The sequence below is a fragment of the Festucalex cinctus genome, chromosome 1 (genome assembly GCF_051991245.1).
Source record: "Festucalex cinctus isolate MCC-2025b chromosome 1, RoL_Fcin_1.0, whole genome shotgun sequence".
Taxonomy (NCBI): Eukaryota; Metazoa; Chordata; class Actinopteri; order Syngnathiformes; family Syngnathidae; genus Festucalex; species Festucalex cinctus.
Window position 1 is genome coordinate 17,111,078 of NC_135411.1, and position 240,230 is coordinate 17,351,307.

Consider the following 240,230-nt stretch of genomic DNA (forward strand, 5'->3'; position numbering starts at 1 on the left):
GATGCTGGACATCTTTGTGAATGTTGATTAAATGTTGATATAATGTTAGTTGGTGTATTTGTAAGTTTAATGAGCGCCTATAATTGTTTAAAAAGTGTATTTTATAATTTGAACAATATATACCATATATCTACACAATTACAAGCTTGTTAAAACAAGACAATTGAATGATTTATAGAAATGATTACGGGTAATATGGAACCTACACTATAAAAACTGAAACAGCTCAACTCGAAAAATGGAGATAAGAATTTGCATGCATCTTTTTAAGTTCTTTTAACTCAGTCGCCATTGTGTAAATGCCACGACATTACTTTAGTACAAACAACTACATTTGTTTTGCACGCTAGAATCTTACATTAGAACCTACTTAATTTTAATTGTGTGATACTACTCCATTTAATTATATGCTGTAAAAAATAGTGTTAGACCAACTTAATAAATTCAAGTAACCATTTGTATCTTTTGAAGTTATTCCAACTAAGCCATTGGGTAAATGCAACAAAACTTCTCTAGTTAAGAAAACTTAATGTTTTAGTATAGAGAACATGATTTGCTTTATATTCTACAAGCTGAATTAAGTTGAAGCAACATCATTTTAACTATGCAAAAACTACTCCATTTAGTCACTTCAATTCTACTTGAATCATTCAACTAATGATGACATACAATCAGGAACTGGAGGTTCTTTATCTTTGGACGCAGTCATAAGGGCTGGGGATCGAACCCACAAACTCTGCATGGGGGGAGACAAGCGCTACCACCGATCCACGCCACCACTTGGTCATGATGAATTGTATTGAACAGAGGACTGCACATTGATCAGTAGCCATAGACTGCCTCAAAAAGAACCATTTGACAATCATACTGGTAAGACTGATACAAAGTCACAAACATATTAAGGCAGCATGTAGATTTGCACCTTCTCTAGCCACCTCCTCCTCTCCACAGAATAGAACAACTTATTAACTCATTCACTCCCAAAAACGTATTTATACGTTTTTTAGGTTTTTGTATGCTAGAGTTTTTGTATGAAGGCTTTGATGCAGTTTCTGACCTGAAGCGGGTGGTTAAAGAGATGGTACTTATTACAATAATAATAATAATAAAAAATAATAATAAAAAAAAAACGGCCAGCAGGTGGCAGCAAAGTATAAGAGATCAACCAGGTCCATGTTGCAACAAGCTCTTTTTCCCCAGTATTTTCAACAGGTTTGTGAATAATGATGAAACTAATTGTAATGCTAATTGCTACAAAACATAAAAACAGGTAAAAAAATATACGGTACTTTTTTTTTTTTTTTCCCCTGATGAAAGAAGAGACACTTTTTTTTTTTTTTGGTAGGTTCCATGTTTTGATAGCAATAGAACATGAAAATGGCTGGGAGTTAATGAGTTAATACAAGTTTTTAAGTGATGTAAAAAAAAAACCAATATTTTAATACATAAAAAAAAGCCCTTTATTTTAAATCGAACTAACCCAATGAATCAAGATAGAAGCCACTCTAAACACAGCTCAAAAGTTGTATCTGTTGTAGGTATAAATGAGCACGTGGAGAAAAATGAACGAAAGAATAATCTTGCACAAAATATAATTATAAAATCCCCATTTTTGTGCACACGAAAGAGGAAGTTAACGAACTTAAATACACTCCTGAGTTAAGTCAGGGCAAAAAAAAAATGTCTGTTCAGACTCAATATATTATTAAGACTGCTTTCTTTGTTTTAATTTAGACCAACTTATTAAAATAAATTATCAAATGATTACAATGTGTTCATGGAACAAACTCAATGTTTCATGCATAGAAAGACGCTGATTTGAAGCTGTATCTACTAACGCCGCATGCTGCCCTCGATAGCCATTACAGTTTCTCATGTCGTCCCTTTGAAAAATAATTGCCCGCCCCTGTTAGAATGTTTTCATGTCATCATTCCCTGCAATTAAAATGACAGAAGAGTTTTCAACTCCAATTCATTTAGCAAGAAAGTTGGCAGTTAGCCTAGCTTTCGTCTTTGTATTTTATGTCAGAGTGGCAGCATGCTGCTGATCAGTCTTGGTACAACATTATTGTCATCTAGAAGAGGACAAACACAACACACTCGTGCTGATTTTTTCCCCCTCGTCCTGAGTGTGGTCCGTCACAATTTTTAAACATGGGTTCGAATGTTAAAAATCGGTATGCTGCTTTCGGAGCCTGTCAGTGTTGTTTCTCTCTCAACATGAAGTATGAGACCAACATGGGGCCAATTTATTTAACTGAGCCTGGCAGATAATTGTATATTTTGTAAGATTATGGACCAAATTGAAGATGGGGAATATGACACAGCAAAAAAACAAAAAAACAAACAAAGACACGTATCATGTTCTGTTTTTGTGCATGAACAGAATGAAAGAATGAATTCTTGGGAGTGCATAATGTTGTAGCGCTTAGTAAGATCAATACAACTATCGCTTTTAGTGAGGCTTGACTTTCAGAGAGTACAAACCAACAGCAAAGACCCTCTCGCATGAAGGTCTCACTGGTCCCTTAAGTATACACGGATAAAACTGATCTTAAGATGAGCGATGTCAGAGGGATGGCGGGGAGTGTTTATCCATTTCCATTGAAACCCAGTGAGTGCCGGAAGGCCGGGCTTTCTAGTCAAGCTGTGGCCACAGAGATCCCGGGGCCCGACTCCGGATAAAGTAAACACCCATACACGCACGCACACGAATGCACTCATGGAAGGGCTCTCCCCGTCCTCCCCTCTGCCTGTCAGCTGGAGACCACACACCCAGACCACACAGAGTCTGAGAACAGGCCCAGTCAGTCTCACGCAACATGGCGGCGAAGCTGTCACTCTACGACTCTTTCGTCACCGCGGGCTCTGATCACAAACAAAGTATGTCTGTCAAGAAATTCTGTTTTCGGAGGGACACTTTTGTTCAATCGAGTAACTCTGCTTATGTTGTATTAATTCAAGTAATTCATTGAGGAAATCAGTTACTACTAAACTGCCATGTTTCTTTTTGGTAATGGTAACAGACCATCTATTGGCTGATAAATGAAGTCTGAATCGCGGACATGAGGGTTCTTTTCACCCACCTGAAGCATAGCAGTCCCTGCTGGTCATTTATTTTACTGCAGTAACGTGAGCAGGTCATGGCAAAAAATGGAAATAATCCCACTTTTCTATATAGACAATAGGACTGTCTGGAACAGGAAATAAATAATGTATACTGAGAGAATTCAGAATTTGACAAGACTACATTGTTATGTTTATTGATAACAATAATAATTCATTACCCACGAGATCTTTTTTTGTTGTTGTTGGAAAACTGACACTTTATGATCATAAGAATGTAATTTCATTCTTGTAGTGCAATTATCTTTTTTTTTTTCCCGTTAAAATGTGGGACCTATTATGCATCCAAACTTTACAAATGAAAGCATAATAATAATAATAATAATAATAATAATAATAATAATAATAATAACAACAATAACAAATAATAATAATAATAATAATAATAATAATAATAATAAATGGGAAACAAAATTCCATAGTAGGCTTTTTCCAGATAGCAATAGTTTCTATTATATAGTTTTTCTACTCAGTAATGGATTGACTTACAATGTAGCAAAGTACTTTATAAAAAATAAAAAAAAACTTTAGTTAATTACAAATTTTAAAAAGGACTTAAAAACACAAAAAATGCCATTCAATTACATTACCATAAATAAACTTGAGTTGAGTTGAAATAACACAAATAAAATTACAGTACTTTGTTGCTTTCTACTTCTGCTTTCAACATTTATTTAAAAAAGATTGGTTGGGGGGGGGGGGGGTGCTTTACAATGAGGGATGGGCGTCTATTTTTAACAGGCACTAACAGAAAAAAAATCTTGCTTGCGTAATAAGGGTAATGCAGCTACTGTAGTTGTTTATAAATATTCTGTAAATTGATATAAAGGTAGACTACACCAATGCCATGTCGCTTGGAAGTCATCCGGCATGCGTTCCATTCCGCACACACAAACATGTCTTGATATTAATCAGCTTACAACTATTTATCTTCAGCAAGCGAGTGACGAGAGGCGTCGGCGAGTGACGCAAAGTACATAAAGCGGCAAATGAGGTCAACGGCCCCCTAACCGCAGGGTCAACAAGCAGGATCAGAGTGGGCGAGGGTTAAGTAAAACTGTCATCAAATTGCGGGCAGGGGGCTCGGTATAACTCGACCCCAAAAACATGCTTAGGTCACAGGCCTTGAGTCTGGTGTCGGGTTGCCACAGGTATGTTAAAGTAAGCACAGGCAGTCCGGTTCAATGCTTCTTTTACACGTTAAATGGTGAATGCACAAGGTAAAATACGCTTACAAGGTTAGCACAACATTTATTTCCCCCCCGAAATATGAATACGTACTTCCAACATAATCGTTGTATCCAACACTGAGAGCATTCATCCAGCATCGTTACCTTTGATTGACTTTAAAACAATCCTACCTTAATATAATAAAATAAAAACGTTAAGGATGGGTGAGACTTTGCAGCATCTATCTGTTTCTAGTTTATCACATCTTTTTAATTTGTATTTCATTGTCAATTTCTAATTTCAAATCTTGCCTCTTATTCCTTGACTAATTGCATACACATGACAATACATTAGTATTATATGTATAACAAATTCCAACAAACAAAAACTGTAACAAAAAATAAATAAATACGTTTCAGCATGTTCGTGAGCTGCACTTTAAAGGCGGATACTGTTACAACTGTGAGCGGGTGAACGTGCAACAGGCATGTACTCACAGTCCATCAAGGATGTATTGTACCGCTGCAGGATTAAGTGCGCAATTCTGATGTGATTTTGGTTTACAACTGTCCTGACATGATATGGCACGACAAATGGCACGATGTAAGAATACAGTATGTTGTCTGCCACGTGGCACAAGAATGTAAACTTGCTTGCAAACTGTTTTTTATTCGATCGTTTTATATTTATAGACTGGAATTTATGTATTTATTTTTACAGTTATTTACTGCAATTATGACATTGCGGTGTTATAACATGCAATGGATTAGTTGAATATGTTGTTAAGTGGTAGAAAAAGGCATGTTCAGTTACTGACTCATGTGAATGTTCTATTATTTATGGCTGACAAAGCGTTTCTCAAATATTTACTCTAATTATAAACTTTATTAACTAGACCAAGTGCAATTTCTGGAGAAATTGCGTGGGAATGCTGAAAGCTGAATGCTAAGATTTGAATGCTTATTAATTGAGCGATAAATTATGACCTCCTAGTTACTGGACAATGCACTTTACCAACTGTGACACCGAGCAGTGTAAGACACCTGGTAATGATGATAAGTTATATGTATGGAAGTGGACGCGGAAAGTGATACTTAGAAAAAGTTAAATGTCTGTCCCATTGAAAATGAATGGGGAAAAGTTGATATTAAATGTGAAATTGTGAAAGTACTTTAAGTAATGTGGAATCAGACGATATATACCCCGGGAGGCGTGAATTTTTGAAGCTAGTTGAAATTTAAACAGTGTAAATTGGAAGTATTATGTGGGAGTTGTTACGCGGCAAAAAGTGTGGAGAATAAAAATCGCAATAAAATATGTGGGAATGCTTCCCACAATTAAAAAGAATTAGCGTAGAAATTGAAACCCGTCTTAAAATAAGGACCCTCTATAAAAACAAATCATAATTGGGCCAAATTCATTCACGCTCATATTACAACACATTCTTTTTGCTGTGCATTGTGCACACATCTGTACAGAAGCAGTCTTCAACACTCCATGAAGTGATCAAATGCTGTTGTTGTCATTTCACCAGTAGAGGCTGCTGCTGCACAGGCCTATTACTTTTAAATCAACAAGTTTGTAGGTGGAAATGATTAGCTATAAGTCATTATGTCGTTATCATTGGGACTAATGTGACCATTACAGAATTCCAATTCCTGATGCAATATTTTATTGCAAGCTTTATTTACTTTAGATGCATATCAAATAAGATGTAAATGATCTATTTATAGGGGGAAGAACAACAAAACCTTGTTAAAGTGGGTGGAGGGAAGAGCACATTTTCATTGACTAAATGTTTTTGCTTCACTCACAGATTGGGGGGCAGTTTCATTTCTCTGTAAAAGCCAAAACGTGGTGATGTTTGAGGTATTGTAAATGGTAGGCGATGCCACATAAAGTAACGGCCGATACACACTACAATGTGGCTTCCTGCACAAGGGAAAGGGGAAACGTGAGAACGTATGAAAAAAAAAATGAAAAAAAAAAGAATGTGTTGTTTTTTTTTTTTTTTTTTTTTTAAATGGTACAGAACCTTTCTGAATATATTCCTATGAAACAAATCGGCACAACTTAGTGTGGTCAATTTATATTTAATCAAAAAGAATGATTTTTGATGCACTGAAATAATAGACTAAAGGTCAAGGTCAGCATAGCATTTCTTGTTTCGTGACTTGCTGTGACATTTGTCTAACATCAGTAAAATTCTGTGGAATGTTTTTTTCACGTCAACGAGTCATTGATGGTGTAGGTGGGGGATTAACATCTGTTGTTAAATCTACAAATGTCACGTACCTCTAATTGTCATACAACTCAAACAACTTCACTCATTTCAACATTCAATCAGAATCAAATCAATTATACAACAGCAACGGGATTTAGGATTGGTGGTTAGCACGCACGTACGCACACACACGTAGAAAATGAAGACGATGATTACTTCACGTGATTTTGGTCCCACATTTGAAACCATTGTGAGAGTGATGTGGTTTTAGATTACAAGGAAGTAAACACTGACTGTTGAAACCACTGCAAAAAAAATAAAAAAATCTTGTATGTAATAAAACCTATGAACTGAAAAGGATTTGAATCATACTTACAGTGCATATGGCATAATACTGTTAAAGTATTGCTCAAGAGAACTTGTTGGACTCTCTAACAAGCAATCTCTTAGGTTTTAATGCAGTGATGTAGCACTACTAAGGCATAGGAAGCGCGACGGCTCCTCCCTGACTGAACCCACAAAGGTAGTTTTTCTTCTCATTTGTAAGGCCGCAAGTTTCAGGTTAAAGGGGAACAGCAGGACAATTGTCACCCTTACAAGCAAAAATCTTTTCAGTCAGTGAAATAAAATGTCTGAACAAAGTTTAAAAGATTCTACTTTTTCAGTCAAATGTCAGACATTTCATCATTCATTTATTTTCTTTTGCTATTTGACGTGAGTTCCGCCCACCTTGATCATTGTTAAAGTGGAAGTCAATCTTAAACATTTCTTGACAATAATACGTTATATGTGACCTCACTAGTCTAAAGATGACATTCTGCATAATATTACATTTGTGGAATATGAGTTATGAAGCGAAATCCAGCCGTTTTTATCCATTTTAAGGGGCAGCCATTTTGCCACTTGTTGTCGACATTACAGTTGCTCACGGCTGAGGCAATCACACCAATCACAGCTCACCTATTTTCTGAAGCTGAGCTGTGATTGGTTGTTACCTGAGACCTGAGCAACACTGATGTCATCTTCAGTCGACAGCAAGTGGCAAAATGGCCGCCCCCTGAGATGGATAAAGAATAGCTGGATTTTGCTGCTTAACTCCTAATCCACTAACATAATCAACATATTTAGACTAGTGGGGCTGCATAGAACACATTATTGCCATTTTTTTTTTTTTGGAGGGTTGGGGGGTGTAGGAGGGTTTACTAGGTATTAGGGGTGTGAATTGCCTAGTACCTGACGATTCGATTCGTATCACGATTCACAGGTCACGATTCGATTCGATACCGATTAATCCCGATACGAATTTATAAGTCGATTGTTGCGATTTTTTTTCATTCAAATTTAGAAAATACTAATCAGTAAGCTTGTAGAGTGTAAGATTTATATGAAAATGTATTATTTATTTAACTGAAATTTCAGTCTTATAGAGGTTGTAATCTGTTTCATGTTTGAACAGCATTAAAATAAAATATTAAGGCTTAATGTTCCGTTCATATAACATTCTTCCATGCTCAAGGTGTGAATCCTTAAAAAAAAAAAAAAAAAAAAAAAAAAAAAAAAAATAATAATAAAAAATAAATAAAATCGATTCTGCCGATTATTGAATCGATTCGAGAATCGCGCGATGTAGTATCGCGATATATCGCCGAATCGATTTTTTTTTTAACACCCCTACTAGGTATGTTGTGCACAGTTGTCTATTAGTAGTAGACTGTGCACAAAAGAATCTGTGTGATGGATGTGCACCAACTCCTATTGAGTCTCTTAACTCTGTAAGTTTGTTACCGTCTATTGGTAAAAATGTGACATATTTCTTCAAACAATGCGTTATCCCTGCGTTTTTGTGAGGGGCTGTACTTCCTGTGCACCTGTGGTACTATTTCCTGTTAGAGTGCCCCAACCTCATACCCTTTCTCTGAAACCGCATCCTTCACACACAGTCACAAATGTTCATAGAGGGTGCACATAGCGATTCTGCTAGGTGTGCTGTGGTGGGGGGCAGGGGGTTTCAGTAGGGGCCTCTCTATGTTCTATCATTCATAGATGTGATAAAGGTTGTACTTGTATGTGTCACTCCTGGATGTGCGAGGTTCTCGGGGAAGGGAGGGGATTTGGACTTGATGTGTTCTGTTCCTGGATGTGTTGGTAAGTCGGCGAGTAGTGGCCATTGCTCTGCTGGTAATAGTTGACCAATTTTCTGGCAAACACTGGCTCCACCTAAAAGGAAATTACGCGTGAAATATGTTGGTTACCGCTGACTTACTTTTACACATACAAAAGCAAGGGGCCTTGAAAGGGATGGTTGGGGTACATTTTTCTTGTGAGAGGTCATTAAAGTTTTATTATTATTATTATGATGATGATGATGGTGATGATGATGATAATGATGATGATGAGGATGATGATGATGAAAAAATATACTGGGATGGGACAACTGAAGAACTGTTTATTATGATATATGATGAAAATTTGCGGAATAATTTTCTTTATTATAACAGTCGCTCTCTGGTTTTCTTTGTCAAATTGCATGGAAGGGAGCGGATCAAATGCAATCACGGGCACAGGTTACCCACACCTGGTTTAACAAGATGATTTGATAATAATAAAATAATCTCTTATTACAGGATGTTAAACCGAAAACACGCTGCTGTTATTCCAAACATCATCATCATTTGGCCACATGAAGTTGTCTATTATAGTTCATACTCATAGTACATTAAACAAATTAGAAAAGGTAAGGTTTTAGTTCAGAAAAATACCTTGACTCAAGTAAAAGTAGGATTGGTATTGATAAGAAAAACAACATTCTTACTCACCAGGATTCCATTGTCTGTCTATAGAAAGAATTTGCCATTCCGAAAAAAAACTTCAGGCTCAAGCATGTTATTAATTCTATTATTTTAAACAACTGTTGGTAGCATAAAGAAAATATTACTAAAATATTTCACAATTTTCTCATTCATTTTTCTCACTGCAATTCTGAAATAGCCTCCCAACCCAGTTAAGGGCCACTCAGAGCCTGGACTCTTTGAATTTAGGCCTGAAAACCTTTTTATTTAGAACGGCCTATGACATTTAATCATGAACATGATTTTATTTTATTTTTTTCTTTCTCTGTAGCACTTTGAGATCATTTTGATGAAAAGTGCATTACAAATATATTATTATTATTATTATTATTAGTAGTAGTTGTAGTAGTAGTAGTAATAATAATAATGATAATGATAATAATAATAATAATAATAATAATAATAATAATAATAATAATAATAATAATAATAATAGCAATTGTGTGATTTTGAATACTTGTAAGCGCTGTTGTGCATGAGTACCTGAGCTGTGATCATCTTTCTTGGACGCTGGGGGCTGGGGTACTCGTCTCCAAAGCAGAGAACCACCTGGTGTTTCGGTACACGTCGTCCATTATGGGCAAAATCTTGAAGCTCTGATTGCACGGAGAATATGTAACACACAGATCATTATTATGCAATGGTGGAGAGTAAAAATTGAGGTACAGATACAATATATTACTGTAGATTTTTCCGGTACAGTAACTGTGCTTTACTTGAATATTTATTTTTCTGACGACAGGGGAAACAGCACATTTCCCTTTGTTGCCTGTTCCATCCTCGTCAGATCATTTATCTGAAAGTGACTTGAGTTTGGTGGAAATTTGGGGCATTTAACAGTACATAAAAAAAATAAAAAAATAAATAAAATAAAAAAAAATAATAAAAAAAATAAACTTGAGTCGTGTTAGTGGTCCACCACAAGATGTGGGTGGCCCCATGATAAGAATAACACCAACAGGGACTTACCCACCTAAAGAACACCTCACTCCAAATTCATCATCGGCAGTAAATATGCACCGCCAGCAATTAGTCGTCATGATTGACTGGAAATTATCCGGTTGATGACAAACATTGGAAAGAAAATATTAAAGATGTAATTTAATTAACAAAATGCATGGACTGAAATTGTAAAAAAAACAGAAATAAATCTCAGAATATAAACGTAAGCTGTATTGAATAAATAATAAAACTGATTAAATAAATGATAAATACCCAAATTAATTGACTGAGATGTGACAAATATTATCACTTGGTAATGTGTTCCTATTATCATTAAGACGGTTTTTGTGATGTATTGTGATTTGTGAGCAGCTAAAAAAAGAAACCGTGAACACATCTGACTGCGCATTCCGTTAGCGCCGTTGTACTGACGTCACCGGCAACGGGACGGCGCTTCAATCTATTTTATTTCTTCAATCTGAAAGTATCCTGCTTTTATATTCTTAGGTTTATTTATGTTTTTACAATTTCAGTCAATACAGTTTGTTATTTAAATGACATCTTTAATATTTTCTTGCCAATATTTTGACATCAACCGGATCATTTCCAGCCAATTCTGTAGCGTGACATCATCAGTAGACGACCCCGATACAATCGGCCAGCCTAATCACATCTGGTACTTTTCTTTTGAGTGTTGTAGCCCCCTGGCATTCTGTTTGTTTGGTTTTTTTTTGGGTTGTTTATTTGGGGTGTGTTTTATGGTTGCAATGTTTTGATTTCTGTGATGATGTTTGTTGTCAGATTGCAACAGTTGTTCAATAAAGATTAAAAAATAAAAATAAATAAATTGGGGCCGACCCCGCCCTCAGAAAGGCAAGCTTATTGCCATGCAAAAACAAATGAGGAATTATTACACCATCCAGTAAAGAGAAATGACACACAGCTCCCATTGTACTTTTCTTATTGTGTGCGATTTCCTTGCGACAACCAGCGACCGACGAAAATTACATCTACAACTTTATACGAAGCCGCCATCTAGCACATTGCTAACTAAGTTAGCATTAGCTCATTTATTCTAAAAGAGGGATTTATTTCACAATTCTGTAACTATTGTACTGTTGATTCGGAGGGTGTAGCCAAAATAACAACGACAGTCGGCTGGTGTAGAGGATTGCTAAATTCAGGAGGGCATCGATTAGCCTAACGTGCAAAAAAAAAAAAAAAGAATTTAAAATTGTTACAGTTTGTATCAGATCCAGACATTTTTTTTTCCCCAATTACTCTCATATCATTATGGTCCCCCAAGGGGAACTTCAAACTTACACTCTGCTGTATAATTGTACACTATAAAAGAATAATTTCATACAGAATAATAAATAAAAAGAATAATAAATAAATAATAAATAAATAATATGTTTTTGTATTATTTGTCACCAAAATGTAACATTCGTTAAAGAATACCCACCAGTCAAAAACTGTAGACAGAAAATGCCACACAACAAACCAAAGCAACCTACTCAGCAGAGATATTTAATCACTTTCCTTCCATGCATTTTCTTTACCAATCTTTCCTCAATGGAGTCTATGCCAGGTGAAAGACTGACACGCTGGACTGATCACCAGTCAATTGCAAGGCACATATAGACCATTCACACTCACAATAACAATTTGCATGGGAAAACCATGTAAACTCCACGTGGAAAGGGCCTAATAAATTGCATAAATACACTTTTTTTTTAAAGCGATTTTCTACAAATGTTACAGTATTTAATGTATCTGTGTCTAAGATACAGTGTGAACAAAATTGATACTATTTGGACTTTGCATATTGCATTGTGTCATAACAGTATACACTTGCAAAAAAAAAAAAAAAAAATGTGCTTACCAATCAGAAATTGCTGGGTATCAAACAGTTTACATGGCAGCTCTTTCTCCAGCTTGTTGGGTTTATCCACATAGGGAGCGAGAGGCCCCTCCCAGAACACTCGCCCTAGGCAAAGGCGGCGGGCGTACAGGCCGTCGGGCGTCATCCACAGCAGCACTCCTCGCTCCAGGACATCAGCAAGCCTCTCGGCACCCTGCCTTTGAGACTCGGGGAACGGGAAGGGAAAGAGAACGATCTCCGCCCCGATGTGAAACTCTGAGGATGAGGATGGTGGCGAGGAGGAGGAAGGAGGGATGATGCGACAACCTTCTGGGCTGCTGGTGGTCACCTCCTTCACCAAAGACTCTCTGTAGAATAGGGACACATGCAGGCTAAAATCTGGAGGAAAGAGACATAATGACTTATATGAGTCCATGTTATTTGGTGCGCAGATGTCATGTTTCTCGACCTGTTATGATATCGCTGTGGTCCATCATGTACAAAGGTTGCTGGGCCTCGGACACATAGGGGTGGAAGGAGAACTGAAAGCCTGCAAAGTATCCGTCAAAAATGCTATCAAACTGATCCACTATCGGCACTCTTGTGTACGAATGTAGCGTGTGGCGGTATTTTACCATTTTCTGACTGTGTCTCAGGCCAAGCTCGGCTGATTGGTAAAGGGAAGTGGCACTGAGTATACGGCAGCTCTCCATGCAAACCACTGTGAGTAATAACGGGGTGCAGTTCTGGAAGGTTGTAATCCCTCCAGTCTCGTATCTCCTGCGAAAGCTGGAGACAGATCATGAAACCTGTTTCTAATAGAAATGCGAGCAGAAGTTTGATCTGAGCTTCAGTGTGCTCACCTGGCTGTGCGGTGTTGAGTATGGAGGGATCAAACCAAAGGATTGGGATTCATCCTCTATACTGACACTCATCTTTGGGCCTGTTGCTGTACCTGTATGGATTATGGTAGATTTTCAGATTAGTGAGAAAGTGACAGTAATTAGAGGAATTAGGCACTCACAATTCAAAATTACATTTCTTCCATCAAAACACATACTTGTATATACTGTATTATTGTTCAAAAGCATGGGGTCACTTTGAAATGAATTGAATAGAAAGAAAAGCATGATTTTTTTTGTTTTTTTTTAAACCACATTAACAATGTCTCGACTGTATTTCTGATTAATTTAATGTTTTCTTTATTGAAAAAAACGTTAAGTAACCTCAAACTTTCAAACTGCGGTGTACTGTATATAGTACTGTATACCGTATGCATACATTTTCTATTAGGGATAGATGAATATCAGTATCGTCATTTTATTTTATTTTTTTAAATCTGAAGGCCAATAAAAGATCAATTTAAAACTGTGTAAACCTCAGGAAATTATTTGTTAAATATATTCAGCTAACTTTATAAGAGACTCTACTGACCCTGGGCACTCTTAGGCTTTTTTTTTTTTTTTTTTTTTACAGCAAAACAAAGATACTTAAGAGTTTAACATTCCAGTTACTTTGAAATTTTGGAAAAGTTTATTTACTGTAGAAAACTCCAGGGTGCTATGATATTTACTTGTCTACTAATAATCGGTATCGGCCCAGAAAATATCGCTAATATCTATATATGCACTTGTGCTTTTCTTAAAAAAAATAAAAATAAAAAATAAAAAATAAATAAGGATATTTTTCAGTGAACACAACATTTTGAGCATTAGTGTCTATCTGCGCAATTTAAAGCAAGGGTGACGGAACCTTCACATCAGGGAACATTTATAAAGTCATCTGAGGGTTGTACTAAATTGATGGGGGGAAATAAGATGCAAAATTGCTGCAGCTTATTAAATGGAGTACACGCATACCAATAATCAGGCCGAATTTGAACATTTTGTCCCAATATGATCAGTTGCTCAAGAGCATTCTGAGTGATAATCCTGTGGTGTGGTAAAAGTGATTTTTTTCTCCCTCCCTAATCTGCTCGGAGGATGATCATCTTAAATGCTAAATCTGTTTAATATTTATGATATACACAATTCGTTATTATTCATTCTTTGTTGCTGTTCATATTAGTCTGGATGCACCATGCTGCCTCTCACAAGTCAATCTTGGTACTATGAAAGATGTCATTAGCTGTTTTGGTCATCTGGAATACACAACACACTGATAAGGTTTCACAGGGTCTAAATATGTTAACTGTTCAACCAATTCTCTCTAGTAAATACAGCATACATTTCAGTTCGTGTTTTGCATCTCATTTGATTGTGCAGTCGTGCCGAAATGCTGTGGCTGAATTAGTCATGCTTCACTGCTCGAGTGCACTTTGCACTTGGTAACTGAAGCCCTCAAAAAAAAAAAAAACTATGTCCCTTTTGGTGCAGGCTTCAACTTCCTTTGTGCTTCCTGCCTCGTCAGAGTCGATTGTCATTGTACATGTTTACCTCTCTTTGCCGCTTCTGGAATGATCCTGTAGACTTTGTAAGGCTCCGAGATGTCCAGCTGGGTCCTGTGCGTCAGCTCATCAAAGTCGTTGCTTTTGTTGAGGGCGCAGCGAAGTCTGGTTTTCCACGTGGTGTGGTCTGGCTTGTCCACGCCTTCTTTATATTTCCCCTTGAACAAAGCCCATGCCTGGAACATTCATGAAATAAGCCAGCTTCCTCGTTCTTTCAAACCAAACATATCAAAAAATGTGGACGGCTAACAGTGACTTTGACGGAAATCAGAGGTGTGACCTTGAAAAGCGCAGCATCCTCTTCTCTGTTATAGTCCTGCTTGCCCGCGTGCTTCCACGGAATCCTGAAGATGGTTTTCTCGTGGTTTTCCCACACCAGACCGGGGTATTGCTTGCTGTTAATCTGATCGATCAGCCACTGCCTCAGTTTGCCGGTGCAACAGCCCGCTGCCGGGCCGTTGTCTTCCTCCACGTTCATCTTTGTGGGAGGGAATTGAAACAGAAAATCAGGTTGCAGTATTACTTCCATATTAAAATTCTTTTTAAGTAGTGGGGGGGGGGGGGTTGGAGGGGGGGGGGGGGGGGGTTATATACATTTGCAGTATCTGTGCAAGTGATCCAAATAAGGATCGTTTGGCCTTGGTGATAGTTTATACCTGGGAGCTAAAATACTTTTTTTTTTTCCCCATAAAATCAACATTCTGTACATGAACTACTCATAAAAACTCAATAGACAAAAATCAAAAGTTCAGAATTACACCTCACCACTTTTATTCTTACCCATGTTGTGTTGACTCAACTTGTTAATATTACTACACTATTTCACATCTTATATCACTTAGTAACCCAATAGCTACTACTATTATAACCAATGACCCAAAAATAATTGTCAAGGGACCCATTTTGGGGCCTGGCCCTTAGTTTGAGAACTCCTGCTCCAGACCTATACGAGAGTCTACAAGATTGAATTCAACCAGACTAGGATTACTTGTGTACTTTGTCACTTTTGTTACGATTAAGAAATGATGTAGTCAATGTATTTCATCTACGATTTTTTGCAGTATTTATTGTATCATTTATCACAAATCAAGCCATTTCAAACCGATCTATCGCCATAAAATGACATTTACTGGATATTAACTAATAATTTTAAAAATGTCAATTGTAGCGTTTATAACTACTATGATAATCATTTAGCACCATTTTAGGCCTTGACCATGAGTTTGTGAACACGGGTTTTTGAGATGATGAAGATTCAACTAATTCCTGCTGTGTATTTTGTAAATTTTGAAGATTGTATGTTGCAACACAAAATGTACATCTCATCTAACATGTCTGCAATAGTTACTCATTTATCAAGCAATTTGCGACCCATAATATGATTAAATGTCTAAAATACAAAATTGATATTGACATTTATGATGTGAAGGGAGTATCAAAAAGTGGCTCACCTTTAACCAGAAAAGTTGCCTCACTGCACGTACTCTTCTCTGCTGTCTGACTCTTAAATCTGATCATATGTTGATTGGCTGCAGCGAGCGGGGAGGAGCCTGACATGGCAAGATCTTTGTAGAAGAGATGCTCGGCAGTCAGGTGCTTTTCTTGGTCTCGCAGCACAACGCCCCCACGCTCAAGAGTCTGCTGCTGTGGGGATTCCCTCCACTGGAATATTTGACTGTATAGACACCAATCATGTTAGAAGCAAAATACAACGTGAACATTTCATTTTGTAGATCTGTGTTGTCTCTTGTGTTCACAATTAGTGGAATTCTTCTTAGATTTTTTTTTATTTTTTATTTTATTTTTTTTAAGAGCAAGTGCACATGCAGTGTGGAAAGAAACCCTGTTGAATGTTTTTGTTGTGGCCACGCATGATCTGTCATGCACATCACAAAACAGGAAGACAGTCAGTCAGTCTAATCTCCCTCAGAAAAGCACCCTAACATTTGTATTGACTGTTTTTATTATATTCAAATTTTAAATCTGAGTAACATGGTAGAGTTGGGGGAGGGGGGGTTATCAGTTACAAGCATATAGCAATTTATGTTAGGACAACATCAATCGATATTTAAAAAAAAAAAAAAAAAAAAAGTCCCTGGTGTGAGCAATCCAGCATTTCGGACTCGTGTGGTGGTTTCGCAGCATGACGGTGGCTGGCCAACGCTGCAAATGACCTCAGAGTGATCTCTGTCGAGTTGATTCCTTGTATTCCACTTGATCGCCTTTGGCTTTAGAAGAACCAAGCAGCTCCACAATGTCTGCTTCATCGTTGAACTTTTTGTCCTTATATTCCCTCTGGAGCCATTTTCTGAACTGGAAGAAGTGACAATGTTGTTTTTTTAAAATAAATAAACCCTTAAAAAAACAAAACAAAACATGCAAACAGGAGAATCTTAAATGTCAAACGCAAATCATATAAATTCATTTTTAACAGAAAGTAATTGAAATTGAAAGAATCCATTCCAGTGTTACACTGCCATATATATATATATATATATATATATATATATATATATATATATATATATATATATATATTAGGGGTGTGAATTGCCTAGTACCTGACGATTCGATCCGTATCACGATTCATAGGTCACGATTCGATTCGATACCGATTAATCCCGATACGAATTTACAAGTCGATTGTTGCATTATTTTTTACTCAAATTTATAAAATACCATTCAGTTACATTATACAGTACATGTACACTGTAAGATTTGTATGAAAATGTATTATTATCTTATAACTGTGAGCCACTGTATGTAACAAACAGGTTTAACACCATTTTTCATGTTTGAACAGCATTGAAATAAAATATTAAGGCTAAATGTTCCATTAATATAACATTCTTCCATGCTTAAGGTGTGAAAGTTAGACGTTTTGTTGAATATTTTTCCATCAAAAATGGATGTTAAAAAAATCGATTCGGCTGCCTATTGAATCGATTCGAGAATTGCGTGCTGTCGTATCGCGATATATTGCCGAATCGATTTTTTTAACACCACTAATGTATGTATATATATATATATATATATATATATATATATATATATATATATATATATTAGTGCTGTCAAACGATTACAATTTTTAATCTGATTAATCACACTTTTTAATTTTGATTAATCAGCTAAATTACTTGCGTATTCGCGTAATATAAAATAAATGCAAACTACCATAATATTTTGACATTAATTTGATTAAATGCATGTACGCAATTACATGCGTGCGTGTATTGCGCAAAACGTAACAACATCACATCAATTGGGTTCAATTCAGCAATTATTAATTAATTAAACGCAAATTTGTTTTATCTAAAGACCTGCCGGGGTGTTTTTTAAAGCGAAATTTACCACGGAGCACACCAACTGGAGTCACCCCGCTCATTTTGGAAGAACAGGCGTAGGAAATGCCATGCATTGACCTAATCACTGACCTGCGCACGTTCAAGGCTCAAGTGCGGTCAAAAAAAATAGTGTGATTAATATGCGTTAATATGTGATTAATGCGACATTTTTCTGTGATTAATTAATATATTTACGCTTTAACTTTGACAGCCCTAATATATATATATATATATATATATATATATATATATATACATATATATATATATATATATATACACCCATTAATATACACATACACAAAGTAACTGACTTCATCAACATGAGTGGTCTCGAACTCCTGCAGCTGTCGCTGGAAGCCCAAGTTAGGTCCAGCACTGGGCCGGACCACCCTCACTGCAGCCAGAGCCTCCTTCCACCCCAATCCCGTCACTGTCATGATGTAGGCGACCACCAGGGTGACGCTGCGGGACACGCCTGCCAAACTGTAAACGAAAGGGGGATGAGCATGAATAATGATGAACTTCTGCACCTTTTTCATATGCTGGACTGATTTTCAGAAGCCTAAAAAATATTTAATAGTAAAAAAAATTATGTTATGTAAATATTTGTTTGTTTCTATATTATTCCATATACAGTACTCTGTTACTTCGGATTACATAGCTACACTTCATGGACATGTATAATATACTGTAGACAACACTATCATATTGAGAGAACAGCTGTGTCGCTAAATTGGGTGATCAAAAATATTAGGAATATCCATCCATTTTCTGAAGTGCTTGTTGCGTTAGGTTGACAGGTGAGCTGAAACTTTTTTCACTCCTGACTTTGGGGAGAGAAGTGATGTACAAAATCAATCACTTAATGCTCATCACAATAAAAGTATGATTACAGGCAGAACATTTGAATGGAACATGACACGATCATGCACATGGCACAAGTACAAAGAGCAAAGAAATTCACTTCAAGGGGAAGTCAAGTCAAAAACATTCTCCGGTATGGACCAATCATGGCTTACAAGCTGAGCACTCAGACACTGTTATTTGATTTTCAATTGACAGCAAGTGTCAAAATGGCCGCCCCCTGAGATGGATAAAAATGGATGCATTTTGCTGCCCATAAGCAATATTAATGTGAATATTGTGTTTCGATTTGTGGGCGTGCATAGAACATATTATTGTAAAAAAATAAAAAAATAAAAATAAATAAAAATATTTGGCCTGACTTCTCTTTTAACAGTTACGACATGTCACATGAGACATTTAAAAAAAATAAAAATACAAAAAATAATCAAATAAAATAAAAAAAGGCAAACAGAACGGGAAGCAAAGCAATGCACCAATTTTTCAGATGAGAAAAAAAAACATAAGGAAGGTGGCTTAATTAATTATTGGCTATATACTTAGAATTAGCTAAAGTGAGGTAGTATCAGGAAAGGGACATTATAGCCCAGGCATACTGACTTATTTTACAATACAATACGTAGATTTTTAGTATTTGAATTTTTTTTAGTATTTGTAAAAATCTACAAAAAATTGACTCACTTTGTGTCAGTGTTTTGTGGGGGGATGTCATTATCTTTATTTTATATTGTAGTGTGTTAATGTTTACACACCCGGTACTTATATACAAAATGTCAGTCAATGGTTGCAACACAGTTCATCAGTTTGTTTGTTTTTCCCTCACCAATGAACCAGGCAGCCTTCTCCTTTCAGTCGCGACTCGTGCATGAACATGATGCTCTTTTTAAAGTGTTGAATGCTGTGGAGGGCAACAAAAAGAAAGTGTCACAACATGCTTCTCTATTGCTTTTCTTGGGGGGGACAACTTTGAAAGTGCTTCCCGGAGAGGATCATTTGGCATAGTGTGGATGTTGGCTTTATTTTTTATTTTTTGCACCTGATACAACCAGGAAGGTTCATATTTCAAACATGGCTCTGAGGCAAACGGGGCAGTGAGGGGTTACATGATTGTTGGTAATAAAAGTAGTACTTAGGCACCATCTTGTGGAATTTTGAGGTTGCTGTGGTGCTTTTGTTAGCAGAGTGGCTAAACCAGGAGTCTCCAAGTTCAGTCCTCGAGAGCCCCTATCCAGCCTGTTTCCATGTTTCTCTCCACTAACACACCTGATTCATGATCGGGATCGTTATCAGGCTTCTGCAAAGCTTGCTGATAAGCTGATCATTAGATTCAGCTGTGCTGAAGGACGGAGACATGGAAAACAGGCTGGATAGGGGCTCCCGAGGACCAAACTTGGAGACCCCTGGGCTAAACAGAATACAGATTATTATGAATGAATTTAGCACAATAGTCACTGCCGGGCAATATTTGCTTTGCTATGGTGGCTTGTTAAGCCCAAAAGGCGCATATGTCCTGCACTTGGAGCGGATCAGCCGCGGTTTGTATTCAGACTGCGAAGCAAACCACACCGAGTGTGTTTGGAAGCGGATCGAGACCACCTCAAAAACTGGGTCTCAGTCCGCTTGTTTGGTCCACACCAGGATTCGTTTGTGTGTATTCAGACCTGCACAAAAGGTCCGGATCAGCGTGGGAAACGAACTCTGGTCCGTTTAAAGAGGACCAAACAGTGCAGGTTTGAATACACCCTAAAAGTGACTTAAGGATGGAGTAACGAACTAATGACCTTGAGCTTGGGAGACAGCCGATCTCCTCCCTGAGCCATGCAGCTACTGCTTTCTGTTCGTATTTCAACTCATGTCAGCTGCAACTGATTCCATGGAATCTTCCTAATTCCAAGAGACCAAATAAAACAATGTATTTGGTCTCTTGGAGATAAGCAAACCGTTGGAGGGGCATAGCTCAGGTGAGAGTGGGGCAGTCTCCCAAGCTGAAGGTCGTGAGTTTGTTCCTCAACCCTCGAGTGACTCCCAGAATTTGTTATTTTACTCTCTTCCTAGTATAAATCTTAGCTTACTCTAAAACTGAGTCTATTTGGTCCCTCTCTAAATAGAGTCAAATTTACTCTATAGAATTTGCTGTGTGGGGTTGCATACAACAGAAGACAACGGTTTAAAATCGTGGGGGTTTAAAAAAAATCAAACACACCTGCTTTAAAGCCAAATGCAGACATACAAAAATCCTCGCTTCATGCCACCGCGTGCATCTTTAAAGACTGAATGTGACGACAGTACATAGTGAGCTGGTGGAGGCATATCATTTACACGTTTAGCTTGAAGAAACAACCTGCCACCCACACCGCCGCACCATAAAGACACAAAGCTGTCGCTCTTTCTCTCGTTGTCTTTTATTGTTGTGCATTGTGCGTGGAACTTACAGGTTTTGTGTGGGCAGGTCGGCCGCTGAAATGCAGAGATAGGTCATCTCCTGGGGGATAGAGAGTACTAGCTGTTTAATTAGTCAATCAGGATCCAACAGAAAATGCTAATGAACCACTCCGGCTGCGGTATCAGGAGCCGCCCACATGCACACTGTGAAGAAAGCAAATATTTGCAGGCATTCTGTATGCCACTCTGCAGCAGTCAAGTGCTGCACTAATAAAAGCGCTCATGGCCATTGCAACTTCCTCAACAACCTGACAGACTGGAAGGTGCACTCTTGTCTAAAGGGCCAGACAACCCTGTTTTCTGGAACTACAGTGTTCAGTTTGCATAGTGGGACTAGGTCCCTGGAACATTTACACTTTGTAGCAGCAGCACTAGTAACTGCATACGCTGTAGGTAACAATGTAAAAAATGTCAAACTCAAACACTATTATGGAATTGGAAGGATTTTGAAGGATGTTTGCATCAGGGTACTATTGTTACAATACAGTTTCAGAGCCAAAACAAGATGTTGTTTGCTGCTGCTGTACGCTCAAAAGGTTCAGGAAGAGTTGTGAGTTATGAGGTTTCGCTGCTTGTGTGTGATTGTGCTCTGCTGAGTGGCTATTAAAAATAATAATAATAATAAAGCTGACAAATGATGGAAGTCTCGTTATTGAAATGTGAAATTGTTTTTTTTAAAAAGTCACAACGCAAACACCAAATATTAGGGGTGTTAAAAAAAATCGATTCGGCGATATATCGCGATACTACATCGCGCGATTTTCGAATCGATTCAATAATCGGCAGAATCGATTTTTTTTTTTTTTTTTTAGGATTCACACCTTGAGCATGGAAGAATGTTATATGAACGGAACATTAAGCCTTAATATTTTATTTTAATGCTGTTCAAACATGAAACAGATTACAACCTCTATAAGACTGAAATTTCAGATAAATAAATAATAAATTTTCATATAAATCTTACACTCTACAAGCTTACTGATTAGTATTTTCTAAATTTGAATGAAAACAATCGCAACAATCGACTTATAAATTCGTATCGGGATTAATCGGTATCGAATCGAATCGTGACCTGTGAATCGTGATACGAATCGAATCGTCAGGTACTAGGCAATTCACACCCCTACCAAATATGTTTGGAAGTTAGGATTATGTAAGTGATTACTGTCACGTTACATTATATACAGTATTTCTGTTCAAGAAGAAGAATTCCAAGATCCAGATTTAAGTGTTGTTTCATGAGGTATCTTTTAGGTGTTTACTAGTCCGTAGATTTGAATTGGCATGCTTCCATTTTGGAAAATCAGGCAGTATTGCTGGCACTAAAACTAATCAATCTTATGCAACTGGGAGTATGATGAGCAACATAAAGTGCAGGTAAACATTGACGTTGGTTGAGTACACTTAACCCTCCTGTTATGTTGCAGGTCAAATTGTCCCATTTTAAAACTTCTGACCTTTTTAAATAGTAAGTATCTTGGTGCAAGTACATATTTTAGGGAATTAATTTTCCTGTTTATAATACTTTTTGGATAACAGGTCAAATTGACCCAGGATGACAATTAATGTTCCTGAGAAATTCTGGCGCTAATTGTTAGCAATGAAACATTACAATCTCTTTGCCCAGTGTTTAGCCATCCTGATAGGTTTCGGGTCAAATTGACCCACTGCAAAATTATTGTTTCTAAAGTAATAAGTGTAGTAGTTCAATGTAATATAATTATTAATGAATAGTGATTAATGGGTTTAATAATTAGATTTTTTTAACTGTTATTTGTGTTGGGCGCTTTGGATAATGGGTCAATTTGACCCAGTAACTCAACTGAATTTCCTGACAAAGAAACGTAAGAGGTGGATTAAAAGCCCCTGAACTATCAATTCTAACATATACATGAATAACTTAGTTTTTAACAGTACCGTATCTGCTTAAAACAATTAGCATACCTACGACAGTCGACTCAAGATGAAATTCAAAACAGAACTGGCTTCATTAGTCAACAATGAGGAAAGGTCAAAAAGAAGTTTCAGCAAGCAATAACATTGAACACTCGCAAGAATCTACATCTGAATGTCTAAAACGTAGGGTACAAAACTGTACTTTATATTCTATCCATCCATCCATCCATTTTCTTAACCGCTTGCTCCTCACAAACATCGCGGGGGCGCTGGAGCCTATCCCAGCTGGCTTCGGGCAGTAGGCTGAGTACCCCCTGAACTGGTTGCCAGCCAATCGCAGGGCACACGGAGATAAACAACCATCCACGCTCACAATCACACCTAGGGACAATTCGGAGCGCCCAATCAACCTGCCATGCATGTCTTTGGAATGTGGGAGGAGACCGGAGTACCCGGAGAGGACCCACGCAGGCACGGGGAGAACATGCAAACTCCACACAGGAAGGCCAAAGCCCGGATTCGAACCTGCATCCTCAGCGGACTTTATATTATACATGTAAGGTTTAAAAAAAAAAAAAAAAGGTGCAGAACAGAGGGGTGCACAAATGTTTATCAAAAACATACACTTATTGTGTGTAAATTGCTGTTGTGCTGACATAAAATATAAATGTAGCTACAGTAAAATTGATTCCCCCCCCCCAAAAAAAAAAAAAAGCACTTGAGCACCCCCTAAAAATGTTTTTTTTTTCTTTTGTCCCTCACTGTGGATGATCAACTTACATATCAATATAGAGAAAATAGTCTAAATTTGCTTTTCTGTACATTTTTGTCTTCCCTGTAAATGTTTTTTTGTTTTGTTTTATCATAGATACATTATAAATAGTAGTAATTATGCTCTGAAGACATCTCTCTAATCTACTAAAATCTTTTTAGCCATCCTATAAATGACATCAAACTAATGGTGCTTACTGATGCCCATAAGTAGACCTAAGGTAAGTCCTTTCTTTTGTTTTTCCACATTTGTTTCATGTTTTCATCTAATTATATGATGGTTAGCCTGTTTTTCTTGGAAACATAACAAACAAAAATAATTCAAATAAATGGTCTGGTGTTACAATCCTCCAATGGTGGAATACCTTTAAGTTAGTCCCTCCAGTTTTGAGGATGAAGGGTCTTCTTATGGCCCCGATAAATAACAATTATTTTTTATTATCCTATGGTTGGTGGAAAATAGCAAAGTGACATTACCTGGAAGATGGGCGCAGCTGTGTCATGGATGGACAAGATGTGTGTGATGTTGTTCCTGGCTAACTGCTCTCGGTCTCTTGCGTCTGATATGAACAAATCATCAATGAATGTACATAAAATGACATATGCACAAGAAAATAAACTTACAAAAAGACACACCTTTGAAATTTCCCAAATACAAGTCAGGCAGGACCTATGGTGGGGTAAAAGGGCATTAGAGGAAACCATGGTGAAAGACCATCACAACAGCTGAGTGGATGGACAGCTGCCTAATAGCTGATAACCTAACTATAGACAACGACTCCATAAACACAAATGACACCATGCGACTATTTTTAAAAACACGTTGAATGTTACGTTTTCCACCAAGCAATAGTACGCCTAAATTGTAGGCGTTGCCTATGCACCTCATTGCCGTCCTGAGAACTTGACACCTCAAGTGCGAGGAGCACTCACCTTATTGATGCCATTCCCCATGTTGAAAGAAGGCGGACGACAACAAAAACAGGTCCGACAGCCTTCCCCACTTACAGGGAATGCTTACTAACGCTTGACGGCTTCCCAGAAACAACGTACTTTGGTCACATACTCGCAAGTGAGTGCGTATCTGTCTGAACGAGACGGTAGATAGGTAGACTGCAGCTTCACAGCTCTTCGCAGTGCATCCTGGGAGTTGTAGTTCAGACTCCAAAACTAAGGGAAAGTATCCCTGAGAGAGGGATAGATTTTTTCCCCCCATTATTATTTAGTGACGTCACGACTCATCGTGACCATAGCTTATATTGAACGTTCCATAACATCACGTCATCTCTCTGCTAAGGTACACACGCACCATAAAAAAATAATAATAATTAAAAAAAAAAATAGTAGTACACCACCACTGCATCACAGCAGCTAACAGGAAGCAAAGACATTCACTATAATTTTAAACAGCACATTTATCAAGCAGCGCATTTGTCATAAAAATTAGAACCTCTCCATATGATTCGGACACTATTATAGAAATATTGAGCATCATTAGTATAGGTAGAAATTGTGGCACAAAAGATTGTTAAAATGCACCTAGTAAGGCATTTTATGAGTATATATGGTGATTATTTTGAGTATTTTAGTGAATTAGTTAATTGGTTTAAACCCTAAGCAAACAAACAAAAAGTGTACACTAACTGTACCTACATTATGTGTACTGTACCTACTGTGTATGTAGGCCGGTCTTTGTGATGACGACTTCAACCTGTAGATGGCGACGTTTTCCCACGATTAAGCTACCTTCAGGATAAGCGGATGGATGGATGGATGGATGGATGGACCAGAAGAATAAAAACAGAGTTGCTGGGGGAGGTGAAAATTGCCCCAGTACTATTATGCAGAGAAAAGTGCACCAGCGTTATATATCCAATAGTAGGAACTAGAAAGTAAAGCAGATTTTGCCATGTCTGTTTTTGTCTGTTTATATTTATTTTCCGACTTCTTTTTAGTCTTCTACAAAGAGATCAGTGTGGCATTTGCTTCGTCCAGTCCGAGAATAGTGGCAGGAGCATCTGACAGTTCCTGGCTGGAAAAAATATAGACGTGCTGGAGCAACATGTAGGCTCTGTCACAAACAACCTCTAAAAGGAAAACATTTTGATTTGAAATCCATCAAACAGATGTCTTTGAGCTTTTTGGACACAGCTTGTAAATTGACAGTATATTCACTTTTTGACACGACGAGGTAAGGTAGGACTCAGACGCAGGCGTAAGGTAAGCCACCAAGGCAGCAGGTTTATTTCCGGCCAACAGGTGTCTCCTCTCAAGCTGAGAGGAGAACAGGGAAGCAAAAAAGTGGAGAACAAAAAGCGCTCCACTAGGGAGGAAAAAGGGCACAAGGCAAAAGGGGTAACAAAAGGCGCTCCACTGGGGAGGAAAAGGCACAAAAACAAGGCAAAACCACTTGGCAACATGAACGAGGACATAAGGACTGTGGGACGCTTCCATGCACTGACTGTGACACTTCGGCACTGAGGGGAGAATGCAGGTGGCTTTTATTGTGAGTCTTGATTGGTGGCAGGTGTTGGTAATCATGGGCGGGGACCGGTAATTATGGAGCGGCAGGAAGAGCAAGTGACCTGGGGTGAGATGAGAGTTAGGATTTCAAGGTAAAACAGGAAACATGGATAACAAAAACAAAAGCATGGGCCGTCACGCCGGTATGGCGGCGTGACACTTTTACTTTTATTTCACTAGTAGTGTATTTTTTCCCTTAACTTACGATAAGTACAGGAGTTCAATTGAAAACAAAAGTTGTTTCTAAAGAGAGCCTGCCCCTGGAGACTTTATAGCCCAGTTTGTAAACAAATGATGTTAGTAACACAATCAAAACTAAAAAAAAAAAAAAAAGGCTCTGTCTCTTTATATGTAGGTCATCAAAACTTTTGCTCAGTGAGGAAAAGGAAGAAAACGAGGCGCAAATGGCTGTCCTCTGGAATCGACTTGAATCACTGGCTGTAGTTTATTGATAACCCAGTGCGGTTTTTTTTTTTTTTTTTTTTTAAATTATACCCTTCTACGTCACTTCAGTCATTCCAGGAAGTAGAGCTCTATCTAGATAGCAGATTTATACGGCAACGGTGTCCCATTCTTCCCCGCTTTTGCTCGTTCGCTACAACTTTATACTACAAGTCACGGGGAGCTAGCTTACATTTGCCTTAGCGTCGAAACTTTTACTCGCCTTTTGTACTCGTTACAAGCTGTCCTTATGCGATAGCTTGTGTTTTCTTACTATATTATTACACTTTTAGGCTTGTTGTTTGTAGTTTAAGTTGGAATTATGGCCACCGCGCATTCTTCCTCGCTTCAGCTACGGGCGACAGATGTGGTTCGAAAAGAGCACCTTGACGACGGAGGTTTTGGAGAAGTGTACCTGTGCTATCACGTCCGCCTCGGTCCTGTGGTCATGAAGACCATGTATACGGGCCCTCTTCGCAATGAGTAAGTTGTTTAGCATTTATTTCCACTTTCTAGTTGGAATTCACGATCACGTGGAGCAATGCAGGCGAGACCCCGGAGAGATTGTTTTAATCAAAATTATTATTATTAATGTTGGAATAAAGTGTTTCAACTGTGTTTATGGCCTTGGTAATCAATGTCAATTCACGCAGGGAAAAATTGTTATATGACTTCTGCCATGTTGTCTCACTCTCAACTTCCCTATTTGGAGTCGATATCGAAACTAAAACAAATTATGCGACACCTACTTTGCACTAACATACTCGTGCAGCCTAAACTACTGTATATACACTTTTTTTTAAAAGTCGGTTTCATTTTCTGCTTTTCGTTTGTAGAGCATTTATTATTATTTAAGTCAAGTCATCATTTTCAGGTAATTCCATGATAGAGTGATGAGCCTTCAGTGCCACCAAGGCCTTCGACGATTATGAAAAGACTTGACCTACATTTACTGTACAACCATGATGCATGCCTTTTCAACCGAAACTCAAATATTTATTCAATGAAAACTTAAAACGTCTAGTCTCTTTATTCAATCAGATTTCTGACTGCTTCCTTCCATATCCATCTTCTCTGGCAGGGCCATCAGAATCTGTGTAACGTAAACTACATCAGCAGTGTGACTGCTTCTTTAACCAATCAGATTTAAAATTCAGCTCAGCCAGCTGACCCACAATAACGTCAGTGTTTTCTGTCCTCTCATCGGTGTGTCAGTTTGCAAACACGTCTGTACTGTAGCTATTTGTGCATATTAAGAAATCTAATTCGGGATGGGCAAGAACTGATAACAGGTATCATATCAGGCCAATAAAAGTAGTCGTGCTCAGACTCCTCCATTTTCTCCAAATTTATCCAGGGAAAGCAAGAGGTCTCTGCTGGAAGAAGGTAGCATTATGGCGAGCCTGAATCACAAGCGAGTGGTGAGGTTGCTGGGCGTCATCATGGAGGAGCGAGGCTGCTCTTTGGTCATGGAGTTGATGCCCAGGGGCAACCTGCTGGCCATGCTGGAGAAGGTTAGTGTTGCGTCCTGCTTATAGATTTGAGTTTTTGGATGACAATTTTGAATATGCACTTTCTTGCTATCTAGGTCACTGTGCCAGTATCGATCAAGGGGAGAATTATTTTAGAGATCTTGGAAGGAATGGTGTACCTGACCGAAAGGAATGTCATACATAAGGACATCAAGCCGGAGAATATTTTAATTGACAAAGATTTTCACATCAAGGTAAAATGTTCTGATGTCACAGACACTACATTATGTTCAGTTTTTCTGTACATTTTATGTTAGCACTTTTTTGCTTTGTTCAAATGTACAAGGTTATAATGTCGCTATATCGCGGATATTTACCTATCGCGTAATAACCGTATTGTCCAGATCGCCGACCTCGGCCTTGCCACCTGCAAGATGTGGAGTAAACTCAGCAAGGAGGAATCCCACAAGAAGAGTCGCATGGGCCTGTCAGCCAAGATGAGAGCTGCGGGTACGCTGAGCTACATGGCACCCGAGCACTTGGAGAGTGTCCACACTGTTTCCACCGAGAAGTCCGACGTCTACAGCTTCGCCATCGTTGTTTGGGTCATCGTCACGGGCAAAGAGCCCTATGCAAGTAAGTCGCGATCGTTGAGAATCACAGAAGTAGTAGACAGGAATATTCATTTCTCTTGTATCGGTTTCATCTACCCCATCTACATTATAATCTACTAGTTTTTAAACTTTTCTTCTTTGCCAACAATGTGACAACATCCACAAAGGCCACATCAAGTTAAGTTGTTTTTATTAAGCTTGAATTTTTCCTCACCATCACTTATTTTGATGTCTTATTTAAAGTAGTTTTCTTTGGATGGAGTTAGCAGACCTTTCGTCATCCATAGATTTCGTCAACGTTCATTCTTCACTTGTGGCGCTTTTCCACCGTACCGGTTCCACACTGAAGTGGCATTTTTTTCTCCCCGGATGTTAGCGTCTCCATGTGACTCTTTCGGGGCCGAGCGGTTCCGTTGTAACCGCTATTTAGAACCCCTTCGGTAGTGGTTCTGCTGAGCCGGTCGTCGGGGGACTAGCGGGGCCGTGACGTCACCTGTCATCTGATTGGCCGACAGCAACGCCGTGGCACACGCCCATTTCCTTGTTTAAACGAGAAGAGCGAGAGACGCCGGCCGGTCTTCGCCAAAGTCATAAAAATACAGTATATACAATAAATATAATAATGTTTTACAAAAACACTGAACTATATTTGCAATTCAAAAGGTACTTGTTGATGGATTTGTAATGTTTGTGGTTTTAAAAAAACATCGCGAGTGCACAACGCTGACTGGTCGTGTGTTCCCATTCAATTGAATGAGAGCGCCAGCGGCAGAGCTCTCCATTCAGAAATTTATCAATGCGGTAGTGCAAGCTTGGCTTGGACTGTTCAAATGTTTCCGCCCCCCTTCCCGCCGTGCGCCAGTTGTGATGGAAAAGCGGTGGTTGCGGTGTGGTGTGGTTGAGTGAGGTCTGGTGTGGTGTAATATCCGGCCGTGCGGGACCGATGGAAAAGCGGCATTGGAAAGCTTATCTTGTATTTCTGGTTAATGTTCGAATTTCACCAGGGTGAACAATCCCTAACCTTTTGTGAGAAGCGAATTTTATATCTGTAGATATCTTAATAAAGTTAGTAAGGCTGTTTTGTTTTTAGGGTTTCATATAAATAGTGGTTAATTTGCTTTTGTATGCAAGCGTGGAAACTACCAATGTGGAGTAAATATTCTTGACTGTTGAATACGTTCAAACGTACTCAAAAATATGTTTGAATGTACTCGCGAGCGTGTTGTACTTGTAGGCTAAATGCTACAAACACAGGATATACCCCTTTGAATTAGGGGGAAGAAAAGCTGAACCTAAATCATGCACTGTAAACAGAATAAAAAGTTACAAATAAACAATGTGTTTTTAACTTTATTTTCAATCATATTGGTATAATGTGTGCCAAAAATATATATATATATATTTTTTTTTTTTGGTGACGGTTTCACCCTGAAACAAATTGCTAACCTTGCCAGCCACAGTATTTGTGAATTCACAAACTCCGGAGAATACATCTTGTGCCGCTCCACTGATGCATTTGCAGCCGACCTTTTTTAGGTTTGACCAATCAGGAGTTGTTTAGGGCAGGAAGAAACCAAAACGCGCCGATGGCTGGGAGAAGCAAACAAACCTAACAGACAAATGGACGTTGCAATTAATTCTGTTCTCGCAGAATTACTCACTGTTTCCTTGAACAGCGAGAGGCGCCTCGTACATTTTACGTTTTTATCTGGTAAAATGTTTGCGCTCACAAACATTCTGTTTTCTATCAGTTTTGATGAGAAAAGTTGTTTCGTAACCAATCAGCAGTAAACCATTACCCATCTACATACTGTGTTCTAATGGAAACTGAAAAGTTAAATCAAACCAGTGGGCATCTTTTTGTATGTGCCCAGATGCCAGGAATGAAGATCAAATCAGCCAGTGCGTCCGCAATGGCAACCGGCCAGCAATGGATCTCATCCCAGAGAACACGCCGGCAGAGATCATAAACCTGATGGTGATGTGCTGGGCTCACAATCCACTGCAAAGACCAACATTTCTAGGTAGGAGTGACGCCACAAAACTAGTATTTAAGACTAAAATGTACCTATTTACAAATGTGTTAACACATCTGTGTTCCTCACTCGACTCCTTTCCTAACAGAGGGCTACAATTTATTTCATCCCTTCTACGAAACCAAGCTCGTGCCACACGTGGAGAAAGATTTAGTTCATCTACAGGTGCTTACATTTTTTATTATGCTGTCTCACACCTTGACATTAATTTCATAATTTCAATGTAGGCTCTCTACGAAGGCCCAGATCAGCTTGTTGACAAGATGAAGTCTTTATCCATGACTGATGAATGTATTTCAACAGGTAAGCAACCATACTTGTTCTTATTCTTTGAATTAGGGTTTGGTCATTATTCCATCAATGCATCATTTCGTTTTCTACAGGTAAGCACGGTTATCAACATATTTGAATCAATTTGGGGCAAAAAATGTTCTGTAAATATACTGGATTAAAATATTTGTATTTTAAATGGTGTTTTCAAAAAGTACTTTTCATTTATTCATATTTGCAAATGTGCCAAAAAGATACCACAAAAGTAATAGTAAATCTTATTCTTAATATCGTGAAAATTTACATTGATTTCAGCAGTTCAATTAAAAAAAAGTGAAACTTATTTCAGGATGTTTCATACCACTTTTTTTCAGGCCGATATCAGTACAAGCACTCACACTCTTGAGTGTGTACTGATATTACATATACTTTTCATACATACCCCCCGAAAAAAAAAAAAAAGGCAGATCATTTTAAAGAAACCTAGATTGCTCAATCAAAATTTTTTTCTGAACGTTACATGAAATTACTGGTGATTTTTTTTATTTTTTTTATTTTTATTTTTTTATTCGTTGCGGGCTTTTAGATAAGGTTGGGTATCGGTCTGATACCAATACTTGGTGTCGGTACTCACTCATCCATACTCATACTATATACAAAGTAGTATAGAATCACAACACACAGTGGAATAGTTAATGATTTTGTGTGCTATAATTGATGATTGTAGCTTACAGCTAATGAAAAGCCGAATTTACATTTGAAAAAGCGATACTACTACGTAGCTGTGGTCTGGTAAGTTCCATTCCACATTTTTTGTATAAATTAGATAGGAACAGGATTTTTAGAAGGTGAATTTGTGTATGTTTAATAAATATATTTACTCGGAGTGCCAAAATTAGTACGCTAATTTTGAGTTAATTTAAAATTCCCTTATTGCCACAAATTTTTTAACACGCGATTAATGAACGCCCCTTACTTGGAAAGCGTGTACTGGGGGAATTCCAGTCGCAACGCGGCAAACGCGTGCACGTCAAAATGTAACACTAATAAGTTTAATAATATTAGTGCTGTCAAAATTAAAGCGTTAACTAATTAATTAATCACAAAAAATATCGCATTAATCATGTATTAACGCAGGTTAATCACACTATTAATATTGACAACAGATTATTCTTTAGCTTGACAACGGAGGGCTACGTAAAAGGTATCACAATTGTGTTTGAGCAATAAACATAACTGCTTGCATTAAAGTAAAACATTTAATAAATGTTTGTGTATGACTTTCAGAATATTTGTTTTTGTCAAAATATTGGGGTCTTTTTTTTTCCCCCATTGTAAATTATGCAAGTAATTAACGGATTAGAAAAAAAGAGGAGGATAAGCGTGTGCAGTGGGTCAAAAAATGTTGAAGACGTCCTCATAACATTAAATGTCGAAAGCATTAAAACATAACAGGGCAAAAAATGTTGATTAAAAAATCGTTTGACAGTTCTAATAATACATATATTTGTGGAGACCGGGTCTAGCTCTTTTTTTTTTTTTTTTTTTTTTTTACAGTTTTACAGTTAGTAAATATTTTTTATTTTAACTCAATTTTATTAATTATTATGTAAATACTGTATCAATGACTAAAAGATGCAGTCATTTTTTTTAGTTAAACATTTTTTTACAAGAGTGAAAACTTACAAAAACATTTTATTGTACATTTAAAACAGTTATAAAATGTGTGATTACTTGTGAGTTAACTATTGAAGTCATGCGATTAATTATGATTACAAATTTCAATCACCTGACATATGCACATTTTACTTTTTGAAATTTACAGCAATAAATTTAACTTCTACCATATTTACATTAAAGTCAAGACTATTATTGAGGTTAACCCAGCAAGTGATCCACATAAAACATATGGGATCAATGATGGATCCTTGTGGAACTCCGCATTTGAAGGTTTTATACAACGTCCATGAATGTGGTCACCAATTACCATCAACTGCACTTATGCAGTTTTAATACTAGCTTTACTTTCAATAACAAATCGTATGAGGTGGCGTTGAGGGCAATTGCTGCACGTGCCCAAAAAAAACAAAATAAAACGTGTCTGTCACTGTTCTTACCTTCTAGATTGCCCAGCTTTTCTGGAGAGCACAGACAGAAGTGTCAATGGGCCGGTTGAAGCCAGTATCGAGGACATCGATGGCATCTCATGTGAGTCAGTGGCAACCACCAGTGAGTCAGGCCCCGAGGTCTCTCTGGAGGAGAAACTGCAACCCGAGTTAAACTACCACAGACACGGCAGCTACAATAGCCAGCAACAGAGAACCTCCTCAAATATCTTGCCCAGTTTTCCAAATAACAAGCCCCCGAGCCAACCGGAGCACAACACGCCTTTCGTGTCCTCCGTCCATTCCTGGACCAAGGCAGAAGCCGTGCAGCCCAGCAGCCAGGAAGATGCCTGTTATCATCCCGCCGCCCCCTTTCACGAGTCGATGACGGCTTCCACGCCAAAGCCGTCCATCTTGCAAATGTCTACCAGCGTCGGTTCCCTGCCACCTTCCAACCAGCAACATCCCGATTCCCACTATTTGCGCCAGCAGTCCTGGCCTAGTTCCTCAGTGACTGAAACGTCGGCGGGGTACGCTTGCAATTTAAGGAAGGGTGGTGCTGCACAAGATTCGGGTACGCAGCCACTGGTTTTTGGTTTGGACAGCCATGATGTGCCATAAGTAACAATGACTGATGACACTAACTTGACTTGTCTTGATTTTGAAGGCTCTCTTTTCATCAGCAATGCAAGGGGGATCCAGATTGGCAACAACAACAACCTCAATATCCACTACGACGCCACTCAAAGTTTTTCATCTCTTCCGGGTAATATGTGGAGCAGCTCTCAGCTCAGAGAAGGAATTCAGAAATATGGTAAATCTCGTGACATTGTGTGGAGGCTGAATGACGCTTTCACACAGATGTTCGAAACCATTCACTTACTACTTTTAGTCCTTTCCCTTCCTCTTGTGCTACTTATTCTTCGTGTCTTATGCTGCATTCGAGGATGGTCGGACTTCAAACCAGGAAGTGTGTACGGGAACGCCCCCTTGAACTCGGAAATTCCACTTGCGAAGTCGAAAGAAAAAAAGGACCCCGACTTCACCGGCGGAGTACAATGTGACGTCACTCTGAATGGCAAAACACAATTTACTCGAATATAAAACAAGCTCGCTTTCTTCATTCATAAATATTCGACATAACTCCACGTAACGCAACGTACGTGACAGTATTGCATTAATCAGAATATAATGTGACTCCCTGCATGAAATTATACGGCCAACTACTTAACTGTATGGAATGCTTATGAAATAAGATTAAAACTATAAATGAAGCAAAATTGCAAAAAGGTTAGTTTTCTAGAAGTCAATGAGTTTTGAGGACCAAAATAAAAACAATTTATCACTATCCACCATTTTGGCTGTTCACGTTCGCCTCGAACGCTTTTAGGTTGGAACTGCGAAAAAACAACTCTGATATATCCGACCATTCTCGAATGCAGCATTATTCCTCACACTTTTTTTTTTTTTTTTTTTTGTCCTGCTACTACTTCCACATTTTTTAGTCGGAGTGTGGGGATCGTTGACTGTTTCACGATTCGATTCAATTTAGATTTTTGGGTCCATTTATGATTCGATTCAGAATCGATTTTTTTATTCAAAATGATTTGATTGACTGATTTTTCTGCTTCAGTCAATGGGTGTGCAAAGGTTTGTCATGATCGAATCCAGTCTGCTTTTCAAGACAGAATGATATGGAGACATTAACTCATTCATTCCCTTCCACGAGTTAACTCGTGTATTTAACATATGCTGCTTGGCGCATTCCTGAATTTACTACTTGGGTTTTGCCGTTTTTTTAATGCACTGGACGTAGGAGAACCTCATGCAAGTCCCCAGCAAGTATTGAGCTGAAAAAATAATGATGGGTAGTTGCCAGCAGATGGCCACAGTAGCTTTGATCAGAGGAGAGCCATCATGTAGTGTAGTGATGGGATTTTCGGCTCTTTTCGGTGAGCCGGTTCATTTGGATCGGCTCGGCTCTTATTGGCTCTCAAACGGCTCTTTTAACTTTAGCTTTTCTTTTAAATATTTACGACAAATTTACCATACATTTTGAAAAATGACTTGGTGAACTAAATATTGCACTCTACTGACTGCAAATAGCAACAATTATCAAGCAAAGAAAAGGATTTTTTTTTCTCATTTTATTGAACATATTAAAACTCATTCACTGCCAGTCATTATAGAAAATTTTTACATTTCCAATACTCACGTGATATTACATTCAATAATTATATATAAACCGAATCTACCAAATAACAGAATAGACTCCCTACTTTTTGTCCCGTCCCGTTCTTTTATAATTGACAGCAGAAAAATGTAGGTTTGCCAAAATACAGCCATTTCTCCCATGGACTCTGAAACTGTGTTTATTTCCTATAAAATGGGGCAATGATGTCATCTACCGGTGGTTGGGCATCAGTAAAGTTGTTTCCAAGTTTGATATTTACAGTGGAGCATGCTCAGATTCGCCCCCATTTAGCACCGCTCTAAAAAATACAATTGACAAGTATACTTGTCAAAGGCAGTGAATGAGTTAATAGGCTCCATACAATAAACAAGAAACAAAATTAAAACTTCAACCAACAACAATCAAAATAACAATCAAATAACAAAAATAGTGAGTAGGAATTTAACTGCAACAGCAGCAGCGAACAAAACAAACATTAGCTACTCACCCGGTCCAGGATAAAAGACCTTGCTTTATTTTAAATTTGCATTAAAAAAAACAAAAACAAAAACAAACTAAACATCAACTTGGACAGGCTGATCCGGTCCCTTCTCTCATCTGACTTTAACTCATTCACTGCCTTTGACAAGTATACTTGTCAATTGTATTTTTTAGAGCGGTGCTAAATGGGGGCGAATCTGAGCATGCTCCACTGTAAATATCAAACTTGGAAACAACTTTACTGATGCCCAACCACCGGTAGATGACATCATTGCCCCATTTTATAGGAAATAAACACAGTTTCAGAGTCCATGGGAGAAATGGCTGTATTTAGGCAAACCTACATTTTTCTGCTGTCAATTATAAAAGAACGGGACGGGACAAAAAGTAGGGAGTCTATTCTGTTATTTGGTAGATTCGGTTTATATATAATTATTGAATGTAATATCACGTGAGTATTGGAAATGTAAACATTTTCTATAATGACTGGCAGTGAATGAATTAAAATGTCTAAATTTTACTGCGTTTTCGGCTCATCTTGTACAAACCGCGTTTGTGTGTCGTCCTTTCCTTTCCTCTCCTGTTTTCTCCTCCTCCTGTCTCTCTCTGTCTGTGGCTGCGCAGACGAGGCGGAGCAATGTGCTCCGCTTGCAGTACCACCTCCACCACCACCCGTCCCCCACCCCTCTCTGAGCACGGCAGCTGAGACACTGCCAAACCTAGCTTCCGGCACGTGAAAAAGAGAGAGCGACATAGGTAGAGAGAGAGATCGAGGGAAAATGACGGAGCCGGCTCTCGAGTGAGGGTGCCGGCTCTCATTGTTCACTTCAAAAAAATAATTGAGAAGCACTGGGTTAACCCAACAAGTGTTACATATAAAACATAAGGGATCAATGATGGATCCTTGTGGAGCTCCTTTACTCCAGAATTTGAAGGCGGTTTGGAACGTTCATGAAATCAACTTTATATAGTGCTGTTACAATCGAATATTATAAGGATTATTGATTACTAAATCTATTAATCAACTAATCATATTCATTTTAATTTTGCATTAATGTGTATTAAAGAGCATTTCCCCCCCTTATATTACAAGTATTCATATAGTGATTTAAAAAAAAAAGGGGGGGGGGGCTAGGGGATTGGCGTACTGTTACCTTTTCGGTTACTGTTTCCCAAAGTCAAAACAGATGTTTGCAAAATGCCTTATTTTGATTAAACACAGAAGATAATCAGTCTTCTTTCATCAAGGACTACAGAAATCAGTGAACAATTACTGTTGATATGCTGAAATCATAGGATTTGGACAATTTTAAATAAAAAAAAATGCTCCAAATGATTACCTAATTATTAAAATAGTTGTCGATTAATTTGATAATCGATTACTTGTCAATTAATTTTGACAGCCCTAATTACGACGACTGCCCTTAAACAGTTCTAATCCCAGCTTTCTGTTCTGTTCACATGTAGAGGTGTGTGCTGTGACGGAAGAGCACCTGGAGGTCCTGAGGAAAAGCATCGGCGCCAAATGGAAGTCTTACGCACGGCGTCTGGGTCTGAGCGACGTGGAAATCGAGACCATCGAGCATGACTTCTTCCTGGACGGCCTGCCGGAGATGGTGCACCAGATGCTGCAGCACTGGAAAATGAAGGAGGGAAGCCTCGGCTGCACAATCGGGAAGCTTTGCCGCGCTCTCGAAGGCGTCATAGACGTTGATGTCATTCAGAAGATACTGAACATATGCGCTTGTACTTCCTATATTTGATCAAATCCTCTCTTTTGTATTTCCCCTTAGAGTTGCCAAAGTCTCTTTTGTATGACGATAGTTCCGTTCAATGTCATGGACTGGTTCCATCCTATTTCATTCCATGAGCAGAATTTTGCATTTCCTTGATGCTTGTGAGACAAAAGTGCAGGTGGAAACATGGAAACAGATTTCTACGGTCTGCTTCAGTTTGTCATTTATGCACATTAATGTCAGAAATACACTGTGGGCGGAGCAAGCCAAAAATGCAGGCATTCCCTGTCGAATCTGCATTTTCCAGTCCACTTAAGCACTTTTTCCTCCAAACGCATTCAGAGGCTGTAGGAAGTCCAGCGCCCTGTGAAGGTGAAATGCACGTCAGTTTGGATTCAGTTGCAACATGTTCTTAAAGAGATTTTGAGAATGTTGTGGAATGTTTGGAGGGGGACTGAACAGAAGGTGTTTTATTGTTTTAATTCATCGTTATTATTAGCAAACAATATCAGCAACATCCTTTTTTGTTTTCCATCTACGACCGCCATAATCAGTTGAGCTGCTTCAAATATGCTGCCAGCATTAAAGGAAGAGTCTTTGGAGGATTTTTTATTTTTTTTTGAAAGCCCAGAGCTGTCACTATTACAGCTGCAGTCATCGAAATGTTGAGATTCACATTTCATCATTTGTTTTTATTTGCTTTTAGTGACGACCGGTCCATGTTGCAAGGAAGGTTGGGCACTGATCTATAAAGTCAAGCACGTCACGTGTTTTATTGATGGACCTCCAAACATGCATTCAGTTATTTGTATTTGATTTATTTTCTACAAAATGGGAAAAAAATATCCATTAAAGTGTTTGTATGTTTTAGTGTGCTATTTTCCCCCCATTCAGTGACTTTCACAAGTCTCAGGAAAATTACATTGTTCGTGATTTACAACCTCAAAATTCAATTACACGTCCTTGGTGGGTATGGAGGACCAAAACTGCCAAAATTCAAAATAAATACATGACTAAATAAGTAAATTACTAAATAAATACATGACTAAAAGTGAAAAAAAACAACTATATATATATATATATATATATATATATATATATATATATATATCCCCCATTTATATAATTTTTTTTTTTTAGTTTTTTTTTTTTTAATATCAATTTTTCTTTTCACTTGTAGTCTTTTTTTTTTTTTTTTTTTTTTTTTTTTTTTAATAGCTATTTGCCACATTTGATGCTGTAGATTTGTTTTCTCACACTTGGGAAAATTAAACTCTTCAACCAAGATGGGGTGTCCATCAAGGTACAGTTCTGGCCCCTTGTTTCTCTCCATCATGTGATAATTTCATGTCGTAGTTGGCATCATATTTATCATGGAAACAGGTCAGCTAAAATGTTGCTCTGTAAAATGATACAGAGCAAAAATAAAATATATATATATATATATACACATATATATATGAATCCGTGAATGGGATATGCATTGATTTGGCATTTAAACAGGGGTGTGTAGACTTTTTAATGTGCAATGTATAGGTTTGCATTACCACTTCCGTCACACTACAAATATATAATTTATAGTTTGAAATATATTGAATACACCATAGCAAATTTTCATGCTATAGTTTTACATATTTTTTTTTTATATATATAAACAATGACTAATGTCACAATCAAGCTGCAAAACAAACATGCTGTGAATTCACAATAAGCGCTTTAAAAAATAAGCCGTGCACGATTTCCAAGAATCATCCCATGCTTGCCAGTGTTTGGCATTTATTATATTCAGTGAAGAGCCCACAGCGACAAATTACAGATTACATTTATCAATATCCACATTTGAATATAGGACAAATGTGCAGCATCACTGGTGTTATAATGTGATTCTACCTTTAACTGTAAGTGTATACATGCTGATATTGATCAAACAATACTGTACTGGCAATGGTTTAATAGTAGGGGCGTCATAATTAGTGTGTTAATTTGAGAAGTTCCATTATTTAAAAAAAACAAAACAAACTTATGGTACTTGGAAAGCCTGTATAAGGGACTTCCAGTCGCACTGCAGTAGACATGTCCAGGTAACAATTTAGCAGTTTAATAATAATAATAATGATCATAATAATAATAAATTTCGCAATTTTCTTCACCATGGAAAGGATTCTGTCTTCCATGGATGTCCAGGCCTTTTTGAGTTCACAAGCTCACCAGTGCATTTAGTTTTTCTCACAATGTACCAAACTGTTGATTTGGCCACTCTTAACATTTCTGCTCTCTCTTTGATTGTTTTGTTCTTTTTTTTTTTTTTTGTCAGCCTCAGGATGGGCTGATTCACCCCGATTGAGAGCTCCTTTGACAGCATGTTGTGTGTTCACAGCAACAGCTTCCAAATACAAACACCACACTTGTAATCAACTCCAGACCTTTCAACTGCATATTTGATGACAGGTTAATGAGGAAAGGGCCCATGTTTTTATTTTTTGCAGCCTTCTGAGTCAAATGTCAAATTACTTTTGGTACCCTGAAAAAGAGACAGCTACATTTTAAAGAGCTGTAATTCCGAAACCCATGATCCCATTTGGATGTCAATACTCTCAAATTAAAACAGACTGTCTGCACTTTCATTCTATATTGATGATATGATTGTATGCTGGATATGTTTTTGGCAACAGCTAAAATAAAACTCGTGTCACTCTCTAAATACTTTTGGGCCTAACTGTTACGTTTTGAAATTGCTGTAGTGAACACAAATAGAAGACAAGAGCACTGCCAATATAATGAATAGTTTTTTTTGTTTTGTTTTTTTGGTTTCACACATTTTGTACAGATATAATGCCAAATGTGTGACTTTTTAGTGCCACTTTCCACTACAGTATTTTTTTTAAGGGTCCAGAACTTTGAGACCAAGATCAATAAAGTACGTCATGGATACAGATTATTGTACATTCCTGAACAATATATTATGCATTTGCTCTTATAGGACAACCTGAAAACTAAGTTATTGGCTCAATTAAGGCCAAGCCACTTTTGCTTTACCTGGAACCATCTCCAAATTAATATGAAGACTTTCTGGAGTTCTTTTTGCACACGTTAGGCACAGCAGCGAACTGGTGTGGCTCATACTTGGACTGTTGTTTCCCTTTGACGAATCTGCATTGGCGGCAGGGTTAGCGACGCCGTAAACCCGAGGACATCGTCCGGGGCGTTCAACAGGATCCTTGTGACATTTCAGAACGACGGTCGGAGCTTGCGTGGAGGAGTCGAGCGACGGGAACTGCTCGGTCCGTCTTTGGGCGAACCAAAGTCTCACCTTGGCTTTGGGTGGGCAGCAGCAGCCGTTTCCCGCGCAGCTATTGAGAGCGCCTACATCCCTGAACATGACCTTGCGGAAACTTGGCCTGAGCGCGAGGTAGATGATCGGGTTGTAGATGGTGGAGGATTTGGCGAACATGGCCGGCACGGCGAAGGCCAGAGGCGGGATGTCCTCGATGTTGCCGAAGGAAGCCCACATGGACACCAGCGCGTACGGACTCCACGCCACGAAGAAGCCCACGCAGGCCGCCACGCTTAGCTGAGGACAAACGGCACACGACAGAGAAGTCAATTTGCAGTTATATAAACATATGATGCAACTATCGCCACAAATGTTTGTTATATTTTATGAGAATCTATGAGTTCAATGTTTTGGGTGCCATTTTAACGGCTTTCGGAGATGTTATTAGGTACTTAATCATTCTCCTGGATGAGTTTAATGTTGCAGGCGGCGCTTGCTTGTCATCCATCAACAGCGCATCCACAGTCAAGCAGTCAAGTCCTTCTAATGAGAGCACCCTAAGGCGAGATTTCATATGCCTTCCCCCTCCATCTGTGATTTACATATGCCCACAAAAGAAATCAAATAACATTCTTTTGTTTTGTTTTGTTGTTGTTGTTGTTGTTTTTTAAACTAGGAGCACAGTCACCCTAATATAAATTTTAAGGGCACAAAGCAGAACATTTCGGGGCACACACTGTAAATCAAATTGCAGATTAAATATTCGCATTTCCTTAAAGGCGGAGTCTTACGTTTTCACTCAGGAAAATGCACTATATAAATACAGGATGTATACTCATGAACTCCTTCTCGATCTACACGTCTGGGCTTCTGTTAATGTGTGGTGGTGATTTTTTTCCTAAACACAAACACACAAGCTTCTTGTGTGAGTGAGTGAAAAAATAAAAAATCCGTGCGCGCTGTCAAGTTGCCGCGGGAGTGACGTCATGCAGCCGACAAATTCGCCCGGCCTCGTCTGCAGACAGTGAGTGACCCGCCACCCCCCCGCTCTGCGATTGGCTGGAGGGGTAAACAACTGTCTGTCCACAGAAACGTCCCGCTGTTGACAAAACAAACACAAAATGGCCAAGTACAGGCTGAGGGGAGCGGAGGTTGAGAAAAAAATTACCACCACACATTAACAGAAGCCCAGAGGTGTTGATTGAGAAGGGGTTGATAGATATACATGCTATTTATATAGTGCATTTTCCTGAGTAAAAACGGAAGACCCCGCCTTTAAATATTTAAAATTATTCAATCATTATATTTCAAAATATAAAAAAATGACAAACCGAATACCGTACATGTTCTCTACAATGCCAATCTACAATCTACAATTTTGAATGCATTTGTTCAAATATGCATTTTAGATTATCCAACTTTATTGTAATGACGGTGAAATGTGCAGTTAAAAGTGCCGTTACGGTACATGTGCGTCTACTTCATTATATGTACTTCATGTTAATCTTAAAACAATTAACATTTAGCCCTTTATTTAAATAAATAAATAAATGAATGAATACATAAATAAATCAAAGAAAAAAAAATTACAAGACTAAAAAAAAACTAGAAAATTCTGGGGAAAAAAAAATAAAATAAAAAAAAAAATATATATATATATATATATATATATATATGTAAAGATATCGGAGGGGGAAAAAAAACAAGTCTGAGAATACACAAATCTAATTATAAGTGTACAAAATATTTGAGAAATTTTTTGGGGAAAAAAATTGGGCGGAAATCTAAGTATATAAAAATACTAGAACAAAAAAAAAAAACTTAGAATATACAAATCTGTGACTGTCGAAACGAGAGTATGTTGTAATATCATCTTTCATCGCTAGATGGCAGATGCACTTACTTTATTGCCAAAAACTACAATGTGAGTAGGCCTCATATTTTTTTGCTGATTTGGAAAGATATTCAGGACAATCATAGTACCTCAAACTTATATATAAAAATAAAAATCAGACAAAATGAGTTCTTGTACTTAATGTTGGCTGGCTGTTATGCAGTTTTGTGCCATCCTCGAATGGTAATTTTTGTGCAAGTCAGATATTTGCATGTATGCATGTATTATGTCCATATTTAAAGTGGCATTTTTGTCAGAATCTGGCTCGGAAGTGAGACCCTCTCCAGCATTTAAGTTGCCCATCCATGCTTGAGACAATTTGGACTAATGCAACAAATAAGTAGGGAAACAAATGTGATATATATAAAGAGGTGAGAAGGGAATAGAAATTTGACTATGTTGGCAAAATAACGTTGGCAAGCCATATGTAAAACACAAAAAAAATAATACAAGCAATGGCTACTACTGCTATATTATTAGTAAAAATAATTGGGCATTGCTTTAGATTTGAATGTACATTGGTGGCGAATGTTGCGAGCTTAATGAATTTTGAACATGTTCAAAAATTCTTTGCGACAAGAAAAACATCCATTAATACGGAGCCCCTAAGGTGACATGGTAGAAAAAAACAAAAAACTTTGCGTTCCCTCGCAAAAAACTTTGCGTTCTCTCGCAAAGATTGCGAAGGAACGCAATCTTTTCGTTCGAACGCAAAGTTGTTTTTTTCGCCTACTATGTCACCTTCGCTGCGCCGTAAACACTTCCGGGTCAACTTCCATGTGAACAAAAGCGACGAGGATGGAACGTTTGTAAGCATGAAACAAAACAATGGGAAAGCTTTCCCAAAGCGACTAGGATGGAGCATGTATTTTTCCACTGCTTTGTTTACACGTCGCTTTTGTTCACATGGAAGATGACCCGGAAGTGTTTACGGCGCAGCGAAGGTGACATGGTAAGCGAAAAAAACAACTTTGCGTTCTTTGCGAGGGAACGCAATCTTCACATGGAAGATGACCCGGAAGTGTTTACGGCGCAGCGAAGGTGACATACAGGCGAAACCAACAACTTTGCGTTCCCTCGCAAAACAACTTTGCGTTCGAACGAAAAGATTGCGAACGCAAAATGTTTTGCGAGGGAACGCAAAGTTAGTTTTTTTTTCCCCCCTACCATGTCACCTTAGGGGCTCCGTACATTAAACTCTACTGAAAAAAAACCCTTCATAATTTACCTGGACTATAACGATCTGGAAGCTGCTCATGTGCGCGCGCCTGGACGCATGCTGCGCCATGGCCTTGTGCGAGGCGCGCACGGTGGCGAGGATGCCCGCGTAGGACGCCAGGATGACGCAGCACGGGAGGATGTAGCAGAAGAAGAAGAGCGCCACAGTGTAGGAGCGCGCCGCCGGCAGCCGATTGGACAGGCGCCAGTCGATGCAGCAGGCGGTGCCGTAGGGCTCCGGGCCGTACTCCCCCCAGTGGCCCAGCGGGCAGCAAGCGAACAACAGCGCGTAGAGCCAAGCGCAGGCGATCAGCAGGCGGCCGTGAATGCCGTTGAATCGGTTTCCTGTGAACACATTCCGCAAATTGCATTTGTTTCGTCTGGTTTTATATTTCGGATGTGTACGAGTCTGCCAGAATACCAAATACCACTGGAGTAGTTTCATTGGTTTCTGTTTTCTATGGAAGAGTGGAATTGTGGAGTAAACAGTTTTAACTGTGCTATGGCGTTCCGACGTCTCGGTAAAGTTGTTCAAATGTACGCTAAATGCCAAAAACATGACATATTTTCTAGGGATGTTCGATACCACTTTTTTTCAGACCGATACCGATACTCAGACCCTCAGTATACTCACCGATACCGATACCAACTGCCGATACCAGTAGTACATTTTGACAAATAAAAAAGATCACTAAAAGATATTTTTAATCAAATATATTTCCTTTAATTTTGACAAAAACAAAACAAACAAAAAAACAGCACAGTCACTCTTCAATAGTCTTAACGCTAAAAATAAAACAAAAAAATGCTCTTTTAGTTTAAGATTCACAGTTTTGAAGTATTTCCAAACCGGTGAAGTTTTGGTGAAAAACTGCTGCAAGCTAGCGCCAGTTACAGGCAAGGAGGACTCACTTAACGTCTTCCCCCTCTGCCATCGGTCGCTTGTACTCGTCTGCGTCACGAGTACTCGAGTACTTGAAAAAAGGCTGGTATCGGCCCGATACCGATACCTGGTATCGGTACTCCCCCATCCCTAATATTTTCCCATAAAGCCAGAAGGTATTAACTTGCATATGTACAATAGTGGCGTTACTCTGTGGCATTATGGGAAGATACTGTAGCATAGAGGCAACAATAAAATGCTATGTTTTTAGCATTTGGCTTACATTTTACAAATACGATTATATCAATCTATTCAAACAACTTTATCAATATGTCCACTTTGCAGTACGTTCGAACAACTTTATCAACACGTTCGAATGACTATCAAAATGTTCAAACTGCTTCAATAATACGTTCAAATGACTTTATCAGTGTGCTTGAACGGCTTTATAAACACATTCGAACGACTTCGCAGTAGGCCTACGTTCAAATACCTTTATTAATATGTTTGAACAACTTCACCAATGTGCTCAAACGACTTTGTAAACACATTCAAACAACTTTACCAATACTTTTGAACAACATTATAAACACGTTTTAACGACTTTGTGAATTTGTTTGAACAACTTGAAGATGTTCAAACGACCTTTGCAGGATGTTTGAACGACTTTGTCAATACGTTTGCAGGAATAATTGTAAATATAAGTTACCATACATTTGCTGCAATGAAGAATGCTTTCCTATGCTGCACACTCGCATTCACGTAGCCTAGCTATATATTATCTTAACAGAAGATGACTCAAGAAGCTGAAGAACCAGAACATCTAACGCAGCAGAATGGTTAGAGCCAGTCTGCTGACGTTGCCTGTTTTCTGTTAAGAAATGATTGCAAACTTGATCACACCTGTACTCAGCAATCTTCCACTCACATGCACACACACAGACAAACAAGTACACTGTGTTCTATGTTTTGCTTTTGCATTATTAGGGTTGGAACACCTATGTAACTAGGGACGCGGAAACCAAATAAAAAGAGGGTGTGGAGGGGATTTATTTTTTATTTTTTCCAGAGTGCAGTAATGAATTGTATCATTGTGTCAGTTCCTCTCCTCTCTCCTCGCGAGCCTTGAACTGAGTGTCTTCTCTCCTTTTTGCCGTGTTTAATAAATGTCAAACAGGTAAACCTGACAACGTTTCAATGCCTTTTATCCAAGTTTTCAAAGGACTTTATCAATACATTTGAACAACTTTATAAACACATTCAAATAACTTTGCAATATGTTTGAACAACAGTTAAAACTGTTTACTACACATTAGTATTTCCATGTTACCGTAATTTTTAGTTTCTCATTATTTCACTTTCATGATTATTATTATTATAACAGTGAGGGTGGTATTGGCTTGCAATAATACCAAGAAGAGCTTACCTTTTTTTTTTTTTTTTTTCAATTCATCAGCAGTTGTGAAATGTTTAATTTGTTTTTCCTGAAGAATATTGCACTCTGCCTCATTATTGTCATCGTGAGCCAGGTGTGACCAAAACTATAAATATTTTTCGAGATTCTATTTTGTGGTGATTAATTATAAGTAATCAAACTCATTGAATTGCATCGTAGCATCAAATCCCATTGAAACGAATCGCATGGTGTCGAACGAGATGCGATGCGGAGGTGAATCTTATCGTATCGTGTTGGTATCGTTAACGTATCATATATATGAATTGTATCGGCCACGGCAATCCACTAAGTGATGCTGATAACGGTTTGAGAATCCTAACAGGATGATTTAAATGAAAATAATAAAATCAATCATTTGTGGATGTCGCTGTGCATCTTTACTGTACCGTGTCTGCTTGTAAGACTCACCGTACAGTGGATAACACACTTTGACAAAGCACACCACGCTGAGCAGGGTGAGAGTGCTCAGACTGCAGATGCCGAACAGCATGCCGCAGAAGGCGTAGATGGAGCACGCCGTATTCCCGTACAGCCACCTGCGTGGGCGTGGGAAAAGGGAGGGAGAATGAAGAGCTTTGTGTAACTGATAGAAACAAACAGAAGGATCAATGACGGAGGGCGTAAAAAGCAGAACGGCATCAGCGTATCGGAGTGAAAACATTCGTTTCGGTTTTGTTTTATATGTTTAGATTTTATTTGTGTGGTGTCTAGATAGGTTTAGTGCTTAAGAAGTAGACAGTCCACATGTTTACAAATCATTGTTTTATGAAACACGAAATGTTGAAGTAATAAAGCCACAGATTTGTTTACATTAACATTGTAATCAGACTGGTAATTTACTATTAATTAAATAAATAATTTCAATGTTTGCGATCCTCCCGACTACCAGGAAAAAAAATGTTGTCCAATCATGTTTATTTTGATATTCTCCAACCTTTGTGAAGTAACTGGAATACTGCAAAATAATTTTTTGAAAAAAAAAAAAAAAAATGTTTTTACTTTTAAGCTATGTGTCCACTACAGAGGACATTTTTTTTTAAAACTTAAATGCTAGGCTCAAATACAGTTAAAATATTTCAAACAATACTTTAATGTGTTCTTAAGAGTCTTATAGAAAACATAAAATTTAAAGCCTATATTTTTTCAATAAAAAGTGTTATACACTTACATTTTCCTCTTCCCTAAAAAGTGCTTGCACCGAGGGAAGCCATTTTTAATGATGCAATCAAAGGTATCAAAGCCCCACATTTGAATGTCCTCTATAGAGCACAAAAGGAGTTCATTCAATTGTATGCACTGGGTGGGAGATCTTCAGGTTTAAAAAGGTCCACTACAGAGGACAAATTTGAATTGTTGGTAGTCAGGAGGATATTGACGTCAAACGTCACGACAGCAAATCAGGAAAGGTCCATGCTGTTGCCAAAAATAAATCGAGGGGCAAATGGTTTTGTTGAGTGTCAGTATTACGTGTTTCACAAATCATTCACCAGATTAAAAATTAAAATTAGAAGAGATTTCAACTGCAGTGTAATTAAGAGCTACGCTAATAGTTAACCTAGCTTCTTCAAATGCTGCATTCGAGGATGGTCGGAAGTTGGACTTTTCCAAGTTCAAACCAGGAAGTGTGTACGGAAACGCCCCCTTGAACTCGGAAATCCCACTCGCGAAGTTGGGGAGGGGGGAAAGGACCCCGACTTCACCGACGGACTACAATCTGATGTCACTTACAATGGCGCCCCCTTTGGAAAAACAGACCGTGAATGGTAAAACACAATTTACTCAAGCATAAAACTAGGTTTCTTCTTTCATAAATATTCATCATAACTTCGAGTAACACGGGACAGTATGCCGCTATCGCCCGGCATGAAATTATACGGTGAACTACTGAACTGTATGAAATGCTTATGAAATAAGATAAAAACAATAAATGTAGCAAAAATTGAGAGAAGGCAAGTTTGCTGGAGGTCAAAATGAGTTTTGAGGACCAAAATAAATAAATAAATAAATAAAAAGATCACTATCCACCATTTTGGTTGTTTGTTTTCGCCTTGAACGGGTTCAGGTCGGAACTGTGAAAAACCAACTTTCCTCAAATGCAGCTTAAATCTATTTCTTTCTTCTTCGTATTTTGTGGAAGTCTGAAAGCCTTGTGACACCATACTGCCTCTCACAGGTCAGTCTTGGTACTACATCGTCGTGTGTGTAGTGAGCTGTGCTGTCCATCTCAAGGGCACAACACATTCGAAGTCAGGCCACGGTAGCCTACCTGTGGTAGAAGCTGGATGTTATGGCCATAGGGTAGAGAGACAGAGTCAGGCCCAAGTCACTGACGGCTAAATTGATGATGAAGAACTCGGCCGGCTTGAGGACATGTTTTTTCTTGTAGGACACATACAGCAGAGTGCTGTTGCCAAACAGGGAACATATTCCTGCATCCAGGAGGAACCACAAAAACAGTGTCAACCACAGCAAGACTTCCCACATCGACTGACGATTTTATCGTTCACTCCTTGGCAGTAAAAGTAGACTTCAAGTGGAGTTATTCGACTTAGTGGAAGATTAGATTTCACCCTTTGGGATAACAACTGATAGTTTCTAATTCTTAGCCTGTTTGAACTCTGTTGCTAAGCAAAACAGAAGCACATCACAGCTCAGTGTGCAGCATTGATTGCAAAGAAGACTCTTGTTCATAAAGTATCACGCTACTTTGTGTGGACCAAAGTATATAATGAATGATCTCGCGTGTGAAATAAATGGCTCATTTTCCATACTGTCTCTCCATGGTAAGACAATTTTAAAGGTACCGTATTTTCCGCACCTTCAATGAATGACATATTTTAAAACTTTTTTCATATATAAGGCGCTACAGTCGAGGCTGGGGTTACGTTATGCATCCATTAGATGGTGCTGCGCTAAAGGGAATGTCAGCAAAACAGTCAGATAGGTCAGTCAAACATTATTAATAGATTACAAACCAGCTTTCTGACAACTCCATTCACTCCCAAAATGAATAAACAGCTAGTATTAGTATTAGCTAGTGATCCAAGATGGCGGAATCTTCTGTGCATGCACGTCACCGATCGTGCAGGGTCACCGATAGCGTCTTGACAGCGAGACCTGTTGCGGCTCAGTATTAATCCATATATAAGGCGCACTGGATTAAAAGGCGCATGGTCAACTTTTGAAAAAATTGAAGGCTCTTAAGTGCGACTTATAGTGCGGAAAATACCATAAATAAACAATACTGTCTATCAAACATGGACGCGAATGTGAGTTTATTCCTTGCATGGCATTGGATTCTTGTACACAACACAAAGACCAAATATTTATCATTGCTTGCTTGGAACAAAAATGATGACACGCGCACTGCATATATCTCGCAGTATAGATACAGTAAATGAAACACAAATGGCACCAATTTCATGAATGTACTCGGAGTTGGCAGCCAAGCTAATCACAGAGATATTAGACTGAGAATGAAAATGAATGTACAAATTGATCCCGCCCCGGATAATTTTCTGGACTTAAATGATGGAGTGCAGCCAGAGGTGAGACTTAAATGTTGCTTTTCAACCAGGGGACTTCATGTGATGCATTTAAACATTAGAAGTCTTCCTCATAAAATATATGAACTGCGAAGAACTGCATTACAGTGCAAACCGACCATTTTAATAATTACCGAAAGTTGGCTGGACAGTTCCATAACAGACTCAGAGATTGAAATTGATAATTTTGTTGTGATTAGGAACGATAGAAACCGAGCAGGAGGAGGAATTTGTGTTTACATTAAACAGAAATTGGATTTCAATATCAGAACAGATATTGGACATAAGGACTTGGAAGCTGTATGGCTTGACATAAATCTGCCCAAAACTAAACCAATCGTAATAGGAGGAGTATATAGAGCATCTGATCAAGCCAATTTTTATGAACTTCTTGAGGAATACTGCCTGGATTTCATAACAAATTCAGACACGATGATATTGGGTGATTTAAATACTGACATGAATAAGAATGAAAGCCCTCTATATAAGGCTTTTGACAGGTTCTGTAGGTTATCGGGTCTGTGCCAGCTTATCAAAGAATCCACAAGAATCACCAACAAAATAGCCACCATTATTGATTTAATTCTTGTGTCAGATGTTTGCAATATCTTAAATAGTAGCTTGAGTGATCACGAAATAATTTTCCTCACAATTTTAGACAATTTTACTCACCAAACAGTGAATAAACCACAGCCACTGTGATGTCCAGAGGCACGGGAATGTTTGACTGGAATGCAGCATCTTCATTCAACCAACCCATCTGAACACAACAACAGCATTGGTTTCACATCCTATTTGTCATATTGGATCGAGCAACGTCGATTAGTTTCAACTGTTTCTTTTTCATTTGTTCTTTTTTATTTGTGCAGCAGTGACCAAAGTCAAGTGGGACGTGACTCGGACATTCAGTGGAGGCTGATTAATAATATATCATGCGATTGTTATACCAACATAGAAAACAGTGTTGTACTGTTATCATACATAATTAGAGTATTCGATATTTGCTCCTAAACTCCATACACTGTTGACAAAAGAAGCAAATATTCAAGCAAGTGAGTTCGTTCCTCAACCCTTGAGTGACTTTTATTTTATTTTTTTCCCCAAGTTTTTATTTTACTCTCTTCCAAGTGTAAATATTACTCTCAAATGGAGTCTATTTGGTCCCACTCTAAATAGTGAAATTTACTCTACAAAATGTACTGTGTACTTTTGAACCATATATATTTTTTTAAATGACAGTTAAAGAAAGACCAATATATCATAATATCACATTTTTTCCTTACAATTGTATGCAATGAATTCTTCTAGTTCCTGATTGTGATATGGCCACAAGAGGGTTGCCGATGTTGGTAATAGCAGACAACATGAGTACCGATACCTTGAAATAAATCCTGGTATGGGCTCGATACGAATATTTGGTATTGGTATTCGCCCATCACTATTTTTTAAAAACAAATTGAATTTGGACAACCAAATATTTTAGTATACTGTATAATTTAATAGTTTAATTTATGTTAAGGGGATTTGGTGGTGACAAGGATGCGTGTATCATCACTAAAAAGTTAGTAAAGATGCAATTTGGTAAACATTTGTGTGAAATAAAATGGAGAGAACAAATCAGAACAAAAAAAAATAATCTATTGGCTTTAATGGGCCGGAAAAATGATTTAATGGGCCGGATCTGGCCCCCGGGCCTCGTGTTTAATATCGGTGGTGTACAGACTTTCACTTCAATGACAAAACACTAGAAATTTTTTTAACATCATATTCACCTTGATAAATACACAGCATATAATTAGAAATAACTTTGTTATTATTATTATTATTATTATTATTATTATTATTATTACTATTATTAACAACATATGTATATTGTAGAGTTAGGGGATCTCGGAGTTTGGATTTAAAAAAAAAAAAAAAAAAAAATTTTTTGGGGGAAAACTCACCAATATCAAATCAACAATAAATAAAAACATTTTGGAAACTCACCAATATCAAATCAAACAAAAGATGAATGCGCCCATAGTGTAGTTATGGTGGTGATTATACAGGATGAAATAAGCATTTAACAATTTGTAGCTCTGTTTAAAAATAAAAAGTTTATACAGCAGATTTCTGTAATTTTTTTCTTATAGAAAAAAAAAAAATGCCCGAAAATAAAAGTGACTAGCTCGCTTGCTTTCACTTGGTTACATGATATTATCAAACACATTTGAAACACCTGTCAATCCCCCCCATTAAAACTAATTTCTAACCCGAGTGACACCATCAAAACATCGGGATCGTTCTTACCTTGCATCTTCATCGACACTCAATTGGACCCAATTAAGTTCCCGAATCAATTAGAGCAACAAACAAAACGTCACCGGTGAGATATTGATGCAAAAAAAAAAAAAAAAAAAAGTGTCCCGGATGTCCTGTGAAGCAGACGGGACAATTCTTGAGCATCAGCTGCTTTTGACAGAGACAGAATGAGATAAAGAGGAATCGTCTGCTCTCCTGAGAGCTTCTCAGCACCTCACTACGCCCCCCCCACCCCCCTCCCACCCCCGCCCACACACTCCAGCATGATGACGTCCATCCTCTGATCTGAAATACTGTACAGCAGTGATTCCCAACTAGTGTGGGGATGCCACATGAATTTTAATCCGGTTAATAATCTGTCAGAACAGGATTATTTGTTACAAATGTAACCTTGTTCGTCAATCGATGTAAATTGTGACAGGCAAAACAATTCGTTCATTTCTCTTCCACTAGAAGGTAGATGGACTTTAAATATAATCATGGCCAACAAAGTGGCTCATTTCCATCCATTTGTTGTCTTTATCTTTCAGTAAAAAAAAATAAAATAAAATAATAAGTAGCACCAATAAAGACAAAAGAAAAATCATTTTCACCCATAAATGAAGCACTTCATACTTTACCTCAACTATCTATTGCTAAGTAAAAGTTAGCACTGTTAGCTAATGCTAATCTGTGGATCCACCAAAATTCAATGCAGCTGTTTACCTAATGGCTTTGATGTACGTTTTCCACATGTCCACTTGGATGGCAGATTTCAAGAAAATATCAAAGATGTCTTCAAATGAGGATTGTTTACGTCGATTCTTTTTGAAAAGTGTTGCAACACGATTATGTAACACTGTCGACTGATCTCCACGCCTCCTCTTTTTTTTTTTTTCATTTTATAACCCCGAGTGATTTTCCCGCCCAAGCTATCCATTAAGTGAACAGCACGCGGCAAAATGAGGCAGCTGGACAAAAAGAGCCACGGGCACACGCCGCTGAAGTAACCAGGCCTCTTTGAGGGATGGCGCTAATTTATGTGGCGCCATTTTGCCCCATGTGTCGGAAGACGCAAAATGAAATGGCCCCCACAAACAAAAAAAACAATTGTATCTTGTTTGTTGCATGGAAGAAGCCTCATGGAACATATTGTCATGTTGTATCATCACGTGTTTTCACATATATAGCAAAAAGAATGAAGGCACAGTGGAGATGCGTCAACGCTATTGATTTCCACAAAGTTGCCATTCCATTGTTAGGACAAGATCGGGAAATTCAGAGGAAAAACATTGTGCGTGCGTGCGTGGTATTTATTTATTTATTTATTAGGTCGAAGATTATGTGAGAGTATATTTATTTCGGTCTTGTCTGAAGGGTTGAATTTGAATGTCACATTTGTTGATTTCTTTATTTTTAGGTCACTCGGTATTTGTGATTAATAAGTAAACATGTTTAGGTTTCTGGGATTGGCTGGCAACCAGTCCAGGGTGTCCCCCGCCTACTGCCCAAAGCCAGCTGAGATAGGCTCCAGCACCCCCCGTGACCCTTGTAAGGCTGTAAGTAGTCAAGAAAATGGATGGCTGTTTAGTTTTTTTTTTTTTTTTTTTTTAAATGTCATCAGAATTTTGCATTTATTTTTTTAATAGTTTTAAAAATTAATTTTAGGTCACATCTGTAGCTTTATATTTTTGCATTTTACTGTATATGTAGTTTTTATTATTATTATTTATTTAGTTATTTTTAAACCCCTGAAGACCCACATTTTTTCTGCTGGGCTTTTTTTTTTTTTTTTTTTTTTTTTTAACTTTACTGATTCTGACTCTTTTCACACATAAGAACAACTTTTTTCTTTTGGAGGGGGTTATCTCGTGTTTTTATTTTTTTATAGTGGATGCCAGGATAATATGGCTGTAACGTGTTGTAAACTTACCAAGCTTATATGTAACATTTTTAACATGAACCTCATCTTGGGGGGTAATAAAATGTTCAATTCACCACCCACAGTGATCATTAGGGATGTAACGATATCCAAACATTACAATAAGATATTATAACGATATGAAGGTCACAATCCGATAATTATAACGATATTGTGGGGAGGTACACAAACCCGCCCCCAAAAAACAAAAAACAAAAACAATATTGTGCTTTTGTTTATTACAGCAATTAAAAAATATAAATATTATATATAAAAAAATATCTAAATATATATTGAGGCAGTTACTCGCTAATGCAAGCACACATCGAGTTGCTCCGCATATTGACTCGCTTCACAAGCAAATACCGATTCCCTTCATCTGACCATTAACGTGGACTTTAAACATCAAAGGGCCAAAACATGCTTTATGAAAATTAAACTGTACTAAAAAACTAGCCACCAGAGGGTGCTAGAATCTAGAACGGAAATCAACCCGACTTTTTTAACAGATGTGCTGCTTTTATATCGTGACATGACGACAACAACGATATATTGTGGCAGTTTTAATATCACGATATTGCCGTTGTTACATCCCTAGTAATCATATTACCTTGAGTAAGACAAAAATGCCATAACATTGTAAAGTGAAAATATTTTTTGAAATATTTTTCGATGTGTAGGACAAAAACTTTTTGTAGTTATTAGTTAATGCTGAGTAAAATTGTTTCCTTCTCTGTTGTCTGTTTGTTCAGTGACCTAAATCCAATCTGGGGCGCCAAAACCTCAGGCTTCTTCACATTCAGTTTTTTTTGCTTAGAAACTTTTATTTTGAGACTGAAATGACCCAGAAGTACTTGGAGGAAGGGTTCAGAAAGTTAAATATGCCTAAAATATTAGTGATATTCTCTGTGTGACTTTTGTTTAATATGAAACAGCCACGTTTTATGAAGTTGTTCTTAAAACTTCATAGCTTGTTTACTTATTGCAGCCGGTGTTACTGTCACTATTATCCACGTTTTTTTTCTGCCTGGAATCTTTGTGTGTTTATTTGAAAGCGTGTAAGAGCCTCGCAAATGTGTGAGCAAGGGGAAAAAGGGTAGAAATGCCTTTTTTTTCCCTTTCAATGTATTCGGCCTGTCACTCAAAAAAATACAACCACATAACCCATATTACCAGGAAAAGACATTCATGTAAAAATGTTTCTTTTTCATTATACAGTATAGTTAAGTTTGTTATTGGCTAGTTAGCATAGCAGCTAACACTCAACTCTTAGTCAAAAACTCACAACATTAGCCCTGATTTGCAAACCTGTTACTGTAATTAACTCATTCACTCCCAGGACATTTTCGCTGTTTTACTGGATTTTGACTGATTTTGCACGGCCCATAGAATATCCTATTGCTATAAAAACATGGACTCTACCAAAAGAGAGCAATTAGAGCCTCTTCTTTCATCAGGAAAAAAGTATTTCTATCTGTTTCCATTTTGCATCAGTTAGCATTAGAATCTGGCTGTTTCATCATTATTCACAAATCTACTTAAAATAGTGGGGAAATGAGCTTTTTGATCTCATATACTCTGCTGCCATCTGCTGGCAGTTTTTGTAATAACTACCATTGCTTCAAGCATTCTCTTCAGTTCAGAGGCTGCATCAAAGCCAAAACATAAAAATACATCTTTGGGAGCATGGTAATATTTAAAATAGAACATATTTATACGTTTTTGGGAGTAAATGAGTTAAGAGTATATTTTTGAAAAATGCTTTCATGTGCCTGAGCAGCAAAATACACGACAAGACATAAATAAAAACATTTCATAAAAAATGTACCATTGACTATTGAGCTGGACAAATCCATTACATGATGATTATCCCGTGTTATACTTGAATTGCAGGCAAAAAAAATTAACACAAAATAAATGTTAGTTTTCCAAGAAAATCACTTAAATGTTCTTCCAGTTCCAGAGTAAACGTGTACTCGATGTCCATGTTTACTTGTTCATCCATTTCCTGCAGCGCTTGTCCTCATTAGTGGCGAGTGAAGTGGAGCCGACTTTGAACGAGAGGCCAACTGCAACCTGCCAGCCAATCGTAGGGTACTAATAGACAAGTAATGAGTCAACAAGTCTTCAACCTGATGTATGTTGTCGGAATGGGGGCGGTTGTGAGGCAGACGTGCTGTTCCTACTAATGCTTGGATTGTGATGTCCTTGTTCATTGACTAAGGAATGAAAAAGGTGGTATATCACTTATATTTGTATAGGACAAATTCTATCTTTGGATGGGTTTTAATAGTTCATACTTATCAGAGGTGTCTGATAAGTTTGCTTTAAGCTTCTATCACTGTCTGTTGTGCAAATATCTGAGAGAGTGGAAGATCTCATTTAACAGTTAGGTTAGCGGAACAGCTATAGCGATCGCATGTTACAATTTGAACTGTACAAATTCAGACATGAAGAGAATCGATTCTTACGAATCCAAAAGACAACCACAACAGTCCAGTTGCCATCAATTCAGTGCCCTGACAGTCAAATAAATTGAACGAGAATACTCACAATTGTTATGTCACATCTGTAATTCCTTTTTTAACATTTATGTATGCATTATTTATTTTTTTCTTTCATTTTAAATGGGGAAAAAAAGTACAAAAAATATATTTAAAAAAAAAATCCATTATCTAAACTTTTTCATATTTATTTATTTATTTATTTATTAATACTACATATTTTTTATCTTTAGGTGAGATAGATGTTTATATTTTTTGGTCACCTCTGTGGCTTAAAATAAATCTTGTGTCCCAGCTGTAGTTTTCTTTGCATTTTCAGGTCAAATTTACAGTTCTTATTTGTGGATTTTTTTAAAAATTGATTTATTATTATTATTATTATTATTATTATTATTATTATTATTATCATTATTATTATTATTAGTTGTTGTACTTGTTATATTCTGTTTTAGGTCACATCTGTAGTTTTTTTTGGACACTGCTATAGAGTAGAATCTCTAACAATCTACTGAGTAGAGGTTTATTATTTATTTATTATTTTAATTTATGTCATATTGGTTATGTTATTTAAAAATTAGGTCACATTATTTGCTGCTGCAACGTTTGCCTTGCAATAGCGAGACTCACAATTGTAGCTTTTTTTTGCCTTGTTTGAATTTCTAGGCAAGGACTCATCGTAAAAAAATAATAATAAAAATAATAAAAATAATAATAATAATAATAATAATCCAGAAACGTGCAAATGCACACACAAGTCATTTATCAAAAAGTCAAGGACCCTCATCAGTTCAGCTCCATTAGCTACATCTCTGCGCTGCGCTCTTATTTAAGTGATATAAAGCGGAGTGCCCCAAAATATCAATAAGTAATCAGGACATCTAAAACAACCACTCAGTTTGCATGAATTTGGCGGCTGACTTTGTTGGCGCCTGCTTTGGCCCACTTACAAAATACAAACTTTCAACTAAGATCAAGAAAAGCCGGGTTTCAAAAGTTAGAAAACCACATGAAATGCTTCCTCCTTATTTGGAACGAGACATTGTCATCATTTCTTGCACCTTCCAAGATTCACGAAAGACAACAAAAACAACCATTCGGGATTTGGCCACTTCAACTGAGTTAAAATGGAGGCAACAATGCTTTACAATCTAATCACAAGTAGTGAAGGAATACATGTCGAAAGACAATACAGTCATCCCCTTTCCATCATAAATGTTACGTTTCAGATCACACCTGAAAAAGTGAAATCTGATACAGAAATAACATAGTTAAAAACTCCCTAAGCACAATATACACAATAATCATGCCCAAAGATGGAAACGAATGTGTAAAAAAAAAAAAAAAAAAAAAAAAAAAATTGAAACTATAGCATCACTTCCTGTAGGTGTAAAACTCAGGATTGAAGAGGACTCTTTTCATCCTTCTTTCAAATTTACAGTCAACTATACTGCTTAACCATTATAATATACATGACATTGTACTTTTCCCTAGTCATAATTATAAAACAAAAAGAAATATATCATAATGATGAGAATAAATATATGGATGATTAAAATAATAATAATCATTAACACCATAGTGATTAATTACAATAAAGAAGTTGGTAAAAAAAAAAAAAAAAAGAGAGAGATATTATAAATATGCCGTGTAAAGATTTGTAATCAGATAGGAGGGGCCAGAAATCTATCTGAAGTGATCGTATCACTTTGACCCTTCAACAAGCTGTCATTCATTTACCTGTACGATACCTGCATGCCAATGAAATCCCATCATTCACCTTACACTAAAAAATAAGCGCTCATTTACGACACCTTCACAAAGGACTGTTGGTCATGGCGGGAGGAACATCTTCGGGCGTATCACTGGCGCTTTATGTCGCGTGCTCACTGTGTAGTGTGGCACTGTGCATGGTGAGGAAATTCAAAGAAATTGCACATATTGATTATTTTCTAATTTAACAAATATTTGTTCTTTATTTCTTTAGCCGACAGACATATTAGAAGGTAAGCAAGTGTCAGTAGAGGAGCTCACATGGCGAGTTTTCTTACTACACTAGCTAACGGTGAATTTTATTGCAGATTTTGATGTGGATGGCGGACGAGATTTGGACATTTTTGAAATCAATCAAGGTACGAGACGTGCGCGGGTCACAAAAAAAAATATCCACACTGTTCAATTTATGAAGCATTTCACTATTGTGCTTTGGCCTCACAGAAGCAGGATTAGAACTGGTGGAAGGCGACATCGTGCTTGGCGAGGTTTGTTTTTTTGAATATTATTATTTGTATTAATATTATGGGGAAAGTACGTCTTGCTGTCATATGCGTCTCATTGTTAATTAACAGAAACAAAGTCGGAACTCCATAATAGGCGAAGAGTACAGGTGGCCCACGACCATCCCGTACTATATGGGGGATGACCTCGGTGAATATTCTTTATTATCATCATCATTGTGATTGTAATGTGCACTGGATCATACTGAGAGCTGTTGCTAATATTTTTGGACCTCTCGTGTAGGTGATATGCAAAACACAGTCGAATGCTTGTTACAATTTGGAGTCCAATCCAGTTTCTGGAAATACAATAAAGAATAATAATAATAATAATAATAATAATAATAATAAAAACTAAAAAAAAAAAAAAAAAAAAAGCAAAAACAAACAAAAAAAACAAATTAAAAATTAACTACTTGTGTATTTTGCTTTTCTTTGAGTTTTTGCATTTGAAGCCCCTACGTTAAAGTGATACTTGACTCATGTAGCCATTTTTAGCAATAAACGGCTTAATATTTTGTCTAGAATCAATTTGAAAACTTAATTATTTTTCTCGTATAATTAATACTTTTAAAACACATCTTGCCACTTGCCATCGACTGAAAATTACAATACACGTGCTTTGGTAACAGCCAATCGCGGCTCACCTGTTTTCTGGGTTTGGTCATGTGACATGAGCAAACCGAGCCATGATTGGTTGTTAAGCTCGAAGCGCACATGATGTCATTTTCAGTTAACAGCAAGTGGCTAAATGTGTTTTTAAAATGTATTAAATGTACATGAAAAAGCTATCAAATTAATCAGACAAAAATATTAACCTTTTATTGATGAAAAAGTCAAATTGAGTCAAGTATCCATTTAAATGAAATTTTACTCATTTGTTCTTTTTCAAAGTAAAACCTATCCTTTTTTTGTCATGTTTTATTTTAAAGCACTTTATTTTATTTTATTCTTAGGGTAGATCTATACAATATAGAGCAGGGTTGTCCAAACTTTTTCATTTGAGGGCCACATACAGAAAATCCGAAGGACGCAAGGGCCACATGATGTTATGAAGAGAAATTGTGTTTAGCCTTAAAAATCGTACAAATAATTTATTTGTGCTTTTGCATATTTAGAAAAATGCTACAGTATATAAACCAATTTATTTGTAATATGGCAGTAGTGTTATTATAATTTTGGAATTTTTCATTTTAGTTTTTATTTTGTTTTGAGTTTTTTTTAAATTTTATTTATTTAGTATTGATTATTTTTCAGGGTGGTTCTCTTAGTTTTTTATTAGTTTTCGTTATTTAATAAATGCTTAGTTTTAGTTTAGTTAGTTTCAGTATTAGTTTTTTTTTTATTTATTTTTTATTTTTTTATGTGTATTACTCGTGCGCAACATTTAAAAAACACCATGGGCGCGACATCATTATTCTGGTTTTTATCAAAATAAATCTACTAAAAGGCTCATGCATTAAATGAATTACCAAAGACTAAACCGAAGGACATTTTTGCTATAATTATAGTTTTATTTTAGTTAGTTTTGTAAACATAAAATGTAGTTTCGGTTAGTTTTCTTTTTTTTTTAAAAAGCATCTTCCCTTTTGTTTTATTTCGTTCACGAAATTGTTTTTTGAATTTTTGTTTTTTCGTTAGTTTTAGTTAACTAAAATAACTTTTAATAGCACCTGTGTTTTCCGACACTCTCCAGTCTTACTTTGACCATCTCCAAACATTTTTGTTTTGTTTATTTAATTTGAACCGAGTCAAATGCCATTTTTAGCAAATGTCGCGGGCCTCTAAAAAATGGGACGGCGGGCCGCAAATGGCCCCCGGGCTGTAGTTTGGACACCCCTGATATAGAGTATATTTGAATTCTTCACTTTAATGTATTTTTGGGTAAAATCTAAAGTTTATTTTCTTTTTTTTTTTATTAAATTTATTATATATAGTTATATATATTGATTTTAAAATGTCATTATTTTCCTTGGGGAGTACTTTTACTTTATTTTTGTTGTATTATACAGAAGTGTGTTTGGATACAGTTCTCAGAGTGAAAGAGTGCATCCATTATTCTGGATATCAAATTTTGTTTTTTTAGTGATATTTCATGCCCCAATATGAAAAATGAAGGTACAAACAATGCAGCCGTGACTTCCCTGTGCAGAAATCAACGCGAAAGGTGTGATCCTGAAGGCTTTTGAGCAGTACCGCCTTAAGACCTGCATTGACTTCAAGCCGTGGAGTGGAGAAGCAAACTACATCAGCATTTTCAAAGGCAGCGGGTGAGGCGTCTTTATTGCCAGACACATTTTCGTCAAATTTCAAGATTCTACAACGCGCTTATTTGTGTTTCCTCTCCACGTTGAAGCTGTTTTTCCTCGGTGGGCAACCAGCATATGGGGAGGCAGCGGCTGTCCATCGGTAAAAACTGCGACCGCATCGCCACCATCGAACATGAGTTCTTGCACGCTTTGGGCTTCTGGCACGAGCAGTCCAGAGCGGATCGCGACGACTACGTGCAAATCATGTGGGATCGCATCTCCGAGGGTAAGCAACAGCCTGTTGTGTTGTAGACCGCATCATTGCTGTCCTCTCAAAAACGCTTTTGTGTGTGTGGGTTTTTTATTTTTTTTATTTTTTATTTTTTTTTACATTTTTGGGATGTCTGCACTCAGTTTCACCCCATAACGTAAAAATGTAAAAAATAAATAATTAAAAAATAAAAATAAAATACTACTACTACTACTAATAATAATAATAACATACTAATATATATAAATTATTTGATCAAATTCACAAATATATTTTTACGTTTTGTATTTTTTTTTCTAACCCATCTATGAATGTGCTAATTTAAAAATACAAAACTCAAATATGACCTTTGAAATACTTCCCCAGGCCTTTACTGCAGCCTCTTTCAGTTCTTGTTGGTTGGTTTCTGGGGGTTTCTCCCTTCAGGCGGCAACATGCATGCTCTATTGGGTTAAGGTCCGGTGATCGACTTGGGCCAGTTTAAGTTCTGAGTCATATTTTGACTTGGAGATTTGTTATTTTTCATATTTAAAAAAAAAAAAAGAGCATACTTTGCTCAGTTTAGCATTTAGCTACAACATGGCGTAATTCGACAACGCTGTTGTTCAAGCCAAGGATTTATATTTTACTGAGAGTTGTGTTCAGTAATGGCTCAATTTTGTCTAATATTTAAAATAAAAAAATACAATAAAAATGAGATAATTTTTACATATTAAAAAAATACAAAAATTACTAACAGTTCTCAGTAAACTGCTGCAAGCACAACAGTATTGAAGTTTTATATTGCACATCATTAATTTATACGAGAGGGAAACACCCGTTGAGCGTTGCACTTTGTGGGACATCATTGTTGACTTTTACTGCTGAAGTGATAAACATATTGTTGCTGGCGTGCGATAAGAAAGGATCAACGTGGCACAATTGCACTGCCATTTGCCCGTCAAATCATCAATAGCTGCTATTAAAGGGCAGAGACAAAAACCTGATATCTGACCAGGGGTGTGTAGACTTTTTATACAGTCACGTGCCATAGACAGCTCACTGGTGTACATGTTTGCATGACAGCAAATGCAGTTTTCACAGGTTAAACCCAAAGGCAAAAAAACAAGCACTATTTAATGTGTACGGTAAGCAATCACTCTAAAGGTCATCAGTCACTTTGCTCTCCTGAAAGGTGGTGGGTTCAAGGTGCTCTGATTTGTTTTACACACCTAGATGATTATGAAATAAAAGCTGCAATTCCCAACTTTTGTCTCAGATTGATATTTTGGTCTCAAAGCCGAATGTCTTCAGTATACAACAAAAACAGGGGGATTGACTTTGCCGTTGCAATACTTTACAAGGGGACCTTATCGAGTGAATTCAAGTTACCGGCCTCCTTTTGTGCGCCATCCAGGCCGGGAGCACAACTTCAAGGTCCACAACGACACCACGTCCAGCTCGCTGGGCGTCCCCTACGACTACGGCTCCATGATGCACTACAGCAAGACGGCCTTCAGCAACGGCTCCGAGCCCACCATTGTCACCAAGATCCCCGCCTTCGCCGACGTCATCGGCCAGAGGATGGAGTTCAGCGACAGCGACCTGCTCAAGCTCTCCCGCCTCTACAACTGCAGTGAGGAGAATTGGCTTTTATTGTCTTCTTGTGGTTGTTGTTCGCGAGCGGATTCATTACCAGATGACTTTACGGCCGTTCAAAGGTGACTTTGTCTTCCAGCTCGGGGCTCCACCTTTCTGGACTCATGCGACTTTGAACGGGAGAACATCTGCGGGATGATTCAGGGCCAGGGAGACCAGGACGATTGGCACAGGGTGGCAAAGGCGGCAGGGGGCCCCGACACGGACTACTCCAACATGGGGAAGTGCACCGGTGAGAGGAAAACCTTGAAAAAAATCAAATAAAAATCAGTCTTTTTTCCTTTCTTTTTTTAAAATTAAGTCACATTAGTGTGTATATATATATATATATATATATATATATATATATATATATATATATATATAAATTTTTTTCGTTTTTTTTTTTTTTTTTGGGTCACAACTCAAGTTTAAAATAAATATATTTAAGGTTTTCAGTCACTTGAGTTTTTTTTGTTTTTTTGTTAAAGTTTGTTTTTGGTCACATCCGTAGTTTTAAGTTTTAATAAAAGTTTCAAGTCACTTCTGTAGGATTTTATACCATTTTAGGTGACATTTTAGGGTTTTATTTTTAGGTCACATTAGCTGTTTCTGGTCACATCCACAATTTTTTGGGGGGTCATATCTAAAGTTGAATTGAAACATACATATTTCAAGTAAAGTGTTTATTTTATTTTATTTTGTTTTAAATAATTAAAGCTTAAGGTCACATCTGTAGGTTTTCAGAACATGTTAGGTCACAAAAGTACCTGTTTTTTTTGTTTGTTTTGTTTTTCCTTAATTTATTTAAATTTGGGGTCATATTTGTAGTTTAAAATGTATATTTCAGGTCTCAGCTTTGTTTTTATTTTTTGTAGGTTACAAATTAGTTTTTTTGTAACATTTGGTCACATTTAGAAGGCAGATTGTCACATTTTTTTTTAAAACTCAGGTCACATCCGTAGTTTAAAAATACATATTTGAGATCTCACATCAGTAGTTTTTTTTTTTTAAGTAACATTTTATGTCATATCTGTATCTTTTATTACAGCTGTAAGATTTTTTTGTGGTTACACCTGAAGTTTGCTTTTTGTTTAATTTGGTCACATTTATGGGACATATGATTTTAATTCTCCTTTGTAGATTTTAACATTTACTGTAATAGGTGTACACAGCTATAGATGTTAACACTTTTAGTAGTGAAACTGGCTCAATTTCACATTATTTTCACAAATTGATATTAACTCATTCACTCCCAGGACATTTTCGCAATTTTACTGGATTTTGACTGATTTTGCAAGGCCCATAGAATATTGTGTGTCTTATTGCTGTAAAAACATGGAATCTACCTAAAGAAAGATTAGAGCCTCTTCTTTCATCAGGAAGAAAAGTATATTTCTATCTTTTTCCATTTTGCATCAATTAGCATTAAAATATGGTTAAGTTTCATCATTATTTACAAATCTGTTTAAAACTATGGGGAAAAGAGCATTTTGATCTCTTATACTCTGCTGCCATCTGCTGGCCGCTTTTGTAATAACTACCATTGCTTCAAGCATTCTCTTCAGTTCAGAGGCTGCATCAAAACCAAAACGTATACAGTACATACATCTTTGGGAGCATGGTAATATTTAAAATAGAACGTATTTATACGTTTTTGGGAGTAAATGAGTTAATCCCTCCCAATTTTTTTTTTTTTCCCCCGAATTTGTGGCCAATTTTAAGTGTTTAAAATGGGCACTTTCTTGATGCAATGTTAATGGGTCAACAAATTCAGTTCTGATATTTGAACTTTATTAGGATCTTTTTTTTTTTTCCCCCTAAAAAAAAAGAGCTCAGAATTGTTCATTCGGTAGTCTTACCGATTCAACGTCTTATCATCATTGCTCTTTTTTGCGTGTGTATGTGTGCGTGCGTTTGCGTGTGTGCGCAAATACGTATAAATTTATACTCATTAATTCACCTAAAACCTTATAAATATCCCATTACCCTTCACCTTAATCAGGTACTTCAGAATCTTGCCAGAGTCGTGAGGTTCAAATGGTCAGGAGACCAGAGAAAAGGTCAGAAAAAATAAAGAGAAAAGAAAGATAAATCAAAGTGAAATCGAGCACCGACCAAACACTTCCTGCCTTCCCCATGGTTACAAAATCAAAGTCTTACGCCAACCCCGGAAGCCTCTAAATTCCAACAAATTAGCGAGATCTCAAGAGACCAGAGGAAAAACTAAAGAGAGGAGGGAGGGAAGGATCGATGAGGCAGAGTGAGATCCATAGAAGCCAGTACATCCAATCCATCAAAGTGAAATCCAGCACCAACCAAACCCCTCCTGCGTGGTTACAAAACCAGAGTCTTATGCCAACCCCAGAAACCTCAAACTTCCAATAAATTGAGATCTCAAGTGACCAGAGGAAAAACTAAAGAGAGGAAGGAGGGAAGGATAGATAAAGCAAAGTGAGATCCACAGACACCAGCACCCACTGATTCAAGGGGCTGTGGGAGGGAGAGGCAAATTCTGTTTGAGTTTCAGTAGATGCTGGTGCGATGGATCTGGCATGCATAAGGACCACCACCAAAGAAAGAAGCCGTCAACCGCGGTCCAGCAAAGCGAGCACCTCCCCCCCCCAGAATCCCCAGGCCGTGGCAGCACCAAGGCCACCCCCAAGCCACCCGAGCGGACACCGGTCGGCGAGCCGACCCAGACGCCCGGAACACCCCCGCCCCAGCCCCGGCCCACACCCCCGAGCCCAAGGCCGCAGAACGAGGCCCAGCGGGCCCCCACAGCGCCCCACCGGTCCCCAGCCCCCATCCCCCCACGACCCCCCCGCACCCCACCCAAACCCGCCACCCGCCACAACCCAGGCCCCCCCCCCCGACGACCGCCAACCCCCCGCGAACCCCGCCCCCCGCGATACCCCCCCCCCACCCCACCCCGGAAACCGGCACCGGGCAGCAGCGCAGAGAGGGAAGACGTGCCCACCACACCTCCAGCCGTGCGAAAGTAGCACAGTGGCGGGAGGGGGGAAGCAGAGGAGGAAGCACCGGGGGAGAGGCGGAACACCAGAACACCGAGCCCGGTGGGAAGAGGCCCCGGTCGTCACGCCAGCGTACTAGTGACACCTAACCCTGTTACTGAGTCCGCCAGCTCGCCGACTGGCGAACACTACCCTTACACCGTGAATGTGGCCCCACCCAGTGTATATACAAGTGTGTGCGTGTGGTGCATTAAAATTGGGAGCAGGTGAGTCGGAGCAGAGGGAAAAAATTGCCCCTACTCCGATACACCCGCATCCCCCCAAAAGAATGAATATGTATGTGTGGTGCATTAAAAAAGGAAATGGAGGGACAAAGTGGTGGGGCAGGGACACAGATGGGGGGGGACCACAGCGCTGCCAGGCACTGCAGTCCATCCCCCCTGATGGCTCCCCGCCCCAACTCACCCCTCCCCTTGGACATGAAGTGCATTAAAATTGGAGGGGAGTTGAAGGGTGAGGATCTTTATGAACTGACTAACATTTGTCTTCAGGTTCTGGCTATTTCATGCACTTCAAGACGAGCACGGCCAACATCGGCGACGCGGCCCTTCTCGAGAGCCGAATCCTGTACCCCAAGCGAGGTTATCAATGTCTGCAGTTCTTCTTCTACAACAGCGGCGGCCAAAAGGATATGTTAAACATTTTCGTGCGGGAATACGACAAAACTAACCCTGCTGGAAAACTGCGCTTGATCACCACCATTGATGGTGACTATAACTTTCTTACTTCGATATGAAAAATATCCCATGAATAAGAAGGTTCAATAACTGAGCTGATGTGATGTAACAGGACCCCGTCAGGACCTGTGGCAGCTGCACCACGTCAGCCTGAACGTCAAAAAGAAGTTCCGCGTGGTCTTCCAGGGAACCAAAGGCGGAGCACCATCTTCGGGCGGACTGTCCCTGGATGACATCAACGTCTCGGAGACCGTGTGTCCCGAGTTTGCGTGGCGCGTGAAGAACTTCAGCCACGTGTTGGAGAACACCCCCTTGGACTCGGCCATCTCCAGCCCGCCCTTCACCTCCAAGGAGGGCTACACCTTCCAGATGAAGCTCTATCCCAGCGGGAAGACGAGCTCCCCGGGCAGAATGGCGGCCTATGTCAACTTGGTGGCCCGCGAAGGGGACAGCGGGCAGACGTGGCCTTGCGCCTGGAAGCAAATGACCATGATGCTGATGGACCAGCACCCTCACATCCAGAAGCGCATGTCCAACCAGCGCAGCATCACCACCGATCCCCGCAAGACTTCAAGTTCGCACACGAAAGTCGCTCGTCTCGTCAAGTGGCTCGCTCGTGTTCTAACGTTTCCCTTACTCTGTCCGTCAGGCTCCGGCATGCTCTTCTGGGATGACCCTCGAAAGGTGGGAGTGGAGGTGACAGACGCCGACGGTACCAAGTACTTCCGGGGGCCGGGCACCGGTACCTCATCGTACCTCACCCAACTGAGAGCCAGAAGCAGGGATTTCATCAAGGGAGGGGATGCCATCTTTCTCCTCAGCATGGAAGGTGAAAACATTCGGCAGATTAGACCAGGGGTGTCCAAATCTGGTCCTCAACGGGCCACTAGTATCCTGCATGTTCTGAAGGTTTCCCTCACACACCTGATCTCAAACTCCTTAACTCATTCACTCCCAGCTATTTTCAGTAAAGCATTTTCGCTCCCGGCTGTTTTATTGGATTTTGACTGATTTTGCAAGACAGAATATTGTTCTATTGCTATAAAAACATAGAACCCAACCTACCAAAACAAAGATTAGACTCTCTTCTTTCATCAGGGAATAAAAAGTATATTTTTATCCGTTTCCGTTTTGCAGCACTTAGCATTAGAATATAGCTAAGTGTCATCATTATTAACAAATCTGCTTAGAATTGTGGGGAAACAGCTTGTTTTCATCATGGCCCTGGTTGATCTCTTATACTCTGCTGCCACCTGCTGGCCGTTTTTGCAATTACTACCATTCTTTTCCACCCATTCTCTGCAGTTGAGAGGCTGCATTAAAGCCTTCTGTATGCTCTAGCATTTAAAAAAAAAAAAAAAAGTCTAAATACGTCTTTGGGACACTTAACACATTTAAAATAGAACACATTTATACGCTTTTGGGAGCAAATGAGTTAAAGGGGAAGTCAGCCCCCCCCCACAAAAAAAAACAAACATTCTTAACAATATGTTTTTGGCAGCCCCTGATTAATATTGTATTAGTGGAATATGAGTCAAGCAGCAAAATCATATCAATATGAGAAGGCGGCCATTTTACCATTTGCAGTCGAGTGAAAATTACATGTCATGTCATGATTGTCATCTTCAGTCAACAACAGCAAGTGGCAAAATAGCACCCTCCCGTGATGGATAAAAAAGGCTGGATTTTGCTTCATCCATCCATCCATCCATCCATTTTCTTGACCGCTTATTCCTCACAAGGGTCGCGGGGGGTGCTGGCGCCTATCTCAGCTGGCTCTGGGCAGTAGGCGGGGTACACCCTGAACTGGTTGCCACCCAATCGCAGGGCACACAGAGACAAACAACCATCCATATGCACAAGCACACCTCGGGACAATTCGGAGCGCCCAATTAACCTGCCAGGCATGTCTTTGGAATGTGGGAGGAGACCGGAGTACCCGGAGAAGACCCACGCGGGCACGGGGAGAACATGCGCTTCATAACTCATAGTCCACAATTGATTAATATTACATGTATTAATCCAAATGTCATGTTTAGACTAGTGACATCACATATAACATATTATTGTGAAGAAATGTTTGAAAATATTGACTTCCCTTTAATCTAATTTCAATGTTTTTGGATTGCTTTGAACTGAATTTAGCAACCCTTTCGTTTTCTCTGCCTCTTCAGACGTGGCTCATCTGACTCAAAGTCAACCTCTGCCCCCCACTACCAGAACGACAACCACTTCCACTTCGTCAATGGGCACCCAAGCTCCTACTGGAGTATGCGCACACGTGCAGTGTGAGAATGACGGCGTGTGCGTGCAGGAACACGGGAAGGCTGTTTGCAAGTGAGGGCACATGACAAACACACATATAGTTGCGTCTTTTTTTTTTTAAATTCTAATTCCCTCGAGCGATTCAATTTCGATTCGCAAGAGTTCAGTTTAATTTTATTTAAATTTTTTTCAGGGAAATCAATTTGATATATATATATATATGTATTATTATTTTTTTTTTTGACGATTAACCGTAAAACTTGAAAATTTTTGGGGACCATCATCTCTGACAGGCTGACATGGACAGATAACACTACAGCTGAAGTGAAGAAGGCACAGCAGCGTTTGCATTTTTTTAGACTGCTGGAAAACAAAAAAAAAACAAAACAAAAAAACTAGGTCTGTGAGAAACTTTTAGAGTTTTTAATCGGTCTACAATAGAGAGTATCCTGACATACTGTATGATTGTGTGGTACAATGGCTGCTCGGCAGCTGATAAAAAATGTCTACAGAGATTCATCAGTTCTACACAGAAAATCATTGGCTATTCCCTTCCTTCATTAGAAGAAATTGAAAATTGTAGACTGGTCTGGAAAAATAGCAAAGGCCTTTTCTCACCTTGCCAATGCACTTTTTCAGTTACTGCCCTCTGGGAGATGTTATAGGTGCCTTAAAACCAGGACTAGTAGGTACAGAGACAGTTTTTCCCGAGTGTAGTAACTCTTTTAAACAGCCATAAGTAGTATTTTTAACTAATGGGTGCTCTTAGTATTTATTTCTTAAATTTGTGTTTGTGTATGGTTTTAATGGTGGTTTTAAAGATGAAGAACTTTACTGGAACGGCGTTTTTAATTTCGTTGTATTTATCTATTTACAATGACAATAAAGGTATTCATCATCATCATGACTCCTTCCCATATACAGTATACAGTCAGGACTTACATTCCAGTTGCAAGCAGATATGAATGTCAACAAATTGAAACAGGAAAACCGCCACCCACCTCTAGATTCGGAATCAAAAAACATAATCTTAGCGACAGAAGAAGTTGGCGGTGGAGGTGAACCGTTACCACCGTATGTGATTCATCTCTAACCTTCCCGCTCGTCTCTCCCAGGTGCGCCGTGGGAGGCGACTGGTGGTTCTACGGCGATAGCTGCCAGCACAAAGGCTCAACGGCGGACAGCAGCACCCTGGCCCTGGCCTCCTCGCTGTCCGTGCTGGGCGTCATGCTGGTGGTGACCGTGACCACCGCCGTTTGCCTGAAGAAGAAGTACAAGAAGCAAAATTACGGAACCGGCATGGTCATGGCGAACGGGGGCAGACTAGCATGAACTGTAACAGAATGAGCAAGAGGACAACGTGGTCATCATTACGGTTATGTGATCGTGCTATGGTATCAGATTGCCCCTTGCTGGCCATTCAATGCAAATACACTCATGCACATGAGCCCCATTTCATTCAGTACAGTAAATTTCATTCATGAATCACTCAGACATTTGAGTTTATATTCACAAATTTAAAATTTATTATACCAAAGACGGGAACATCTGTGTTGTCTTTTTTCCACGCGGATATATATTTGTTTGTATTACTGAACGCGACACGATCATGCCGGCGGTAACAATTACTGCTGGAGGGGGGCTGTGTTATGAAAATAGAATGTCAATTTTCATGTATGTGTAGTAAAAAAAAAAAAAAAAAAAAATCAGTCTATTAGTGTTTATTAGATACAGTGTTGACTACAGGACATTGAATCAAACAGTTGTTGCTTTGACATGTTTTCAACTGCAATTGCACGTGTGTGTGTGTGTGTGTGTGTGTGTGTGTGTGTGTGTGTGTGTGTGTTGTTTTCGTAAGTCTAAACGGTATATAAAAAGGGGAAGGGTCATGGTCAACCTCCATAACTGCAAATGCCCTCACATCCTCCACTCAAACCTTCACCGACATTGATCCTTTAAAAGCATCTGTATACAACATTTCTCTTATTTACAATCATTGGAAAAAAAACAAACAAACAAAAAAACAACAACACAAATCACCATTTCTCTCAGAGAAGATTAGTAAAAGTGACTGAGTCACCATATAGAGTATGCAACTCCTAGGAGTTAGTATTCATCGTTTCTACAAAATAAAATAAAAGGTCTATGCCGTTTTACAGGCCGAGTGCCAGGAATTACTGAAGAAATACAGTATCGGAAGTGCCCTATCTACAACGGTTACGTGTGGTATTACCGGTTGTACCATTCCACAAAGTTGCAAGTAAAAAGATGATGATGTGTCGCTCTTAAAATAGTTCCTGTACGTGAATCGATATGGTGAGTCCAAACAAGGTCAACCAAAGCGTGGGACGTATAACAACACGCACGTGTGGCTAAAAAGAGACTAGTATTGGTTACTGGGGTGTCTAATGCTTAAAAAAAAAAAAAAAAAAAAAAAAAAAAAAGTTCAGTTGCTTGTGTTGATTAATGTTTCATTAAAGGGCTCATCTGTGTTTTTCCATTGGGGAACTGCTAGGAAACAAAAAGCACAGGAACAAAAAGGCAGTTTGGAAAAGAAGTCCTCAGGGATGCGTGTTGCCATGGCGATGGTGTCAAAAGGGCGGTGGGGGCGGGGCTCCGTGTGTGCATGCTGAGATGAGGCCGTTGCTGGTGTTCCTAGAGCGGGGTGTCAAAGTAGTCCGCCGGCTGCTCCGTCCCGGGCGGCTTCTGCTGCTTCTGCTGATGCTGCTTCATGATCTCTTTCACCTCCTCCTCCAGCTCGGGGGGGATGATGAACTGGTCGTCGGGGTCGGGTTGCGCCGGGGCGGTGAAATACCCGCCGGGCTTCTTGGAAGGCGCGTCGGCGGCCACCTCGATCAGGTTGTGACTCTTCTCCTGACGCGCCACCGAGCCATTGACCCTCCGCTTTGCCGACGCCGCTTTGGCGCCTTCGCATTGCCACGTCTCGTCCCTGTCGGGCCCGCTCGCGTCGGTGACGTCGTCGGGCGGCTCGGGCGTGCACGGCGGCGGCGGTGGCGGCGGCGGGAGGGAGAGCAGGCAGCGCTCGGACGCCGCCGACTCGGATTTGAGGCAATGGACGTCGGCTTCCACTTCCACGCGGCTCCCGTTGGAGAAGACGCCGGCGATGGGCTCCTCGTCCTCACTGTCCAGCCCGTTGTCGGAGAGGGCGCTGGAGAAGGTGGCGCTCGACAGCTGGCGCTGGAAGGAGCTGGCCAAGCAGGCCGGGTGTAGCGCGCAGCAGCCGCGAGGGGCCGAGGGCAGCTCGGCGCCGGCCAGCAGGTACTGGCAGGGCTGGGCGGCGGCAGCGTGGGCCTGCTGGTGTGGCAGTGTGACAGGCTGGTGCGGGTGCAGGTGCGGCTGGTGGCCCGGCTCGTGCAGCAGCAGCAGCGAGCTCTGCGGGGGCTCGTCGGACGAGGCGGTGGAGCCCACCTCGCTGCTCATCTCGCTGGCGCTGATCTCGCTGCTCATCTCGCTGCAGGACGACGGTGGCGGCCCGGGCACAGCGCCGTCCTTGGGGGCCAGAGCGGGGCTGGGGGGCGGCCGGGGGGGCTCCGGGCAGCAGCAGGAGCAGCAGTCTTCGCTGACGCTGAGCTGCACCACCACGGCGCTGAGGCTGTCGGTGCAGCCGTAGCCCTGCGCCAGCGTGCACAGCTTCTTGGCGGCGGCCAGGCCGTCGGGAACGTTGCGCACCGCCTCCACCGCCTCGCCGGTTGACACGGCGTCCCACAGGGCCCGGCTGCCCAGGATGAAGAACTCGTCCTGAGGCGTGAGCGTGACCGTCTGCACGTAGGGAGACGGGATGACCGACGGGTAGAGGAAGGAGTAGCCCATGATGCGCGTGGAATCCGTCACGCCATTCACCTTATTGTCCTGCGGGAAAAACAAGAGACATTTAGAGGGTGCTCCAAACAATGTTGGTTTCAAGACTATTCTAAGCACTGGTCAACATTTAGGACTTAAATTCTATTTTTATTAGTTCAATTCCCTTCATTTCATAATCCGGTGTTCCCTCGTTTATAGCGGGTGTTCCGTTCAAAAACCTACCCGCGATAATGGAAATCCGCGTTAATAAAAAAAAAAAAAAATCCCGTTAATTATATAGAGCCTATTTTTTCATTTATTATGTTATGTTTTTTCGTGTTGGTATCATTTTTACTTTATTATAAATGCTTTTTCATGCATCATATATGTTTTTCATTTACATTCATTTTTTCCATTAAAAGTATGTTTTGTTTTGTTTTTAATTTACTTATTATACAGTACAGTATATATATTATTATTATTTTTTTTTTTTAACGTTTTTTCATTTTGGTATGATTTTTAGTTTATTATGAATGCTTTTTCATTCTCATGTTTTTTTTTTCATTTACAGTCATTCTCCCCCCCCCCCCCCCCCCCATTAAAAGTATGTTTTGTTTTGTTTTTTAATTTACTTATTAAACAGCACAGCATATATTTTCTATCTCTCTGCATCCAGGGCTTACTCAATAATGTGGGATAGGCAGGTCTAAAAAACAAAAAAAACAAAAAAAAAAACACACACAAAAAAAAAAATCCACGAATAGGTGATGGACACTGTAGATTAGCAATGGGACCATTTCTTATCCCGATTTCAATTTCACATCACAGCATCAGCAAAACATCCTGATTGGTTGGTCGGAGCAAAACTGTTGCAGTAAAACAAGGCTACACAAATTAATACATTAGAATTTTTTTTATGCCTACCATGGCTGACAGAAAGGGACATAGTGGGTATGAACATTAACCCCTTCAGGCATGCATTTTTTTGTATTGATTTTGACTATTTTCCCACATGAGAACAAACTAAGGAAAAGAATTATGGGGATATCTCATGTTTTTATTTGTTACAGCGCCAGGATGGCTGTAACGTGTTGTAAACGTACCAACCTTATATGCAACATTTTTAACATGAACATCATGCAAATCAACTTGAGATTGTGATTGGTTAGCTAGGATCCAATCATGAATCAGAAGTGCTGACATCATCCAAACTACTGCAATCATCTATGGCTCCGAAGGGGTTAAACATGCCAATATCAATGCCATAAGTTTCCCTGGGGGGGAAAAAAAAGGTTTGAGTCTGGTCTCTTTTGCTTTAGAAATGACGTATGCTGCTGGAGCCAATTTCAAGGTGGAATTTTCCAGAAACGCCAGACATGGTGAGGAGAGGTAGGCTAACCCTGAAGCTGCCAGTTCTCAACCAGGAAGGCTCAAGCTGGGTGAGTACGTTCGGTAAAATGAAAGGCCAGTTACTAAATCTACAAGCCGCCACTGCCTCAAAAGTGTGCCGGTCGCACATCCTCCATGACAAACTTTACCTCGGTGACGATGGCTCGGTGCTGCCTGATCCTGCGGTATTCCTCCTCCAGGCCGACGTTGTGGAGCAGCGATAGGGACAGCGGCTTCCCGTTGCGGCACAAGATGGCCTGACACTTGCCCACGTTGGCGGCCGTCAAAACGAAGCAGCCGCCGGGGTCGGTGGGATCGTGGCGGATGTGACACAGAGCCGCCGAGCCGCCCAGCTTCTGCCCGGCGGTTCCCAGCTTCCTGTGATGGTGACGAAGGAGCGGCATTGGTTACGGGTCGATCGTTTTCAGAGCATCAATTTGACCAAATAAAGGTCATGACAGGCTTGTGAGGTAAACTTTGTCTGACGCAAACACAAAATGACCTTTGCATAACAAGGAAGGTGTTGGTCATGTAGTCCTCTTCGCTCTTGGTCTTGTGCAGCTCCTCGGCCAGCACGTCGTTCATGGTGCACTGTAAAAGGTACGGAACCTCCACGTTCCGGTCGCCGTCAAACACGCCGTAAAGAGCTTCGCGACTCCCGCAGAACCTGTTCACCGACAGCGCCGCCACACACAGTCTGAAATGAAAGGAAATCAGAGTGGGGGTTGGATTGTTATTGAGGAAAGTTTTCTGCTCGTTTATCGATTGCTCAGCATGTTGGTAACCATGGTAACAACATCCCTCCAACCAGTATATTGAACAAGAGGCGCATGCAGGGCTCGCCTCTCTCCTCTTTGTCCATGTGGAGATGTTTTAGCACCTCTTTATTATCAGTTATTTGTCCCCCTCCATTACTGACTGATTAAACTCACTTGTTTTTGACACCTGAGGCCTCCGTGTAACCATGACTCCACACGGCGGGCCCCCCAGGAGCCTCGTTCGATGAGAAGGTTGGTGGGGGATCAATGCGAAAGCAGCGAATATTACTGAAAGGGCAACAAGAAGTGGGTTCAATTCACTCGTATTGCGTAGAAGAGAGAAGAAAAAACTCAAGGAGGAATTTAATAATAAGGAAAAGCAAGGGTGGGAAAAGAAGGTACATGTAAATAGCACATGCGGGTATCAAAACACAAAGTCCAGTTCTTTCTTTAAAGCGGAAGTCAACTGAGCCCCTCAAAAAAAATTCTTGACAATGTGTTCTAGCCCCACTAGTGTAAATATGGTTTTCTTGTTAATATTGCATTAGTGGAATATGAGTTGATCAGCAAAGTCCAGCCGTTTTTATCCATCTTAAGGGGCGCCCATTTTGCCAATCACAGTTGCTCAGGGCTCATGAAACGACCTATCACACCTCACTTTTTTTTTTTTTTTTTAAGCTGAGCTGTGATTGGTCGTTTCCTGAGCCCTGAGCAACTGGGATGTCATCTTCAGTCGACAGCAAGTGGCAAAATGGCCGCCTCCTGAGATGGATAAAAGCGGCTGGATTTTGCTGCTCAACTCATCACAATGTCATGTTTAGAGTAGTGAGGTCACATATAACATATTATTGTCAAGGAATGTGTAAGGTTGACTGTCCTCTCCTTTCATTAAAATGTATTTTATATTCATTTATTTCATTAAAAGAAATAGGCAAACTGATTCTCTGATTATTATATAAGAAAGAATATTAAAAGTATCGCTGTGCCAAAAACTCATAAATCAAAAATCTAATTGCATTTATTTTTTGATTTGATCAAATCAGAAATTTATTCTGTTGGTCAGTCCACACGTGGGTGTTATTTTCACAAATTGTTGACCAAACTAAATGGCTGAAAATGGCTTGCTCGCTTAATGGTTGGAGGTACAAGGTCTTGGACCGATGCCAGTGATATACATTTAACAATCTTTTAGTTTATTGAATAATTTGTGGATTATTATTAAAATTCATTGAAAATTAATACATGGAAAAAAATTTATTTTATTATTAATATAACTTATTGAAAATATTTTATATCTATATTTTAGCTATTTAAAAAATAATAATCTCATCTACTAATAATCTGACTAAACTGATCTTTTCTCTAATGTGGCCCAGGGGAAATAAGCTTGCCCAATCTTGTGCTTAACTGTGAAAAAAACCCCAAACCAATAAGCAAAAAAACAACTCACTTGAGTTGCTCAAGGGTCTTGTGGTCCAGGTTGAGACGCGGGTTTCCAGTCAGGTCCAGTTCCTGAAGCTTGGGAGGCAAATTCTCCGGAAGCGTAATCTCGCTCAGCTCGTTGCAGCTCAGATCCACGCACTGATGTCAGAGGAAGACACGTAAACACTCGCACAACATGCGTGGGCGACGTCTACACTTGTTGGCCACTTGATTAGGTACAGTATGCCTGCATGATTTACTGTTTTGGCACCATGGTAGAATTTAGATGTAGTCGTCATGTTTCGTTGTGTGCAGGTGTATCGATGTTGCCTTACTTTCATTTCCATCAGCTGCATGACCTCAGGGAAGACCTCGATGGAGTTGGAGTGGGCGATGAGTGTGTGCATACGTCGGCAGTTCATGATGGTAGTGGGCACAGTTTTCAGCGTGTTGCCGCTCAGGTCGACCTCTTCCAGCTCCTCCAGCTTTGCCATTTTGCTGATGGAGAGAAAACAGAGGTATTATACTGTGGAGACGTTCATTACAAGCTGAACATTTCTTTGGACAAAGGGCCTAAATGGCAGGATAATTAGGCTTAATCTGATGAATTGATTCTCCTCTCACAATCTTATTCAGCAAACATCAGATTCTCACATGTCTCTAAAAGATAATCCTAAGCAATTATCCTTTTGTGTTAGTTATGTTAAGAGTGATTTTTTTTCCTCCCAAATTTGTTCCTTAACCTGTCGGTGTAATTATGTTCAGGGTGGTTCACAATTTAAAAATCATTGTGCGTGAACCCCACTTCAGATGCAACTTTGAGTGAGTTACCTGGCCGGGAAGGTCTGGAGGTGGTTGTAGGCCATGTGAAGAACCCGAAGGTGCGAGTGGCCCGTCAGCATGGGCACACACTTGTCCGTTAAGCGGTTGTTGGTCAGGTAGAGCTCCTGCAGGATGCTGTGGCTCTCCTCAGACAGCGTGGAAGGAGGCAGGTGCTCCAGCTTATTGGCCGAAGCGTTCACGCTTCGTAAACTGGGAGCAAATTTCAAAGATTATTAAAAAATGATGATTCCTTTTCATATTATAAAATGATTAAGGGTGTCAGGCGATTACATTTTTTTAAATCAGAATTAATCACGACTTCAATAGTTAAGAGGGCTGCACAATAAATAAAAAAAAGATCGATATCGCGATATTGGCCCATGCAATATACATATCACAAAGATGTGCAATAAGTTTGATATGGAATTTTATGCTTTTATCTAAATCTGACCAGTCAGACTGTCAGGTTTACCTGTTTGACATTTATTAAACATGACAAAAAGGAGAGAAGACACTCAGTTCAAAGCTCGCGAGGAGAGAGCAGAGGAACTGGAGGAGCAGAGGAAAAATCCCCTCCTCACCCTCTTTTTTTATTTGGTTTTCACGCCCCTGGTTACATAGGTGTTCCAATCCTAATAATGCAAATACAAAACATAGTCGGAACACAGTGTATGTAACGGAAATGTGCACTGCCATCCAATAGTTGAACATTATCGAGAGGTAATCACAATTAATTAACTAAGAATATATTGAGTTTGATTATTTTGCCACATGAAAAAAAATAATTCTTTCGTTATATAATAAAAATGTAATTTCTTTAGGTACATGTTAAATGTCGCAATAATATCGATACCACTATATTGAGCAACTATATCGCCTATCGCATGTTTTTCCAATATCGTGCAGCCCTAATAGTTAACTCATGATTAATCACAAATTTTAGATCTGTTCTAAATACAATAAAAAGCACAATAAAATATTTTATATTAAATTAAAAATAAATAAACCAAAACTTAAAAATATTAAAATATACTAATTTTCATACTCGTTAACACAAAAGTGGGAAAAATATTAAACCAATACAAATATGGCTGCATCTTTTAGTCATTGATACAGTAATTTCATAATACATAAAATGGAGTTAAAATTAAAAAGATGTACTGTACTGTAAGAAAAAATGAGTGTGATATTGAATTGTGTTGGTCATTTTTCTGTCTCTAGATGGCATAATTGCATTTGTAAGATGGTGACAGCTCAGTGCATTTTCTTTTCATATTAAGAGCTATCTAATCTTTAACATGAAGTAACTTGGGAAATTCTGCACATTTTTAAAATTGTAAAATACAACTTGACCCCTGTCTCCACAAATATATGCATTATTATTAAATTTATTACTGCTAAATTTTGACGTGGACGTGTCTGCTGTGTTGTGACTGGAATTCCCCCAGCACAGGCTTTCCAAGTAAGGGGCGGTAATTAAATGAGTGTTAAAAAAAGTGGTGTTAAAGGAACTTTAAATTAACTCAAAATTAAAGCACCAATTTTGATACCCCTAACACCCCTAATTGCAAAGAAAATGGAAAATTCTTTGCAGCTACCTGACACATTTGAGGAACAGGTTGCAGGGCAGCTCCACTAGTTGATTGTGGTGCACATCGAGAACTTCCAGCAGGGGGCGCTCCACCCTTTCAGGCAGCTTCTGCAACTGGTTGTGTCCCACACTCAGCTTCCTCAGGCTGCTGCTGCATAACAACCTGCGGCCCCCAGATGGCTTTGTCAGAACAGAACCAGCATGCATACATACATACGCAGATACAGAAAGATGAGGGATGTGCTGCATACAAAGTGACTTCTATGAGGGGAAGCGAGCGTCTGCTCTGATTTATGACCCTCTGTGGAGGACAGATGAGCGGCTGGCATAGGGCAGACGGGATAAGTCAGCGCCGCACTCCATTTAGAGCCTTGCGGACGCGCCGCCGAGGGACACTCACCGCGCTGGGAGCTCGCCGACGAGGTTGTGGCTGGCGTCCAGCACTTCCAGTTTCTTCGCTTCGCATAGCCAGTCTGGCAAAGACTCCATACGGTTCCTTCGGAAGGGCAGAGGAGAAAAAAAAAAAATGGGGCGATGATGATGACAAATGGTGTGCGGTTTGTTAGAGCGAGGCAGCTAATATTTCTTCCGCGTGTGTTTAATTCACCGCAGTGCCAAGAGGAAGCGTTTTCAAGGCTGAGATAATGATTAAGTGCTTTGAAACATAAATCGAAACCAAAGATTACTGTCCTCACATTTCACATTAAAGGTCATTTTATGTCCTTGCGCGCGTGTGCGTTTGGCATTTTTCTCACCGTGAGATGTCCATGTAACTCAGATTGGAGGGCACGGGACTGACATCCAGGCTCCGCAGCTCTGTGGGGAGAAATCCAAACTCATTAACTTCCAGCAAGGACGTTTGCGGTTCGTCTAGAAAAACAGGTGGTTGGGAATACGGAGGGGAGGCGAGCGATACATATTCACATCTGTCTGAAACAAAGGAGGCGTTTTTGACCCACCGTTGTTGGAGGCGTAGATGCCCTTGAGCAGGCATCCCTTGACCTTGAGGCTGCCGATTCGGTTTCTCTCGCAGTGAAGCACCTCCAGGCGGGGAAACACGGAGGCATCCAGCAGCGTCAACCGGTTGTCCCTCACGTCCAGCTGGGTGACGTGTCTTAACAGGTCAGGTTCATCCGGCACCATGTTGGAGATCTTATTCAGCCTGGGGGAACACAGAACAGATGTTTAAAGTGGACATATCAGGTTAAATTGAATGTTTAATTGCTTGCATACAAATACAAATAGTTGGGTCTCTGGAGTGTGTAATTAAATCAGATTGCTTAAGTGCTTATCTGTTGCATCTTTTAAATGTACTTGTAATGGTGGTAATCGTAGATGTATTAAAGAGGAAGCCAACGTCATTACATGCAAGAATATCAACGGTATTGATTACAAATAGAATGAATTTAGAGAATTTTGACAAGTCAAAAGATTGTAAAATTATGACAACTTGTACTTTCAGCTAACACAACATTGCCTTGACAAGGAGAAGTAATATTTCACCATATTTCACGTTGTCACTTTATAAGAAAAATGTGTAAAAATGTGTGTGCGTGTCATATTTCATTGCTAAAAAATATTTTTGAGTGTGTTAAAATTACTGCACATTTTTTTAGACAAGTCATACATATACTGTAATATAAAGTGAGTTATAAACGTAGACAATTTTCAAAATCTGGACGGTTCTGTACCGTCGTTCAATTATATTCAAAATATATTACCAGTGCTACTATTTTAATTACAATTATGTATTAAAGCCCTCATCCATGGATCTTATCCCAACAGCCTTTGGAGGAGAGGCGGGATACATCCTGGACCGGTTGTTGGTCAGGGCACGTATCGGCAAACAAACATTCACACTCACATTCGCACCTGCAGACAATTTAAGACTGCATAGTCTCAAACTCCAGTCCTTGAGGGCCCCAGTCCTGCATGGAGTTTTCCCTCCTGCAACTGAATCAGGATCAGGATCATGGGCCAAAATTTGAGACCTATGATTTCGTGTCACATGAGGCTAACATGCGTATTTCTAGAATGGGGAGGAAGTCAGAGAAGACGCAAAACTCACAAAGGAGGTCCTCGGTCGAGATCTGAACCTGCAGGGGGTTAACCCCTTCCGACCCATAGATGATTGCAGTGGACATGACATATTTACGTGCCTATAACATGCATGATGTTCATGCTAAAAATGTCACTCACTCACTCACAACAGTACCAAGCACTATAACGGTCCAATAATAATGTTAATGCGACTGCTTGCTAATCCTAGCTAACTTACTAGCTTATAGCATGGAGCCAAAGTAGCCACTTGTTGATCTACTGTAATTGTGTGTGAAGTATTTTTCATCAAAAAGATGAGCACATTTTATGTGAAATATCCGAAATGGTTGAATATAATCTGCTTACAAAAAATATATACCTGTATATACACGGGTAAAATGGTTGTCCTGACTAAAAAGTTGACATGTCGTTTTTGTTGACTAAAACTAGACAAATAAAATGACATTTTCTTGGACTAAAATCAAGACTAAAATGCTAGATTTATAGTGGACTAAAAATGAACTAAATAAAAATGGGATGAAGTTGAGCAACTGTGATAAAAACTTACAAGCATGACTGAATTCGGACTAAAAATGAGACTAAATTTTAAAATGGCAGACAAAATTAACACTAGGTCAGTAATATATGATTCATAAAGTCTTCTGATATAGATAGACAAAAACAATTTCAGAATAATCTGGATTATACACAGTCGCTGACACGTGAGCATGTTGCAAAACATTTTTCCATGATTCTTTTTACTGATTGAGCAAAAGTTACAAAGAGTGAGGCATTAACTTGCAAATAGTGCAAGTCATTGCAACTTAACCTATGGCGAGACAACTGTCGGCGTCGCAACGAGCAAATCATTCGCTGATTCTCTGCAGTCTGCCGTTAGTTTCCATCATTAAGGGCACAATCAAAGTTCAATCTTCTACAAACCGCCTCACGTGTATTCGCTCTGTCCTTTGCCGCTACCTGAGATCGACGTGTTTGACGCGCAGCAGCCGGAAGTTCTGCAGGGTGAGCGTCTCCAGGTTGTTGCCGGCCATGCACAGCTTCTCCATGGACGCCAGCCGCTCGAGCACCTGCGGCACGTGGCTGAACTGGTTGAAGGACAGGCCCAGGTACGACAGCCTCTGAAGGGAGCCCAGCTCGTCGGGTAGTTCACTCAGGCTGTTGCCGTCCAGCAGGAACGTTTGCAAACTGCGAGAGGAAAGAGAAACCACGACATTAAGGGAAAGGAAACCCAAGATTTGCGCCTGTGAAGCAATGAAGTTACATAAAATGGTCAGCAGGTGGCGGCAGGCATCCAGCCGGCCCTGCTGGCCACTTCTGGAATGTGCGGCATACCAGATCATTCCACCAGATTAACTTCTCATCGCATTCACTCTTGCAGGCAGCATGCCTTTATGTTCATGTTAAATCAAAGCACTTTCTGCTAAATCACACCTTGGTAATGGTAGTGGTCCTCACAGCTGTCTAAAAACAATAGATTGGCTGCACAGTATAAAAGCAGTCCTCAAGCATGAGTTTGAAAGAATAAACCAAAATCACATTTATTTATTTAATGGTGGAGATGAGAAACGTTCATCAGTTTAATGAGTTTCACGGCTTCATGCAATGACTTTTACATCTTGCCATTACAGAAGAACAGCTGAAAACTTCAAGTGTAAATATTAAGGAAAAAAAAAATCTGTACTTTGCTCGCACATGACAAGCTCAGCAAGGCTGGGGTCATTGAAAACACGATCATGTGGAGGCATTATCATGCACAAACACTTCCATCCCTCATCGGTGTTCCTGCTATTTCATAGCCAAAACGTAAGCAGAGCTGCTCTGACTTTGATCGGACGCACACAGCACAGGTTTGCTTTACCTAACATCTTTAGCTCTGTCTGCTTGACACAGCTGTCCTTTTCAAATAGAGGGGTGGGGTGTGATGCCAGGTGAGGATGCATGTGACCACAGGAAACACTTTTTTTTTTTTTTGGCCATGCTAGTATAAAGTGTAATAGCACATCCACTACAGTAGGTGGCAGTAGCACTGTCATTGTTTTAGAGTGTGCGTAGTGTTTTTTTTTTGTTTTTTTTAAATGGTATGTAAAGTGAGCTAAAAGTGTTGAACCTTGAACTATTTTGACAAATTCAGGATAAATTATTAGGGCACCTGGGCACTGTAAATTCTGGGAGGGAACAAAGCTAAATATATCTATTTTACAGTGATTGACTGGTGACCTGTCCTGATATACCCCGCCTCTCGCCCAAAACCAGCTGACCCGCGACCCTGATGAGGACAAGCAGGCAAAACCTCAAATAATCTCATCTGTCATAATTCAACATTCATTCCTTTGTATGGGATTGTAAAGCAAAACAAAGCTGAATAGCTGAAAAGCTTAAATACACAGAGAGAGTAAACATTTAATTCAGCACATTCAACAAGCCCGAGAATTACTTTGTAAAAATGTCTTGCTGTGCAGAACAACAAAAACGGCGCAGGGCGGGGGCGTCACGATTGAGGCCATGTCTGAATGGCGAATGCCACAAAAGTTGTCGAGCGTGTTGAAGCTAGTGAAGCGCCGTGCGGCGTTTGCACTGCCAGGTGCTTGTTACTAGGTAACAACTACATTTGGCTATGTCAACTTTTGACGCTGGGGTCAGGTGAAAAGTTCAGCCACTTTGAAGCCAGTGATGGCCTCACCTAAGTTCTAATGTCAATAACCAAAAGAACAGAGTGGAAAAACTTCAACAAGTTCCCTATTGCTGGAAATAAATGCGGAACTGGAATACTTTACTCCGTTCAAACTGTTGAAAGCACAGAATTTTCCAAAATGCAGTGGTAAGATAAGTGTGGCGTCCTCGTTTATTTGTATGAGCACATTTTTAATTTATGTTAAACAACATAACCAGTATACTAAATTAATGTCCAGTAAAACTGAAGTTTAAAACAAAATGGGAAGGTCTACTTACGCTAAACATAAACATAGCCATCACATGTCAAAGTATACAGGACGGCTAAGCATCTCCATAATGTACGACCATCTGCGGAGGAAGCTCATTTACAGCATAGAGTAAGAGCCCACAATTAATCTAAGAGACATGTTAAAATGCTTCGGTATGTGCGGCTGTTTTGGTTAGCAATACAGCTAACATGGATTTCGCTTTTAGGCCTTGTGAATGTCCACCCCCGACAATAAAAGAGATGACTTCTATTTGAAGACACTTATTTGCATTATAGGGGACATATCGTGGAATATTGACTTTTTAATTGGTTGTATACAAATAGGTGGCTCTCTGGAGTGCCTGAGATCGATCACATACATCTTTTGTTGTCCTTTCCTGTCAGTAAGTGAATCGCTTTTATTGTCTATTGGAGGGACTATAAATCTGGTTATTTACATTTATAAAGATGATACTTTTTTTTTTTTTTTTTAAATACATGTTCTCAGTTTGACTTTCAGAATCGTGACCTAAATAACCATGAGAAAACGTGACACCACCCTACTGTTACCTACTTGGTCATGGCCCCCACAGAGCTGGGAACAGAGGGCAGGTAATTGCAGCTGAGGTTGACCTCTGTCAGCGTGGGGATGTCACAGATGGCCAGCGGGAACTGGCCGAGGTGGTTGTTGGACAGGTTGAGGCTCCGCAGACGAGAGAACCTACACATATAAGGAGACACGACACAACGGTAAGATTCAACGGCGCCTTCGCGGAGTTTAGAAAACAGTCGCAACCCCGCCGTCTGTGTTGTCTATTCAAACAGCAGAGACCGCTGACATTTGGAGTGGCGTCCCATAGTAAGAGGGGTGACCTTCACGTGTCAACACCCACTCATCTGTTTTTAATCACATACCTGCAAAGAGCCAATGCCAGGATATCTGTTCAAAGTAGCCACACTGGATTTTTTTTTTCATCCTACTATTTACACACACACTGCACATGAAGGTGACAAAAAACATTGATCAGGGCTGGCGAGTCATTCCCGCTGAGGGTGACTCCCGCAGGCAATATGTGTGTGCGTGAGTGTGCGCGTGTCATTCACTCATTCAATCAACCTCTGCAATCTGCTGAGTAATGCTCATATCACTTTCCTGCTCCTCTGCTCGTCTGTCCTATCATGCCATCATCTTCGAGCACGCTCCTGCGTCCTTTCCGTATCTGTCTGAAGCCGCTCTGGTGATTTTTATCTCCGCTAGCAAGTTTATGATCTAACAAATCTGTTTGTCTCTGAGCAGGATTAGAGGACAGTTTCACAGAACTCAATGAAGGGGGGGTGTAGCGTGGTCTGCGGTGGAAGAAACCATTCAAATACAAGGGAAGGAGAGACTGGGGTTATTTCACTTTTAATAATATCGCAAAAGCAAATGTATTGGGTGGTATTAACCAAAAGTGTGCAATTTGGCATTGAACAAAACTAAGATGAACATACAGTATTTTCATGTTTTTCTATGCACAGAAGTAGTACCAGACAAAAAGTTTGGACACTTTCTAATTAAATACCGTGACATCATGTCTGGTACAACGTAGCAAATAAAAAAAAAAAATATATATATATATATATATATATATTATATATATATATATATAAGGGGTGTGAATTGCCTAGTACCTAACGATTCGATCCGTATCACGATTCACAGGTCACGATTCGATTCGATACCGATTAATCCCGATAAGAATTTACAAGTCGATTGTTGCGATTTTTTTTTTACTCAAATTTAGAAAATACCATTCAGTAAATTTGTATGAAAATGTATTATTTATTGATCTGAAACTTCAGTTTTATAACCTTGAGACACTGTATTTAACAAACAGGTTGTAACCTTTTTCATGTTGGAACAGCATTGAAATAAAATATTAACGCTTAATGTTCCATTAACATAACATTCTTCCATGCTTAAGGTGTGAAAGTTAGACGTTTTGTTGAATATATATATATATATATATATATATATATATATGGTGGTAGATAAGAGAAAAAAAAACGGTTTGATAAATGTTTTTTTTTTTTTATTGTTATTATATTTAACTGATCCCCAACGGAACTTCTCCCTAATATGTTTACATGGCAGGTATTAAAATAAAATAACATTTTCACCTATTACTGACATTTCATTTCTGCCAAGATGCGTACCTGAATCTAGTCCTCCGTAACAAATATTTGGTGATGGTTGCATTCATTAAATCTCTGTTTTGCTTAAATGCTACAGTTATAATCCATCTGTGGATTTTTTTTAGCCCAGGATTTAAGGATTAAAGTCATTTTTGCAGATAATTAAAGGAAGGCCTTCATTTTGGATATTTTAAGCATCTGCGGACACCGACTGTCAACTTTTATTTTAAATACCTTCATTCGTGACAAAAGTCCCTCACGACCTGCAAAAGCATCCCGACAGATGTAAATAAAAGAGGCCAAACTCTGAGTCATTTGCATGGCCAGGAATGACCTCACGCTCAGACAGAGAGAGAGATGCATGCTGGGAATTCAGGCAGTTTTATGCCAGCGGAAACGATGAGTCTGATTATTGCCTATCTGATCTGCCGCTAAGTATTTGGCCAGCAGAGCAAAGATGGCAGAGAGAGGAGGCAGGCGGCATGGCTCTCCTTTTGGGAGATCTAACAAAAGCACTCTGACTCCAAGTTTGATGTTACACTCCCCCCCCCCCCCCCCCACACACACACACACACCCACCCACACACACACACACACACGCGCATTGCTTGTGATTTTAGCCAACTAAAAACAGCCTTTCACAAAAGTGTCCAAAATAGTACACACACACACACACGCAGACACATTCACGAAGCCTTTGGTCTCTCCGGTAACTCTGCAAAAATAATTCATCTCTCAGCTAAACGTGTCTTTCTCATTACTGACCTCCTTTTGTGTCATCGCGCTGAGTCAAATGAGGACGAGCCTACTCAGGTTTGGCAGCGCCAAAGGGATGTTTCCTCATTTGGTCTGTGCGGAAGCTGTGCATCACTCGCATTTAAAGGAGAAATATTATGGAAAATGGACTTTTGGATTGCTTGTATACAAATCATTGGGTCCCTGGAGTGCCTGTCCATCCATCAAGTGTGAAATTAAACAAGTAAATCTTTTGCCGACTGCCTATTTCTGAAAATGCGGTCTGACATTTTGCATTTCCTCTCCACTGTTACAAAACAGTAGAGACAATTGCGATAGCAACCCTTTTCGCACACTGAGATGTGTGGACATCCATGGCCATTTTTCAAGCAATGACATTTAAGCAGAGCTTCACTTTTGAGTTTTGTTGGATGCAAAGATTACCGTTATCTTATAATGTTAGCTTCTGATAAGCGTCACATACTTGGATAGGTTGTCGACACGGTGGCGGAAGTATTTGTGTTCGGTTATTGTGTCCATGTGCCACATGGCATGTATGAAGTGCTTCCTTGATGAGTGAAAATGTGTTTCTTCCAGTCTGATGTCTGTTCTTGCAAGCAGCAGTTTCTACCCCTGGTCCTCATCGTAGTTTAAAAAAAAAAAAAAGTCGCCATTGGTCCAGCAATATATGGGGCGGGGTAAACACTGCAGTTAGCCCCTTAAAAACGACTAAATTCAGCTACACAAAAAAATGTAGTGTGTAAAGTGATACACAACTATTGATCATAGTGACGAAACAATGCCCCTGAAATATTATTTTAACACATGGGTACTAAATTATAGGAGGGGAAAGCATAATGTGTCCCAAATAGCTGTGGAGGAACATTCACAATTCATTCACAACTCATTCACAATTTTATCCGAAGCAGCAACACAAGAATGAGGAACGTAAGATTACACAAGCAAAACCACACACGCACATTCCCGTCATTGCATTTGGACAACACGACGACGTAGCCTGCAGACACGTATTTTTCCTGTAAGAAGTAGGAGTGTCTTTCTGCAAGCAGTTTATAATGAACATAATGTCGCAGAAATCTTGATCAGAAAAAAATAAAAACAGACCGCGAGCCTTTGCATACATGTGACTGCACACGTAATCACAATCACGCATATGGTACTGTACATACATCTTGGCTGCGGTGCTTTCATCGAGTCCCGCAATAAGCATGCAGCAGATGGTGCACATGGAGAGAGGGAGTGGAAGGGCCAGTCACATTAAAAGCGTCCCTGCTGATGAATATGGCCTTCTGGGCTCGTTACATTGCAGCCCTGGCTAGCCTCTTTGGGCCCTGTGTGTGCAACCCCCCTTATTCCTGTTGTTCACACTGCAGGTGGACACTTAAGTGGTCCAAACCGGTCAGCCATGGCCTGCTAAACGGAGCACACACTGAGCATTTCCCCTGTTTTGATGATCAAAGTCAGCGAAGGTTCAACTCCTTGTATATCTCTGAAAGATTAATTACGCTGTCGTGTGCGGAGTTTTAATAGCAACTTTTTTCTCCTCGATCTGCTCGGAAAACACTTGGGCTGGCAATTGTAAATGTCAAGCTAGGGACACACACACCAACAATCGGGCCAGATTTAAGTCTTTTTCTGCCCTTGCAATCAAAAGGCCCAGTTGTCGGATATAGAGTAGCTCACAAAAGTGAATAGACCCTTCACATTTCTCTAGATGTTTAATTATATCTTTTCATGGGACAACACTGAAAGAAATGAGACATATAATGAAAAGTAGTCATTGTGAATTTATTGATCCCCAAACCAACTCACATTGTTCACATAATGGACATTTTCACTGACGGGTGTACTCGCTTTTGTTGCCAGGGGTTTAGGTGTTAATAATGGCTGTATTTTGTATTATTGTAAGGGAACAATAAATTTATAGTGTTATATAAGCTGTATACTGACTACTTTTAATTGTGGCAAAGTGTCATTTCCCCAATGTTGTCCCATGAAAAGATCGAATTCAATATCTGCAGAAATGTACTCACTTTTGTGAGATACTGTATTTTAAAGATGATACAATCCACTGAGCTGCCTCTCACACAAGTCTTGCTCCTGCGACAGAGATTGTCAGTGCAGAACGGTTGAATGTAGGAGTGTTAAAAAAATAGATTTGGAGATGTATTGCAATATTTCAGTGTGCAATTCTCATATCGATTCAATATGTGACTGAATCAACGTTTGGACATCAATTTTTTTATGGAAATATATTCAACAAAATGTCTTACTTTGGGTTAGGGTTCACACTTTAAGCATGGAAGAATGTTATATGAATGGAACATCAAACATTAATATTTTATTTCAATGCTGTTCAAACATGAAACAGATTGCAACCTGTTTGTTCAATATAGTGGCTCAAATTTATAAGCCTGAAATTTCAGATAAATAAATCAATTTTCATACAAATCTTACAGTGTACCAGTTTACTGATTATCATTTTCTAAACTTGAACAAAAAATAAAAATAAAAGCAATAATTACCTTATACATTCGTCTCGGGATTAATCGGTATTGAATTGAATCGTGACCTATGAATTGTGATTCATGTCCAGTACACCGCAAACTACAATCGTAATAAGAACACACATCGATTTTTTTTTCCTTCGTCATGTGTGCCGTCTCTCCCATAAAAAAAAAAAAAAAGTTAAGATCTTAAAAATCAGAATGCATCCAGTGACGCCTTGCTACTTCACAATCATATCTCGCATGTTACGATGGCTCATCTTATCTCATTATCCCAACATTTGCCTGCGTTTTTGGCAACCTGATTAACGCTAAGCAAGTTACAGCGTTGTACCTCTGCAGCTGCTGCAGCCACTGGTCTGCGGGCAGGAAGTTGTGTTTGAGGTTGAGATGGGTGAGGTCGTGACTGTAGAAGAGGTTGGGCGGAAGCTGCTCCAAGCTGCAGCAGGACAGATCCACAGAGTTGATCCTCTGCGACACCATCTAGAAAGGACGAACGCGCAGCACATACAAGCAAGTAGTTAAACGAGATTATCTCCAGCTGAAGGGTCAAACGGCATTCAGTGGCCAATCTTCTTAGAACTAGCGAAGAAGAAAGGGAAAGTGCAGCGGGTTAGTTCAGTGACCTATGGTAGCGCATTACATCATCATGTTATCCAGCTAACTGCATGCGTTCGCATCACTTGCTTGTTGGCTAGGATATAAAATATACATTGCCCTCCATAAGTATTGGCACCCATGGTTAAGATGCACTTTTTTTCTAAATAATACGAACCCCCCACCCCCCCAAAAAAAAAAAAAAAAAAAAAAAATCCAACCTTTTATTCAAATGCATTTATATTCAGTGTTTCAGTGTGAGGGGAAAAAAATCCCACATCAAAAAAGATCATGGGTTCAAATCATGGGTTCCACATTTATTATTATTAGCACCCGTGATGTTAATACTTTGTACAACCCCTTTTGCCAAAGAAAAAAAAACAACAACAACATAATCTCTTATGTTTCACAGCATAGTAGAACACAGAAAAAGGACTCTTCGACCATTCCTCTTTGGACAGTCTCTCTAAGCGATTTGGGTCCTTTATTTAGCCCCCTCCACAGGTTTTCAATGGGGTTGATGTCTGGGGACTGAGATGGCCAAGGGAGGAGCATGATTCGGTGTCTGGTGAACCACAATTTTCAGTATGAGAGTGTTTGGAAGTCAAATTTGTTTGTAAATCGAATCACATTAAATTTTGTTTCAAAATTACATTTTATCTAATTATTTTTTAAATAGAAAATAATAAAAATGAAAAAAATATGTATACAGTATATACTTTATATACAGTAAATAAAATAAAATAAAACAAAAAATTAAATTACATCATTCATTCACCCATCATCCATTATCTAAACCAGTTTTCCTCACAATACACTGAATTACATTTTTACAAAGTATGATACAATAAAAACAAAATAAATATGCTTACTGTACATTGATGGTGGAGGAGTTATTTAACTGGGTTCATGTGAGGCTGCATTTGTAATGTTTGCTGACTGTCTGTGAAGTACACATGACTGTGATTGGCGCATATGACGAGGCAAGATTATGGAGTTAAAATCATGCCAAAACCCCATAAACACACAAAACATCTATGTACACAAAACGAAATTTACGCAGTTGTATAATTTCTTTTTACATACGCAAAGCATTTTTTTTTGCACTTGAAAGATATTTTTTGTACTCAAAATTTTTTTGTTGTACACTTGCTCGGCGGGTTTGTGGCAGAGAGGGTAACTACTACCTACAGTACAGCACTTTACCGTAATGTATGATGTGGCGCACACTTAAAAATATGAAATATGGCATTTATGGACATCAGTCAGCCCTTGTTCGTATCTGCGAATGTTCGTAAATCGGATGTTCGTAACTAAAGAACTACCTGTACTCAACTTCATGAGTCTCTAAGGGCGAGTTCTCCCTAAGGGTCGACATCAGAGTGAGGTGGCTACATCCTTTATCATCTGGCATCTCGGGGGAGTCTTGCTCAAGGCAGTGCTTCAATGCAAACTGGCCTGCCTCCAGAAAACCCAATTTCACATTCTCCACCCGCAGTGGAAACCTTCAAGCCTGCCATCCTCGGGCCAACAGCCCACTTCCATGAGCTGCTTTCCAAAGTGACGTGACGGCGTCCACCTCTTTCTGAGGTGAGGGAGACAAAAGCGTTTGTGTGGTCGTGGCTTGGGCATGTGCCCGCCTCTATGCAGGCTTCTATTATGAGTGGCCCTCTGGGTGCTGGTGACATGCACGCCCCTATTAATATTTAGAAAGGAGGTTTTCTGGCTATGACCTACTTGAGTTCAACTGAGAGAAAGGAGAGTGAGATAGAGAGACAACAGAGAGTGAGAGAGGGTGACCCTTGAGTTCTATGGTATGGATCGCAATGACGTGTGCTCACTTTGCTATGTTTGCACATGCTGTGGAATCATGGTGGATGGCAAGAGTTCTGTAGCAGCGCTCACGTGTGCGTGTGATTTGTAATGCGGCTGACCCGTAAATAAAGTATATGCACAAGCACACATTCTCTCGCTCACTTTTCTCCTTTTCTCCTCTTTTCCTTTTACCTTGGCAGCGTGTCTGTGCCAGCGGAGGTGCTCCGTGAAGCTGTCGAAGCTGACATAGTACGTCTGACTCTGGGGCCCGGCTGAGCTGAAGGCCAAACAGTGATTGTGCTTCTTTACTTCCTCCACCTGCAGACATAACACAAGCACGCACGCACACGCAGTGAGAGGCATTATTAACACGCTCAGCAATAAGAACTAAACAATTTGTCTTCATATACGTGTGGATGGCCATTTAATTCGCTTTTCCCGTGGTAAACGAGTTAAAAATGAAGTTATTAGAGCTTATTTTAATAGTCCAACATATGCCTTAATCATGCGCCATCATCACACGTGATGACAGCAGAGATCTCTCTACATAATTATCTGCAGTAAAAAAAAAAAAAAAAAAAAAAAAAAAAAGTGTCATTTTGATGGAAAAACAAAAAAAAAAAAAAATACATTTAAAAAATGTAATAACCATAGAACAGAAAATTTAACTTGCAATATAGGAAGGGTTCAGTTTTATTTAACAACCAAAATCATAAATAAATGATATATAAATACATCAAACACTTGCCTATTTTTACTTTCATTCAGTTTTATTAGATTGAGGTTGACAATATGAATATTTACATTTTATGATGGCGGCAGATCCTTAATAAATTCACTTTAAATTATTTTCAATTGGAACTATTATTTTAAAATTAGCACAACTTGGAGGTTTGTGGTCAAATTTTGGAGATTCCACTATATAAACTTTAGCAATATTTATTTAGTTTTAATTAATTATTATGGAAGTAGTTTGCAGTGATTCAAAACTGCATTGCATCATACGGATGTGTTTGTAATACAGTATTCCCTGGTTTTCCGCTGGGTTTAGGTTCCAAAAAATATCCGCAATAAGGGAAATCCACAAAGTAGTTAGCTTTGTTTTACATTTATTAGAAATGTTTTAGGGCTCTAAAACCCTTCACCACAGTTTATACACTTCTCACATTGAGGCATTCACATTTTTTCACATTTCTCAATGTGATTCTCAATGTTCAAACCTTCATAAATTTTACATTTCTGTGAAGCGAGGCCACGAAAAGTGAACCGCGTTATAGCGAGGAGACACTTGTACTGTGTATAATATAGTGACAGTAGAATACGTTTTTTTTTTTTTTTTTTTTTTTTAAACAATCGATTGAATTTTATTAATGTGCCTGGAACTGACATAACTGCTTCAACTGAATTGTCCAGGTTATAGCAGATAAACTCATCACTCGGAGGCACATGCGGGAGGTGGATGAGAGGTTGTGAAATGTCAGCTGAAAATCAGCCGCAGTCACATTTTTTTCAGCCGAGAGCCCTATCAGCTCAGCCAGCTGATCCATAAAGCAATGCACAAATAAATGTTGTTTATATGGCGCTCATCTTCAAAATAGCAGGACGATTTAGGCTAATTTGAGAAGCGTGTGTGATTCAATACGTTAAAATCTATAGCCTATATTTTGTTGAGGACGGGTAAATGAATGACATTTTGTCGACAGCAGGTCTGAAGAATTTTTGTCATCTTCACCGGGGTACAAGCATACGAAAAATTTAGCATTCTTTTCCTATTGCGATAAACACAGATCTGTTTTTCTGACGTCTTTAAAGCATGGAGTCACCAACGTGGCCATCACAGGCACCAGGTAGCCCCCAAGGACCTCATGAGTAGCCGAGGGCCTGTTCTAAATATAGCTCACCAATGGTGGGACAAAATGATTTCCTAGGTATGCTGTAGAGGTGATCATTTGAAAATGTGAACACTGGCAGAGATTTATAGTGAATTAAGTGTTACATTTTGGTATTTATCGGTTTCCTAATTATTGCACAAAATAATAACAAATATTTAATTAAAACATTAATTTGAACTTGAAGCCCATCGCATTAATCAGTCCCCATGAAGGAGCTCTCAGCATCAGTGGGGGTTGGTGACCCATGCTCTCAAGGATTATCCTGAGTGATTATCCTGTGGTGTGGGGTTGGTTTAGAGTGATTTTTCCTTTCCGACCTGCTTGAGAAAACAGACCTTCGTAAAGGTTAAACATGCTCAATGTTTACAAATTGCAAATCCATTCGCCACAATAAATATGACAGGGAGAGGTTGCCGCCGCAATGTATCTCTAACAGTTAGCATAGCTTCTTCTATTTCTTCTTCTACTACCACTGTTTACGACAGACATCTGATTTGGAAAAGGAGTTTCACAAATGGACTTATGGTTGTGTGTGTAATATACTGATTTATTTGAGAGGTTAGTATACTACGAGCATAAACATGAACTTGAAAATGAACAGACGTGAAGGCAAACTGATCGAGGACAACTGCACTCCAGTCCGGAGCATATCCGAATTGCTTTGGCCGAGCGGTATGAGGACAAGGGAAAGGAAAAAAAAATAAAAAATGGACGACGTGACGTACTTTCCCGCCAATGAGCGGCAGGATATGCATCTTCCCCGTCTGGCTCTCCTTGACAGAGGAGACGATGAGGCAGGTGCCGCAGAGGATGACCTGCCGCCTGGTCCAGCGGTTGACGGGCAGCTGCAGCTTCCCTTTGCGGACGTTGTACATCCCCGACAGCTGGACCCGCTCGGAGCTCTCGATGGTCTGGGGCTTCCCTGGAACACAAGAGGAAGGGAGGGGAGATATTGTGTGTTTAGCGCAGGCATGAGATGCCGGGGGTTGAGTAAATGTTCATCCTCTGGGGAGAATGACTGCATTGTATGAAATTTTACTAGGCATGATTTTTGTTTATATAGCGCATTTCACAGACTAATGCAATTTTAGTGCCACGTGCACTAGAACAGAAGTACGAAAATAGAATTTAAATATGGCGGCATGATTTGTGGATGAGGCGAAGTCTATTTAAGGTGGCTATAAGCAAGAGACAGTGTACACACTGAAGTGGTCGGCGTCCAATCACAGAGAGCATGTAACAATCATTCACACTCATATTTGGATGTGGGTGTGTGGCAATTTTAGGGGGTCTTCATCTTAAATGAACATTAGACATGTGCGTTACTTGAGAGATTTTGGTATCAATTTATACCAAGTAAATACTGATGCCAATATCGCCGATACCTATACAGTTACCGATACCAAGTACTTTTAGGTTCATAAAATATTATGGTATTTTAAATGATTTGTCCTATTAACTCATTCACTCCCAGCCATTTTCATATAAGCAGTTCCGTTCACTCCCGGCTGTTTTACTGGATTTTGACTGATTTTGCAAGGCCCACAGAATATTGTGTTCTATTGCTATAAAAGCATGGAACCTATCAAAAGAAAGATTAAAGTCTCTTCTTTCATCAGGAAAAAAAAAAGTATGTTTCTATCTGTTTCCGTTTTGCAGCAATTAGCATTAGAAGAGAGCTAAGTTTCATCAGTTTTCGCAAATCTATTTAAAATTGTAAGTAATTGAGCTTTTTTTCTACATGGCCCTGGTGGATCTCCTTTGCTCTGCTGCCACCTGCTGGCCGTTTGTGTAATAATTACCATTTCTGCAACCGTTCTTTGCAGTTGAGAGGCTGCATCAAAGCAAAAAAACAAACAAACCAAAAAACAAAAACGTATAAATACGTCTTTGGGACACTTAGAGCATTAAAAAAACGTATTTATACGTTATTGAGAGAAAATGAGTGAAATAACTTTTTTTGTTTGTTTTTGTAAATTAGACTTTCTTGTTAGGTTGGTAAACATGCCATAATATAATATCCTCAATGAAAACATATCTGAGCTGTTATTTAAATTTGCAAAGGAGTCATAATAATATTCATATTCTTAGTCCCTGTCATGCTTCTGCATTAAAAAAAACAAAAACATCAGACACCAAAGTTACTCTAGGCTAGCCACATTACATAAACGATACTTACATGTTGTGCTACATGAATACTTAGCTGTTAGCTCAACTAGTAATTGAAAAAAAAAAAAAAAAAAGCTCAAACGATGTATGTATGACTGACTCCTTGTCATTCACTGTAAAAACATTTATTTGTTACCGCCAGTGCCACTCACCGCTGTGATTGGCAGGTCGGCACGCGCGTGTGCTACAAAGGGATTACGCAAGGGACCCATGAAAAACCTAAATAAGTAAACATATGTAAAACAATCCATACTATCGCTCTGATATCGATCTGATACCAATACTCACGTTAATATCGATATTATCGTTAATTGGATCGATCTGCAAAGCCCTTCTGAACAAGCATGCTTTGGGAATGGGAAGAACATGCAAACGCCACACAGGAAAGCCACCATGATGCCCAATTGCTAAACCCATATAATCAAACAGAAATAACTAAATAAAAAAAGGTCACAAAAATTACTCTGATAAAGGTCGCATGTTAAAATGGTAATTGTATGAGTGTTTAAATAAGTGCTAAAGGTTAATGACCTGCATCATATCCTAATAATCCCCAAATGCAGTAAAACAGTACATCAAAAAAACGACCGCCACAGGGGTCAGACAATTTGGAAATTGACCAAAAATCAAATCCATCCATCCATTTCTTGTATCGCTTCTTCTCATCGGGTCACGAGTCAAGAGGTGTGACATGAGTGGTTCAACGTGGCGCTCTTGCTACAATACCTCCACAAAGCAGAGTTAGCATCCAAGCTAAATTCATTCAGCGCAAGTGTAAGCTTCACATGTCCTACTTTGCGCGTTGGAATTGAATAGTCAGGATTTGCCTTCAGTGACGAGTATAATCTCTAATTCAATGCCAGGTGCACTTCTGCTGAATTATGCTCAGTCAGTGAGCTCGCCTCGCCGAGCGGCCTGCCAAACCTGACAGTCAGGCTTGCTTATCGGACGCCCTGTCGGCCCGCGACGCCTTATCGCCGTGTCCAAACATCCACCAGGCTGTTTTCAGTCTACCTCCACCTCTACGAAAAGTTTCCGCGTGCCGCCATGTGCCATCCACCTGCACCATGTCCATTCTCTCTGTATTGGCGTCTCTATTTTCACTAGTGGCGTCATACCTTGCGGAGCAACAGTCGGTGTAGGAAAATGTTGCACAATCCCCTGACCTCTCATTCACACATATTTCACAAATGAACACAAATAGGGGTGAGGGAGAGCTTCTCAAATAAGCATGTGCAAACTTGTGCAGGCTCTTGTGCTTTTCAATTATTGACATGGGTGACTGTAAGGCCATACTGCAAACTCTGCTCTCTGCTTTTAGACAGGCGCCATTTTGGGGTTGTACTTGTAAATCTGCCCAAAAATTTGCAAAAAAAAAATAAAAATTTGCAAGCAAATGTAACGTGTATAAATGTACCGTATCTATTTTAAAACTCACTCAATAGTGCCGCCCTTGGCAGTTTAAAAAAAATAATTATCTGCCCCCCTAACACCAGTGTCACATTTACGAAATTTAGCAGAACCATCTCAGGAACTTATGCATGTAGGAGCCAGCAATTTGTAAACAAGTATCATCTCATCTTCAAAGTTAGAGGATGATTTTGACTATTTGCCATTATTTAAAAAAAAAAAAAAAAAAAAAAAAAACTCATTAATGCCCACGAAGTGCCCGTTTATCACTGCTTGCAGCTTTAATTACGGTTCTAATTATTGAGTGAAGTGAATCACTGATTTTGTTTTGTACTTTCAAGTGTTACATCTGATCATCAGTGCTGCAAATGAGCTCTGACCTTTTGTCTGCTAATCTTGTGTTTGCAACAGAATCAATAGCTTTCGTTTGCTTAGTCCAGTTGCTGAGTGGCTAACGTAACATGTCAATTCTACAGACGATACATGCAATTGTGCTTGAACAGCAAAGATGGAGGAGTTCATTGTCCATGTGTAGTCACCATCTTGTGTCTATGAATGGAATTTAATGCACTGTCAATTGCCAAATGTTGTGTGGCATCTCGTCTTACTCAAACTGCTTCCTGATCGCCACCGCTGGTGGTTTGCGCCACTATTTAGTGGCCTTTCTGAAACAAGTGGAGTGTGCAGGAAGCAAATTAACTTCAACTTTTCTATCAGCTTTTAAGGGCCACCACAAGTGCCCATTTCCCAGCATGCTCTAAATACACAAACGTGCTTTTAGACTATTGTGAGAGCTTTTACACGATTAGGCATGCACGTTTACATTTTTGATGCGATAAACAGAAGCAGCAGCTACCTACTTTTTGATTCTAAACACAGTAGACGCTAGGCGCTCTAAGCCCTTTTCACATAACTTGGTTTTTGTGGTGTTTTGTTTACCACCAGGCAGGGTGTATGACGGCGTAAGTAGTGCAGGGCAGTGATCCGGCATGACCATATTTGGCACTGGTTGCTAAGCTACTGACTGGCGCCTTTATGCTGCTGGTTAGGACGTAAATCCATTAATAAATACAATTCCATGGAATGAGATTTGACAGTGGCACTGCACTTTGCTAAGTACAGTGTGAAAAGTTCTCTACACTCACTGTCGTCAACATTTAACAATAAACTGAATTGTGTACAACTTACAACGGTCAGATCATACGATATTTCAAGGTTACAAACAAGTTTGTATATTGGCACTTGGCACTTTATTTACAGGGTTTTTCCTGCGTACAAAATTCAGAGGCGGCCACCTCCACCTAATTTGCTTGCCACCTCCAGCCTGAGCCACTGATATCGCTCAACACAGCACTCCTGCTCTTTTAATGTATGGAAGAAGAAACAGATAATGGAGCAACCCTTGCACACACCCATTTCCTGGTTGATATGCAGAGGGTGGCGCGTTCCAGCCATCGCCAAAGTAAAAAAAACAAAAACAAAAACGTATATACACAGTATATACAATAAACAAATGATTTAATATGCACTAGTGGATGAATTTTTAATGATTGTAGTTTTAAAAAAAATGGCAAAAATTAAAAGAAACTTTGTATTCATATAATTTCTAATTTCTAGTCCTTGAATGGTATTGGTCACCGCCCCCAGTACCGATACCTTAAAATAAGGTATTGGCACAGATACTGATACCTGGTATCGGTAGTCACCCATCATAGTCAGAGTGATCGCACCTCTGCCTCAATTTGAGCCAGGAAAAACCCTGATTTATATCGCGCTTTCCCACCTTACAAGACCCTCAAAGTGCTTTACATTCGACTACGCATTCACCTACTGATGACGCAGCATCAGGAGCACCTGGGGGTTCAGTATCAAAAGGATACTTTGACGTGGTCACAATGGCATTGGATCAAACCCGCAACCTCTGAGTTAGGACACGGCCAGTCTACCACTGAGCCCGCCGCCCCTTTTCCTCGTTGGATGAGATGTGCAGGCGTCCCTAATTTTATGGCCTGTCAGTGCAGCTTTATATAATGTAGGCATTTGCTTTCAGCCCATCAATATCTATGCAAAGCTATGCAACATCTTAGTAAGCAGCCTGCTTAGCACCTTCTAACGTTGCCGTAAGGCAGAAGTAACCAGCATGAGGGGGGGCTGCATGTGAGGCATTAGACAAATTATTCAAAAGCTTTTAGCCTCAACATGTCACATGGGCACATTTGTACTATTTTTAGTGCCTTTTGTCGAAACGTGCGCTCTACTACGCCGGCGTAATATGCTCCTCATTTTCTTCTCCTTGTTCGCCGCTAATATGCACAAACACGCGCTAACAATAATCGTTGTGTCCATCTAATCGCTGCTCCTAAATGTTACTGGAGCATGAAAGTCAAAGCCTGCTGCTCGCGGGAGGGCAAACTTTCCAAAGTTGCCCCTCTGTTGATGCATCAACTCGCACGGATGGAGGAGGCTTCAAGGGGAATTTGCTCAAGGTTTCTTATTTTTTTCCCTGATGTTTTTTTAATTATTTTTTTCTTGCCCTTTTGTGGTTTGATCAGGGGATGTTGTTACAATTTGTCAACTGTGGGCATGTGAATCCCTTTGAGACTTTTGTGTGATTAAGGGCTATATAAATAAACTTGACTTGACTTGACTTGACTTTGCTGGAGCAAGTGAGGAGATGGGAGGGACCCCCACGTGAGCTTCCTGTTTACATTGGTGGGCAAGGGGGTCTCCTAAATAAGCACTGAAGGAAGTCAATCGATGTCAAAAGAATTTCTGTAGTCCACATGCGACACCTACACCAAGAGTATTTTAAGGCAGAATGATGTTAGTCATGCTGGGCATCCCATTATCTTCGAAGGAAGCAGCAGTAGGCACAAGAGAAAGGCCTTGTTGGGTGGGTGTGTACTGAACAAATCTATTCCTAGACCTACTATGACAGAAGTGTGTGTGTGTGTGTGTGTGTGTGTGTGTTCCTGGGGATGCTTCCTTCCTTTTCCACGAGATCAGGATGTTTTGCCTCCACACGCTCACTAAGGCGCACGTCCCTCCCACTATTGGTCAGTGGCGACGAGAGAAGTGGCGTCAATACAGGAAGTGTGGTTGCCACGTGCCTCGCAATTCGGCGACTCTGGGTTTGAATTTCAACTCAGGCCTGCCTGTGTGGCGCTTGCATGTTTTCAGCACGAGTTTTGCCAATTGCATTTTAAAATTTGCATGATTGGTTAATTGCAGACTCCTGTTAGTCCATAAACCTAAACCATAACCCCAAAACTGAGATCCTAATAAAATAACCCTAACCCCGGGTTTTCACTGGATGTGGTTGCGGTGCGGTGCGTCTTGACTGCGTGCTCTGGACGGGTCAATTTTTTTGTCAATCCACACCGGCTCCGCACAGCTGCGGTCCGGCAGCTCCGTCGCCGCCCACTTCCCAACGTGTCTCGCGGGACCGCGCGCGCGCGATCATGTGGCATTTCACAACGACAAACATACAGAATGTCTGTGCTCTTCTGCTATGAGATTCCATGCAGCATCCTTTTTTTGGTTGTCCTTGTAAAGTATATTAATAACGAGAGTCGGGTCAGTGCGGGTCCACTCTTTATTTCTGTCTTCCCCGTCCGGCTGCCGCTCAGTACGGCAAGCGAGACGGGCACAACAAGCAATCGCGAACATCAAACTCACAATACATTACAGTCCTTATAAAAAGGATGTGCCAGGTCATATATTATTTTGTGGTTTTCCACCTCCAATATAAACCTCTCCTCGTCCATGTTCGCTGGTGTCTAAACCTTGAATGAGCACATGGCCCGGCGACGCCCACGTCACGTTTTGCTGAAAAACTTGCGAAATAGGAGCTGGCGAGTGTTTTATTCTGAAAGGTAACCGGAAATTTATTTTGAAACTGCCTCGGTCTTCCTGTCCCGCTCGATGTGTTTTGTGCTAGCTTGCCATTTGCCGGAGGCCTACCGCTGCGGCGTCCGGCAAAAATAGAAAATAGGCTATCCTTGCGGAAGGCTTGCGGCACGCCGCAGGCCTTCCGCAGTCGACACGCAACGCACCCGCAAGCGGTGTAAACTGCACCATTCGAATGAATGGAATCTAATTGCTTGCGTCGCCGGACCGCACCGCAACCGCACCGCAACCGCAACCGGTGAAAACCCGGGGTAATGGGCCACCTATTGTATAGAAAAATGGAAAAAAATGCTATTTTTCTCTTTTTTACTTTATCAAGTACACCAACATCAGTCAACCAGGCAATTGCATATTGTTTAAAAGCATTTATTTATTTATTTTGCTGCTACATGAAACACTTTCTGTAAGGCCAGTAGTTTAGAATTGTAAAATAATTTGGGCTGGTCGAGACCCTTCAACCCACTAGGAAATATCAGCTCCTGCACTCAACAGCAGCCAAATCACTCTAAATTAAGAAGCAAGGCAGGAGTATACTATCGTAAGATAAAAGTTACTGGGGAATCATTCAAGTGATATTTTCACAATTTGGACCAAGTTGACACAGAACAGAAAGTGGAGGGAACCATTTTTGCTTGTAAAAATTAATTAATATCTGTATTCACCACAGTGTTATCAAGAGAAACGTGTTTAATTTCAAATAGTTCATTTGCATATTTAGAAAAGCTCATTATTCATTATAAATTACAGATTCGTTTCACGTATATGTAGGCTGCTTACAAATGCATAGCGGGCCACAAATGGCCCCCGAGACATAGTTTGCTCTAAACGTACTTCGAGACCCGAATAGAAAGTTCTACTTAATTTTAGTTTTATTTAAATTTTTTAGAAAGAGTGGATAAGTTCTCTTTACACATGGGGTCTTTGTTTTACAATTGTATTGCCTGCATACGATGTTTGGTGATTGTTATTATAGTGCATAATGAGGTAGTTTGCAGAATGTGTCACGCCGCCACCAGGCGTGGCGGCTCATGCTTTTATTTTTGTGTCTCTGTTTCCCGTTTTACTCTGAAATCCTAACTCTCCTCTCACCCCAGGTCACTTGCCCTTCCTGCCGCTCACTCATTACCGGTCCCCGCCCATGATTATCACCACCTGCCACCAATCAACCCACACAATAAAAGCCACCTGCATTCTCCCCTCCGTTGCCGAAGTGTCACCGTCAGTGCATGGAAGCGTCCCACAGTCCTTATGTCCTTGTTCATGTTGCCTAGCGTTGTTGCCTTGTTTTTGTGCCTTTTCCTCCCTTTTGGAGCGCCTTTAGTTACCCCTTTTGCCTTGTGCCCTTTTTCCTCCCTAGCGGAGCGCTTTCTGTTGTCCCCAGTACCTTTTGCCTGTTTTTTCCTCCCTAGTGGAGCGCTTTTTGTTCTCCACTTTTTCCCCTCCCTGTTCTCCTCTCAGTTTGAGAGGAGACCTCTGTTGGCCGGAAATAAACCTGCTGCCTTGGTGGCCTACCTTACGCCTGCGTCTGAGTCCTACTTGACCCCGCCTTGTCAGTACACTTCGGCCAGCATGGACCCAGCAGGCACGGTCGAGGCCGCACTGCAGAGCCAGGAGGCCCGGCTCAACAACCAGGACCGGATCCAACAGACCATGCTGTCCCGGATGGAGGAATTGACCAGCCAGGTCCACGAGCTGGTAAGCCTTTCACGGCGTCGAGCGCCAGCTCCCACTGGACAGATTCCTCATCCTGAACTCTCCGTCCCGACCACACCATTCACCGGGGTAGGGTTAAGACTGGCCTCCCCAGAACGATACTCCGGTGAACCCGGACGCTGTCAGACTTTCCTCACGGAATGTGATATCCACTTCGAACATTTACCACAGGCATTCTCCACAGCCCGGTCCCGGGTGGCCTTCATGGTTTCTCACCTGACTGGACGGGCCAAAACCTGGGCAACCGCGGAATGGGCCAGGGGTTCCTCGGTCTGTCAGAGCGTACAGGACTTTCAAGCCGCCTTGCGCCAAGTCTTCGATCCCGAGAACCACGACCGAGAGAAGGCACGAGCTTTGAGCCGGCTTCAACAAGGCAGAGAGCCCGTCAGCGATTATGCAATCCGCTTTCGAACGTTGGCAACAAACAGTGGCTGGAACGCCATAGCATTACATGATCATTTCTTGAAAGGACTGTCACCTGCCATTCAAGAACTCCTTATTCCCGTAGAACTCCCCACGGACCTGGACGCTATGATATCCCTCGCCATTCGCACCGATCACCGTCGCCAGGAACTGGCCAAGATCGGTGGACTCCGAAGGAGGGAGGAACCCACCCCCTGGTCACGGCCACCGGAGACCGGAAGGCCGCCACCCATCCTTCGTTCCCGACTGGAACCAGGAGAGGTGGGCCTCGCCAGAGAAGAACCCATGCAACTTGGAAGGGCTCGGCTTTCGCCCGAGGAGCGACAGCGCCGCCGCCGAGAGGGCCGATGCTTCTATTGTGGTGGTCTTGGCCACCTAGTGGGATCCTGCACCACGAAGGGCGGCTCACCGGTGAGTTCTCCATCACCCCGACCCGCCAAGAACCACAGGCTCACGCAAATGCAGATAAACCACCACAATGTCACCACAAATCTGTCAGCCCTCATCGATTCCGGTTCCGACGAGAGCCTCATGGACTGGGAGCTCGTGAGGCAACTACGAGTCTCCACCGAACCACTTCTTTCAACCATCCAGGCTCGAGCGCTGAACGGCAAGGAACTTTTCAAAATCACCCACATCACTGAACCTCTGGAAGTGCACATCGGACAGCACCTCGAGACCCTTCGCTTCCATGTGTTCCATTCTGCTTCCCCCACTTTGGTTCTGGGCCACCCTTGGCTGCGTCTTCATAATCCCAGAATCGACTGGAACTCTGGAGTCATTCTGGAGTGGGGAAAGGACTGCATGACTCACAGATTGGAACAACCCGCACCCCGGAACACCACAGCCCAGGTTCACCAGGTGTCCCTCGCCTCGTCCGCTCAAGAGGAATACCCGAACCTGCACACCGTTCCCTCCTGCTACCACCACCTGCGGGAGGTTTTCAGCAAAACCAAGGCCATGACTCTTCCTCCCCACCGACCGTATGACTGCCCGATTGACCTGATTCCCGGATCAACTATCCCCAAGGGGAGACTGTACTCGGTCTCAGGACCCGAACGCCAGGCCATGAACACCTACATAGACGACTCCTTGAAAGCCGGCCTCATCCGACCGTCTTCCTCGCCTGCGGGAGCAGGCTTCTTTTTTGTGAGCAAGAAGGATGGATCCCTACGCCCATGTATTGACTACAGCCCCTTGAATGATATCACAGTTAAAAATCGATACCCACTGCCATTGATGTCCTCGGTTTTCGACCAGTTGCAACAAGCCAAAATCTTCACAAAGCTCGATCTCCGGAACGCCTATCACCTCATCCGGGTCCGCGAGGGAGATGAATGGAAGACTGGGTTTAACACTCCCCGGGGACATTACGAGTACCTGGTCATGCCTTTCGGCCTCACGAACGCTCCAGCAGTTTTCCAGGCCATGATAAACGAAGTACTCAAAGATTTCATCGACCACTTCGTGTACGTCTACCTGGATGATATCCTGATCTACTCTCCTGACCAAGCAAACCATCGAAACCACGTGAACCGAGTCTTGCAACGCCTGCTGGATCACCGGCTTTACGTGAAAGCAGAAAAGAGCCTGTTCCACGTCAACACCATCTCCTTCTTGGGATTCGTCGTGTCACCCGGAAAAGTGGAGATGGAAGCGGACAAGGTCAGCGCCGTGCGAGATTGGCCCACGCCGGACTCACGAAAGAAGGTGCAACAATTCCTCGGATTCGCCAACTTCTACCGGCGATTTATCAGAAACTTCAGCACCATTGCCGCCCCTCTGCACGCCTTGACCTCCCCACAGGTTCGATTTAGGTGGAACACGGAAGCAGAAAGAGCATTCAAGGACTTAAAGGCTCGCTTCACCAATGCGCCAATCCTCAGAGTCCCTGACCCCAAACGCCAGTTCGTGGTGGAAGTAGACGCCTCGAGTATTGGAATTGGGGCAGTACTGTCTCAGCGTTGTCAGGAGGACGGCAAGACACATCCCTGCGCCTTCCTCTCACGAAAATTATCTAAAGCAGAACGCAACTACTCAGTCGGTGATCGGGAGCTCCTAGCTGTAAAGGTGGCTCTCGAAGAGTGGAGACACTGGTTGGAAGGCGCCGAACTCCCCTTCGTGATCTGGACCGACCACCGAAATCTGGAATACCTACGCCAGGCCAAAAGACTCAACCCTCGACAGGCCAGATGGTCTTTGTTTTTTAACCGCTTCGTTTTCTCTCTGACCTACAGACCCGGCAGTAAGAACGTCAAGGCTGACGCTTTGTCAAGAATTCACGAGTCCGAACCACTGGAAGCCGAGCCTGAGACCATTCTGCCCCGGGACTGCATAGTCGGGGCCATGAGGTGGCAAATTGAGGACGACGTCAAAGAGGCACTACGGAACGTCACTCCCCCCACGTCATGCCCACCACGCCGACTCTTTGTGCCTGAGGAATTGAGGGCCCAGGTAATACACTGGGCCCATACTTCACGATTATTTTGCCATCCTGGAGTCCGCAGGACCATGTATGCTGTCGCCCGGAGATTCTGGTGGCCGGCAATGGAGACCACAATCAAGGACTACGTAGCTGCCTGTCCTACCTGTGCCCGCAACAAGACGTCAAACCAGTCCCGGATGGGTCTACTCCAGCCACTACCAATCCCATCCAGACCATGGGCGGAAATTTCAGTGGATTTTGTGACCGGACTACCACCATCCCATAGTAAAACCACAATCCTCACAGTCGTCGACAGATTCTCTAAGATGGTTCGTTTCATCCCATTAACCAAGCTCCCATCCGCCAAGACCACAGCCGACATCATGATCCACCACATATTCAGGTTTTATTGTTTCCCCTTACACATCGTTTCCGACCGTGGACCACAGTTCGTCTCCCGATTTTGGACTCAATTTTGTAAAGCCCTAGGTGCCAAAGCTAACCTGACTTCTGGGTACCATCCTGAGGCCAATGGGCAGGCAGAACGGCTGAACCAGCAGCTCGAAACCGGTCTCCGATGCCTCGTCTCCCAGAACCCGACAACCTGGAGCAAGTATCTAGTATGGGTCGAGCTCGCGCACAACTCTTTGCCCACATCTGCCACAGGTCTCACCCCTTTTAAATGCGTCCACGGCTACGATCCGCCATTCTTCGCCGAACTGGAAGAGGAGGCAACGGTCCCCTCGGTCAAGGCCACGATCCGTCGGTGCCACAAGGTCTGGTCGGCGGCCCGGACGGCGCTTCAACGCCAGGGAGACCGGGTGAAGAGGGCCGCCGACCGGAAGAGGAGACCGGCACCAGAATACCGCCCAGGCCAGCGAGTTTGGCTATCAGCCAAACACCTCAGGCTCAAGGTACCATGTCCAAAGTTGGCCCCGCGATTTGTGGGGCCTTTTCCCGTAACCAAGTCCATAGGACCTGCCGCCGTTCGACTCCGTCTGCCACGATCCCTCAGAGTTCATCCTACATTCCACGTCAGCCAAGTCAAGCCTGTTCATGAAAGCACACTGGTGCCCTCCGAACCCGACCCACCCCCCCCCGGAGATGATTGAAGGCGGCCCCGTTTACAAGGTTAGAAAACTTTTGGATGTTCGTAATCGGGGCCGCGGAAGACAATACCTGGTGGACTGGGAGGGATACGGCCCGGAGGAAAGGCAATGGGTCCCCTCCCGGTTCATCGTGGATCCCTCGTTAATTGATGAATTTTATGAAGATCACCCTGACATTCCTGGGCCGTCAAGAGCCGGCCGTTGAGGGGGGGGTACTGTCACGCCGCCACCAGGCGTGGCGGCTCATGCTTTTATTTTTGTGTCTCTGTTTCCCGTTTTACTCTGAAATCCTAACTCTCCTCTCACCCCAGGTCACTTGCCCTTCCTGCCGCTCACTCATTACCGGTCCCCGCCCATGATTATCACCACCTGCCACCAATCAACCCACACAATAAAAGCCACCTGCATTCTCCCCTCCGTTGCCGAAGTGTCACCGTCAGTGCATGGAAGCGTCCCACAGTCCTTATGTCCTTGTTCATGTTGCCTAGCGTTGTTGCCTTGTTTTTGTGCCTTTTCCTCCCTTTTGGAGCGCCTTTAGTTACCCCTTTTGCCTTGTGCCCTTTTTCCTCCCTAGCGGAGCGCTTTCTGTTGTCCCCAGTACCTTTTGCCTGTTTTTTCCTCCCTAGTGGAGCGCTTTTTGTTCTCCACTTTTTCCCCTCCCTGTTCTCCTCTCAGTTTGAGAGGAGACCTCTGTTGGCCGGAAATAAACCTGCTGCCTTGGTGGCCTACCTTACGCCTGCGTCTGAGTCCTACTTGACCCCGCCTTGTCAGAATGGTGTTGGAATATGTGGTTATGCAGCACACAAAGATACGCGATTTACTGCTGTACTTGTTTTTTTTCATTGGCTTGTTTTATATTTACGACCTAGAAGTGTTTTTCATATAATGTACACATACTGCAGTTGTGATATTACTGCTGTGTTAGCATGGGTTAGTGATGGAGGATGTAGGAACAGATTTTGGCTGTAAGCCAAAGACCCCCCTGTACATGAATGACAATTATGGGTACATTAATTATATTTTCATTACTGTTCTACTTTGATGGCAGTCCCACTGTACTAGAAAGACAGATCAGTACGATGTTTTCCACATGGTCTCCAAGATGCCCCACTGGCCTTGATATCCGTCATTGTTAGCAATCAGCACCCAAGGCTGACCTCTCTCCATCAACCCTGCATTTACCAGATACCGCCTTTCCTTTCCTTTTCTTCTCTTCTCTTTTTTTAAACTCTTGAAGCTTCCCGGCGATAACAAGGACACATCCTCGGTTAATCATCCCGGCCCCGCTAAATGCAAGCTGACATCGGCACACCTCGGCTATGCGACGGGGCACGCTGTACCGTAGGGCATCGGTGACCCACATAAAATCACCGGCAGGCATGTGTGGAAACACATATTTGCTGCTTCGATAGGGGCTGACAGATGCGATGGATCTGATTAATCCCTCTGCGTTTGCTCCGCTCTTCCTAGTATTAGCTACTTAATCAATCTATTATAACCAGGGGTAGTGGACATAGCTTCACGTCAGCCATCAGCAGGAGCTTATGCTAACAGCCATCTCGACCAATGCTAATGCTGATCTGTTTGAATAAGGATCCGTGCCAAACTGGACACTATAAAAGACCTCCTGCATATACCTTCCAGTACTTTTTTTTTAAGTTGCATAATTATTGATGTAGACGGAAAACATTTGAAATCGATTAAAAAAAAAAAAAAAAAAAGCTTCTTTCTTGGTTCCACCTCACAAATATACCAACCTTGGAATTGAAACAACAGTTGAAAAAAATTTCAATCCACATTTAAAAAAAAAAAAAAAAAAAAAAAAAAAAGAAATGGTGCTTTTTTTCCCCATGGTCGACGAAAATGTACTGGAAATCATTTTTGCATAGGGCTGCTCGATTATGGGAAAAAATAATAATCACAATTATTTTGGCAATGATTATTCATGTTTTGGTGCCAAACGAACATTTTTAAGCATTTAAAAATACTAAGAGCAATTTAAAAAAAAAAAAAAAAAACCCACTGTATTTATGTAAGTTCCTTTTGCACCAAACATAATTCATAATACATATTTATAATAATATTTATTAATGTATCTATTTATTTATTTATGTTGGCAAAAACGAAGTTGTAGTGCAGCATGTGCACTGTGCAGTGGGATGATCTTTTTTGTTGTTGTTTTTTTGGTACAAAACAAGAAAATGGTTAAAGACAAAATTCTTTGAAACACTAATTATGCAAGTTCCTTTTGGATGAAACAAAATGTATTAAATTAGTTATTTTAAAATTTTAAAAATGTGCAAATGTATGAATTTAAACAACTCAAAAATTAGTATTAATAATCTCTTTTTTTATGTTTATGCTGATTTTATAATTGTGGCGTGTAATTGAAATTGCAATTGAATGTCGATTAATTGCACAGCCTTATTTTTGCATGATTCTGTTATCTAACAAAAAAAAAACACACAAAAAACAACAACGTGAAAACAATTTCTTCGGTTGATGGATCAAGTAAAAAGAAAAAAAAAAGCTGAATTCTCTCCTTCTCACAACAAACTTCTTAGCGGTATCTGTTAAAATTGACGATGCCTGACGAAAAGCATGCAACTCGCTTTTCAATGGACAAAATATATTTTATATAAGGTTACTACAAAAGGAAAAAACCCCAAAACAAAACAGTGGAGAAATGACACAGATAAGCCAGAGCGAGACCAGCTGCGAGCTAGCCTGTGACACAAATGGCTGCACTGCACTTCTGTTACCAAAAACACACATGCATATTGTCCAAATAACCTCTACCTAAGGGTTTGTTTACAGGCAAAAGGACCGGTTACGGTGCTTTGCCTCCATCATTTCACGCCGTGTTTGCACCTCCCCCTCCACGTTGCCCATTAAAGTGATGACTGCGATGCGAAGTGACAGGCCATGTTTGGCCGACTGTCCTTTTGGGCGTCATCTGGCTGTGCTTGCTGCGGGATCCAAAGGCCATCACAGGTGACCTGCGCACCTCGTCCTTGCCTCCCGTCGCCTTTTACCCTTCTGCCGGGACACGGGAAAATTCAACATTTTCCCGAATCGATCCCAAGGCTCTTAAATGTCACAGCCTCACAACAAATGATCTTTAATTAGCATCCCCTTTTCAAGTACCAGATGTCCTCACGCAAATGCACGGTGGCGAGCAGCAGGAGGAAGCAGGGTGAGGGGCGTTGATGGGAGAAACGTGCCACACTGACCTTTAGTGTAATAGTGATAAGGTGATATGCTACATGCTCTCATGAGAAACGAGGACGGTGATCAGGCTCCGGATGACAACACACTCGCTTGTTCGTGTAGTTCGACAAGTTCAAAACCAGACTGAATAGCGTCTTTGCTTTTTAGGCTGGTTATTTTTGGCCCATAAGAAACGCAGGCTGTAGGAAACAGCTCATTAATAATGCTCTATTTTGCGACTTCTCCTCACGTAAGCTTAAAGAACATACACTGCATGGTTCAAACGATACTATTGCAGTTTTTGCACTCATGTGGCACAATTGGGATATGCATTGTGGCATCGTAAATCGGAATAAAACAAAAACAAAACAGTTTAATCAAAAAATATGGTAACTACAAAAGTTCTGTGCAGTTACACTTTAATAACAAAAACAGTTTCAAACAAAAGTGAGGTGAGAGTGAGGCTATTTTGGATTTGACTGATTTTTGGTTGGTTAGGAATAATGAGAATCAGGTCTCTTCCAATTGTGAATAAAAAAAAATGTAGTGAATATCTTCAAATACAAGTGCAGTGTTAATGCACAGGTCAGATATACCAAGTCAATGCTGTTCAAATTTGCACAATATTTGGTATGTGTAATAAAATAAATAAATAAATACATTAAAAAAAAAAACTAGGGCTGGGTATTGAGTCCAATTTACTCAATTTGATTGTTTTCCCCAATTCGATTCGATTAACTTCACCTCAATCCAGTATCGATTAATTATGGAACATCAAGTTTTCTTCAAATATCAAGGACATGATAACAACTCCACAAACATTAAATTCCACATTAATTTTTGCGGAAGAAGTAACTGGTTAAATGATTTACTGTTATAATCACTTAAATGTTACACAAACATTGGCATCAGCACGGACGAGATGAAAATATCTGAATTGTCTTAAAGTATAATAAGTCAGGTCTTTCATAAATGTAAGAAAACACTTTTAAATTCATGTAAACAGTAAATGTAAAAATAAAAGCCAGTAAAATACAAAAAAACTTTTCTTTTAAAAATGAGATATTAAAATAATCAATTCATGGTTTTATGAATCAATATCAGGCTCGAAGAGGAAAATTTATTTGCTATCGATTATTCGATTTTTTAATACACAGCCGAAAAAAATAACCAATCGCTAAAATTATGTAATGATTAAGCCCTTTTTTGTGTGCTTGTGCATGAGATTTGTACATGAGACTACCAAATTACAAACGTGAATTCAGCATTAACAATAGGAATTTGGGGAGGACCATTGTGTGTTCGGACCGAGGGAACTATTGTGTCAATTTAGATCCACGCTATTTATTCTTCAACGTGGTCTAAGGAGCTTTAGGCGGGGACTGCATTACTGCACATGACATAGCCTTTTAGTTTCAGGAAAAGTTTAAGTGTTAGTTTAACCAACCAACCAATCGACCGTTCTGCCCCTTCTATAAATTTGTTGTTTTGTCATGTTAAGATCACAGGTTCTTGTAATAAATGTATGAAATGCATTCTACAAAAACTACAAGTAAAAAATGTTTACTAATATATCTATGAAGGTATGAATAATAATAATAAAAAAATGGATTATGATTGAGAAGAGAGAATTTCTGAAATGACTCTCATATTGGCTCTGATGATGAGCACATGTTTGGAAGTCTGCACAAGGTTACTGACAGGATGGCGAATGCATCTGCCCAGCTCCATCTGCTCTGTGCAGCTTCACGCGACTTGCATCAAAAATAGGTTATGTGCATATTTTTAGCCGAGCGTGCGCTTGTGAAACATTCTGCAACACGTCTCATGGAATCGCGAGTGCTGTCTGAAGTGACCACCACAAGCTGCGTGCCGCTGAACTGAATCGAGTAATAGTAATAGGCATTTAAACTGTTCATACAACTTGTTGGAAGCGGATTATTTCTACATCCAGCATTTCCCATGTGAAAAAATCGGTTTAAAATCCTAACCCTTTACACCAGCTTCACCCAGCAGGGTATGTTCAACCTCAGAATTCCACACTATAACTCGGACCTATCTGCAGTGAGTTGAAAAGAGCTGTGGTGATGCAAAGTCAACCCAAAAGTGCATCACGCACACACAGTTGCGCGTTGAAATCATAATCAAATGTAAATCCCGCTTTGTTTAAAAAGGCACCACGAGCAGTTGATTAGCTCGCTGAGCTTCTTGTTACAGCTTGCTTTCATTTTGTACGCCATTAATCGAGCAAACAGGATTAAATTGCAATGCGTTCTCTGGACGTGCTGAGCTTCATTTCTGAATGTGTGCTCGGGCACGGGGAGACGGTTATGCTCGCAAATTTAAATGATCTCGAGAATAAAATGATTTGCGATAAAGATGACGGGAAGTGTAAGCAAGTGGAAAGAGCTTTGTGACATGAGAGTTGGCGCTGCTGTTTACTGTCACGAAGCATCTTTCAGCTTGAATAGCTCAACTGTTTTGTTGTGTCACTGCTTGCCTATGCAGCTCTCAAGTGCCGTCAGAGCCTCAACGGCAACATTTGCTTGCTTCATGATTTGAAACTTTACTATGTGTCTTCTAACATGTCTGTGAAATGCTTTTGTAAAATACTAATGGATCAAGAATTATAGCAAACTCCACATATTCTTGCCCAGTTGAAATTGCTGCCAAAGGACGGGTGAAGCCAATACCCAGCTTTATTTCTTTTAGTGCTGCCACTATCGAATATTTCTGGAATCGATTAATCTATCAATTATTTAATAATTTAATCAATTAATCCGATTGATTTTAATTTTGCATTAATAAAGCGTTTTTCCCCCATTACTCTTTAACAAGTGATTGGTGTTTATTTCGTACTGACGTAGCCGTGCCCGTCACGCACCGGCTCAGTCTCGCACACGCCTTTTTAAAAGCCATCTTAGCGAGTTGCTGCTGTTCATCACAGCCAGAAAACGCCCAACCTTCTTCCCATTTGCAACCCAATGGTCCTCCAGGTACCCCTTTTGAGCGCTGATTTCATATCTTAGTGTTGTGTGCTGAGAGGTAGGATCCCAAACGCGGACACAAATAAGTCTTTATCTATTCACATTGAGAGGCAGAAACTAAGAGAGCGGTACACAGGAACAGGGGAGCAATAATCCGGCAACACACACACACTTCTCAGACCCTTAAATACACAGTCAATCAATCTCATTGGTTGTGGCTAGGCATGTGAGTAGTAGTGCTGACATGGAATTCTCTGATTGGCTGTTGACGCCGTAATTACAGATAGTTCCTGCCATCAACAAACATTATATAGCATAAAAGATCCCTAAAGGATCAAAGATTGACATCACATAGCCTAAAACTAGTTGAAACTGGATGCTGTTACATCAATACCAAAGCAGACATGTAACAAGTAATGAACTCTGGTGCACGGTCATGAACTTTACTCAAACTCAGACATTACAAGACAAGACCCAAACATTACTCCTGCATGACTCGAGTCATGACACTTAGTGACGGATGGAGCAAGAGTCTGATTTCCTGTTAAGTTACCCTTTAAGGAAAAAAATGCTATATTGAAATGTATAGGTCTTTTGTTTTTGTTTTTTTCTTTTTTGTGTGTATTTTACATATCTAAAGTACACTAATCATATCTGTACTTGGTATCTGTATTGGTTACTACTCAATTATTGAGCACTTGTACTGGTATCTGTCTGGAAAAAAAAGTGGTATCAAACATGTCTAATTATAACCTCGGTTTCCACAGGCAGGGTAAAAAAAAAAAAAAAAAAAAGGCTTCTGATAAGCTTTGTCTCTCTCGTATCGCTCGTGTCAACTGGACAGAAGTTGACGCTAACAAAACTGCTCTGTCAATCAAATTAAACAAATCCTGAAACCAGAAAAGGTCATACCCTCCTGGACCTTCCCCTATCAAACTCATTTGTTGTCATTTTGTGTGGGAAGTCATCAATTTAACAGCCTTATGACAATACCGGCTTTGTAAAATTCAAGTCCTCGGTTCGCATTTTGCGTTCATGCAAGTAGAGAGACTGGAATATGTGGTCACGCGGCAGAACAAGGCACACTAAGTTCCAGTTGTCTTTTTTGTTTTTTTTTGTTTTACAGTCATTGCTGGCAAGTTTTTGTCATCCAAATATTTTACTGTATTTATGACATGGCTACTGCATTAACACATTAGTGCTCAACCACGGCGTGTTCTAGCATGTACAAATTCAAGTTACGTCGCCACCGTAGGAATGAAACCTCACCTCACTGCAAATCAAGGCACTAGTTTGATTATTGCATGCATTTAGCAGGTGCTATTAGGCTAACCAAGGCAGACTCTTCTTGGGTCGATTGGTGCCAAACCACAGGAAAGTGTGTATCGTATTTTTTATTGACCCACTTGCATACTATTAAACTTCTGCAACTCCATGATCACTTAAGTCCCACAAATCAAGATAACCTGAGGCTAATACCTGTTAGAAAGCAGAAGCAGATGCAATTGTAGCGCACATGCAGGAAAAGCAGAAATGCAAGTGGAAAGATAAGAAGATCGGTTTATAAATCATTACTCTGCAGCGATAAGTCTTCACAAAAATGACGTTTTGCGCTGTATGGCGAAAGCGATGGCGACATTTATGTCTGAGGCCTCGTCCTTCACACCCGTTCAGTGTGCTGTGAACATGCTTTATCATGTAATTCGATCAATATCTGCTAAAAATAGCCCCAGATGCTGCGGACTGGGAGGCTGCGTGTTGTGGACGTTCTGAATCACAGGTGTTGGCAACATTGAGATGATTTTTTTTTTTTCCCCCTCAGTAATTCCCACAGTCGGGGGCAGTGGGGGGTGGATGCTGACGTGCATGAACGTGCGCACACCTCCCCTCGCAACCCCGTCCCCCCTTCCCCCAAACGCCACTCCTGCTGCTGTTATGTAATGTGCGTGCGTGTTACGAAACCTTACACTGGAAAACACGAGTCCGCTGATCAGCCACTCAGAGAGAAACACACTCATATAAGAGCTGTGGGGGATTTTTTTTTTCACCCCCCCTCCCTTTGTTCAAGACAAGCTGATGTTGTCACCCTGGTGGACAAATGTGTGTGATTGTGTGTGACTGCCTCATACATACATTTACAATATGTATGCGTTTGATGCACGGGTGTAAATCCCAGTATGAGGATGTGAAAATGTGCGAAGCTTATCAATGAATAATTTAGTGAGTTTGTAGGAAATGTGTACGGGTATGATGTAATTATTGGGGGAAATAATGAGGGTTCATAATGCCAACAGCCTTTGCTAGCAAATGGGACAAAATGAGAATTGATTGGTAGAATGAATGTAACCAAGGTGATGAAGTCAGGCAGAGGTGGTCAGTTCTTGGAAAGTGCCGCACAGACCTCAGTAAATGCTCTAAATTGCATTAATTGACACTTGCTCACAAATAATTGTAGTATTGCTTCAGTTTTACTCTTACCATTGTTGCTAAAGGAAAAGCATGGAGCTCCAAATTTAGGTGTTTTCTTTTTTGTTTGTTTTTTTATTCTAATGTTTCTACGTTTCGACATTTTTGGTTAGTTACTATAGGCTCCAGCTCAACTGCAACCCAACCCAAATGTGAGGTTAGGGCGGGCCTCGATGGCCGAAGTCCTGCAGGTTTTGGAGGTTTTCTTCTTCCAACACAAGCTGATTCCAATTAACAGGATTGTTATCAGGCTTATGCAGAGCTTGCTGATGAGCTGATCATATATCAGCTGTGTTGGAGAAAGGAAACATCCAAAACCTGCAGGACTCCAGCCCTCAAAGACCAAGATTGCCCAGGCCAGGGCTAAATGGTATAGAAAATGAATGGATGGATAGCAGAGTGGGCATTCCGTCAGTACTGGCAGACTATTTTACTGACGAATCGCTGAAAATTAAACTTTTTTTTTCCATTGCACGTTGCCCGTAATAAGAATCGGCATTAGGCAGCCCTTTCAATTGGATACAATGGGGCCAAGTGGGCCAACGACCCACCAGATGAAGCAGCCGAAAACAAGCTTGCTTATGTTTGGCAGTAGGCACCCACAATGACCATTACCGCCACCTACAGGACTGGAGTCTAACAGTGTTAATTTTCACAGATCTTAGAATACCGTTTAGTCTGTTTTAGAATTGAACATCAAATTGGCAAGACAAACATTCAAATCAGCAGTCAAAACTTTAGCAAAATTAATAGAATACAGTATGATGAAATCCAACAACAGCATGGTGACCAAAAAGTTCTGTGTAGTTACACTACTGCAAATAACAATAAAAACTTGAGTGTCACGTAAAAGTGGAGGAGGTCATATTTTTTCATTTGACAGATTTGTGGTTGGTTAGTCTGTTATTCAGCGGGATTTCATAAAACCTGGATATAAACCAATGTCTACGAAACAAAACAAAAATGTATTTGGTGCACATCTGTGTGCATGTCCGAATTGAGTTATACACATATATTAGTTTTAAATTTTTCTAAAAAGGGCAAAGTGGCCAAGGACCCACTAGATTTAACTGTATTAAAAGAGAGATTTTGGTATCCATTTTGGAATATCAATTACCACCCCCTATAGGACAGGGGTGTAACAGTATGGCCCCACACTAATTTTCTTGGATGGATAGATTGTTCAGATAGACATGTTTGGGATGGTTTAGCCTTCATATGTTCTGATCCCCAAATCACCCGAGAGGCGAGAGAACACTGCGTTATGAACGAGGGAGGTGCCGCTCACATCTCAGCTTTGGGATTCTGCAGCTAAAGTGTTGCTCGTGGGACATCAATAATTCAGCTTTCAGGTTTTGGAATCAGTTGTATGTGGGAACTGTTGGGCTAAAACGAGGTTTAGAACAATCATTGACGTTGACCAAGAAAATGTTGCCATCCTTAAACATAGATGTCAGGTAGATTGAGTACTCAGATCGTAAGAATAAACAGAAATGCTTGCACATAAAATGATTAAAAACATAAACAAAATATTTATGTCACTGCAAAAGAAGCTATATTCATTATGCAGTTGCATCAACCTTTTTAACTGAGACATCACAGCAACTTTCTTCTACAGTCTGCTCGCTTGTACTGCATTAAAAGTATTAGGCAATGATGAGAGGCCAGCAACTTTTTTTCCCCTCCTCAGCTGAGCAGAGTGGGGAGGGAGGGAGGAAGATGAGAGGGAGCAACTGGGCCAACTCCAGAATACATAGACTGATGTCTTTTTGCTATGTCGATTCATAGTCTTGTACTTACCAAAAAAATTAAAAATAGTGCCAGTGGGTACTAGTTAGCCCCAAGGACAACAAGTGTAGCCGATTAAAAATTGCTCACAAGTGATGCAACACTGTGATGTACTAAAAAGAATTTAAACAGACTGAAAATGGTAATATTTAAGTTTTAAATATTTTAACTTAACATGGTACGCGTTTCTTAATGTGCAAAATATTTTATATTTTGTTTAAAACTAAAATACATTGCGTGCAATAGAAAATTTCCGTGTTTACTAACCCAAGTGCTTTTACAACTGTAAGTTTAATAACGTGATACTACGATATTTTTACTCACGTTATTTTACCTTCAGAATCTAATATCAGCCCGTGCCTAGCCACAGTACTACGAGTGTGTGCACTCTTGTGCAACCACATTATCTCAGTTGTTTATTTAATTTCCCCTCCTGAAAATATTGGTTTAAATTGAGTTGAATAAGTTATAGATCACATTAACAGTGGGAATTATTTTGAAATGATTTTTCTTGGGTAGATTTTAAATCCACTATACACTTCACCTGAGTCTCTCCCAAAACCACAGATACAATGTATGCTTCATTAGAGGTATGTCCCGTTGTCCATTATTAAACAAGTAAAGGCAGTTGGCAGTGAAGTCAACGTAAGAAAGAGTCAGGCCAGGCCAAGTAAACACTATGCAAACTTTAATACACCTATTTGTATTATTTATATATTATTGTATACTTGCATGTTTTTACTACCTGGTGTTAATGTTTTGGTGCAATTTCTGCATTTGCACAGTCGAGTTGCTTCATGTGTTCCATCAATGTGAACACAGCCAAGTTGGCAATGTGTAATATGTATAGACATTGAATCGGTTAGGGTTAGGCACTTGGACATTTAGTGTAAATCCAACCATAGTCCCATGTCGGAACTGTGCTAGCAAGCGCGGAGGGTGTGTATTCACTGGCAAACCCCACAAGTGTTTATGTAATGCTGTGTCATACAAAATCAGCTCCAAAGTTAAAAGTTGTCAGCGTGCGCACTTGTGAAGATGAATTAGCGGCACTTGCACTCACATACACGTGAAGTGACTTACTGTTGTGTGATTGTAAAGCAGGCCGGAGAGCCAGGGTGGCCTGTTATGTAACGTGAGCCTCTCGTTTCTCCCTCACAAAAGTCTCCACTGTGTCAGACTCATTGCTTATGCCTTCAAATTGAAAATATGAGCATGAAGAGAGAGATGTTGCTATCCATTTTCCTCCCCCTCTTTTCCTCCGTTCATATTTAAAGCCTGACTGGTTTCATGTGTCAGCCACTATTTCTAAAGCAGCCTGACCTCATTCTTCTTACTCTGACAAAGGCTAAGAAGCCCTGTTTGGGAACACGTCACCACGCATCCACGTGCTGAGGTGGCACAAGCTGCGTACGACAACTCTGGCTGACCTCCAAGAATAGGAAGGTAAAGAGACGACAGGTGATGTGCGACACTATTGTTAGCGTGTCCTCAGTCGTCCGGGAATGGCTTACCTATCCCCCAGCGCCGCCCGGTGCGAGCCTGAACCGTGGCGCTCAACGGGTGCACAGTCGACAGATACGGGTCAGCGCCATCCAGGCACAGGGTGGCACACACAAACACTCATGAATGATGCAGCGCTCGCCCTCGGTCTTCCCGCTTTCTCGCTAACACGTGAGGACACATAATCAGCCGGCGGCACGGAGAGAAAGCCCACGCTGAGACGGCTTCTGTGACCTCAGTGGCTGTCGAAGCAGGCCCGAATTACACGCCACAACAGGTGACCAATTTAGGCTGCGAAATGTAATTAATACCAATTTCACGCTTGATTAATTGACATTCACTGCTTTAAAAAAAACACACAAAAAAAACAGTGCCACTTTCATGTCTTATACTTGGTGGGCAACAGATTACTCTTACAAAAGAGCACAGACCTCTGCCAAGGCGTTTTTCATTGCAAAATCAATGTGTGGACACTTTTGTAGATTCTTTTGGCTATAAATTTCCATATAGAAGCAAAACTAATTAGCACCTGACCTGAAGAGATGTGACAGACATATTACCATGCTAAATGGACAGCATGTTAAATGAAAGTCATTGATTTTTTTCCAACTTACAGGTGGTCCTAGTTTAAGATGGGAGTTCTGTTTATATGGCGGCAATGTAATGATAATTTTCATGTGAAGTAAACACCTGAGTATTTACCATTTGGGTGGGGAGTTGTCCTATCCTCTATTCGCTGAAAAGTCACCTATTTGCTTTTTTATTTTTTTATTTTTTTTTTAAAACTCCAGCCAAAGTTGTGTCAAATAAAAATATTACTTTGGTGCCATCTTGTAGCATTTTGTGCCAAGGAAGTGAGGAGTATCATTTAGTCAAGCTGGAGCTTGGAAAAAGGTGCTTTGCTGCCATTTTGTGGCGTCACTTACTCGCACAATTTTCACTATTTTGCATCAATGCTCGATCCCATCCCTTGCAATGAACAAGGGTTCACTGTCGGCTTAAGTTGCAGACCCACCCACTATGAAAATGTGCAATATAGCGAATATAGCAAAAGAAGAAATTAATAGTTTTAATCCTCCCACGTTGGTAATTGAGCGTGCCTTCATCATCTGTGCGAATACATGTTCGTATAACCGTATAAACTCCCAAGACAGGACCGTCATAAACCTATGAAGACCCTGTAAACTGTTTATTGAGTCGAAACCAATCAGGGAGTAGCACTTGACTAATTTGCAATTTCTCAAAAACACACATTATCTCATCATCCAGGGCACCAGTTGCTCATCACTCATCACTGTGTCACCTCAGCCTCCGCGTTTTCTGAAGTGGCAGAGTAGCATGGAAGTGAAAGGCCTGCGTGCCTGTCTCCGCAGTGCTTTTATTCCCCCTCGACAGCGCAGCACCTTCGACTGTTTAATGCTTTGGGAGCGCGTGAGACGGCATGAAAAAGAAAAGGTACTGTCATCTTAAGATCTAGTGTCACGTAACCCTCTACTCTGTGGTTGGGGCTTAGAGCTGCAGCATTCAAACGCCCCTACCCTTCAGGAAATGCAGCAGGGGATAAAGGGAAAGCATAGCGATACTGGAGCGGGGCTGACAACACCATCCTCTGATACGCTGACTAAAGAGGCGAGATGAGAACGCTAATTGGGAAGCTGGTGAGCGTTTGATGTTGCGCGCGTGGGAAAAGGTTAGAGCCGATTGTGGCACGCGCATACACACTTGTGCGACTTGCGTTTATGTTCATTTCAATCACCAATTATCTAGCAGGGACTCCTGACTGTTTTGTGGCCCTGGGTTTCCCTGTTCATTTGTACCACTGCATGAATAATGCCAGCTGGAAATGAAGGAGGGGATTTTACATTCAAAGTCATTACTGTGCCTGTCCTCATGAGAATGTACTGTAGTAGGACTTTGAAAGCACTGATTAATTGAATACAGTGCACAGCCAAGGTTAGAGGACCAGGCAGCCCCACCGATATTTAAACCTTCACCACTTACAACAGTGACCAAGACCATTTATTACATTAATCTTAAAACGTTTACCCATGTTTCCCAAACATGAACCCCACAAAGAGCCTTGCCTGCCTGTCAAACTTCTACCAGAATCTTCACAATGCTGTTCGCTATCAAACTGGCTAGTTATCAGATGGTAGCCAAGGCTAGCTCCACCGCTAACCTGTTCAAGACTACAAAAATATGTAGAGGGAGCAAATGGATTTTTTATTAATTTTTTTATTTTATTTTTTATTTTAACTTGTGAGTTGATAGCGTCTACAGAAATTTGAGTGTGGGTGAGTTTGTGGATGGTGGTGCAAATTTATTAACCTGGAAATAGCCAGAATGATATTGTGATTCACTCAAGGGAGTGAATAATATTACAATATCAATCTGGGACTGCTCCATGGTGATTTGCTCGGGAAAGGCGGGACATTCTATACAATACTTCGAGCTGACTGGACGATGTGGCATCGTGTTCCGTTTGTTTTGACCAATCACGGAAGGCGATGAAAACGTGGTCTTCTCTCTCGTCTTGGGAAAAAAAAAAAGCACGAACATCTTTACCAGATGAAAATGCACGAATCGCCTCTCGCTATTCAACATTTAACAAGGAAACGGTGAGTAATTCTGCGAGAACAGAATGAATTGCGGCGTCCATTCGTCCGTGTTAGGTTTGTTTGTTTGTTTGCTCGGGCGTCAACGCTGGTTTCCTGGTTACGTCACAGCTGCATATCATGCCCCAAAAAACACGATGTCGCTCTGTGATTGGTGGGAACCACTGGTGGAAATTAACGGGCTGTATTCAACATGTATTCTCCGGAACTCAAAAATACCGCGAGAATAGCAAATCGGTACGTGTTTACTGAATATGCATAATTATTTTCTACTTAATAGTGTAGCACAATGTATTGAATAGAAGAGAATAGAATCTTTATTGTCATTGTCACATGTACAATGAAAATGGAAGTGCCAAACCAGCTGATGGACTTTTTACCCAATTCCTAATTGTTTCTGGTGTTTTCAGGACCAATTAATTAACAAAGAGGTGGGTCATCAGTTTACAACATAGTTAGAAATAACATGTTAGCTTCAGTTTGTGATAAGACTACATGCTCCGACTCGCATGCATATTGGTTTGTGTCGCCACAGAAGGAATGCACCTCGGTCTGTATGTATTCCTTAATCATCGGCATTGCATAATTTTGCTTTTTTCTCACTGTTTTTCTTTTTTATATTGCATCACTGTGCCAACCATCCATATGCTTTCCCCCCTGCTCTGCTGTTTATATAGAACAGACTAGAGACACAACAAGTTGGACAAATGCCATAATGGGGGGAATTTTTCACATTCCGAAGTCACATCAGAGGTGTTATTTTTCAACTTTTTCCGCAGAATGGTAAATAGACCCTGCAATTATCTGATTTTTGAAGTCGCATAACCTTAGCAGTGGTAAGACGACACAAAGTGTTAGGGAATTTAGCAGTGCCGTAACAGAGCATCCATCATCAGGTAAATAATTAATGATCTTTCTCCAAATGTATGAAAATGCATTCAGCGCAGCAATATCCCACATTACATTCTACAGCATGTACAATAAAATTAATACTTTAAATGCTGTATCATCTGTTAAAGCCCTTCTAAATCAATATTGCGGCATTTGAAATTTTTTTTTAAATAAAAATAATTTTTTTGTATATTTTGCTGAGAGACCAATTTTGCCTCATTTGCATTCAAGTCCATTATCAGTCATCAATGTTCACAAAAGTAGAAATGATAATCAAGTAGATAGTGTGTGTCACTGTACTGTGGGAGATGTGATTCTATAATTGCATATTTAATCCATGATATTAATGCCTCACAGCTGCAAATCCATTTCAAAGGGGCTATGTGAGACAGCAGAAAATAGTGAGATTGTCAGTAGATTCTAATTATAGACGCATCAGGGGATGCACATAAAAGAAGCCAAATTATTGAGCTGCTGCCAAAAGCCTCTGCCTCCTCATGCCGTAATGATGTGACAGAAAGATGGATGTACACCTTTAGTAAAAATTTAAAGGAACAGATTTCTTGTTCATGCACAATGCAACGGATCAACATCTGAGCATACGATTGGTGAGATGAATTGTTAAACAGGACTAATTATGTTGTGGCCTATGCCACTCATCTCCTAAAGAGTATTCAGAACAACTATCCCGTGGTGTGGTGTGTGCAAGAGTCACTCGCTGATCTGCTCGGAGAACTGTCAGGTCCACAATCTTTTCAGTATATACGATCACAAATGCGTGTGGTCAACAATCAACATCGGCTAAAACATGAAACATGACATGAAAGTGAACGATAGCCGATTGAGAGGCACACGCTGTTGTCTGACAAAATGAATTGGCGTAGGAAACGTGCGATTGTCGGTGGAGATACTGAATGCTTATGTGTGCGGTGCGCTGGGTTAGTCATCTTGAACCAGTCAGCACACACGTCCTTAGTTTTGTATGTGAGGGATTGCTCACATTCTAAAAATCAGTTAAACGGTTGAAAATGTGTCCTGCATTCCTGGCCCCCGACCCATGGGCGAGGTTTTAACACCAGACAATCACTTCTACAGGATGTATTCATTGTAAACGTCACATTGGTTTACTTTGTCATGGAATGCAGCTGTGTTACTGTGAATTTCGTTGAATTTTGTAGAAAAGGAATGGGCAAATAAATGTTGGATCTTATTGTTACAGAGCCATCAATTTTGCAGGATTTCTGTAAAAAAAAAAAAAAAATGTGGGAAGAAGTTACTTGCAATTGAGCTGCAAATAAATAAATAAATAAATAAATAAATAAATCCACTACTTATCTTCCTGTACAGAACCTATGAAATATTGTGTACAATTTGATATCTGCAACATGGCCACCTGGGCAACATTTCTTAAGAAAAACAATTTGTTTAATCCGCACTCAAAAGCCATCTTTTCTCCGATCAACTCTTGGATGCCCTGCTGATTTGTGGTGCCTTGTTGTTAGGAATGCGAGACACAGGCCTCCGAATCGCCTCAATCCTCATTTCAAATTGCACGTCTCCCAAGAGACACACTGAGGAGCACATCCTGGTTATCACTTGTACTTAACCTCTGATGCTTTTCAATATCAGACGCTGTGACTGACTCGTACAGCTTAGCTAAATCTGCCAAACTCCAAGTTACCCCGTGAAACTTTTGATTAAATGCTGCCACACTGCACCAAGAGGGTCGATAACAAAGTTAAACAGTATTTCTTATTATTTCCAGAATAGCTACAGTATACTCCGGTGTAGGCCTGTTATGATAAGAAATTTTGCTTGGCGATAAATTGCCCCTGAAATTATTGAGATAAACTATAGCATTGTGGTTCCATATAATTTTTCACCTAAAATAATGATAATGCTATAATAAATTAATCGAAAGAATTCCCACAGATGAGCAATTGAGTTCGGCTTTGACACCAGCTCCATTTGTCCGCATTATTTCCAAATGATGGCTGTCCCTACTACTCAGGGGCCCTCACGCTGAATCTGATGCGCCAAATTTTTCTGAAAATGTTCCTCCTTTCTAACACTTACTATAACCTTAAACTTCAAACGTGGTAGAAATACGAAAAAAACATTCTTAAGTCTTTTGAGCTTTTTATATGTATACGCGGTTCGCTTTGCAGTCTGAATACAAACCACGGCTGATCCGCTCCAACTGCTTGACATATGCGCCTTTTTGGGCATCGTAGTCAAGTATCGCGGGGGGTGATTTTGCCCGGGAGTGAATATTGTGCTAAAATCATTCATAATCATCCGTATTCTGTTTAGCCACGCTGCTGTCAGCATGTTGTGGTGGGGGCGGGGTAAGCGGAGCTCAACTACTCCGCTTACTGCACGTAATCGACGACGCGTTCCATAATTAGCAACAGCGTGGCGGAACCTCCGTTGAATGAGCTGCCCTTGACGCTCGCATATCTTGCATCTAATAACGCAACAAATATGCAGCGCAGTAATGCAGCACGTCGGAATTTCACATTTCCCGCTCTTTCCGGGTTTCGAACGCGTACAGCCCTCGTCATTTTTGTCCAATGGGAGCACGGATCGTCACGTGGGTCGACGTGATTACACAATATAGTCCACTTGCAAGAAGCACAGTGTGAATATGAACCTCACCAAACTAAAAAAAATAAAGTCTGCTTTTGGTCCGGACCAAACAAGCGGACTAAAGGACTTTTCTGGTCTGAATACACCCTCAGACTTCATCTTTCAGAGCAAGGTTAGTGTACCCGTGGCAGGGGAAACAATTTTTTCCGGGGGTAACTACTTGGGCAGAGCACCGACTCCCAGAATGCGTGGCAAAATGATTCACTCAGCACAGTTTAGGAGTCAGTCGTGACAGGAAAGTTAACTTATTACCCACCCAGTGTCTTTGGTAAAGCCCGTATCTCACTGAGCAGCACAGGATTGCAACGATGTGTGTGCTGTGCACAAAGCGACTGTTGCTTTTTCGGCAGGCTTCGAAGCACAAGCAATGAATAAACTCAACACAGATAGCGGTGGTGCGCTGCTAGCAAGAATGCTACATGGCTATTAGCAGCGATACTGCCGCGGCTCACAAATGAGCAAGAGAATTGTGTGTGCATATGAAGACCCGATGGGACACATGTGAACCAAAAACTTTTAAACTGGTTTTAAAATCCGCTTTATGGGTTCCGGGTGGCGGAGTGGTGCCGTCGGTACATGCGGCGTGGGTTCGCTTCCCCGCCCGGAAGACCATGTTTGTGTGTGTGCGTGGGTGAGTGAATACTTATAAAAATAAAAAAAGCTGCTTTATCAAGTGACTGACAGAGAAGCAACGGACCAGTGTGAATCTTGATGATGCATGTAAACAAACACGCACGTACATGGCTGAGAATTATCGGGCCGGCAAACTCATCAGGCTCATTTTTTATTATCGTGCAATTAATTTAGTGCTTATCGCGACAGCCCTACTCCGGTGTTGTAATGCATCAGTGTGCATCTGCAATCTGGTAACTGCTGCTACCAATTCAGTTGTTCTTTAATCCTGCAGAAGGGCACGGTGCTGAGTAATCAGACCCCACATCTGTGGTTAAAGCTACAATCAGTACAGCTAAGAGTGGAGAGAAAGGGCTTTCACACAAGGAGAGTGAAGGAGGCAAGCGAGAGAGACAGAGAGATTTAAAGGGCTCCTCTCCCCCCGATGATGCACAGGAACACGACAAGTGAATGAACGGGGATTTCGATGTTGTCGCACATTCCCGTGGCCCTGCCGGCCCTCCCTCCTCCTTTCCCTTTGTTTTGTTTAAAATTTAACAAGGCCTGGAACAGTGGAGAGCTGAGGCGGGCATCCGGGGTGTTTTGGCTCGCCATTGTGTCACATGCAGGGGCCATGTGAACGGCGTGCCACAGGGACGGGGGCACAGGCGGTGAGAGGGACAAGTGGGGGGGAAAGAAAGGCACCGGAGAAGGGAAGTCCTTTCTTTAATGAGGGATATTTGAGAGGAAGTGGTCCAGATCTGGGTGCTAGTAAAGTTAATGGCAAACAAGCGGATCTCTTTCTAGTACGTGCATTTTACTACAATCCATCCAAATGAAATGGACTGGACAACTAGTTCCCAATACGGCGACATAACCCAACTTAAAGGGACAGCAACACGAAAAATCAACTTTCTGGAGTTTATAGCCGTGTTAAAATGCTAATTCCGCAACAAAAACGTAATGAAAGTGATGTTTTCCTCCATTCGCCTCTCTATGAGAAATTCTTTGTCATTCTGCTCTCCAAGCACCAGCCCCTCTCAACCTGAGAAAACGAGGTGTTGGCACTTTTTGACGTCATAAGGTGCGGACCCACCACTGCACCGCCTCTGCGGACTAAATGCACGCCCACTTTCTCTGAGACCTCCATGGCATAGTGACAAAAGTAGCCTTTATCAGTAAACATTCTGTCCAAATTTATTCAAAGCATTCAATTATCCTTCACATTTGTAATGCCAAAGTGCAATGACAATTGGCTGTCTAAAATCCCACAAAAGTTCTGGCTGACAGTTGTTTAAACTACAAGCAAAACCTTTGCACTCTTGAACCTAACTTAACAAATAGTATAGTTGTTAGTGTGCTCGCTCTGTAAGCAGCAAGCACCTGGTTCGAGACCAGCTCAGGTTTTTTTTCCTCTCTCCTCATTTCCTCTCTCTTCTTCCCTCTCCTCACGATTTCTTGTGGAAAAGAGCCATTTCGTTTCAAAAGTTTATTGAAGAATTGGCTTGCGTCAAGTTGCGTGGCCATTCAGAGTGGTCAAACGCAGAGCTCCAACAGCAGATTGCAGTCAGCTTGCCGGGGCGCGGCAATCACACGGGGAGAGGCGGGGTTTTACTGAACCAGGCGTTAGAAAAGTAACCAGGAAAACACCTAATATTTTATAAAAAGAAATTACATCGCAATGGTGTCAATGGTAAGATTTAATTATTATATACCTATAGTTAACTGTTGGAAGGGCTTAAAATACCGTGGTATAATCCCTTTAATAAATTAGTCGCAATGTGCCTTAAACCTACACTAATACTAACAGTCGTAGTCACGGTTAAATATCTGCATGAAAAAACACATTTAACCCATACAGTATAAAACATTTAAATGAAAAACAGTAAGCACGGTAGTAACTGAGCGTGACTAGTACGTATTTTTAAGATGCATACCGTTCGTAGCTTAATAATGGGACAGTCGTATACAGAGGACAGTGACACCAGATAGTTGATGCTTGCTAAGACCAAGTGCTCTGATTGCTGGTTCATCCTGAGCTGTCCATTGTGGAAATACCCTTGAGCAAGAGGCTGATTGTCACTGCCAATAGCGTGTGAAGTGGCCATTTCCTTCCACAGTAAACTGCATCGTCATTGTACTGAATGAGAAAAAGCTGTACAAATGCCATTTAAAGAACTGCTCTACATGAGAGAGCACCAAAGTAGACGACAGGGAGTTCTTGGTTTATGACGGTATCGACATCTGGCACAATGAAGTAGTTTGTGCGCTGTAAGAAAACAAGCTTTGCATGTCTTGTCTCAGCAGTGTTATTCATACACGTTTACATTAATTTTGACTATACCACTGCATTAACTCTTACCGCCAAGATCGTTTATTGACGCATACTAAAATCTCATTGAATCCCGCCAAAAACCTTTAGAGACATTAACTACGTTAACTACTTTTTTTCCTCAATGGGCAGTACAACATCTTGTGCAGCGCTGGTTTGTGAATGGTGTGGAAGAGTCCAAAAACACCCACCAGCTATGCCCAGCAGATGGCAGCATTGGATCTCTTTTCAATGGGCTCCCGGGTATCAAATTACATGAAAACATAGCGGATCTTGATCAAATCGTTTGTCACATTAGATCTAATTCACAGAGAGTCACTAAACAAAAATATTAGTGTCAAAGTCACAGTTGTGCAGAAAATGCATTTTTCACAAAAAGCTCGTTTTTTCATTTTTTCCCCATTTTCGCTTGATGTCACTCAAATTACCTATTTTGAAATTAGTGAAGAACGGAATAATGTAGAAACACTTTTTTTTTTAAATGATATGGTATCCACCATTTTTATGTAGTCATAGCACACAATATTCTGTTTGCCTCAAAATCGCCTGGCACTAAAATCAGCTGGCGCCTGCCGTAAAATAGTTTATCATAGGTTAGTCATCATGTGAGGTGTGGAATTGGACCCAAGAGCAGACAAGACAAGACACGGAACTTGGAAAACAAAAGTGACGATATGAAAGGTGCTGAGGCTTCAGAGTGTGTCTCGAGCAAGAGTTGGTGTGTAAATGGAGCATCTATCATTCCCAAGAAAATCACGTCACTGAGGACAAACGAGGCCTCGGCTTGTGCGGATGACGTCATTAGTTAATTCAGTTTATCATTACTTCACAATAACACTGAAACATAAAACATCATGCCACTTTGCAGGTGTTGTCAGAGTTTGTTGTGAGCTTCCTGTTGGTTGAGTTAGCCATTCTAGGCGTGATAAAAGAATACTTGATGTGTGTGTTAAGTTCTCATGCACTTATTTTCAATTACGACTGGAGTAGTCATGGTATCATTATGTTTGCTTGTCGCTAGTTCAATCCACCTATGTTCACTTGGCACAGTTGATAGAGCATTGCTCGTCTAATCACAGAGTCCTTATTTTGATCCCGCAATAGATTTGGACAGTTTTAAACTCACTCATTTAGACTCATAAGCATATTCTACTACTTGTCTCCTTGACCACTTGATGGCGTCGTAGCTCCAACGAAACACCATGAAGCTTTGAAGCATGTATAAACCAATTAGCTGGAAAGCTTCATTGCCTCATAAAGCTTCATTTCACAGTCACTAGAAAACTTGAGTCTTTATCTACAAACATCTAGTTCCAACAGAGAGCAGGACCGGACTCAGCAGGGCATGGAAACCTCAATGTTCTGACATGTCACTAGTAACTCGAGAAAGACATCAAACCGCACCCAATACTATAAATTCCTTATAAAGGACCAAAGCAACTGACAACATCAAGGGAACATCATCAAACGTTATCATAAAGAAAATAGTCATTGTTTATGCTTAATACATCCATAACAATAATGTCACAACTGTTGCAACTGAACTATTGTGGACTGCTAAACTAGCTAAATAATAAACCCGAGAGATCCAATATAAATGTAAATTGATTGTATTTAATTCACTGTAAATGGATGCCGTGACCCAAATGATGTATCGTACGTGATCCGGACCAGATCAAGCATCTCCTTTTTTCTCCTAAGGAGTAAAAAAATAAAAATAAAAAAATAATTGTGAGGTTGTTGTTACGACATATATTGCCTTTATTATTTTTTTTATTATTTTTTTTTATTTTGTTATTTTTTATTTGTGTTTAAATCAAACAAACAATAATGCTCAGCAAATGTAACAGAACTAAACAAGATTGCAGATAAATGTTTTTTGGACAATGACGGCATACATTTGTTGCACGTAAAATGTATTTGTAGAAAGAAAGTCCAGTTAAAAAAAAAAAAAAAAAATCACTGCAGATGACTCAGGCTTATGTGTCAATCTAAGAATTTTTAAGGAGCCAAACAGCCTTATTTATGCCTCCTATGGTATTAAAATATAGCATTTAATACATCATGTCAGCATTTTTGGAGGGCGTCATTACAGTCATGACGCTGCATTTTTATTTACTACAGAAATGTAGTGCTTAAAACTTTTTATCAGCTGCATTAAAATACATTCATGTACGAATGAACTTAATATTAACCTCTATCTAGATTTTTTGTAATCAATATGAGATACATCAACAGCATTTCACAAGTTCACATAAAAGTTATACAACACGCTATTTGTATTAGCCACGTGTACTTATGTCCACAGAAAGTCCCTTCTTCTGTCATCCTGTCATGTTTCCGTTCACACGCTGGCCAATGAGGAAGTGTCATTCCTGTATTTCAGCATTCTTTGAAGGAGACGACCTTTGAACCACATGATTCGAGACCAGCAAACTTGCCCCCAACCCCCACCTTGTGTCAGAGCAGAGTCCATAGATACATGGCGATCACAAAGCTTATCTAGCTGTGTGCAGACAACACGAAAAAGATTCTGTGAGAATCTGGTGAATTCCCTTCAGACAACCTTAGCTGATAAGCATCGATTTGGGCTTATGTTTCTGCAGTGACGGAATCTATTGATTATTATCTTTTTGCATTCATCCAGGGGTGAAAAACATATTGAAGTGGAATAGTGTTCAGAAGATATTGACACACTTGTCTTGCCTAATCGGAATTTTTGGTCCCCCATTTCATGGCGAGCACTGCAGATGTTGCATGGTATTAGACTGTGCTGGGGCTGATCAAAGTGGCGGCGAGCGAGCCCCCCGCTGACCTGCCTCTAATCCACCACCCCCTTCTTGCATGTAGTCCAGGCGGGAGGCCGGTGCTCAGCTCAGGGACAATGTGCGATACACTGTGACCCCACAGAAAGGATAAAGTTTGCACGGGTTTTGCTCACAAGTGGCGCCATCTACTCCCATATGACGGAAAGCTGGTCGAGGATGGAAAAAAGTAGCCTAGCAAGCCATACCCATTTTCTTGAACGAAAGAAAGTTAGTCTTGTAACTTGGCAGTTGAAAGCTATTTCAGCCCGGCTCAACTACGCAATCGAATTTGTTTATTTTCTCTGACGTATTCTTTGTAAGCAACATCAGCCTTTGACGCCGTAAGTCTATCATCACAGCATTCAAAATGTCACGCGTGAAAGACGACAGTTTGTTTCATTCATTTTTAAATGACCAGAAACACATGGGGTCATTAAAACGGCAGCAGCCGAAGACCCGAGAAGCAACTCTTTCAGAGGTACGAAAAGCTTGGCGGCCCACCAGGCCTATAAACCACTGCGGGAAACCCTGGACCTTATACTGTATCCAAACAGTATAGAGTAGTATGTGGTATCTCAGCTTGTGGTAGCATCTTTGAAAGGGAATAATCATCCACCTATCCATTTTCTTGACTGCTGATTCCTCGCAAGGGTCGCGGGGGGTGCTGGAGCCTATCTCAGCTGGCTTTGGGCAGTAGGCAGGGTACACCCTGAACTGGTTACCAGCCAATCACAGGGCACACAGAGACGAACAACCATCCACACTCACACGCACACCTAGGGACAATTCGGAGCGCCCAATTGACCTGCCATGCATGTCTTTGGAATGTGGGAGGAGACCGGAGTACCCAGAGAAGACCCACGCAGGCACGGGGAGAACATGCAAACCCCACCCAGGAAGGCCGGAGCCTGGACTCGAACCCGGGTCCTCAGAACTGGGAGGTGGACGTGCTAACCACTCACTCACCGCGCCGTCCAGGGAATAATCAACTAAAGCATTAAGCATTTTGTATTCTCATTTGATACCTTGTCTCGAAGTTTCCATGAGATATAAATTAAGTACAACCATGGGAGGCAGTTCATATCTTTGATCAATATTTATTTAGGTGACCGCTGATTGTTTAGGATAAATAGCAAGTCGCAATAGAGAGATAGGGCGGGATAAATGCGAACTGTCAGATTGTGTGCGGAAGGGGGAAGATCTGAGGAGCGAAAGCAAGCATCGAAGGAGGGGGAATCGATCACGGAAGAAATAGAGAATGGGAGTGTGAGGGGAGAAGTGGCGGGCGGGAGGATGTCAGCCAAGAAGACGATCTATATTAAACAGAAAAGAGTTCCCCTGGCTCTCGCTGCTACCAGCTGACGCCTCTGTCCTCTGGGCGTCTGCATTGGTAAACACCAACACGTGTGTCATCCATTTAAGAGCACCTCACACCACTTGTAGGTGATATGCGAAGAGACGTAAAAATGCACAAGTGTTCTTTGACCATTCATATGCGCACTTTTATCCCAGATCGCACACTTCCGTCAAGTCATGATCTTTACTGTTGTTCTCTTTACGATGACTGGTATACACCACTGAATGGTCGCCAGTCGGGGTGTATATAGACAACCATTCACACTCACATTTATGGATTTATGCAATTATGGACAATTTTGAACTGGAGTTCTTAGATTTTTCACACCAATTACCCACCTAAAAAAATTGTAACACGCCAAGCAAGTACCAACATCATGACAAAATACTAGGGGTGTCACGATTCGCCAACTCCACGATTCGATTTAAATTTCGATTTTGGGGTCACGATTCGATTTTTTTTTCGATTTTTTTTTTTTTTTTTTTTTTTTTTTCCGCTCCCCCACTTTATAACACAGAGGCATATGCTTCTGTAGGCTAAGGCTAGTCTATGATCATTGGTTCTATTCATTGTACAGTAAATCTTATTTCAAAAGATCGGCTACATATAGGTGATGCAATTTCCATATTATTTTTGTGTAAATTTATGTAATATATGATAATTGACATTAGGCAGGAATGATCAAATTCAAAGAATTTATTTACAATATAAAGTTAACCGTCTTGTTCTTACTGAAGTGTAAAATAAAAAATAAAAAAACAAAAACAAAAAGTCACAGTGGGTGCCTGCCATCTATTGACTGTTTTTGGTTACAACAGTGTGCTGTGCGTTCCTCTTAAAATAATGTGCAATGTGCAACAACAACAAAAAATATATTGTATCCAAAGTCATGGAACAAATACAGCCTGAACAAACTATATCCCAACATTTACAGTTGCTGGGCATACTGTAGCGTGGTTCAAGTACACTAATTAAATGTTTGAATCCAGCGTTTTCCAAGGCTGCAGGTCTGCTGCTATAAATAGACCTATGGATCTGGCGTTTCGCGCGAGCTGAAGTGTGTGGAAGTTTCACTGTAAATGAGGATGAAATAGTTGGTTGGACCGTTGTTTTCCCACTTCTAGTTGAATTTGATAAATCTAAATCTTTGTGATGCCTGCGTAAATGTCCCGTCATGTTTGTCGTGTTTCCCGTTGTTACGGCTGGCGGCTCGGGCCCGCCGCCGGCTCCGCTCCCCTAGTATGTATGTGTGTGTTTGTGTCGGCTGGTGCCCGTATAATGGTACTTCAGTTTGAATGCGCCAGCGCGACACTCTGATTGGAGGACTGTGCCAGCGCGACACTCCGATTGGACGACTGTGCCAGCGCGACACTCCGATTGGACGACTGTGCCAGCGCGACGCTATTGTGTATCCGTGTATTATACCCCTATTGGTTATTGTTGTTTCTCCTCCGTTCTGTCAGTTCTGTCAAATGCGGTTATTATTTGTTCACCTTCCACTTTCACTCCCTTGTCAAACCCCTGCCTGAAATTTCAATTAAAACTACTCAGATGTTAAAGTCGACCCGTGTTTATCTACTCTATATTTTCTGTTATTGTGTTACTTCCCTTCCCCTTGACGAGCCGGGCGTAACACCGTGGCCGAGTACAGTACGCGCACATAGCATATCTTGCAACTGTGGTCTTTTTATCGACAACGTGAACGTTGTCGACATAACTCACCGGGAACGCAAAATGTTTCCAAACTGGTGACGAGAGAAGCGGGAGCGGCTTGAAGCACCATTGCTGTGTCTGTCCGCGCTTGCCATCATGACTGCAGGAGAAGTCAGCTAACAAGTGCCGTTAGCTAGTAGCTGAATGGCTGCGTCTCATTTGCTTTCCTGGGAGGTGGCGGTGGCGGCGGTGGCGGCGGGCGCGGGGGGGGGGGGGCATCGAATCGTGTGTCCTCTCTTCTATTTCGATGCTCGAAATCGTGACGTAATTTCGATCGATTTCGATAAAAAATCGAAATCGTGACACCCTTACAAAATACAGTATTCATGAAAAATGTATAGTGGCTGCATCAATCAAATAATTTCAGAATCATCTACCTGTTATCCCATTGATTAATCACAATTTATTTTATTTATTATACACTAAAATATGCAGATGAGGTGAAGGTTGTTAATGTTGTCCACTTGGGGTCACCATCCTCACATTCTTTTTATTTTATTTTTTTTATTTTTTTCATCCTCACATTCTACACTATGGGGTATATGCCACGGAAGAGGCGGGACGTGATTTTGCACAACAGTTTATTTCCGGTCTGGGTTGCGAACGCGCAACCGAGGGGCACAAAATCGGAAGCACACGTATTTTTGACGCAGCCCACACGTCGCAAACCGAACCGGAAACAAACTGATGTGCAAAAACAGTCCCGCCTCTTCCGTGGCATATACCCCATAATGTGCGTGTATGGCTTTAAAAGGCGGGGCCTGGTGAGTGACATGGGAGCCAGCACGTGAGAGTGTAGAGTTGGCTGTTGCGAGCTAAGGTTAGCGGCTGGCTGTTAACTGGATAACTGTTAGCCAGTCAGACACGAGCATATTGAGTTTGAGCTGTGGAACGTGTGAAATCTGATTACATAATTACATAAACGACTCAACACTGGGCCGTTTAGAAAGACCATTAGATGTCAGGTAAGGACATGGACGTCAGCATGACATGATGATGTGTATTTTTGCACTAATCCTGTTGGTACAATTATACAGTCCAAATAAAAAAATTAAAAAAACGCAAAAAAATATTAATAATTATAATTACTAATTAGTAGGGGGTGTGAATTGCCTAGTATCTGGCGATTCAATCCCTATCACGATTCCGATTTGATTTGATACAAATCTGTAAGTCGATTATTGTGAATTTTTTTTTTGTAAACTCAAATTTAGAAAAAACTAATCAGTAAACTTGTACGTGTACACTGCAAGATTTGTATGATTAAAAAAATAAAATAAAATAAAATAAAAGATTTGTATGATAATGTATTTAACAGAAACTTCAACACTGTATTTAACAAACAGGTTGCTATTTTCCTGTAAAGTGAAATAATGTTGGCATGGTCGGGCCGGAAACTTTAACTTTTGCTCTGAGCATGACGTCATGCTCATGATCCTGGCCATGCGCGTCGCTGACGTCCACTCCGCGTTTCGCCAGAGGGGTCGCAAATGTGCAAAAAGTCTGAATCCTGCGTCATGGACCTTTAATGATCCATTAATATAACATTCCTCCATGCTTTAAGTGTGAACCCTAACCCTAAGTAAAACTTTTTGTTGAATATTTCCATCAAAAATTGATGTTTAAATACCAATTTGGCCGCATATTGAATCGATACTAGAATTATGCGCTGTAATATCGCAATATATTGCCAAATCGATTTTTCTTAACACCCCTAGTAATTAGCAATTGGATTTGCTTGTTCTTTGTTTGTTTTTTTGCTTTCCTACGTGACACACCATAAAACGGCACCAGTGATGCTAGTGATAAAAAAGATGTGATAATAATCACAGAGCCGGAAATTGAACTTCTGCAACGTCATGCAAGGGAAGCCACACAAGTGGTACGCATGCCTGGCTGCTTGACAAAATAGGGCTAAAGTGAGAATTTAGTGTTTTAAAAACGCAATACTGTGCATGTGAGATGCAGGTCATATATTTGTCCACTTTGTGTTTCATTGCAGTATCTGTGAATTTGTGTGTGTATGGTCTTAAAAGGTGAGGCGGGCATCAGCGAATGAGAGTGTGGCTGTATGTTAAATGGCTAACAGGTTGACACTTTAAATTATGTTGACGATGGTAGATGCACTTTATTTTGCTATTCATGGACTCCTCTATTATCCTTCTTCTATGTGTTGAACCTATTTTGAGTTATTCGCTGCAGCTATTCACGCCACCAAACCTTCTCCAACTCGATGCGCAGTCTTACAACACAGACATCGCTCCCGTATTGGACACGTTTCAACTTGAGGTGCAACGTCGTGACAGGCAGCAAACGTTCACGTCACACGTCGCGGCACATCGTTCCGTCAACAGTGTGCCGTGCCTTGCTAAGTGCAGTATGAAAAGGCCTTACGATGGCACGATCAATTATTGCTATATTGACTGTACGCTAATTATGGCTTTGCAACTGCGCTAGTGTACATAAGTGACAGACTTCAACTTCGGGTTACGTCAACGTTGCAGTTGCACAAACTCAACTCCAGCGTAACCTGAGGGCCCCACAGTACAGTTGTCCAATCAGTTTCATTTGGATGGATTGTAGTAAAAGTTTCTATTTGAAAGAGTTATGAAGTTTAGACAAATCAAATAATTTACTGTAATATTTACGGTACAGTCAAATGTTTCTATAGCCAATGTTTCCTGTGGGAAATTTGTTTTGACTTCATAAAAGACCAACCACAACGCTGTCTTCTCTTTCAGCCTGGTAATGGAGATGCAATTGCGAGCCCAATCTGCTCCTGCGGGCTGCACAAGTAAAAGAGACATAAGAGAAGGCTCGGAGATGACAGACTGAGTGATTCTCTCCGTTTTAGCAGCAACCAACGAGGCGGGCTGGAGAAAGCCGGGATCTTCATTAAGCCTTTAAACCCTGCAGAGTCCTTTAAGTCATCACGTCAGCAGCCCGCCTCCTCGGAGAAGGCCCGAGGTAAGAGCACAAGGACACAGTTGAGCTTTTGGAGTAATTGAACCACCGTTGTCTTTTGAACATGTCGTCTATAGTCACGAGGAATAGAAACATTAGTAGCCGACTCTCAACTTAATTAATACGAGTGAGGCGGCAGAAGGCGAAAAGCATTGTGAGCTATCCAATTACCACGCCACGGTATTATATTTCCATGTTGTCATTTGGCCATATTGATATTGTGTTCATTTGAATTTTAATTACGTCGAACGTCTTAAGGAGACCTATTACGTGCATTCATTACATGCGGCCAAATGCAACCACGGGCTGCGTAAGGCAATAAAGCCGAGACTTATTATTTGCAAATGCGCATCACAGCAACACTGCAATATGGCTGCTGTTGAAATATGTTTGGAGAATACCAAATCACGATGCAATAAAAAGGATATCAATTTGAATGGCTGCAACAACATTCAGGTCAAAGCAATCCAGCCATTATCAACTACGTCTGATCAGATAGCTCTGCATTTTATTAGTGTCACATTAACTATTTCCTCGTACCAAGTACAGGAAACAACACGGGGATTACCTGTAAAGCATCTTAGAACTCTCATTGACTTCACACAAGCAACTATAAAAAAACAGCGGGGCATGGTTTGGATGAATTAATTGTAACTGGATGCTTTTGAGGCTACTTTTTCACCATTGGTCATTCTTTTTTCTTGTAAAAAAAAAAAAAAAAAAAAAAAAAAAAAACAAGACCAAAGCATTAGATCCACAAGAAAGTGCAAATTAAGAGCTAACGATTCCAGTTTAATAGGGTGAGGAGGGTGCAAAATGCAGCAAAGTGCTAGCGTGCCCCAGATGAGAGTGTTTGCAAAGCTGAGTAGGCTAATGAATCTAAATTATTTAGCGTGCCGCGTTGGCTTGGTAAAGAACTCGAGGTCCTTGGCCTCTTGGGAAACTTGGTGCCAATGTGTGTTAGGGATCACTATGCCATTTCCTTTTCAAGCACGCACACACACACCCACATTGTGTTTTGGAAGGGAGCCATCAAGGCAGTGGACAGCTTCATTACTTGCCGAGTAAAAGATCTGCGGTCTTCAAACTCATTACTATGTGACAATGACCTGCACGCTATTCAAGCGAAATGACAACTTGTTTGATCTTTTAAACAGTTCACCCTTATAATTCACTAAACCTGGTCGGTAATAATGATGACCTAGTGAACGCAGCCCGTTTACCTCTGATTCTGGCAAAAGGAAGAAGAAGAAGAGGAGGAGGAAGAAGAGGAAGAGGAGGAAGAAGAAGAAGAAGAAGAACAACAACAACAACAACACACAAATTCACTTGTCAGAAAATTAGTATATACTCATTACAACTATATCTTTGTTCATCTATTTTGGATAGGTACGTATAGTGACAAGCAGAACAATGAAATACTCTTCCATTAGAAGGCAGAAGATAAAAATAAACCTCCATGTCCACCTGTTGCCATTCGCAGAACAAAACAAAAAAATCAAAGCTTCCTGGAGGTATATCAGCTAAGCTTGCTGATAGGGGGTAGGGAACTCTGGTCCTCGAGAGACACTGTCCTGTCTGTTTTCAATGTCTCCCTCCTCCAACACAGCTGACTCAAATGACCAGCTCATCAGCAAGGTCTGTAGAAGCCTGATAACGATCCTGTTCATCAAATCAGGTGTGTTGGTGGAGGGAGATATCAAAAATAGGCAGGAGAGTGTTCTTGCCCTAGAGCATCACAACAAACCACCTGATATCACACCTTTCCTCGTTATGGATGGCAAGAAAATGTAAACAGGAAGTGAACGAGTGAGTCGTAGTGATCCTGTGTTGCTCCAGCAGGCAGATAAATAGCTGAGTCACAAGCCAATTATCCTCCACGGCAGAGTGAAAACACATGCTGTTTGAGCGTGTATAATGACATGCTAATCTCAAGCATGCTAAACCCATGATTGGTTTGGTGGTTTACCAGTTTCAACGGTTTTCTATCTCTACTTAGGACAACATTATGCTGCTTGGCCTCAAACGTTACTTTGTCACCACAACGAACAGCTCAACTAAGCCCGAAGACATTTTGAGCGTTTGGCTTGGTCTGCATTTGGAGTGGGCATAAACGTCAATTAATCAGTTAACTGACAAAAAAATAAAAAATAAAAATAAGACAATGAACTGGACAAACAAATTCACTTTACAGAAAGCTAAGGCCTTCATTCACATGACCACAACACACCATTTGTCTCATTCAGGCACTCACATCAAAACAAGAGTTCAGCAAATTCAAAAAATGTTTCTCACATTCCTTTAACAAGTATTTGAATAAGAACAATTAACTGATTGATTTTTCCAGAAGTTAACCAAGAAATTTAGTCAAATGGCCATCCCCAGTATACTACGCAGTTAGTACATACATGCATCATTGTGTCTTTTATGTTCACACTCGATAATATTAATTTTGATTGGATTGTTGTCAGTTCATTTGGGACCATATCAGGATGAGGAATAGGTTGGTTTCGGTCTACAACAGATTTTAAAGTCTATGTTGTTCGCACTTGACCAACAGATGAACTATCCTAGAGAGATATATAAACTTAAGCCCATTAAAATGCACTAAAGTAGGGGAAGGGAATTCCGGTCCTCAAGAGCCACTGTCCTGCCCGTTTGAGGAATTTCCCTTCTCCAACACATTTGATTAAAATGATCAGGATCGGTATCAGCATCAACAGAGCTTGCTGATGAGCTGATCATTTCAATCAGCTGGGTTGGAGGATGTAGACATCTAAGACAGGCAGGCTCATGAGGACCAGAGAGTTCTCTACCTCTGCTTTAGTGTGTTTTCTTGAGAGGAAGCGTATTTCTCTTTAGTGTGGATCGAGCTTGGATCACTTTCTCAGTTCTCACCATAACTGAACTGGCTCACACTCAGATTGCTTTTTTTTTTTTTTTTTGGAACCATACTTAGATTAAACAACAGTTAGTTTGGTCCAGAAAGTTAACAGTGCCACAGTTTGGCATTAGCCACAGGTGCCTCTATTCAACTGATCTCGTTTATCTGCTGGTTGAGTAAAAAAAAACAACTTGTGGCTAAAGTCTAATTTTGAAAGGGTTTTTACTTTCTGAACCTGGATTTTGACACCTCTGCTTCTATGTTCACACCCGATCAACCAAACCAAACTAAAACAAAACCAAGTGTCTCTTGCGAAACTACCTTACATTCTTCAGCAGAGGTGAACACCAAGTATGGATGGATAAACGTTTGTCTGAGCGGGCATTTCTGTTCCCTGCGCTTCAGTTCTAATAACACAGTAGGCGAGGCACTACAAGAGGCTCCTGTGTGGGCCGCTCTGAGCGGATCACTCGTCAGCCTGCCAAAGAGGACAGCGGCTCTTTGATCCGGGGCGGCCCCTCTGTATATGCACATGTTTGCGTTTGTGTGTTTCATCAGAGCAAAAGTGAGCTCCCTCCTCTGGTCACACAGCAAAGCCTGACCTGTCACACCCCTTTTGAGGGCAACCTGCCCTTTGGTATGGCCAATGTGTCCAATTTTACAGCATAAAACGCGTCAAGCAAAGTCGAATCCAGTTAAAAAAAAAAAAAAAAGAAAAAAAGTACAGTACTTTTATTGAGCCACATAGCAATAATACAATAGATACTGGACTTCCTGTATCAAAGGTCTGCGCAGACAAGGAGGCCTTCAGTGTGGCCGAGGACTACAGTTGCGGCAGCTGCGCCTGAGAGTCTGCCAGAAAGTCAGCTGAGGTTGGCTGTCTCCACTCTCTGGCCCGAGCGACCAGTCAAAGCCAGCTCAACATGTGTAAGAATGGCATGACACCCCCGCCTCCCCCTTCGACACTTCCTCCACAACGTGCTTGACATTCTCAAGAAGCTGGTGTACATTCCGCACGTGCTTTCAACAGAGCAACATGCGAAAGAGCACGGCAGATGTCACGGGGGCATCTGGCGACGTTCCTCCAGACAGGACGCCGGTCTGTGCGCGTTATCAAAGTGCTATTCGGTGTCCCTCTGTGCTAGGCCGAATGAGTATTAAGGCCTTGTGTGCAGTGCCGTCGCCTTGGTGTTGAGAAGGGGAGGAGGGAGGGGTTGCTTTAGTGAGCGCTCAGGTGACCGAGGTTAAGCCGTCTCACATGGGACGTGGAGGCGTCGCCCTGAGAATGGCGTCGGGTTTTTCTTTTTATTTGAAGGCTGCTGCTGCTACTGCACCTCGTCGACGTTGGGGCTCACTATACATGAACACTACCTGCCTTTGGACATAATCAACACTCAAACTTGACTCATGTTTCCACCAAGCGTCACAATAAATCTCGATCTTGTGCGTGTAGGCCTGATGGGGATAGATAACTGCATCAGCTACGGCTTGTCAATGACATTGTACCAGCGTGACAGAGTGCTGAGCAAAACCCATATGAAGAATGCGACGTATGCTTGTGTGTGCTGACATGGTCTGCAAACATCAAAGCAAACAGCCATCACAATGTACTAGCTGTATTTATTTCAATTGGTGTACTGTAGGTAGGGCTGGGACGATTATCGGTGCTGGCATTTGGACAAACATCGGCATTGGCCTTTTTACTAATCCGAAGGCAGGTAAAGCTGAACAATTCACAGACAATTTGTACTTGTCACAAAGAAATTCTGAACATGTTTTAAGACAATTTTTCACTCTCTTTGATGATATTTTGAAACCTTTTACAAACCCTGAGTCCTGACACAAACACAAAATTACCGTAGATACAGTTGCATGCATTTCTCGCTTAGTGAGATACAGGTCATTTTCATTTATACATTTATTTAAATTTCCACTTTACTTTATAAAAGATGGTGATGACACTGGTAACTCCCTATACTTATTATTATTTTTATATATTTTTATTATTTTTTACTTTTTAAAATTAAGAAATTATGTTGACATTTTGGTAAACTTTATTTGTACATAGAACGCTTTAGGCAACTATGTATTGCTTAGTTTTTAATTTAGTTTAACACATGATGACGACCCTGGAAGCTCACTGCAATTTTTTGCTATAATTTTTAAACAAAGTTGAAGCTGTCTATTATTGACATGTTTGTTATTGGCAAAGGGATGCAACAGGTGGCGTAAAAAGACAGCTGGCAAAAAGCAGCTACAGCTGTCACTTTAAATAACTATCAGTTAACTCCAGTTAACTCTATAACTACTAATGATCGGTACCGGCCCTGACAAAAACATATGGTCTATCGCTAATTGTAGGTTCTTTCCATTCTGTTCCTGCTGGACAGTAAGGATGTAACGATATCCAAATATCACGATACTAAGCTCACGATACGATAATTATCACAATATTGTGGGGAGATTGGTGATATTTAAAAAGGGTCACAATATTGTAAAAAAATGAACTCATACTAAAAACAAACAAACAAACAATGTTGTGCTTTTGTACATAACAGCAATACATATAAACTACCTCCAATCTCTAATAACACTTAATATTGAGGCACTTACTCGCTGATGCAAGCCCACATCGAGTTCCTCCACATATTGACTCGCTTTACAATCATATTACAATCCCCTTCATCTGACAATTAGTGTAGATTTTAAACATAGAAGAGCCAAAACATCCCTAATTAAAATTAAACTGCACTTAAAAAAAAGAGCCACCAGAGGGTGCTAAACTGCACAAATGCAAATCAACCTGACTTTTTTTAACAGATGTGTAGCTTTTAAATATTGTGAACATGACGATATTGTGGCAGTTTTAATATCACGATATCACGAAATTGCCGGTATCGTTACATCCGTACTGGACAGTAGTGTCTAGTTATATCCGCCAAGTTCCATTCCATACTAATCTCCAGTGGTTGGTCTCTTAGGATGGTATAGAACAGTTATTATGGTCCATCTCACAACTTTCTACACTAGAAATGTGGTAAATGATTTGGTGGCGCTGGTGATTCTGCCTCCACAAGTTAGAACACAATCCAATCTTGCTGGGACTTGCGTGTGCTTTGAAGTTTTCAGACCAAACCCTTAAATCAAAGCATCTAAAGCCGACTGTACCATTGGGGTATTTTAACAAAGGCACGTCACAGTCACGGAATGAAACCACTTGGGATGTGTTTGAAATGGAGAAAGTAGTGCATAATATGTCTACTTTAAACAAACAGTACAGCTACTAACATTAAGAATGGTGACCACCTGATAGCAGAAAACTATGAAAATCAGGTCATAATCCACACATGGTGGCCATGACATTGGATTAGGGCTGGGTATCGATTCAGATTTCCAGAATCGATTCGATTCACAACAATTTTCGATTCAGTTGAGGAATTCATGCAGTAGCTATTTTAGACAGTCAAAATTACCAATGCTGCAAATAGTAGAAACTTCTTACTCTAATTTAATGCATTACTAAAAGTATTAATATTTACATTAAGAATTTAATCCATTGCAGGTACACTAATAATCTGTTTTATTTAACATGGCCTTATAAGAACAAATAATTTAAATCAATTACAACCACAATACAGGCTGTGTAAATAAAGTGACACAAAAAAAACTGACACGGCATTCACATTGTTGTGACATCCATCCATCCATCCATCTTCTTAACCGCTTTTCCTCACAAGGGTGTGGGGTGCTGGAGCCTATCCCAGCTGGCTTTGTGGGGGTGGGGTGATATCGATATATCGATACAACCCGCAACAATACAATGACTGAGGCACTTTGAAGAAATTCTGACAGCCGTAACGGCAAGTCGGTAATACAAAGCATGACATGTCCAGTGACGCCTCGTGTGTGCTCATGACTGAGAACAGAGAGCACGGGAGCGCATGTGGCCATTGTCAATGTCACGTTTGATGACCTCCGGTTCAGGACAGGAAGCTAGAGAGCGTTGGATCGTCTCGGTTGCCACCCACCGCCCCTCTTTCACATCCTAACATGCCATCAGCGACTGGACACAGTGGCATTAGGAAGACTTCCCGAGCTGTGCAACAGCACGTTAACCCGGCTTGGCAGGAGGTTAGTTACTGTGACAGTTGCGCCGCTGCAGGCCAGTGGGACAGGCCCTGCGTAGCATCTCAATGACCACAGAGTCCACAGAGGGAGTTTCAGATCCTCCCGGCCATGCTGCCCCCACCCCTCCCGACTCTCCATCCAACCACAAAGGCATTCAGCCTTTTCATGGAGGGATGATAATGGGCCGAAAGCTGGAACAGGGCCCCCGTGTCGGAGCGCCATAAGTTGTGGCGGCGGCGGCTTTGTGGTGATGTCATGCATGTCCATGGGAGCGTAGTGTGCGGCTGCGGTCTGACAAAGGCGTCCGAGGCCCGGAAGAAACAACACAAACAACAATAAAGACACAAATATTTCAAAGACGCCCGATTTGCTCCTACTTTAACTGAAAACCGGGATTGAGCGACATGAGGCCCGTGAAAGCGTCTGATCATGGCATAGACCAATTATATCAGCAAGGCCGATTATCGGCGCTGATCATCAGCATTTTAGCGAACATCAGCATCGTCCTTTTTTATAAATCTGACAGCCGATGATAGTAAATTAAATTTAAAACTTAACTCTCTTAGCTATTTAATTTTTAAGTTAACTTTTGTAAGAGATGTTGCTGAGCTGACCCTGGGAACTCTTTGCACCTTGTATTTTTGTTTGAATTTAAAACTAAGAGCAGTAAATATTTTTAAATTTCAGAAATGTTGAAGTTTTTGAAAACTTTATTTACTCTAGAAAACAATTGGGAGCTACTTGTTGAATCTTTTATTTTACTTTTTAAGACAACCATGTGAGGTCACTAAACTGTTTGAATTTAAAGGGATTATATTACACCATGGTATTTCAAGCCCTTCCAACAGTTAACTTAGGCATATAACTTTTAAAACTTACCTTTGACACCAAGGCGATGAAATTTTTTATGAAACATTAGGTGTTTTGCTAACGCCCCGTTCAGTAAAACCCCGTCTCTCCCCGTGTGATTGCCGCGCCCCCGGCGAGCCGACTACAGTCTGATGTTGGAGCTCTGCATTTGAGCAGTCCAAATGGAGGGAAACACCACTTCAGTTTTGTTTTTGATGAGGAATTAGCATTTTAACGCAGCAAACGTTCCAAAAAAATATATATTTTTCATGTTGCTGTCCCAACGATATCTATTTGACTAAGATTAAAAAAAATTAATAAATTAAATATCAAAAATTTTGGAAAATTTGGACGCCAATATTATAAATATTGGTTGTCATCTTCCTTGATAACTAATACTCGCTATCAACTCTGAGAAAAACACATTTGTCTACCTCTAAAAAGAATCCCAGTTCACTTTGCACAAGAGTTGCGATTTGGCAATGCACCTTGGATTGGTCGCCAGTCATCCTCGGGGCACATACAATTCACATTCACACACAATGGAAAATTAAAATTCTTCAATGAACCTCTCAAGCACGTTTTTGGACTGTGGTATGAAGCCAAAGTACCAGAGAAGGGGTGAAAACAGGGTCTTAAATTAATAGTGGCCACCATGTACTTTTACCTCTACTCTGTGAGTATGAGGGAAAGACGCCAACATCCTCGAGGCTCACACATCGCCGCACGGCTGCAACAACATTCAACAAATGAAAAACAACATACCTGCATAGAAACGTAGCAGGGAGCCCATTTCTGTGTTAAGCCCTTCCTCTTGAACTCTCCAAGGGTCCTTAAATCCAAGCTTAAAGAGAAAGTCATTCTGTATCTGCAGGGGCCTCTCATCTGGGCTAAGCCTCCTGACTGCTTCGCCGTGCAGCTGAACATACAGCGTGGGGCTGGATTCCTCTGAGGAGCCTCCGCCGAGGCCAGAGGTCAGCGCTGATTTGCCAGCGTTGCCGTCTGCGTCCCGGATGTCAGGTGTGGTACCTGTGGAGCTGTCTCTGGACAAAGAGCCGGCGCTGCTGCTGGCGGGCAGGCCGTTGGCCACGCCGTTAAGGCAGACGTCGGCGCACTGCTCGTAGCCGACGCCGTTGGAGATGGGATCAAGGCCGGCGCCGGACGCCGGGCAGTCCAGCTCCAGTTCATCCGAAGAGCTGCCGTACATGTCGTGGCCCTCCGTGGCGCTGTCGAACGACGGGCTGAGGATGGACGCGTCCGTGCCCAGGATCATGTCGTCGCTGAGGGAGTCCCGGTGCTCGCTGAGCCGGGCCCCGGAGCTCAGGTCGTCGAAAGCGCTGCTCTCCACATCAGAGCCGGAATTGAGTCCGTAGCTGTCAGTCCCGTTCCTGTGCTCAGAGTCGTCGTCGTTAGGGGTATCCATGTTGGAGTTCAAGTTTAAGTCTGACAGAGAGCATGTGATGTTGTCTTGGGACTCGGACTCAGGGCTGAAAAGTTTGCCATCCTGTTGCCTTTCATCTGCATTGGTCATGAGCAGCAGTCTCATCTTGTCACCGGGGTGACCCCCTAAATCCGAAGGTTGCAGGCCAGCCAAGTGGTCGTATTTGATACCGGGGTCTTCGCTGACCTTGCACAGGTTGTAGTTATACTCGTACTTGACGCTGCGGTTGCCATTTTGGTCCATCTTGGGGTTGTCTTTGCTCAAAATGCGCATGACAGAGCTGGACTTGCCGCAGAGTTTGCCGAGGCGGATCGCGACCTCGCCGGCCGTGGTGTCGGCGGTGCAGAGAACCGGCCTGGGAGACGAGGACGTCAGTCTGTCGTAGACGTGGATGGCGCCTCGGTGGAGGTCGGCTCTCACCCACTCGCGGTCGGCGGGCTGCAGCTGCATGTTCTGCCGGTGCTTGAGCAGGGTCTTGCGGTCCAGGCTCCGGGTGTGCAGCGACGCAGAGGACAGGGCCGAGCTCATTTTGGCACCACCGCAGGCGGCCGTGACAGCCGAGGAGGAGGAGGAGGAGGAAGAGGAGGCGGCGCCGGACGCGGCAGTGGCGGCGCTGAGGTTCCGCTTCAAGCGCCTGCGTCTTAGCAGCAGGGAGCCGGAGTTGCCGGTTAAGCCTCGGCCGTTCAACGCCGCGATCCGGCTTGCTTGGGAAACACCGTTGCCGTTCTTCGCGTCTGCGGGGGAGGGAGCTAGATGTCCGCCGCCATGCGCTGGAGTCCGCCGGCCGCTGGACACTCCGCTGGGCTTCTTCGTTAACTTGCCTCCATCGTCAGCTGCAGCCTGCACGCTCTCCATCGCTGCCAGTGAGAAGTCCCCCGCTCGGAATAAATAACGGTGCGCACTTGGTTCCGCCGTCCGCGTCTACATTTAAAAGCCAGAGTACGTTCCCACCGTGGTGAATACCCGCCAAACGTGCGGCGTCGGTCACTTGTTCCACTAGTCATTCACTCCTCGCCTTTTCGTTCTCCCGTCGCCGTCTCCTCCGTCGCTTCGAGGGAACATTTTACCGATTAAAGTCGCTGGGAAAGAGGAGGCAGGGCGCGCAGGGACATATCAGGGCGGAGACGTGACTGCGCGTCCCGCTTGGACCAAAATACACTGCTCGAATATGCAATGAACGTCGGCCGACCTCCTACGCAAATACCTCCTGATGTATATTCATGAGGAGTCAAGATGGCGTCGCCACACAACAACGCGGTGCACTCTGGGATGTGTATTGCATCAGCTCGCGCACCCCTTCTAACCGGCTTGGGTGGAAAGGCTTATAAACTACATATCCCAATAGCTCAGCTTTGGGTCATGTTAGGTGGCTAGCGGAAGGCAACGTTGAAATAGCTTCAGTGGATGTTCACCGTTGGTTTAGCTTAGCTCCGCGTAGATACGTATATATTCAACGACTGACATCTGTCGACGGCTCTACTGTGGTGTCCGCTGATAAAGTTGTAAAACCCGCAGCGGTTGACGACAGAAGGCTTAAGCATTTCTGTAACGCGTCGAAGCGAATAACTTGCCATCGGGACGCCATTTCGCACCGCTTCAGATCACCGGCTCGTTAATTTCATAGCGTTTCTCGCCCTCTGGAGGACGAAAAGTGCATTTATATTCGTATCCGCGGGCCACAGCGACCTCACAGGCGAGGAGGGGCCACTGGAAATAGCATCACTTGGACTAGGACGCCAATAAACGTTACAGTATTTTGAGGTTATTATCGTCCTATTATCTGACTGATTTGGAATACTTGTGCGTTGATGCAGTAAATTTTATATAGTAGTACTACAGTTCTTAGAGGATAATAAATAATTCTAATAGTTCAATGGTGACGGTGAACTTGATGTTTTTTCCCCCCTCTGTACTCAGACTTTCTCCCAACATGCTTTAGTCCCCCAGGAGGTAATTAACGCCCCCATCCCCCAAAATGTTTATCATAATATATATGCACAATTGCACGCATTTTTGATTGTTTTTTAATATCATAATATTTATAATTTTTAATATCAAAGTGAAAAAAAATCTGATTTGCAAACATGAAAACCATTTAGCAAGCAACATGTCAGTTTACGGTTACAGGATAATCACTCTGGATGATATTTCATACATCTGTAATCGGGTGGTTGCTGCCCACTTACAGCGCAATGGATGACGTATTTCTCAAATTCAATCCCTTTGTAGAAATGTATGGCAGAGTCATCTCTGAAAAAAAAAAAAAAAAAAGCACAAAATGGAAATGCATTCAGAAATGGGATTTTAATTGGCATTATGTATCCTTTACATGGCATTCTGTATTCCAAAAGTGTGGGTGGTGGGAAAAAAAAAAACATTTTGATATCTATTGAGTTGTTCCAATCTGAGAAGGAAAACAGTTATTGCTGAGTTCATTTTCCTTTTTTTTTTTTCTTTCTTTTAATCTGGCAAAATGGAAATCCTCATGCATGCGTGGCAGCTTGTTTTATCTTGATTGTCATACAGACAATCAAAAGTGGAGTGTTTAGATCATTCCTATTGTGTTGAATTAACAATTAAAAAAAAAAATACACAGGGGGAAATGCCCACATTTTCAACATCAGTGAGGCGAGTTGACTTGGTGAAATTACTTGAACTGATTTGTGCTCCAAATGAATACAACACCCATGCAAGCCACGCAGCTTGAAATCATTCTCCAAGGGAGAAGACATTTCCCGCACCTGACATACAATTCACATCTTAATTCAATGTAATACAGGAAAATAAATGACAAAAAAAGTCCATAAAGTTTGAGCGACAGTGCAAATGAGTTCAGATTTTGAAAATCAGTCCATTAAAATCCACTTCTTGTCCAGAATTGTCACCATGCCATGTTGAATTTGTATTGAGGCAGATATCGAATTGGCTCAGTGGAGATGACAGCAGGAAACGTCATCCTGATGTAGTACACTTTAAAAAATAAGAATGTATAACCTATATAAGCACTGTAACAAAACAAAAAAAAAGACTGGGTGGCGTGTTGTTCAAAAGAGCAAATGCTATTGCTTGTAAAAAGAAAGCAAAGTGTACAATAAAACGCAGGTTATGAGGCATAAATTCTAATATTAAAAAAAAAAAAAAAACACTGCAGTGAGTCTTGCTCTTGGTATTAATTCCAAAATACTTCCACCCAAAGAGCAGGGAAATGTACACTGAGGCCTCTACACACCCCAAAAAACATTTAAAAAAAAATAAAAAAATTGAAATAATATAAACATACGCACATCAGTCAGATGCATTTTTTTTCTTACATAAAATGTACACAATTCTGACACGAGTGAAGGAAATCTGATTTGTTCAACTATAAACAAAATGTACATTTGGAGAGAGCAAGCCCCTCGGGATTCACAGTAAGCGACTTGGATGACAACATTTGTCGGTACAGTACAGAACGTGGGAAGAACACAACTGCGGATCGAACTCTAGAGGGCCCTAAAGCGTCGCAACCAAATCAAATATTGCACATTGTGACGTGACGTCCCTCCCCGCCGATGCGGTCAAAGATGGATGACAGTTGCTCCCACAGGAGCTCCGTTGTGGGACGACGTCATCGTCAAGAAGAAACATTGTGACGAAATGTTCTGTCAGACAGCTGAGAGCTCAAGCATGACGTTTCGATGAGCTCATTCCACAAAATGGAGGGCGGGGGGTGTTGACTTAACTGATGTGCTACTACAAGCGGGTGGGCTAATTAGTGGGTGTAGTACCGACTCAGTTGTCAGGGGTTTTGGAGTGGGGTGGGGGGGAAGGCATTTCAGAAGACATGGCCTTAGCGACAAAAACGGGCACCGTTTGACTGTCCAGCACTTAAGGTTCTACCCCTGCAGCACTGCTTGACACAGCGATGGTCTACTATGGTCGGTGAAACCTGAAAGGGGGGACATAAAATATGTATGACATGTTATTTAAAAAAAAAAAAAAAACATTTCAAGACATTTCATCAGCCTGGGGCTTTGCTACCACATCGCCAACCAGTGTACGCTGCATTCAAATCTAAGATGTAATCTTGTACTTAGCCAACTTAACTGCAGATAAATACCAGGTGGTTATTTGAAGAAGCATTTAATTACTTAACCGCAGAGTATATTTAGTACTTTATTTGAATAGTACGTAGATTATCTGTCATCTACTCTCTAAAAACAGAATAATTGAACCAATTTAAGATTACAAATTGAATTGCTTCAATTGGTAACAAACAATTGAATAGTTAGTCGAAAGTGAATATATATTAAGTTTAATTAATAATGAGTAGGCCCGACCGATATGCATTTTGAGGCCGATGCAGATTATTGGCAGAAAAAAAAATACTGATTACCAATTAATCTGCTGATTATTTAAAAATATGTAATGCATAAAATTAACCCCTTCCCCAATTCATTTTAAACACTTAAAGTGAGTACAGAAGAAAGTTGTGATTGAATCCTATTAAAACAACTAGTTTTTCACACATTGGGAAGAAGAAATTGTGTCTTTGTGTAATAGTATCCCATCTATGGGGATGTGTTCCCACAGAGAACAAGATTTGAGTGCAGATATTTGTTATTTGAAGGGAAAACACGAAGTCGACGCTAACTTACTGTTAGCATTTGCTAACTTCTTCTTAGCGCTAGGCTAGCGATGTTTTAAAAAGAAGTTGTTGATGTTATGTACAGGTATTTAAATTTACAGTGGATGTAATTCTTAACGTTGTGTATTTAGTTTTACAGTTAAGTCCAAGTCCAACTGCAGTGTCATTAAACAGCATAAAGGACACTTGGGGACAACAGAATAACATATGCTACACATGTGCTAGTTGCTAATGCTACGCAAGCAAAATATGCCTACAGGGTACTTTCACAGCGTTGGAAACTTCGCTTTTTTTTGATAATGTTTTAAACGTAATACTTTGGATTGGAGTCATTTTGAATTAACCCAATTCAGATGAATTAAGTTTAATGAACTCATAATTGAATAAACTTAATATATTCACTTTGGACTAAATTCAATTGTGTGTTACCAATTGAAGCGATTTTTTTTTTTTTTAAGTTGGTCAACAATTCAATTTGTAATCTTAAATTGTTTCAACAATTCTCTTTTTAAAACGTAATTTACATCAGGTGTTTATTTAGAGGGGGTATTTCTTTATTCATTATTTATTTAGTTAACTGTAGAGTACCACCAAGTGTTTATCTGGAGTAAGTGTGGGTTTGTGCATTTGGTTCATGGCAGCGCGCCAGGTGTCTTCAGAGTAAGGTTTTTTATTTGGGGAGGCATTACGTGAATGAACAGCAGAGGGTGGCTGGCATCTACTTCAAGTGGCACATGCACTGCATTTAACTCTTTGACTGCCAAACCTTAACCAAACAAACAACCCCGACAATGCCAGACGATTTTCACTCATCTTTCAAAGCAAACAATATTGGGCGGTATGACTACATAAACATGGTGGATACCATATGAAAGATTGGATTCCATTCTTTCATGAGAACAAAAAAGTATGTTTCTACCTTATTCCATTCTTTAGTAATCACCATTTGAAAATGGGTCATTTGAGTGGCGTAAGCAAAAATACAAAAAAATAGAAAAAACAAGCTTTTTGTGAAAAAGATACATTTTTTTTTGGACAACAGTGACTTTGATACTAATATTTTTTTTTTGTTTAGTCACACTCTTTGAATTAAATTTAATGTGACAAAGGCTTTGAGCAGTCACGTCGTCCTTGAAAACGTTCGATTGTATCAGATTTGTCATGTCACATTGAAATTCCATACACCATTGAAAAGAGATACAATGCTACCATCTGTTGGCCATAGTTAGTGGTTGTTTTTGATTTCACAACCCCAATGACAAGGCAGCGCTGCACAAGCCGTTGCACTGCCCAAAAAAAGAAACAAAAAACATACTAAACGTCAATTAACGTTTATGGTGGAATTCATTACGATTTCAGAATACGTCATTAGACGTTTTTGGCAGTCAAAGAGTTAAGAAGGCAGTTCATTTACTGCAGACTGAATCAGGCATCTCTGAAATAAGGTGTTTACAAGGAGGCAATTAGTTAACGGCAGAGTGTTCGGTTTCTATTTGTGTATGGTTAATTTGAGGAGGAAATTTTATGTTCAAGACAGAGAATACCAGCCAGTTATTTGAGGAGGTACTTTGTGTTTACTTATGTAACTGGAGAGTACTGTCTTTAGTTTGAAGTAAGGTAAGAAACTTAACTACAGAGTATCAGGCATCTATTTGAGGTCATGTGTTTGAGGAGGCATTAAATGATATAAATGCAGACATCCCATGTGTCCAAAGTAAAGTGTTTATTTTGGGGAGGCATTTAGTTGCTCAACTGCAGACAGACGTGACGTTACCTGGTTAAATGACGACTCGACTCGTGTACTTCCATCTCGTTGCTCTTGAAGTCGTTGAGCTCCTTTCGAATAGCTGCCTGCATTTGAAAAAACACAAACAAATGAACAATTAAGACCCACAATTTCACATTTTTAAGTGACAGATACAACATCGCATGAAAATTGCAAAATCGTAGATGAAAAATTGGGCACTTAAACCTGCCATGTAAATCCAGCCTGTAGTTGATACCATTAATAATATCCATCATGAAAAATAAAACTAGCTTTCTCATCTTAGCATTATTATTTTTTTAGTTTTAGTTTTGTCCTGATATTGTGGCAAACCCCTGAAAACAAGCACATTACACGTAATAATATACAAGCAAGCATAAATATTTTTATTTACTGAAATATTTACTTTTGGCAGGGTGCATCAAATGTGAAGAAAATCGCAATTTTTCCAAGACTGCAGTGCAGGAACAGTTTCACCAGAGGGCGGTATGATGCCTGCATACAATTGATCTGATGAATTCAGTGTGTCTTTCATAAAAATATGAGCATAAAAAAAGTGAGCGTTATCAATATGTAGTCCAGTGTGGATTTAAATCACACAAAAGCATACACTTGATGGTGATGACACTCAGTTGGTGATCATGACCTCTAGTCTGGGTAGCGCTGCTTCTACCAGTGTACTACTTTCCTATTGGACAGACCTTGGTATACCATTTTGTGACATCTTCGTGCTTCAGAAAGAGAACAAAAACTGAAAATGAAGTTTTCAAATGATATTACAATGTCAGTCAATTTTTTTTAATTACATTATTGTTGAAATTATTATTATTACTACATTCTTGATCATTTGAGTTAAGTGCATTATTATTATTATTATTATTATTATTTTTTAGATTTTCAGGAAATTATTACACTATAGTGTGCTACAGACATGTTAATGTTCAATAAAAGTTTTTTTTATACCATTCGCTTTGCCTATTTTTATTTTTATTTTTTCAGAAAACATGAAAAACTGAACCAAATACTGATTATATTATAGGTATTTATTAATAATGTTTAATTTCTGGTGTAGAATTTAATAATTTGTTTAACTAAGGATGTAGCCAATTTTAGCAGAGGTGGCCAGCATCCTGAGATGTTGAAGGGGGAAAAAAAAGTGAAAATATGACTGAGGTCATCATTGTATTAAGCGTGTGATGATGTGACTTTTGTTTCTCATATTTCTTTTTATATTTGCTCATTCGCATGCATTTTACTCTTTCACGAGATTATCTCATTAGTCCTCAAAGTCAAACAGGTGTCTGTTTTTGTGGCAACCTGTAAAAATGGGGTGGAAAGTTTTTTGGACTGTCTCAAACTCCTCCATGAACTGTGCCACAAAAATACGCACACAACTGACATTTTTTTTTTTTTTTTTTAACTGTTTTGAGATTCCTCTTTTAATACCAACAGGTGCACATTTTGGCAAGAACCTGCAGTAAATACTGTCCTAGAAAATGTAATTTATGAATGTCTTGGACTCTCACGGTTTTGAGATGGAATGCTTCAAGCTCCCTCTTGAACAAGGCTACTAATATCCGATAAAGACAACAACAACAAAAAAACAGAGAAAAAAAACAGACAAAACTATAGGATACATGAAAATGATAGTTTCAATTAAAAACAAAATTACCACTCGCTTTAACACACCTGTAAATCTAAATTCCATTTTAATAGAAATGGCTGAAATTTGAGCTGAACACAAACTTTTGTAGCCCCTGTACAAAAGTACAAAAGAATGATAGTTTTCATTTTCTCTATTTTGGGTCACTTCAGGAAAAAGTCATCAAATTTGAGGACGTCAAAGAATGACATTATTATATTTTATGTTATTATAAAGCAGCGAGTTCCTTAAAGAGGAAGGCAAACTATTCGATGATATTATTATATTGCGCCTTTGATGTTGGGAGCGGGAAGTCGACATGTCGGCAGCTCGCCGTCCCGCGGCTCCGCTTGTCCGATTACTCCCTTACGTAAGGCGAGCTATTGCGTAATCAAAACAGTCAGAGCCCCCGTGATTTCCACGAGTGGTCCTCAGGTGTGATCTATGCGTGCTCAAAAGGCTCACAAGGCGAGGAAAGTTGGAGGGAAGGGAAAAAAAGGAGGAAGGCGAGGGGCGCAGCGGGAGCGCTTCGGGGCGTTTTACTTCCAAGAGTGTCGAGTCGGAAACATCACTACCAAGAAACTCTTTTGTTTTCTACCAATATCTGACGATGGAACAAAATCGAAACAAGTGCTTTCAAGTGTATTTTGACACAAGTATATCAGACAAGTGATTAAAACACCTGTGAAGTTACAAATTGAAAATGTGGAATAACATCGATAATACTTGAAGCAGGAAGCACGACTGGCCTTGTCAGCTGCGGTGAGCCGGGTCCAGGGTTTATCTGCCCGCCGGTCGTAGTCCTGGGCGTCTGAGACCTCCACGTAGTCACTGAATCGGATGAGGATTTTGGCCTGTCTCAGCTCCTCCACGGTGGGCCTCTGGCTCAGCTGGGACAACAACATCAAAAATAGGTCACCTTCACAAAAAGAGTAGGAGTGTGACGATATATTGATATCGCGATAAATCGTGATACTTTGCCTCCCGATAGATTATCGATAGGCCTACGCAAGTTTTGCAATATTTGTAGTTAACTCACTCCCAAAAACGTATAAATACGTTCTATTTTAAATATGACTACGCTCCCAAAGATGTATTTAAACATTTTGGCTTTGATGCAACCTCTGAATTGAAGAGAATGCTTGAGGCAATGGTAGTTATTACAAAAACTGCCAGCAGATGGCAGCAGAGTATAAGAGATCAAAAAGCTCTTTTCCCCACTATTTTAAACAGATTTGTGAATAATGATGAAACTTAGCCATATAATGCTAATTGCTGCAAAATGGAAACAGATAGAAATGTACTTTTTTTTCTTCCTGATGAAAGAAGAGGCTCTAATCTTTCTTTTGGTAGATTCCATGTTTTTATAGCAATAGGACACAATATTCTATGGGCCTTGCAAAATCAGTAAAAATCCAGTAAAACAGTGAAAATGTCCTGGGAGTGAATGAGTTAATATACAGCCACTCTAACGGCTCCATTGTTCATGACTTATTGAGCAATTAGTTGGTGGGCCACTAGGGGGAGCACCTCATAAGAGTGGCGGGGAAATGGACGGAAGTCTTCAGTCGAAGAAGACTCATCAGCTTACTTTTACTTTGTGGAAGACATTTATCTGTCCAGCAACTGACTCAATTTTGCATACATTTCGATGAAAAATTTGTGTTATATATTTTAAAACATATTTCATGTTTCAACATTTTGAAGCACACAATTTCTGACGAATATTAATATTGATTTAATTGGATTTAATATGTATTTACTTTTACAATGTTACACAAAAAATTGTGTCAGTTTTTAAACTGACTATAAATTGACTATGTAACTGACTGACATGTTGCATGACAGTGTTTAAGAAAGACACAAATTTGTTCACAGAAAGTAGTCTCTGTTAAGGAGTCATTTCTATTAAAAAAACAAAAAAACAAAAAACAAAACACTAAAGTACTCACTGTGAAGAAGACACCAGTTTTAATATTGTGTTTCAGTGATGGTACAAAAAGAAACTATTTTCTCATTGGAAAAAAACAGTATTTCTTGAGTAGTTTAATCATAAATTATCGTGGATTTATTACCTGACGAATATATCAATAATCCCGGTATCGTTATAGCGTGAGATAATCATTATCGTGAGCCTTGTATTGCATATCGTATCGTGAGGTATCCAGAGGTTCCCACCCCTACAAAAGACAGTCAGACATTTAACAATGTTTATTATTGTGGTGTACTGTAAAAATACAATTCAATTGTTTTGCGTCGTCAAATAGCTAAAAGTACGGAGGACCAAAAATGCCAAAATTAAAAATAAGTACAAATAAGAACAGATGTAAAAAAACTAATCCAAAAATTAAATACAAAAAAATATAAATGTAAATTAAAAAAACAACAAAATATATATAGGCTACATTATATTGAATTGTATATATTTTTATATTCGTTTTTATTTTCAAATTTATTTATTTATTTTTAATTTTGCCATTTTTGGTCCTCCATACAAAAGTGGCATACTTTGGAATTCGACCAACATTTGGGAGAAGTATGCCTCCAACTGTCTAAAAGTATGGAGTACCAAAAAGACCAAAATTTAAATAAATAAATAAATAAATGTGAAAACAAGAACAGATGTAAAAATATAATTCTAAAGTTACATACAAAAACACATAAATACAAAAAAATAAATATAAATGGAAATAAAAACAACAAAATATATATAGGCATGTACATACATATATATATATATATATATATATATATATATATATATATATATATACACACACACACACACACACACATCAATTTTTCACATTTATTTATCCATCCGTCTTCTTAAAACCGGTTACTCCTCACAAGGGTCGCGTGGGGTGCTGAAGCCTATCCCAGCTGGCTTCAGGCAGAAGGTGGGGTACACCCTGAAATGGTTGCCAGCCAGTCACAGTATTTATTTATTTATTTATTTATTTATAATTTTGGCATTTTTGGTCCTCCATACAAAAGTGGCACACTTTGGAGTTCAACCAGCATTTGGGAGAAGTATGCCTCAAAATTAAAATAACACACTGAAATTAGTTACTTAACAGCCATTACTGGCGTCAACTGGAAATGAGGTGTTTACATCCTAAACTGCAACTCATCAGGGTCTATTTGAAGTAAGGTGTGGAGGAGGAGGCATTTAGTTATGTACTTGACTGCAGAGTAACAGATGTTTGCTATATAAAGCAAGACATTTATTTTATGAGGCATTCAATTATTTACCTGCCGAGATTACCAGGAATCTAATTCAAGGTAGGCATTTTATACAAAAAGCCAGGACGAGGTAGAGATTTGAAATAAGGTGTTTAGTTAAAGGCATGGAGTTACAGAGAGTGCCAGGTGCTTAGTTGAAGTGAGATATTTGAGAAGGTAAAATGTTTATTTTAATACTCGTGTTCCCTCGCATATTTGTGATTTTCGACAATTTTCTTGAACCCAGCCTTCAGCTTTGTTTAAAAATGTAACAAAAATTGCAAGGAGCTTCCAGGATCATCAGCATGTCAGCTTAATTAAAAACTAGGCAAGCAAATATTTCCCTAAAGTTTTCTACTGGAAATAAAGTTTTCCATAATTTCAACAAAATGTTTGAATTGATTTATTTTTTAATTTTTAAAAATAAAAATGTAGGGAGTTACCAGTGTCAGCATTATTTTTTTTTTATAAAACGAAAATTTAAATAAATCCATAAATGAAAATGTCCCTGTATCTCATTGAGCAACAAATGCATGCAAATACATGTATGTAGCTGATTTGTGAGTTTCGTCAGTTTGTAAAAGGTTTCAAAAGATCTTCGCAGACAATAAAAAATGTCACGTTCGAAATGTCTTGAGGACAAATAAAAACTGCCTGTGAACTTCTTGATGAAAACCCTAAATTTGCTACGTTCGCAAGCATTCACAGCTCGGCGAGATACCAACTTTATCGGCCTTCAGATTGGAAAAAAGGCAGACGCCGATATTTGTCATAATTGGGCCGGTCAATAATCGGTCTATCCCGTAACTTGAGGACTCACTGTAATTATACAGCAATTTAATTAAAAAAAAAAATCTTTCACAAATAGTGTAGATATGAAATTTTACTCATATTTACTTTGTTATTTACACTAAATCGAGTAAACACTGAATGAATGAGACCACCACTACACTTGAAATGCATTTAACTTTTGAGGCACGCTCCCAGATTAATCTGGGTTGAAGACCAAATTGGACCACTTTAGGTGAGCTTAATTTTTGGCAGTCCTGCTGTATTAACAAGATATAAATATAGTGCAGGAGATGTAAGATCTTTTTTTTTTTTTTGTCGAGAGCGGGATGCCTGCAGGGGTGCAGGAAGTGTTGCTTAATTGAAAGCGACAGGAACATGCTCAACACCTCTCCATGGGGTCTAAGGGTTTGGCAGCCGACATACTGCCGGGGCCAAGGGCAACAAGGACGCGCGTGCCCCCCCAAGGGGAACGCGCAACAACGGCCCCCCGACAATTTGTTGTTGTGTTGTGTGAACTCACCTTCCGAGTCAGCCGTCGCTTGATCTCCCGCTTCTCCTCGATTTCCTCTTGCTCGTTGCGAGCTGCGGAGAAGGAGGAGCGTTACTGCAGTTGTGCAATTACTAACAAGGGAAGCAAACACGTACTCTGCTTAATGTGGCCAATTAGACAGCAATGCTAAACTAAAGCGAATGTGCTTGTGTAACCTCAAATCGCTTTCATCATTGGCTGTTTAATAGCATTAGCGATGCGCGTCAGGGGAGCGCGATTGCTTTGTACTCTCAAGTTTTCCCTTTGGTGCGTGCTCATGATTGCATGATTAGCCAATTGGATTAAAATAGAAATCCCTTCTCATTAAAATTGATGCATGTTATAAAGTGGCCGAGATTTCCAACTTGAGATGTTAGCGTGTTAGCATTTTCCAGTTCTCCTGAGAAATAGTACCCGACAACATGCGAAGAAACTCCCTTTCCACATTTTTTATTATTATCATTATTAAAGATGTTCTCGAGATAAGTTTGATTCATCTTATACATTCATAATAGCCGGACACTCAAGTTCTACCTTGCATTTTTTAAACCTGTTTTAAAACCCATCTGTATTCTTTGGCTTTTGGTGCACCATGAGACTTAACATTGTTTTGGTGCTTGGGGTGTGTGATGTAATTTGTGTTATGAATTTCAACTTTATTCTATTTATTTATTTATTTGTGTGTTGATTCACCTACTTCTTATTAATTTATTAATGTAAATTTAATTATGTTTGTTTTGTTCTTGTTTTACCTACCGGTATTTTACTTGACCAATTTCTGTTCCATATACAAAACTTTGTATACAACAATGCTTTTTTTAAAGTGCTTTATAAATAAAGTTGAGTTGGATTTGATCAACCTCACTTTTTTTTTTATTATTATTATTTTTTTAAATCTCTTAACAAGCCATGACATAAAATCCTTAAAGCTGCTGAGACTTATGCTGCATTAAAGGAAGGTGGGAAGTCTGAGTTTTCCGACCTCCTTCTGGGAGTTCCAAGCCACGAAGTCAGAGAAAGGGCCAGCTTCAAACTCACGCCACTCATCTCGACAATGGCGACACCCCCAAGAGACACAGACCATGAATAGCAAAACATAATATTCTAAATAACTTCACGCAACACAAACATTAAGTTGTTGTGTGAAATGTATGAAATGCTTATGAGATATGACATTCCTGAAAGCAAAGTATGAAGAGAGGTTTGCTCGAGGTCAAAATGTGTTTTGAATAATCTCAACAAAAAAATGTATTGGAATCTCCCATCTTTGTTTACATTTGCCTGCAACGCTTTGGAGGTCGCAACTGGTAATTATGAGTGTGATAAATCCATCTTCCTGGAATGCAGCAATAGTACATACTAAACGCAACGTAATGTACATATCTGCCTATGTGTTCTTAATTAAAGTTACCCCGTGGATAAAAGCAATCATAGCATGTTAGCACAATTATTTGCATAAACCATTTGGCACAATGTGATTACCCTACATTTTGATTGATTTATGGCAAGATGAGAAAACACCAAGCTCTCCAAGCACTTTTTGTACTCAGTTTATCGTCTTGTTACTTGTTAATATTTCAATTCAAATTTGTTAAAGTATCAGACTACAATACAAGGTGTGGTGTACAACCCTTGTCAGCCTTCAGGTAGCAATCTTGCGATGTGAGCATATTTCTATTTTCTCAACTCCCATAAGAAATGGCACTAACTTCAGCAGATGATGTATAACAGTTGTCAATCCAGCCTAAGTGTGTTGTAAGTAAAAGTTGCGCTCTGGATAAATGTTTGCGTCGCAATTCATAGCATGTTAGAATTTTATCCATAATAAATACCCTTTTGTATTCATGTTGCTAGCAGCTTCAAATGTGTGTTTAGCATGATTTTGTTATTGTTGTTGTTTGAACTATTTAGTAACTACAGGGCATGATGGAAAACACTTACCAATCTGCCCAAGCACATTTTGTATTCAAAATGGTGTATGGACAAATGTTAGCAGAACAATTGTTACTAGAAAAATTTCCGCAGAATTTTTGGATGTGACTGCTGACTCTTGCAAGGTGGAAAGCCGAATGCACTGAACAGTTTGCCAAATGTTGGTGTACTTTACCTCTCAATCAGTCAGCAAGCTAGCATAGCATGCTTAAGCTAACTTAGCATTAGCAATAGCATGGTAACTTAACACTAGCATTAGCATGCTAACTTAGCATTAGCATGTTAAGCTAGCATTGGCATATTAAGTTAGCATTAGCATGCTAAATTAGCATTAGCATTAATATGCTAACTTAGCATTAGTGTGCTAATTTAGCATTAGCATGTTAAGCTAGCATTGGCATATTAAGTTAGCATTAGCATGCTAAATTAGCATTAGCATTAATATGCTAACTTAGCATTAGCATGCTAAGCTAGCATTAGCATGCTGACTTAACATTGGCGGTGTTAGCATGTTAACTTAACATTAGCGGTAGCATGCTGACTTGAAATTAGCATGATAACTTAACATTATCATGCTAAGCTAGCATTAGTTTGTTAACTTAACATTAGCATTAGCATGCTAAGCTAGCAGTAACATGCTAATTTAGCATTAGTATACTAACTAACTTAACTTCGGTAAATGTATGTGCGCGCAGCGTGGCTTGGAAAAAGGTGTTTAATTTGTGGCTCTTTTTCCCCCTTCTCCATTCATTCCTATGGGACTTTTTGGCGGGGTTTTTTGGGGGGGGAATTGCGTCGACATGGTAACTCGGAAGTCCGAGAAAGAAAAAAAAAAGAAAAAAAAAGAAAAAAGAAAAAAAGAAAAAAAAAAAAAAAAAAAAAAAAAGTCAGATCGGGCCGCATCTTTTGATACCTCATTTGTGCCGGTACGTTCAACAGTTCGGGACGCATTTTTTCTGAAAAATTCCGCTATAATAAATGCAGGGGCCGTTTTCTAGGATGGTAATATGTGCCTGCTTTGCTTCGCAGCAGTCACATAATTAGCATTTTTTTCAGTAATAGCCCAAAACAGGACATTATGTATTATGAATATTACCTCCGCAATACTTGTACTCAGGTTGCTATTTTGGCAATAAATTAGCATAAAAACTGTTAGCCATTAGAGCATCCGCGCACAAGTTCATCATAGCGCTGGTCGCTGATTTATCAACTGTTTGACCTATTTTCTAGGTCACGCTGATTTTTTCTAATTCACTCGCATTGACGCCCTGCCCTCCACCTCAAGGGGCGCACTTAAACGTGATGTCACACTGGAAGGATCTATACTCAAATCAGTTACAAGCTGTTCTAGATATTAACATGTTATCATTTGATCAAATCTCTTTTATTTTAATGAAATCTGACTACAGCACACTCCTTTTTGTAAAATCCTTCACAATTAGAATCTGTCATCGATCTGGCATCAAGGTGCTCCCGCGCATTTGATTTAACCTTGCAAGCGTGCCAGTGATGAAAGGGGCCGTGGCGCGTCGCTCGTAAATCCTTTGACTTTTTCCCCGTGTCTGCGGAGCCTCCGGGTGGAGCAGGAAAGTGTTGGTATATCACACTTTGATGTGAAAGTCACAGAGTGCCCGGGCAACAGGGCTGCGCTTCTCTGATACGGCGTGCGTGTGTAGCGGAGCTAAGAAAGCAATCTCGCTGGGCTCAACTTCCTCGGGGAACCCCGCTCGCCTGCCGCAACATAAAACGTCAGGCTGAGATGGAATAAAACGAAGGACCGCGGCTTGTTTGCACGCATAAGGGAGGAAATGCATTTTAATCATATAAATCAATAAATATGGACTTAAGCCACACGGAAATGCACCAAAACACAGGAGGGGAAACATTTTTCGCCGAGAGTCATACTAATACAAATCTTATCTGTAGGTTCTTGCTACGTAGATGCTAGCAGAGATTGTTAACATGCTAGCATTTTATCAATTTTCATTAGAAATAATAATGCTTTTATTAGCCAGTATTGTACTCTGGATGGGTGAGTACAGACTAGGTATTTTAATATATGGGGTACCGTATTTTTCGGATGACACGTCGCTCCGGATTATAAATCGCACCAGCCAAAAAATGCATCATTAAGAAGGAAAAAACATATACGAGTCGCACTGGAGTATAAGTCGCATTTTTGGGGAAAATTTATTTGATAAAATCCAACACCAAAAACATACATGTCATCTTGAAAGGCAATTTAAAATAAAAATAAAATAGAGAACTACAGGCTGAATAAGCGTACGGTATATAATAACGTTACATGACTGACATGCCTGGTAATGTCAGTAACGACGTAACATATTAAGAGTTTGTAGCGAGCAGTGACGGGAGTCGGAGGCGGAGTGTTGAAGCGCGGAGCCAAAGGCGGGCGTTTTATTGACATCAGCTTCTGAGGTCTGAACAGCAACTCCCCACTCAGCTAGAAGCTAACAGGCTAACTCCCCTTTTCCACGTAACAAAACCTTCCCACCCGGAACTCTCCCTTCGCCCCAACGTTCCGTGGGTGAATTATGTTCCCATCACTACAAGTTATTCATATAACTCTAGCATAAAGAACATGCTACTGCAACTGACAATAATGTTATTATTCAGTGCATTAATAAGGTCTATTTTTCCTGTTGAATGCAGCACAGCAGTTTTACTTGTGCATATTATACAGGCGGCTATGCTCAACTGTTGCCTACATTTTTCGACCTGCATGTACCTATATTTTGTAATATATAGGGTATTTTTTCATCTGAATGACTGTATTTTCTTATCTTTCATCATGTCATATCTTTCATCAATTTTAAATAGGTAACAAAATATCTATATTCAGCAATATCAGCTGATATGAAATACTTGTAATGTGATAAAATGTTCAGCTGCATCACCCATCCCTATTTTGCAACTTCATAGTGTCATGCTTAACAGTTAACACTTGAATCTGTATAATATAATTTCAATTCATTTTGAACAAACACTAAAACTCAAGATGTTCATCAGTTTTATTTCACAATTTTGTTACTTTATTACAAAATAATCCTAAATACTTAGTTTCTTTTGTTTTGTTTTTTGTTTTTAATTTGGATTTAAATTCTCTATTGCAGAGTGACTATTCTACCTTTTGTAGGAAATAAAAGGTCTTTCTTCAAAATTATTTGTCATTGGTTTAATAGACATTTTATGTATCAAAAGTACAAGTGGTATCAGTTACATTGTATCAATATTGAGTATGTAAGGTTTCAATACTTGTAATGGTATCGGTCTGGGGAAAAAAAGTGGTATCAAACATCTCTACTCTATACTTATTTATAACAGTATCCAACTACAAGGAATGATATGAAGTCATCATTTTTCCAAGGCAGATTGCTTTATTGCAATGTTAGCATCTGAGACATTTTTAGAAATAGTGAAAAAATGTAAAGAAGATTCACTTTGCCTCAGCATTTTGCCCAAGTTGTCATCTAGATAAATGTTAGCATAGCAAATGTTAGCTTGTTAGCATTTGATCCTTTGTCCTTTCTAATAGTGTCTGTCTAATAGCCTGTATGACATAATATAAAATCTTTACCGTCTTCATTAGCATTGTCTGCGCTCAGGTTGCTGTCTTGCGATGTAAAGCGTGTTAACATTTAATCAATTATCATTTTAGAAATAGGGCCCATTTCCAGTTAAGAAGGAAAACATTCAGCAATCTGCCTAAGCGTAATCCATATTTTAGTTGCTCTCAGGATGAATGTTAGCATAGCAATCAATAACATTTTATCCGTTCTCATTAGCCTTTTAAAATATTACCCATCACAAGGGCATGATGCACAATACTTATATAAACATGTGTCCGCATTTCATCAATTCATTTGAAATAAGACCCGACTACTAAAAAGAACAGTTAAAACAGAGCCATCAGGTACAATTTCTGAGGGAGTGAAAGTGTGTGTGTGTGTCAGTTTGAAGTGTAGAAAGTAAAAATGCTCACGTTTGAGGATATTCCGCTGCTCCAGCTCCTCTGCTGTCGGCCTCTGACTCAAGCGCCTAGTGAGAAACACAACAGTTATCCAAGGTCAGCACATTAGTTGACATGTTTGCCATTTTGAATGTAGTGTAAGTAGTAAATTTTGAATGGAAATGTACCATCAGACATAGATACACAATTTCTAAAGAAGACAGTAGTCCATAAAATGGCTTTTGACAAACTCTTTTCATCCTAATATACTGAAAAAAAATGAAATTTATAATCAGTTGTATTGTAGTGAGTAGATAACCAAAACAATCGCTGGGGATTCTTAACTGTGTCAGGGCCCTGCTGCTTTAGAGCAGTCGGCAGGCACTGGATCGATTGTCGCCACCTCATTAAAAATAACAGCCATCTGGATGCGCCAGCCCAGTACGAAAGTGTATTCTAGGCATGGCCGCATCAGGGAAAAAGCAGCTGCAGTTATCTCAAACCCTTCAGATGTGTCAGAGAAAGAAGAGGAAGTGTGACTCCAAACATACGTCCCAAATCAACAACAAAAAAAAAAAGAATGGCTTCATCGGAAGCAAACTTGAAGTCTAAAATATTTGGAGCCCTTTTGCAAAGAAGAGCGGGCAAATAATAAGTGAAGATGTGGCATGTTGATACTCTCCTATGCGCAAAGGATTGAATTGCAAATATGTCTTGTTTTCTTGTCCCCCAATCCTCGTTTCAGATGAGACGTCAGTAATCCAATCCGCCAAGCGAGCCAAAAGGACAATAAGCTGTTGTGAAGATTTGGCACATTTTACATTTTAAATTGTGCTACTCATTCTACAAATCTGTAATTGGAAATAAACAGGCTTTCCACATGTATGCTACCCAAAACACCTTTTTAAAGGCACAGTGTGTATTTTTTAGTGCGTTCTAGTGGTGAGCAAATAGAATGCAACAATTTTGAAATGCACAAATTACGGACAACGCTTCAAAAGGCTACCACCAATTAATACGAATTGTTATTTGGGGTGAGCGAGCAGCAGTGGCTAGAAAGAACTATCTGGAACGCCTAACAAGAGCGGCTAGCGGGAGAAGCGAGAGCAAAGCAGAGGGAGACCAGCTGCGGGAGCTGAATCACGGAACTGAGTGACGACCACCTGCAGACCCCAGCTGTGGAACGTAAGCAGCAGGCCACCCGTTGGGTCCGACACGAGCTCCAACTACCACCAGAGGCCAACTACGATCGCAAAGTTCTTCTCGTTCGGGTATCCGTAGCAGAACGATGGCAGTGAAACATGTCTTGACAAAATGGGACCCCGTTCTATGCCGGGATGTGCCATAGTCTGTCACTAAACTACATTAACATTTTACTGAAGTCATATTTACAGTAAATATTTGTATGAAAAACACTTAGTGTGTATTATGTAATGCCATCTAGTGGTGAACGAATAATTCATTTTAAAAACCCACTGTTAATGTTGACAATCAAAATAAAATTGTTCTGTCACATGAACATTTTTTTTTTTTTTTAATCTAATTTTGGGTCTAGTAATCGCTAATTATATGACATAGATTGCGCAGTGCCTTACAGGAGGCTGACATTATGCAGAGATGCTCGTTTACCATGTGCTCGTTTACCTGCTTGGGAGCTAGCTAGCTAGCTAGCTAGCTGAAGCCTTTAGCCCCAGGTGCTAGCTAGCTAGCTCCCATGGTGCTTGTTTACCTAGCTAGCTAGCACCTTGAGCCAAAGGCTTTAGGTGCTAGCTAGCTAGCTCCCTAGCTAGCTCCCATTGTGCTCGTTTACTTGCTAGGGAGCTAGCTAGCTAGTACCTGTTAAAGCCAAACTGTGGCAGGGTTTTTGCTTTCTGGATCTGGATTTGCCACCTCGTTCTGTCTGAAAGGGACAAGGGAATGAAACCTGGCTCTATATGCCAATTTACAGTACCAGGCATGCAGTGTGCTAGCAGCTTCTTTTAACTTCCTTGGTGGACATTAACCACTATCGCAAATTTGTATTTCTTTCAGAAAAAAAAAAAAAAAAAAAAAGAAATTGGAAAGCTTTCCAATATGCTCCTGCTGTCTCAAAGTAAAAGATGTTACGTTCTAATGATGAACAATTCTGCTTAACCTGGTACTAAAGAGATGACCTTCGAGGACACAATGATGAGAAAGCAGCGAAAAGAGACAGGAAGAGATTTTTTTTTGGAAACATGACAAGAAAGCAGGCTGGCCTTCTGGGAACATGCACCGTGTTCCAATCACAGAGGGGAAGGCTGATTCGTGTGCCAACATTTGCGGATGATAACGTTCCCTTCCTCGCTTGCAACCATATTCCCGATTTCTCCTAGCGTTGTAAATTGCTGGTGCCGAAATGGCTTTACGTGGCGCGGCGATGTGGAGGAGTCAGCCAGAGATGCTGTGTGGTGATTCAGTGTGATGAGCGAGCAACGGAGAGAAGACAAGCGAAGGGAGAGGAAAAAAAAATAAAACCCAAGATGGTGACGTGTTGCCAAAATTAGGTCAGCACCATTTTAACAGCCTCATTTCGGCGAGATAAAGAATTTATCCTTGTCGGATGTTGAAACGGAAACATGAAAGGGTATAAAGAAGGGTTTGAATGGGGGGTGAGTGTGAGAAAAGGCTCATATTTCCATCAGCTTTATAGTAGCTTTGTTGGAGAGAAAAACGAAGGCTTGTCAGCTCAAATTAAGACAGAAAGCTCACTTTGGCAGACAGGAAGCGTGAGTGCCGTTTCCAAAAATGTTGCTGTTGTTGACCTATAAACAGTGTTGGGATGTGCATTCACGAGCCATATAAAACTACTATAAAGCCAGACACGATACAATATGATGATACATTAGTTACACTGCGTTACAATTTGACACCATGTGTACACTTCAGCAAGGTAATGGCACAGATAATCGGGCTAAATGTGAGCACTTTATGTACATCTAAATTGTTCTGCATCTCTAAAGGTAAATTCTGACTTACTATCAAAACTATTTTTTCAGTTTTAGTTTTAGCTACTGCACCAGTTTTTGCTAACTATAATAAGCTGCCTTACCTGGTGAGTTTGGTGCCAATCTGCTGCCTGGACTCCAACCGCTCCTCATCCGTCTGCACTGGCAGAATGTTCTTCTCTTCCAGCTCCCTTTTGGACGGACGGTTGCTCAGCTTGATAGCCAGCGAGTCTTTGCGGAGCACCTTCTGGGCCAGCGTGCCTGAAATTCAACATTGCCAGGCCTCTGGTGTGAATAGTGAATACAGATCTAGGAGTTGCAACCAAAAGTAGTTTTAGGAGAGAAAAAGCTTACTACTACAGCACTAAATAATGGATGTGTAAATAACATGAGGGGCACCAGAATGTTTTGAATATTTTACGACAGCTCCTAAAGTGCTGAAATGTTCCAGAACCTCCAGAAGACGTCGTAAAACTGTCTTCCGTTTCATTACCATGTTATCGCAAAAGGTAGCCGCCACTATCTTAAATGTTAAATCAAACTCTAAACTCTAAACGAAGTCTTGACCCTCAAAAAGAGGTTTGAACTTGTGGGGACCACCGAAATGTCCCCACAATTTCAAGTGGGACCCCACAATGGTGGTTAAACCTGGAAAAACACGTGTATGGGCACCACAGTGTAGCAAAGACAGTCACACACTTTCTCCATTCTTTCTTTAATACTTGATGATCTCAATGGATTTGATTTTTGCATATTGCATCAGGAACAGTCAAATTCACAACCTAACACATTCAAATGTGATGTCGGATTCTTGTCATCATAACCTTAAAAAAGAAAAAAAAAAAAAAAAAAAAAAAAAAAAAAGAGGCTGCACTCAGGTGAAAAACAGCACGTACGTCAAATACACAAGAGGCTCTGCACACTTGAACAGTTATTGCCAAGAAGAGCAGAAAAATTTGTGTCTGTGGGCAACGCACTTGTGTAAGACAAATTTTGGTTTTCCCGCATTGAAGGTCAAACCACAAATGCATTCTGGGAGACTTCAGGTGACGCTAGAAGTCCTGACAGCCTGGATTAGTCGAGCAACTGTGCCAAAACTGTAGTTTCTACTCTGAAACTGCTGATAATCCTGCTATAAAATTTAGACATGTATATATTTAGATTTTAAGCGTTAAGTGACATGTAACTCTATTTTTATTATTTATCTATTTTTTATTATTATTTTCTATTTTTGTCTAAATTGCGTACAAATATTCAAACAAAAAGCAATCGGCCTACCCAAACAACCAGGACCATGTAGCTGATTTAAGGTAGCTGATAAAACTTGCAACCACAAAGTTATTAGCATAACATTAGCATTTAACAGCACACCATTATTTTAAAGATAGTACAAGTACAGTATGTTGAAGTGTGCCGGTTGAATTTTTGAGTTTGACTTTTGGACAGCCACGTAGCTTAATATAGAGCCTGCATTTATCTGGGTTAGTTAAGGGATTTGGAAACAGAACAAAAAATCCCATAAAAATTATTTTGAAGATATCCCAAGGACATTGCTGACCATTTTTAATTTTAAGAGCATAAGTATTTCTGTCATGACTCGGGTCATGCAAGGGTAATGTTTGGGTGTTGTTTCATGGCTGGGGTCACGGCTGGGTTAAGTGATGTCAAGTGTCTGTTTTGTACTGATGTAACCATCATTAAGTTTCGACTAGTTTTGGGCTATGTGATGCTAAGAATCTTTAATGCTATGTGATGTTAGGTGATGTCAAGAATCTTTAATCGTGTTACTGGGTCAACAGGTCAACAGCCAATCAGATAATTCCATGTCAGTACTGGTACCCACATGTCTAGCCACAACCAATGACATCATTTGACTGTCTATATAAGCTGTCTGAGAAATGTGTGTGTTTGCCGGATTATTGCTCTCTGTTCCTCTGTGCTTCTCCGCAGCCCAAAGGGGCTTGGCGTCTCGTGATTCTCGATGCATTCTCGTTGTTTTTTGTTTAGTCAAGTTATGTGAATAATTAGTTAAAACCTGATTTGTGTCTGCGCTTTGGGATCCAATCCTTCAGTACACAACAATTTCGAAGTAAAAGTTAACATTTAATTCAATGGCGCCATCAGCGAAGTGTCATACCTCTGTTTTATGCTGCGCTTTGACTGGCCAATTTGCGTTCCCCCTACCCCCTTCCATCAAAGTCAGTACATGCCTAATTGTCAAAAGGAGTATCCTTCGCGATTGTCCCGTGGTGTTAATGATTTTTCGTCCCTGACGTGCTCCGAAACAGTCAGGGCTGACAAACGTAAACGTTAAACCGGCTCCAATATTTACGACGGCAAATCCTTAGGTATGTGGTCAATAACAAGTTAGGCCGTTCTACAGACTCAACGATTGTAATGGGAAAGTGACAATATAGACAATCAGAAAGCAACTTTGTGTCAGCAATCGAGGATAAATCGACGATAAACTGAGCTGAGTCACATTGGATGTCTGTATAATGTGTCTCCCAAGCTATTCACCACAGTAAATGTGACAAGGAGAACAGTTTACAATCGCTACTTTGAGACTAGATAAGCTAACAGTTAGCCTAGCTAATTCTGTTTCTACTTCATATTTTCCAGCAGTCTGCATACTTTGTGTAGACTGCTGCTCGCTTCCCATAGCTCAGTTTTGATGCGACTGACATCTAATTTGGGGAAAAAGCTTGCAATTGTCTAGTACAACAAATACTACTTACTTACTATATAGCAGTAAGCGCACGTGTGTGAGGTAAAAAACATTTAAAACCCGCTGTGGTTACACGCACAGACCAATTCTCTACTCACTTGTAAATATGGAGTCGTCGTCTTCGTCGTCGTCATCTACGTCATCCTCGTCCTTGTACATGCTAGGCAGATCCTCGTAGTCGGACTCGCTGGGCATGTTCTCCTTGTCGTCTTCGTAGTCGATGATCACCGACGGCACTTCTCTTCTGTCCTGAGGAGCGCACTGATTGCTGACGTGCAACAAAGAGCTAGGAGCGAAGGCAAAGGGAGATGAAAATGAAGGCAATGCATTTTTTCCCCACACAAAAACGGTATTTCAATAATATATATATAAAATAATAAAAAATAAACTCCCATCCCTTTCCCATAAGTTTCATATGATTACGTAACATCCAGCTTTAACTTTATGCAGTGTCATGACCGTTTTACATCCTTACATCCCCGCCCAAACGGCTTTTGGCGACAACAAGACTGCAGCGTGGGAGCTTATGTAAGATCCAATCAGATATCGTGTCCCTTTTCTACAATCAGGAAGATAGTAAGGAGCTCTTGTAAAGGAGCAGCTGATCGCGTTATGTCAGGCCGACTTGCTGCCGGGGACGCCTACGTTACTGCGCACAGTCGTGCCCACACAAACACACGCCGAGTTCAAATAAATTAGGCCATGTTGCATTGTGTTCTGCTGCGGTGTTGATTTTAGATCCGTGCGACCTCGTTAGGGTATGTTTGATATTAGCAGGCAACCTGACAAACACACACAAGTAAACACCTAATAAACAGCAGGTGCTTTGCTAATTAAAGTGTATTTATGCTAATATGCTCTTATTAGAGACACTTCAAGTGGTAAAGAAACAACATTCAGGCTAAATTTACACTGGTAAATGTATAGAAATTAATATCTTCAGATTGGAATGAGGCCAGGTCAACTCAGGCCAACTAAACGGTAGGTAACACTTAATATTTGATGTACCAGTACATCAGAGTGAGAAGCAGATATATGTGCTAAGTATGTAAAAACATACAATGAATTTGTCTCCGCAGGCACAAACTGAGAAACACTACAAATTACAATGAACAAAAGAGGGAAACCAAACGGGAAGCCTGGCGGTTCGCTAATTAGCGCACCGAGTTTTAGCTGGAAATGTGGCTTTTTTTATGTGATCAGTCAATATACATCTGGTCATATTGGATATGCAAGTATCACTTGAACTGTAAGTACAAATTAGAGCTGTCAAAATGAATCGATTTATCGACAAGTAAAAGTAATCGATCAAATGAATCGACAACTATTTTAGTAAATCGAGTAATCGCTGTGAATTTGTCCAAATCATCTGCTTATCAACCGTAACTGTTCACTGATTTGTGTAGTCCTTCATGAAAGAAGAATCTTCTGTGTTTACTCAAAATAAGACCTTTGCAAACATCTGTTTTTACTTTGAAAAACAATGACTGAACCGGTAACATCGCGCATCAATCCACCTTTTTTAAAATCACTATAACAATACAAAGTACATAATAAACACAATCACTGGTTAACGCATTCGCTCCCAGCCATTTTTTACGGAAGCAATTCTGTTCGCTCCGGGTTGTTTTACTGGACTTTGACTGATTTTGCAAGGCCCACAGAATATTGTGTATCAAAAGAAAGATTAAGGTCTCTTCTTTTATCAGAAAAAAATATATTTCTATCTGTTTCCGTTTTGCAGCAATTAGCATTAGAATATAGCTAAGTTTAATCAATTTTCACAAATCTATTTAGAATTGTGAGTAATTGAGCTTTTTTCAACATGGCCCTGGTTGATCTCCTTTGGTCTGCTGCCACCTGCTGGCCGTTCGTGCAATAACTACCATTTTTGCAACTGGTCTTTGCAGTTGAGAGGTTACATAAAAGCCTTCTGTATGCTTTAGCATAAAAAAAACCAAAAACAAACAAACGTATAAATAAGTCTTTGGGACACACACAAAAAAAACATATTTGTACGTTTTTAAGAGCAAATGAGGTAAACAGTAATCTGCTCAAAAATTTTTGCTTTTGTAATACACTTTAATGCAAAATCACAATGAATCAGATTACTCGATTGAATAATAAAAATATTCGATGGTGACAGCACAAATGCAAATGGATTTTTAAAATTGGATATAGACGTAGAATTTTTTTTTTGTATACATAAAATAAGCGGGCACTTGGATTTGTAGTGTAAATCCAGCCAAGTGTGAGTAGCTAATCTAACAAATTGAACCTTACTAGGCTAGTACAAGACGTATCGGAATGAATGCCAAACGCTGATCCATAATCCCTCCCTGTGTCACCATCGGCTTTAATGACCCCGATCGTCTGGTGGCGACTTACCTCTCAAACCGCTGCATGGACAGCGCCAGCGTTTTGTTGAGCTCCTCGATGATGCGGCTGGGCGCGTGCAAGCTGCCGTACTGCAGCTGCAGAGGGTGACCGTGGTTCTGGTGGAGAGCCGACAGCGCGGCCAGCTGCGAGGGTAGCAGCGTCCCGTGGTGGGCTGCCATCACCTGGCTGGCGCCGCACTTTTGGGACAGAGCGCCGAGGGGGTTGGGGGACGGAGACGGGGACGCGGTGCAGTCCAGTCCCCCCGGAGGCACGCAAATCATGACTTTCTTGGGCGGGAGGGGCGGCGAGTGCTTCGCCCCGGGCATGCAGGGCAACTTCATTGGCTGGCAAGAATCTAGAGAGGAAGACAGAAGTTGAAATGTGGGCTTTCAGGTACATGTACGACACGCGTGTTTGTTCAGACAAACAAACAAAGCTCGTGGAGCTCAGACGTACGGTGATGGAATTAGGTCAGCTTAACGTCACTTTGCGCTGACTGGCAGATTGACAATGATGGCTACGGTTGATCACGGGAGGAACTGAATGAAAGTACTACAATACAGAATATGGTTCTTAACTCCAATAGAAGAAACATATAAGAAGTGTTTTCATAAATGTATTTTCTGCAACTTTGATTTTAGTAACGCATTAGTGGGTTAGTGATAAAGTATGGTGCATTGAAATAATAAGCCATTTTCAGATCTCCAGAGGAGTTTAACCAAATTCTCATCTGGGCTCTGACTGGTTACTATCATACTTGCTGTTTTCATTTGGCTGTTTTGCCCCCCCACACACACACACACACACAGACACACACACAAAATATATAATTCTTGACAATATGCTCTATGCAGCCCCACTAGTCCAAGTACAGTATTCTGGTTAATATTGCATTAGTGCAGTGCTTCTCAAATAGTGGGGCGGGCCCCCCCAGGGGGGCACGAGGCTTCGTCAAGGGCGGCGCGTTTGACCTCGGGGAACATGCTTTTTTATTTTGATTTTTTTTTTTTTTACCGTCTTAGAATAAAGTGCAATAGCACCTCCACTACATTAGTGGGCAGTGGCGCTCTCATTGGCAGAGTGTGCGCAGGGAGCATTCGCTCGGTGGTGTAGGGGTTTTGTTTGCACGGAGCATGCGCATGAGTATGAAGTGTAGGCACGAAGTGTAGCAGACCCTCAAGTGACACAATAAAAAAAATATTTAATAGGGATGAGAAGACAGGCGGAGAGAGACGGCGATTAAGAGACAAACGAAAGTCTCACGGGGGGGGGGGGGGGGGGGGAGATGTTTTCTTCTTCCGAGGTGGGGGGGCATGACAGAAAATCATTGAGAAGCACTGCATTAGTGGAATATGAGTTAAGCAGCAAAATCCAACAGGCGCCCATTTTGCCACTTGCCGTAGAGTGAAAATGACATCACAGTTGCTCAGGTCTCAGGTAATAACCAATCACAGCGCAGCTTCAGAAAACAGGTGAGCTGTGATTGGTCACTTGCTGTTGAGTGAAAATGACATCAGGGTGTGCTCAGGTCTCAGGTAAAAACCAATCACAGCGAAGCTTCAGAAAACAGGTGAGTTGTGATTGGTGGTTGCCTGAGCCCTGAGCAACTGTGATGTCATCTTCAGTCGACAGCAAGTAGCAAAATGGCCGCCACCTGAGATGGATAAAACGGCTGGATTATGCTGCATGACTCATATTTCACAAATGTAATATTAATCAGAATGTCATGTTTAAACTAATGAGGTCACATATAACATTATTTTCAAGAAATGTTCAAGGTTGACTTCCACTTTAAGCAGCAAAGTCAAGCATTTTTGATCAATATCAGAAGGCGGCCATTTTGCCACTTGCCGTCGAGTGAAAATGACATCACAGATGCTCAGGCAAAAACCAATAACAGCTCAGCTTGAGACAACAGGTGAGCTGTGATTGGTCGTTGCCTGAGCCCTGAGCAACTGTGATGTCATCTTCAGTCGACAGCAAGTGGCAAAATGGCCGCCCCATGAGATGGATAAAAACAGCTGGATTTTTGCTTTGTAACTCATATTCCACAAATATAATAAAATAGTGAGGTCACATTTTTTTTCAATAAATGTTTACGGCTGACTTCCCCTTTAAGTGCTTTTTTAAATACAATCAATTACTACACTAGTAAAGGTTTACAATTGGACATTCATTTTGCTTGAACTCCAGGTTCAGGTGACAAATTCAAACAGCAACTTCCCAAAAATGGTACAAATACCAAATATATTTAGCTGACCTGTGCTATGGTTTGGGATGCGAGCAAAAGGCTTGGGAGGGAGAGCTGGCGGCTGCTTGTGGTAGGGCGGCGGCTTAGCGGGGTTGTCCTGAAGGTCGCCTGGGTATGTGACAGACTTCTTGGGGGCTAGAAGCATGGACGACTTGACGGGGGGCTCCTGAGTGCAGACGCCGCCGTCCATCGAGGATCGAAACTCACCCGTTGCTGAGCAGAGAGAGGGAGGAAACAATTCTTTTGGAAAAATAGAAAGAAGCAAGCATCTTTTCAGCACAATTCGACAGTGTTTTTTGTCAATATTTCAAGAATGTACATGAATATTCCCACACGGAACTAAACAACATTTAGCAATCGCACAGCTTTCTTTCTTCCAGTTTTATTTTCAAACAATTCTGACCTTGCTCTCATAAATATCATAACATTTTTTGCAAATTACAAATTTCTCAAAAATATGACTTTTTTTTTTTTTTTCCTTGTAAAATGACCACCTTTATGTTGAAATATTCCAACTTTATTTTTGGATTATTAGAAACTTATTTCCATAAAATTCAGACATCAGGACTTTTTTTTTTTTTTTAAACTAATTTTTTTTGTAATATTGTAACTATATATGGTTAAAAATAAAATTACAACTATATTGGTATCAACTGTTGCTTTTCTCAGACTCTTTTCCATATTACAATTTAGTATTGTAAAATTGTGACGTTTATCTTTTTTCCTAGTAATACAGATTTTACTCTTCCAGTACGGAAGTACCTTTTTTCCCCCCAGTCATTCTGTTTGTATTCTCTTTAAATTAGAACTTTTTCCTCATTATTACTTCCATTATTTCATTTAACAGGACTTGAGATTGTAATATTGAAACTTTATGTTTGTAAAATTGTTACTTCTTCACAGTATTACTACAGCTTGTTACTTTATGCTCAAAAGTATCAAATTATTCTTGTGAATTACAACTTGAACTCATTCAACCCCAAAAACATATTCATGTTTTTGTCCTTCACTCCCAAAAACGTATTTATACATTGTTTTTTTTATGCTGTAGGCAGAAGGCTGATCTGAAGAGGTTGCTTAAAGCAATGGTAGTTGTTACAAAAAATGGCCAGCAGGTGGCAGCAGAGTATAAGAGATCAGCCAGGCCCATGTTGCAACAAGTTCTTTTTCACAGTATTTTCAACAGGTTTGTGAATAATAATGAAACTTAGCTATATTCTAATGCTAATTGTTGCAAACGGAAACAGGTAGAAATATACTTTTTTTTTTTTTCCTGATGAAAGAAGAGACTCTAGTCTTTCTTTTGGTACGTTCCATGTTTTTATAGCCACAGAACACAATATTCTGCGGGCCTTGCAAAATTAGTCCAAATCCAGTAAAACAGCCGGGAGAGACGGGGCTTGCTTCGGTGAAAATGTCTGGGAGTGAATGAGTTAATATTGTCGCTGTCCTGTGACTTATGTCCATTTTTGTCATTGTTTACATTTTTAACGTTTATGGGTATGCAGAAATCCCAAAAATGAAAAAACAAAAAACAAAAAAAATTGTTTTTGACAGGACAGCGAAGATATTTAAATTTCTTGTATTTACTTTTTTCACCTTCAAGATATTACAACTTTTCATTCTAATTCCAAAGAGTGGTTCTTTTCAACTTTCCAGTGTGGTCCATATACCGTACTTAAAACGGCACGACTCAAAGACTTTTCAGATTGACATCCCTCTATTAATGCATGTGTCTAAATTGATTTTTTTTTTTTTCTTCAACCGACAAATTCCATGCAATATAATAAATATACTACATGCTCTCTTCATCTGGTCTCGCATCTTAGCATCAACCGTTGGACGAAGTCAACTTTGTTGTTTTTCCATGTCCTGTTGCATGAAGCACCCCGCCTGCTTTTAAGTGCTTTTAACTACAATGTTTTGGAATATGGGCTGTCTGAGGCAAATCCAGTGGAGAACAAAGCATTTGTAAAAATTCCCCCCCGAAAACAAAATATGTATAATGAAAGATTGCATCAGTCGATTTTGATTTTTGAAGGGTGCACTTCAGAGAGCGCTGATTAATGAAGAGATGTAGAACTCAAAGAGCAGCCAGTTGCCGTACAGCTTTCATCTTACAGGCATAATTTGAGAGCAAAAAGGCCGTGCCATTACGATGATGATGATATGGTATGAGGCAGCTCACCTTTCTCAAAGATCTCCTTTAGCACTCCCCTCTTGATCAGTTCATCTCGACTCTGTCGCACGGACATCTTCCTCTCCAGTGCTAGGAGAGCGGGGAAAACAAGAATATGTATTCAACTATCTGTTTTCTGTATCCTCACTTATGTCGTAGGTGAGATGGAACCTAAATTTGAGGAGAAATATAAAATGCAGTGTGGAGTTGTTGTTGTTTTTTTTTTCTCTCTTCTTCTTGGAGGTTAATCAGAGGGACTTTCGTAGCGGTTTAATTTAACAACAAAAATATGACAATATAACGAATCAACAATTGTTTACTTGTTATATAATCAACAGCCTTTATTTCTTAAATTCACATGGCGATAGCAGTAAAATTTATTTAAAAAAGCTAAGCTCTCCTGTAACATAAAATTGAGAATATTTATTGTGCAGACAATCAAAATCCAAAGTCAAAATAGGATTTCATTGTGAAAAGTAAACAAACTAACAACACTGATATTATAAATGTTTTATAGTACTGTATATTAATATACTTTAAACCTTATTGGCCACTCCTCCTGGCTGACATTCATCACAATTAGCGATATAACGATATCCAAACATCACGATACGGTAATTATGACAATATTGTGTGGAAGTTGGCGGTACAAAAAAAGTCAAAATATATATATATATATATATATATATATATATATATTTTTTTTTTAAAGTGCTTTTGTACATTGCATATAAATGCATATAAACACCTACAATCTCTAATAACACTTAATATTGAGGCGCTTACTTGCTAATGCATATTGAGATCCTCCACATCGACTCAGTTCACAAGCGTATTACGTTCCCCTTCATCTGACCAATAGCGTGTCTTTTAAACATAGAAGGGCCAAAACATGCCTTGTGAAAATTAAACTGCTCTAAAAATAAACTAGCCAACAGAGGGCGCTAGAACTGCACAAATGGATATCAACCCGATTTGTGGGATCGATGATTCTCAGTTTTGCTATTCAATGTGTTTTGATAAGGTGCAAAACACTCACGACTTGCAAACTGGAATGTGAAACTGCTTATTTCAAGCCTTGCCTTTACATTAAAACTTAATTTGTCATTCTATCAACTTTTCATAACACATGCCCAAACGTTTCAATTGTTCAGCACTTTTTGCACAAACGAACTGAATGGCAAATTTCATGTGTTGATTCATGAAGTGACTAATACATTTACTGGTTTCATTACAAATTGTATTTTAAGTCTTCAAGCTGTTCACATTTTTGACATCATGAGACCAAGATTTGCACTTGATTCAACATTACCTCACCATTGTGAGTATTCCAACACAATTGGGAAAAAAAAAAAAAAAAGAGGAAGCGGTCACTGAGCTTACAATGTCACTTAAAGTGTTAAACAGAATAGTCACAAAAAGGCACACAAATGGATTTATTGGCCAATTCATGGATCAAAATGCCTTTTGTGAATTTTGTCATTCAACTTTTCCTGAGTAGTGCATTGTGCATAATTGACTTTTTACGGTAAGTGCTTGTAAACAGAGTTGGGTCTCTGGAATGCCTGCCCACCGATCAAGTGTGAAATCTTATGGGAGCTGCCAATTTCAGCAAATATGTCTGTGACTGAGCCTTTTGTAAATTTAGCTAATTTACATAATTGCTGCTGCAAAAAGAGTGTCAACACCCATGACGTAGTTAGACTCAGAGATCTGCAATTGTCAAGTGTCGGATTATATGAAACACTACCGAGTCAACGTCAAAAGGTAAGCAGAGCTGCAATGTTAGCATAGATTATCTGACAGTGTTGCTAGTACTAGTATACTGAAACCCAGTACATACTCATAAGTTGGGCTAAGTTATCAATGTGGAGGTATTCACCATTTGGACGTCTTGTGCCAGCCACACTGCGCCACTAATTGACAGTATCATTTGGTAGCTATATGATTAAGTGCAATCTCCAAGAGGGAAAATAGCATAGATCGTGTAAAGGTGTTTGCTTTATTGAGTGGGAGGATATGGTTAGAGTAGCCAGTGGTGGCTTCATGCGAGCACCATTCATTTGCAGTCTGCATGCGGAGGGGAGAACATCGCCTGCTCCATCATCACTATCTAGTCTTGCAGCGGATTTCAGCTTGATTAATGCACAATCGGAGGAAATTGAGTTGAACACAGTTAAAATGCTGAATTGTGTTGTCAAGATATGAACATAGGGCCTTGATTAAGAGAGGCGATAAAAGCACGAAACCCAAAGAACTGTTCCAACAACACTTTAGTGTGCTGCATAATGCACAAAATGGCCTGTAGCTACCGTGCACATCTATTTTTAGCCTTAAAGTAGAGGCACTTAACATCCTCTGTCGGGAGGGCTTGAGTAAAGATGTTAAGAAATCACATTCCTTGTTTCAAAATCTACCCCGGCATAAAAACCAATTAAAAAAGTGTAATGAGGATGAGCGGCAACACTTGGCACCACGTGTGCTTCACATATCAAGGAGCCGCCGTTTAAAATGTGAATCTTTGCTGTCTATTCATAGCATTAGTGGCCTCTAAGTCACCGCATGTCAGCGTGGATTAAAATAGCCTACAAGGCGTAACAATAAAGAAACAAGACTACTGCAACCATACTTCAGTCACAACACCAAAACTTGATTTTCATTTCATAAAGATAAAACACTACAAAGTAGGGCTGCACAATATATTGAAAAAATATCGATATCGCGATTTGGCCTATGCAAAATACATATCGCAAAGACATTAGCTTATATGCTTGATATGGAATTTTATGCTTTTATCTGAATTTGACCAGTCAGACTGTCAGGTTTACCTGTTTGACATTTATTAAACATGACAAAAAAGGAGAGAAGACACTCAGTTCAAAGCTCGCAAGGAGAGGAACTGACTGATACAATTCACTACTGCACTCTCTGAAAAAAATCCCCTCCTCACCCTCTCTTTTTATTTGGTTTCCACGCCCATAGTTCCATGGGTGTTCCAACCCTAAAACATAGTTGGAACACAGTGTACTTAACAAAAATGTGCACTGCCATCCAAGACTTTATCAAGAGGTAATTACAATTAAGAATACATTGAATTTGATTATTTTGCCACATGAAAAAAAATGTAATTCTTACATTAGATAATAATGTCATTTCTTTAGGTACATGTTAAATATTGCAATAATATCAATAGCTATATTCAGCAACTATATAGCATATTTTTACAATACCGTGCAGCCCTACTACGAAGGAACAGGTACAAGCTTTGGGGAAATCAGCATAAAACTAAAGAGATAATGGTATGGTAATGATAAAAGATAATGGTTCAATTCGCTCTCCACTAGGTTGCTTCTGAAAGAAGTACAGTCCGCTATAGGAAAGTGAGCTCTATCCACACTTAACGCACTCTTCCAAGTGGCCCCAAAATTGATTCCTTTAACCTTAATTTCCCATATTCAAGCAAGAAAATGCAATCAAATGTAACTCATCAAGCATTAGCATTTGAATCACCTGTGGGACACTCCCGGTTTACTGTTTATCCCAAGTGTAAACCGGCAAGGGCAAAGTGGGAAAGCCTGTGTAAAAAAGGTCAACACCAGACGGGCAGTGCTGCCATAAACTCAGGGATTATACTTCAGTTTCATCCAATATGAGACGTAATTACGCAAAGCTTTAGGTGACATAACGGCCAGGCGACAGGATGCGCGCCGTTACGCAACGCCATTAAGTCAAAAGCCTTAATGAGGATGCGTCTTTGAGATTTGACAATCGTTGTGTTTTTGGCGGAAAAATCCACCCTGCGTTATGCGAGCCAGAGCGACTCTGCCGAAAATAGATGCATCGGTAGAAGCTTAGACTTGGAATTGCGGGCGATTTCATCAGAAAAGCCCAAGGAGCACAAAAAGACATTCAGCGTAAATAATGGCATACTGTAAAAACATAGCAATAGATTGCCTCAAGTCGCACATCATTACAAAATTACTCACTCTAGACCATTTGAACTGCTCGCGATTTGCCCCCCCCATGCTGCGGATTACTTCTCGTCGTTTTGTATATTTCTACAGTGCAACATGATTGAATGAATAACTGGCAAGGGGAGCGATCGCAATAATCATGACGCCTACACTGCCTTTGTGTGATGGTCCCGGAGCCTGCAATGGCCTTTTTTTTACCCTGTAGATTATATCTGCTCCTTCTGTTTATTTCAATTACGCAATATGCCACGTATTGTCAAAAACTGGCAATGAATGATCGCTTTACAGTGATTGTATGACACATCTACACTGTGAACACGTGCCTCTGTATGATCATGCTTTCCCTTTTTTTACCCCGTGGATAGGGATGCACAAAAACCATCTGTCTAATATCTATCCGATACTGCAAGAAAATGATGTAACATTAATCGGTCCGATGTCACTCAAATTACAACAACATTAAAAGTTGCCTCATACACGAACGTTGGCATGGTTACTGTCCTAAAAATTGTACAAATAATTTATTTGTGCTTTTGCATATTTAGAAAAGTGCTACAGTATAAAAAAACAATTTATTTGTAATATGGCAGTAGGTTTATTAAAGTTTTGGAATTTTTCATTTTAGTTTTTATTTCGTTTTGAGTTTTATTAAATTTAGTTAGTTTTAATTAGTTTTTAGGGTGGTTCTGTTAGTTTTTTGTATTAGTTTTAGTTCTTTAATAAATGCTTAGTTTTAGTTTAGTTAGTTTCAATATTAGTTTTAGGTTTTTTTATGTGTATTACTTGTGCGCAATATTTAAAAAACACCATGGGCGCGACATCATTACTGTATTCCGGTTTATATCAAAATAAATCTACTAAAGATCACATTTAAAATCATCCCCAAAGGCTGATGCATTAAATTAATTTCGAAAGACTAAAACGAAGGACATTTTGCTATAATATAGTTGGTTTCAGTTCGTTTTCTTTTTTAAAAAGCATCTTTGTTTTTATTTTATTCAGTTAACAAAATTGTTTTTCGAATTAAATTTTTTTCGTTAGTTTTAGTTTACTAAAATAACCTTTAATATCACCTGTGTTTTTCGACATCCTCCTTTCTTACTTTGACCATCTCCAAACATTTGTGTTTTTATTTTATTTGAACTGAGTCAAATGCCATTTTTAGTAAATGTCGTGGGCCACTAAAAAATGGACGGCGGGCCGCAAATGGCCCCCGGGCCGAAGTTTGGACACCACTGCTCTATTGCATATGTAGTCGGTAACATGGCGCCACCGTGCGCTATTTCAGAAATAACTGTGAGCCATATGTTAACGCTTAACGTGGCTTTATTTTTCCAGAACGGTTTATGTGAACCGCTCTAGACTGCGTCCAACTTGGGGAAACTCTGCATACCACAAAAAATGGGTGATCTGGAACCGCAAGCAGGAAATCAAGTAAAATCGGAACTGTTGCATTCTATTCATCCCGAAAACCTGGCTAACCGCTCAGATTCAAATCCAGATGCTTCAGCGCAATGAGAAAAACAGGCAGCAGCACAAAGTGAAGCTTTATTGCCAGATTATTCAACCCCGCTACATTGCTAGGAAAAAAAATCGAAATCTTTTTTTCCCCCATTAAAACTGCAACAACAGACACATTTGAAGTATACACACACAAAAAAAAAGTTATCTATCTGTATCGGTTTGGAGAAGCAGGAAGTTATCGATTATCTGATTCGGTGGGGAAAAAAAAACAGTTTTCGTGCATCCCTACCTGTGGCTTACTTCTATTAGGCAACAAGACAGTTCACCAATAACTGGCAAAGAATTATCATACAACAGAAATTGTTCAACATACTGCAGGCACGCATGTGCCCATGCTTCACAGACTATTCTTTGGATGTCATTGATTTTCACAGCTGCTCTCTTTATTGCTATTGTGAAAGGTGGCGTTCATCAACAATAATTGGTGAACATCAATTGCGTTACAGTTACTCGATGACAGCTTAACAGTACACAAAACAGGTGAATGGCGAGGCAGGGGCAGACAGGTCGGCAACTCAAAATCAATCAAACATGCTCGAGTGAAGAATCTAGCAAGCAATGGGCGACCTAATTGGGGACATTTAACTCATTCACTCCCAGCCATTTTCCCGTTCGCTCCCGGCTGTTTTACTGGATTTTGACTGATTTTGCAAGGCCCACAGAATATTGTGTTCAATTGCTATAAAAGCATGGATCCTACCAAAAGATTAAAGTCTCTTCTTTCATCAGGGGAAAAAAAAAAAAAAAAAAAGTATGTTTCTGTTTTGCAGCAATTAGCATTAGAAGAGAGCTAAGTTTCATCAGTTTTCACAAATCTATTTATCTATCTATCTAAATATATAATAAATAATATAAATTATATAAAAAAAAAAAATAAATATATATATATATATATATATATATATATATATATATATATAAAATATAAAAATATAAATATAAATCTATCTAATTGTAAGTAATTTAGCTTTTTTTCTAGATGGCCCTGGTTGATCTCCATTGCTCTGCTGCCACCTGCTGGCCGTTTTTGTAATAACTACCATTTCTGCAACCGTTCTTTGCAGTTGAGAGGCTGCATCAAAGCCTTCTGTATGCTCTAGCATAAAAAAAAGCAAAAAACAAAAAAAAACAAAAAAACGTATAAATACGTCTTTGGGACACTTGGAACATAAAAAAAAATTCGTATTTACACGTTATTGGGAGCAAATGAGTTAAATGGTGGGCATGGCTGGCTGACAGTGGAGCGTTACTAGAAATTGATAATGTGTGTGGTGGATTGTCTGAAATATTTCTAGCTGATCTATGTTTACATTACGCAATGTGCCAGTTACCATGAAAAACTGTCCCCAAAAAAAATTGCACTACAGTGACTTTTGGTGTGCCGTGGATCCGTGGTAGAGTGGTCGTCTCCCAACCCAAAGGTTGTGGGTTCGAGTCCATGCCATTGTGACCGCGTCAAAGTATCTTTGAACACGTTACTGAATCCTCAGTTGCTCCTGATGCTGAGTGATCAGTAGGTGAATGAGTAGTCAAATGTAAAGTGCTTTGATGGCTTCGTAAGGTGGAAAAGCGCTATCTAAATGAAGTAACATTTACCATCAGCGATGCACATATTCCGATGCCTACCGCAGACCTTTTCGAACTTGATTATATTTAATGTAGCATACGTCTCACAGCATTCAAAATACAAGTCCAATGTACTGGATTTTCAGTGACAAACGGGCCCGATTGTCTCTATTGTTTTGTCTACTGTAAAGCTAAAGGCAACTGAGGTGCTTAAACATCCATCAGCGCTAAATATACGTGCAAGTGGAATGGTGCTAATCAGGAAAAAAGCCTTAAAATAAAGTTCTATTTTAAGACGGCTCTGTGTTGAGTTGGAAGGGGCCCCGAGTAGCCACTCAATCTGCAGCGCGAGATGAGAGGATTAGGCGCTCATCAGAGACTCGGCTCAGGGCATATTAAATCAGACTGGCATATCTGAGCACCGCCTGTATTGATCTGAGAATGCTTCTCTTCCACTGCGAAGTGACCCAGATAGTCGGAACACGTCCCTACCAAACCCGGAGGCTCAACGCTGATTTTTCTGTTTTTTTTTGTTGTTGTTCCTGAGGCAATCCTCTAAGCTTGGAAAAGAGAGTATTAAAACTTTCATGGGGACTTATCAATGAGATGCTCGGGCATTAACGTAAAAACATCAGAGGCTTGGCTAAAATGCAATGAGACTCATACAGTGGGCTTTAAATCTGTATTTGGGCTTTTTTCTATACACATACACAACTGATGTCCTTAAAAAATAAAATTCGTCAGATCTGACTGATACTGTCACGTATTCATTTACAATATATTTTATTTGTTATTGCACTGAATCAGAACTGCACTGAAGCATACAGACAGCTGATCCTAGTTTTTTTTTTTTTATCATCCATTTATTTCATATGTTTAACTCATTCACTGCCTTTGACAAGTATACTTGTCAATTATATTTTTTAGAGCGGGGATAAATGGGGGAGAATCTGATTATGCTCCACAGTAAATGTCACTTGAAAACAACTTTACTGATGCCCAATGTCTCTTTTCTCATCCAACCACCGGTAGTTGACATCATTGCCCCATTTTATACGAATTAAACACAGTTTCATAGTCCATGGGAGAAATGGCTGTATTTTGGCAAACCTACATTTTTCTACTGTCAATTATAAAAGAACGGGACGAGGCAAAAAGTAGGGAGTCTATTCTGTCATGTGGTAGATTCGGTTTATATATAATTATTGACTGTAATATCGCGCGGGTATTAAAAATTTTGAAATTGTCTAAAATGGCTGGCAGTGAATGAGATAAATATCAGTGCTGTTAGTAGCGAATCTTTTTAAAATCTATTATCCTAATTGATTATTCCATCGAATAATCGAGAGTTCCTGTCTTCTTCTGGGCAAGTTTAGTGCATGACTGCCCTCTACTGGTTAAGTGATGAATGAACACCTAAAACCAAGTGGCCGGTTACATTTTGGAATAATTACAACCCAAGTGCTTTTCAGGATGTTCAGAACTTGCTTTCCTGTGTGATGGGGAAGCTCAATTTGCTGTATTGTATGATAAAAATTTTGAGAAATATCTACGCACTTTTGGACGTTACAGTCCGCTTGCATTGGGCCCAATTGGGGGCACTCACCCAGCAGATCCAGGAGTTGGAGCTTTGATGGGGGAAAAACAAACATCTGCTATGATGTAATTAGTATAACGAGGAGTGCACATAAAACATTTTGGCATGGTGAAATGAGCACCAGAAGTTTAACCCCCCGCCCCACAGTTTTTATTTTCTAATTCAAACAACCTACTGACACCAAGGCCAAGCAATGGCAGCTTGTTAAAACTATACAATTTACTGCCAACTGCTGTCCGCTCTTTTTTTTTTTTTTGCATCATGGACCATGGAAGTGCATGTTTTGGAATGTCTAAACTCCAGCACAGCAACACGGATTTCAAATCGTCGAAGACATGTATCTCTCCTGCACACATTTGGCCTACTTACAGCAAATGTATCGTTAGCTAGCCAACACAACGGTTGTTGATAAGCTTCTATACGATGGGCCGCAAGGGTTAACTTCAAAAGGTTTAAGATCCAGGCCTTGGCCAAAGTCTGTACTTTATTGTCGACAGCTTTGTTGAACGTTTGTTCAGACTAAATTTCTGCCTTATGTAGGCTCGGGAAAACTACCAATGCATTAATTAGAATCATCTTGCACAGAGGAGTTGTGCCAGATCAGCGGAAGTGTGGGAGAGATTTAGCTCAATTTGTAATGTCCATCCATCCATTTCCTGAGCCGCTGATCCTCACTAGGGTCTTGTGTCGGTGGCAAAAATAAAATAAAAAAACATAAGTGTAATTAAGATCATAGCGATGGATATTTTGCATTAGACGCCCTGTTCTACTTGTTTATTTATTTCCACAGTGCGTTCAAATACAGTCAATACCTAGTGATAAGCAATCATTACACTGTGAAAAATGGACTCCCTCAGAAGCTCAAAGCTTATAAAATGGGGTCCAACAACCCACCACCAACACAATTAACATTGCAACCCAATTAGGTTGATATCTACGGAGCCCCTTGAGAGAGCAAAATAGTTGAAAATGAATAAACGCAAAGTAGTAAACACCATTTTGCCTCAATTGCGTCAAGACACGACTGATCAATCAATTCTCCACCATGGATCAATCCTCAATGATTTATTTATTCATACTAGTCATGCTTCTCTCTAGTGCCCGTGATAAAACCAAATTAAAGAATTGTACATTGGGTTGACAGCTTCAGAACTCGGACAAAAATACCGATAATGCAAATCACAATCTTAACAGCGTCATCTCTTTTCCCCCAAATAAGGTCAATACGGCGAGATCGACACCCGTCGTAGGGTTGACTGATTACATGTGGCAAATGTGCCACTTTCCATTTTAACACCGATCAATTACAACAGGGTTCAAAAGGTCCTACCGAGTCAATAGTGCTTGCTGAATGAGATCAGTGGGAATTACCTCCACTGCTGTCTGTTGAGTCTTAAAATCTCATCTGGCTTCAAATCAAAACACAGCTAAAAGTACAATTATAGCTAATAATTGTTCCATGACTCTCAACCCGAACGGTTCCAAAAAAAAAAAAAATAGTGCACACTTTTACGGGAAATGAACAAATGGTGAGCTCATGGTCAGAAAAGCAAATGATGTCATAGCATCATAAAATGTTCAGAGCACTTAACGACTTCCACTCAAACTCGTCCGACGTCATCCAGCTCCTCCGGGACGTATTTGCTTGCTATCCAGGGGATGGCAAGGTGAGGTTATGCAGATACTTCATTCGTCCCCAAGGAAATTTGGGGACTTTTAATGGGTTGCTACAATTTGCTTTGATGAAGTTCTCTGTTGATTCATGTTAGCATTTTGGCTTAGTACTTTTCAAGCATTTGCAACTTTTTTTTTTTGTTGTTGTTACTTTTCAACAGTTTCATACATCTCCCTCAATTTGATGTGACAGCGTGGACCTGAGCCTCCAAGCTGCATGTGAACCAAATTCACTTAAAAACAAAAGATTTCACTCCAAAGGTCACTTTTGTGAAGTGTGCATGCAAAACACTGCTACCGTGAATCAAAACAATATCGCAAGAACAATAGCAGTAAGTGAATAATTTGACGAGCGACATTTATGTACAACAACAACAACAAAAAGTGCTTGCTCAACAACAAGGAATGAAAAGAGCTTTTTTGCTTTTGGCTTCTTTATGTTGTACAGTAGAGGTGTCCAAACTACGGCCCGGGGGCCATTTGCGGCCCGCCGTCCATTTTTTTGTGGCCCGCGACATTTGCTAAAAATGGCATTTGACTCAGTTCAAATAAAATAAACAAAACAAAAATGTTTGGAGATGGTCAAAGTAAGAAGGGAGGGTATCGAAAAACAGGTGCCATTAAAGGTTATTTTAGTTCACTAAAACTAATGAAAAAAATAAAACTAAAATTCAAAAAAACAATATTGTTACCGAAATAAAATTAAAACGAAAATGCTTTTTAAAAAACGAAAACTAACTGAAACTACATTTTATGTTTACAAACCTAACTATAACTATAATTATAGCAAACATGTCCTTCGTTTTAGTCTTTGGTATTAATTTAATGCATGAGGCTTTGGGGATGATTTTAAATGTGATTTTTAGTAGATTTATTTTGATATAAACCGGAATAATGACGTTTGAAAGTATGAAGTGACGTCATCTAGCAGCAGCCAATAGAAAAGCACCAAAAGATGACATTGTGCCCATGGTGTTTTTCTAAATATTGCGCACAAGTAATACACATAAAAAAAAAAAAAAAACTAATACTGAAACTAACAAACTACCGTAAGCGTTTTTTTTTTTTTTAAGAACTAAAATAATAAAAAATAACAGAACCACCCTGAAAACTAATAAAAACTAACTAAAATGGAAAATTCCAAAACTATCATAACCCTGCTGCCATATTAGAAATAAATTGCTTTATACACTGTAGTATTTTTCTAAATGTGCAAAAGCACAAATAAATTATTTGTACAATTTTTAGGACTAAATACAATTTAATTTCATAACATTATGTGGCCCTTGCGTCCTTCGGATTTTCTGTATGTGGCCCTCAAATGAAATAGTTTGGACACCCCTGTTGTACAGTGATGCTTGTTAGAAAGAGAAGGTGGAATATAAATGTCAAACAGTACAGGACTATATTTACTATTTATGAACAAAGCAAAAGGTATGCATGACTATGAAAAATGGCATCTGATGTGCAGAGAGTTGAAGACTACACATAAACAGTGTCCACGCCTCTGTTTCAATAGACGTCGAGATGAATAAATGCCTCATTTTAATAACAGCTGTGACGATTCTTAGTAACACTGAAGAAACGAGTCTCAATCAACCAAACAAACTGCAGCTTAACCAATGGCACGTGATTTTAAAAAAATAAATAAAAAAAAAGCCTCCTCTTAAATATGTGCCTCCTTTAAATAAATGATTTCTTCGTCGGGGAAACGATGCATTACTGCATGTCTTCAAACAGCGGCCTCTGCTCTAATAGAAAACAAGTAATAGGCAGGTGCATCCACTTGAATTAACACCTCTCCACAAACAGATACTCCATTTCATTAAATGCCTGGTGTGCAGAAAGCCACAAGAAATATGCTGCTTACCGTATGTCCTAAAGTAGCAGACGCCGCAATATTCCACGCCTTGCCTCAGTTTGTCAACAGGTGCATCCACTTGAATGAAATCCTCTACCTCAACAGCCACCTCAAATTATTACACTTAGGAGAAAAATTCCCTCTGTGAGACTTTAGGAATTACCATCCATCAATCGGTCGAAAAGGCCTTTACTCCAATACATACCTCCTTTTGAAGAAACAGTGTAAGCTGTGCCTTGGATCAAAACTTTTGAGTCTTCTGAGCAGAACAGCAACCACAGACTAAAATAAACATTGAATGTCGTGTTTATTTATTTATTTATTTATTTTTAATTCATTATTCTTTTTGATCACATCATCAGGGAAGTAAACTAGAACATCCTGTCCTGTGGAGACAAGATTCAGGTCTGTTTGTCTCTTACTTTCCCAACCTAAGAAGAGGCAGTCCGACAAAACAACCGCCCCACCGTCAAGCCGACTGACAGCACAAGTCGGGGATGCATCAGCCCGGACAAATTACATCCAGCCACATCCGACGAGGGACCGTGTCCTTCACTCGTGGCTCATATTACCAGAGTGCTAGATGGGAAAGAAGTCGAAAAAGGAGGCATCAAGATACCAAATAATTTTTCGCCATCTTCTAGCAGCCTCCAGACTGCAACTTAATGCATTTTTAAAATGATTTCCCACCCTCCGCAACCAAGCACACACGATACGTGTATAGGCTTCAGAGAGCACAATGTTGGCTGGTTATACCGTGCTGATCATGTGTGTTAGCAGAATTAGGCAAAAATTACACAAATAATTAAGAGAGAAATAAATAACTCTAAACCTACTGGAATTCACATACAAATTTAGAGTTTGTCTTGCTTTAAATGGATACAAGACTTTTGAAAAACTTACCAGCTATTCTGTGAAATGGCTCATTTCAACCCTTCCCTGAAAAAATTGTCAATTGATGTTGCGCGATTATGATTTTATAGTACTTTTTATGAATATTTTTGCATTAACTCATTCACTCCCAGCAGCCATTTTTTGCTCCCGGCTGTTTTCCTGGATTTTGACTGATTTTGCAAGGCCCACAGAATACTTTGTTCTTTTGCTATAAAACATGGAACCTAACAAAAGAAAACATATTTCTATCCGTTTCCATTTTTGTAGCAATTAGCATTATAATATAGCTACATTTCATTATTATTCATAAACCTGTTGAAAACACTGGCAAAAAAAGCTTGTTGCAACATGGCCTTGGTTGATGTCTTATACTCTTCTGCCAACTGCTGGCTGTTTTTTTTTTTTTTTTTAATAACTACCATTGCTGTTAACTATTGTTTTCAGTTGAGAGGCTGCATCAAAGCCTTCTGTATGCTCTAGCATACAAAAAAATAAAAAACATAAATATGTCTTTGGGAGAATGGTAATATTTAAAATAGAACGTATTTATACGTTTTTGGGAGCAGATGAGTTAAGTACAGTATCAGCCATTTTGGACAGTTACATGATCCTCGTGACGTATCGTGCGTAAAATACACACTGAATGACATGGCTGCCAGTGACAACAGACGAGGAATTATTGAATCCCACGGCGGACATTAAAGGTGGAATTATGCTTATAGCAAAGAAGAACTTCTTCAAAAGCACTACAGCCACAGAGGACACGCCAAACATTTGTGTCCAGCCAAAAATGAAGACGAAACCGGCCGAGAAGGAGGACATATTCAGCCCGCTGGCTCATAGCGAGTTGAAGTTAGGGAGCATGTTGCAGAGACTCAAATTACCAGTCAAGTCACCATTGACATTGTAAACTCTGGAAATGCAAGTTGTGGACGGTCCCTAACCTAGACGGTGAACATCTGGGTGACTTTTACTCTTCCAGGCCATGTTACATGTGTGCTTAGCATGCTTTAGCCCACGTATGAAAACCGATGAATACGTTAATGACAAAGTAGCTAGCTAGCCTAGAAATGTACAAACAAATTAAACAAATGAAAATACATTACTACACACACTTTACATTATGATTTGTTTTATTAATTTACGCTTGTTGAGGAACGATCCTCGACTTTTGCATTGGGGTTCAAGATAAAGACCATTCCTTGCCATCTACAGCCTCTTTCTTGTTGGAGCGCACACTATGATTGCAAAAACTTACACATACCAACACAAACACAGCCCTCCACAATTCCCCCCATCCAATTTTAACAATTAGGCTGAACCCTATGGCTGCCTCCCAACAAGTCACCTACTTTTGGGCTTTTGTTATGCTAAAAGCTAGCATTAGCAAAAAGGGTAGCATCAAGGTTGAGCCCAAAACAATCAACAAATCTTTCATCTCAATTAGGACAGGACGTTTTTTATTTTTTTTTATTTTCTGCATTTATGTGTGTCTTTATGCCGTAATAACGGCAACTTTGTGCAAAAATGACAAAAAATAAACATGACCATACCAGCTGATGTCTGCTTGAACTTGTCGCTCTTCTTCTTCCTCCATTTCCAGGGCTTGAGCAGGCGTCCGAGCGTGGCGAGCCTGCTCCGACATCGGATGGGCGGAGTGTGGGCGCCGGAGACCAAGGACTCGGATCGCATCACGGCCAGCCTCTCGACCTCCTCGGCTGCGAGGGAGCAAACGATAGACAAGGGAAGCTTAGACGAGGCCGAAAGGTGACGATATTGTGTTATCGGTGCCAAAAGAGCGAGCAGTAGATGCAGCACTTAAGCTCACGAGAGTCCAAGCAGCATGAATCTGGGCCAAGTCGCCTCCAGAATTCTCAAGTAACCGGATGAGCATGAAAAACAATCCTGGTCATAACAGACTGCATTAAAAATAAGCCAAAGAACCTACGGTACTATGTTGGTTCCACAAAAATTGAGAAACGCCGATTCTAATACACACCCCTAAAATGAACAGAATAAGCGTAAAAAATTTTAGACAAAACTATATTAAGGAATAATCCAAAGTAAAATTATTTGATTTAACAAAACAACTCAAAATAAACCCAAAAAATAAACACCCAAGATGGATAGATGGATGTATCAATTATAACTTTGGGGAAAAAAAACAAATAAACAAAAAAACAAAAAAAACAAAACAAAACAAAAAACACGACAATTAAAAAAATGCAATGGTTTTGAAAGCTGTTGGTAATTTTTGGACGCATCTATGTCAGACACACTTGAAGAGCCAAAAAGGATATGCTGCAAGTGTTTTACATAAATCTGCCAAGAAACTTTTAGCAAGCTAAACAGCACATCATCAAGAGGAACGCTTGCTGAGCTTCATTCAAAATTAAAAAGACGACACCCTTTAGAGTGCCGTGTTTGGTTACACATCAAAAATGGTTTCGTTACAACACGCAGTTGCAGCGAAGTCGTAGAACCTGAAGGCTTTAAAAAGCTCCCTATAGTAAACAGACAACCCGACAACTACACTCAAAAACATGATTGCGTGTGCAAGCTATTAAATCTTAATTCTGGCAGCTCTATAGGAATGATCACCAAATTCACCACCAACAAACACTCCAACAACTCTAGCTTGTATATTTCAAGTCTCATTCGCTACTGAATTACCTTTTAAAAAAAAAAAAAAAAAAAAAAAAAAAAAAAAAAAAAAGTTTTTTTTACAACTGTCTGCAATACACAGTTAACCTCCACTACATCTTCCCTGTTTTCAAAAATGTAGAAATTTTGGATTGTTTTTATGTTAGATTATTGACTTCAGTGTTTAGCCATGTAGGACTACCCTCTACATGGCATTAAAACAAACTAACACAGCTATGCTTCAATCTATCCTACTTCTAATCTATAAAATTCCAAACAAATAAAAAATTTGACAAAATGTTTAGCCATGCATTGGTCTTCATAACCTCTTCAAACCTCGTGTTCAAATACTACAATTTTCAGCTTTGTTTTACGCTAACAGCAAGGTCGGCTAAGTATTAGCAACCAAGATAGCATAGCACAAAACGCCAAGACACTCACACAATTGTCATTTGCACATAGTGGAGTTAGTGTACAATATGTACACATGACTAACCACAATATGCTTGCCTTTAACGCTGGCCTGTCTCTACATAGTTTAACATAAAGAGTTTGTCTTCTTACGTGCTAGCATCGAGTGATGACGCTTAGCTTTAGCAACCAACACGGTGGGGACCAGCAACATATTTACTGCAAGATAGATGTTTTTAAAGCACAATTTAATGAAGCTCATCTTCCCAGCATCAAAACTAATCCTTATAGTTATTATTTGGTCTGTGTTAACCAACGCAAAACCAACATAAACTAATATTTTAAACTTACCACGTGCTATTAGATTTAATCAACTTCAAGAATCCAAATCCAAATTTGTCGCTACACAGTGAGATTAAACTAAAAATAGCTTGCGGTGTGCCTGTTTGTTTGTTTTTACACATTTGCTTGTCTTAAATTTATTACATTGCTAACAATAGCTGCCTTGCATGAAACACAGCATTAAAAGTAGTGATAGACTGATGTGTTTTTTTCAAGGCCGATGCCGATACCAAATTAGTAGTAATCAAGGAGAATGATAACCGATATTTCAAGCCGATATTCATTTGCAGTAAAAGAAGATATTGGCGTCATTTTTTTTATTTTTTTATTTTGTACAGCTGATATTCGTTTGAAGTAAAAGTGAAAATGTTAGCGTCAGAATTAAAAAAAAAAAAAAAAAATGGTTCTTTTAATTTTAAACATATAAAGAATTGACAGTTTTGTTTAAAAATGAAAACAATAATTGCAGGGAGCTTCCAGGGTCATCAGCATGTGTTAAGTTAAATTAAAAACTAAGTACCGGTAAGTAAATGGTTCCCTAACGTTTTCTACTGTGTAAAAAAAAAAAAAAAAAAAAAGTTAAATTAACAAATTATTTTTTAAATTTTCCAAAATAAAATGTGGAGAGAGTTCCCAGTGTAAGCATCATTTTTTTTAATACAGTAGAAATTTAAATAAATCGTTCATATGAAGTACCCTGTATCTCACTAAGCGACAACTGCATGCGAATGTAGCTAATTTGGGTATTCGTAAGGGTTCGTAAAAGGTTTCAAAAGATCTTTGCAGACAGTGGAAAATTGTCTGAACATGTTTGAAAAGTCTTTGCGGCAACACTGTCTGTGAACATCTCACAAATCCTGATGAAAACCCGAAATTTGACAAGTTCGCACGCATTCACCGCTCAGTGAGATACCAGCTTAAATCGGCTTTCAGATTCATAAAAAGGCACTGATATTTGTCAAAATGCAAATATCAGCACCGATAATCGGTCCATCCCTAATGAAAAGCAACACCTAACAATTCCGTAGGATAAAAATACATCTTGGCTTTGACACGTTCACATTGAACTTTAACAAAGCCAGTTAATCTCCATTAACACCACCAACTACACTGTGTTGAGCCCTGCCTGCCTCAAATAGTGAAAACCTGCAAGTAACTTGAGTAAATTGTCTTTGACACATTTTTGCATCAACTGATTTTTGTGGTTGACACAACAGAGTTGCTTGACTACTTATGTCCAAATGAAACTCCTTCACTCAGTGAATAGGTGAGCTTTCAGCAAACAACAGTGGACAGATTCACATTAATATATATACAGTATATAAAAAAATAAATAAAAATAATCCGCCAATAGGCAAGGGTTTCCTACTGTTTCCAAGCCATGAGACAGTACATTTCCCTTTGACGGCGATGCTTCAAAGCAATATGAAATGCTCTGCCAAACAAAATGGAAAACGCTGACATAATCAGCGACCTCTAGCCAAGTGTGAAATGTGCGCCAAGGTCAGCACATCACTCGATTTGATCACACTCGACACCAGTAGCTGGTTGTAATTACGTCACAGTCGCTCCCGTGGTGTTTGCCAACACAAACATATCACTTCAGAGGCCTGTCAGCCACCACCCTGAGGTGTTGTGGCGGGACAAGTCCAAGTCATGCAACGGAGCTCACAGGCTCACGGCCCATTACTTGACTGGTCTGCTGCCTCACGGCCAACGTTGGGAGACGAAAGGCCACCATCGTGTCGCCTGATAAATAACACTGCGGCATTGGCGATTGAATCCAGGCCGAATTCAAACAACTTCATTAAAATGCTTTGAAGGAGATCGGAAGGAAGTCATTTACGAGCATCCAGCATCTAATCAATAAACAGCAAGGGTTCAAAAAAAAGAATCACACCCTCAGCACGAGTTCATTGCGTGACATTAAACTGTCAAAAGATGTTGGTGAGCCAAAATGGCAAAAAAAAAAAAAAAAAAAAAAAAAAAAAAAAACTCCATTGATACATGACTCACAGTTCTGAGCACAATCACTTAATGAGTGCTCATCGTTTTGGTAATGTCATGACATCATCGCTGCTTTTTTGTGTATGACCTCACCACTGACCTTTCGTCTAATATCTGTAAGAGCTATTGTCAAAAATATTTGTCAAAAGTCTAATATTTTAGAACTTAAAAAGGGTCAAAATTATTTTTTTTTTAAAATATATAAAACACCACTGCTGTGAGCAACATTATTTTTTCAGTTAAAGTTCTCAATAACATAGAAATGCTGAGACTAAAAAAATGCTTAAAAAATATAACTAGTATAGTTATTTAAAAATATATCAATGTAATACAGTAAAATAAAATTTACATCATGGGAAAAAAAATCCCAATATACGCTAAAAACTAAAAATGATTTGAAAAAATGAAAAATCTGAAAGTACAACCTAAAAAATAAAAATGTGATGATAAAAACTACAAACTTAAGAAAATAAAGATCTAATAATGATGAAATGCAGAACAAAATATATATACAAGCTTAAAAACGTTTTAACTGTAGTGACACTAAACTATGGAATACTCGCAATAAATATAATTCCATAAAACAAACAAACGTATAAAATAAAAAATAAATGAATGGTACATAAAAACACACAAAAATAAAATAAAATAGAAAATAAACACAAAGACGCTTCCACTCATCAAACAGCAGAAAAAAACAGAGGGGAAAAAATGTCCTGATTTTTAAGGAAGGTGATCATTATCATTACAAAGCAAAACATAAAAATGTTTGCACCCCAAGATGGCTGAGAAATGATGTCACGAGACTCAAGTGGAAATGGCTTAAAGAAGCCTTGGAATCAATTGAAGCGTCTCCATCTGTCAAAATAATTGTTGTTTTCATACCGGCAATCCAACTGGTAGCAGGTAAGCGCAACATAACCAAATATGAAGTTGTATTGTACGAATGCATTGACCGAACGCGTGGTACACATGCAGCGATGTGAAGACGACGATGATGATGATGAGGAGGAGGGGGAGTGTGTGTATCCTGTACGTAGGCGCCGCAGGGCGCCCCGTGGGTGTTCGCACGCCGCCGGCCCACGCACCCGCTCAACTCACTCACCGTCCAGCGTGTCGTTGCCGCGGCTGCAGTTGCTGCAAATGTGCTTGATCTCCTTGCCGATGTGACAGTGGATGGCGAAGGGCGTGTTGTTGTTGTTGTTGTAGTGCGCGTCGGCGGCGTGCTGGCCCTTCTTGCCGCCCAGGGACATGATTCGAGCCAGGCTGAACGCGTTCTTCTTGGGCTTCTCCGCGGCGGCCAGGGCCGCGGCCGGGGGCGCGGGCGCCGAGCCGTGCCGGGCGAGCCACCAGGCGCCGTGCATGGCGGTGGGCGCGGGCTCCGCGCTCGGGTAGTGCGCCGTCTTGAACATTTCGCTTCCGGCCCTGCTGAGGGAAACGTGGAGCGCGAGTGCGACTTGACGGACGGCAGTGCGGAGCTGCAGTCTGCGGTTAGTCTATTGTGGCTAATCCACCATCGGGGAGCAGAGCAGCGCGCCTCGCTGATTGGCTGAGCCGTGCGCGCCTCTAATAGGCAAGCGCAGGCAGGCCAGCTTATTATGCCTGGTCACGTGAGAAACGTGCACGCGCGCACGTACCAAACTTGCACGGAGGGGTGCGTGGACGACAATCGGGTCAAGCAAAACAGTTGATAAAGCGATTAACACGTTAGGTTTTATTCATTTATTTTTATGTATCACTTTATTACACGCATTTCTGTGTCGTTCAAAGCTGATTTCTATTTTGTTATTTATTTAAAGTAATTTTAATGAAGTGATCACAACATTGAATCACTGTTGTTCGCAAGGGATAGGAACTGTGCCACGAATCGTGATCCCCCCACCCCCCGACCTCATAAAAGGTATCTGTCAATGCATTATAGACACCACGAGATGGTGGCAAAGCATTTTAAAACAGGGGATCATAAAGCATCAACACCATGCATCCAGTGATAATTTCGTAGAAAATTGTTGTCATATTTTTTGTCATGAAAAAATTTTCCATATGAAAATGAAACAAACACTAAAATAGAAGAAGCCATTCATTGAGCCGATGATGATAACTAAACTGACTGAAATTTCGTTCATGACAAAAATTAGGGCTGTGTAATTAATCCAAATTCAATTACAATTTCAATTATTACACTCCACAATTACAAAAGAAGTATAATCGTAAACAAAAATAAAAGATTATCAATACTAATTTTGAGTTGTTTAAATTCATATATTTGCACTTTTTTATTTTATTTTAAAATGACTAATTTATTAAATCTTGTTCGGTCAGAAAGGAACTTGCATATTATATTAATTATAGTGTTTTAAAAAAAACAATTTGTCTAAATATTTTTTACATGTTTAAACATTTTATTGTTTTGTACTAAAAAACAAATTATTGTACTAATTAGTGTTGTTCCGATACCGATACTGGTATCGGCAGAGGTGCCGATACTGCATAAAAACAGTGGTATCGGTATCGGTGACTACTCACAAGTAACATGCCGATACCATTAATTCCAACGCTAATATAGGATTTTGGATGCTGCATCTTGTGTCTTGCTCGTGCACAACATTCGCTGATAATGACATGTTCACTGCATGCCGATCTAAGATATCCTATTGGCCCTTGAATGCTCTGAACCAATGGCAGGACAGCTTTTTGATGTTGAGGAAAAAAAACAAAAACTTATGGTATCGGTATCAGCCGATACTGCAAAGCTGGGTATCGGTATCGGGAGCCAAAAAACGGTATCGGAACAACACTAGTACTAATCGTGATTTCAATATTACCAAATTAATCGTGATTAATATTTTCTTCATAATCAAGCAGCCCTAACTAAAACGAAAATGAAAACAACAATGAACAAAATCTAATCAGAAGAATCAGAAAAAATATATAAAAAGGAAGCTGTTCACTGCACTTTATTTAATGGTCAAACATGTTTACAGTTATTGTGCAGCTGTAAAATTAATCTCCGGCAATTATACACTTTTTTTTAAAATTTAGGTGAAAACTAAGTTTTAAGTCTGCATATAATTGTAAGTTTGAAATGTTTCATTGAAACAAAGTTGAATAAAGAGACCGTTGTGTTACATGTGTCTTGTGTGCTAATTAAACTAGTTACAAATAGGTGTGTTATAATATTCTGTATAAATGATAAAAGTTGAAATGTATGCTGAAGGAAAACATCGACTAAACTAAAATTGCGCTTTTAAATCTAAAAACCATCAAGAATCCACAATAAGGCGACAAAGTCATACATTTAAGGCTTTGACCTTTTTTTGCACAGTATTTACTGTATGTATTAAGTGCATAAGTATAGATCCGCCTCTGCAAGGCTGTGGTTTTGTGCTGTCCAACTGCAGGTCCAAGGATGACAACATGGACACCTGCAATGCAAGTGACACAGTTCAGCGCAGGTCACTTGCACTCGCATAGGTTAAAATGGAACATAATGACTTTGACACTACAACAATGTGGCCGGGACCAAAATGGACACCCCTCAAGGCTACTACGAATGGAGAAATAACAATTCATAAAAATAAGCACATGATGCACGCACCCACCACCGAAACCTTGGCCGGAATTAGCATTGAACTGCTTTTGGTCAACCTTGATAAAGATGTCAAATGCCATAAACACTAAAGTCAACCCAGTTTTCAATCGCTCTGTTCTACAAGGAACTGGCCCACACGTGACCCACTTCTACCACAGTTTGCTACACACACTTGACCCATATCTCTACTCAGAGATTTTATGTTAATAATAATAATAATAATAATAATAATAATAATGACGTGAGCTTGTCTCATATAATTTTGTGTGTGTATATATATATATATATATATATATATATATATATATATATATATATATATATATATATATAGACTATTATGTTCTGGCGTTGGATCCCAAAAACGCAGACACAAATAAGATTTTAACTCTTTATTCACATAATATCGAGAGGCGTAGAACAAACTTGACTAGACGAGAAACAACGAGAATGTATCGAGAATCACGAGACGCTAAGCTAACTTGGGCTGTGGAGGTGCACAGAGGAACAGAGGTAATAATCCGACAAAAACCCTTCTCAGACAGGTTTATATAGGCAGCGAATCGATCTGATTGGTTGTGGCTAGACAGGTGGGTAACAGGACTGACATGGAATTATTTGATTGGCTGTTGACCAGATAAAGAGATTAAACATTCTGACATCACATAGCGTCTTACCAGTTGAAACTCGATGCTGGTTACATCAGTTCAAAACAGACACTTGACCTCACGGTCATGACCCAAACATAACCCTTGCATGACCCTAGTCATGACAGTAAACATAACCCTTGCATGACACTAGTCACGACAGTAAGCATAACCCTTGCATAACCCTAGTCATGACAGTACCCCCCCCCACAAAGGACGCCTCCTTGCGGACCCCTAGGTTTAAACATAACCCTTACATGATCCTAGTCATGACAGTAAGCATAACATAACCCTTGCATGACCCTAGTCATGACATATACAAGTCAGATTTCCAATACTTTTTGTGTTCCAACAATCAAAACATCTACTTGGTGATGTGTCCGTGCACCACATATACACATGATAGTGTATTACACCAGTGTTTTGTGGCAGATGATCATGGGTGCAACAGAAAATTACTTTACTTCATTTGTTTGTTTTTTTACAAACATTCACTTTCATTCATAAACTGCCAATGGCCGCAGTTTACGCTGAGTAACAACAAGCAAACTAGGTAACGGTTAGCCACTAAACAGCCGGCACTATGCAGAGCAAACAATGGCAAAATCAACACACTAACCCGCAAAATTTTTAAAATATTAAGTGATACTGTCATGTTCATCTCCAAATTATTGGATTGGGGGATAGTCTGACTATCAGAATCTGAGCAATTGGGATTATCCACAATTAACCACAAACTGTCAAGCTACACAACCACTGACACTGCAATGCCTCACTTATTTATGAAGCGCAAGAGGGACAACATACATGAATATATGCGAGCAAAGTAACAAACAAGCGCCCAGGGGGGTAGATTCATCCAAACCAAAGCCTACAGAAGCAGCATTGGGAGCTTGATCAGCACTTCAAATAGCTCAGCCTCATTTGAGAGGCGCATTAAATATTCCCTATAGGAATTGGTGGTACTTTATCAGCAGTTGTGGGTAATTGTTAACGCTGGTGTCAAACAGAGAGATCAGACAAGCTGATCATGTTTCACAGAAGAAAATTCTCATGATAAACTTAAAAAGGATGAGGCGTTTATCCAGATACTCTGACTTTCCCCACATAAAAAAACAAAAAAAACATGTTAAGTTGATTAAAATCTTTATCATCCATAGATGTGAAGGTGTCACTATTTCTATACAGTACGTCCTGTATGTTAATTGTAAGCCTAATGAGGACAAGTGCAATAGAAAATGAATGGCTCTTATATTGAGAAAATTCAAGTGACACAAGTGCATTTAAGTCTGACATTGCTCCCCCAAACTAGTTTAAACCGGCTTCCATTGTTGCGGTGCAGGTTTTAATCGAGAAAGAAAAAAAAGAGAAAAAGTTGTGAGTGGAGACAGCCTGTCACTACAAATCTGTTCCTTCTGTCCATATCGCTCTGTCCCTACCCATCTGTCATTCTCACCCTGCATGCATCCACACTACTCGCTCATGTGCTGCATTGCTTAAACTATATCTTACTTTATCCACTAAACCCCCGATGCACACTTGTTGATATTCATCTATATGAAGAAACTGATCATGCAATAATTTCTCACTATCAGCAACTTAGGAAACAAAAATGGCAAACACTATTTCTATAAATAGCCGCAACTGTTTACATTTTCAAATATTCATTTCAACAACATTTCTAGGAAATCGTATTGTTACATCTTGGTAAGATATTTTTAGGGCAGGCCCTCGATCTACTGATGTGGTCCTTGGGGGCTACCTGCTGCCCACCGGCACCAGGTTGGTGACGCCTGATCTACACAAACTTTGCATTGTCATTTCACCATTATATACCCTACATTTCTCGTACCCCCTAAAAGAGAGGGGGAGGGGGGGTTTGTTGTTGTTTTTTTGTTTTTTTCCTTGCAGCTCAGTACATCCGGTAGGTATGCATATCATTCTATTGCTTCAAACAGAGCAAAACTCATGCAGCGTCACTTCACTCACTCCAAAAAGTAGCCTTTACAATGCTGCCACCTAGCAGGCCATATTAGTAATTTCAACAAACCCTTGCAAATACTGTAAAGTGCAGTCCATTCCGCTGCAACTATTTTAATGTATTTTAAGTTTACAAAGAAAATGACGGTTGTTCGAATAAAAATAAAATTAAATAAATAAATAAATAAATAAAACGGGCCTCATTGAAGCGTTTGAACATGATGTCAAGTACAAAATCCAGATTGGCTGCCGTTACTACTACTACTACTACTACTGCTCAAATTACGTTAGTTATCTTGCATGAAAACTTCAAATATTCAAAATGCAATTAGCCTTCTACTAGTAACAAAGACGATGTTGCTATCAACAATATTAATTCGAGATTGTTACACTTAGTTTGCAAATGTTGAATCCGCTCATATAGTCGAGCTCTTGTTCACCAAAATATTCCGGATAGTCATTTTACCTTTTAAATGATAAATCCGCTTTCCATATCTACGCCCAAAAGACATTCGTAATATCCATAACGTGATTGTTTCCACTCCACTGACTGCATTAAAACAAATGTACAGTACTGACGGTGTAAACAGCTCTTTTAACGCATCCCTGCGTGATGACGTCATTGCATAACGTAGATTGACTAAGTCGCCAATCGCCATTTTACTATAGAATCATCTAGTAGCATGAATGAACTGCATTCAACTTGATTGTTCACCTGCCTGTTGCTGCAGAAATGTCTCCACCTCACCAGAGGGCAGTGGCGCTTCATGGACTGCTTCTACTTTATGCACATTGCGATTGAATGGGCTCTTTACAGAGCCCGACTACTTCCTGAACTGAATACCACACCTTTGTTTCCTGTCTTTCATGAGTGGACAAACTGATTAATTCAGGTGTGTCTGGCCAATGTTGTTGTAGTTACTGAGATCATGCACACCTGGATTAATCAGCTTGTCCACTCATGAACACGAAGATGGAATAGGCTGCCAACAGAAGTGAAGTCAGCCCCGAGTGTAAATGTTTTTAAATCCAGGTTAAAAACTTTGATTTTTTCTTATTCCTTTGATTAGGGACTTTTAAACAGCTTTAATTAAGTGTTTTTTATTATTTTAAACTTCCTTATGTTAAATGTTTTAAAGTTTGTTGAATAATGTTTTAAGATTGTTATTGTATGTTCTTTTTTTTTTTTTAGTAAATTTTGTAACCTATTTTCATTTATTTTTATTCCTCTGAATGTTAACTACTGTTTCTTGATGCTTATGTGTTGTCTTTCCTTGTGTAAAGCACATTGAGTTGCCTTGTGTATGAAATGTGCTATACAAATAAACTTGCCTTGCCTTGCCATGAAAGACAGGAAATGAAGGACTGGTGTTGAGTTCAGGAAGCAGTGGATTTGTGCAAAGAGCCAATTGAATTAGCAATACAACATATGCATTAATCAATAATTGGGCCTAATTCGAGAAAGTTCGATCACCCCGATATTAGCCAACTTGCATTGGCTTCCGGATGCGATTTTAAGGTCTTGTTACTTACATATAAAATATTGTATGGCTTGGCGCCTTCCTATCTCGTCGATGTAATAATACCGTACGTTCCAACAGAAACCTTCGTTCGCAACACACTGGTCTTTTGGTGATTCCAAGAGCTAAAAAGAAGTCCGCAGGTTTAAGAGCGTTTTCGATCCGGGCTCCAGTGCTCTGGAATGCCCTCCCCTCGGAGGTCAGAGCTGCTACCTCTCTTGAAACGTTTAAATCACGTCTTAAGACACATTTTTATCCTTTTGCGTTTGGCTGAATGTTGTGGTCCTGGTGACTGCCGCTGCTCTCTTTCCCTCCCTTCTCCGCGGCTTGGAGGGGGAGTTAGGTGTCAGTGACCGTTTGGATGCAGTTTTACGGGTTCTACGCTGGTTGATCGTGATGAGATCCGGGGTGGACCATTTCCTTGAAGTTGCTGTCATGGAGATAACTACACCGATTCTTGCAGTGCTTCAACTTCCTCAATGGACTTTTGCACTATTCTAGTAATAATGTTTAGTATAATAAACTATGTCAATTGTTGCCCATTCGGCATCCATTGCAGCCTGGTTATCCTGGAGGGGGATTACCACATCTGGCCCCTTCTCAAGGTTTCTTATTTTTTTTCCCTGATTTTTTTTTTTTTTTTTTAGTTTTTCCTTGCCCTTTTGTGGTTTGATCAGGGGATGTCGTTACTATTTGTCAACTGTGGGCATGTGAAGCCCTTTGAGATTTTTGTGTGATTAAGGGCTATATAAATAAACTTGACGTGAATTAATATGATTATTTTTCCTCTCCTGATTAAATCAGTGAAGCTCCACTTGTCTGATATCTATAAGATTATCATGAACGTTTACTCTGTGGTGTGGGGTGAAATAACTCAACATTAGGCTATTTATTTTCAACTATTATTATCTTAACTCTTTCCCTCCCAGCCATTTTAACAGAAACAATCCCGTTCGCTCCCGGCTGTTTTACTGGATTTTGACTGATTTTACAAGGCCCACAGAATATTGTGTTCTATTGCTATAAAATCATGGAACCTATCAAAAGAAAGATTAAAGTATCTTCTTTCATCAGGAAAAAAAAAGTATGTTTCTATCTGTTTCTGTTTTGCAGCAATTAGCATTAGAAGAGAGCTAAGTTTCATCAGTTTTCATAAATCTATTCAAAATTGTAAGTAATTTAGCTTTTTTTCGACGTGGCTCTGGTTGATCTCTTTTGCTCTGCTGCCACCTGTTTGTGTAATAACTACCATTTCTGAAACTGTTCTTTGCAGTTGAGAGGCTGCATCAAAGCCTTTTGTATGCTCTAGCATAAAAAAAACAAACAAACAAAAAACATATAAATACGTCTTCGGGACACTTAAAACATAAAAAAAAAAAAACGTATTTACACGGGAGCAAATGAGTTAATTATGGAGCACCTCAGAAACAAGCTGTAACAAAGTGTTGTAGACCCCTACACAAGATGGCACATGAAACACAATAAATAATATATATATTTCTTCAAAGTAGGCTACACGTGAAGAGCCTCTTTCCATTGGCTTTTGGCATAATTACAGGAGGTCCAGAGACGCCAACCCCCCCACCTCCCACCTCATGTTACAGAGCATAGTCTACAGCTTGTGTGACTGCAAGATGAAGTTCGAATGTAAACAAACAATTACAGTTGTGCGGCAAGCCGTTTGTTAGTTTGTCAGTGAGCAACACACAAAGGAATGGTTCAAATCCCCTGTCTCATTTAGTCTTCTCTCTCACTTCAACTTATTTCAGCGATTGCGCTCATTCCTCTCACGGGTAAAACACTGTAAATAATTCAAAACAGTTTAGTACCAATCAAAACAATCATTAAAATGATATCAAATGAATAAGAGTCTGTCATGTCTGGAGTCACGCGGTTTGGGTTAACGACCTTGAGGTCAAGTGTCTGTTATGTACTGATGTAACAAGTGTCTGTTTTGAACTGATGTAACCATCATATGGTTTCAACTGGATAGATGCTATGTGATGTGATGTGATGTGATGTCTGGACCTATGTGATGTCAATCTTAAATCCTTTACCTATTGACAACCAATCAGATCGATTCACTGCCTGTATTAGCGTTCTGAGAAGTGTTTGTGTTAGCCGGATTATTGCTTTATGTCCCTCTGTGCAACTCTCTTTGTTTCTCGTCTAGTCAAGTTGTTCTACGCCTCTCGATGTGAATAAAGAGTTAAAACCTTATTTGTGTCTGCGCTTTGGGAACCAACCTCCAGCACATGACAGAGTCATTTGCCCTCCTCAGCCTGCTTGAAAACAGTTGTATATAGTATTCACATCTAGCATTTTATGCGGAAACTTGTATTAAACAAAAATGATCATTGCCACAACTATTGTATTTTTGTGTGTGAGTTTTACCGTAGAGATAACACTGAAGGACTGCTGCTGAGTGGTGCATTGCAGCTTTGACTCAACTAACTTGGAGTGGCTGTTGAAGGGACACTTACTCAGCAGAAACGCAGCAACGTGGTGCACAGTGAGAGCGGCACAGGGGACAGCAACAATAAATAAAGGCCACTCAACATTTATCACTCTCAATTAATGGGTGCCTCTCTTCTGTCGAAGGCTTTCTGTTGAGAATATAAAGACCGCATGACTGATTACAATGACACGGCTTGGTTTGCATTATGTGCAGACAATTGTGGGGCTGTCTTAACTTCCATGACTTTGCAGCTATAATTAGTCAAGAGGAGTGATGTCTAATTAAGACTAAAAAATAGACACCTCCCTTTTGTCATTAGTACAAATAAAAATGTGTAGTGACATATATTAATCTTAATTTGGTAACTTAATCCTGCCAAGATTCTGCCTGTTAACGAGAGCCACCACATCGTTACAACTTCTGTTTTCGCTGCTTCTGTATTTGGTATTTTGTATCTGATTGTTTTTATTTTTATATAGTCAGGAACCTAGTTGCTGCTAGTGGGCTCGAGCATACCACACTATACGACACTATACTCACTAACTCCTTAAGAGTTATTTCTAGTGGGCACTAAGCATCAACACTTGGTGTTACTGCATGCTAATTAGTCAATTTTCTTGACGCCGTCCCCCGTGGTCGGGCGGGGCTGGTTCTGCCGCCTCCCCCCCCCCCGTTGTCTGCTCGGTAGCGGTTGCGTCTTGGCCGCTCCCTGGGCCCCCTGTGGGGTGCGGTGTTGGGGTGCTTTCCCTGGTGCCCGGGGCGGCGCCGTCCCGGCGCGGTCCGCTGCTCCGTGCCCGGCGGCGCGGTTCGGGGCGGGTGGGCCTCTGGTGTGCCCCGTGGCTCCCTCTCCCCTCCCCCTTCCTCCCCCCCGTCGCCTCTCCCTCCTCGCCTCCTCCCGCCCATCCTCCTCTGCCTCCCGGTCCCTTTTCCCTTGTCGCCCTCCCTCTCCCCCCCCCCCCCCTCCTGCCCTGCAGCCGCCCTTTCGCCTTCTTGTCGTCTTCCCCCCGCTTCCCCCTCCCCCCTTCCCTGTCTGCCCCCCGCCCCCTCCCCCTCCCTCTCCCTGGGCCTGGGGCTCCCTCCCCGGCCCGGGCGTCGGGCTCCGGGGCCCGGGCGGGGGTTTGAGGCCTGCCCCACTCCGGTAGAACTCCTGGCGCCCCGGGCGGGCTCCGGTGGCCGGTGGGCTGTCCAGTAGCCCTGCTGCGCTGGCGGTCCGCCTATTGTGGTGCCAGATGGGTGGGGTGGGGGGCGGGTGGGGGTGGGGGGTGCTGGGGGACGGGCGTGCCACCTACACCCGCCGGGTTGGGTGAGGCCCCGCTGGTCGCTCCTCTTACTCACTTCACTAGTTTTGCACTATACACTTTGTAAATATACACATAGGGCACACAACACATTTCTTGGTGGGGTGGGGAAGGGTGGAAACACCGTCTTCACCCTTCAACTCCCCTCCAATTTTAATGCACTTCATGTCCAAGGGGAGGGGTGAGTTGGGGCGGGGAGCCATCAGAGGGGATGGACTGCAGTGCCTGGCAGCGCTGTGGTCCCCCCCATCTGTGTCCCTGCCCCACCACTTTGTCCCTCCTTTTTTTGGGGGGGGGATGCGGGTGTGTCGGAGTAGGGGAAATTTTTTCCCTCTGCTCCGACTCACCTGCTCCCAATTTTAATGCACCACACGCACACACTTGTATATACACTGGGTGGGGCCACATTCACGGTGTAAGGGTAGAGCTCGCCAGACGGCGAGCTGGCGGACTCAGTAACAGGGTTAGGTGTCACTAGTACTCTGGCGTGACGACCGGGGCCTCTCCCCACCGGGCTCGGTGTTCTGGTGTTCCGCCTTTTCCCCTGGTGCTTCCTCCTCTGCTTCCCCCCTCCCGCCGCTGTGCTACTCTCGCACGGCTGGAGGTGGGGTGGACACGTTTTCCCTCTCTGCGCTGCTGCCCGGTGCCGGTTTCCGGGGGTGGGGGGGGGCTCGCGGGGGGCCGGGATCGCGGGGGGGTTGGCGGTCGTCGGGGGGGGGGGGGGGGGCGGCTTGTTTGGGGGGGGTGGAGGTATGGGTGGGTGGGGGGTTGGGTGTTGGGGGTCGGGGTGTGTTCGGGGGTTTGGGGGCCGGGGGTGGTGGGGCCTGGGTCGTGGTGGATGGCGGGTTTGGGTGGGGTGCAGGGGGGTCGTGGGGGGATGGGGGCTGGGGACCGGTGGGGCGCTGTGGGGGCCCGCTGGGCCTCGTTCTGCGGCCTTGGGCTCGGGGGTGTGGGCCGGGGCTGGGGCGGGGGTGTTCCGGGCGTCTGGGTCGGCTCACCGACCGGTCCGCTCGGGTGGCTTGGGGGTGGCCTTGGTGCTGCCGCGGCCTGGGGATTTCGGGGGGGGCGGTGCTCGCTTTGCTGGACCGCGGTTGACGGCTTCTTTCTTTGGTGGTGGTCCTTATGCATGCCAGATCCGTCGCACCAGCATCTACTGAAACTCAACAGAAGTAGCCTCTCCCTCCCACAGCCCCTTGAATCAGTGGGTGCTGGTGTCTGTGGATCTCACTTTGCTTTATCTATCCTTCCCTCCTTCCTCTCTTTAGTTTTTCCTCTGGTCACTTGAGATCTCAATTTATTGGAAGTTTGAGGTTTCTGGGGTTGGCATAAGACTGGTTTTGTAACCACGCAGGAGGGGTTTTGTTGGTGCTGGATTTCACTTTGATGGATTGGATGTACTGGCTTCCATGGATCTCACTCTGCCTTATCGATCCTTCCCTCCTTCCTCTCTTTAGTTTTTCCTCTGGTCTCTTGAGATCTCGCTAAATTTGCTGGAATTTAGGCAGGAAGTGTTTGGTCGGTGCTGGATTTCACTTTGATTTATCTTTCTTTTCTCTTTATTTTTTTCTGACCTTTTCTCTGGTCTCCTGACCATTTAAACCTCACGACTCTGGCAAGATTCTGAAGTACCTGGTTAAGGCGAAGGGTAATGGGATATTTATAAGGCTTTAGGTGAATTAATGAGTATAAATTTATACGTATTTGCACACGCACGCACGCGCACGCACGCACGCACGCAAACGCACGCACGCAAACGCACACACGCAAACACACACACACACAAAAAAAAGAGCAATGATGATAAGACGTTGAATCGGTAAGACTACCGAATGAACAATTCTGAGCTCTTAAAAAAAAAAAAAAAATGTGTAGTGACTTTAATTACTGCTAATGTTAACACAAAGACATTAAATTGTTGATTGATTTTGTGTACCATAGGGGTGTGAATTGCCTAGTACCTGACGATTCGATTCGTATCATGATTCACAGGTCACGATTCGATTCGATACCGATTAATCCCGATACGAATTTATAAGTCGATTGTTGCGATTTTTTTTCATTCAAATTTTGAAAATACTAATCAGTAAGCTTGTAGAGTGTAAGATTTATATGAAAATGTATTATTTATTTATCTGAAATTTCAGTCTTATAGAGGTTGTAATCTGTTTCATGTTTGAACAGCATTAAAATAAAATATTAAGGCTTAATGTTCCGTTCATATAACATTCTTCCATGCTCAAGGTGTGAATCCTAACCCGAAGTCAGACGTTTTGTTGAATATTTTTCCATTAAAAATGGAAGTTTAAAAATCGATTCACACACACACACACAAAAAAAAAAAAAAGGCAATGATGATAAGACGTTGAATCGGTAAGACTACCGAATGAACAATTCTGAGCTCTTAAAAAAAAAAAAAAAAAAAAAAAAAAAAAAAAAAAAAAAATAGCGATTTTTTTTTAATTGAATCGATTCGAGAATCGCGCGATGTAGTATCGCGATATATCGCCGAATCGATTTTTTTAACAGTGTACCATAGTGTACCATATTTATTTATTTTTATTGTAATAGTACCGTCACCCACATCAGAACAATAAATACCTCCCTCAAATACAGTACAAGTACTCCTTTTTCCCATCCGGAAAAATAACTTGTTATAAGTAACTGTAATTGTCTCAGTTCTCTTTTGTGGACATAAAAGTGGGGCCTGCTAAATCCATTTGCGCACAGTTGTTAAACAAAACAGCAGCAAATTAACTGCCTCTCTGATTAATTCAATTGTGGAGTCTCACCACACGTTGTAGACAAGCTATACCTGCTCAGTAAACTCTTTCCATGAATATTGAGACAGCATCTTAACTTCAGTTCGTTATTGTTCACACCAGCCATTTGAATTACTGTTGCTGACCAAAACAGCAGCATCCACTGATGTAATGTAATCCCATAAAGAAAATTAGGCTACAAATGGCCTGTGGGCCAGGTCAGTGTCAAGGGGATCAGAAGTGGTGTGCTATACCGTGTATTTTGGTATTGATCCAATACCAAGTAAATACAGGGCCAGTATCACAGATACCAATACCAATACTTTTCTATAATTAAAGTAGATGCATCGTCAAATTGCTTAATCTCAATATTTTTTATTTACGTTTCGGTGTTTTTGTGATTTTTCATTATCATTGTTATTATTATTATTATTATTATTATTATTATTATTATGAGTTAACTCATTCACTGCCATGGACGGAAAAAAAGACGTCAAATGATGCATTTTTTGCTGGGCTGGCAGTGGATGTGTTAGTAGTAGTAGTAGTAGTAAACAGTTAAAAATTAGGACATAGTTAGGCCAAAGTTTATTGGTAAACAAAAAAAAATCTTTTTCCCCATTCATTGTCAAGATCTCATTTTTTGTGAAATAAATAGCACAAATTGACAACCAGGAAAAGAAGAAAAAAAAAATTAAGGTACTGTTTACAGGGATCTAAAACTGACAGCTCGGGGGCCAATTGTGGTCTACAAGATAATATTTTGTGGCCCCTTACCTGACAGCAATGTTTAATCATCCATTCATCCATCCATTTTCTTGACCGCTTATTCCTCACAAGGGTCACAGGGGTGCTGGAGCCTATCTCAGCTGGCTTTGGACAGTAGGCGGGGTACACCCTGAGCTGGTTGCCAGCCAATCGCAGGGCACACAGAGACGAACAACCATCCAATGTTTAATCATGTGGCCCCTATATATTTAGCTGTCGTTTTTTTTTGTTGTTGTTTTTTTTATAATCATTTATGGGCGACCATAGCTGGCTCCTGACAGTTTTCGGTATAAGGTCATTATAATCGCCAAGTGGGTGGAAAAGATCACTCAGTCCTCGTTATGTCTTTTTCAAAACCTGATGTGAAGAGAAAGGTTGACTTTTTTTTTTTTTTTTTTTTTTTTTTTTTTTTTTTTTTTTTTTAGCACAGGGGCTCAAGGACAAAGTTATGGTGCTGTTGTTAGGATTGAGAAAACTGTATTTGTTGTAGTTTTTTGGAATACGGTACTTGAACTCCTTTTTGAAAGTACTGCACAAAATGAAATTCATTGCACTTTGTTTCCATCCATCCATTTTCTTGACCGCTGACTCCTCACAAGGGTCGCGAGGAGTGCTGCAGCCTATCCCAGCTGGCAGGGCACACAGAGACAAACAACCATCCACACTCACAAGCACACCTAGGGACAATTCAGAGCGCCCAATTAACCTGCCATGCATGTCTTTGGAATGTGGGAGGAGACCGGAGTACCCGGAAAAAACCCACGCAGGCACAGGGAGAACATGCAAACTCCACCCAGGAAGGGCGAAGCCTGGACTTGATCTTGCATCCTCAGTACTGGGAGGCCGACATGCTAACCAGTCATCCACCGTGCTGCTCTGCACTTTGTTTCTATTAATATTAACTATTTTTTACTTAAGTTGCAGAAATATAATAAATCAAGCAATCCCCAAAGCTTTAAGTTAAAAACGAAGCCACCCTGTGAAGAACAAAGGTTTTGGAAACATGTTTTTTTGTGTGAGTGGGGCACTACTATCAATCTCATCACACTAGTATTGATCCGATATCGATAGTGAGTCACTGACTTGGTATCAATATTATCGATATTTGGATCGATCCATCAACCACTACAATATTCTGTCTTCCGTTGCTGAAATATTGAATTGGCTATCTTGCCTCTCCCTGCCCAATGAGCTGACACACTTACTATAAATATGAACCATAAGCACATTGTCATGCAGCTTTCTTTCTGCTTGCTTGGTGGTAAAACAACACACACGCATGCACGCACACGCGCGCGCACACACAAAGAAAAAGGTGTTATTAATCTCAGCTGTCTTGTGGGAAGCACATCACAGTCAGGAGCTTTCCCATTTCCCATCAAGTGTGCCACATAACAGCCATTAAATGAGACTGAAAGAAGCATGCGGTTCCATTATTACTGAAACCTTCTTTCTTTTCTAAGGGCAGTCTTAGATATTGCATTACTATTTTTACTCACCCCCCCGACTTATGTTTTATTCAGCACAAGAAGGCCCGCACGCAGCCAGGCGGGGAAGATGGATGTCTATTTTTTTTAAGATGCAAGACTTAACACAGTCTGGACTGTCAGTTTATGTGAGTGTTTGGAGGGTTAACCATTCTTGCCACCTACGACCACCACTATTTCTGTGTTGAACACTTCACACTGCTTGGCTAACGGAACTTAGCTTTCCTCGCAACCGATAACTTTTAAGGATACTTACTTAAACATTTTTTTTACACAATTTAAAACAGTTCTTGGGTTCTTGATAACATCTCTGTAGCTGCAGTTAACAATGGAGTAAAGCGTTGCTCATCAGTGGCTAACACTGGTAGCTCATGCTAATCGAGGCTTCTAACAAAACTCTATTAGTGTTGCTTACCTTGTGCAAAGCCCTCACTAAGGCACCCATTTACATTCATGACTCCACTTAACACAAATATCCACCACCCTTTTGTTAGATTCTTCATGATTAAATAAGTGACTTGAGCTAGGCCATTGTGTCGCTGTGACCTGTCCTGGCATGGCATATTCCTATCGATCTGCACTCTGGCGCACTTATCCAGTTGAAACCAGTTAAGGCCAATCAGGTTACACATATTCACGTGGGCTAGGCTGAGCCCAAGAAAGTATTAATGTAGAGACCATTTTGAATAGACCTTCCACATTCAGCACAAAAGGCTCCACAGCTGTGTACTCGAACTTTCTGGCATCCAGTAAATAGTTCAAATGAGATTATGCAGTCTCCTGGTTTGTTATTCACGATAAAAGAACCAGTGAATGTTCCCATTGGAACTTTACACTTTTGTCCAAAGTTTAGTCGAACATTTGAGTACCGATTATCAGAAGAGAACACCGCTAATGCTAGTTTGTGCTAATCCTGCAGCTCTGCTTACACTTTGGTTGTGACATGACATCATTTGAATGTGGCGCTCTCATTCTGGATCGTAGCTGGTCATTGGTGGACAAACTCATGTGGGCGGGGGAGGGGGGGGCGGATGTATTATGCTAATTAGCACCACTGTTGCGTAACAGTGGGGCGAAAGAGCAGATGGCTCACAAACAGGCAGAAAACAAAATGTACTTATTTGTTTAATTTTACACTCCAGAGAGTGTCCCCATTTATTTACAAGCAATAAAAATGTATTTTTTTTAAATAATAATATGAACCTTAACTGCGTTTTCACCCAAAAGGCACACACAAATCATCTGTCTTGACAGAAAGACTTCCCGCTGTTTACAAAACAAACACAGAATGGCAAAATACAGGCTGGGGGTGGGGGTTTAGGACGAAATCACCACCAAAGATTAACATAAATACAGATGTGTAGACTGAGAGAAAGTTAAAGTGTGTACATCCTGTATTTAAAAAGTGCATTTTCCTGAGTGAATCCGGAAGACTGCGCCTTTAAGCACTACTTTTCCAGTCTCATCGAAGCTTTTCCCTCAAATTGCTGGCACCAAAATGGCTACAGGTTGATGCCAAGGCACTACTTTTCTATTAGGCAGGATTTGAGCACAATGTTGTGTCAATTTTTCAGAAAGAAGATTAAAACAGTAAAGACGTAAGGTTTTCCTCAGCAAATAACAGATAACAATTCAAAAAAAAAAAAAATCTGCAAAAAGGTGATTGGCGGATATCAAATTGCAAATTGGCAGGGGAAACACTATATGGGTATCCAATTTCAAAACCAGAAAGCTGTAGACATGTAAACCTTTACAAAATTAAATACAATGTTACCCCCCTTTGGAAACTACGATGCCCCATACAACAAAGAAAGGAAAGGGAGGATGACATGAACTGGAAATCGCACAAAATCGGACACACTATAGGAAATGCTTTCAAAACCATCACCAACTTTCTCTATTCATATATATATTCAGTTGAACCAGATTTACAACTCTATATGAAATATAAAACACATATTATATAGATTGTCCCTAGTATTGAAAATCAATTTTAGCTAGCTAAGAGATGCATCAACATCGAGACCTTGGCAAGTCTCCACACTTTACATACTGCTGTTTTGGTTAGCAAAAGAGTTCCAATGGGCTCAGCAGTTAACCATTTAATTGCCATATGTGAACAAACATGATCTGAGATAATTACAGTTACTACTCCTTTTTTTCTTTCTGATGGGGGAAAAATTAGTTGTCGATTTGAGGGAGGTATTTTAGTCTCTTCTAGATCATCCATCCATCAGGCACACAAATTCCCCCCAAAACATTGATCAATTGAAATACTTCTCTGCTCTGTATTACATATGATGAAACACTTGTGTTGCCCCAGTCTCCCCTAATGTGAAATCGAGACTAATATCAATTCTATGTAGATGTATGTTTTGATGCTACTGATGAAAGCAGACTGCGATTGGGCTGACAACCAGTCCAGGGTGTCCCCTGCCTACTGCCCAAAGGTAGCTGAGATAGGCTCCAGCACCCCCGCGACCCTTGTGAGGAATAAGCGGTCAAGAAAATGGATGGACGAATGATGAAAGCAGAATACAACTAAAATACGATAACCTCTGCCAAGGCTGATCTATTTCGATTCAGATCAGCGCTAAATTGTGATCCACATATGCCTGGATTCTGTTCTTATTTTGCCAACTTCTTTTACATCTTGGTTGGCTAATGATTAAAGTGTTGTTTTTCCATCTGAAAAATCCTCACACAAAGCTCATCCAAAAGCCACAACCTTGCCCACAAGCATTTTGGTTTCCTTGGCGATAAGCAAGCTAAATTCTGCTCTACTTCTTCAGGTGGAAGTGAGTCAACAGTGCTGTTGTACACGTCGCCCACATAGCGTCCGCATGCTCGACGGGTTTGTTGTAGAATAGAGAGAGATAACAAATGCACAATGTTACCCACGTCAAGCTGCTCTCAATAGGACACACACGTATAAACCCACTGGCAGGCCATTAATGCTTATCTAAAAGACAACATGTATTCATGTGCTCAAACACAGATGATAACTTTTTTTCTTTTTTTTTGTACATGCACACAATTGCTCATATTGTGCACACATGATAATAGTAATCATGTGTTTATACCGGTCTCTTCTGTTTGTATTCACTCTGAAAATAACCCTCATTTGTCCTTACAAAGGTTATTTAAACAATTGCAGATTAGGTGGCATCCATAGAATTTGTTTTCTCTGGTTATAATCACATCTATGTCTGTCTCTATCTATCTATCTATCTATCTATCTATCTATCTATCTATCTATCTATCTATCATGAATGGGTGTGACTTGAGACTGGCCTGCTTTGCATTTATATTGAGCACCAGAGGCAGCATTATGACACACTGTTTGACATCATCCTGGTCTACACATGACAGCTCAATATGGATGTGGCATGTACAACAACAACAAAAACAACAACATAGCTCTTAGTATACACCATTGCACTCCCTCCACCCCCCAAAAAAGTCATGTCACCATAGCAACGGGATGCGAGCTGCCTTGTGAAAGGTGATGGACAAGTATAAATAATAGGAGTGCATTGCGGGATGCTTGGTTAAAAACAAAAAGTCGATATTTTTTTTGTTTGTCCACCAGCATCACAGCATGGGGCTACTCCGGGACACGTTGACGCCTCTTCCCCTTACGTAATCTCACTGGTAGTAATTACCAAGCATTAAAAACGCTGCTATTCACTTTAACATTTGCAGTATGAGTCCACAAAGTTGCATAATAACATCTCAGTGCCATCCGCCGCGGAGAATGATCGCAGCCCAAATGCAGGAGTATCAAATCAGCGACACTACCTACGGTTTGTTCAACATGACGACATAACGTAAAAATAATAATAATAATAATTAAAAAAAAAATGATGATCCTACCTGTCCGCAGGTTGAAGGAGAAGCGGGCTTCGACCAGATAGGGGGTGTCGCTCCTGGAGCGCAGTCTGCGGATCAGTCGGCGGTCAGTGCTGTCCGGAGTGGTCGCCATCAACCCGGGCCAGGGTCCGCCGGGGACTGCTGGCCGACTGGGGCGCGCTCAACCACCACCACAACAGCGGCGGCCACGCCGGGAGGAAGATATCGTTGAAGAAGAGGAAGAGGAGAAGGGAGGGAGGGAGGGAGGGAGGGAGAGAGAGAGAGAGAGAGAGAGAGAGAGAGAGAGAGAGAGAGAGAGAGAGAGAGAGAGAGAGAGAGAGAGAGAGAGAGAATTCATTCATTCACATTGTGCAGCAACATACAGACCAGTTAAATTTTGGTTTGCAGAGTTGTAAGCTATATCAAAAACTACAAAAATAAATAAAATGAAAACAATTGTACTTGCACGCATTTAAATGTGCATCATAGAGCATCTTAGAAAAGTTCCTTTATTTACGTATACAGTAGTCTAATTAAAAAGGGAAATTCATGCCAGAGAAATAGCATTAATAAATTAATAAATATATTGTAAAACTATGTAACTTTTTATTATTATTATTAATCACGACAATTTATGGAGTGTGATTAATTCAACCAGGAAGGGGAGAAGGGTTGGTTAGAAACATTTAAGGAAACACCATTTTCAAATAAAAGAAAAAATCACAACATATAAGAGACTAATTTATACCTTATTAAAAACTTATTCTACATAAATATTTTTATTTTACTATAGAAAAAATGTAAACTATTCGCTGCTGAAATTGACTAAGTAAAGCGTTCAAGTTGGGGGGTAAATGTAGTGCAATTTAAAAAATAAAATTAAAAATCCCTGTAGAGGTCTCTCGCCCCTCCTCCTACAACTTTTCTAAGTGACACGACACTTGTATAAGATTTACGACTGCGGCCAGCAGAATTAAACAACTGTATCACAACGGACTATGCGTATATATGTAAGTCCGTGGATCCAGCCCCGTCGCTTGCCAAGTTTGAAGATGCCTAAGCACTACAAAATAGAGGTAACGGCATGGTGAACACGTTAGCAAAAATTCACAGTCGACTACACGTTGATAAGCGGGTTTAATGTTTACGACACCCAGATAAGATTTACGGCTGTTAGTTGTGGCGAGAAAAGTAAACAAGCCAGCCCCCCTCCCGTCGTTTTTCAAGTTTGAAGCTACCAAAGAGCTACAGAATCGAAGTAAGTGCACCGTGAACGTATTAGTAATTAAGGATCTTTTAGCGTCACATCTTTGACATCCCGGTTCCTTTAAACAACACGTTTTTTTAAAGTTCTTACTGGCACGGAAATGTCCAGCCTGTCAAATTCACATCTCGCGAGGTTTCAACGGCTAGCCAGTAAACCTCTTAACATCACAAAATACAGGCAAATTCGTTGTTAACATACTAGCAACGGAAGGCAGCTCGTTTAGTATATGTGTTAGTCAAATTTAGTTAAAACAACTCGTTTTAAAAACTTCGTAAAGACACAGTGAGCCAAACTAGCATCTGTCCGACTCTCGTAGATGAACATCTTGCGAGATTTCAACATTAATATGTAAACAAACTACAACAAACTTTTTTTTTTTTTTTTACAGTGTTGCTTTTCTAAGACAGTCGTCGCAAACTCACAATGCAAGTATTAAATTAAATAGTAAATAAATGTAAGATATACGTTCATTAGTGTTTACGACTTTCGGAGTTGATTGACAAACCTATTTCTTGTACAACCTGTTTGGACACATTTTTAAAAAATGTGCTTTTATGCTAGCAAGACGCACCCATAGATTGGATTTTTCTTTGAATGCGGGTGCAGTATATTTGATCAAATATAGTAAACGGGTTAGTAAACATTTAGATTGTATTAATGCAGCCATTTATAACTGTGGGTGAAGAACATTTTTGTACTGTATCCCTGGTTGGGTATACGTATTTCAGTGACGTCACTTTTTTTCCTTCTTTTTTTTTTTACGTGAACTTGCAAGAACTATTCAATATACATTATATTTGTGTGAAAGCATCATTATTATTCACCACACTTTTTTGGGGGGTGGGGGGGGGATTTATATAGCACTTACTTTCATATTTTTAAACCAATTCAAAGGATTCTAACTTCAACACATTCCGAATATTCACACCACCTTTGGGAGTTTTCACCCTTCATTTCTTAGTTTCAGTTCAGTTTTCCTATAATTCCACATTTTCCACTCAAAATTGTTGTCCTTCCAATGAGGCATTCAACAAAAAAGTTACGCATCTTTCCCATTCCAAAGCCAAAACGTTCACATCATTCAAATTACATCCATCCATCCATCCATTTTCTTAACCACGTGCTCCTCACAAGGGCCACGGGGGTGCTGGAGCCTATCCCAGCTGGCTTTGGGAAGTAGGCGGGGGACACCCTGAACTGGTTGCCAGCCAATCGCAGGGCACACGGAGACGAACAACCACTCACGCTCACAAGCATAACTAGAGATAATTCAGACAATTAACCTGCCATGCATGTCTTTGGAATGTGGGAGGAGACCGGAGTACCCGGAGAAGACCCACGCAGGCACAGGGAGAACATGCAAACTCCACCCAGGAAAGCTGGACCCCGGACTCGATCTTGCGTCCTCAGTACTGGGAGGCGGACGTGCTAACCACTCATCCACCCACCATGCCGCCCCCTTCAAATTACATTAGAAACCATTTTCAACTTTCAAAAACTTACATGCTCAAAGTTACCACTTTTTGCACATAAAAATAAAAACATTCTACATTATTCCTTCCTCCTTATACGTTGACTTATTCAAACCATTCCAACCACAAAATATCTTCCACATGCCAAAAATTACAATTCGCTAATTACGCAATTTTCACAGTAATATTTAGCATTCCTTCACATTAAAATTGCCTCCTTAGGACATATCCTACCATATTTTCACCTCCTTCAACATTTTTTGATATATAAACCATTCCAACAACAAAATATTTTCCACATTCCAAACGTTCCCATGTTCATAAAAATCCCAATATTATATGTAGCAATTTCTTTTTCATCTCTATTTCAGTAACAATGCTGCTTCAACGTCGAGCTATTGTGTCACTCGGCCTCCGCTTGTTTTCCAGTCATGCGGCCAGCGGACCTTTGGCGGACAAGGCAAGCTCTAGCTCAGGTACGATCAGTATGAATCAACTTTTAGCCACTGTGGGAGAAATATTTGTTGTGGTGATATTTAGTCAGTCATATTACAACTGTAAAATTTCTTCTATGCACTTTTGTTCTCAAAATGTACCATTAAATATTCACTTTTGAACTTGGTTGTTTTCCAGACATGTCTGAATTCCGAAAGGTCTTTTCCAGTGCCAAGCACATAGCGATCATCACTGGGGCCGGTGTGAGCGCTGAGAGCGGAGTCCCAACATTCCGTGGTGAACATGAGAAATGGAGGAAATGGCAGTCTCAAGTATGTGCTTTATTTTTAATGGCGGATATGTCTTTGTCACTTTCATACATTTGTTTGGCGAATAACAATAATTATTTAGTTGCATAATTAATAAGGGTGTCACGATTTCGATTTTTTATCGAAATCGATCGAAATTACGTCACGATTTCGAGCATCGAAATAGAAGAGAGGACACACGATTCGATGCCCCCCCCTCCCCCCCCCGCGCCCGCCGCCACCGCCGCCACCGCCGCCTCCCAGGAAAGCAAATGAGACGCAGCCATTCAGCTACTAGCTAACGGCACTTGTTAGCTGACTTCTCCTGCAGTCATGATGGCAAGCGCGGACAGACACAGCAATGGTGCTTCAAGCCGCTCCCGCTTCTCTCGTCACCAGTTTGGAAACATTTTGCGTTCCCGGTGAGTTTTGTCGACAACGTTCACGTTGTCGATAAAAAGACCACAGTTGCAAGATATGCTATGTGCGCGTACTGTACTCGGCCACGGTGTTACGCCCGGCTCGTCAAGGGGAAGGGAAGTAACACAATAACAGAAAATATAGAGTAGATAAACACGGGTCGACTTTAACATCTGAGTAGTTTTAATTGAAATTTCAGGCAGGGGTTTGACAAGGGAGTGAAAGTGGAAGGTGAACAAATAATAACCGCATTTGACAGAACTGACAGAACGGAGGAGAAACAACAATAACCAATAGGGGTATAATACACGGATACACAATAGCGTCGCGCTGGCACAGTCGTCCAATCGGAGTGTCGCGCTGGCACAGTCGTCCAATCGGAGTGTCGCGCTGGCACAGTCCTCCAATCAGAGTGTCGCGCTGGCGCATTCAAACTGAAGTACCATTATACGGGCACCAGCCGACACAAACACACACATACATACTAGGGGAGCGGAGCCGGCGGCGGGCCCGAGCCGCCAGCCGTAACAACGGGAAACACGACAAACATGACGGGACATTTACGCAGGCATCACAAAGATTTAGATTTATCAAATTCAACTAGAAGTGGGAAAACAACGGTCCAACCAACTATTTCATCCTCATTTACAGTGAAACTTCCACACACTTCAGCTCGCGCGAAACGCCAGATCCATAGGTCTATTTATAGCAGCAGACCTGCAGCCTTGGAAAACGCTGGATTCAAACATTTAATTAGTGTACTTGAACCACGCTACAGTATGCCCAGCAACTGTAAATGTTGGGATATAGTTTGTTCAGGCTGTATTTGTTCCATGACTTTGGATACAATATATTTTTTGTTGTTGTTGCACATTGCACATTATTTTAAGAGGAACGCACAGCACACTGTTGTAACCAAAAACAGTCAATAGATGGCAGGCACCCACTGTGACTTTTTGTTTTTGTTTTTTTATTTTTTATTTTACACTTCAGTAAGAACAAGACGGTTAACTTTATATTGTAAATAAATTCTTTGAATTTGATCATTCCTGCCTAATGTCAATTATCATATATTACATAAATTTACACAAAAATAATATGGAAATTGCATCACCTATATGTAGCCGATCTTTTGAAATAAGATTTACTGTACAATGAATAGAACCAATGATCATAGACTAGCCTTAGCCTACAGAAGCATATGCCTCTGTGTTATAAAGTGGGGGAGCGGAAAAAAAAAAAAAAAAAAATCGAAAAAAAAATCGAATCGTGACCCCAAAATCGAAATTTAAATCGAATCGTGGAGTTGGCGAATCGTGACACCCCTAATAATTAATGTGATTTATGTTACGCTTCCGCTTCATTTCCATTGAAGAAAAAATTGATTTAAACCACTTGGATTTGACAGGACCTGGCTTCCCCAGAGGCATTCTCCCGCTACCCGTCACGTGTCTGGGAGTTCTACCATCATAGGCGAGAGGTGGCGTTGAACAAGAAGCCCAACGCTGCGCACGAGGCAATAGCGGAGTGCGAGGCCCGACTGAAAAAGCAGGGCCGCAAAGTGGTGGTTATAACACAGTGCATCGACGACCTGCACCAGCAAGCCGGCTCCAAACATGTGCTCAAGATTCACGGTGGGTGGCCACCTTGCACTGAAAAACAGAATTCAAATTGTTATTGGCAAAATGCAGGTTGAAAGCCGCCGTGTCTAACTGCAGGCAGCCTGACGGAGACGCGTTGTCTGAGTTGTGGTGATGTGGACGTCAACAAGCGCAGCCCCATATGTGCGGCCCTCAAGAACAAGGGGTACAATGCACAGCTTGTCCGAAAACCATAAAAGCTAATGCACGTACGTTTCACGTTTTGACCCTCCTTCTTTTCCTATTGTAGTTCACCTGACCCTAATGCGGCTGATGCTAACATTCCAGTGGATAAACTGCCAAGGTGAGGTGTTTATGTTAGGATAACAAATTGAGTCTAGTCCATATGCAGGCACAAAAACTATTTGGTTCTACTACATTTTAACACTCACAGTATCTGACAATTCAATAATGTAAACCGGTGATTTGTTCACTTTTGTGCAATGGTAGAACGGCATTGTTATATTTTACTGCTCTTAAGAAAGATAAAGTTAAGTACACCATAGGACTCTACAGTCACAATAATGTTCAATTATTATCCTAACCTCACCAACAGTGTCAATAAATAAATCATGTACATGTACATTATTGTTGTTTTTAAACAGATTATTTTGTCTTCACAAGTGTACTTTTATTACCATTCATATGTTTGAGGGGAAAAAAATGTATTTGAAATCATTAGGTTGTTCTGTGACACAATTAAAATGCAAATATTGTGATTTCCCGCATTCAACTTTTGCCTTTAATCACATATGAAGTGTTTTGGACTCCATATGTATGACTCCTTATGCTGAACCATGTAACTACCCAAGTTAAGCACTAGAGGGCAGCTGTGTTCTTTGCCTGGAATTACACTACAGGTCCAAATTCTAATTATGCTTTTTTTTTTTTTTTTTTTTTTTTTTTTTTTTTTTTTATTATTATTATTATTATTATTATTATTTAAAAAAACAGTGTCCATGCAATATTTCAAGTAACATATTGTACTTATGGACAACATTGTCCCCACTGCACCCCACTGTTAAAAGAAAGAAAACCCCAGCATGGTCACAGAAATTATTTTGAATCTGTCAAAAGTAACAATACAAATTGTAGGAAAATTAACTAATGAAAATCAGACATTGATTTTGATTTGTGGTTCAACAGAATTATTTAAAAACAAACAAACAAACTTGTAAAACAGGTCTGGTAAAAAATGATGGTACCCTTACAACAGATGGGGGAAAAAAAATGTGATCTAAGAAGGGTCATGTTGAACTAGTGTCCTCTCATTAGCATCACAGGACTTTTCAACCTTGAAATCAATTAGTCGGCGTATTTAAATGAAAGCGTGACGTTTGGTGACATGTAGGGCTATCACAAACAATTTTTTTTAATTATTATTTTTTTATCCCCCCACACCAGGCCACACATGGTGTGTACCACACTATTCATGGACCAAAAGAATCCTGAATTTGTCTCAGGATTGTAGAAAGAAAATTATAGACTAGCATGCAAACGGTAAAAGCTGTAAGACCATTTCTAAGTAGCTTGATGTTCCTGACTACAGTTGGATAAATCATTGAGAAATTTAAAGATCTTTACACTGCCATGCCGCTGCCATAAATGTAAATCCAGCCTAAGACACATATGACTGAACAAGCTATCAAATATTTAAGAGTTTCTTTACAGGAAGTACACACCACAAAACACATGTTGATGTAATATAAGCATATAAATTTGTGTCACTGTATTAACAAAAAATATGACTGCATATTAAACCACAGATCAGCACCAAAGTGCTCCTTGCCAAGAAACAGACTGCCTGAGAGGTCCTCACCTCATAAACTGCAATTTGTGCTTATATGGAATCTTGTAGACAAATTTAATCACTCAAAATTTTACTGTGCTTTTAACAAGGTGCTCCGAAAGCGATTGCAACGGTCTGCTGAGGCCGAACGTCGTGTTTTTCGGGGAGACGCTGGACTCTCACCTCCTGACCAAAGTGGAAAAAGAGCTGGAAATTTGTGATCTTTGTCTAGTGGTAAGTAGTGGACATGTTATCTTCTATAGGGGTGCTGGGTGGTAATTTAAATTTGGTGCGTATATGGTCTGCTACCAAATAACTAAATAACTAAATAAAATATGCTATCTGTGTGGTATAGGACTACTTGATTATGGAAAAAATAATAATCATGATTATTTTGGCAATAACTGAAATCATGATTATTCAAATAATTATTGAATTTTTGGTACAATACAAAAAAAAATGTTGCACATTTAAAAATATTAATACAAAAAATAGAAACAGGCTGACTGGTTAGCACGTCCGCCTCCCAGTTCTGAGGACTCGGGTTCGAGTCCAGGCTCCGGCCTTCCTGGGTGGAGTTTGTATGTTCTCCCCGTGCCCGCGTGGGTCTTCTCCGGGTACTCCGGTCTCCTCCCACATTCCAAAGACATGCATGGCAGGCTAATTGGGTGCTCCAAATTGTCCCTAGGTGTGTGTGTGTGAGCGTGGATGGTTGTCCGTCTCTGTGTGCCCTGCGATTGACTGGCTCAGGGTGTCCCCCGCCTACTGCCCAGAGCCAGCTGAGATAGGTTCCAGCACTCCCCGCGACCCTTGTGAGGAATAAGCGGTCAAGAAAATGGATGGATGGAAAATAGAAACCCTATAGTTATACAAGTTCCTTTTGGACCAAATAGAATTTATAATATTATTTATTTATGTATTTGTTTGTTTGTTTCGGCAGTTGGAGTGCAGCATGTGCACTGTGCAGTACGGCGAGATATATATATATATATATATATATGTATTATTATTATTATTTTTTTGTCCAAAACAAGAAAAATTTTAAATGTAAAAAATAAATAAACTTAAGACAAATAAAATTCTTTGAAACACAATAATTATGCAAGTTATTTTTGGATGAAACAAAATGTATTAAATTAGTTATTTTAAAACTAAAAAAGGTGCAAATGTATACATTTAAACAACTCAAAAATTTGTATTAATAATCTTTTTTTATGATTATGCTGATTTTGTAATTGTGGAGTGTAATAATTGAATTTGTAATTGAATTTCTATTAATTGCACAGCCCTACTATGTGGCCAAGTACCAAGTAATCAGCCCGAGGCCGTTATATGATATAAAAATAAAATAAATAAATAAATAATAATAATAATATGTGTGCATTGTTCCCCTCCAGGTGGGTACATCATCAATCGTCTACCCGGCAGCCATGTTCGGACCCCAGGTGGCATCAAGGGGCGTCCCGGTGGCGGAGTTTAACCTACGAGCAACACCAAAGTCAGAGTACTTCACGTAAGTGTAAAAAATAGGAATCACACTAAAGAACGCTCACAAGTGGATCAAATGATGGAAGATGGTAGCGTGACAACATTCTCGTCAACATTAGCCGTTGTCCCATAGCTGATGTTTTCGTTTGACACAGGTACCACTTCCAGGGTCCGTGTGGAACAACACTGCCCGCAGCCTTGGCGCCACACGAGTCCGAGGTGGTCTAAAGCGGGAGGGTGGCCACCGGTGCGAAAGAGAGTTGTTATTATTTCTATTCCAAATCTTTGCCTTCTAAGCAGTGCTGATGGCTTGGGTGCATAGAATGTAGCTTTGCAGATCTGTCAATACTTGAATATACTGATCAATACGTGGAAATGGGATCTTTTCTAACTATGCAGATTGATTAAGGGGAGGGAGCGTTACACATGCAAATGTTCAGTATATGGCTTTTTCTTATTTTATCGACATATTGTACAGTGGAACTGCGAATTTGCCCTAATTGGAAATAATGTAAAGTGGCATAATTCGTTGCAGATGCAAAACTTGCCATCATCAAGCATTCTGTCAAGGTGATGTTTTAAGTAACCTTTCCTTACTGCCATGGATTTTTAAAGAACAGTTAAGCCCTTTATTATATCATTTAAATAAAGTAAAACGTAGTCACTTGACGGAAACAAATTGTAGTGGGATCAAGAAAGTATTTGTAGAGTTATGTCGTCACTTTGAAGTGTTATGTTGGTACTGCTGGTTTACTTGTAGGTGCACTGGGCTTCGTAAGTTCCACTGTATTAGTTGGACGTTTTGGAATCTGTTGTCAGGTGATGGCTAGAATGTAACAAGGAATTGTTGGTGCGAGAGTAGCGGATTTCTTGCCTTGACCAAATGTTTGCTTTAAACTTTACAGAGCAATTATAGCTCACGTTACAGATGTTTATTCTCAGGCTCACTGACATCAGTGCGGCGACATGTTATTCAAGTTTCATTAAATGCATTCTTATTAACAGGGTAGATGATGGCAAAATCGTCGGTTTATCTAAAACTTTAATGCACATTTTCTTATCATGTACAGTACTGTACTCAAATAAGATGTTTAATCATATGCTGCCAATGCAATCTTTATTCAGAAATATATTAAAAATGTAATTTACATTTTCTGGTCTTGCATTGTTATTCTATTTAATTTCTTCAAAGTGTTTTTTAACATCTTAATTGAACTGTAAGAGACCATGAGGAAAGTTTTGTTCACGATGTTTATTGTACATGATAAATCCAATCCAGTCCACTTTATTTCTGTAGCACATTTTATAAACAAGTGTTCCCAAAGTGCTGCACGTTGAGATCCACACACTATCATTCATACACATAAAATCTATTAAACCAACTATAAAAATAAATTAAAAATATTTAAAAAAAAACAGTCAATAAAATTGTAAAATACAATAATTAAAATACAAATAAATACATAATAAATATGAATAATAATTCATTTAAAAACAAAAAAAAATGTGTAAGTAACGAACACTTTTTTACTCACACAATCGGCTACCCAATAAGGAGTGAACCATTTTTTGTTCTTCGGTAAAATAAATTCACATATTGGGCTTATTTATTTCCGGTCAGACAGCACCACTGAACATGACCACTAACATGCCTTTGCCAGTCCTAAAAATGCCCAGTGGTAGCACAATGGCTCCTTGATATCACAAAACATGCAAATGACATTGTGCGGCCTCAACAAATAATAATTAAAAAACAACAACACTATTGTGTTTTCCTTGAAATTTGTGAAATTCTCTTCAGGTCAGGTTTTGGAAAAGACATGACTAGGGCTGGGTGATTGTTTCCTTCCACTTGGTGTCTCTTCAGAATTGTGTTTTGTCGAAAACAGTCATGGGCCAGCTATGGTTGCCAATAAGTGGTTAAATAAATAAATAAATAAATAAACCGAAACAAACAAACAAAAGAAAAACACAAAATGACACGCCAAAAAAAATGTAGAGGCCATAATATTAAACTTTGATGTCAAGTGGGGCCATAAAATATCATCCTGTTTAAGAACACTTGGTATGCAGTTTGGGTATCACTTAGGTTTTTTTGTTTTTGTTTTTTTGTAACTAATATGTAGACTGTTATTCCTGGTAGAATTATCTCAATTTATTTTTATTTTTTGTTTAAAATAAAAAATATATTTGTAATTAACTCCAAACATCAACATCACTGTATATAACAAACATAACATATATTTAAATGTGCCAATAAAAAAAAGTGAAAATAAAGATTTGCAAAAAAATTAATAAATCTTTATTAGAATAAATATATAAAAAAAAAAATCTTTAATGTGATAACTGCAATGAATCCCACCTTGCATGTGCTCAAATAAATGAAATGAAGGCACATTTAAAGTGATAGTAGCACCCCTTAGTGGGGAAGTTTGTGAATTACAATTGAATCAACCAGACGATGGATATTTTTGGTCCACAGTGAGCTCAATCGTACCCTTCAAAACAACAAAATAATATGCGGTATAAAGTACAATAACATGGTGTTTCTTAAGAAGGGCCATTAAAAATAGCCACACAATGTTTAAGCTGTAAACCCATTAGTATTTTCTATTTATATCACATCACAACAACACAAGAAATGGAGATGGGTGCAGTATTCTACTCATACAAAGTGCAATCTTCTCACACTTGTCATCTTGCTAACCTTCCCCTGAACTGTGTGTTTATGTGTGTGTGCGCGCGTGCATGTGTGTGTGTGTGTGTTTAAACAACTGGTCTGCCATGACAAATCCTTACAGTTAATCCCAGTTTTCCCCCATCCGCATTTTATTTTGGGACCTCTGTGATGAAATCTTTGTTCTCGTCCTCTTCGAGTTGTGTGGCACGAACAAAGACAGGAAACAATTAGCTGTGTTTTTGTGTGGGTTTGTGTTTCTTTGTAGTTTTTAATGTACAATCTGAGGCGTGCGTGCGTGCCTCGCCCACCGCCTCCCACGCTATCCTGCTAGGGAGGGAGTTGTTGTTTCAACGCCGGCTAAAATGGGGGCCCAGGTGCAGGCTAATCTGTTCTAGCTCGCCGCTAATTAGGATCAAGGCTAGCCGCCACTTTCTCCGGGTTATTGATCACTGGCCAGAGAAGTATTTGTCTCCTGTATGAAAGCAGCACATGGAACACAATCACTTGTTTGTTGGAGCTTGTTTGTGTCGGTTGGAATTCAATTTTTACTTATAGTGGAGCCTCCAGAGTAGAACACAATGAGCTTCTGTGCAGCTGGTTGACTTCCAAATTGTTTTATTATTTTTATTTATTTTTTATTTTTTTTGGCGGGGGGGTCATGTGACATAAATATGTTCCAGGCTCAAATTGTCCTGTACAAGGAGTCTTGCTTTTTTAAGGAGACATATTATCAAGCATTTTTGTTTTGGGGAGAGCTAATGTACTGGTTCCTTAAAGGTGCACGATGCAAGATTAGACTCACATTTGAGTGTTAAAATAACCTAATTTTTCACCCGCACATGTTTTAAGAATTGTATAATGGACAGGAGGTACGACTGGCACAATGACTGTTGCCCCTATTTTTCTGTAAAAGGAAAAAAAAATGTTGGAGCGTTCGGGCCGGAATCTTTAACTTTTGCTCTGAGCATGACGTCATTCGCGTTCACACTATTGTCCCTGTTAGCTCTCGCGATTGTTCACGCAACTTCACGGACAGGACAGCTAATTCAAACTGGTTTTAAAGAGACCTGCACCCGATATGTCTCAAATTAATCCCTTATGGAGACTCCACGGAAGACAAAGAAGTAAAAAACTTTCAGACCAGCGTCACGGGAGGACGCGGATAAATATAGGAGCAGCGTTCGTCAGGTGGAGAGAGCTAAGAACTATCTTGGGGATGAAACGGGACCCACAGCTTGCTGACTTTTTGCTAAAAAGGTAGGACTTCGTAGCGAAAATACGATAGGGTCCATTTATGATTAGCAGTGCAGAATAAAACTACCACACGGTCGCTAACTGATGTCTCCACACTTGGGCATATTCGCAACGCACTGCTATCCTCAATGTCATCGGATTCACGGGATGCACTATTTACGTTTGTAATTACATAAGCAAAACAACAACAAAATTTGTTTAACATACAAATTAACTTGAAGATTAATATGTTTCTTACCTCTGTAGACATTATTAAGCCTATGAAAAAGGTGTTGTGCTCCGTGTTGACATTTGTTCGATTAACTTGGAGGTTTGCTCGTGCCTGAGAAGTCGCGCACGCCCCTGCCCGTGTGCACGTCGCTGGGGTCCATTCCACGTTTCACCAGAGGGATCGCAAATGTGTAAACATTTTGAATCCTGCTTCGTGCCCCTTTAAAATAGAACGTATTTATACGTTTTTTGGAGCAAATGAGTTAAAGGTGTAGACAGTTTTGCTATTTTAGCAAGAAATATGACTGCAGACACTGGATTCCCCCTCAAGGACCATATGAGTAGCACGTGCGTACTAAAAATAGCTCTCCAGTGATGGGACATTGTGATTTTCTCAGAATGTACAAGTGATCTTTTGATTTCTAAAAGTTAAGTGTTTCCTACTGATATTTGTCTGTTTCCTAATTGTGAGAAACAATTTCCATAATTACTGTCTTCATATAAATAAACATTAATTATTAATAATATCTATTATCTGAGCAATTACATTTCTTTCAAAAGTATGTATCAAACTGGTAGCCATTTGCATTAATCTGTAGTCATGAAGTAACTCTCATTTTCAAAAAGGTTGGTGACCCTAGTCTAATAGAACTACAATAAAATAAATAGAACTACGATAAAGAAAAACTAGTCGCCCTTTGACAACGACTGAATTAAGATAGACTAATGGGCATCAGTTTAAAATAAATTAAACAAAATAAAATCCATCCATCCATCCATCCATCCATCTTCTTCTCTAGTTGGAACACACCGTCCGGTCCCCCTTCTTAAAAAGGGGGACCACCACCCCAGTCTGCCAATCCAGAAGCACTGTCCCCGATGTCAACTACATAAAATAATTGTAGTATCTTTTAATTAATTATGTATCTATGCTTGTAAAATTTGTATCAAACATTCTTCTTTCTAATGCTCAGTTTTAACTCATTCACTCCCAAAGACTTATTTATACGTTTTTTAGGTTTTTGCTTGCTAGAGTTTTTGTATGAAGGCTTTGATGCAGTTTCTGACCTGAAGTGGAAGCTTAAAGCGATGGTAGTTATTACAAAAACAAAAAACAAAAAAAAAGTGTGCTTCATCTGTTTCATTAATGAAAAAAAAACAAAAAACTTATAAACGTGTAAATACGTCTTTGGGAGTGAATGAGTTAATAGACACTTAACTTCAATATGTTTTACTGTGGTTATAGATTCCAGGGGTGATAATGGGGTGTTTTGTACATGAGAAGGACAACAATCATACACCCCTGAAAACTGCAACCACAATAATTAATACTGTCTTACTAAATGAATACTTCAACATTTGTGTCAATCAAATTTGAGGTTGCTAAATTACCAACTACACTCATCATAATGTGTCAGATGGCTACATTTCTGATTGAATACAAAAATATTATGTGTTTTTAGTTTATTTATTTTGGAGAATTTTGACCTTTTCGAGGCATCATTTTCAGGGCAGATATTTGGTACAGGTCTTGTGCGGGTGTTTAGTGAGTCCCAGAATTGTGTTATGTGACATCATCCACTTGAAAGCACATTTCCCGCTGGACTTATATGAGCGTCGGACGGACAGCGTTCCGTCTTGTTTGGCCAGCCTTTTAAACGCGTGACCTTGCCTCGCTGCCCGTGAGTTGTCAAGAAGTCTATCAAAAGATGAATTACGTCTGAATGGCGGCTTTCGCGGGTAATGCAGGTTGAGGCCGCACGAGCCGGGAGCGTGAGGGTAAGATGGCGGATCTTTATCTTCACTTCACTCCCTTTTTATTTTTTCCCAGTAATTGTGGATGTATTTTTATTTTCAGATGTAACAAATGGAGTCCTTCGGTTTCACGCTTAAGGGTATCAAATGCTTGTTTTTTACAATCGGAATAATTCCCAGGTGTTTTAAATTACAATTACAAGTAGTTGTGTTAAAATGTTCTGTATCAAAGATGAATTGCATGCTGAAGGAAAATATTGACTAATTTGTCAATTTAGTTGACTAAAATTGCTTTTTTTTCCATCAACTAAAATTGCTTTTTATTTTAGTCGACTAAAATTAAATTAAAACTAAAATACAATCACAAGACTAAATTATGACTAAAACTTTGCATTAAAAGACTATAACTAAAACTAAATTCAAAATTTCTTGTCAAAATTAACACTGCTTCAAAAACTTAATTTTCCCACTTGCTGTCAACTGAAGATGACATCGTTGGTGTATTTTGACAAAAGTGTGACATGTTCTTAAAGAGATACTTGACTCACTTAGCCATTTTCAGCAGTAACAAGTTCATATTTTGTCCAGAATTAATTTGATAATCATTATTTTTCAAGTAAAAAATACCTTAAAAACATTTTTTTTTTTCCTCCACGTTCTGTCGACTGAAGATGACATCACCTGCGCTGAGGAAAAACAGTAGGTAACGACCAATCAGGCTCGCCTGTTGTCTGGGTTTGGTCAGTAAACTCAGCCATGATTGGTCGTTACCTGCGTCCTCAGCACAGGTGATGTCATTTCAGTTGACAGCAAGTAGGGGGGGAAAAAAAAGTTGTTAGAGGTATTCTGTACATGAAAAATAATGTTAAAGTTATCAAATTAATTCTGGACAAAATATGAACTTGTTACTGCTGAAAATATCTCAGTGAGGCAAGTATCCCTTTAAGAACTTATCATGCTTTTACCAAAATGCCCCAAAGATCAAAAACACTTTATGCACCCTCATTCGACAGCGACAATATTATTTATTTATTTATTTATTTATTTATTTATTTATTTAATCAATGTCAAGTGCAGCGCTGCTGGTTAATGGAGCTGTGGAATCTAAAACACCCACTAACTATGGCCACCAGATGGCAGCATTGTATCTTTTCAATGGGGTGACAGTGTATGGAATTACAATGAAACATGACGGAATCTGATTAAATAGAAGCCTTTGTCACATTAAACCAGTGCTTCTCAAATAGTGCCCCCCCCCCCCCCAGGGGGGGGTGAGACTCCATCAAGAGGGGCGCGTTTGACCTATTTTTTTTATATTTATTTATTTTTTTACTGTCCTAGAATAAAGTGCAATTACACCTCCACTACATTAGGGGGCAGTGGCGCTATTATTATTGGCAGAGTGTGCGCAGGGAGCATTTGCTCGGTGTTGTAGAGGTTTTATTTGCACTGAGCACAAATTATTTTATATTTTTGTTTTGCAGGTTAAAGGTTTTTTTTTTTTTTAATATTGTGCTCCTGAGTTAATGTTGGTGATCAGTTTGAATGCATTATTATTTATTGATTTTATGTCATTTTATTTTTCCGTATCATATGGTTTGAAAAGGTCAGTCAAAAAATGTTTATAGTTTAATTAAGAATTTAATTTTATTTTTGAATTTCAGATGCACTTTAAATATTTTCTGTTACAGTTAATAAAGATATTCTTTGTTGTAAGTTGGTCCATATTTCTTTCTTTTTTTTTTATTCTCTTATACGTTAATACAGATACAGTGTTATGCAGAGGTGTGCTTATAACAATTTCATAGACAAATGATACAATTTATAGTCGCGTGGTGGTGGTGGGGGGGGGGCGTGAGATGTTTTATTCTTACTAGGGGGGGCATGACAAAAAATAATTGAGAAGCACTGCATTGAACCTAATTCACAGTGTGTCACTAAACTAAAAATATTAGTGTCAAAGTCACTGTTGTGGAGAAAATGTATCTTTTCACAAAAAACTTGTTTTCTCCTTTTCAGTTTTCGCTCAGTGTCACTCAAATTACCCATTTTCAAATGGTGATTACTAAAGAACGGAATAAGGTAGAAACTAGACTTTTTTTTTTTTTTCCTAATGAAAGAATGTATTTGTAGTAAAAGCACACAATATTTGCCTTGAAAGAGGACTTAAAATGCTCGAAATCGGCTGGCACTTTTGACAACGTGTGGCAGTAAAAGAATTAACTTTAGACGCATTCAAATGTGGCAGTTTCTTTCTACTGTACATTGTTCATCATATGACGAGCAGTTACACGTGAACAAACCTGCACAGACGATCTGCACATTATCAGCGGTAGCAGCGTGCTACGTTAAGTGGCGACTTCCTTCCTAGCACATTTTAATTAAGACTGACACGAGCGCATTCGCGGTTGCGCCGACGTTTCCTCTCGGGGGCCTTTTCTGGCGGCTGTTTCATTTGCTGGTGTTGATCCAAAGTGTCTGCAATTTTCAGGGCGCGCGGGACACTTTGCTGTGGACACATACACACACACATACCTCGTCACTCCTGGACCGCATTGATTATTCTCATCTGCTTCCAGAGTCCAATCGTGTTGGTTAGAATTCAAGGGTGCACACGTACTAATTTTTAACACCTTAACTGATTTTTAAAATGTCAGCGGCTCCACACGTGATGCGGAGACAAAGTGGTCGTGTGTTTTTACTATTCTTACCATGTGCAGTATAGCTAAAATAACAAGTGTGCCACACATATTTTCCCTTGTGAAATTATGAGTGTCCTCCGCAAATCAGAAATTTGGTGTAGCTCCAAAATTTACGGAAGGAAACAACAAAGCAAAGAAGAAGAAAAAACAGTAGGCTCATTAATCATCATTTATCATCTTACCCTTATCATTTTTTTTTTTACTTGAATGATTTCAATCACAGAGTCCCTGACTTAGCTCAACTCTGTTGACCACACACACACACACGTCAGGATTTTCTATCATAACTATTGAACAGGTTTAACATTTACGATCATCATCACTGACTGTTTTTACGAAGGTAAGAAATGATTCTTGACACACCCAACACCATATGATCATCGCTCATGACAATATTTTTGAGACATCTGATAATCGGGCCTTGACAGACTGATCCGATTGTCGGTATGCATGTACGCCTCTTGACATTAGCGATTAGCAACTCTAACAGTTTTCAGAGCAGATCACTGAGGGGGGGATAACTTTAATGATACTGCACACCACGGGATAATCATTAAGGGTAATCTTTTTGAGAGAAATTGAGACAGACAATAATTGGGCCTATGTAAATCTGTGCATACTGTACCCCGATTTACATGTACATGATAATTACAATGTACAACAGACCATTTTCTGAGCAGACCGGGGAAGAAATTAAATTATTCCCTGAATTAGCTGAACTCTGTTGACCACACACACACACACACACACACGTCAGGATTTACTATCGTAACTATTGAACAGGTTTAACATTTACGATCATCATCACTGACTGTTTTTACGGAGATAAGAAATGATTCTTGACACACCCAACACCGAATAATTATCGCTTATGACAATTTTTTTTTAAATTAAACACACATCCTACTTCCGACATCTTTTTGAGTGTGGTGAAGATCCTCTTGCAGTCGAACGCAACACGTGTCGGAGTAGCTTCTAATTGCCACCAATGAGATGTTGAGTCATTAGGCTGTTTATTGAAATTGCGACTTCCCAATGTAAATATGTCCGATACGTCATCATTTCAGACGACTGCTGCTTGGTGCCTTTCGATCTGAGGGGATGATTTTCATGTGCTAAAAGCTTTGAGAGGCAGGAAGAGAAAGAAACAGGAAGTGAAGATGAGCGAGAGAAGGCAAGTGTCACCTTGCCTGTTGCCCTTTGGTGTGGCGCTTGAAGGCGTCAAACTCCCACAGGCGCCCCCGTCTTTTGTTCCCACGGGGGATACGAGGAGGAGTGCGAGCGTCCACTTACACCTGAAGTGACCAAAGTGCACGGAGTAACACTTTTTGGTGTCATCCACGGGCTCGCCTCAACCCCCCCAAGTCCCACACCTGCTCACCTACACACTGGCACGACGGGAGCCCGCCTGTCAATCAAACGTAAGCGACCATGTGAATGCCACACGTTCAACGCTCATGACATTTGCGTCGAAAGCAACTCAGGATGTTTATGGAACAGAAAAACAGAATTGCTCATTATTGTGATATTTTTTGTCAACTCCTGCGGAATATTGAAAAACTGATCAGGCTCACAAAATCAATGCGAGATTAATCACAAGGCGGTCAAGCGGCTAAAAATAACAGCGTGGTTTGGTTGCATTTGCATATCACCTTTGTGGCGCATGACAACAGTGTCCCTGTCAAAAGCCCCTATTAGCATAGCGCTAAAAGCCTTGTAAATGGCAGTGTCAAGCGTGTTTTCACCATGTTGTCCCTCGAAGGGAAACAAGATACATAAGGTATAACAGCGATTTTTTTTCTCTTCCAAATATTCCCTAGAATACTCTTGATTTACATTTTTTTTTTCCCATTCGTTATTCACTGAAAAACTCACCTATTCGCTAATTTGTCTGCTCCAGCCAAAGCCTTGTCTGACAAAAGTATTGCTATGTGTCATGTGCTGAAGATTGGATCCCAAAGCGCAGACACAAATAAGATTTTAACTATTTATTCGCATCGAGAGGCGTGGAACATTCTTGACTAGACGAGAAACAGAGAGTTGCACAGAGGACAGTGGTAACAGAAGCAATAATCCGACAAAGACACACACTTCTCAGGAGGCTTATATAGACAAGGAATCGATCTGATTGGTTGTGGCTAGACTGACATGGAATTATCTGATTGGCTGTTGGCCAGGTAAAGGGATTAAAGATTCCTGACATCACATAGCCCTTCACATCACATAACATCACATAGCCTAAAACCAGTTGAAACTAGATGCTGGTTACATCAGTACATAACAGACACTTGACCTCACGGTCATGAACCCAACTTAACAGGTCATGAAGTCAAACTTGACCCTGGCGTGACCCCAGACATGGCAGTATGGAATTCTTCATTTAGTCTAGTGCAGGGGTGTCCAAACTACGGCCCGGGGGCCAATTGCGGCCCGCCATACATTTTTTCGTGGCAAATACTAAAAAGAATTTTTCAATGCTGTTAAAAAATAAAAAAAAATAAAAAATAAAGATGGTGGATTAAACATTTCTAGCCACGCAAAGACACAAATTTGCAGCTAATAATTCAGTTCCAGAAATAAAAATAGTTTCATCCACTTGTTTTTTTTTTAGTGTCAACGTCCAATTTGTGAAAACATCACATTAATTAATGGTTAATTATTAATGAAAAAAATTGAAAACATCACATTAATGGTTGTTAAGTGTGGTCAGTTGACGACCGATTGTTCTTGTTGTGGTTCAGAATGTCAAGTTGGGATTCAGCTGCTGCTCAGTGGAGAGGCGTATCTATTATAGTGGCACACACGGGTCACTATTTGCCTTGTGACTGTTAGCAGTTTTCAATAAGTAACTCTACATTATATCAACAATTTATAATTGCTTCATTGATTTTTACCATGTTTAACTCATTCACTGCCATTGACGGAAAAAGACGTCAAATCATGCATTTTTTTGCTGGTCTGGCAATGAAAAAAAATAAAAAATCAAAGTGGCCCTTGCAGCTTTCTATTTTTCTGTATGTGGCCCTCAGAGGAAAAAGTTTGGACACCCTTGGTCTAGTGGAAAAGTAGTGCTTTGCTGCAATCTTGTAGCATCTATAGGCAGATTTATGTGATTTGTGGTGCCATGAATATTGTTTGCATTTTTCATCACACCCTAAAACAATTCCAAGGTGTCTTGATCACATGTCTGTGACATGATTTTATGAGCTTTCGTTACCTTAACGACTAGGGCTGGCATCAATGGGAAACAAAAAGCAAGTCCCCATAAAGACAAGGATAGCATTTTCATTCACGGACGCGTTACTTCATGCACTTTACTGTACCCAGCGATCAAGTATGTGCTATTTCTCAGATGCAAATCCTGGTAGCTCATGCTAATTTGCCCATCATTTTTTCTGCATGTTATGGTTACTGTTTGTGACTGTGGAGCCCAGCAGTTGCTGAAAGTTTCTCTTGATTTTTTATTTTTTTTTGCTCAGCCTTGCTGGTCATGTCACACACAGAGAAACTCACTGTGTAGATGTTTATTGTGTAAATTAGCCTCATGATCCTATGGAGAAGTGTAAAGTAACATCCTGTTACTGAACTCAAATTGATCTCAATGGAAAATCAAATTGTTATGAAAGTCGACCACTGTGTGACATTTGTTATGAGGTCACAATAATCTTTTTCTTCTTTTATATATATATTTTTTATGTCCTAGAGATTTTCGGATAAGTAGATAACATAGGTTTGCTTTTGTCTCCTCTGTCACATTTGTTTTGGCGCTTATGAATAGTTTACCTTTAAAGTCACTTAAGGGTCACATTCATAACTTAGCAGAGGGCGCCGCATTTATCTTTAAAATAGAATATGCAACTGACTTTTTAACTTAAAGGTGCATTTTTCGCATGTGCAGCCACATGACATTATCAGCGCCTGCAGCTTGTTTTTGTTGGATTATAACAATAGCACAAAGACTTCAACATCCTATCTCGATACATTTGAGCTTCACTTTAAGATACATGGTCAATGATGAAGGCGTATAATGGCCACACTGGAAAAAAGAACACTGCAAACTTAAGAGAATAAACGTGTTTTCAAGGTTAAAAAAAAAATAAATCTGTAAAAAGTTGTATATTTGGGGGAATGAAGTTGCAACATTAGTCTAATGGAAAAGTAGTGTTTTGCAGTAGTATTGTTCCGATACCGATACTGGTATCGGCAGAGGTGCCGATACTGCATTAAAACAGTGGTATCGGTATCGGTGAGTACTTACAAGTAACATGCCGATACCATTAATTCCAATGCTAATATAGGATTTTGGATGCAGAATCTTGTGTCTTGCTAGTGCGTGACATTCATTGGTATGTGACATGTTCACTGCATGCCGATCTAAGATATCCAATTGGCCCTTGAATGCTCTCAACCAATAGCAGGACAGCTTTTTCATGTTGAGGAAAAAAAAAACTTAAGTATCGGTATGGCATCGGTATCGGCCGATACTGCAAAGCTGGGTATCGGTATCGGTATCGGTATCGGGGACCAAAAAACGGTATTGGAATAACACTAATTATAAGAATGAAGTAGTATATGAAAAAATAATTCTTTTGACCAAACCCACAATGGTTCACCAAAAACTCCTCGTGAGGTTAAAGATCTGGTAGAAAAGCACAAACAGCTGAATGACCTTTTATTTTCAGTTTGACATGGCGCACTATTTATAGATTTTTATTTATTTATTTTTTTTCAAACTTGTCTGCTTTTTCCCCCGTCTGTCTCTCTTCTCATGTGTTCCCATCGGGTCCACAGAGTTGGACCCGTGCAAGTGTAAAAGCAGGGAAGAGAATGAAGGAGGAGGGCAACAGAAGGCCCGAGTGTCCTTGTAGCACGGCTGGACTTGTGCATGGACCATCCATCTGTCAACTTTGTTCCTCCCTCAGCCTGTGACTGTGCACGGTGACTAATCTTCCTGTGGTAATGAATGAAACAAGAGCCGATGGTGACGGTGGTGGCGCCAACACAGAAATTTCCTATTTCCATTCGTGCATGCTGTCGCTTATTTGTGCTCTCAAAGAAAACTCTTTATTTCTACTAGAGGTATGAGAGGCTTGTCACTGGGGTTATACTGACACTTGGCAACATATCTGTGTTTTTTATGTATCATGACCGTTTCTTAAAGGGGAAGCCAAGTCAATCATTTCTTTACAATAATATGTTCTCTACGCCCCCATTGTAAAATATGAATTAAGCAGCAAAATCCACCTGCTTTCAAATCCATCTCGGGAGGCGGCCATTTTGCCACTTACTGCTGACTGAAGACATCACTGTGCCCAAGGGATCAGGTAACGATCATCACAGCTCACCAGTTTTCCGAGTTTGGTCATGTGACCTTCGCAGTGTGATTATCTGATAGTAATGATCAGGATCGTTATCAGGCATGCTGATTATCTGATTATATGAATCAGGTGTGCTAGTGGGCGGAAACATCTAAAACCTGCAGGACTTTGGACCTGGAGGACCAGAATTGGTGAACCCTGATATAGGGATAGAGCTTGCACAATTTACTAATCTAGTAAAGTTTTTTTTAAATTACTTGTAAAATTTACTTTACTTAGAATTCCTGAGTGCATCAACCTTTAGACCCTACTGGACTTTTTCAATTATCACTCCCCATTTGTACAGCGTATAGGCGTTTCCCCCGGACGAGCAAGAGCTGCTATGATGGCCTTTCGCATGCGCATTTTTTAAAAAGTGACAAACGGACGTTTGGTTTCTACTTTTCGAGACGATCCTTGAATACACCTTTAATGCAAGCATATAATGCACAGTGCCATTGACAGGTTAATTGAAATTAGTGTAGATGTTACATTAATTTTAAAACATAGATTAAATGGATTTAGGTAGTGATTTTTGTATTGATTTTTAAAACAAATTATTCAATTTTATGCCTTTTATTAAACATCAGTCTTTATTTTTTTTTGCAGTATTTTTAGTCCTAGAAGATATTCAATATATCCCATTTATGCTAACAAATAAATAAAGGTTCTACATAGTGCTTCTTTCATTGTTGTGTATAGGGCAGGTGTGCCCCAAGAGCCACTATCCAGCCCCTTTTAGGTATTTCCCTCGGAAACATCTACAATAGGCTGAATAGGAGCTCACGAGGCCTTGGGCATCCCTGGCAGAGGGGAACCGTTTTTGGGTAGTTCTTTTGTACATAGTATAGCACCACAAGGTGCTAAATAGTTCTCAAAAGCAGATGCCTGTGTACAAGCCAAAGAAGAATTTGGTTTATTTATTTCTTTATTATACAATGTATTGTGAAATGCAATGTTGTGCGAATCAACCCTACTACACTTGTGTATTTGTTTTATTTATTATGGTTATTATTAGTGTTGTTCCGATACCGATACTGGTATCAGCAGAGGTGCCGATACTGCCTAAAAACAGTGGTATCGGTGACTACTCACAAGTAACATGCCGATACCATTAATTCCAACACTAATATAGGATTTTGGATGCAGCATCTTGTGACTTGCTGGTGCATGACATTCACTGATATGTGACATGCTCACTGCATGCCGATCTAAGATATCCTATTGGCCCTTGAATGCTCTGAACCAATAGCAGGACAGCTTTTTCATATTTAGGAAAAAAAAACAAACTTAAGTATCGGTATGGTATCGGTATCGGCCGAGACTGCAAAGCTAGGTATCGGTATCGGTATCGGGAGCCCAAAAACGGTATCGGAACAACACTAGTTATTATTAGGGATGAGGACGCAGGATCGAGTCCAGGCTCCGGCCTTCCTGAGTATAGTTTACATGTTCTCCCCATGCATGCGTGGGTCTTCTCTGGGTGCTCCAGTCCCCTCCCACATTCCGTGCTCCGAATTGTTCGTCTCTGTGTGCCCTGCGATTGGCTGGCAACCAATTCAGGGTGTACCCCG

At 40.1% G+C, this 240,230-nt stretch overlaps 8 protein-coding genes across 19 annotated transcripts; 3 read left to right on the top strand and 5 right to left on the bottom strand.

Moving 5' to 3' along the window:
* Positions 1 to 8,116: 8,116 nt before the first annotated feature.
* irf4a (interferon regulatory factor 4a) lies at positions 8,117 to 16,425 on the bottom strand. 2 transcript variants are annotated; one of them, XM_077519871.1, is made up of 9 exons: positions 16,073 to 16,425; positions 14,902 to 15,099; positions 14,611 to 14,797; positions 13,039 to 13,130; positions 12,811 to 12,955; positions 12,645 to 12,725; positions 12,197 to 12,574; positions 9,853 to 9,965; positions 8,117 to 8,737 (listed from the first exon to the last, which is right to left on the bottom strand). In XM_077519871.1, the coding sequence occupies exons 2-9, from the start codon at positions 15,097 to 15,099 to the stop codon at positions 8,591 to 8,593; spliced, it is 1,341 nt and encodes a 446-aa protein (XP_077375997.1). In that variant the 5' UTR covers positions 16,073 to 16,425; the 3' UTR covers positions 8,117 to 8,590. The 2 variants fall into 2 exon arrangements, with proteins under 2 accessions (XP_077375997.1, XP_077375989.1); XM_077519863.1 differs by having other exon boundaries at positions 12,811 to 12,964.
* A 141-nt stretch (positions 16,426 to 16,566) lies between these two features.
* dusp22b (dual specificity phosphatase 22b) lies at positions 16,567 to 25,091 on the bottom strand. Its single transcript, XM_077519884.1, has 7 exons — positions 24,878 to 25,091; positions 24,581 to 24,614; positions 24,422 to 24,504; positions 21,268 to 21,317; positions 19,659 to 19,733; positions 18,283 to 18,454; positions 16,567 to 16,934 (listed from the first exon to the last, which is right to left on the bottom strand). Exons 1-7 carry the CDS (start codon positions 24,896 to 24,898, stop codon positions 16,797 to 16,799), a joined length of 573 nt encoding a protein of 190 aa, XP_077376010.1. The 5' UTR covers positions 24,899 to 25,091; the 3' UTR covers positions 16,567 to 16,796.
* Positions 25,092 to 26,874: 1,783 nt separating this feature from the next.
* ripk1l (receptor (TNFRSF)-interacting serine-threonine kinase 1, like) lies at positions 26,875 to 38,683 on the top strand. Of its 2 annotated transcripts, XM_077519905.1 has the most exons (11): positions 26,875 to 26,926; positions 27,261 to 27,391; positions 28,266 to 28,422; positions 28,497 to 28,634; positions 28,785 to 29,016; positions 30,869 to 31,018; positions 31,119 to 31,195; positions 31,258 to 31,333; positions 33,425 to 33,979; positions 34,073 to 34,219; positions 37,547 to 38,683. In XM_077519905.1, the coding sequence occupies exons 2-11, from the start codon at positions 27,357 to 27,359 to the stop codon at positions 37,840 to 37,842; spliced, it is 1,863 nt and encodes a 620-aa protein (XP_077376031.1). In that variant the 5' UTR covers positions 26,875 to 26,926; positions 27,261 to 27,356; the 3' UTR covers positions 37,843 to 38,683. The 2 variants fall into 2 exon arrangements, with proteins under 2 accessions (XP_077376031.1, XP_077376022.1); XM_077519896.1 differs by lacking the exon at positions 26,875 to 26,926 and having other exon boundaries at positions 26,935 to 27,391.
* A 1,410-nt stretch (positions 38,684 to 40,093) lies between these two features.
* On the bottom strand, positions 40,094 to 52,573 carry LOC144017942 (opsin-5-like). Of its 2 annotated transcripts, XM_077519951.1 has the most exons (6): positions 52,378 to 52,573; positions 50,758 to 50,845; positions 48,807 to 48,969; positions 46,949 to 47,076; positions 44,212 to 44,546; positions 40,094 to 41,386 (listed from the first exon to the last, which is right to left on the bottom strand). In XM_077519951.1, the coding sequence occupies exons 2-6, from the start codon at positions 50,843 to 50,845 to the stop codon at positions 40,826 to 40,828; spliced, it is 1,275 nt and encodes a 424-aa protein (XP_077376077.1). In that variant the 5' UTR covers positions 52,378 to 52,573; the 3' UTR covers positions 40,094 to 40,825. The 2 variants fall into 2 exon arrangements, with proteins under 2 accessions (XP_077376077.1, XP_077376087.1); XM_077519961.1 differs by lacking the exon at positions 50,758 to 50,845.
* A 6,052-nt stretch (positions 52,574 to 58,625) lies between these two features.
* Positions 58,626 to 70,534, top strand: mep1bb (meprin A subunit beta b). Its single transcript, XM_077519938.1, has 14 exons — positions 58,626 to 58,703; positions 58,778 to 58,796; positions 58,872 to 58,922; positions 59,008 to 59,051; positions 59,139 to 59,217; positions 61,219 to 61,336; positions 61,423 to 61,601; positions 62,983 to 63,201; positions 63,304 to 63,456; positions 66,730 to 66,945; positions 67,028 to 67,489; positions 67,565 to 67,744; positions 69,090 to 69,252; positions 70,296 to 70,534. The coding sequence occupies exons 1-14, from the start codon at positions 58,626 to 58,628 to the stop codon at positions 70,510 to 70,512; spliced, it is 2,178 nt and encodes a 725-aa protein (XP_077376064.1). The 3' UTR covers positions 70,513 to 70,534.
* Positions 62,582 to 147,658, bottom strand: phlpp1 (PH domain and leucine rich repeat protein phosphatase 1). 2 transcript variants are annotated; one of them, XM_077519918.1, is made up of 19 exons: positions 145,365 to 147,658; positions 94,412 to 94,608; positions 91,987 to 92,112; positions 89,717 to 89,865; positions 84,519 to 84,665; positions 81,982 to 82,209; positions 79,923 to 80,125; positions 79,719 to 79,779; positions 79,364 to 79,459; positions 78,971 to 79,126; positions 77,382 to 77,582; positions 76,886 to 77,048; positions 76,579 to 76,709; positions 75,303 to 75,416; positions 74,873 to 75,067; positions 74,520 to 74,748; positions 70,275 to 73,050; positions 63,262 to 63,469; positions 62,582 to 63,196 (listed from the first exon to the last, which is right to left on the bottom strand). In XM_077519918.1, exons 1-17 carry the CDS (start codon positions 146,893 to 146,895, stop codon positions 71,836 to 71,838), a joined length of 5,142 nt encoding a protein of 1,713 aa, XP_077376044.1. In that variant the 5' UTR covers positions 146,896 to 147,658; the 3' UTR covers positions 62,582 to 63,196; positions 63,262 to 63,469; positions 70,275 to 71,835. The 2 variants fall into 2 exon arrangements, with proteins under 2 accessions (XP_077376044.1, XP_077376052.1); XM_077519926.1 differs by having other exon boundaries at positions 70,182 to 73,050.
* Positions 147,659 to 148,325: 667 nt separating this feature from the next.
* Positions 148,326 to 216,135, bottom strand: LOC144017954 (phosphatase and actin regulator 1-like). 8 transcript variants are annotated; one of them, XM_077520003.1, is made up of 12 exons: positions 215,904 to 216,131; positions 191,669 to 191,833; positions 177,035 to 177,115; positions 174,856 to 175,086; positions 172,605 to 172,950; positions 170,315 to 170,502; positions 167,593 to 167,749; positions 164,556 to 164,611; positions 158,612 to 158,673; positions 154,824 to 154,964; positions 152,442 to 152,518; positions 148,326 to 149,968 (listed from the first exon to the last, which is right to left on the bottom strand). In XM_077520003.1, exons 1-12 carry the CDS (start codon positions 216,010 to 216,012, stop codon positions 149,953 to 149,955), a joined length of 1,629 nt encoding a protein of 542 aa, XP_077376129.1. In that variant the 5' UTR covers positions 216,013 to 216,131; the 3' UTR covers positions 148,326 to 149,952. The 8 variants fall into 8 exon arrangements, with proteins under 8 accessions (XP_077376129.1, XP_077376145.1, XP_077376138.1 ...); XM_077520019.1 differs by lacking the exon at positions 215,904 to 216,131 and adding an exon at positions 202,457 to 202,546; XM_077520012.1 differs by lacking the exon at positions 215,904 to 216,131 and adding an exon at positions 202,204 to 202,298.
* Positions 216,136 to 217,021: 886 nt separating this feature from the next.
* Positions 217,022 to 225,848, top strand: LOC144017988 (NAD-dependent protein deacylase sirtuin-5, mitochondrial-like). The gene is made up of 9 exons (XM_077520040.1): positions 217,022 to 217,137; positions 218,990 to 219,094; positions 219,252 to 219,385; positions 221,190 to 221,415; positions 221,500 to 221,587; positions 221,672 to 221,725; positions 223,321 to 223,444; positions 224,608 to 224,723; positions 224,854 to 225,848. The coding sequence occupies exons 2-9, from the start codon at positions 218,995 to 218,997 to the stop codon at positions 224,924 to 224,926; spliced, it is 915 nt and encodes a 304-aa protein (XP_077376166.1). The 5' UTR covers positions 217,022 to 217,137; positions 218,990 to 218,994; the 3' UTR covers positions 224,927 to 225,848.
* The last annotated feature ends 14,382 nt before the right edge of the window (positions 225,849 to 240,230 follow it).

Excerpts from the sequence above, each read along its gene's own strand:
- irf4a (XM_077519863.1), bottom strand. The coding sequence starts at position 15,099 with ATGAACGTGGAGGAAGACAACGGCCCGGCAGCGGGCTGTTGCACCGGC. Across the intron at positions 9,966-12,196 it reads TACCCAGCAATTTCTGATTG|AGCTTCAAGATTTTGCCCAT; the intron begins GTAAGCACATTT and ends CCGTGCAATCAG. Across the intron at positions 8,738-9,852 it reads GAAAGATGATCACAGCTCAG|GTGGAGCCAGTGTTTGCCAG; the intron begins GTACTCATGCAC and ends ATTTCCTTTTAG.
- dusp22b (XM_077519884.1), bottom strand. The coding sequence starts at position 24,898 with ATGGGGAATGGCATCAATAAG. Across the intron at positions 24,615-24,877 it reads TGGGGAATGGCATCAATAAG|GTCCTGCCTGACTTGTATTT; the intron begins GTGAGTGCTCCT and ends ACCCCACCATAG. Across the intron at positions 19,734-21,267 it reads GACCTGCCCACACAAAACCT|CATTCAACACTTTAAAAAGA; the intron begins GTAAGTTCCACG and ends TGCCCTCCACAG.
- ripk1l (XM_077519896.1), top strand. The coding sequence starts at position 27,231 with ATGGCCACCGCGCATTCTTCCTCGCTTCAGCTACGGGCGACAGATGTG. Across the intron at positions 28,423-28,496 it reads TGCTGGCCATGCTGGAGAAG|GTCACTGTGCCAGTATCGAT; the intron begins GTTAGTGTTGCG and ends CTTGCTATCTAG. Across the intron at positions 31,196-31,257 it reads AAGATTTAGTTCATCTACAG|GCTCTCTACGAAGGCCCAGA; the intron begins GTGCTTACATTT and ends ATTTCAATGTAG.
- LOC144017942 (XM_077519951.1), bottom strand. The coding sequence starts at position 50,845 with ATGGGTTGGTTGAATGAAGATGCTGCATTCCAGTCAAACATTCCCGTG. Across the intron at positions 48,970-50,757 it reads TGTGGTTTATTCACTGTTTG|GAATATGTTCCCTGTTTGGC; the intron begins GTGAGTAAAATT and ends TCCTGGATGCAG. Across the intron at positions 44,547-46,948 it reads AGTGTGTTATCCACTGTACG|GAAACCGATTCAACGGCATT; the intron begins GTGAGTCTTACA and ends ATGTGTTCACAG.
- mep1bb (XM_077519938.1), top strand. The coding sequence starts at position 58,626 with ATGGCGGGAGGAACATCTTCGGGCGTATCACTGGCGCTTTATGTCGCG. Across the intron at positions 59,052-59,138 it reads GCGACATCGTGCTTGGCGAG|AAACAAAGTCGGAACTCCAT; the intron begins GTTTGTTTTTTT and ends GTTAATTAACAG. Across the intron at positions 67,490-67,564 it reads CGATCCCCGCAAGACTTCAA|GCTCCGGCATGCTCTTCTGG; the intron begins GTTCGCACACGA and ends TCTGTCCGTCAG.
- phlpp1 (XM_077519918.1), bottom strand. The coding sequence starts at position 146,895 with ATGGAGAGCGTGCAGGCTGCAGCTGACGATGGAGGCAAGTTAACGAAG. Across the intron at positions 94,609-145,364 it reads CCTGCTACGTTTCTATGCAG|GGAAGCCCCAGACCATCGAG; the intron begins GTATGTTGTTTT and ends CTTGTGTTCCAG. Across the intron at positions 77,583-78,970 it reads CTGTTCCTCAAATGTGTCAG|TTTACGAAGCGTGAACGCTT; the intron begins GTAGCTGCAAAG and ends ATTTGCTCCCAG.
- LOC144017954 (XM_077519981.1), bottom strand. The coding sequence starts at position 196,930 with ATGTTCAAGACGGCGCACTACCCGAGCGCGGAGCCCGCGCCCACCGCC. Across the intron at positions 177,116-191,668 it reads GTTCAAGCAGACATCAGCTG|CACTGGAGAGGAAGATGTCC; the intron begins GTATGGTCATGT and ends CCGCTCTCCTAG. Across the intron at positions 170,503-172,604 it reads TCCATGCAGCGGTTTGAGAG|CTCTTTGTTGCACGTCAGCA; the intron begins GTAAGTCGCCAC and ends CTTCGCTCCTAG.
- LOC144017988 (XM_077520040.1), top strand. The coding sequence starts at position 218,995 with ATGCTGCTTCAACGTCGAGCTATTGTGTCACTCGGCCTCCGCTTGTTT. Across the intron at positions 219,095-219,251 it reads CAAGGCAAGCTCTAGCTCAG|ACATGTCTGAATTCCGAAAG; the intron begins GTACGATCAGTA and ends GTTGTTTTCCAG. Across the intron at positions 221,726-223,320 it reads CCAGTGGATAAACTGCCAAG|GTGCTCCGAAAGCGATTGCA; the intron begins GTGAGGTGTTTA and ends GCTTTTAACAAG.